Source organism: Bubalus kerabau, chromosome 5, assembly GCF_029407905.1.
Source record: "Bubalus kerabau isolate K-KA32 ecotype Philippines breed swamp buffalo chromosome 5, PCC_UOA_SB_1v2, whole genome shotgun sequence".
Taxonomy (NCBI): Eukaryota; Metazoa; Chordata; class Mammalia; order Artiodactyla; family Bovidae; genus Bubalus; species Bubalus kerabau.
In genome coordinates, this window is record NC_073628.1 from 106778891 (window position 1) to 107067248 (window position 288358).

Genomic DNA, 288358 nt, shown 5'->3' on the forward strand with positions numbered 1-288358 from the left:
TCCTTCCCTGCAGTTTGGGCGTGGGTCTGGGGCTCAGAGGGGCGCCGCCCCCAACCCCTTCTCTGGAATCCCCACGCCGTGAGGTCGTAATCTCGTGTCGGCGTGACACCCTGTCGGTTGCCATGGAGACCACTCGATGTTACACACTGGCGCTCTCCATGAGGGTTGCGAGGCTAATGAAGAAGGTGGACCCCGTGTGCAGGATACCCTGTCTAGATGTACCCGCAGGTGGAGCCGCCACATCTTTTGGAAAGGGAAAGACCAGCAGCTGCGAGGGAGATGGCGCTGGGCCTCAGTCTTGAGGTCCTCGGAGACACCTCAAGAAAGAGCAAGGGAGAAGGGCCTGGTCCTCTCCCCGCGGGTCAGCACATAACATGAATGACTTGGCAGAATAGCTACCGGGCCATGCGGTCGTCTGTGACTTTATTTTAGGGGATCTGGCAGGGAGATCTTGATGTTGCCATTTCAGTGGGACCCCAGAGAAGAGGTGTCCTCTCCCAAGGCTCAAGGGATGGGGTGTCAGGAAGAGGCCAGAGAGAGAATTTCTCTCTGTGGTCTGGTCTGTCACCTTAAAACTGAAGAGTTGTGGACTTCCAGCATCAGGACTCCCTCAGGGGAGGAGAGGGGCTGGTTGATAGTACCAGTTTCCAGACTCCAATCCAGAAAAACAAATCTGATCTCTGGAGTGGGACCCAGAAATCTACATTTTAACAGACACCCAGGGGCGTTTGGCTACATGAAGTTTGAGAATCACTACTGTGCTTTGTGCTTGTTCTCTAAAATGTTAGGATGATTCTCAAGACTGCAGAAACAGCTTCCGCCAGGGAAGAGATGGGCTTAGGGCTTAAAAAAACCAGTGCTCTGGAAACAGAGAGCACTTGAGAATGTAAAACCAGCGAGCTGTTACAGACTGATTCCCAAAGAACAGATCCTCAGTTGATATTTGTCGATTTCCCACAGTTTAAGAATATTGCTGGGACTCCCCTGGCGGTCCAGTGGTGAAGACTCTGCACTTCCAACGTATGGATTCATTCCTGATCAGGGAGCTAAGACCCTACATGCCTCTGGGCCAAAAAACCAAAACAGAAAACAGAAGCAGTGTTGTAACAAATTCAGTGACTTTAAAAAAATATGCTTTCCTTAAAAAAAAAAAAGATATTGCTAGAATTAATTTTGGGGGGCTCCAAAATCACTGTAGATGGTGACTGCAGCCATGAAATTAAAAGACACTTGCTCCTTGGAAGAAAAGCTATGACCAACCTAGACAGCATATTAAAAAGCAGAGACATTACTTTGCCAACTAAGGTCCGTCTAGTCAAAGCTATGGTTTTTCCAGTAGTCATGTATGGATGAGAGAGTTGGACTATAAAGAAAGCTGAGCACTGAAGAATTGATGCTTTTGAACTGTGGTGTTGGAGAAGACTCTTGAGAGTTCCTAGGACTGCAAGGAGATCCAACCAGTCAATCCTAAAGGAAATCAGTCCTGAATATTCATTGGAAGGACTGATGCTGAAGCTGAAACTCCAATACTTTGGTCACCTGATGCAAAGAACCGACTCATTGGAAAAAGACCCTGATGCTAGGAAAGACTGAAGGTGGGAGGAGAAGGGGATGACAGAGGATGAGATGGTTGGAAGGCATCACCGACTCGATGGACATGAGTTTGAGTAAACTCCGGGAGCTGGTGATGGACAGGGAGGCCTGGTGTGCTGCAGTCTATGGGATCGAAAAGAGTCAGACAGGACTGCACAAATGAACTGAACTGAACTGAGAATTAATTTAAAAGGGATTTTAAAAAGAATAAAATTGAGAAAAAAACTCTTCAGGGTTCAGAAAATATGAAATTTTCATCAACTTATTTTTGAGAAATGAGTTGGACTGTTTCTGAGTCCAAAAAAGATATTCAGCTTAAACGACGTGATTTTTTTTAAGTTTGGAATTAAGTTTCTGTTGGTCTTGGACAATTTGGTCCAGCTACTTTTAAGAGCTAAGTTTCTGTATCTCCCATGTGTTTTCTTCAAGGACTCATCAGAGGCAAAATAGTTGGGTTTTTATTGAATGCAAAAACCTGGGGACATGGTATAGATCGAAACTTTAAAAATTATGCCTGCAAATGCTTGGGTTTGCAAATTCTGAGCTTTCTTTTTTAGGTAGTTAATTGCTTAAAATCTGACAGACCTCAATTTGCCCCAACCTATGATTCATAATGGGTCTGCATGAAATAAGGCTGCCTTTATTATGAAATGTTTTGTTTCTGGGAGCCAACTTTTTAACAGTGAAGGGATTAGGTTAGGGTTTGCTTTTGTGAAGAACAGTTTACATGTATGTGAAAAACCTGGGATTTGGTTTGGATTATTCACACAGACTCGTAAGTATTAAATGCTCTGGTCAATTGCCCATTTGGCTTGTGTGAACACAACTCTCTGGAGGCAGGGCGGGCTCCATGATGCACAGTTGGGGGAATTCCTGTTCATTACCAATTGCATTTTGTAAAAGAGGAGCAGAACGCCCAGAACTTGCAGCTCTTATGCTCAGACAGAGCTCAGGAAGTGCTGCCCAATGGGCGAGCCCTTTTAACACCTCTCGGGCTGATTCTGTCACTAGTGTTCAGGGGTTGAGGGGGTCTGAGACTCTGGGACTGTGGAGCAGGAGCTCAGGCTGCTTGGTGTCTGTCTCATTTCAGAGCCTTGTTGTCTGCTCCAAAGCTGGAGATGCATGCTGGATTTTATTTGAACTCTTTCCTTCTGAGGTCATTGGACTTCAGGAAAAGCACTTATTCAGAAACCAGAGAAGTAGTTGGGGGGAGAAAACTCTGGGATAACTGATGATCCCCAATTGCTAGTGAAACTTCCAGGAACCACCTAGTTGCCTGTTCATTAGGGAAAAATCACTTCTGAGTGACCCTGAGTGCTGTGCCCCAAGCACGGATTTGGGCAGAAAGAAATGCTCTGGACTGGTTATGCATGACAACATTTGGTCATGTGGAAAGAATGATCTTCAGGAAAAAATCACACCCTCAGCAAAGGATTTTTACAGAGGCAGGGGTGAGAGAGAGCCGATTCTGACAATATTCCAGCGACGAGGGAGCTAGGCAGACTTAGTCATCGTTGACTTATGTTTTTTAGCTTCCTCCCACATCTACTTGTGTAACTGTCTTTTGGGGAGGGGTAAAGCAATATTAAGAAAAACAACAGCCCTTTGAAAAACAGAAGGGAGACACAGGGAGGAGTCGGGAAGAGCTCTTGGGTGAAGAGGGCAGATGGAGAGAACTTTGAGGGGCATTCCAGAGCCGGATGGAACTGGGTGGTCCCTCCAGCCTGAGATGCTTGGAAAACAAGAAGGGATTAGGGAGACCGGAGAAGATAGAGTCAGCTCATAAACTACGGCACTCACTTGGCACTTTATAGACCCTGGTTTACTCATTCATCATCACAAACCTTCCGTGGTCATCAGCAAACCGGTGATGGATGGAGAAAGGTGCACAGAGGTCAAAGTTGAGGGACAGCCCAGATACCCATTTGGAGCGATTGGAGGAGTGAGAGCAGAGAATGAGGTCACAGCCTGGTTGGTCTCAGAGGCTTTCTCACCTCCTGCCAAGTCTGGAAGCTGTGCAGAGCGGGCAGCGGGGGAGCTGAGTCAGGAGGCGCTCACAGGACCGCAGAGCAGGGCAGGTGGGAAAGGGCGTAATGGGGCCAAGGCCTGCAGGTGGTCGCCAGTCATGAGAAGCCAACCTATCACTCTCACAAGCTTTTTGTGGTTATCTTGGATGTGTTGAATCTACTTGAAAATCAAGATTGTCTATCTAATTAGTTGCATATGCCCAAATTGGACAGGCTGGGAGAAGAAAGCTGAGCGTGATTTCTGCTTCTATTAAACCCCAGGCAGTTAAGTCTTAGCCCTGTCTTAAATGCTCAGAGAGAGAGAGAGAAAAAGAGAGAGAGACAGAGTGAGCGTGTGTGTGTGTGTGTGTGTATGTATCTTGTGGCTTAAAACCCAGCAATGTTGCATCTGCAGGGCCTTCCTGGACCCTTTCCAAAGATGGCAATAATATGGGCAGCTGATTCCGATTTTTATACTATTCTATGAAAGCAGTGTGCGTCTCCATCCAGGCAATCAAGACCTATTTATTAAGTGTGTTGGGCACCAGGCTCTGGTCCTGGAATTCTCCTAGCCATGTGTAAGAGTGGGAATGGGGGTGGGGAGAGTGGGACTAGCCAGTTTGAAGAGTGAGAACTGTTGGACCCACCCTGGGGGACTGACAAAGGCTATGACTGTTCCAGCTAACAAGCCTCTGGCTGGGACTCAGTACTTATTACCACCCACAATGACGCTGTTAGTAAACTATCTGACACCTCCTACCCCACCCTGCCCCAGCACAGCTTCCTGGGGGAAGGGACCTGTCTGTCTGGTTCAGCTTCGGCTCCTCAGTGCCAGCATGGTGCCTGGCCCAAGGTCAGGTTGGATAAGTCAAGGTTGACTGAATGCATGATGGCCTGCTCTGCCTGAGGGCTCAGGATAGACTGGGTGTTTTCTCCTGAGTGTCCCCTCCTGAGCATCCGGTGGCTGGTTTTCAAGGTCACCGCTAAGAAAGAGTAAAGTGACACCTCTGTGCACCCACATGACTCAACACAAAGTTAACAGGATCTCTTGGACAACAAAGTTCTCAAGTATCTGTCCCTGCTTCTCTGAGGACAGCGTCAGCAGCATCAGATAGGGATTGCAGCCGGGTGACCTGCTGGTCCTTGGGCATCGATAAGGCCCAGAGGTCATTTGGAGCTCTCTGCTAAGCAGACAAGGTGGAAGGAATAAAAGGAGGGTAGGGGTAAACAGTGCATGAGGCTGCTGCAGGGGAACATGAGGATTTGGGAAACTGAAAAGCAGGTTGTAAAATTAGCACAAGGCCGAGGCAGGCAAAGTTGGTTGAAAGAGAGAGCATGGTGCCCAGGCCAGGGACACCTGAACTCAGGCAGTAACTAAAGAAAGCAGGGGACTCTGAGAAGGGGCTAGTAAGCCAGGACGCTGAGAGGAAGGGGTTTGTCGTGAAGTCTCGTTTCCTTCAAGCTTGGTTCAGTGGAAGGCATTTCTCCTGGTTCACCTGTGAAGCTTCCTGTTGTTCAGATGCAGGGCTGTGATGGTGAAAGGCGGTGTTGCGTCATGGTTAGGATCTGGATCTGAAAATCCCTTTGGGTTGACCTAGGGCAGCCTGTTTTACCTTTCTAGAGGCCTCAGTTGCATTGTCTATAAATGGCAATGTATCTCTCCTCCTGGAGTACTTGAGAGGATTAAATGAGAAAATTTATGTGAAGTGTTTAATGAAGTGCATGGTTCGTAGTAAAAGCTCCAGATGCTCTCAGTGATGGAGATGTTGATAAACATGGCAATGTGGCAGGCAATAGCCATGCAGATATTAACAATCTAGTCTGGGTAAGAGTCTAACATGGGGCTGGCATATCTGGTCCCCTGCCTATCTTTATAAATAAAGTTTTATTGGGACACAGCCATGCTCATTTGTTGTTATGCTACAGTGGCAGAGTTGAGTAGTCATGACAGTGACCCCATGATTCACAAAGGGAAATGGCACTTTATAGAAAAAATTTGCCAACCCGATCTTCATTGACCAGTAGATAACAAGCTGGTTCCTGGACTTCATTGAGGAAAGCACTGCATTGGAACAGTTGAGTATAAAGTCTGAGCTCTGAGGCTTTTTCTCTTGGGCAAGTAACTTCTTATGGTTTTCACATGTGAAACAGGAGCGATACACACAGTGAGGACTGAAAGGGATAATGTCTGGGCTGTGCTTAGCACAGGATCTGATGGCTGGCAAGGATGCTATAACAAGTTTGCAATTATTAACTATTAAAATTCAACTGTTGAAAGGCACAAAGAAACTTCCAGAAGAGGGTAACTGCTGTGTGTAGCTGTCTCTAGAGAAGGCCCAGCAGGAATCTCATAGAAAGCCAAAAAAGAGGATGGGAACATCACTGGTGAGCTCTCTCAGGCAACACACCCACTAAATGAACGATTCCACTCCTCAGGTGAGCATTGGGTCAGGTCGTGAAAAGTCAGGGGAGCAGAGGTGTAGGCTATGAGGTCTAGCACAGTGTCATTAGTACCTGGAGCATAGTCAGTCAGTTCAGTCACTCAGTCGTGTCCGACTCTTTGCAACCTCATGGACTGCAGCACACCAGGCTTCCCTGTCCATCACCAACTCCCCGAGCTTGCTCAAACTCGTGTCCATCGAGTTGATGATGCCATCCAATCATCTCATCCTCTGCCATCCCCTTCTCTCCTGCCTTCATTCCTTCCTGGCATCAGGGTCTTTTCCAATGAGTCAGTTCTTTGCATCAGGTGCATAGTAGGTACCCAGCATTTGTTGCCTGAATGAATGAAGGCTGGTTGTTTAATCATAAAAGTGATTGATCCGAATAGAGTCCCTCTGATGATTAGATCCACGGTGAGCCAGAAGATAAAATTTCTGCCTCCAATATCTTAAGGTCTTAGGAATGAAAGCATTATGAGAGTAAAGTCAAAACAAGGAGTCTGCTAATGCTTCCCACAGCAGGAAGGAGGCATTGTGATGGATTCCTAGGGAACAGATGGACAAAGAAAAATGTTTACAAACAAAAGCAGGGACATAAGGTCATGAATGGGCCCAAAATAACTCAGGACACTGAGCAGATGGGTGCAAGCGGTGCATCTTGATGGAAATGAGGCCAAGCTGATAAGCTGAAATAGTCTACTCTCACCAGGTGCCCTAACCTCAGTACAGAAAAGAGGCTTTAGGAACCTCAGTCCGGAAAAGAGAAGCGCATCAGTGTGAGCAGGTGTTGGGTTTCCTCTCATCATCTTCGGTGTATTGCTTTCATTCTTAAGACTCTAGAAAATTGGAAACCACTCCACTTACCAGGAACACACTTGGGAATGCAGATCTGGCGGAAGCTGTTTTTTCCTGCAGACACTTCATGACTCTGGTTTCCACAACAGCAGGCATGGCTGGCTGTGCCAAGTTGCTGGAGAAGGGCACCTTATCTGCAAAGTCACGAATCCAAATGGGCTGCCATTGGCAAGGGTGGGAGGAAGTTGTTTGGTTTAGCCTCTCGGAGGGATCAGAAGATTGGGAGCTCTGGGAGGAGGATGAAGCCGCCTGTCCCCTGTTGTCCCTTGGAACAACGCCAGGGGAAAGGTCATTGGTAGCTTCTCAGAGCTACCAGTGGGGGCTGTGTACCAGAGTGTCTTTTAAAAAAAGTCTTCATTGAATTTATTACAATATTGTTTCTGTTTTACGTTTTGGTTTTTCAGCCGCAAGGCATGTGGGATCCTAGCTCCCTGAACAAAGATGGAACTGGCACCCTCCACATTGGAAGGTGATGACCTAACAATTGGACAGCCAGGGAAGCCCCAAGAGTGTCTTAATAAAGGCCATTTTGTTTGCAATAACAGAAACTCAAACCAGCTGAAGCAAAAAAAAAAAGAGGACATCTATGGGAAAGAAGAGCTGGTTCCTGACAATCCTGACTTTTTTCGTGATGGTCCTGACTTGTCAGCTTTGCTCACCCTGTGATTCTCTAACCTACCTTGTCACCTTTCGGTAAGCTCCCTTTCTGTTTAAGTTAGCCATAGGAGGTTTCTGTTGTTTGCAACCAGAGACCCTGAAGTGATACTCTGTCCTAGTGGAAGCCAAGGGCAGGCCCTAGAACTGGCCTTTCCCAGGAAAGAAACCAGGAACCAGAAAGTCATCAGGAATTAGGGTAACTTTCTGTGTCAGTTGGAATGCTTTCAGCTTTTAAATAACAGAAGCCTTGACGTGGGTAGGTGAAAATGTGGAGCCTCTCCCAGATGAACCCTGGCTGTGTGGTTTGCTTTGTCTGATGACATATTGGCAAACACAAGGCAGGTGGAGACTTGAAAAGTGTGCTTTGGGGCTTGGTCTCTCCTGCAGCTCTTGGGAACCTGTGGCTTGATCTGACCTGCTGGGCAAAGAGAGATCACACCAGGCAGAGACAGAAATCCCAGCTGAGGCCTTTCTAGACCAGGGTTTCTCATTCTCGGTACTGTTAACATTTCTAATCAAATAAGTCTTTGCTGTGGGGAGTGGTTCTGCGCATTGTGCTATGCTTAGCAGCATCCCTGGCCTCTACCCCAAGATCAGCGGTCCTAAACTTTTTTGGCACCAGGGACCAGTTTCATGAAGATTCCATGGACTGGGGCAGAGGGATGTTTTCAGGATGATTTCAAGTGCATTATATTTATTGTACACTTTATTTCTATTATTATTACATCTGTCCCACCTCAGATCATCAGGCATTAGATTCCAGAGGTTGGGGAACAGTGCCCTAGATAGTTGCACCCCCCATGCCAGTTTAACCACCAAAGTTGTGTCCAGATATTGCCCAATATTCCCTGCGTGACAAAATTGTCCCTGATTGAGAACCACTGCTCTCACCCAACTTGCCTGTCAATGACGAGGCATGTACACGAGGCATCCCAAACCATCTAGCTCCAGCCAGGCCAGCCCAGACCAGTACATGTGTCCTGCTTGACCCATGAAATCATGAGAAATAATGTTCGCTATTGTAAGTCAGCAAGTTGCTCAGATGGTAAAGAATCCGCCTGCAATCCAGGAGACCCCGGTTCAGTCTCTGGGTTGGGAAGATCCCCTGGAGAAGGGAATGGAAACCCATTCTAGTGTTCTTGCCTGGAGAATCCCATGGACAGAGGAGCCTGGTGGGCTACAGTCCATAGGGTCACAAAGAGTCAGACATGACTGAGTGACTAACACTGAGAAGTTTTAAGTGGTTTGCTCCACAGCACACACAGGTACACCAGACTACAGTGACTTAAACAGAGAGGGATTTATTTATTTACATAACAGGATGTACAGAGGTAGGCTGTTCAGTACACTGTGGTGTACAGCACAGTGATGTTACCAGGCTCCCACCCAGGCTTTTCATATCTTTCCACTCCGTTGTCCTTGAGGTGGGCTTTGGCCTCTTGCTTGTTTCCTGGTGATTCCCAGCATGGCTGCTCCAGCTCTAAACCTGAGCTCCAGGACAGAAAAGGCAGACAAGACAAAGGGACAAAGAGACAAATCTCTCTCCTAACAAAGTCTTGCCTTTAATTCCAGAAGGGAAGCCCTGTCCAGGACCTTCACTTGCCTATCATTGGCCAGAACTGAGCAACATGGCTGGGTCTAGCTGCAAGAGAAACTGGGAAATGAAGGTGCTTAACCTTCAGCTTATGCAGTAGAGGGGGGCGATGACTAAGGGACTTGTAGTGTCCACGGCACTGTCTCTCTGGTGGTCTTGGTTTCTTGTCTCCACTTGTTGTTTATCTATCCCGGCTGTCTCATTTTAGACTGGCTTTGTTTCTCCAAACACAGTGGAAGAAATGGCCACACCAGCTGGGAACTGCATCAAGACCTCAGCTCCATACCACTAATGACTTGTGTGGTGATCCTGTGCCCTACTTCCAATACCAAGGGTGGAGGTACTGATTGGCCCAGCTTGGGTTAGAAGTGAAACCTGATCGGTCTGCTTAGGGAGACTATCTACTGCTCAGCCAACCAGCTGTGGCCAACAGAGCAGCATTAGCTAGGGCAAATCTGATTGGGTGGGCAGTGTGCATTCTCAGAGAAAGGGGTATGTGGCTGAGGTGATACCCAGAGAACCATCTAGTTCAAGGAGTGAAGAAAGGAAATCACCATCGTGGGTTGCAAAGTTGATATGATAAAATTAACATGTCCTTTGAGATACCTAAAATACAATGGAGTCACAAATTATTTCCACACCGCCCCCCGCCCCCTGCGCCCCCCCCCGCCTCCCCCGCTCTGCTCCAATTTGGCTTCCAAACATTAGCCAGCTTCTTAACTACTGTCTAACCCAGTGATCTTTTCTGGTGCTGGAGACTGCTTTTTGGATTTTGGGGATATGGTGCAATATAAGTAATATCATATTCTTTATGGAAAACTGGGGTTTTCAAGATTACTATTATTATTTTTAAAAAATAATTTAAAACTCTTTTAAAAATTTTTATTTTTTTTGGCTGTACCACCATGAGGCATGTGGGATCTTAGTTCCCTGATCAGGGATTGAACCTGCACCCCCTGCCTTGAAAGCATGGAGGCTTAAACACTGGATCACCAGGGAATTCCCTTCAAGATTATTTTTAAGGTCATGTGTAAGATGTACCTTCTCACTGTGTAAGATGTACCTTTAGTGGAATATCACGCAAATAATTTTTCCTATTTCCTTCTAGTTTTAATTGGTATAAAGAATGCATTTGGTTTTAAAATATAAAAATGTTTTTATTGTGGCTTTTTTAAAATTAAAAAAATTAGTGATATTCATGATTTCTGCTGTTCCACTCATTTTATTTGGTGGTCTTGGCCATGTAAGAAAGGCCATCTGTCGATGGCTACAGAGAGGGCAAAAATGAAAGTCTCTCCAAATACCATGGAAAGAGTGTGTCCACCTGGGCAGTGTGTGCCCTTTGGTGACTGGGTACTTGGTCTGTCCTGATGGCCTGTGACTTGAACTACTGGGCTTATCCTGCTGTGACAGAATGGGCAGTGTGAGACGGGAGGTAAATACCTGGGTTCCAGACCCAACCCTTGAATTTCTTAGCTGTGTGACTTTAGATGGGCCATTTAACCTCTCTGGACCTCAGCTTCCTCATTTGTAAAATGGGGAATATAATACTATTTACCTCCCAGGGCTTGGAGGAAGATTAGATGAGATGGGTTTTGAAAACTGCAGAGTGCCATATACATGTGACTCATTGTTACGGAAACAATAAAAACAGGTTGGTGTTCAAATTTATTATAAGAAATTCAGATATAAATGCATTATACCTTGGACCCAGCAGCCCCTGAGGTTACCTTTCTGTCCTGTGGCCCCAGTAACATGCCCTGGGTTTTCGCAACTGTGGATTTCTTGGAGCTCCGTGGAGGTGTGACATTTGGGTATGTCACAACCCAGACACATAAGTTTATCTACTGGGCCTAGGAGTCGGAATTTTGAACTAATTCTTCATATGCCTGAGTGCGTTTACATTCGTAGATAGCTGTGAAAAGAGCCCCTCTCCCCACACACTCCGAAAAATTGCACTGCGCAAAATACCAGTCTAGGAAGCAACACACAGGGTAACAATAAGTCCTAAAAAAATGTCTTTGTGATTTGGTGCGGAAGAGTCTCTCTGACTCATGGAGGAGGATCTCGCGAGACCTGGCGGGATGATGTCTCTAGTTCCTTCCACCAGGCTTAGAAAACAGAAGGCTCTGGCTGGACTTGCTGGACATCTCTCTCTTTAGCATCTCTCTTTCTTGGTCCATCTTTGCAGCGGCTTTTCTGGCTCCAACCTTCAACAAGAGCAACAAATGCACAAACTTGACAATTGTAAGGAGATCCCCAAATACAGCACTCAAATGGGCTTTACTCAAAATAAAGTATTTGTAAAAAAGAAATTATATACAGACATAGATGTGTGCAAAAAGAAGCTAAAATAATCCACTATTCTCACACTACCCACAGGTAACCTTATTGACATTCCGATGTACTCCCTTCCAGATATACAGATAACGCTTTCTTTTCTTATATTTTCTTTCTTTTTTTTGGTTTTTGAAACCAGGAGTTTCTGATTATGGGCACATTCATTGGGATGGACTTTCTCTTGAAAAGCTGTTACTAAACTGAATGTCTTATGTCTCTGATGTCTTAGGAGGAGAAAAGGCAGGATATTCAAGGGGAATCGGTCTAACCCTATTCTAAGCACTGCCCTTGCCGTGGGGCAGTCCTGAGTATGACTCTGTCCCTGGTCTTAGCTGATCAGGCACTTTGGCACAGGCTCGGCTTTTCAGATGGTCACCCCTAGGATTTAGGATTATGGGCTCTATGATGCTACTTACTACCTGAGCTGGTTCTTTGAACTGGGGGGACCGTGAGATCATCCCTTTTTATCACATGACCAGAGATAGATGAGATCAGGGGAGATTTAGGCACAGAGAGGTGATATGAGCTCTGTTTGTGTGTTTGTGTGCAAGAGAGATGACGCTTGGGAGATGGCGGCCTACCAGTTCTCTTTTGAGGCCAGGCTCTCTCTTAGCTCTCAGTATTTATGAGGCACTCACTCTTACATCCTTATAAAAGCCCCCTCCCTCTTTCTGAATAGGTTTCTATTCATTGCAACCCAATAATCTCTCTCTCACACGGTTCTGTTTATACTGCAGATACAATTGTAACTTGCAGGTTTCTTTCCAACAGGCTTCACATCACCAGCCCTACTTCCTGCAAGTTTTTGACTCCAACTCATGCCCCTGGGGAAAGAGGGCCTGCGGGCCTACAGGTAGTCAAGTTTCAGCTCTGCCTCTGAAAGCGTGATCCTTGGTCTCCTCATCTGTCAGATAGGGGCCAGAATGTCCTGTCTGCCTCAGGGGTTGAGAGGAGGTTCTGGGTGGATTTAAATGGAAGGGGCTGGTAGGACCTTCTCTGTAACTCTTTTCATTTTAAGACAGGCTTAAAAATCACATTCTGTGCCTGACCTATGCCAGTGGCTGCCAGGAGTCTTGAAATGTGCTTTGAGATTGCTTTCAAAATCATTGCAGGAAAACATTTCAGGGTGAGGTAGGCTAAGATCTCTACACTAGCCCACAAAGTAAATATTGGTGGGAATGCCCACATAAAAGAAAAACAGGCAGCAAATGTCGAAAATCTTTTGCCTCTAAACCAGTTTTCCTTTGTATCCTTTTTAGTTTGATTTTCAATAAAATTGGATGGGTCCCCAGGGCCAGTGCCCTGACCTGGTGTGGGGCTGGCTGTCAGAGTGAGAGTCTGGGTGTTTGTTAAAAATGAAGATTCCTTAGTCCCAGGGTCCCCCAAGTCCCAGGTCTGCCATGAGCTTGAGGTGGGAAGCACCACAGAGCAAGCTTTGGTCAACTTTTTTGAGTGATGAGGTCGGGGACAGCAAAAGGCAGAGGGGATGGCTGAACCAGGGAAAGGAAGGGGTGAGGAACGGGAACTGTGAAATTCAAGTGTGAGCCCGAGGTTGGGGAAGCCTGGCTGGTCTGTCCCTAGCCAGGGACCTCCCGCAAGCCATTCATCCTGCATGTTTGGAATCGCATTCCCGGCTCACCCTTAGAAGAACAAGGCCAGGATAGGAGCCTGTCATTTAAATGAGGACATTTCAATTGGAAATTTGGCAGTTCTATTTCCAGTTTTTTAAGGAATCTCCACACTGTTCTCCATAGTGGCTGTACTAGTTTGCATTCCCACCAACAGTGTAATAGGAGGGGAGTTCAGGATGGGGAACACATGTACACCCATGGCGCCATTCATGTCAATGTATGGCAAAACCACTACAATATTGTCAAGTAAAAAATTAATTAATTAATTAAAAAAATAAATTGGAAATTTGGAAATTAACTGGGATAATTCCAGTTAAAACTCAGGGCTTACTGGAGTGGCAGATCGGGGCACAAAGGTCCCAGTTCATTCCACACCACCTCAGGTCTTGATTTTAAATATCCCTACTTCAGGGAGGCCTCTCCTGGTCCTTGGACTGGGGAGGGGGAGGGAGAGGTCCTTGTGAAAAGTGTTCCTGAGCTCAGGAACAACTCAGAAAGTACTGCGTTGGCCAAAAAGTTCATCCGGGTTTTTCCATAACATTTTAATGGTAAAACCTGAATTAACTTTTTATCCAACCCAATATTTGTTTATTTATTTGCCTCAGAATAAAAAGCCATGAAAGACTGGGAGTTTTACATGTTTCTTCATTGATCTAACCTGGCGTTTCTCATTCTTTTTTTCATTATCATCCTTTTCCTTAAAAAGCCTTCTTAGACATTTTTTCCTAATTGCTTTTGTTGTTGTTTAGCCTCTAAGTCATGTCCAACTCTTTTGAGATCCCATGGACTGTAGCCCACCAGGCTCCTCTGTCCATGGGATTTCCCAGGCAAGAACATTGGAGTGGGTTGCCATTTCCTTCTACAGGGATCTCCCCAGCCCAGGGATCGAATCGGTATCTCCTGTATTGCAGGTGGATTCTTTACCGCTGAGCCACCTGGGAAGTTCTCACCTCCATGAAATTTGATTATTACAGATAGCACTGTGTGTATTTCTGTGCTTTATACATTAAAAAAGTAGAGTTTTGCCCTCTCAGGGGTGATATTGCTGCCACTGAGAATAGGATTGAATCCTAACACCTGAATATTACCCGCCATATCGCAAGCCTTTCAACAAATATTCGTTGAATGAATGAAGGCTGGGGTCGTATCTCTGTTCATTTTTCTGTCCCCAGTTCCTAGCACAGTATGTGGCCTAGACTAGGTATTCAATTTATTAACTAGAAGATTTTCCCCTTTAGCATATGATAGATAATTATAGAAGACTGTTAGCTGCAGAGGAAAAAAAAATCAATATGAATCCCATCGGATCTTAAAAAGGAAGAATGTGCTAGTTCTGAAGCATACTAGAGATGGAGACTCTGTTATAAGAAAGGCTGAGACTCTCTGGGAGTCTCTTATGTGAGACTGAGAGAGCAAACTTTACACGTCCCATCTCTATCAATGTGGTCCTGGTGACTCCATCCCCTGAAGGACTCCAGGTCCACTCTGGAGGAAGAAGTTGCCCAAGCTACACTTGGTAGGGAACCTGGAGGAAACCTTTCTGTACCAAGGAGATTTCAGACACCAACTTCTAAGCTGGGGCTGGAATGCAAGAAAAATGGGAAGCTGGCTCTTTGCTCTCAGCCAAAGCACCATTTGCCCCTACTCTGTTAAAGCCAAAGGCAGCATGAGATGCCAGGGGGGTCTCGTATCTCAGAGAAGCACAGTGTTCCCACAACATCTGGGACCCATGTCAATATCCCCTCTGTCATTTTACATCCCCAGGGGGTCCTCAGACAAAACCTAGCTTAGGGCTCTTTCCTCCTCCTCCGCTTCAGTCATATATGTGAATGAATAAGGGACAAACTTCCCCAAATTTCCGCTTCGCAGGGTGGCAAAGGTCTCAGGTCCACAGGGGCCCCCAGGACGCTCCCTGTCATTTTAATGTCCTGCTCTGGGACAGTAACCATCTTCTGGCCTTAGAACAAGGATGCTGGTTGAGAAGAAGCTTCCATTTTCCAAATATATCCCTCACCTAGAATATCTTTGTTTCTTCTACCAGTGATAATTTGGTTGCTTCAGAATGACTGTGGCCTTTTATCAAACTTGAATATGTCTCTTCTCTCTTATTCAACCAAAATGTGTTCAGCTTTCAAGCTCCCTGAGAGCTTGCCTCTACTTTCTGCAAAGTGGGAATGCGGATTGGCTTAATTCCAGTTCCAGGGCTGATTTGTCAATGGCAATGTTTCAACATGCTCAAGATTTCAAAGTCTTAATTCTCAACTTTTAAGAGAATTTTAGAGGATGCTTCTGTGAAACTCAAGAGAAATGCCATTGGAAGTGTTATCAGGTTTATTACCTGGAAGTTTATAACCTCAATAAGAAAAGCCAGCACTCTCACCTGGGTGTCAGATGTCTCCAACTTAGCAGTGTGGCTCTGGACAAATGGTCTCTAAGCCTCAGACACCTCATCTGAGAATTGGGTATAATAACAAAACCCACCCCCCATAGGGTTGTTGTGAAGCTTAAATAAGATACTGCAGGTCAAGTGCTTAGCTCTGTGTGCATGGCACACGCTAAATCCTCAGTACACGATAGATACTGTGTCACTGTTGACTGGGCTTCCTGCTGATATTCTATGGTTTTCTCTCTTCCCTCCTCTCCTGGCTCACCTGGAAATTTGAGTTCTGCATCTTGTTCTTCACTGCCTCTACAAACATTCGTCTCTTTAACACAGAAAGAATATTGACAAATTTTAGCTTATGCTCTGCTTTGTCTTTTGCATCAAAGAAAAACAGATTTTTCTCAACTTTCGGATGCTACCCATTTGGATGAAATGTTGAGCCTTCCTAGGGGAGGACATGAGGATGAGGATCTGCAGAAGAGGGAGGGGATAAGGATGGCAGGGATGGGGTGGGGTGGGTGGTGTCTGTAGAAGAGGGTGTGGCTTTGGGGCAACGCTACACTGTCCTGCTGAACCTCTTAAGAGATCTCTGTTCCAGATTCCAGTAGAGAAGGAGGTGGGTCAACCAAGAAGGCTATGAAGGATGCTATATTCTCCTTGGAGGGCAGATCTGCTTTAGGGGGAAGCACAGCCTTCCAGGTCATTAGAAGAGGCTGTACATGTACAGTGGTTTCCACCCAATGGCCTAGGCATGACAAAAGCCCCAGTGGTAAACCTCCCTGGCAGGGACTTTGGGGGCCTGTTGGGAAGCCATCACCGAGAATCTGGAGCCCATTCCCCTGGGGTTTGATTACCATTGCTGCCCTGATCTGCTCAAGACTCCCCACCTCAGGGACAGTTCATCAAAGAAAGAGCATCCCCGAGACACTGGAGACACCAAAGGGAGAGGGAACTGGGGTCCCCCTTGCACATCGACATCCTGCAGGTGAATGTGTAGGGGTGTCAGGAAGGGGACTTTCTCAGAGAGAGCCCTGAGCATCAACTGGGGTCACCGACCTGATTCCTACAGGGGCCAGGGAAGTAAAGGAAGTGGGTGAGGTGAGCCAGGGGAGGGGTGGCAGCAAGTCCATGAGCCCAGCGCTAAGGGGCCTGGAAGACAGAGGCTTGTGATTTTGTGGGACTGTGGGCCTAGTGTCCCCAGATCTTGCAAGTTTCTCAGAGAAGCTGGAAATCTGGAGTATTCTGTTAAACTGCCCTACTTTGAAATGTACCAAAAAAAATCCCATGAGTCAAATGAAATATGTCTGTGGGCTGCCATCTTGCGACACCTGCTTCAGAACCTCCCCGCCTGGTGTCTAGTTGGTGCTCAGTAAGTGCTGGAGGGGTTGTCAGATAAAATACAGGATTCCCAGTTCAATCTGAATTTCAGAATGAAACCAAAATATTTTTTACTATGAGTGTGCCCCTGTACAATATTTAGAACATATTTATACTTAATAACTGTTTATTGTTTATCTGCAATTAAAACTTAACACACCCTGGCCATGCTGTTTTTTTCCCCCCTCAAATCTGGCAATGCTACTGGGCATTCATAAAATTCATGGAGGAAGTAAGGCCATCTTTTGGGACAGGTCATAGGTACTAGTAAGTCTCTTCCATTCTCCCTGAAGGACGCTAACTCTCCCCTCAGAGGACTGTCCACGAAGGCTTATGCGCCCATATCAAACAGAGAGTTGTCTTCCAGACGTTTTTCATGGAGGCCTTGAGCCTGCAGCCACTCAATATTTATCACAAACTCACTTGAGGCAGTCACCGTCCAAATTTCCAGATATTATAAAGCAGTGGTATTAAACCAACAACCTCCTTCTTTCCCATCCCACCCCCACCTTTCCCCCCTAAACCTTTTATCCAAGCAAAATTCCAAGAGGAACTTGGGGTATAAAACAGACAGTGGAGAGCTTCTCTGGTGGGAGAAAGGTGTGTGTGTGTGTGTGTTGAGAGTCATCCCCTTCCCATGGCACCCAGGGCTCCAGGGAACCCCAGTGTGAACACTGCTCTGAAATACCTTTTTGGGTTAAGTCCTATCAGTGGATGGCTGGCACTGAAGGGCAGAGCCTGGCCCGTGTGCACATGCTTTTCCTGGACTCACTGGGATATGATCATCAGTTTGTCTCAAGATCTGTGCACAGCCATGACCCAGGTAGCACTGCATTGCTATTCTTAGGGGTGTTTCGCATTACACCTCACACTGTCCTCTCTGGAACACTTCTGAGCATCACACTCATCATATCTCATGTACACAGTGAACTCTGGACCATGCTGGGCTTTCCATTTCCCATTGGCTACCAGAAAGCCCACTGTCTAATGGGGCTCCCCTTTGGCAGGTGAGGGGGTGTTATAACAGGCACCTTCATCCTTATTTTTGGCTCCATTTTGTACCATCCCCCACTTCTTCCACCTGCTGCTGCTGCCGCTGCTGCTGCTAAGTCGCTTCAGTCGTGTCCGCTTCTGTGCGACCCAATGGACGGCAGCCCACCCGGCTCCCCGGTCCCTGGGATTCTCCAGGCAAGAACACTGGAGTGGGTTGCCATTTCCTTCTCCAATGCATGAAAGTGAAAAGTGAAAGTGAAGTCACTCAGTCGTGTCCGACTCTTCGCGACCCCATGGACTGCAGGCTACCAGGCTCCTCCATCCATGGGATTTTCCAGGCAAGAGTACTGGAGTGGGGTGCCACTGCCTTCTCCGCTTCTTCCACCTACTGTACTTCATTCTTAGGGCAGAGGTTTCTGGGATTCTTTACTCCTACCTTCTTCTTTTCTTATGGTTTTGTCTCTATGTCCCCAAATCATTTAGCACCCAGGTTGGTTGCACTGCCCTTCTGCCTTCTCTCACTTCCAGATCCTGGGTCTCTCAGGTCCCTTGTGCAGGTTGCAGGCAGGAGAAGGGGCAGGGGCAGGGGCTGGGGTGGGGGAGGGGAAGGGAGTAGAGGAGGGTGGAATGTTTTTTGGGCTGCCCACGCTGGCGCTTGCACCCCACAAGCTCTTGCCCTTTGAAAATAAGGTATCTACTTTGTGTCTGGCTGCAAGATCAGAAAGGGTCTCTGTACCTGCCTCTCTTTCTCTTTGAAGGAACAGTTGCAAGCTGCTGACTCTTTGGCATTTCTCTGTTCGAGGTCCTCTAAACGTTCCTAAGTGAAAATATCAGGTGAGCAAGACAGTGTTCAATGTGTCCCCACCTGTTCCATTTGCAGACACACCTCTGAGGTTGCTAGGAGATGCTGGGACTCACTGGGATTGGTGGGCAGAAGAAGCGGGGCAGGTGAGGGTCTTTTTCTTTAGCCATCGTCTGTCTGTATGCTGCACCAGCCTAGCCACATTGCGCTACTTCATCATCGTGGGCAGGAGAGTACCATCCACAAGCCCCTCCCATCGCACGCTCCTCCTACACAACATCTACCAATTTCTGCTTGTTGGCTAAAAACACACAAGTGGTGCTGAGGAAACCAGGATCTTGAGAATACCTGGGCCCAAGGAAATCCTGGAAAATGGTGCGTTAAATAGAAGAGTGAGAATAACCATGATGGCAGGTGAGCATGTATCCTACGTGGTCCCATGTACAAGGGTTTTGTAAGCAACCTCCCATTTCATCCAAGGCTACTGAGTTAGGTGCCCTTTTTATTCTCATCTTAAAAACAAGGGACATGAGCTAATTAAGCAGAAGGAACTTTAGGGGGCTCCTGCCTGGCTGAGGGGGCTTCCCAGGTGGCGCAGTGGTAAAGAATCTGCCTGCCAATGCAGGAGCCGCTGGTTCGATCCCTGGGTCAGGAAGATTCCCCTGGAGGAAAAAAAATGCAACCCATTCCAGTACTCTTGCCAGGATAATCCCATGGACGGAGGAGCCTGACGGGCTAACAGTCCACGGGGTCACAAAGAGTGGGACTCGACTGAGTGACTTAATCACACACGCTCGCTCGCTGGGCTGAGGCCACAGGCAAAGTGCTGGCCATGCCCCCTAGTCAGGACTTCATTGGCTGGAGATTTGATTGGCAGGCGAGCTGAACGAGTTTCTGCCAGAAGCAGCCAGTGCCCTTCAGCCTTTCTTAGACTTCAAGTCCTAAGTAAAAGGGTTTGCGTGCTTTTCAAATGGCCACATCTGTGCATTTAAAATTTTCCTATTGAAAAACCCCAGCATTAGCCCATTCACAAAAGGTATCTGGGTCCTTTCTTGGCTGTGACCCGAGTGGTATTCACCGAGGAGAAAAGAGTGTCACAGAAGAGCTGCCGGCTTTGGGAGGACCAGGGAGGGCGTCAGCTGGCAGGAAGCTCCCTGAAAGAAACGCAGGACTCCCCACCCATCCATGGGCTGTCTATTCTTCCCCTTAGAAAAGGGGCTTGCCGTGTGCCAGGCACTGCGGGCATCTTGCCATTTAACCCTCCCGCTGCCCCACGGAGCGGGCCTCTTGTTAGCATCTTTGGTTGTTTTGGTTGAGGAACGTGAGATAGAGGTCAAGCCACCTACTCAGGGGTCACTAGGGGCGGGGGCGGGGCTGGACTGCTGTTTGTCTGACTCCACCTCTGGCCTCTGAGAGACACTACGGGCTTCTCGAGTGACTTGGACGTGGATTAGAGTGAGCTCGGCTGGGCCAGGGTCCCTTCTCTCTGCCACGTGGAGAGAGCCACAGACTCAGGGCCTTCCAGAGCCCCTGGTGATGACCACCGGGTTCTCTGTGAATGTCTAGCCTTTTGTATCAAGTCTCATGTTCACAGCCAGAGGTATTAGTGTGGAAATACGACTTTTGATTCTGGAAGGTGCTGCTTAGTGAAGAGATGGTCAAACATTTAAGACGATAAACTACATTTTGGGGGGTGGGGGTTGGGGGGGGGGTGGATTCTGAAGCTTCAGATGTGTTAATTTCATCTCAGTGCTTCAGCCCTGCAAGCTCAATGAACAGGGTGAACAGTGTCAAAGTTTTGTATAGGAGGCTAAAAAGTAAGGCTCCTTGTGAAAATACTAGGTGTAAAACTTAGGAAAGAGGAATTCTATTTTCTGTTAATTTCCACTTAAAAACAATGAAGACATACTCCCTGGAAGGAACTGATGCCAAGACGAATGTATACACGTGCCCTTTAGAATCCAGCAAAACTGTAAAGTTTATTATTTTTTTCTTCCTGATAAACAGGGATTTCTGATGACATAGTAATAAGAAGCCTCAGATGCAAACCCGAGTCCTGGAGCGAATACTGTGGGAGCAATGGTAAGAGAAATACGAGGCAGGCACCCGGGTAAGGGAGACGCAGAAGGAAGGGGTGTGGGAAAGTGAACGTGGGCTGGGAGGGCAGCAGGTGGGAGGGAATCCTGTTTCTGCAGCTGAGCAGCCAGGGAGTGGTACCCTCTGTCAACTCAGCCCTCCCCTCTCTCAAGTGGGCTGATGCTCACCAGCTTCCCTTGTGGGGTTGATGGGAGAGATGAAGCCTGTACGGTGTGGAGCAGGTGCCTGCCCCTTGGTAAATGATAAAGTAAAGTAAATGATACTTAAAGTGCTCAGTAAATGATATCATTGGCGATGCCATGACTGTGGTTGTAGTTCATGTACATCTTTTCTCCAATTGTGAATTTCACGAATTTTAAAGCTCCTAGCTCTAGCTCTTCTGGGGACCCTGACACAGGTTCAGCTTGGCCATTTCAGACCCTTCTCTGCTGAAGGATATCTAGCGCCAAACAGGCTGGCACGTCCCCTGCATTGTGTATGAATGAGGCAGCCCATGAATAATGCATGTGAAGCCTGATTATGTAAATCCTCAGGTTTTCAGTACATGACAATGGCCTTTTTTGGGTCCTTTGCTGTCCCATTCTGTGGTCTGGTGTCTCTGCTTTGGGGCCTCGCCTGCCAAGCCCTGGGGCTCCGGGGGATGCCTCAGGGAGGGGTGAGCTCTCCAGAGGGCACATCAAAGGGAAAGTCAGAACTCTGTCAGTGGCCCAGCTCTCCCTGGCATTGCTTGGTGTGAAAGGAAACTGTCCTCTGCCTGAGGCAGCCCCATGACACACGCAGACTGAGGTCTGTGATGTTTAATTCAGAACGGTGAGCACTAGAAACACCACATCCGGGCTCCCTCAGAGCAGGACAGCAGCCACTTTCATTTCTGGGGCTACAAGCCAGAGAGCCTGCTGTCTGGAAACCTCCTGCCTGGAAAGTTTGCAGAATGGAGGACAGCCTTCTGCAAGGAATTCATCTGACCATCACCTCTTGGTTGAGAAAGACATCCTTCTATGACCTTTTAAGGCCTGCCCTCCTGGCCTCCTTAGAGCTCATGTAGGCAACACACTCACAAATACACACACACACAAACACACAGCACATACTCACAGGCATACACACAAGCATGCGTGCAAAAATACACAGCTCCAAGTTAGAAATACTAATAGGTACAAGGAGGCAACTGGGGCCACACCTGCAAAAAATGCAGGACCTAGAACTAGAGAGATCTGGGGCTAGGTAAAGGCTCTACTTGGGACTTCCTTGGTAGCTCAGACAGTAAAGAATCTGCCTGCAATGCTGGAGACCTGGGTTCGATCCCTGGCTCAGGAAGATCCCCTGGAGAAGGAAATGGCAATCTACTCCAGTATTCTTGCCTAGGAAATCCCATGGGCTGAGGAGCCTGACAGGCTGCAGTCCATGGGGTTGCAAACAGTCAGATATGACTGAGCAACTAACAAGACTCTGTGAACTACCAGCTACTCTATGAACTTGGACAAGTCTCTTTTTAAATTCGTTGAGCCTCAGTTTCCTCATCTGTAGAACGGGTATCATCATGACAACTGGGAAGGGCTACCAGAGGCATTAATAACCCTGATCATGGCTGCATAGCATGAGTGGAGCCCAATGCCTGCAGATATCATGAAGAAATGGGGGCTATGGTAATTTTCCCTATTTGCCTGATGCCTGCCTGGAGATCTGCTCGACCTTAGGTGAGAGTGAAGGACCAGGGCGCATCTGATCTATTTAGGAGTTGCTGTGCTAGTGCCCAGTTGGGCTAGTGACATGCTGCTGACCACAGGAGTGGATGGTCATGGGTGTTAACTGCCAAGAAGACCAGAGACCTCACTACTGACTGCAGTGCAGGCACAGGGTTACAGCGAGCTTCTGGAGCTGGTTTTCAGGTGCTGCCCACGCCTGTCTCGATGTGTGTGGGGACTTTTGGCAGCAGACTCTACTGGGTCTGGGGCAGCACTCACTTCAGAGACCACCTGCGCAGTCGGCTAGCCACAGGGAAGACAGCCTCATCCACCTGCCGAGTCCCAGGCCCTGAGCTGCATGCTTCAGAGCCTGGACAGGTGTACCTGGGCATCGGAAACCGACTGGTTCTGAGTTCAGACAGTGAGAGCTTGGATAGGAAGGGTTACTGTGTTGTATTCAATCCTCACAACAATCCTGCCAGGCAGGTGCTCTTAGCTCCCATTCACTGATGAGGAAAGTGAGGCTCAGAGAGGGGGACTGATTTGCACAAGGTCACACAGTAAGCAGGGGGATTTGACCCCAGGACCCACTGAGGCTTGTGCCATGTGATAGATGAGATAGTAGGATGAGGGGAGGAGGTGGCCTCTTTTAGCTGGATCCCCAGCCTGAGTGTCAGTCTTGGTCTCTCAGGTCAATGCTGTCACCAGGTTCATGCCAGGAAGCAAATCCCTCATTCCCATGCCTTTCCTCTGTGGCTCCCACAGCCTCGAATGCACACCTGTCCATCCCTTTGGTGGACAAACTCCAACTCTCCTTTGCAATTCATAACAAATGTCAGCACTTGGAACACACTCTCTGAATGCTTTAGACTGAGCCAAGTACCCTTCTCTGGATCTGAACAGAGCCCTTACCCCACTAAGTCAGCCTGAAATCAGCTCTTTACCTGTATGTTCTGCACTGAAAAATATGTCCTTCAAGGACATATATCTATACTCACCTGATCATTCATCTACCTGAACACATACTGATCCACTGATCTGGTGTCCATCCATCCACCCATCCATCCATCCATCCATCCACCTGTCCTTCCATCCATCCATCCATCCATCCATCTACCTGTCCTTCCATCCATCCATCCATCCATCCATCCATCCATCCACCTGTCCTTCCATCCATCCATCCATCCATCCACCTGTCCTTCCATCCATCCATCCATCCATCCATCTACCTGTCCTTCCATCCATCCATCCATTCATCCATCCATCCACCTGTCCTTCCATCCATCCATCCATCCATCCATCCATCCACCTGTCCTTCCATCCATCCATCCATCCATCCATCCACCTGTCCTTCCATCCATCCATCCATCCATCCATCCACCTGTCCTTCCATCCATCCATGTACCAAATATTTATTGGGTGTCTACTATTCTCTGGGTACTCAGAATAGCAAGTTGAAAATCTTTATTCTCAGAGAACTTATTCATCTGTGTATCCCTTGCACCTGGCAGAACAATGAAAGTAAGAACAACAGATACCACTTTAAAAAATTCAGGATGTTTGCTAAGCTTATTGTGGCAATTGCTTCGTGTGGCATGGAAGTCAAATCATTATGTTGTATACCTTAAACTCAATACAGTGTCAATTACATCTCAATAAAACTGGCAGAAAAATAGTTAGAAATGGAAAGAACCAGGTAAAATACATGAATTATCAAAAGTTAAAAAAAATACAGACAAGCTAGGCTAGGAGTCTCAGAGAGCACTGTTTACAGCAGTCAAGACATGGAAGCAACCTAAATGTCCACAGACAGAGGGATGGATAAAGAAGGCGTGGTACATATATACAGTGGAATGTTACCCAGCCGTAAAAAGAGTGAAATAATGCCATTTGCAGCAACATAGAGGGACCTAGAGAGTACCATACTAAGTGAAGTAAGGCAGACAGAGAAAGGCAAGTATCATATGATATCACGTATATGTGGAGTCTAAAAAACTGATACAAGTGAGCTGATTTATAAAACAGAAACAGACTCACAGTTTGAAAACAAACTTACGGTTATCAAAGGGGAAAGGTGGAGGGGGGATGAATGAGGCATTTGGAATGAACACATACACACTACCATATATAAAACAGATAATCAACAAAGACCCGTGTGTAGCACAGGGAATGCTACTCAGTATTCTATAATAACCTATCTGGGAAAAGAATCTGAAAAAGAATGGATATATGTGTATGTATAACGGAACCACTTTGCTGTGCACCCGAAACTAACACAAAATTATAAATCAGCTCTACTCCAATACAAAATTAAAAATTAAATTAAAAGAAAGAAAGAAAATACAGACAAGCTAGACTCTGAGTCTCAGAGTGGTTAGGAAACCTGCCTGAAGTCACACAGTAAATGGAAGAGCTACAGTCTAAACTTAGGTCTGTCTGATGCTAAAGCTATTCTGCCACTTTCCTTTGCATCAGTAAATGCCTCCTATACTGCCTAGATCCCGCTGGGACCTCAGCTGGCCATTTCTAAAGGGGGCAGAGGGTCAGCCTCAGAGACTCTGCTCCAAGCAGGCACCACTCACCTTCTGCTGCCTGATCGCCCTGTTGACCCTCTTCTCCTGGTGCAACTGCTGCTCCATGCGCTCCAGGGCCTCCTTGAGCAGCGCCTTCTCTTCGGCCTCTTTGTAGATGTCATCCTCCAGCTTGGCCACCTGTGACTGGTACATCTGAACCGACACTTTGCTCTGCCTGAGCACACGGGAGAGACAAAGTCTCTTTTCCCCTTATCTTTCTCACTTACCAGCAATGCCCCTGTCCTGGGAGATTCTCAAGACACTTCTGTGTCCGCCTAACTTAGCGGTTTCATTACAAGTGGGAGAGAATGATGAAGTTTGGGGACTAGAGGGCAGTATAAATAGCTCATGGGCTGCGTAAGTGTGGCATGAAGCTGACACAGATTATATTACCAGCCCCTCCCAATTTCCCAGGGAGGGTCAGGGAACTGATACTACTGAAAATAAGATGGAATTATGAAAAGCACACACATGATGAAATATCAGACACATTCATAAAAGGTGCACCTTACCCCTTAAGAGAGTATAGGGCACTTTAACTGCTGCTTTCTGGCCCAGAGGACTCGCCTCCATCAGACCCTGAGTCATGATCCCGCCTCCCCTGCACACCCAGACCTCTGTCCTCCTGTCTTGGTCCAGAGGTCTGCTGCTGCCCTGAGGTTTAGCCTGGAGAATGGAGGTCCAGGCCTTTCTGCAGGGACATGGGCCTTACCTGAGTTGTTCAATGTCTTTCTCGTATCCTCTCAAAAGCTCCTCTTTTCTCTGCAGCCGGTTCTTGAGTTGGGTGATCTTATCGAACACCATATCGAGGTCTCTTTGTCGAAGCTGGTTGACTCTCTCCCTCTCTTTGGGGGAGAGGTGTTTCATAGACACATGACCTGACATATCTTTGATGTTCATCAGACTCCCGAGTGTTTTGCTCATATCCATGTACTACGAGAAAGCGTTTTGCAGGTAAGAGGCTTGGTCCACCACCACTGGTGGCTGCTTTAATAAGGAGTGTGTATGCTGTGCTCAGTCACTCAGTCGTGTCTGACTCTTTGCGATCCCATGGACGGTAGCCCGCCAGGCTCCTCTGTCCATGGGATTTCCCAGGCAAGAATACTGGAGTGGGTTGTCATGCCCTCTTCCAGGGGATCTTCCCAACCCACAGATCAAACCTGCATCTCCTGCACTGGCAGGAGGATTCTTTACCACTGAGCCACCCGGGAAGCCCTTTAATAAGGAGGCAAGTGTCTAATTCTGTTTCATTCATTTTCTGCAATCACAGAGAACACATGCTTTGGAAAGGAGTACAATTGGGGCTTTTAATCCGACTTTCATGTTCCCTGCATCCATTTATGCTATGCCTTTTTGAGAACCAGGGGGAAAATGACAACAGATAGAAACATTTATTCTTGCTACCCAGTTTTCCAAGGAATTCAACTATGCAATTTCCAACCCATGCTGGGATAGCAAATGGGTCCTGCAGAGCTGTAATAATGACTAAATATCTACGTAGGGTTGATGTTTAGTTAAGCTATCTGGTGGTTAACACTACCTGAGGGGGTTGCGGGTTTGGACAGGAGGGGGACTGAGGCTAGGTGTACATACCAGCTTTTCACTGAGATCCAGAGCCTCAGTTGCATCTGTTTTCCCTAATTTATTGGTGGCCATGATGGACCCTGGGCTGGAAAGGCCATTTTGAGGCTGAAATAAAAAAAGAAATAAAAACTCTCTCTTGGTATTCATTATGATTTTCTACATCCAGAAGAATAACCCAAAGAATAACCGAAGAACTGGAAAGTTCCTAAAGAATAACTTGACAGTTGTGGTCAATCACTAAGTCATGTCCACCTCTGCAACCTCATGGACTGCAGCACTCCAGGCTTGCCTGTCCTTCACTGTCTCCTGGAGTTTGCTCAGATTCATGTCCACTGATTTGATGATGCCATCCAGCCATCTCATTCTCTGTCGCCCCCTTCTAGCTGTTTTTTTTTTTTCCAATCTGATTCCTCTGAGAACTGCTTTCTTACAGCTCTGTTCCCATCCCTTAAGAGCATAACTTTTCTTGAAATGACACATCATTAGTCCCGCTCTTTGGTCACTGTCCGTCTTCCCTCTAGACCAGCAGTTCTCAACCGGGGATGACTGTGCATTCTCCCTTTACCTGGGACATTTAGCAATGCCTGGACACGTTGGTGGTTGTCACAACTGCTACTGGCATCTAGCGTGTAGAGGCCAAGGATGCTGCTGAACACCCGGTGACACACAGGGTAGTCCCCCAAGCAAAGAGTTACCAGGCTCAAAAAATTGGTAGCACCAAGGCTGAGAAGATAAGCTTCAGAAAAACAGGAGTCCTGTTGCCTTTGCTCAGCTACTCTTTCTCCTGCTCCTTTTCTCCTTTTAATTACTGCCAGCCTTGGAGGTTTCCTGCTCTGTGGTGTCAGTGGTGGGATGAGGGGTTGTTGCCAAGGAGAAGACAAATCTTGGAAGCAGGATCAGGATATGGGATCCAGCTGAGCTCCCCACCTGGAGATGGTCCCTCCCTCTCTACTCTCAGAGGAGGGTTTGCTCTTAGCAGGAAAACCAACACGTTTCTTTCTTTCATTCTTTTTTTTAAAATATTGTTTTGATGTGGATCATTTTTTAAAAGTCTTTATTGAATTTGTTATAATATTGCTTCTGTTTTATGTTGTTTTTTAGCCCTGAGGCATGTGGGATCCTAGCTCCCCAAAAAAGGATCAAACACTGCACCCCCTGCATTGGAAGGCAAAGTCCTAACCACTGGACTGCCAGGGAAGTCTCAAAGCAACACATTTCTGAAGATTCACACGTCTAGCAAATGTGTAGCAAATGAGATTGAATGGTTTTAATTATTTCTTCCAACAGCCTAAGGATGGTGTGGATCCAGCTGTGGCAGCAAACCATGCCCAGCAGGTCCTCTGATTAACACTAACCTGAGCTGTCCATTGTCATGTGTCAATCAAATGCCCAATCAAACACCTTCCACCTAACAATCAAATTACTTCTGCAAATCTGGGCAAATCAAACAAAGTCCCCTAAGGAAGGAAGGCTTTCTTGAATAATACCATTGAAATACTATTTAATAATAATCACAAGTATCATCTATTAAGTGCTTACTATGAGCTAGGCACTGGCATAAGCACTTTACATAATTATCTCCTTTTACAGCTGGGAGATGGAGTCCCAGAAAGGTTAAGAGCCCGCCAAGGTCACTTGGTTTGCAGAGCTGGGATTAGGACACAGGCAGGTCTCTGATTCTAGAACTGTGGTGTCTTCTTAATCATCATGGCTCCCTTCTGCTACCTTTTCTGTGTTCGGGTTTTTAAGTTTACAGAAAGAAGCAAATTTTAGGCAAACTCATGGCATCATGTTATATAGCTTGTTGAATATTTTCTGCAGAATATAACATATGATATGAAAAGGAGGGCCCAGAGATTGACCTGGCCAACATCAGTGTGATGATACATCCTGCTATGCACATTTGAAAGCCCCCTTTCTGTTCAAACACTGGACCACTGGTAATGCTAGGCACTGACTGATCGATCCAGATGCTAGGCTAACAGGGAGGATCTGACCCTGAACCAGTGAGGCCAGGGCACCTGGATAGATCTGCCCTCAGGCCCACCCTCACCACGTGTCAGTCACTGCAGAGGTAAATTACCACTCGGCTCTCTACTCGTGAGAAAGTTGGCAAATCAGGTTTTACATCCAATATTTTCTGGACGTTTTTTTCCATCCCAAGAGTCTTTAAGTCTATAAATGATTCATCCATGTGGTCCTTATGATCTAAAAAAAGAAATAATTTATTAGACTCAAAAGAAAGGTTCAGGAAGGAGTCACTGGATGTAAAAAAATCACAGCTGCTGTTAACTGGACGCTTACCATGGGCCAGTACTAACCCTCACAATCTGAGGCCCAGAGAGGTGAAATGACTTGTCCAAGGTCACATAGCTAATATGAGGCTGCAGCCTCTTACGGCTGAGGCTCTGAGGGTGAACCTTTGGCCACAGGTAGGAGGATGGAACTTGAACCCAGGCTGCTAGGGCCTGGTTCAGTGCTCCACCCAGCAACAAGCTCTGTTTCTTGAGAGCCCCATTCCCTCTAAACAGGGTATTTATCTAGGAAGTTCCCCAAGGTTGATCCTTGAACACCATCAGTCTATGCAAAAGTTTCCAATGGGCCATAGTGAAATAAGAAAAAGAAGGACAATGTTACGAGTTTTTCATGAAATCCTGTTTATTTAGTATCAAGGCCTGCTCTTGACTTTGAGATCATGTCTGCCCATCTTCCCCCCTCCCCCCGATTCATCTTCTTCTTTTTAAAAAAAAACTATGTCTTTTCACTTATGAAATGATAAGAATAGAAGACAGTGATCCTGGTCAGCCCCCACAGGGAACCCTCAGGTCTGGGGCCCATGGCTCAGCACAGAAGGGGCCACTAGGAAGGAGGGAACTTACTTGAGGAGCCGGCCTTCTCAAGTTCTTTAATTCGCACACGAAGCTCAGATAAGGCCTTTTTCTGACGCTGAATGACCTCCTCGTGTCGGGACCCTTTGCATTTGGCCCCTAGATCACTGAAGGACTGCTCCTGCGGCCAGAAAGGTGCAGACAGCGGCTTTATTAGGGATCGGAATCTCTCTCTTATATTTGAAGAAACATGAACAATTCATGGATTAGCAGAAACCCCGTCATTTAGTACCCTGGAAAATACCGTTAAGGGGCTTCAGCAGAGAAGGAATTTAAATATTTCATTTCAAATACAAAGTCACATCTAGGAAGATTTCCAACTTCCCTACTGACTTAGCATCACTATAAATAAGAGATCCCCTCTGTTTCCTCGCCATGTTTTCTTTCTTTCTTTTTTTCTAATATTCTTCTAAGTTTGGGTTTCCACTTGTCATTCTGTTCTCATCTTTGAACAATCACATCAAATTCACTCCTGAAGGGGGTACTTTTTGGTTCTTTTTTTTGGTCTAGTCTCTTCTCTGACCAGGGATCAAACTCATGCCCCCTGCCGTGGATGCATGGAGTCTTAACCGCTGGACTGTCAGGAAAGTCCTGGAGGGACATTTTTCGGTGCTTAGCTGGTAGTAAGGATGATGGTCTCATATTTGCTAGGGGGAATTGCATGGATGGGCTCTTGGCTGGTCTAGAGAGACCTAGCAGGTCCTCCCTGGGGTCTCTTCTCCCCTCCAGTCCCCCACCACTCATTCCTTCATTTCATTCAGGCTCTGCTCCCCATCTCCTCCTGCAGAGGCCTCCCTACTGCCTTGTCCCAAAGAGCCCCCGCCCCTATGCTACTCAGCCCCAGTCCTGCTGTATCCTTCCTTGGAGGGCTCACCCTCGCTGGACATTTTGTTAGACGTTGCCTTGTTTATCGCCTCTTTCCTTTTTCAGAATGTGGACCCTGTGAGGAGGGGCTTCTCAGGTGGTGCCAGTGGTAAAGAACCCACCTGCCAATGCAGGAGATGTGAGAGGTGTGGATTCGATCCCCTGGGTCGGAAAGATTCCCTGGAGGAGGGCATGGCAACCCCCTGCAGTATTCTTGCCTGGAGAATCCCTGGACAGAGGAGCCTGGCAGGCTACAGACTACGGGGTTGCAAAGAGTCGGACACAACTGAGCATGCACGCATGCATGGGCCCTGTGAGGACAGAGTTTGTCTCCCATGTAGGCCGTGCTATTCCCAAAGCTCAGCCCTGTGCCCGAGCATAGTAGGGACTCCATAAATATGGAGCCAGCAGGGGCCTGCCCCAGTGTTCCTGCTGGGACCAAGGTTCAGCCCTGAGAGAAGGGGGTGCTGCACTTAGTAGGGCATCACTAGACCCTGATCTGGCTCCAGCCGGCTTTCGACCTGCTCGGCTGGTCCACTTCCGGGGCTGTTTCTACACCAGCCTCCCTCTCTTTGAGGGCATACGTTTGCCCTGGGAGTGAACACCAGGAATGTTGTGCATGTGCACACGCGCTGGAGGGTGGAGAGGAGGTGGTGGCTGGTTTTGGGGGTGGGGCAGCCGCCAGGCTCGGTGACAGCATTTCCTCTGCCTGGAGAGCTCGGCTGAGCCCGGTGTGACCCTTACTCATGGCCCTTCTGGGAATTTGTTTATTTAGAGAAGATGGAGATTCTTTCTCATACAACTCTTAAGCCCTCTGACCCACTCTGGTTTAGAAGGCAGGAAGTAGACTGAGTGTGGAAGGCTGTTTTGAGAAAGAAAAAAAGCCTTTTTTCCTTTCATCTTGCAGCCTCCCTCCCCCACCCTCCTCTAATACTGTGTCATCATAGAAACTGAGACAGGGCCTTTGGCCAACAATCCTTCCCAGCAAACACAGGAGAGTCAGAGGGAGTCTTGTGTGGCCAGGAACCCTGAGCATCCTGCTTTGCGCCCAGCACAGGGTCTGGCATACAGCAGGTGCCCAATAGTTGCTGAACGTGTGAACTAACACAGGCCAGGTCCTACACTAAAAGCTTGGATTTCAACAGGAACGAGACCTGCTTCCGGCCCTGGGCGCTCACAGCTGCAGAACCGGCTGCAGCCCCATGGCTGGGCTGCCCTAGTAAGGAGGAGACGCTGCTGCTATAAAGGTCTCTGGATGATGACGGGAGCCAGGGCCAGCCGTCGGGGCCACTGAGCCGTCTCCTTCATGCTGCGTGCGGCCTTGGCTCCCTGCTGTTTGGCAGGGGAAAGGCATCTTTGAGGAAGCAGGCAGGCAAGCCGACACATTTGGCCCTGTTTCCAAGAGAAAGTCCAAAGTGCATTACTGAAACGCCCTGGTCTCTAGTTTCATAAAGCGAAGGGAGAAAGGAGATCCCTGGACTCCAGGAAACCCGGGGCCTCAAGGAAGTGCCGTGCCCATGGTCAGCCAACAACGGATCACTGGGAGCACGACCACCCGCCACAGGGACAGGTGGGAGCCACCGTATAGGACCATGGGATGAAGGCACAGTTCTCCATCGATGATGTGATCCCTGTGCACTGCCTGGCTGGGACTTCCAGGTGTGTGAAGGCCTCTGGGCAGAGATCATCAAGTCAGCCACGGAGCATAAATGGCCTGGCATTTGAGCCCTTTCAGGCCTAATTTAGGATGTCCCCTGGACATCTCAGAATCACACCTAGGAATCTGTTCTACATACTTAGGGCTTCCCTGGTGGCTTGGGCAGTAAAGAATCTGCCTGCAATGCAGGAGACCTGGGTGTGATCCCTGGGTCTGGAAGATCCCCTGGAGGAGGGCATGGCAACCCACTCCAGTATTCTTGCCTGGAGAATTCCATGAACAGAGGAGCCTGGTGGGCTACAGTTCATGGAGTCGCGAAGAGTTGGACATGACTGAGTGACTAACGCTTTCATTTTCACAAGGATATTAACTACAGCAACGTGAGGAAGCAGAAACAAATGTCCATCAACAGGCTACTGGCTGGATAAAAGGGACGTGACGGAATTCAATGGAAATGGCCCTGCGAGCCCCCAGCACAGGGCCAGGGGCTCACAGCTGTCAGAATTGTGACGGGCAGCAGCTGCTGCCTTAGGGTGGGGGGTGGGCATCCCCGTCTGACAGCAGAGGATGGGTGCCGCCCCATGTACCCACCACTGTCGCCCAGCCCACACGCTGGGCCTTGGGGATGAAAATTTCCAAATCATTTGGTATGTTTGCCTCAAAAATACAATTTCCAACTTGGGACAAACAAAAGCATGAGGAAGATCTTCACGTACGTTTACTTGAAAATATGCCCATGAAATAGTATTATGTGGGAAAAAAGAAATAAGTTGCAGAATAAATATGGTTTGAGACTATATTTTGAAAAAAAATCTGTCAAATAAATATATGTATATGTAAGCTTGTACATGTTTGTGTGTGTAAGTTAAATTTGTTTCTCAAGAATCCCATGATGGGGTGGCTGGCATTATGCCCACTTTCCAGACGAGGGAATTGGTACCAGGTTGCAGGGTTTCTGAGTGGAGGAGCAGGATTGGAACACAGGCAGATGGGCTCCAAGCCTGAACTTCAACCGCTGACTGTATGAGCGTGTGGTGGTTTCTGTGAGGAAGAGGGCTGACGGTACCTGTGCTCAGCTGATGATAACTTTATACATTTCACATAAGCAAGGCATGCTTTTGGAACTTAGAATGAAGATGTTTTCAAAAGCAAAGAAAGCCTCCATTGGGCTCTTTCTTAGCTTATCTTTCTAGATGCCCCCAGTGGTGGGGCAAGTGCTCACCTCTTGGCTGCTCAAGAAAGTATCAGTGTGGACTGGTTCTATCTGCACGGAAATGTCACACATCTTGGTTGTGTTCCTGGGCTTCTGTTCCTTCTCCTTGTGCAGCTGAAGTTTTTGTTTCTCTTGGGAGGCCCTGGGGGCAGAGAAGATGAGTCACTGAGCAGGAGGGTGACTAGCCACACAAGGTTTGGGAACCACAAATTACCTTTGTACTCACAAGCAGAAGTGGGAAAGGGACTCCATGTTTACAGGGAGCTGAAATCTTGGAGCCTTCAAGCTCCTGCCTGAGGGTTTCCAGATAATTGAGCTTGTTGGCTAGTGACCAGGGAGGCAGGCACCTCTCCATTATTGCCTCCTGCACTGCGTCTGCAGGATACCTGCTGTGGCATTTATGGGGGCATTTAGTGCCTGTCTGGGCTTCCCTGGTAGCTCAGATGGTAAAGCGTCTGCCTACAATGCAGGAGACCCGGGTTCGATCCCTGGGTCGGGAAGATCCCCTGGAGAAGGAAATGGCAACCCATTCCAGTATTCTTGCCTGGAGAATTCCATGGATCAAGGAGCCTGGTGGGCTACAGTCCATGGGGTCGCAAAGAGTCGGACACGACTGAGCAACTTCACTTAGTGCCTGTCTGCTATTTCTAACACCTGGTATATGTCAACCCTTCTATTTCTCATAACAGTCCCATGAGCTAGGGACTCTCCTTGCCCCATTTTACACCAGGAAAGAGACACGGCAATTTCCCTGTGGTCATGGAGCTTATAGGTGAAGGCACCTGGCTTTGAATCCAGGCAGCCTGGGCCTGGAGCCTGTACTTTTAACCACAGTGTGAATCCACCTTGGCTATGAACCATGAAGCAAATGAAGCTATGGGTTATACATGAGACATCAGTTTTATTCAAACTTTCTTGGGGAAAACATTAATCTTATCTCAAAATATGGATAAACTATGGATGAAAATGCAAACTCACATATGTTTCATAGACAAACCTGCAGAACAACAATATATTTAGTTTAAGCTGACCTCCAGTTTACACTTTTGTTCAGTCAACATTTATCAAGGTCCTTTACATGCCAGGCATTGTGTGAACGGTGGGGAGTCAGTAGCAGGCAAGGTCTACAGGGGGTCCTCATGGGGAAGGCAGACAATTCAACAGGTGGGAGCAGCCTGGCTGTGTGAGAAGTGTTAGATCAGGTAACATGCAGGGACTGAGGGACCCTGAGCAGAGCAGGAGCCCTTGGCTATGTTTGGTGAGGGTGAGTAAAGGAGGATTTCCTGGAGGAAGCCGCATTTAAACTGAGACTTATCTGAAATGTTGGGCAGGAATCTCTGAGATGCTCAGAACTGAGCAAAGTTTTAAATGATGAGGTTGTGAAGCAATGAAATGTATGTCATTCACTCATTCATCTACTCATTCATTCAACTCTTTAATCATCATTGACTGAGCCCTTCCTCTATGTCAGGCTCCCTGGGTACTTGGGTATGCCTGGGCTCCCCACACCTGCTGTGCAGGCCTTTCCACCCACCTGAGAGCCTGCTTGAGGACCTCCAGCTCCTTGTCCTTCTTCTCTACCAGGCTGGTCATCTGCACCATCTTGTCCTTGAGCACGCTCAGCTCACTGCTTTGTTGCTGGACCAGCGCCACGTTCCGCTCCAGTTCTATCTTCTGCTTCTCGTTCAGTTCCCCTGTGGGGTACATGCAAGCTGTTGGCAGTAGGGTCTCCTGCCTTGGGTTTCCTGGAGGGCCATAGTAGATCTGCCAGGCCTCCAAGAACCATGAGGCGGTTCACCCTCCAGGAATTCTTAGGGGGCTTCAGTAACGGCCAGGAGGTCTACTTCCAAAAAAAAGGAAAAAACCAACGAAACCGCCCACCAGCATCACCTTTCGATGAGTGCCGGCGCCACGAGGCAGCCTGTGTGGCGCCCGCCTGGCTCCAGCTGTCAGGGCCTGTGTGCCTGTGGCATTTTAGGGCACCTTCAGCAGCCTGCTTCTGCATCTGTTTGCCTGAGGCTTCTGAGCCCTCTGGAGACAGCTCTACTCACGTGTCTGCCAGAGGCAACAGCCTCCAACCGAGGCCCAGTGGAGACAGGCTGGAGCACACAGCCCAGCCCCCTCCCCGTCCAGGTGGCACTCAGAGGGCTGTGACCACATTGCTCCCCAGCATCCCCCCCTCCCTGGCAGAATTAAGCTCTGTCCCCCACTGTGCCTGATGACAGACAGCATGGCAATTCTTTATCTGCTTTCTTCCCTTCCCTGTCTCACTTCCCTTCCATTGCTGTTTTCCCTTGGCTCATCTCTCAAATAAACCACCTGCAGCGGAATTCTGGTCTCGGGGTCTGCTTCTGGGAAAATCCAAACTAAGATCCCTACGTTGTCTTGGATCTTCATAGCAACCCTACAAGGCAGTTCCTAGTAACAGCCCCACATCACAGGTGCAGAAACCGAGGTTCACAGAGGTCAAGGGACTTGTCTAAAGTCACCCATCTAATAAATAGCAGATCCAGAACTGGGTCCAATGCCTCCCGATTCTAGCCTTTCTGCCGCAAGTTCTCATATCTTGAAAGGGGGAAATCCCTCTTTGAAAAATCCTGTTATAAAAGTCCTGGGGACATCAATTGGTCCAGACACAGGGAGTAAACACAAGTGAAGGTCTGGGATACACAGGGCTTGAGATGGACCAGATAAAAGGAATAGTCTTCACCCTCCCTCCACCCCCTCCTAAACCTAATTATACCTCCCGACTCCTGCCCTTTGGCTAAATGGAAGCTAGGGATGGGAAAGAAGAGGCAGCTCTAACAAGCAAGAAGAAGGGAGGCAGAAATAAGTCTGGGGAGAAGAGGAGCCAAGTAGGAATATTCAGCCAGACTTGTGCCCATCCGGAAGAGAACAGACCTCAGAGCTATCTTGCCCCTACTCTAGTTGGGTCCTGATGTCGATGTGAGGGACAGGAGGAGCCCCAACAGGCAGATGTGTGGCAAGTGTTTTTGCATCAGAGGCAGGAGAGACTAGGGTACACTCACTCTAGGTCCATAAGCAGGTGGGCGCTAGGACTTGTGCTGGCTGGCCTGCCAAGCGAGGGGGCCCACGGATGACCTCCAAGCCTTTGCTCCTACAGACAAATCCTCTGTGGTCAACAGAGATTCTCCCCGAAAAAGAAAGCTGCATTTCTACTCCGAGATGTGGAGCCATGTGAGAATGCTCCCTGTGATCCCATATCAAATGGAATCAGTGCAGTACCCGCAGCTTTTGCTGACCCTGAGTTACAAGTGCTGTGATGGCCCAGGACAGCAGGTTGAGGCAGCTTTCCAACCCCGAAGACCCATTTCTTTCCTTCTCAAAGTGCGTTGGGAAATCGAGAAACACAGGCAATTGTACAAACCTCTCAGGTCTGACATTCGGTTATGAGCTTCAGTCAGGTTCTTCCTTAACCTCATGATGATCTCCTGCTGAGACAGGATCTCCTTCTGAGCAGTCAATAAATCCTCTCTGAAATTCACACACACAAAAAAACAGACCAAGTCAGTTCAGCTCTATCTCTGTGGTGATGCTCCAGTGCCTGGAAGGGGAAAAGTACAAAGGCAATGTGATCCTCCATCAGTGATGGTCCAATTTGGGGATGATGCCACCCCCAGCAAGGGTGATAAGTACAGTCTTGAAAAGTTCTCAAAACAAGAATCCGTTTTGATGCACCTTCGTTATAAAGAAATACTTGGAGACAGAACAAAGGATCCTGGCTGGGTTTGCTCTGAGGCTGAAATACAACTAATATCAAAAGGACACCTTTTCCTGCTCAACCATCTGTCAGCAGGAACCAATGCTCTCATGGACTTTCGATCTTTGGTGCAAAGAAGAGGGGAGACTATTTTTGTGTGTGTGGGTTCAGGGATTCTTCGAGGATGAGGAAAAAGAGAGAGAAGAGGACAGTAAGGCTTCTGTGCTCTCACCAGCTTCTTTTAATTCCTGATGGAGAGAAGAGGGACCACATGAGTGGGTGGTGTTCAAGTGACCCTTTGGGGATGTAGGGGCTCCAGGGGCCCAGAGAACTAAGCGGGGGACACAGAGAGGTGGATGAGGGCAGGTCTTTGGTCCCACACCCCAGAGGGTGTGTCTTTGGGATCAAAATGATCAGGGTGGCTGACTGGGGGGTGATGTTTCATGGGAGGGGCCCAGGGTGATGGTGGGAGATGGACCTTGAGGGCCTTATGAGCATGTATGAGACACCCCAGCCCTCAGAGAAGCATATTGTGTGTGTGTGGTGTGTGTGTGTGCGTGCATGTGTGTTTATGTGCATGTGTGTGTTGGGGCAGGAGGAAACACTGCAAAGGGGGTTTAGAGATTGAGTCTCTCAGTTCAGTTCAGTTCAGTTGCTCAGTCACGTCTGATTCTTTGCAACCCCATGCACTGCAGCATGCTAGGCTTCCCTGTCCATCACCAACTCCCGGAGTTTACGCAAACTCATGTCCATCGAATTGGTGATGCCATCCAACCGTCTCATCCTCTGTCATCCCCTTTCTTCTCCTGCCTTCAATCTTTCCCAGCACAAGGTCTTTTCTAATGAGTCAGTTCTTCACATCTGGTGGCCAAAGTATTGGAGCTTCAGCTTCAGCATCAGTCCTTCCAATGAATATTCAGGACTGATTTCCTTTAGGATGGACTGGTTGGATCTGCCTGCAATGCAGGAGACGCTGGTTCGATTCCTGGGTTGGGAAGATCTGCTGGAGAATGGATAGGCTATGCACTCCAGTATTCTTGGGCTTCCCTTGTGGCTCAGCTGGTAAAGAATCCACCTGCAATGTGGGAGACCTGGGTTTGACCCCTGGGTTGGGAAAATCCCCTGGAGAAGGGAACGGCTACCCACTCCGGTATTCTGGCCTGGAGAACTCCATGGACTATAGTCCACGGGGTCACAAAGAGTTGGACATGATTGAGTCTCTGGGTAGGTATTAGTGTCACTTCATTTGTATTCACAGTCTTTTGAACTACAGCCTCCTCTTATATAGACCTTTGAAGGTAGTGTCTGTGTTTATTATGGAATAAAGCAAAATACTTGCAGGCTGCATGTGAAAATTGAAATAAAAAAGATTGGTGATCACTGGAATGGATCACTCACATACACATACATGTCTGTCTGTCTATCTAATCTCCTTGGCCATGACTCTTCCAACTTGAGGATGAGACTCTATGTCAAGTGTGTCCATCATTAAGGAAGTGAACCAGAGAACAACTTGATGCTGATTCTTTTCCAGGTCATGGCGACTGTTTTCTTTACAGAGTTTAGGAGGAGACATGAACTTTACAGGAGGAGACACACTTTTCAGAACGTGAAGATTGAGAGTCTGCCTATCATTGCCTTCTTGGGGTAAAACCTGTGAGACATGAGACTTTGGTAATTGGTATTTGGGGCAGGGTTCAGGCTGGTGGCTTGCCTTCTTTGAGAAACTTTCTGAATCCTTTCTCTGCATCATGTTACCACCTTCTGCTTTGTATGATGCTTGGCGGTGTCTTTCAGGATCTTTCCCATCCATGGGTTTTGTTTCTCTGGAAATTGTCAGCTCTTTGAGGGTTGGGAAGATCTCCTGGAGAAGGGAATGGCTACCCACTCCAGTATTCTTGCTTAGAGAATTCCATGGACGGAGGAGACTGGTGGGCTACAGTCCATGGGGTCACACAGAGTCAGACACAACTGAGTGATATTACTTCACTTCTTTGAGGCTCCAGATATGGACCTTTGAGTTGGGAGGGGTCTTCAAGGTCATTTAGTCTAATCTCTTAACTTTTAACCCTCTCTGGGCCCCCACTCTACCAAGCAGTTTCCACTGTTTTGAAACCCCAAAATGGGCTTGCCTCAGGCAGGTCTTTGGGGAAAACAGCTAAGCAGTAGCATTAGCTGGCATTCATGTGCCTCCTTATCTCACAAGCTGGGGGTGCTGAGGCACAGGAGGGGACATGACCTGCCCGGGGCTACATACCTGGAGAGTGTTGAGTTTAGGATTTGAACTTAGATCTACCCAGATCTTTCCATGACACCAGTGTGACTTACTAAAGGGACTGAGAAACTCAACCAGCAGCAAGGACTGCACAGACTCAACTCTTGTCAGATTCTGACAATGTGACCAGAAGCAGGAGTCCCATCCAGTACTCACATCAGGTGGTCGCACATTGCATCTTTGGAGCTGCTCTCCCCTAGAGGTGCTGCTGCAGGCTGTGCGTCCCCCTCCTGGGCTGAATCAGAGGGACACGTAAGCGTCATCACAGTCCTCAGGCAAGAGATATTTTCCTTCCCCTTTGCTTATCAACGGAGCAAACCTCAACTGACAATCCTTCCCTCCACCCCCAGCCCTCTCCACCTAATGAGAAACACCATGTGTTCTGTGTCACAGGCTGCCCTTCCCCCATGCATGAGCTTGTGACATCTTTCTAGCTGCTCTCTGAGGTGGTGGTGCTTCCCAGGTAGCTCAGTGGTAAAGAATCCGCCTGCCAATGCAGGAGACATGGGTTTGATCCCTGGGTCGGGAAGATCCCCTGGAGGAGGAAATGGCAACCCACTCCAGTATGCTTGCCTGGGAAATCCCATGGACAGAGGAGCCTGGTGGGCTACAAGCCATAGAGTCATAAACAGTCGGACACAACTGAAGCGATGAACACCCACTGATACCACTGACAGCTGCGGAAGTGAGCACAGCATTGCTGGGACCTGCTGGTAACCACTCTGTTAAGGGGTGAGAGGTAGAGCCTTAACCCCTCCCTGGGTCACACCTCCTGCCCCATTTCCTGCTCTCCACTCAGATAAGAGTCTCGTCCTGTGCTCACCCCCCAGTTACTCCTCAGCCCACTGCCTTCCAGTTTCCGCCTCTGCCCCCATCCTCAGTTCACTCGCTCGTTTATTTGTTCAACAGATGCTTATGGAACATCTGCTTGACGGCAGGCATGGATCTAAGTCTGGGGTGACAAAAGAAGTGTCCCAGCTGGAACACCCTCCCTCTGAGCTGGACCTGGGCTGCGAACCGAGTCCCAGCCTGCTCTTGCCGTGGTGCCCTGTTCATGCCGCGTCCCCTGTCAGGGCAGTGACCTGGCAAACTGTAGGGATGCCGCCTGGTGGTCCACAGCTGAACTCCCAGTGTCTAGAATGAGCTCAGGACACAAGAGCTGCTCAGCTAAGCGTGCTGAATGAATGTATCCATGAGGTGAGTCCTGACAGCCTGTCCAGCTGGCTTGAGACTAGGACCACGGTTCTCAACTAGGAGTGAGTTTACCCCTAAGGGGACATTTAGCCATGTCTGGAGACATTTTTGGCTGTCACACTGGAGTGGGGGGCGGGCACGCAGTGGGTAGAGGCCAGGGACACTGCTCAACACCCTAAGTGCATAGGGAAGTCCCAACAAAGAGCACTGCATTCCACGTGCCTGCTCAGTTACTCAGTTGTGTCCCGCTCTTTGCGACCCCGTGGACTGTAGCCCTCCAGGCTCCTCTGTCCATGGGATTTCCCAGGCAAGAATACTGGACTGGGTTGCCAGGTCCTTCTGCAGGGGATCTTCCCGATTCAGGCACTGAACCCACATCTCCTGTATTGACAGGCAGATTCCTTACTGCTGAGCCACCAGGGAAGCTGATTTAGCCCAAATGGCAATATTAATGCTCAGGATGAGAAACCCTAGGCCGAGGCCCCTACTTCCAGAACTCTTCTCCAAGAGCTCACTGTCTTTAGTTTTATCTGTCACCCTTGGTCATTCAGGGCAAATAAGTGCTCACAACTCTGAGTTCTTTCTTCAGGCTTTTTTTTTTTTTTAAAAAAAGAGATAAACCCCAGCTGGTTGTGAAAAAGCATTAGACAGAGCCGCAAATTGCTGATGGCAGAGAGACGCCTTTGAAAGGCCCCTGCCCGGGATGCTTCCATGGGGAAAGGATGATTCCCATCGTGTGTTCTGACACCGCTCATAGCCCCAGCAGCCTGTGCTGCTCCCTGGCTGACTGGCTCGGCACAAAGCCTGTCTCTGTTCATCGTGTTACTTCTGCTGAACCTGGGCCTGGAGGGCACCTAACTTTGCAGTGCGACAAGGACAGGGGCCTCCAGACAATAGAGGGGCTCTTTAAATGAGACGCAGACTTCTTCTTGTCCACCAGCCTGGAGGGACCCACAGGGTCATCAGAACCCACCCTGAACGCTAAGGTTCCCCCGGCGTCTCTGTGGACTGACCTGGGTCATTGTCCTTCAGTGTGGCGATCTCTCCTTCTATCTTTCTGTGGTGTTCGGTCACTTTCTGGAGTCTTTCCTCGAGGCTCACGATCGTCTGGGAGTGCTGCTTGATTTGTTCCTTGTATTCCATGATTTGTTTTTCAAATTCGTGCTTCTGTGATTCCTGCTCCTCTTGGAGGGCCATTACTCTGTGCTGTTGCAGCTGCATCCGCTCCTCCATCATGATCTGGGGAAACACACATGGTTCATGTGACCTTGGGAGCTGGGTAAGACGACGAGAACAGGAACAACACGGCCCCTCTGCACCCACTGGCACTGAGCTCTGCCTGCCCCAGGACCTTTGCACGTGCTGTTCCCTCTGCCCATACACTCCTCCCCCAGCTCCTCACAAGGCTGATTCCATGTGTGCTGGGCTGCAGCTCCAATGTCACCTCCTCTGAGAAGTCCTCCTGGACTGCGTATCTAAAGAAGACATCACCCTGTTTTATTTTCCCCGAGGCACTTATTACCATGTGAACCATCTCATGTCTTTATTTCTTGCTCCCACTAGAATGGAAACTCCACGAGGGCAGAAACTTACCTTTTCTTATTTACCAATATGCCCACAGCATCAGAGCCCAGATCCCTGCCACAGCATCTAGACCCAGATGCTCAATAAGTACTGGCTGAGTTAATGAGTGAACAACTTTATAAGAAAAAAGTGAATAAATTTGTATTTCTTGAAAACAAAAGTTACCAGTGGCCTCCTGATGGTGAGTCACACCCCTTCCCATGACTACCCTCCCCTCTTGCAGCCGCTCCCGTACACCTGAGTCTCAGTGCCTCATCCTTGCTCCCCTCCCGCTCCCCCCACCCCTTCCTCTGCTCTCAGGATGAGGTATCCTGCCACCTGGATGATGTCATTCTCCCGCTCTTGGGATGATGTCATCCTCTTGCTCTCCATTCCTTGTTAACACGAAGGGCCTCTCTTCTCCTCCGGATGCAGACATTTTCTGCCCCAGATGCTCACACACGTCCCCTCCTTCAACCATCACTCCCCGAGGCTCTCTTCCAACTTTAGTCTTCATGTCTCACTTCCTGCCCCAAATCTAATGTGTCACTAAAAGTTTGGGCAACTTTTGAACTTTGATACCCCTACCATCGGTTCAGTCTGAATGCTTTATCTTCTCCAGGAGACAGTCCCTCTCCCACAAGAAACCTGCCCCCATCCCCCAGTCCAACCTCTATCTTTCCAGCAACCCCATGTGCCATCACCGCCCCCCTCCATGGTGCCCTGGCTAGAAGCTCGCCTGCCTCCTTGGCTCCTCCTTCTCCTCGGGACTCTCCTGGGGACTCCCTCTCCTTAGGAGCTAACTGTCAATCAGTTAGCAAGTCCTGCCATTTCTCTGGTAACTCCCTCCATAGCAACTCCTTTTCCCCACTCCTCTGCTACCCCGAGTGTCCAGGTCCTGTGATTCAGGACCTTGGGAATGGCCACCACATGCCACACCCCTGAGCTGCTGTCTCCAAGCCCAGTCCCTCTCTACTTCCCTCTGCCAGGTCAGTCCTTATTATGTTCTTGTCCACGGACCTGCTGGTTAAATGTATGAATGACAGGTCATTGCAATATCGAGCCCTGATGGTGAAGGGCCTTGAAGGTCAAGCTAAAATTGAAAAAGGCTATCTTAAATTCTATGGAATCATCACTGGCCCCTAAACTCCAGGGCTGCTCAGTATGATCCTGGGAGTAGCCTGAATTACATCATCTTAGAAGGCCCTGGAGAGAGGGTGTCATAGCTTCTGTCTACCTTTCATAGTAAATTAATGCTTCTCAACAGGGGGTGATTCCCCTCCCCCTCCCTGCCCCCCCTTACCGGGGGTGATGTGGCAAAGTCAGAAGACATTTCTGGTTGTCACACCTGGGGTAGACTGCCACTGGCATCTTCTGGGTGGAGCTCAGTGGGTGCTGCTGCACATCCTAAAATGCACAGGACAGCCCCCCACCCGCCATGAGAGTCACCCACCCAGAACATCAACAGTACGGAGGCTGAGAACCCCCGGTCTAAACCACACATGGCATTGTGATCTTGCGTCGAAGGGAAAATTCTCCCGTCCCCGGAAGGCACTGACTTACCATTTTCGTCTTGGCAGTTTCCAGTTCAGCTAATGTTTCGTTTAATTTCATGGTGAGGTTCTCTGCTTTCAGACTTTCAGCCATCTTTGTTTTCTGAGCCTTTTCTAGCATGGCCAGTGCATCATTTAATTTATTATTTAGAATGTCTTCTTTTTGCATTTTTAAATCCATTTCCTAGACAAACAGCAAACATCAAATGAACAGAAATTCAGGTGTAAATATTTACCCCAGCCTCCCAATTCCCCTGTTTTCAGAAAGGAGGGGACCTCTGTTCTGTTACGTTGATCCTTTTAAAGTCCAAAGTCCATGCTTTCTCTGGAAAGTTCTAATTATTGCAGAACTCAAATTCAGCTGAGATCTATCTCCTTGAGATTTCTGGCCCCTGAGCTCAGTTCTGTCACCTGGAGCTCATTGAACAAGTTTTATTTCTCTCTTACGAGACAGCCCTTTAAATATTTGAGAAGGCTGTCATGTCTCTCCCTAAATCTGTCTTCCAGGATAAATGTGCCGAGTTCTTCACCCCCGAGTCACAGGACCTGTGTTCAGGACATTCCTCCAACTTACTCTGTGACTTAGGCCCTGGGATGACCTCCCCTGGGGACCCAGGGAAGGTTAGACTCCAGTTGCCGTGTCCCCAACATCTTCTACCTTCTCCTCAGACCCATTCTTTCCATCTTTGTCAAAATTCTACTCTCTTTCTTGAGTCCCTCCCCAAATAGTGCAGAAAGTGGGCTTTGTGACAGGCACTGTGCTGGGGCTGGATGGACTTCATCTATTTATTTGACTTCACTTTTTAGAGCGGTTTTAGGTTCACAGTAAAACTGAGCAGAAAATTCAGAAAGTTTTCCTTTAACTCCCACCCCAGCCACAGGCACAGCCTCTCCTACCATCAACATCCCTCATCAGATCATCTCATTTGTGATAACTGATGAACCTACATTAACACATCATTAGCACCTAAAGCTCATAGTTTACATAAGGGTTCAACTCGGTGGTGTACACTCTATGGATTTGGACAAATGTATGATAACATGTATCCACCATTATGGAATCACACAGAATAGTTTCCCTGTCCTAAAAACCCTATGCGCTCCATCTACTCATCATCCTCCCACCCCTTACCAATCCCTGATCTTTTTATTATTGCCCTAGTTTCGCCTTTTCCAGAATGTCACATAGTCGGGATCATACTGTATGTAACCTATTCATGAACATTATTTAATCCTACCTGAAACGTATTCAGGCTTCCCTAGTGGCTTAGATGGTAAAGAATTGGCCTGCAATGCAGGAGACCTGGGTTCGATCCCTTAGTTGGACAGATCCCCTGGAGGAGGACATAGCAACCTACTCCAGTATTCTTGCCTGGAGAATCTCCGTGGACAGAGGAGCCTGGCAGGCTACAGTCCATAGGGTAGAAAAGAGTCAGAAACGACTGAATGACTAAGCACAGCACAGCACAGCACAAAACATATTCTCGAGGTGCAGTGCTAGGCATTCCCAGACGCTGTTGGTGGCAGTGAAAACCGGTATGACCTTTCTGAGAGCGTCACTTGGGAACCTGTTTCACGAGCCTAAAAATGTTCATATCCTGTGACCCACTGATTCCACTTTTGGAGATGTATCCTAAGGACATAACCCCACACGTGCACAAAGCCCCTGACACAGAGCTGCTCAGCCAAGCATTTTTCACTCCACTGAAAAGAGAGAGACACCCGTGCCCAAGGGTAAATGAATCAAGGTTCACCCAACACAGTGCAAACCCAGGTCATCCTTTACTGGCGTGTTGTAGAAGAAAGTTCAATGATCTGCGGACATACTTGTAATATATTAAGTCAAAACGCAGCATGCACAGTGTAACAGCGTAAATGACTTTGTAACAAATCGGTATTTGTCCATGTCTGTCATAGTGATCATCATAAAGCTGGTCTGGAAGGAATAACATCAAAATGTCATTAGTGGACTTCTTTGGTCCAGCAGTTAGGAATCTGTGCTTTCAATACGGGGAGCGTGGGTTCAATTCCTGGTCAGGGAACTATCATCCCACACACTGCGTAGCGTGGCCAAAAGAAAAAATAAAATAATTTCTATTACTAGTAACTCTGCTCAGTGGACTCATGAATGATTTTTCCATACTTCTAAAAATTTCTTTTATTTTTTAAATTTATTCTTAATTTTTTGGCCGTGCCACATGATATGTGGGATCTTAGTTCGTCCACCAGGGATTGAACCCACACACCCTGCATTGGAAGCGTGGCGTCTTAACCACTGGACCGCCAGGGAGATCCCAGGTACTCCTTTTATAACTGGGAAATGAAACTGATTTTTTTTTTTTTGAAACAAAACTGAGCATGGTTCTCATCATGTGATGCCTGTGAGCCTCGCCTGGGAGAAGCTTCATTCTCTCCGTACCACCACTGAACTCTGTCTGCTCTTATTTGGGGTCGTGATGTGGTCATTACTGTTGAGAAGTCCCAGTGCAGACAGTGTGCGGACCTGGCCTGAGGAGGCGCTCCCTGGGGGTCAGCGGCAGGCACAGCACACAGCAGAAGCACTCCAGCAGTCCCGAGGAATCCACAGAGAACTGAGATGGTTTATCTGATGGGCCATGACGTTGCCTCAGGGCAGAACACGCTGCCTGGCATCTTTGATCCTTGTTAGCTACTCAGCAGCTTACTCAAGTCCAGGGTTCCAGCAGGTCTGAATTTATTTTTCTCCCCTCTCTCCTCTTTCTCTCATATAAATCCTGTTTTCACCTGTAGAGATGAAATCAGTTTTTCAAATGCTCTCCTGTGTGTGCAAGCAAATAATCCTCCCTATGTCTGACTGGGTCTTTGACCTTGAACTTCCTTGGTCTATCCTGGTGAGTGGGGAGTCCCTGGGGTCGAGTGCCACTTTCAGCACCTGATGTGATGCCATCAGCCTGCCTGCAGGGTTGTCACAGATCTTCCCTCCGGTGTCACAGCTGTTTTCTCTAAGGCTGTTGTTGACGACATTGTTGGTTGCAATACAGAGTCTCCTCTGTCATGATCCTGAGGACAGATGTTCTCTGGGTTGAGTACCCAGAATGGTCTCATTTCCAGGAGCACTTGGTCCATTTTGTCTAGTGAACTTCACAGCCACTGGGTGTTTGCTTTCACTGTGCTAATAAAAACTGTGACCCATTCATTGATTTTGTGATACACACTTTTTTTTGTTTGTTTGCATTAATCTCATCCCTAATCCATTTTCTGCCCCAAATAATCTACTTTAAAATTCTAATTCCTCCTTTTCTGCTACCCCTAACTGAAGTATTTTATGGAGGAGGCATGTGAATCATTGGGGAAACAAGGCTGCATGGAGAGATGGCCCCTCCTGGGCTCCCTCTTGGGCAGCGTCCACCTGCCCACAAGGAGTCCTGCACATGTGCATCAGCCCAGAGCTGACAACTCTCACATCATTTCACCCAGCTCATCCTCTGGACACGCTCCAGTTGGTCAAGGCCCCTCTTAAAGTGGTGCTAGGGTGTGCATGCGTGCACACGCATGCTCAGTTGTGTCCAACTCTTTGAGACCCCATGGACTGTAGCCCTGCCAGTCTCCTCTGTCCATGGGATTTTCCAGGCAAGAATACTGGAATGGATTGCTGTGCCCTCTTCCAGGGGCTCTTCCCAACCCAGGGATTGGACCTTTGTCTCTTGAATTGCAGGCAGATTCTTTACCACTATGCTGCCTGGGAAGCCCTTACGGATAGGTAATCCAGACACGGTTTACTGGCACCTTGAGCAGCGTCATTCCGAGAGCACCAGCACCCCTTGGACTGCTGTTAAAAGTACAGATTCCTGAGTCCACTCTATAGAGAGTGAATCAGAATCTCTGGGGCTAAAGTCCAGGGATTGGGCATTTAAAATTACCACCACCCCCCACAGTGATTCTATGCATATATAATGTTAGGGAAACGTTCTTCAAAGAAAATGATCCAAGACTGATGTGAATAGACTTAAAGACTTGTTTGGTCCCATCTGGTCTTGACAATCCTTTGAAATTGTATTTGCCTGTATTTGAATCTAACTCATTATGGTCAGGTTGTCTGTTTATCACTTGCTGTGACTTTTGAGACATTGACCTGTATCTGTGTGTGTGTGTATGTGTGCGCCCTTTGTACTGCTGGGACCCAGGAGGGTGGAATTCAGTCCTCCAGCTTGGAGATGCCTGAGACAAGGTCCTGGATAACAAACTTCAGCCGTGTCTCCTACTCCCAGTGAGAAGTGAGAATCATAAACGTGGTTTGATGATGAAGGTGCTGATAGCGAAGGTGACAGGTTCTGGTGGAGAAACAGCACCAAGGCGGTCAGACATTGACCTCAGGCAGCTGAACCCACAGCGAGCTTAAGGACAGACAGAGGAGCGGTGAGGATGAGGGGGTCCCAGCGGCAGATGGTCCTGGGTTCAGACTGCCCCTCCACTTCGTAATAATAATAAAAACAGCCAATACACACAGCATTCACTGAGTGTGTCAGGTGTGTGTTGGACACACTTGTCTCTGTGTGTGTTAGACATCAAGTCTCCCAGCTCCACGAGGGTGATCTATTGGATCATCTGTATATTATAAGTGGGCAAAGCAAGGCACAGAGGTGCTAACTGTTGTCTAATGTCCCACAGCCAGATGGCGGCAGGGGTGGGATTTGAACCAGACCGCCTGCCCCCGGAGCCCGGCACTCAGTCACACCGGCTCCTCTTTCCTCTTAGAGAGGCATACCTCCTTCAGCTTGGTTATACGGTTCTCCAGATCTTGGACCTTTTTCTTTTCCTTCTCTATGGCCTCCTTTGCTTTGTTTTTCTCATAGGCGATGCTGCTCTCGGAAATCTGGAAGTCAACAACAAACGTTATGAGGGTGTGTGCATGAGAAAGGAAAGGAAGTGACACCCAAGGGGAAAGCTAGCATTAGTAATAGTTGACACCAGTGAGTCAGGGCTGGGGAGCTAGAGCTCAAGGAAGACGATGCCCGTTGGAGAGAGAGACTTGAGAACCGGAAGTCAAGTCGTGGTTAGTTATGTCCTCAACAGAGAGAGTTATTCGTCATTCAGGGTTTCTGGGCTGGTGTGCAGGAAGTGATGGACTGGTGTGCAGGAAGTGACAGGCTGGTGAGTGCTCAGGTCAAGGTGTTTGATGCTGAGCCACTGACTGAACTCCTAAACGGACAGACGGTGGCACCAATGTGGTCCCTTGTTGGCACCTGGCTTCTGGGAGGTGGGGCAAGTGAGGCCAAGGGCAGGGGTGGGGGTGGGGGGATGCCTCCCGTCCCAGTAGGCCTGAGGTCTGTGGCTTCAAAGGACACTGGTGGTCTCTCTCCAACCTATGAAGGCTTGGGTCTAAAAACCGAAGTCCAGGACCGTTTGCTGCAGAGAACATTTACCCCATAGATCCTGAGATGGGGAGGGGATTGGAACCCAGCCTCACCTACACAAGCCCCAGAAGGGACACAGCCAGAGTGGGGTCAAGAAACTATTTGCAGCTGTTGAAACTCTTGGAGTGATGCCTCCCACATAAATATAATGTCCACAAGAACATTTTAATGAAATAAATAATTTATCTATGCATAAACAAAAGACTGGAAAGATATGTACCAGAATGTAAATAATGGCTAATTTGGGGCAATTGAGATTATGGTCATTTATATTTTCTTCTTTTCACTGGTCTGGATCTTCTAAATTTTCTTTAGCGAATGTGCATTATTGGGTAAAAAGGGAAAACTATTGAAAACTGTTGTGCTTTGGGGATAGGTGGTCCTGGAGAACAGATGATCTTCCCAACAACCCTTTGGTTCTAGCATCATGCCCTTGGCCTCCATCCCCACTGCCCTGTGCTGCACACAGGCCTCGCCGCTGCACCTGGACTCTGATTCTCCTCCCTGCATGGGCTTGGCATTTTCCCACTGCCAAGTCTGCCTGAGACCATCCAGTTCCCACTCTGCCAGGCTGCGTCCTGCCTGATGTAAGAGGCCACTGCATGCTCCGTGGGAGGGCGTGCTCCCTTCTCTTATTTTGTGCTGCTTGGAAAATTACAGATGAAAATGATAATGACGATGCTGCCTGCTCTGTAAACGCTGCACATGAGTGCCTGCACCGTGTAGTGAACGCAACCCCCCAGGTGGCATCTGCCTTCCATTTTGCAGGTAAGGACATGGAGGCTGTAAATGAGGCAGTGCGAGGATGAGTAATGGGCCACTGGGTGCCAGTTCAGATGCCAGTGTCCCGCCCTAGCCACTCTGCCACCTGGTGTCTGGACCTTGCCTGAGCTGTCCTCCTGATTGAAGACTCACCCTACGTGGAGGCAGGAGATGCGCCTGAGTGTTCATACGTAGGCTGGCCCAGAGTCTGCCACCCTGCTCAGCAGGGGCGCATGCTATAAAACTCTGCCCTTAGCCCACCTGTATAAGGGATGCCTGGGGGATGCCACTGACCACAGCCTGGGTTCTACCCCTTAACAAGGCTTGCTCTGTGTCGGTGCTCCCTCACCCCATGTGGACTCTGACCTCACTTCCCTGCCAAGGTCTTTGCTTGACTGTCCTGCCCCCATACCCCGCCATGCACACCATCCTCCCCACTCGATCTGGACTCTGAGCTCACCTGGGCAGGTGTTTCACAATGAATGCACTGACTCCTCGCAACAAATCTCTGTCACTACACCCACATTACAGATGAGGGCACAGAGAGGGGCTTGCCCAGGGTCACACAACATGTTAGGGCAGAGCTGCAACTGGAACTGGTATCAACTCGTTTGGCCTACACAGCTCTCCTGCCACGCCTCGCTTTGCCCCCCACTCTGCGGCTCCCTCTGGCTTTCTTGCCCTGATCCCTCCCCTTTGGTTTCCATCTTGTTCCAGTGTGATTTCATTCTTCCCGCCCTGTCCCCACCCCCCTGGCTAACTCAGGTGCCCTCCTTCACACTTGGGACCCCTGACCTGGGGCATTCTCTTCCCGCGGATGTTACTGTAGTGTTCCTCTGCCCTCCAGGTCTCACTCAATGTCACCAAATATGAGAGGCCCTCCCTGCCTGTGGGCCACTCTCTAACTCATGCTGGTTTTGTACAGCCTGTGGTTCTGGGGTCACCTGGGCGTTTGTTTACATGGCTGTCTGCCCCCTGTCCTAGAGCGGCGGGCCCACGAGGGCAAGGCCATGGCCCGTCTAGTGCTCTGCAGTATCCCTGACACCCAGTAGGGCCTGGCACATGGCAGGTACTCCATAAATATTTGCAGATGGATGAATACAACTGCATCAAACAATTCACTGAGTTGTCTGCCGTTTCTGGACGTTCCACGGGGCTGGCACGTGTCTCTTTGTGCTCCCTGGAGCCCAGCTCCTAGAGATGCCACCACAGGTCACTAAGGGCACCGCCACCTGGCCTCCTGGCTCCAGGGAGCCCCTGTTTGACTTTCAGGGCGTGGCTCGGGCATTCATCCCTCCTCTCGGCCTTGGGGGTCTGCCTTCATGGTGGCTCCATGCAGGTAAGGCTGGTGAGCCCAGTTCCTGGGCTTGTAGGGTGGATGTCACCAGCTCTGCCCTGGCCTGGTGCTTGGACTCCCCTCCTCCCTCCCACATCACTCTCCTCCAGGATGTACTTCTCATTTGTTCCAGAAGGCACTGACCCTGGGCGCTTATTTGATATGACTGCCGTGTGAGCTGGTTATGTTCCTGTCTACTCCATCTTCCTCTGCATCATTTGTCTCTACACCTGACCATCAGCCCAGGGAGGGTCTACTTGGGAGTCTCTGAAACTAGGAGGCCGGAGCCAGGAGGGTATTGTTCTGCTGTGCCCACGCTGGGTTGCCTCTTAAATACCTTTCAGTAATGAGGAGGAAGAGGATGCTGGCTGAAGGACTGACCCAGACTCCAACCAGGGGTCTCCCTTGGAGGGCATCTCTCCTCCCCGGGCAGTTGACCAGCAGGGCTTATGGAGATGGTCCTCTGTGGGTGAGGGCAGGTCTAAGTACTTAATATATACTGTGCTGTGTGCGCTAAGTCGTTTCAGTTGTGTCCGACTCTTTGCGACCCCATGGACTGTAGCCCAGCAGCCTCCACTGTCCAAGGGATTCTCCAGGCAAGAATACTGGAGTGGATTGCCATGTCCTTCTCCAGGGGATATTCCTGACCCAGGGGTTGTACCCAAGTCTTTAGCGCCACTTGGGAAGCCCCAAAAAACACTAACTGGTTTAATCTCATGATGCAGGGGTAGTTAGCCTCCCCATGTTATGGATGATGAAACTGGTCCAGGAGGTGAGGTGGTCTGCCCTAGGGTCATACAGCTGGTGAGTCCTGTGATGTGACATCAGCCACTCTGATCAGCGGCACTGCTCCCCATCAGCCTGCTTTACCACCTGCTCTACATCCGGGTACCAAAACACAGTCTCGCATCTGGTCCTGAAGCTGCTTCCAAGGGCTTTCGGCTGCCACCACCCACGTCCTCTCTCTCTGCTCCCCATACCTCCTTCTGCTGTGTTAAGTGGTTCTCCAGATCTTGCACTTTCCTCTTTTCTGTCTCTAAGGCTTCCTTGGCTTTTCTTTTCTCATGGGCCATGCTGCTCTCCAAAACCTGAAAATCAATGACCAGTCTTTTTGGTTGCCTGCACATTTAGCGGGGGAAATTGCTAGTAAGCATGATACCAATAATAACGACAGTAGTTCAAATGTTGGGGGCTGGTCTTATGTGCCAGGGCCCAAGGCCAGTGCTTCTCACCCAGTTTATTCTCATAGCATCCTCATCCACAGAGAAGTTGTGTCCCCATTTTGTAGGTGAGGAAACTAAAGAGTGGAAAGTTCCTGGGGACCCAGGGGTCCTGCAGTTTGTTAGTGGAGAGGCCAGGACTGAGCCCTGCATATTGTTTGTGTGCAGAGGCCCCAGCAGGGAGCCAGTGAGGAAAGGCGACCAAGCCTGTCTTATTACGGAGTCTGAGTTCTTATCATCGTGCCAGGCAGCCTCTCTGATAAGAAGAATCTCATTAATAATGGAATTTCCCATTATTGAAATAAATCTCTGAAATAGAATCAGGTTTCTAAAAGAGGGCAGTGTATTGAATTAATGAGCCACACATACAAATTTCTGGAAGGGGAGGGGACCAACCTCACAAGGGAAGCTTTGAGAGGATGGGAGGGCTGTGGTTAGTATTTAGTGCCCATAACCAGGGATTTTTTATCCAGGAAGCAACTTGCTGATGAGCCGTTCAGTTAAATGGTTTATGCAAATTGCAGAAGGATAGAAGCTGCCGGCAAAGCCTGTTTCTAGTCACTGCAAGAAAGGCACCTCAACTCTCAAATAGGTTATTATTATTATTACTTTTTTATATGCACCAAACTTAAAGTCTTTATTGAATTTGTTGCAATATTGCTTCTGTTTTATGTTTTGGTTTTTTTGGCTGCAAGGCATGTGGGATCTTAGCTCCCCAACAAGGGGTCAGACCCACTCCCCTGGCATTGGAAGACAAAATCTTAATCACTGGACTACCAGGGGAGTCCTGGAATGGGTTGTGTTTTAAACACCATTGGCTGTCAGCTGTCTGGAAGTTGGAACGTGGTTTCCATTATAACCAGTGGTTAGGGTCCTAGATTAGCCTGCAAAAATATTCAATCCATAATATGGATGAAATAGTATATACTTTTGTATATTTTTTTCAGTGAAAAGCAGTTTAAAAAACTCCAACACTCAGCGGTTCCAATACCAGCCCTCAACGAAGCAGAAGAGCACTAACATCATGGGAGCTCCACGTTTATTTTGAAGTTTGAGGTGGGTTTAGGGGTAAGACATTTTGCTGCCCCACTGCGTCTGATCTCACATCGACGCTCAGGACTTTGCTATGCAGCCAAGCTGGGCACCACAGGGAAGGCTGTCCTTGCACAACTCAGGCCCAAGTTCTGTCCCCCTTGGACACTTTGCTTCCACACTCCTGGGCAGGTCATGGGAATTAACCTTTAAAGTTACCTCCAAACCAGCCTTGTGACCTAGTGATTCTGTCGTTCTTAGAGATTCATCTGACAGTGTGGTGCACGCATGTGTGCAATACGCTTAGTCGTGCCTGACTCTTTGTGGCCCCATAGACTGCAGCCCACCAGGCTCCTCTGTCCATGGGATTCTCCAGGCAAGAATACTGGGGTGGGTTGCCATGCCCTCCTCCAGGGAATCTTCCTCACCAGGGATCGAATCCGTGTCTCTTGTGTCTCCTGTATTGGCAGGTGGGGTCTTTATCACTAGTGCCACCTGGGAAGCCCCTGACAGTGTGGAGGAAGGTCTAATGGAAAGAAAAATCTCACGTGACCGTCTGAGGTTGATCAAAGCCTGTGTCTGAGGTTCTGATCTCAGATTTCCCGACAAGAAGCCACAGAGAGGTCCTCCTGGGAGGAGCGGGCTGATGTTGTCCATGGTGTGGGTGACCCGGCCACAACTCCTCTTGCCTTGGGGCTATCCACCATCAGCCTGTCCTTAAATCTCCCTTCTGAAGTGCCCCGTGACCTCAAGACTGCTCAGTTCAAGGGGCTTCCCCATCCCTGTGCAGATGACCTCTCAGTGGCATTTCGCCCCAGCGAACCCTTGGGAGACCCTCCTCTTCCTCGCCATCCCTGGAGAAATAACTCAGGACCAGGCACTGACACTGTTTACACAGGCCTGCAGAGCACATCTGCACCAGAGACCCAAGTGAAACCCAACATGTAAACACCTCCCCTCCCTGGATAGGATCAAACTGTATGAACTCTGCTCACAGGTTCCTCTTCTCCCTTCCTGGGGGGCGGGGCAAGGATTTCACTCTGAGAGGTAGGGATGTGGTGGAGGGTTCGTACAGTAAGTGCCTAAACAGCACTGGAAGTACAGTGATGGTATTAATAGCCACCGTTCATTGAGTGATGATTCTGGGTCAAACACTTCATTGTACATGATCTCTAACCATTATCTCACAGCCATCCTTTAAAGAAGGTAGGTACTGAGTCAGTAAGTAGCCCAGCTGGAATCTGAACCCATGTCTCATCTGGATGCAAAACCTCACTCTTCACCCCTTTACACTGCTCCAGGACTGAAGCACAAATGAGAATGTCTAGTAAAAAAGACCCAGGGATCTGAGGGTGACCAAAGGTAAGTATAGTCAAGTGAACAATGTAATAAGGCTTTCCCCAAAGCTAGTTTGGACACATCAGCAGAAGTATAACATCTTTGACTAGGGTGAGGACAGTCCTGCTCTAGGCCACTGCATGCTGGAAAACTGTCCAGTTTTGGCTACAAACAGTTTAGGAAGAAAGCAGATGATGGGCTGCAAACCCAGATGCCTATAGGGGCTCAACAGTTACCTGAAATGAAATGAGTTGTGTTGAATGCAATAGGGAATGGTGGAGATTGTGGCAAACATCTGCTACTTGGTTCAGCTCCAGTCCATTTCTGCTGCAAGTAGAAAGGAGGGCCAGTCTTCCTGACTTTTCAAGAGAGGATGGGAATCTGGATTTGTCAGTAAATTTTATGAATTCAAGATAAAACACTCTAGGCCCAAGCATAACATGTCTATGAGCCCTTTTCAGCCAGTGAGCTGCTAATCTGTCACAGGTTAATCTGTCGCAGCTCAGAGGAGGGGACCAAGGCCAGGCTCCAGGCCTGTGAAGGGCATTTGTGTCTGGAGAGGAGCCGGTACCTCTATTCTTATGCATCTAAAAGGTTACTCTGTGGAAGAGAAAGCAGATGGGACTTGCAGGAGCCCAGAGGGGTAGGTGGAGGGTTGAAACCTTTTCTGAAAGAGAATCTGAGTCAACTCAATATAAAGGAAGAATTTTCTGCCAGCCAAGGTATCAACACTGGGATGGACTTCCCTGGGCTGTAGAAAATTTCTTGGTGGTGGAAATGAAGGGTGGGGCATTTTAAGATGTTGTTGGATTCACGTTGCCCTAAAGTTCCAGGATTCTGAAAGTCCTCCATTTTTAGGATTCAGGATGTAGTCTCCATGCAGAAAACACACATGTTACCAATCCTGATGTGTCCCCTAAGATTGTATTTTATGACATTTACAAGTTTTGTGTAAATTGTAGGCGCAAGGTTACAACTCTAGGGTCTTCTCCTAGAGTCCTACTTGCTTCTTCCTAAAGTAGCTGAGCTCCCCCATGGACAAATCCCTCTAGGAAACTCCGCCACGCTTGACTCCCCATCAGCTGTGGTTTGAAACTTACTTCCACGTGGCCCTCAAGCTGGATGTGGGTTTGAGCCGCCTATCTCCCCAAGCCGCGTACCTCCTTCTGGTGGGTTAAGTGGTTCTCCAGCTCTTGGACTTTGCTCTGTTGTTCTTCTAATGCTTCCTTTGCTCTGCTTTTCTCCTGAGAAATGGTCTCCTCCAAAGCCTGAAAACCAATGACCGGCGTTTAACAGACAGAATTACGACGGCAGGAATCCAGATTCTGCTAGGCATTGCATGGGCAGGTGAACTCTTTACTACTCACAGCATCCCCACGGGGAGACTGTGGGCAGCTGAGAGCCTGGCAGCTGGGGTGGGCAGGCCCAGATGAGTGTCTCAGGTGAGTCCGTCCTGGCTGCCTGACCTCGCCCTGGGCTCAGGCTGGCTCTGCCTCCCTGAGCTCATACCTTCTTCTGGCGGGTTAAGCGGTCCTCCAGCTCTTGGGCTCTCTTTCGTTCTTCTTCTAATGCTTCTTTCGCTCTGTTTTTCTCTTGTGTAATGCTTTCCTCCAAAGCCTGAAAGTCATGACTGTTGTTTAATAGACATAGTTACCATGGTAGGAATCAGGACTCCGGGCCAGGCACTTCACAGATTAACTCTTTCACATCTCAACACACAACAAACCCATGGAAAACTGTGGACAGTATATCTAGGGCCTAAGATAATGGGGTCTGGAGTTGGCAGGGTCAGATTAGAGCCTGCGGCTGATTCTTCCTAGGGGTATAGTCTTGGGCAAGTGAGAAGCTTTAGAAACTCAGTTTCCCCATCTGTACACTGGGGACAGTAAGAGTGCTTCCTGCATTGGGTTGACAGAAGCAGCAGATGAGATGATGAACATGAAATGCTTGGCACACGATAATCATTCAGTAGTAAAGATCAATCATTTCTTCTGTCATTTCCACTTTCTTGAGGAGGAAATAGGCTTAGAGAGATTAGGACTGTTTACCAATGAATCACATCAATGGGAAACTGAACCCTGGTCCCTTTGATTCTAGAACCAGTAGTTGGCAAGCTACGGCATGTGGGCCAAATGTGGTCCACTGTCTGCTTTTTTTTGTAAATAAAGTTTTATTGGAACTCCACCATGCTCATCGTGGGTTGCCTTGGCACTGCAACCACAGAGCTGAGAAATCAGGACAAAGACATGACCGGCACAAGTGAAAACAGATACTATGTGGCTCTTTATGGGAGAAGTTTGCTGACCCCTGATCTAAACCATTAGTGTGTGCATAAGTCAGGGGAATGTTGTTAACAGATCATAATAATAATAAAAAAAGAACGATACCTTCATAAGTTAGCTACTCAGTCGTGTCTAACTCTTTGCAACCCATGGACTGTAGCCCACCAGGCTCCTCTGTCCATGGAATTCTCCAGGCAAGAATACTGGAGTAGGTAGCCATTCCCTTCTCCAAGGCATCTTTCTGACCCAGGGATTGAACCCCTGCATTGCAGGCAGATTCTTTAATGTCTGAGCCACCAGAGAAGCTCTATAAGGGAACCTAGAATTTCTTACCATTGAAGCAGAGTCCTAAGACAAGTCAGGATTTGTGCGGAGGAGCTTAATTAATGAATTTTGAAACACATATTTTTAGAAAGGGTCGGGGGTGACAGTGCCATGTTCATTTAAAATTGGGGCACCTAGCACTCAAGCCTGCGATGGTACTTCTGGATGAGTCCCTGGGGTCAAGCCAATCAATGTAAGTGTCTGGGGAAGAATGACCCTCAATGGGACAGTTGTGGACATGAGCAGCTGTACTCTCTGTCTGTGGGTCCCTGGCTTTGTGTTCCCCTCTGCAAGGGGTGGTGTGCCCTCTGAAGTTTGGTGTGATTAAAGGGGGGTTGATGTCAGCCCTTGAAACGCTGTGTCTGTTGGAATCAATGTTACAAAGGGGCATCTGGAGGGCCCAGGCTGGTGCCGAAGGTGGTCGTGAACAGGCTGGGGCTATAGTACTGTACATTCACAGTGGAAAACAGTCAAACCAAAATTGAAACTAAAATAAGACATTTGGGAAGGGAGAAATTAAACAGAGAAGAGAGAGGAAACAGGTGGAGAGTTCTGCGAAAGTTTTGAAGATTTTTAGGTTCTTTCTGGTTTTATTTCCCTCTCTATAGAATGGCATTGTTTTTTTTCTTCTACATCTAATTGCCCTTCTGAAGGGACCTGTCTTGATTTAAGGCCGTTGTTTATATACCTGTATGGGGCTCACAGGTGATTTTGGTCAGGTGGTTCTTTCTTTTTAGTCTTTTATTTCACAAAAGGCAGAGAAAGAGGCAAAGAGGAGAAGAGGTAATGAGGCACGGATTAGAGGATGAGATGAAACCGGCAGAGGCTGCTGCCTCTTGGAGAGGCCTGGAGAGTCGGGGTGTCTGACAGAGAAGGAGGGTCCCAGCAGGAAGTCACCAAGCTGTTCCTGGTGGAGATGGAGGAACTGGCAGTTTTGGTCCTTTTTGGTGGAAGAAAGGAGGTGCTGGGGTTCGGTGGATCTGGTGCTGCTGTTTTGAGGTACGTGGGAGATGCTCTCTGTGGTGGCTGCACGTGGGAACCACCAGGGAGAGCTCACCAATCCTAGGGCCTAAGCTGCACCCCCACCCCAGCTAGATCAGAATCTGGGGGTGCGGGAGGGGGAGGGGGGTGCAAGGCCTTAACATTTTTTTTAATCTCTTCAATGACAGAAGTGCAGCCAAAGTCATGAACCAGGGATCCAGGGTGATGGTGACTGAGGTAGTTAAATTCATGGTGGGTCCCTGAATATCAAAAATGGCCAACTCGGGACTTCCCTGATGGTCCAGTGGTTAAGAATCCTCCTTGCAATGCAGGGGACATGGGTTTGAACCCTGGTCCGGGAATTAAGATCCCGCATGCTGGGGAGCAACTAAGCCCACAAGCCACACCTACTGGGGCCCGTGCATCACATCTAGAGAGTCCATTTGCTGCAAGGAAAGATCCTGCAAGGTGCAATGAAGAGCCTGCGTGTTGCAACTAAGAAGCGACACAGCCAAATATGTAAATAAATATTAAAAAAAATACACGGTGAACTCAAGGACAAGGAGGAGAATTGGCCTATTAACTGCAGTTTCTGGCCTTCTCCTGAGATTCTGAATCAGTGGGGCTGGGGCAGGGCCCAAGAATCTGTATTTTCAACCAGCTTCCAGGTGGTTCTTATCTGCCAGCTTGGGTAAAACCTTCGTCTGAGACTCTGTTGCTGAACATGTGTCTGCAGAGCTGTGCCATTAGCACCTGCTGGGAGCTTGTCAGAAATGCAGAGTCCCAGGTTCCACCCTAGATGGGCTGAGTCAGAATCTGCCTTTTTACAACATCCCCAGGTGATTCACAGGCACCTCTGAGTTGAGAGACACTGCTGGTAGCATCCTTTAATTGGCCGTTTTCTAGAAAAGTAAGCAGCAATTTTGGCCACTTTATTCCCTTGATCTGTATAAACAGAAAGCAAAAGACTGAAATAACACTGGCTGGTCTTGCACATACTTAGAAACACTCTGTCAGTCATAAACCAGGACTTGTAGTAATGCCTCAGATCTGTAAAATCAGCTGCAGTGTATAAATCAATGAAGTACTGTTTCTAGAAATTTCAATAACCGTGCCTACTCAAGTTGATCCCGCTCTGAGTTTTAAGACCCAAGCTTCATGTTAATTCCTCCAACATCATTCACCCTTTTTATTTTTTAAAAAACATGTCTATTTATTTGGGTGCACTGGGTCTTAAGTTGCAGCAAGTAGGATCTTCGAGCTTCATTGTGGCCCGTAGGATCTTCAGCTGGGGCTTGCCGGATGTGGTTCCCTGACCAGGGATCGAACCCAGGCCCTCTGCATTGAGAGTGTGGGATCTTAGCCACTGAACTACCGGAGAAGTCTCCATTCACCCTCTTAAATTAATTTAGTTCCATGGCATCCATCAAGATTGCTGCTGAAGTTTCTGCTCTAAATGTGCGCCCTCAGTTTTTTATGGGGAAGGTCATCTCATCCATTTCCAGCATGAAAGGGAAGGATAGGAGCCTCCTTACCGCCTTCTCTTCCATCAGGCACTTGACTTGGGCTTTCAGCTTCTCCTCCTGCTGTAGCCTTTCCTCGCTCAGCTTCTCCTTCTCTGCCAGGTGCTCCCGCAACTTCTCTTGCATCAGAGACTGCTGAGTTTCCTGAGAACTGCTGATCTTGATCTGAAGGGAGAGGAAGGGAGACTGTGGCTGATTAGTCCTGTTTGGGACTAATGCAGGAGTCATTTCCACTACCTTTGCGGGAGGGACAAAAGTTCCCAAAACTTTCTGAAAAATGCAGAAAAACTATGCTTAACCTAGTAACTAGTAGGGAAGCAGAAGAGCATCATAGGTAAGAGTTCAGACTCTAGATCTAGACAGACTCTCAGCCATAGTTCTTTCTAGATGCTTTTTCATTTAAAAGATGAGGTTAATATGAATATATACTTCTTAGTGTTATCAGGACTGAACGAGATAATGTTGGAAAGCTTTTACCACAGTGCTTAGCACGTAGTAGGTGCTTAGCAAATGGTAGTTAGGCTTATTCGTTATTATTTGCTGAGTGTAAGAGAAAAAGCAGTGAGCTAGGGCCAGAAGGCCTGAACTTTTGTCTTGATTCTTCCACCAACTAGCTGTGTGACATTGAGATAGTCACCTAAGCCTCTGAACGTCATTATCCCTATCTGTAAAATAAGGAGAATGGATTAGATCAGGGGTTGGCAAACTATTGTCTGCAGGCCACATCTGGACCACTGTCTATTCTTATAAATAAAGTTTTATTGGAACAGAGCATGCTTGCCACACCCATTCATTTATGCAATTGTCTATGGTTGTCTTTGCTTTATAGTAGCAGAGTCAGATAGGTGTGACAGAGATGATATGTCCTGAAATATTTACAGGCCCTTTACAGAAAAATTTTCTTACCCCTGGATAGATGGTCTTTGTGGTTGATTGCTGCGGTGCTCCCCCTATTTCACCCTTACTCTATTCATACCTTTGGTTATGTAACTTGTAGTGCCTGCCGATATCCTGCCCCTGATGCTGAACTCAGTCATGTGACTTGCTCTGGCCAATGGGATGTTGGCAGACATAACACAAGGGCCTGATTTCTCTTCCTGATCTCTGCTTCCTCTGCTAGTGCCATGAGAACATGCTTAGGCCAGCCTGCTGGAGGATCAGAGACATGTGCAACAGAGCACAGCTGCTCCAGCTGAGGCCAGCCTAGATCAGTCAAGAGCCAGCCAACACCCAGGCCTGTGAGTTAAGTCCATCCAAGACCAGTGGATTCACCCTGCAGCTGGCCTGGGACATGTGAGCAGTGGAGTAATTGTGGAATACTGCTATTGTTTATTATGCAGTATTAATATGGCAATAGCTATCAGAGCAATACAATCCCTAAGGGTTATTTTGCCTCTAAAATGTTGACATTATGTAACTTTTGGTATGTCTGCTCTCTGTACTGTGGCTAGCTGTACTTCTTCCACTGCACTTAATAAACACAAATTTTAAGATCTAACGTCATTCAAAATTGTCTGGGTGTGGACAGAGGAAAACAAGTCTCCTTGCCCTCCTGGGAGATCTCAGCCACCCCATCTGAATCATTTGGAGTGAGAATGGAGATATCATATCACCTTTTGGAGGATGTGCACTGACTACCTCATAGAGGAACAACGGAGTTAAGATGCCCAGTGCCATGAAAATTTTAAGGAGGAGCTGAAATGAACTTTTGGAGCTCAAAGATTACCTGAAGTTCCTGAGTCCGACTTGTAATTTTTTTATAATGTTCCAGAAGGTATTTCAGATACAAAGACAATCCTTAAGAAGAGAAGCAAGAAGAAGGTAAGTATCAAGTCAATTCACTTTCTTTGTTTTCTGAATAATGTCTTCACAGGGCCTGCTGACAGGAGGATGAGGGCAATGCTACCCTCCCATCAAGATAACACAAGTTGCCATCCATCTTGTGTTTTCTTAAATGGCTGATCAGCTTCAGTTGGGCTCAAATCCAACTTTCTTTTTGGAGGTAGACAATAAAAACCATCCACAGAACCCTTGTTGACTAAGTGTCCACTGTGCACAAAACTGTGAGCTGAGCTTGGGGGATGGCATGAAGCCATTCCTCAAGGGACTCAGGTTCAGTCTGAGAACAGGTCTAAGTGTCTGACAGGAAAGAGGCAGTGACCCCAGGTGATGTGGAAGTGACCGCTGAAGGAGTGGGGAAGTGTGAGGGTCCCAGAGGAAGAGCTATTGTTTACCCAGAGTGATCACTGCTCAGCTGAGGATCCACTGGGCGTGGGCACTGGCATATGTTCAGAGTTGGAGGGGAGGACATTTCAGGATGGACAATGTGGATGAATGGTGCCCCACAAGAATAAAAGGATAGTAGCTTGTGGTTTCTTAATGACATCACAGTGAGTTGATGATGACATTCAGAGGGACTTGATTACAGGCTGATGGGTAGACTAATCTGGTCTGGTCTGGTATGGAAACTTGAGAGGCTTTTCATTATGGGTGTCAAAGCTTTATTATGTTCTGGGTATGAAGAACATTTGATAGATATTTTTTAACTATGGGGTTTATTTTTCTAAATATGGGTTGATCGAGCAGTCAGTTGGTTGGGGATGCCTTTAAAAGAAAGTTTAAGTTTTCCCAGTGTGAACCTTAAAAGGTCAGAGAAGTACATTCATTTATTAAATTCTCTGTTGGGAGAACAAAGCTTCTCGCCCGACATTTTAGTTTTGATTTTTCAAAGGGTCTTGATCAGTGGTTGTGCCTTGGCTAGAATTTGTGGGACTTTTGTTGCTATATAGTCAGCATTTACAAAATCTGAAGCATCATAAATAAAGTTATTTATTTAATCATAAAAAAATCGATGGCCCCCCACACCCAAAGATTTCCAGGTCCTAATCCTGAGAGCCCATGGACATTACCTGACAGGGCAGATAGAGCTTTGCGGATTTGAGGAAGTTGAGGATCTTGAGATGGGGGGCTTATCCTGGATTGTCCGTTTGGGGTTCTTACAAGAAATGGACAGAGGGAGTTTGACTACAGACAGAGGAGAAGGTGATGTGAAAGAAGCAGAGAAAGCTGAAGACACTCCCTTGCTGGCTTTGGAGATAGAAGAAGGGGCCATGAGCCACAGAATGCAAGGGACGAAGGAGTAAAGACTACAAAAGAGTAAAGACTGGAAAAGGTGAGGGATCAGATTTTTTTCCTACACCCTCTGGAAGAGACCGACCCCTTGACTTTAGCTTAGTGAAACTAAATTTGGACTTTGGGCTCCAGAGCTGTAAAAGAATAAATATGAGTTGTGTTAATATAAGCCACAGAGCCTGTGATAATTTGTTATGACAGCCATGTGTGCATGCACGCTAAGTCACTTCATTCGTGTCCAACTCTGTGACCCAATGGACTATAGCCTGCCAGATCCTCTGTCCATGGGGTTCTCCAGGTAAGAATACTGGAGTGGGCTGCCATGCCCTCCTCCAGGGGATCTTCTCGACCCAGGGATCGAACCTGTCTCTCTTTTATCCCCTGCACTGGCAGGCCGGTTCTTTACCACTAGTGCCACCTGGGAAGCCCATGACAGTCACAGGAAACTAATATCGGGGGTGAAGGGAAGAGGCAGGATGAGAGGTGGGGAATGCAGCACATGTTCTGGAAGAGGGTCGAGGTTAGCTGGGGTGGAGTGGATGATGGGGAGGGGAGGAGTAGAGGGAACAGTTGGGAGGGAGGCTGAGGTCAATTGTGGCCAGCCTAGGGCAGTAGCCTAAAGACTGTAAACCTGACTTAAATTTATGAGTGTGGCCTGTGTGCCCAGCTCTCTGCTAAGCAATCGATGCATCACCCCCACTGTATCGTCTGACCATCGCCCCATTTTACAGACTAGGCAGGGGGGCTCTGAGACATGTGGCTGCTAGATGCTGGCAAGCAACCTAGCCAGGGCTTGGGCTCATGGCAGTTGGACTCCAGGGTCTGAGTCACTGCTATTTCGGCTGCTGATGGAGCAGTGAATTGGCTTAATGAACTGTATTTTTTTTTTCCAGAAAAATAACAGATGAATTAGAGAGGAAGGAGCCAGTAGAGTTTCTTAACTATAGCACTACTGACATATTAAAAGACACTTGCTCCTTGGACGAAAAGCTATGACCAACCTACACAGCATATTAAAAAGCAGAGACATCACTTTGCTGACAAATGTCCATATACTCAAAGCTGGGCTTTCCCTGTGGCTCAGATGGTAAAGCATCTGCCTGCAATGCAGGAGACCTGGGTTCGGTCCCTGGGTCGGGAAGATCCCATGGAGGAAGAAATGACAACCCACTCCAGTACTCTTGTCTGGAAAATTCCATGGATGGATGAGCCTGGTAGGCTACAGGCCATGGGGTCACAAAGAGTTGCATACAACTGAGCGACTTCACTTTCTGACTTTCCCTTTCTTTCTTATGGTTTTTCTAGTAGCCACATATGGATGTGAGAGCTGGACCACAAAGAAGGCTGAGCACCAAAGAATTGATGCTTTCCAACTGTAGTGCTGGAGAAGACTCTTGAAAGTCCCATGGACTGTAAGGAGATCAAACCAGTCAATTCTAAAGGAAATCAACCCTGAATATTCATTGGAAGGACTGATGCTGAAGCTGAAGCTCCAATACTTTGGTCACCTGATGCAAAGAGCCGACTCATTGGAAAAGACCCTGATTCTGGGAAAGATTGAGGGCAGGAGGAGAAGGAGGCGACTGAGGATGAGATGGTTGGACGGCATCACTGATCAATGGACATGAATTTGAGCAAACTCAGGGAGACAGTGAAGGACAGGGAAGCCTGGTGTGCTGCAGTTCATGGGGTCACAAAGAGTAGGACATGACTCAGTGACAGCAACAGCTGACATATTGGGCTGGACAATCCTCTGTTGGGGGCTGTCCTGTGCAGTGTAAGAATCTTGAGCAGCATCCTGGCCTCTAGCCTCTGGCTTCCAGGAGCATCTCTCACCCCAGCTGTGATGATCAAAGATGAGAAGGTTTTGAGAAAGAGACCCGGCGGGAGTGGGGGCAGGTGGGTAGGACAGAGAGAACAGAGCCTGGGGAGGAAGGTGGGCCTTCAAAGACAAAGTCACAAGTTAGTGGTGAGGACAGAGGGTGTAATGCACTGTAAGGTCTTGGTGGGACAGGAGTACGAGCTGTAGAAAAGGAGTTAAAGAAGCAGTGATCCTGAAGATGCACCAGCTTGAAGGGCATGTTTGATGACAAAGGAGTGAGACGCAGAGAAAGGCTGGAGATGCTGAAGGAGGAGGTCGTGATTCAAGACCTTGCACATAGGATGGCCTGGGAGGGAGAGAGAAGGGGAAATGCAGGGAGGGAGGAAGTACGCCTGGAAGAGAACACAGTAGGAGAAGACAGACGGAAGGGGGGGAAGATGGATGTGGAGGGAGACGGAGGGGAGCTGAACAGGCTCACGCCTGGGCCCTTGACCTGCGACAAGGCCACCTGCTGAGAATTTCCAGCTTGGAAGAGTGAGAATGATAACAGTATAATAATAGCAAGTCCGTTGGACTGCAAGGAGATCCAGCCAGTCCATCCTAAAGGAGATCAGTCCTGGGTGTTCATTGGAAGAAATGATGCTGAAGCTGAAAACTCCAATACTTTGGCCACCTCTTGCGAAGAGTTGACTCATTGGAAAAGACCCTCATGCTGGGAGGGATTGGGGGCAGGAGGAAAAGAGGACGACAGAGGATGAGATGGCTGGATGGCATCACCGACTCGGTGGACATGAGTTTGGGTAAACTCCGGGAGTTGGTGATGGACAGGGAGGCCTGGTGTGCTGCGATTCACAAGGTCGCAAAGAGTTGGACACGACTGAGCGACTGAACTGAACTGACCTGAATAATAGCTAGTGTCAGTATTAAGCACTTGCTGTGTGCCAGGCACCACGCCAGGAGTTTGACACGTGATATTTTCTAATCATTACCAACAACCCAACAAGGAAATCTGTTTGCATTTCTAGGTGCGACACAGATGCTGAGCCAGGTTAAGCTGTGGAGCTCGTGAGCAGTAGGATCAGAGTTCAGACTTAGGTCTGTTGCTGTCTCTTTTTAAAAAAAATTATTTATTTTTAATTGTCATTCTCTTTTAAGAGAGACTAGCGGCTGGAGAGTGAAGGGTTGAGCTGGCTGATGTGAAGGGTGTGTGATAAGAAGGATACCAAGGTGGCAGAGATGGGTGACGCTAGCTTGGGCTGTAGAAGAGGGGTTTTCCTCTTTGAGAAGAAGCAATTCTTTATTATAGTTCTGCTTACAGAAGTTACGGAGGACAGGGGAGACAGCCTGATGTGCTGCCGTCTGTGGGGTTGCAAAGAGTCGGACACGACTTAGCGACTGAACAACGACAGCACAAAAGTTATACTTGCCTATTACACAAATCCAAACAGGACGAAACCCATAAAGTGAAAACTGTCCCTCCACCCCCGCCGCTGTATCCTCAGCGGCTTGCACACAGTAGGTCTGCAATAAACAGCTGTTAAAAGACTGAGTGAAAGTCAAGGCTCATGCAGTCCCATCATACTGGGATAAGACTTTCAACACTTGTTTTTTCTCCAAATTTCTCTTGTGGTCAGATAATGACACTTGGAAAAAAAAAAAAAAAAAGGGTGGAGTGGGGAGAGAACACTGTGTATATTCTATGACAATCTACTTTTTTTTCCACTTAAAAATACTGCTTATCTTGGATATCTAAGGAAGAGTGATTTTCTATGTATGGAGAGAAGTCTTTGTAACAAAGTCTTGCAGAAATAGACACAATCAACTGAGCTTGCAAAGAAAAATGTAAAAAGTCCTTTCTTTCCCTTATCAAAAGAAGCTGAGAAACCAGGCGGGAATGAAATTTAAGAGCCTCCTTAATGTCTCCTATCTTCCCAGAGGGCTTAATGTTTCTTGTCTTCCTAGTGGGACCAGGCAGCAAATCCTTCACCAATCAGATTTTTTTTTTAGATCACGGACTTTTAAAAAATTAAGGTATGGTTTATGTACAGGTATTATATGTTTCAGGTATATAACATAGTGGTTCACAACTTTTAAAGATTATACTCCACTTACAGTTATTATAAAAATGTTGGCTATATTCTCTGTGTTGTGTAATATATCCTTGTGGTTTATATTTTATACATAGTAGTTTATGCCTTTTAATCCTCTATCCCTGTCTTTTCCTCCCCTTCTCTCTCTCCTTTGGTAACTACTAGTTTGTTCTCCGTATCTTGGAGTCTGTTTCTTCTTTGTTACAGTTTCTAGTTCTATTTTTTAGCTTCCACATATAAGTGATATTATACAGTATTTGTCTTTTTCTGTCTGACTTATTTTGCTAAGCATCAGTTCAGTCAGTCAGTTCAGTCGTTCAGTTGTGTCCGACTCTTTGCGACCCCATGAATCGCAGCACGCCAGGCCTCCCTGTCCATCACCAACTCCCGGAGTTCACTCAAACTCATGTCCATCGAGTCGGTGATGCCATCCAGCCATCTCATCCTCTGTTGTCCCCTTCTCCTCCTGCTCCCAATCCCTCCCAGCATCAGAGTCTTTTCCAATGAGTCAACTCTTTGCATGAGGTGGCCAAAGTACTGGAATTTCAGCTTTAGCATCATTCCCTCCAAAGAAATCCCAGGGCTGATCTCCTTTAGAATGGACTGGTTGGATCTCCTTGCAGTCCAAGGGACTCTCAAGAGTCTTCTCCAACACCACAGTTCAAAAGCATCAATTCTTCGGTGCTCAGCTTTCTTCACAGTCCAACTCTCACATCCATACATGACTACTGGAAAAACATAGCCTTGACTAGATGGACCTTTGTTGGCAAAGTAATGTCTCTGCTTTTGAATATGCTATCTAGGTTGGTCATAACCCTCCTTCCAAGGAGTAAACGTCTTTTAATTTCATGGCTACAATCACCATCTGCCGTGATTTTGGAGACCAAAAAAATAAAGTCTGACACTGTTTCCACTGTTTCCCCATCTGTTTCCCATGAAGTGATGGGACCAGATGCCATGATCTTCGTTTTCTGAATGTTGAGCTTTAAGCCAACTTTTTCACTCTACTCTTTCACTTTCATCAAGAGCATAATACCCTCCAAGTCAATCCATGTTGTTGTAAATGGTAAAATTTCATTCTTTTTCATGGCTGAGTAGTAATCCATTGTGTATGTGTATGTGTGTGTGTGTGTATACACATATATACATACCACATCTTTTTTTTTTTTTTGGCTATGCCATGCAGCTTGTAGGATCTTAGTTCCCTAACCAGGGATTGAACCCAGGACACAGCAGTGAAAGCACAGAGTCCTATCCACTGGGCCACCAGGGAACTCCTCACTACGTCTTCTTTATCCATTCATCTGTTCATGGGAACTTATGTTGCTTCCATATCTTGGCTATTGTAAATAATGCTGCTAGGAACATTGGGGTCATGTAGCTTTTCAGATTAGTGTTTTTATTTTGAGGAGATAAATATCCAGGAGTGGGAATTGCTGGATCCTATGGTAGTTTTGGAGAAGGCAATGGCACCCCACTCCAGCACTCCTGCCTGGAAAATCCCATGGACGGAGGAGCCTGGTAGGCTGCAGTCCATGGGGTCACAAAGAGTCGGACATGACTGAGCGACTTCACTTTCACTTTTCACTTTCATGCATTGGAGAAGGAAATGGCAACCCACTCCAGTGTTCTTGCCTGGAGAATCCCAGGGATGGGGGAGCCTGGTGGGCTGCCGTCTATGGGGTTGCACAGAGTCGGACACGACTGAAGTGACTTAGCATAGCATAGCATATGGTAGTTTTATTTTTAGTTTTCTGTGAAACCTTCAAACTGTTTTCCATTAGTGGTTACACCAATTTACACTCCCGCCAACAGTGTGCGATGGTTCTCTTTTCTCCACATCCTTGACAACATCTGTTATTTGTTTTCTTTTTGATGATGGTTATTCTGACAGGTGTGAGGTAATATCTAACCAATCAGATCTTTAGTAGTGATCCCACCTTCTGGGCTGCTCCTGACATCACCCAGCAATACTTCAGGTGGTTTCCCTCTACATTACTCAACCTGGATTTCCCTGAGGGACTTACTTCAAGATTTTACAAACCTAGCTTGTTATTACATGCATTTTATCTCTTAGGACAATATTTTAAAAGGCAGGTAGTATGATGGTTAAGAGCAGGGGCTTTGAGTTGGGAGGGACCTGGATGGAGTGCCAGCTTTACTACTCGGCAGCTGGCACACACACCCATTGTCATGACTCTCGGAAGGAGGTCCAGGAAGAGGACAGAGTGCTCACAGCTAGGAAAACCTGACTTGCTGTCAGATGTAGATGGGGCAGGGGTCACGGGTAAAGTCACTTTGGTGTGAGTAAATCAAGCAGCAGTGCTGCTGGGCACATACCCATCTGACTGCCACCCACACTTAGTTCACATCACATCAACAGTGATGCTGACGGCAGCCGCCACTGACTAAGGCTCATGTGCGCATCTGTGGTTTGGGTGCCGCACCACTCAACCCTCACAGCTACTGGGTGAGATCTGCCCCCCATTTTATGACCAGTAAACAGAGGCACACAGAAGCCCAACAACCTGCCCACACAACTGGCGGTGCACACTTGAGAGTCAAGCCTTGGCAGCTGGTCTCCAATGCCCGGACGCAGAATCTTCACTGTAACGCAAACCTGGGGCAAGGCCAGCAGTGCGCTCAGGCAGGCGTCAGATGTTCTTCATCCCAGGGGATGAAACTCTCAACTTTGTCTCTACTCAAGTTAATGACAGAACCTGTCCTCTAGAAACTGGGTATGTAGCTGGTACCTCTCTGGACCTTTAGAGGTCATGTGGGGTCACAGAAAAAAACACAGCCATTAGAATCACAATGACCTCAGTTTGGGTTCTGACCCTGTCATGTACCAGCTGTGTGACTTAGAGCACATTTCGTAATGTTATTGGTACTCCGTTTCCTGGCCTGCAAAATAAAGACAACAATAGCACCTAGCTCATTGGGTTGTTGGAAGATAAAAGTACGAGGTACATGTAAAACAACTGACACAGTGACAGGTACCCAGGAGGAGTGAAACAAACCATGGTTCCTACCCTTTTTGTTAAGGAACTGTAAGCACAGAAGGCTCTTAGGAGTGTTTGTGGTTGGTGATGAATGATTGACGATCCCCTTCTGGCCTCAGTGCCTCAAATCACCTTATCACAGTGAAATACTCATAAAAGGTTTTGAGCCAGTTTCTGCATTTTTAAAATGAGGATTTTACATGCTTTACTGAGTTGTACGTGCTTTACTGAGTTATTGTGAAGATGAACTGAGGTTGCTGCTGCTGCTGCTGCTGCTGCTAAGTCGCTTCAGTCGTGTCCGACTCTGCGACCCCATAGACAGCAGCCCACCAGGCTCCCCCGTCCCTGGGATTCTCCAGGCAAGAACGCTGGAGTGGGTTGCCATTTCCTTCTCCAATGCATGAAAGTGAAAAGTGAAAGTGAAGTCGCTCAGTCGTGTCCGACTCTTCGCGACCCCATGGACTGCAGCCTACCAGGCTCCTCCGTCCATGGGATTTTCCAGGCAAGAGTACTGGAGTGGGGTGCCATTCCCTTCTCTGGAACTGAGGTTAGGTATGGAAAATACCTAGAACAGCGTCTAGAACGCAAGTGCTCAATAGTGAATGATGGCCACCGCTGTCACCATCACCATCCTCAGCACGTCCTACTCATTATTCTCACCGCCACGACCATCAGTCACCACCACCGTCGTCTTCACTGCCTTCATCACCGTCGCCATCACCCTCGTTATACTTACCATTATTATCTGAACCATCACCATCACCCCTGTGTGGATGGCTTTAGGAACTAAGGACAAGTAGTACCTAATCCAGAGAATATAAGGAATACTCTAGCTCATCTGGTTCTTTTCAACATTTGACGCTTTGAGAGAATATTGTTGGGGCTGGAAGATAAAAAGCCTTTTACCATTAGCTTCCTCTTCTACTGAATGAATGAACAATGGGCCATAGTCACTGGCCTCTCTGATATTTCCCTTTAACCTTCTTTGATTTCATAGAACCAATTACGAGCAGTTGTAATCAGAGAACACAGTCTGTGTCTCCCCAACTGGTGTTCCATAGAACATTATTCCAAGCATTGTTAGTTCGGGGTAAGGGTAGCAAGAAGGAGAAATGTGTTTTGGGAACACCGCATTCTTATCCCATCCTGAGAGATCCATACTGTGTATCAGTGCAGGAGGGGCTCTGCAGAGACCTGTTTGATATTGCTCAACTCTCCTGACTCTGTGAACTCCAGAGAAAAAGACAGGGGGCTTGAGGAATGCTGCCTGAAAAGAGTCTTCCTCAAGCTTTCTGATGGCTTAACGTTACAACCCATGTTTCTTTATGGTAATGCAGTCAGTCATGTCCAACTGTTTGTGACCCCATAGATTGTAGCCTGCCAGTCTCCTCTGTCCAGTGAATTCTTCCAGCAGGAATATTGGAGCAGATTGCATTTCTTCCTCCAGGGAGAATCTTCCTGACCCAGGGATCAAACCAGCTTCTCCCGCATTGCAAGCGGATTCTTTATCATCTGAACCACTGGGGAGGCCCTTTCATTTTCGTGACGAGATTTAGAGACAAATGCTATAATGACCCTTGCCAGTGGGGAGGGGACAGTGCATGCCTTGCTTAGTCCACTGTCACTAGGTTAGAGATCATGGTCCTTCCCTGTTTTAGTTCCAGTGTGAAGAGCAGCTAGAACTGTGGGCCACGTCTCACCTGATTTTACATACATTCAGACTCTGCCATGATTACAGCAATAGTGATGCTGGGGTTGCAGAGGTGTTGGGCTGTTGGGAGGAATCCAGTCCCTGCCTCTTCTCCATGTGGTCTGTGAAGGGCAGACATTTACAGAGAAGTTAATCTTGATTTTCTTTTCAAACATGTTTAAAAGAAATTTATACCACCTTCTGGATTACCTTAGAGATATCCTGGCTGGGGCTGTCTAATCACTGGAGTTGAATCAGTTCAGTTCAGTTCAGTCGCTCAGTCGTATCCGACTTTTCGCGACCCCATGAATCGCAGCACACCAGGCCTCCCTGTCCATCACCAACTCCTGGAGTTCACTCAGACTCACGTCCATCGAGTCAGTGATGCCATCCAGCCATCTCATCCTCTGTCGTCCCCTCTCCTCCTGTCCCCAATCCCTCCCAGAATCAGAGTCTTTTCCAATGAGTCCACTCTTTGCATGAGGTGGCCAAAGTACTGGAGTCTCAGCTTCAGCATCATTCCCTCCAAAGAAATCCCAGGGCTGATCTCCTTCAGAATGGACTGGTTGGATCTCCTTGCAGTCCAAGGGACTCTCAAGAGTCTTCTCCAACACCACAGTTTAAAAGCATCAATTCTTCCACTCTCAGCTTTCTTCACAGTCCAACTCTCACATCCATACATGACCACTGGAAAAACTATAGCCTTGACTAGACGGACCTTTGTTGGCAAAATAATGTCTCTGCTTTTGAATATGCTATCTAGGTTGGTCATAACTTTCCTTCCAAGGAGTAAGCGTCTTTTAATTTCATGGCTGCAGTCACCATCTGCAGTGATTTGGGAGCCCAAAAAAATAAAGTCTGATGCTGTTTCCACTGTTTCCCCATCTATTTCCCATGAAATGATGGGACCGGATGCCATGATCTTTGTTTTCTGAATGTTGAGCTTTAAGCCAACTTTTTCACTCTCCACTTTCACTTTCATCAAGAGGCTTTTTAGTTCCTCTTCACTTTCTGCCATAAGGGTGGTGTCATCTGCATATCTGAGGTTATTGATATTTCTCCCGGCAATCTTGATTCCAGCTTGTGCTTCTTCCAGTCCAGCGTTTCTCATGATGTACTCTGCATATAAGTTAAATAAGCAGGGTGATAATATACAGCCTTGACGTACTCCTTTTCCTATTTGGAACCAATCTGTTGTTCCATGTCCAGTTCTAATGGTTGCTTCCTGACCTGCATACAGATTTCTCAAGAGGCAGATCAGGTGGTCTGGTATTCCCATCTCTTTCAGAATTTTCCACAGTTTATTGTGATCCACACAGTCAAAGGCTTTGGTGTAGTCAATAAAGCAGAAATAGATGTTTTTCTGGAACTCTCTTGCTTTTCCCATAATCCAGCGGATGTTGGCAATTTGATCTCTGGTTCCTCTGCCTTTTCTAAAACCAGCTTGAACATCAGGAAGTTCACGGTTCACGTGTTGCTGAAGCCTGGCTTGGAGAATTTTGAGCATTACTTTACTAGCATGTGAGATGAGTGCAATTGTGTGGTCGTTTGAGCATTCTTTGGCATTGCCTTTCTTTGGGATTGGATTGAAAACTGACCTTTTCCAGTCCTGTGGCCACTGCTGAGTTTTCCAAATTTGCTGGCATATTGAGTGCAGCACTTTCACAGCATCATCTTTCAGGATTTGAAATAGTTCAACTGGAATTCTATCACCTCCACTAGCTTTGTTCATAGTGATGCTTTCTAAGGCCCACTTGACTTCATATTCCAGGATGTCTGGCTCTAGGTCAGTGATCACACCATCGTGATTATCTGGGTCGTGAATATCTTTTTTGTACAGTTCTTCTGTGTATTCTTGCCACCTCTTCTTAATATCTTCTGCTTCTGTTAGGTCCATAATATCACTCCTCTATTCTCATTCATTGGTGTAAGAAATGTCAAATTCATGCAGCCTCCCTGGGGGGGTGGTTTGGCAAGAAGGATCCACAATCTTAAAAACGTTGGAGTCCCCCAGGTGTGGCCCTGGGTTCTCCCTTCTCATCTGATACTTTCTTCCTCAGTGATACCATTCATACCCATGGCTTTAATCACCATCCATCCCACACAGTGACCAAGCACCCACCCTGTGGCATGTGTTCTTCTGGGCTTTGGGGCCACATCACTGACATTCATTTCCAGGCTACATATCCAGGGTGACAGCTGCATCCTTGGCACCTCATCTTGGATGTCTCCAGGCAACTCTCACTATCTTCCCCCTCAAATCCGGTCCTCACGTCGCATTCCTTACTGCGGAGTTTGGTGAAGGAACCACATCTGTACTTTTACACAAGCCAGAAGCATGGAGATCTGCAACCCCCTTTCTCTCTGTTGTTTCTCTTGTTGTTGCTGTTTAGTCACTCAGTTGTGTCCAATTCTTTTGCAGCCCTGTGGACTGTAGTCCGCCAGGCTCCTCTGTCCACAGGATTTTCCAGGCAAGAATACTGCAGTGGGTTGCCATTTCCTTCTTCAGGGGATCTTTCCAGCCCAGGGATTGAACCCAGGTCTCTTGCATTGGCAGGTGGATTCTTCACCACTGAGCCACCAGGGAAGCCCCTACTTCTTTTCTAACCATATCTAATTCCATTCATCTCTTAAACACCCCTGGAATCTTCTCTCTTTTTCCATCCCCTTCTCTGCCATAGCAAGGGCCACCATCGTGTCTTATGACAGCCTTCTAGCTGCACTCCAGGGTTCTGTGCTGGCCACCTTCCTGGACAGTTTCCATTCATAGCCGAGATGACTGTGTCCAAATGCAAGCTGGTTCCATCAGTTCCTTACTTAAAACCTATTATGGACTTCTCTCTGCTCCCTGGCCAAAGCAGAGCTTCCTACCAGGGAGCAGCAAGCCCCTGGGCCCCCCACGGTACAGCCCCCCCTGACCTCTCTCATTGTTCCTTCCCTGCCCCACTCCTGCCCCCGTTTTTTAGCCCTTGCTTGTGTTCTCCTTGTTTCCTGTGATACCACCATTCTACTATCTTCACCCAGGATGTCCCCACCCTCCCCTGTTTGGCAAATAACTCCCATGCATCCTGCTGAGGCCCTGCCCTCCCTGTCCAAGTCAGAGTCCTCCATTTCTCCTTCAAAGCAATTGTCCCCATTAAAGTTTTCCATGTGAGTGATTTTTTGGTAACTGCCCATCCTATCCTGTCACAAGATGTGCTGATCTTCTCCTGCAAGAACTCCAACATTAAAACTCACTGCTGAGTAACCATTGACAGGAGAATGTTGGATCCCACCAAAAAAAGATACCTCATGTCCAAGTGCAAAGGAGAAGCCCAGGAAGATGATAGGAGGGGTGAAATCGTGTTTAGAACCAAACCCCATATCCGCCACTTGGAGGGCTCAAACAAAACCTTGTGTGCACCAGGAAATCCCACAGAGACTGAGCCAGACTTGCCTTTGAGTGTTTGAGTGTCTCCTGCAGGGGTATGGGTCAGCAGTGGCCTGCCACAGGGGTAGGGGCTCTGGGTGCAGCAGACCTGGGTATGTCATAAGCCCCATTGGAGGAGGTCACCATTAACCCCACCATAGAGCCACCAGACTTACACAGGACTGGGGAAACAGACTCTTGGAGGGCACACAAAAAATCTTGTGTGCACCAGGACTCAGGAGAAAGGAGCAGTGACTCCACAAGAGACTGACCCAGACTTGCCCGTGAGTTTCCTGGAGTCTCCGGCAGAGGCATGGGTAGGCGGTGACCTGTGGCAGAGTTGGGGGCATTGAGTGCAGCAGTGCATGCACAGGACCTTGCAAGGAGGTGCCATTATCTTCATTACCTCCACCATAGTTTGACCACAGGTCAAACAACAAGGAGGGGACACAGCCCCACCCATCAACAGAAAGTTGGATTAAAGACTTATTGAGCGTGGCCCCGCCCATCAGAACAAGACCCAGTTTCCCACTCAGTCAGTCTCTCCCATCAGGAAACTTCCATAAGCCTCTTATCCTTATCCATCAGGGGGCAGACAGAATGAAAACCACACTCACAAAAAATAATCAAACTGATCACATGGACCACAGCCTTGTCTAACTCATTGAAACTATGAGCCATGCCATGTAGGGCCACCCAAAACAGACAGGTCATGGTGGAGAGTTCTGACAAAACGTGGTCCACTGGAGAAGGGAATGGCAAACCACTTCAGTATTCTTGCCTTGAGAACCCCATGAACAATATGAAAAGGCAAAAAGATAGGACACTGAAAGATGAACTCCTCAGGTCGATAGGTGCCCAATATGCTACTGGAGAAGAGTGGAGAAACAATTCCAGAAAGAATGAAGAGATGGAACCAAAGCAAAAACAACACCCAGTTGTGGATGTGACTGGTGATGGAAGTAAAGTCCGATGCTGTAAAGAACAATATTGCATAGGAACCTGGAATGTCAGGTCGATGAATCAAGGTAAATTAGAAGTGGTCAAACAGGAGACGGCAAGACTGAACATCAACATTTTAGGAATCAGTGAACTAAAATGGATCAGAACGGGTGAATTTAACTCAGATGACTATTGTATCTACTATTGTGGGGAAGAATCCCTTAGAAGAAATGGAGTAGCCCTTTTAGTCAACAAGAGAGTCTGAAATGCAGTTCTTGGGTGCAATCTCAAAAATGACAGAATGATCTCTGTTCATTTCCAAGGCAAACCATTCACTATCATAGTAATCCAAGTCTATGCCATGACCAGTAATGGTGAAGAAGCTGAAATTGAATGGGTTCTATGAAGACCTACAAGATTTTCTAGAACTAACACCCAAAAAAGATGTCCTATTCATTACAGGGGACTGGAATGCAAAAGTAGGAAGTCAAGAGATACCTGGAGCAACAGGCAAATTTGGCCTTGGAGTACAAAATGAAGCAGGGTAAAGGCCAACAGAATTTGGCCAAGAGAACACACTAGTCATACCAAACACCCTCTTCTAACAACACAAGAGAAGACTTTACACATGGAAATCACCAGATGGTCAATAATGAAATCAGATTGATTATATCCTTTGCATCCAAAGATGAAGAAGCTCTATACAATCAGCAAAAACAAGACTGGGAGCTGACTGTGGCTCAGATCATGAAATCCTTGTTGCCAAATTCAAACTTAAATTGAAGAAAGTAGGGAAAACCACTAGACCATTCAGGTATGACCTAAATCAAATCCCTTACGATTATACAGTGGAAGTGAGAAAACAGAGTTAAGGGATTGGATCTGATAGACAAGAGTGCCTGAAGAACTATGGATGGAGGTTCGTCACATTGTACAGAAGGCAGTGGTCAAGACCACCCCCAAGAAAAAGAAATGCAAAAAGGCAAAATGGTTGTATGAGGAGGCCTTACAAACAGTTGAGAAAAGAAGAGGAGTGAAAGGCAAATGAAAAAAGGAAAGATATACCCATCTGAATTCAGAGTTCCAAAGAATAGCACAGAGAGATAAGAAAGTCTTCCTCAGTGATCAATGCAAAGAAATAGAGGAAAACATAGAATGGGAAAGACTAGAGATCTCTTCAAGAAAATTAGAGATATTAAGGGAACATTTCATGCAAAGATGGGGACAATAAAGGACAGAAATGGTATGGGCCTAACAGAAGCAAAAGATATTAAGAAGAGGTGGCAAGAATACACAGAAGAACTATACAAAAAAGATCTTTATGATTCAGATAATCACGATGGTGTGATCACTCACCTAGAGCCAGACATCCTGGAAAGTGAAGTCAATTGGGGCTTAGGAGGCATCACTATGAACAAAGCTAGTGGAGGTGATGGAATTCCAGCAGAGCTATTTCAAATCCTAAAAGATGATGCTATGAAAGTGCTGCACTCAACATGCCAGCAAATTTGGAAAACTCGGCAGTGCCACAGGACTGGTAAAGGTCAGTTTTCAATCCAACCCCAAAGAAGGGCAATGCCAAAGAATGTTCAAACTATGGCACAATTGCACTAATCCCACACGCTAGTAAAGTAACGCTCAAAATTCTCCAAGCCAGGCTTCAACAGTACATGAACCATGAACTTCCAGATATTCAAGCTGGATTTAGAAAAGGCAGAGGAACCAGAGATCAAATTGCCAACATCCGCTGGATCATCAAAAAAGTGAGAGAGTTCCAGAAACACATCTACTTCTGCTTTATTGACTATGCCAAAGCCTTTGACTGTGTGGATCACAATAAACTGGAAAATTCTTCAAGAGATGGGAATACCAGGCCACCTTACCTGCTTCCTGAGAAATCTGAATGGAGGTCAAGAAGCAATAGTTAGAACTGTACATGGAACAACAGACTGGTTCCAAATCGGGAAAGGAGTATGTTAAGGCTGTATATTGTCACCCTACTTATTTAATTTACATGCAGAGTATATCATGTGAAATGCCAGGCTGTATGAAGCTCAAGCTGGAATCAAGATTGCCGGGAGAAATATCAATAACCTCATATATGCAGATGACACCATCCTATGGGAGAAAGTGAAGAGGAACTAAAGAGCCTCTTGATGAAAGTGAATGAGGTGAGTGAAAAAGCTGGCTTAAAATTCAACATTCAGAAAACGAAGATCATGGCATCTGGTCCCATCACTTCATGGCAAATAGATGGGGAAATAATGGAAACAGTGACAAACTTTATTTTCTTGGGCTCCAAAATCACTGCAGATGATGACTGCAACCATGAAATTAAAAGATGCTTGCTCCTTGGAAGAAAAGCTGTGACGAACCTGGACAGCATATTCAAAAGCAGAGACATTATTTTGCCAACAAACGTCCATCCTGTCAAAGCTATGGTTTTTCCAGTAGTCATGTATGGATGTGAGAGTTGGACCATAAAGAAAGCTCAGTGCTGAAGAATTGATGCTTTTGAACTGTGGTGTTGGAGAAGACTCTTGAAAGTCCCTTGGACTGCAAGGAGATCCAACCAGTCCATCCTAAAGGCAATCAGTCCTGAATATTCATTGGAAGGACTGATGCTGAAGATGAAGCTCCAATACTTTGGCCACCTGATGCAAAGAACTGACTCATTTGAAAAGACCCTGATGCTGGGAAAGATTGAACATGGGAGGAGAAGGGGATGACAGAGGATGAGATGGTTGGACGGCATCACCGACTGGATGGACATGAGTTTGAGTAAGCTCTGGGAGTTGGTGATGGACAGGGAAGCCTGGCGTGCTGCAGTCTATGGGGTTGCAAAGAGTTGGACATGACTGAGCAACTGAAATGAAGATCCTATCCTTTCCTGAGACCATAAAATCTACAAGGGCTGGGATAGAGCCTGTTGTCTCAGCAATATTTTATTATGAAAGAGTTCATATTCACAGTAAAAAAGGAGGAGTTTTATAGCCAAGATCTAGATTCTACCTGTTTTTGGCCCCATTATATCTCTGCCTGGCATGGGGCCTGGTATCTAGCAGACCTGTAATAAATCTTTGCTGAGTGAAAGTGGTTTATATCTTTCCACATCTTAGATGATAAGATAAGGTGAACAATATTTATGTCAGCATCATTTCTGTGTGTGAAAAATTGGAAACAACTTAAATGCCCAAGATAGAGAATTGGCTAAATAAATTATGGTACATCCTACATAGTGGGATTCCTCATCATCAGTGACAGCAATGATGTGTGTATTGACAAGGAAGGGTGTTCCTGATGTACTGTTAGGAACAAAACTAAAGAAAACTGGGTATGACATTATTTTTTTGGTAAAGTTAATAAATCAATAAACATTTACAGGTAGAACGTATTCTATGATAGGTACTATTTTTAAATACTTTAGATATATTAATGCATTTTAATCCTCACAAGAATCCTATGGAGTGAGTACACCCTATTATCCCCATTTTACAGATAAGGAAACTGAGGCACAGAGAGGGGAATAACTTGCCTAGACTCACGTAGCTCTTTCCATGGGAAAATGCCTTGGAAGTTACACAAAGAATATGACAGACAGTGTTGACAATATCAAATACTGGCAAGGATGTGAGGCAACAGGAACTCTCACTCATTGTTGGTGGGAATGCAAAATACAGTCACTTTGGAAGAGAGCTTTGTGGTTTCATTAAAAACTAAATGTACTCTAACCACATGATCCAGCAACTACAACCTTGGTATTTCCTCAAAGGAGTTGAAAACACGCCCACACACAAACCTGCACGTGGATGTTTATGGCAGCTTTATTCATAATTGCCCAAACTTGGAAACAACCAGGATGTCCTTCAGTAGGTGAATGCATAATGGAACATTGCTCAGTGCTTAGTCACTCAGTCAACCTCTTGGCTGCAGCCTGCCAGGCTCTTCTGTCTATGGAATTTTCCAGGTAAGAACATTGGAGTGGAGTGGGTTGCCATTTCCTATCCAGGGGATCTTTCTGACCCTCGGATGAAACCCTTGATTCCTGCGTCTCCTGCATTGGCAGAAGGGTTCTTTACCACTGCGCTACTTGGGAAGCAATGGAATATTATTTGGCACTAAAAAAAGAGCTGTCAAGCCATGAAAAAACTTAGAGGAAACTTAAATGCATATTACTAAGTAAAAGAAACTAATCTGAAAGGTTGTATGATCCCAACTATATGATATTTTAGAAAAGGCAAAAAACCATGGTGACAATAAAAAAGATCTGTGGTTGCCAGGGACTGGAGGTCGGGGAGGAAGCACAGAGGATTTTCAGGGCAATGAGACTATTCCGTATGATATTATAATGGTAGCTACATGTTATCACACATTTGTCCAAGCCCAAATCCATAGAATGTACAACAAGAGTAAACCCTACACAACACTGCAGATCAACTACACTCCAGTAAAATTAAAATTAAAAGGAGTGAACCCCAAAGTAAACCTGATCACTTCCCTGATAGCTCAGTTAGTTAAGAATCCACTTGCAACGCAGGAGACCCTGGTTCGATTCCTGGGTGGGGAAGATCCGTTGGAGAAGGAATAGGCTACCCACTCTAGTATTCTTGGGTTTCCCTTGTGGCTCATCTGGTAAAGAATCCTCCACCCCAACAATGTGGGAGACCTAGGTTCAATCCCTGGGTTGGGAAGATCCCCTGGAGAAGGGAAAGGCTACCCACTCCAGTATGCTGGCCTCATGGGTTCACAGAGTCGGTCATGACTGAGCAACTCTGACTTTTCTTTCCAATGTAAACCAGGGGCTTTGAGTGATTATGATGTGTCCATGTAGATTCATCAGCTGCAACAGTTGTACTTCTCTGGTGCTGATGTTGATAACTGGGGGGCTGGGCATGAGTGGCGATGGAGGGTACCTCGGAAATCTCCATATCATCCTCTCAATTTTGCTGTGAAACCAAAACTGCTCTAAAAACAGTGTATTTTTATATGTATGTGGTAACTTCTAAGAGAGAAGATTTGGCATAATTTTGCTTCTTCCTATTGCCTCTGTCACATCTCGTTTTTCTCCAGCAGTCATGTCTCACTTGTGTATACTCTTTTCCTGGAACATCACTTCTCAAGTGGTGAAACGAAGTTAAGTCTGGAGAAAGGAACGCTTGGCCGCACACCCAACAAGAAGCCTCCCTCAACAGATGTCCCGTCGTGATCAGATTTGACGCGACATTTCAGTCATGCAACTACAGGAGAAGAGGGCTGCCGTTACCTTTGTTGGAGCTGGAGAACTGGATGCCCACGTCTTGGAGGAGGTGCTCGGTCTCCTCCAGCCAGGACAGCGACAGGCGCAGGATGTCCAGTGACACCCTCTGGAGCCCCGAGACAGGTGGGCTCACCTGCAGGTGCTGCAGGAAGCTGACCTCCTTCCTCAGGTCGTTGCTGCAGCACGACATCTTCATGCAAGCCTGGAAAGAGATGAGGTCGTGAGGAGCCAGGGCACCATTGCCAGAAATAGCACCCGGCCGCCGTGACCTGCAGAGAGCGGTGTTCTTGATGAGTTCTTGAAGCAGGAAGTGCCCTGGGATGGCCCACTTCTAGCTGCCTTTTAGGGTGGGCGGACGAGGGGGCAGCTTTTATTTTGTGTGCACTTTAATTGGGACTTTCGATGGTCAAAGAGACCCCATGTTTACAGACTTAGAGAATGAATTAATGGCTGCTGGGCACTGCTATATTTAAAATGGATAACCAACAAGTATCTACTGTATAGCACATGGAACTCTCTCAAAGTTATGTGGCAGCCTGGATGGGAGGGGAGTCTGGGGGCGAATGGATGCGTGTATATGGATGTCTGAGTCCCTTCACTGTTCACCTGAAACTACCACAACACGGTGTGTTAATTGGCTATGAGAGTGAAAGTCGCTCAGTCGTGTCTGACTTTTTGCGACCCCAAGGACTATACAGTCCATGGAATTCTCCAGGCCAGAATACTGGAGTGGGTAGCCTTTCCCTTCTCCAGTGGATTATCCCAACCCAGGGATTGAACCCAGGTCTCCCACATTCCAGGCGGATTCTTTACGAGCTGAGCCACAAGGGAAGCCCAAGATATAGTCCGCTATGCTGCTAAGTCGCTTCAGTCATGTCCGACTCTGTGCGACCCCATAGACAGCAGCCCACGAGGCTCCACTGTCCCTGGGATTCTCCAGGCAAGAACACTGGAGTGGGTTGCCATTTCCTTCTCCAGTGCATGAAAGAGAAAAGTGAAAGTGAAGTTGCTCAGTTGTGTCCGACCCTCAGCGACCCCATGGACTGCAGCCTTCCAGGCTCCTCCATCCATGGGATTTTCCAGGCAAGAGTACTAGAGTGGGGTGCCATTGCCTTCTCCTATACCCCAGTATAAAATAAAAAGCAAAAAAAGGGACTTCCCTGGTGGTCCAGTGGTGAAGACTCCGTGTTCCCAGTACAGTGGGCTCGGGTTTGATCCTTGGCCAGGGAACTAGATCCCACGTGCCACAACTAAAAAATCCCATATGCAGCAATGAAGATTGAAGGTCCCACATGCTGCAAATAATCTCTGGTACAGCCAATAAACAAAATAAAAAAAAAAAAAAAACAGAACAGAAAAAGGAAGAGATCCCTTGTTTAGGTACAGGCAATTCCAAAGCCAAACTGCCAAGGACAATTTGGCTGAAACAAGAACCAAATTTGGCTACAAAATTCCTGCTGAGATCAACACATAAGCTGGTCAGAAAGTCCGATTTCCTGACTTGAAAAAGTGCTGACAAGCCAACATTCACACAGACTCCCCAAATAGCAGCTGCTTATTTCCAGAGAAAGCAGAAGCAGCTGCCTGCTCTGATAAAGCTGGTTCTCTGGGTGGGGGCTGGGAGGTGGGGGGTGGTGGTCGGTCAGAACCAGTCTTGTCTCCTCCAGAGTCAAAGGCGACTAGGGTAAGAGCAGCCTTTCCATTGCTGGGACAAAAAAGAAAAATGAAAATAAAGAGCAGGATGTTTTCTTGGTTTCTCTGGAAATAACCTAGGGCTATTTTGAGGGCAAGAGGAGAAGGGGGCAACAGAGGATGAGATGGTTGGATGGCATCACTGACTTAACAGACATGAGTTTGAACAAACTTCAGCAGACGGTGAAGGACAGCGAAGTCTGGCGTGCTGCAGTCCACGGGGTCGCAAAGAGTCAGACACAACTGAGTGACTGAACAACAACAACATTTCTTCCCCTGAGGTCCAGGGGCCTCCCAAAGGGGAGTGTCGGGCAGCTTTTTCTTGGCCACACCAAGTTCACCTGGGAGGCAGTTTTTGAGGTCCTTTGTTTTCTACCTCAAACAGATATCTCCAGCAAGAGAGAAGGTGGGCAGAAAAGCGGAGCCGGACGATTTCCTGAACAAGGAGCACAACGTGAGCCACGGGGGGCATGGGTGAGAAGCGGAGGAGGGCACCTGGCAACTGTCTAAGGCCTTCTTCAGCTTCTCAACGCTGTCTGTGATCTCCTCCTGTTGGCAGAGGCCAAGCTGGGTCTCCTTCTGCAGGGTCCACTTTTTGTGCTGAAAGTTGATGTTGTCCTCAGTGACCTGGGTGATCTTCTCTATTAACTAATGGGGGAAAAAAAAAAAAGACTGACATCGCAGGGTGGCTCTGGCGGGAGGGGCCCTGGGTTGGGGGAAGGCATGGGCTTGAGCTCCCATCTCCGCAGGGTTGGGGAGGGAGGTCCTGGCATGTTTGGGTGATGGCTCTGGAGGGAATGTCGGCTCTGTCACCAACCAGGGCATGTTCCCCAGGATCAGAGATGATTTTTAAGAGCCAAAGGCTTGTCATGTGGCCCCGTGTGTGTTCTAGATTCTTCGGAACTCTGAGAGTGATTCATCACGCTGAGCCTGATGCTGTGGGGCCTGAAAGAGAAGGCTAGGCTATCTGAGAGCAGTCCATGGTGTGAATTTTTCACCCGCATGCCAACACAGGGTTGGAGGAGACAAACAGAATAACAAGTCAGTCCTTACGCCAGAGGCACAGCCTCGCTGCCGGCTGCCCTCTTCAGGAGGAACGAGCCAGGACGCCTGCTCTATGGAGAGGCTCTTTCCTCGTGGGACTAACGGAGGTGGACCATGCAGGCCTGGAGACCAGACACAAGCCTGGGTGGTTCCATTTGATTTTCACAGAAACACTTCAAGGAGTTTCACTGGCTTTTACTCCAAAAGCCAGGAAATCCCGGAATATCAAAACAAATCTTCATGGTGTAGCAACAGTGTGAAAAATATGCGCCACCAACAAAAAACAGAAACATATGCTCCCAGTGTCTGGAGTCCTGGGTCCCCGAGGAAGAAAGTGGGGAAGAGGGACGAACCTGCTGATCAGAGACGGGCTTGTCCTGGAACGGCTTCGTTCGTCCGTAGGTGGCCTTGATGACCTGACTTCTGAAATGCTCCAGCTGCAGCACAAAGAAAGGGAAGGTGATGGAATGAGTGGTGCAGCTGCAGCCGCAAGGCTTCAGGAGGCACTTCCACTGCTGGGTCTGGGAGAAATCGGTTAGAAGGCTCTGCACACCATTAATGGTCACTATGGTTGGGGCTTCCTAGGTGGTCCTAGTGGTAAAGAATCCGCCTGCCAATGCAGGAGCCACAAGAGATGTGGGTATAACTCCTGGGTCCGGAAGATCCCTTGGAGTAGGAAATGGCAACCCAATCTAGTATTCTTGCCTGAAAAATTGCATGGATGGGGGAGCCTGCAGGCTACACTCCATGGGGTTGCAAAGAGTTGGTCACGACCAAGTGACTAAGCACGCAGGCAAACGGATTATTAACACCTTCACCTCTCACCGGAAGGGGCAATGCCCACACAAGAGAGGGGGACAGTAGGTTTTAACGACTTTTCAGGCATGCCCGCCTAACCCAGCCGATGTGCGTGTGCAGCTCACATACGTCTCAGGCCCTCAGAAGAGCCACTCACTGCCAATTATCCAGTGGGAAGTCTGGGGCCGGGAGCGCTCTTCCGTAATTGGTACGCTGGCACCAGGCTGTGAGATAAATATTGAGGCTGTCAGCCCGAGTAAACTGTGTAATCAGCCAGGGTGCCCGGGGAGAGAAGGATGAGCAGCCTGCTGCCATTTTGTGCCTTAGGTCTTGTGTCCTGAAGATGACGCCTGCTGTATTCCCCTCAGGGTCCCCGGAGCCTGGCACCCAGCAGGCACTCAATAAGTGTTCATCGAATGCCTGTAACAGAAACAACTGACTTGGCAGGTGTTCAGAGTCCTCGCCTTCAGTTCGGCCAGCTTTTATTGACTATCTCCCTGCTTCTGGTGTCTTCAGATTACAGTTGATGAAAGAATATAGTTACATTAGAATCAGGGCTTCTAGAATGACAAGTTCAAGGTGTTCCAGGTTCATGAGAGACCTGAGAGGCAAACAAGCCCAACCCTCTCTGGAAGTTTACCAACATGATGGCCCTTGGCTTGGGTTTTTGGCTCACAGGCAAAAATGTGGTCACGAAAGACTCTAAAATAGAGCCTGAAGGACCGTAACAGCTGGGGAATCAATGTGAATGTCAATGGGTCCCAAGACACAGGAGTTTGCTGCACACCAGGAAGTTCTGAAAAGCCAAGGAGAGGAATTATGACTCTCCTTTAAGACAGCTCTGCAGCCAGCTTGCCGGGAGCCAGCTGGGTGATCTGAGGGATTCTGGGCCGTCTGTTGGTTTCATGACCAAGGGGAGGGTCCTAACTTGCCCGAGGAAGAGGTTATGTAGGCAGGGCCCCATGGGTGATGGCCCGCATCACCACCAGAGGCACCCTATGGGACTGCTCTGAGTGGAGGGACAGGTCCTGCTGGACAACAGGAGTCAGTTCTGGAGTCACTTGCCTGGGGAAGGGCATGACCTCAGGCAGGGAGCTGGCTGTGGACAAGAGGGTGATGTGGGAAGGCCAGGGCAGCACAGAGAGGCCTCATCCTTACTCTCTCAAGTCCTGGAGGAATCTCTGTGTCTCTAAGGGTCTTCCTGAATGAGCTCTGGCTGGAGGCATGACCAGGCTCCTGGCAAGTGGCACAGACCATACTCTCAAGGTGGGTGTGTGCTGGGGGTGCAGAGCGCTGGCAGGGGCAGGGGTAGGCCAGGTGCACCAAGGGAAGCCCAGAGCGGTGGGCTCTCTCCCTTGCTAAGGGTCAGTGCCCTGCAGGAGAGGGGACACTGGGGGTGATGGTGTGGATGTTTGTTGAAGAGGCTTTAATACCTGCCAAGAGGCACAATCATCATCATTTAACCTGTGGGTGCTTCTGGAGTTCAGCGTAGGGGACAGTGCCCAGTCATACTGCTGGTTCAGGCTTGGATGCCACCACATGGAAGGGCTTCGGGAGCTGGGCTGGGTGGGCTGGAGTGCTCCTTTAAGGACTGTGGTTCTTAACCTTTCTGGGTAGTTTACAGACCCTTCTGAGAATCCAATGAGTGACGAGGTGGACTCATCCGCCCAGAAGAAGAAAAGCACAAACATACATACATGCAAAATGTTCTTGTCCTCCTGGAGCCATGGTTGCCAGGAGAGGGGTGACTTGTGGAGGGGTCCAAGGTGGGCTGCCCTGGGTGGGCCACCTTCCACAGGGGCAGTGCCCCATCCTGGGATCTCGTCTGCCCTCCCTTAGTTTTTTTTGAGGCCTTGTTTGCATGTTCTGGCCATCATGTCTGCGCCACGTGTAAGAGGAAGGGCTGCTGGGCCATCTTGGGTCAGACCCTGGGAGATGGCACCCCCAGACCTGCTGAGTCAGAGCCTGCTCCCCACCTTGCCAATCTCCATTTGCATGAGCTGTGATAATCTGGGTTCTATTATTAATTCTACTATACAGTTCAGTTCAGTCACTCAGTCGTGTCCGGCTCTTTGCAACCTCATGGACTGCAGCAGGCTTCCCTGTCCATCACCAACTCCCGGAGCTTACTCAAACTCATGTCCATCCAGTCGGTGATGCCATCCAACCATCTCATCCTCTGTTGTCCCCTTCTCCTCCTGCCTTCAATCTTTCTCAGCATCAGGGCCTTTTCCAATGGCCAGTTCTTTGCATCAAGTGGCCAAAGTATTGGAGTTTCAGTGTCAGCATCAGTACTTCCAATGAATATTCAGGACTGATTTCCTTTAGGATGGACTGGTTGGATCTCCTTGCAGTCCAAGGGACTCTCAAGAGTCTTCTCCAACACCATAGTTCAAAAGCATCAATTCTCTGGTGCTCAGCTTTCTTTATAGTCCAACTCTCACATCCATACATGGCTACTGGAAAAACCACAACTTTGACTAGACAGACCTTTGTTGGTAAAGTAATGTCTCTGCTTTTTAATATGCTATCTAGGTTGGTCATAGCTTTTCTTCCAAGGAGTAAGTGTCTTTTAATTTCATGGCTGCAGTCACCATCTGCAGTGATTTTGGAGGCCCCCAAAATAAAGCCTCTTACTGTTTCCATTGTTTTCCTATCTATTTGCCATGAAGCGATGGGACCAGATGCCATGATCTTCGTTTTCTGAATGTTGAGTTTTAAGCCAACTTTTTCACTTTCATCTCTTTAGTTCTTCTTTGCTTTCTGCCATAAGGGTGGTGTTAATGTGCATATCTGAGGTTATTGATATTTCTCCTGGCAGTCTTGATTCCCGCTTGTGCTTCATCCAGCCCAGCATTTTACATGATGTACTCTGCATAAGTTAAATATAAGTTAAATAAGCAGGGTGACAGTATACAGCCTTGGAGTACTCCTTTTCCGATTTGGAACCAGTCTGTTGTTCCCTGTCCAGTTCTAACTGTTGCTTCTTGACCTGCATATTATTAATACTTCATTAAGAAAAGTGGCGGGACTTCCCTAGTGGTTCAGGGGTTAAGACTCTGCGCTTCCACTGCAGGGGGCACGGGTTTGATCACTGGTTGGGAAACTAAGATTCTGCAAGCCACGTGGCTTGGCCAAACAAAACAGAACAAAACAAAAACAAACAGAAAAGTGGCATCCCCTGTGGATACTGACTAGAGCGTCTGGAGACCCAGAGGAAGAAAGATCACTGGCTGTACATGTCAAGACAAAAAAAATGTGAAGGAGAAAGTGCTAGAAACACCACTGAGGTTGAAAGGCTCAAACCCTCCCTAAAAGGGACCCGCACGGCTGGTTCACCGGGGTGGGCCTTGACCTGGGACTGGCTGCTTGGTCAGGGTCTCAGGTGATGGCAAACACCAGTGTGGGCAGCTTCCCAGCAGGAAAAGCCTTTTTAGCGACATCCACTGGGACTCGGGAGCCCTGTCCCCAGGGATAAGTGGGTGAAATTAAACCAGGCCATCCTCCTTCTCACTCATCCCCGCCGGCCTCTTGGGCGCAGGGCTCCGTGGAGAGCAGTGGGCCATGAAGGGGCTTGGCAGCACGCCTACCTGACCTACTGCCCTTTCCAAATTGGCTTTAATGAGGTTTTCTCTGTTCCCCATTTCTTGCAGCTGAAGCAATTTCCTTCTGGAATCCTCCTGAAGCTTCTCTTCAACCTGAAAGGATGATGAAAGCATGGGCTTGCTGCTAATGTGATCATCACGCCCTCTGGGGGAACTCTTCTGGGTGGGGTGGTGCTAATGGCAGTGGGGGAGTCCTTGAGGGGTAGGGACAGCTGTGGCCCCGTGGCAGGGGTCATGGGATACACAGGGTGGAGATAAACTCACAGGGAGATACCCCTTAAGAGAAGGAGCTGAGCTCTGCACCCTGGGCTCGACTATGTCCTATCACAGACTCCAATCCCAGCTCGGTCCCTAGCAAGATGTGTGACCCTGGGAAAGTGATTTCACTGCTCTGTGACTTAGTGTTCTCATCTGTCAAATGGGGATGATGGTACCTGTACTGCAGCACAGAGTTATTGTGGGAATTTAAAATATTTGGAATAGTGCTTACAGGTCTGTGAGTGTGGTAAATATTGGTGTGACCTATAAAAGGTGGGTGGGGAATTTCCTGGTGGTCCAGTGGCTAAGTCTCCTTGCTCTCAATGGAGGGCACCCAGGTTTGATCCCTGGTCAGGGACCTAGATCCCACATGCCGCAACGAAGATAGAGGATCCCACGTGCAGCAATTAAGATCTTGTGCAACCAAATAAATAAATATATTTTTTAAAAGGTGAATGGGAATATCTGCCATGCAGCCTCCTTCTAAGACTCCACGAAAGGTCCTTGGTCAGTGTTATTACTGGGTTTTATCATCATAACTATTTGTCATCACCACTTTGAGCACACCCACTGGTGGAAACTTCTCTAGAGGCTTGCTCAGAAACGTCTATTAAGAATCGCAGCCTGCAAAAGAAAGCGTTTGAAGTGCAGAAGCTTGCTTGTCTAATCCTCCCTTGCTTGGGTAACGGGGCAAGCTGAGGTGAGCCTGGGAGTGCTCGATGCTACCATCTGCTGGCAAGTGTGGGCCTTGCAGCTGCTCCTTTCAGGGACACACCTAGTCATTTCAGGGACATACCTACTGAGCCCAGGGCTCTGGCACCAACAGGAAACCAGGCAAATGCTCATAAATAAATGGAAAGACTTTGTGCTGAAACAAATCCCATGGGCCGTGTTGATTAGGGATCTTACAAGGGGGATCACAGAGATGTAATAAAAGACCCAGAAGAGCTCTTTGGAGCTTTCCTCTGAGTAGAGTATACAGAGGTAGAGCGACTACCCAGCTCTGGTACCTTGGAAAAGCCACCTCTCTGGGGCCTTAGTTTCCTTCCAGATCTAAACATGCTCTGACTTGTATTTCAGTGGCATTTCCATACACCACAGAAGCCAAGTCCAACCCTGGACTCTGCCCTTATCTGTGTTCTCCACGAACAGCCCCCCATTCCCACTCCTGAGCCTCAGGCAACTTCAGGGGCTGCCCTGCTCCCTCCGTCACGCCTGGTGCTCTCCACGCCTGTCCTCCACCCCTCTCAGGTGACATGCTGGGCTGTGGCAGCTGGCCTCCTCGCCTCAAGTTTAGCGCCTTGCGGTACTGTGAGGGTTAGCCAGCTGTAGGGCAGCTCTGACCTACAGAACTTTCCACAACGATACAGATGCTCTGACTCTGTATCATCTAATACAGCAGCCAGAAACCACATCTGGTGATCCAGCGCTCGAAACACGGGCTGGTGTGATCGAGGAAATGAATTTCAAAGTGTATTTAATTTTGATTAATATCAGTGTGAACAGTTGCACGTGGCTGTTGGCTACACAGTAGTGATTGGAGTCAGACCAACCTGGAGTCAGCCAAAACTATGCGACCGGGCTAGTTACACTGCTAGTTAACACGCGGTCTTGACTTTCTCATCTGTAAAATGGGGAGGGTGCTCTCTAGGTCATGGCGCTGTTGTGAAGAGGGAAGAGATGAAATGTTTGGTGGTGATGCCCAGCGTGAGAAAGTGCACCTACCGTTTTCACCATTAGTGGCTGCGAATGTCACATGCTGGTTCTCTGTTCCGAGGCCCTGGTAGCGCCCCGCTGCCTGTGTGCAATAGAGCCTGAGGGCCAGAACTAGCACAAAACACCAAGCCAGGGATTCAAGAAGCCCTGATGAGCTCTGAACAAGGCAAAGAAAAATGAATCTGCACCTAGATAAATCATGATAAGACTGCTGGAAATCCAGGGAAAAGGAAATCTTAAAAGCAGCCAGAGAAAAAGACAGATTTTGCAAAGGTACATCAATAAGGCTTACAGATGACTTCTAAATAGAAATAACAGGAGCCAAAAGACAGCAGTGACATACCTAATGCTGTTTCTAAGGTGCTGAAAGAAAAGAACTGCCATTGTAGAATTCAATAGGCAGTCAAATGTGTTTTAAGAATGAAGGTTAAATATCATTTCAAGATAGACACACAGACACATCTGAGACTGTCATCAACAGAGCTACAGTGAAGGAAAACACTAAAGGGTATTCTTCAGAGACAAGAAAAATGAATGCAGATGGATGATCAGAGAGGCAGAAAAGACAAGCAACAGTAAGAGTAACGTGTGCATATGATCCTCACTATATAAAAATGCCAATAATATCTTTAGGGGCTTTATTAATAACTATAGAGAGGAGTTTAGAAAATGACAGCAATGACTGACAAATCTGGAGGGGTTAAGTGCAGTCAGGGTGTTCTAAATTCACTACATTGTCAAGGAGAAGGGCATAATTATCAACTAATACTACATCTTGGTAAGTTAAGAATGTACATTGTAAGTACTTCTGTGGTGGTCCAGTGGCTAAGACTCTGCGCTCCCAATGCCAAGGGCCCGGGTTCAATTCCTGGTCAGGGAACTAGATTCCACATGCCACAAATGGAGAGTTTGCATGCTGCAACTGAAGGTCGAACGTGCCACAGTGACGATCTGCAACTAAAACCCAGCACAGCCAAAGAAATACGTTTATTAATTAAAAAAGAATGCACGTTGTAATCTTTAGGATGACCACTAAGAGAGCAATGGAAGCGTGAAAAACTTAATTAATGTGAGATCTTTGCAAGTCAAGGATAAAATGCTATTGTCTTACTATGGTTAAAAGGATAGTAAAAAAGTGAAATGTTTCCAAGCTAATAGACAGGGAAGGTGGAATGACAGAAAACCATCAACTCAAAAGGAGGCAAGAAAGGAGAGAAAAAGCAATATAGTTACAGAGAGTACAACTGGCACTGGGCAAGAGAGTAGATTTAAATCCCAGTGTATGAGTGATTAGATAACATAAATGGACTGAAAGCAAAAGACTGTCAAACTGGGTTTTGTAAAAATGATATGCTATTTGGAAGCTATATGTCTAAAACTTAAAAATTGACAGAGAGGACTTCCCTGGTGGTCCAGTGGTTAAGAATCCATTTGCCAAAGCAGAGGACACAGGCTTGATCCCTGGTCCTGGGACAGTCCACATGCCACGGGGCAACTAAGCCCATGAGCCACAACTGCTGAGCCCTTGCAGCCCAAAGCCCACGCTCCACACAAGAAGCCACTGAAATGAGAAGCCGGTGCACCGCGACTAGAGAGCAGTCCCTGCTCACCATATCTAGAGGAAGCCTGTGTGCAGTAATGAAAACCCAGCACAGCCAAAAAGAAACAAATAAATAAAATTTTAAAAAATTAACAGAGAAAGTATGAAAAAAATATGCTATGGAAACTCTAACCAACAGCAAGCCAGTGATGGTGCTACACGACAAAGATGATGTTAAGGGGAAAACACTACTAGAGATGAAAAGAGACACTAAAAAAAAAAGGGACATTTTATGATGATCAAAAGTCTTGTTCTACTGGAAGTATTAGAATTCTAAATTTATATGCACATAGTAATACAACCTCACAATATATAAAGCAAAATTTGTCAATATTAAAAGAAGAAACACAAATCTACAATCACGATGATTAAAAAAAAAAACCAAACGTTCCCAATGACTGATAGAACACAAAGACACACACACACACAAATCAATAAGAGTATTTAAGTTGGAACAACATCATTGACACGCTTGATTTAATGGATCAATTCTTTCCTGGGTAATTTCATGACTGAAGGCAGTGGGTCGTGGTTACACAGGGGAACTTTGGAGTCTGGCAGACCCAGCCTGGAGCAGTTGCCAAGACGACCCATCCCTGCCATACCTTGCTCTTTTCCCGAAGTGTCTTAGAGATCAGGCTCTGCTCCGTACTGCTCCTCTTCAACTCCTCCCTGAGCTTTCTCACTTCTTTCTCCATGCCGTGGATTTGCTAAGAAAGTTTCAACAGCAGGGAAGTCAACTTTGTAACTCACCTCACCCAGTTCGTTAAGGTGGAAACCTAGTCTGAGATCAGGTTAATTCTTTCCCTTGGGAGATGCTTCTACATCTTTAAAGCAAAGTAGGGTTTCTTTCAACAAATGCATTGAAAGTGCAGGGTGAGGGAAAATTTGAGTTTCTTTTGAAGATCAGCATGCATTCTGGATTAAACAGTACAAGGGACACATTCACTCATTAGATTCTCCTTCCTTGGAATATATTTTGAGTTCAGTCTAAATAGGAGTTATTTGGAAGACACCATGGGCAGAGTTTGGAAGAAAAGAACAACGAGCTTTTTCTTTTTGTTCCCATTTGAGACAGAGAATAGCAGTGCCCCTGAGAGAAGAAAATGGCCTCGACAGATGGAAAATACATGCTTAGTGATGTTCTTGAGGACTCGACTGGCGCGGAGGGTGAACATTCACATTTAGTGCTCATCTTTTCATTGTACTAATTTTTATATTCACCTTCCATACAAAGCCAATGATACGTCTGCGTTTTATTTTGTTTTTATGAACTGATGTAAAACCGAATGCATCAATATTTAAGTAACAATACTTAAGGAGGCGTTTCATGTTAATAACAGAGCCCATGGCTGTGATAAAACTTGAGACAGTAGATCATGAAAGTTTGGGCATCACAAGTCCAGGGGTAGGCACTATGGTGAATTTCTAGCAGCATCTAGTGGTCACCTGGCCACCTTCTGTCCCAGTCTCCAGCCCAACTCTAGCCCAGCTCCAGGGGCTGATGAGGGGCCTAGAGCCAACTGTCCATGAAATCCTAGGACAGTATGTTTTCCAGGGTTTTCTACCCATCTCTTTGAGGCAAGCAAATCAAAGAATTACGTTAATTACATTAAGAAACACCCGTAAAGCCCCAGAGTTTGTACTAGCTAAGGGGCCAAGGAACCCCTCCAAAGCCCTGAAGGTCAAAGTCTAGGCTTTCCATGGACACCCAGGGGTGAGCAGGTTCAACGCACGGTTTTGTAGAGTTTTAGTTCTTTCTCTTGGGCCTCCATGTTCTCCTTCTGGGCATCTTCCTTCTTTAACTCTTCTTTCAGCACTGAGCACTGGGGAGAAAAATAACCTGGTCACGTGGGCTTGACTGGGGGCCCTAAGTCCCTTTGTGCGTGCCCAAGACTGTCTTCTGCTGTTTAACTCCATCACACCCTGCATCATGAGAGGCCAGACCGTCTGTGTGACGGAAGCACGGGGATCCTGTGGCTGTTCCTGGTTCACCCCTCTTGTGAGTTCTGACAAATAAAGTGTCTTAGTTGTCCTTCAAAAGCCAGCCAACTGCACCACAGGGAGAGTCCAGACTTGCAGAGGCTGGGTACTTAGTGGAGGAATTGAGCCGCTTTCACTCAGTGAGCATCGAGAGTGATGAGGGAGGGCCAGTGAGTTTGGGTGGATCTTAGTGCTTTTGTGCAGGTTCCATCTCAAAGACACGACTGCCCTGTTGGTCACAAAGCGGTAAACAGAGCTGCCTTTTCCGAGGGCATTTTGGCAACAGACATTAAGAGCATAAGGATGGATGTGCCTTCTTTCGACCCAGAAATTCCCACTTTAGATATGTACCCTAAGGACAATGATTAGAGAAATCAGTGAATTGTAGCTTCAAGGATGTTCTCCATAGAACTGTCAGTAACAATGGAAAAAAAAAACAAGTGTTGTTTATAACAGGAGATCACTTTATAACACTGTGTACATCCAGGAGAAAGTGTGTGGCTTTTAAGACCAATGATAAAGCATTGATTTATTAGCATGGGGAAGTCATTGTGTTTATGATTTAAAAAAATATGCATAGTGTAAATTCACTGTAAAATAACTGACTGTTTGATTTCTAGGTAATATATAGAAACAAGACTGGAAGAACCTAGAGGAAAAGTGACCTCACTCCAAGGTCAATAAGGAAGGGGAAAAGGGGACATAAGCAAATAGATGCATGTGGGAGGTGGAAGAGCCAAGCAGGGGCTGTCTTTGCATATTCCTTCTACTAAGCACCAGCTCTGCAACCCATCCCGTCCCCAACACACACACACACACACACACACACACACACACACAGTCCTCTCGCCTAAAACAGTGAGTGCACATGCCTAGGAGGGCACTCTGCTTGGCAGAAACAAAGGCAGAGGCATTGCCCAGGCAGCTGACTGAGGCAGAGGCAGAGGAGCACTGCTAAAACCAGGCTCCCGTGTCTTGGAAAACGATTTTGTCATTCCCATTTCGCAGATAGGGAAATAAAGGCCAAATAAGTTACAGTAAGAGAAAGCTCTGGGATTGGACCCAGGTCTGTCGGACTCCAAAGCTCGTGCCTTTTGCTGGTTCCATATTCGGTGTAGTACTACGCACCAGTATCGTGCCTTTTCCTTGGAACCTCAGGATGTTTCCACCCCACACCCGTGCAGCCCTGGCTAATCCATCAGACAGCTGCTGGGAATCTCTGAGTTACGACCTGAGATGAAAGCTATGAGGTTTTACCTTGACTGGCAGAAACAGATGCATTATACAAATACTGAGAAATCTTATCCTATAGAGTCAGGATTCTAAAGTTGGCATGGAAGGCAAGATTTGCAAATAAAGTTCCATTTAAAAAACTCTTCACTTGCCTACCAAGTCTAGGGAAGAAATGAGAGTTTGTGTGTTTGCATCTGGATCTTCAAACGTTCTGATTTGAAGGCAGTTATGAGAACCAGTGGTGCTGGGACCGTGATGGAGCCCTGTGGGTTGTCCTTGCTCACAGAGAGATTTTATTCTGTTTTACATTAAGCTGTGCAGTAGCAATATATGCTAATAAGTGTGTTTGTTCCTGGGGTTTATTTATCATAGGGGTTAAAAAATGTTTGCTGCATTTGAAAATATATCATGCTATTCTGAGCCACATACTGTACTTTAAAAGCTGCCGAGAAGTTGACTTCTCTGCAGACATGTGACTGCACCGTGTCTGCTTTTCGAAGCTACACTTTGATGATGACCCGACACTCACTCTGGAGTTGAGGGCTTCAAGCTGGTGATCCTTTTCCTTGTTCTCACTTTTTAGTTGATTCACCTCCTGTTTTAGTTGTTGAACTTGCTCATCCTTTGCTAACATATCCTTTTGCAAAGATGACACCATCTCTGCAAAACAAAAACTCACAGGTCAAAAGGGCAGGAAGGATTCCTGGCATCACCACGGCTGTTAGCCAAGTTTCGGACAAGAACCTCCAAGCCCAGGGCCAGCATTCCTAGAACTGCGGAGGTTGTTGCCAAGAATCCCAGAGCAAGAACGGGAATGAGACCAGAGACCATGGAACATGGTTTGAGGCGTCAGGGAGAATGAGGGGCAGTCAGCGAGCACCAGTGGGAGGAGAAGCCTTTGGGGGCCCCTGGTGGGCACAGGCTTGGCAGAACCAAGAGGAAAGGCCATGCCCAGGGCTTGGGAAACAAAGGCCCAGCACAGGTGAAGTCCAGGAATTCTTCTCCAGAGCCCAGGAGACAGACTTGTGGCAGAGCGGACTGCTGGGCACTCTTGGTGGGGCGACTAGCTTGAGTTTGGCCCTGTCCTAACCCCTTATTAGCTTGGCAGTCTTGGACAAGTTATTTCACCTCCCACTTCATGTCTTGCACAGAGTTATTGAAAGGGTCAAGTGAGATGGTCTGTCCTAAGAACATAAAGTGACTAACTTATATTTGTTGTTGTTCAGTCACTAAATCGTGTCTGACTCTTTGCGACCCCATGGACTGCAGCATGCCAGGCTTCTCTGACCTCCACCATCTCCTGGAGATTGCTCAAACTCATGTCCACTGAGTCAGTGATGCCAACCAACCATCTCATCCTCTGTCACCCCCCTATATGGCACTCACTATGTTTCACGACAGCCAGTTTCCAGCATGGCCCCCATGATCCCTGCCTCCTGGAATTCATGCTCTTGTGTGGCCCCTCCTACCCTGAATAGGGCTGACATGGGTAGCCCACATGATGCTGTGGAAATGATGCAATGTGTCCTCCCAGGCTGGGTCATTAAAGACACTGTGGCTTCCTCTTTGTTCTCTCTTGCACCACTCACTCTGGGCGAAGCCACCCCCCATGTTGTGAAGACACTCAAGCAGCCCTTGGGAGAAGTATGTGTGATGAGAGGCTGAGGCCTCCAGCCAACAGCCACATGGGCAGTGACTCTGAAAGGGGTTCCTCCCGCTTCCAGTAAGGCTTTCAATGACATGACTGATGCCCCAGCCGATATCTTGACTGCAATTCAAGAGAACTAAGTTACACACCCCTCTATCCCAAATTCCTGTACTGCAGAAACTGGGTGAGATAATAAATATCAGCTGTTGTTTTATTCGTTACATTTTGGGATATTGCTATATAGCAATAGATAACTAGTCCGTTATTGAATATCACTTTGGAGAAAAGTGGGAAGTGAAAGTGAAAGTTGCTCACTTTCCAAGCTGGTGGAAGATTCCACTTCCAGTGGACTTGGAGCCTCATTATATGCTCACTGTAATGCAATAGCTAAGTGACACACCCAGCAGCAACAGAGGATGAGATGGTTGGATGGTATCACCGCTTCAATGGACATGAACTTGGGCAAACTCCAGGAGATGGTGAAGGACAGGGAAGCCTGGCGTGCTGCAGTCCATGGGGTTTTGAAGAGTCAGATACAACTTGGTGACTGAACAACAACAACACACCCACCAGTACCATCACAGTTCTGAGGTCAATCATACAATGTCAGAAAGTGGGCAGTGGCCCAATTTCTGGAAATCACTGCCCCTTCCCTGAAATACTTGGAATAATCCTCCCTTTCATTAGCCTATGAAATTACCCAGCCCATAAAAATTAACCACCTCATATTTCAGGGCCGCTCACCTTCTGCGATGGCCCATACTCTCTGCCTGTGGAGTGTGTTTCTCTCTAAACAAATCCACTTCTTACCTATCACTTTGTCTCTCACTGAATTCTCTCTGTGACAAGACATCAAGAACCTGAGCTTTATTAATGAATAAATAAAGCCCAGATGTATGACCTCAATTAAAAGACAGCGTGTTCTGGCCTGGGTCCAAGTCCCACCTGAGTTGCAGGGTTTCACACCCACTCTGCTGTTCTCCCTTGGGTCCCCCCTGAGGCACTGGCCACCACGTCACACAGTTTGTTTTCTCCACAGCACAACCACTCTCTGAAGCAGGCTGTTCGTTTATTCGTCCTTTTCCTTCAGTGAGTACAGGGTCTGGCTGTCTTGCTCAGAGCTCTGTCCCCAGAGCCTAGAACAGGGCCTGACACCTCGCAGGTGCTCAGTCAGCATGCTGAAGGAATGAAGGAATCCAGAGAGCCCAGGCTCAGCCACAGCTGTGTGTGGGCTGCCCCTACCTCCAAGCCCTTTATCAGGGAACCACCTCTGTTGGTCTCACTTGGGCTCAAGTGCACTCAGGTGAAAATGGGTGAGATGATGGGTACCCAAAGTGGTGACCCCATTTTGTCCATGTTCTAGTTCGCACTTGGGCAGGCTGGCTTGTGGAGCCACCCAAGTCACCCTATGTTCTATGTTCTCCCTGGTGGGGCCAGTGCTCAGGTGACCTCGTAGACAAGATATATGTGTGTGTGTGCTCAGTTGCTCAGTCATGTCCAATTCTTTGTGACCCCCATGGACTGTAGCCCACCAGGCTCCTCTGCCCATGGAAATGTCCAGGCAAAAATACTTGAGCAGTTGCCATTTCCTTCTCCAGAGGATCTTCCCAGACCAGGGATTGAACCTTGGTCTCCTATATCTCCTGTATTGGCAGATGGATTCTTTACCACTGAGCCAGCCACTTGGGATGGAGAAGGCGCTAGCACCCCACCCCAGGACTCTTGCCTGGAAAATCCCATGGGCGGAGGAGCCTGGTGAGCTGCAGTCCATGGGGTTGCAAAGAGTTGGACACGACTGAGTGACTTCACTTTCACTTTTCACTTTCATGCACTGGAGAAGGAAATGGCAGCCCACTCCAGTGTTCTTGCCTGGAGAATCCCAGGGACGGGGGAGCCTGGTGGGCTGCTGTCTATGGGGTCGCACAGAGTCAGACATGACTGAAGCGACTTAGCAGCAGCAGCAGCAGCAGCAGCCACTTGGGAAGTCTGGTCAAGATACAACATTGTCTCCAGTATTTATCAGGCCCTGCCCTAGGAAGTGGGTGGCAAGAAATCTGCCCTGAGGGAGAATTCTAACTCATGGACACTGGTGGCCCGGTGGGTTGCTGAGATCCCTGAGGCTGCACCTAGGTCATGGGCACAGGTGCTGTGGTAGATTGGTGATGTCTGCAGGGGGAGGGAGGCAGGTGCAGCGATAGATTGGTGATGTCTGTGGGGGGAGGGAGGCAGGTGCAGTGATAGATTGGTGATGTCTGCAGGGGGAGGGAGGCAGTTCTCAGGAGCAAATCCAGAAGGACCTCACCTGAAGTGATGGCATTATCCCTCCTCAAGTTCTCACCCTGGTCCTTCAGGGATGTGATTTCCAGGTTCCTCTCAGACAGGGTTTGGCACAGCACCTGGCTGTAGCCTTGCTGCAGGGCACTGATCTGTGGGAAGAGGCAATACATAGTCAGAGCGGGGTCAGCCGGCTTTGCAGGACACACTTCTCCAAGGCTGGACAAAAAGAGTCAGGTTGATCTTGGTTTGGGGTGTTGGGGAAACCAAGCTTTTCAGGTATAACTGGTGGGAGAGATGGGAGGGTGCCTATTTCTTCAGTGACCACCGTGTCCTACATCATCAAGACACAAACCTTACCTTTGTGGTCACCCAGGGGCTCAGGTGCCCTTGCCCTGGATCCCTTCCTGTGACTGAGGCAGGAGGCAGATGGGCTTCAGGCTGGATACTTACAACCAGCCTTCTGTTTACATTTCCCAAGACAGGAAGTAGGTGGGCTCCAAGTTAGGCATTTACAACCAGCCTTCTGTTTGCACTGTGAGATGGAAACGACGACAGGAACAGGGTAAATGGCTGGACTTTGCCTCCTGTGGACACATCAGTTATGTCGGGGACAGACAGGGGCAAAACCTTGTTTGAGTACAAGACCAAGAGGTCACGTATTTCCCATCCTTGGGGCAAGGGAGTCACTGCACATGTGCAGAAAGGCTCTTTGGGGATACCAAAGGAGGGGTCACCATCCCATAATATGTGATGTCAAGCCCCATCCCTAATTGGCTGCTGGGCTGGAATCTACCTTGGGAAAAAGCTGTGCACACATGTTGGGGAGGATCCTAGGGTAGGTCCCATGTGGAAAAAGAAACCATTTAATTGGCCAAGGGTAAACAAAGACCTACTGGATGGGTAGCCACATAATGCAAAGAGCCGACTCACTAGAGAAGACCCTGATGCTGGGAAAAGATTGACAGCAGGAGGAGAAGGGGACGACAGAGGGCGAGATGGTTGGATGGCATCACCGACTCGATGGACCTGAGTTTGAACAAACTCCACAAGACTGAGCCAGTGAACAACAACAAAAAAGACTTGAAAGAATCGCCCTATACACATGATTTAACCACATCTGCCCTGGGCTCCTCCTCACTGAAGGGACGCCCATACCCTTTCTCCCCTGGTGTGCATCTCTGTCTTAATGAAACAAACTGTTTCTCTTTGTGCTCTTCCAGTTGTCCTGCTGTGTCTGAAACAGTTAACTTTGTACCTGTTTTTCTTTTTTTACAGTTTTTGCCTCCACAAGAAATGCATTTTTCAATGGGAGCAAGAGCCAGGGGAGATTTGCTTCTAGCCTCTAGCTGTTGATAGTCCAGTGGCTAGGAGTCCTGGTTTTTATCCCAGGTTCAGTTCCAGGGCAGGGAACTAAGACCTCGCTTCAAGCCACCGCTCACTGTTGCCTCTCCGAGATCACCATCTGTGGCCTTTTAGCCATAAACAGGCCAGCCGTTGGTGCTGAGTCATCCAGCACTGACTGTATGCAGAGTGAAATTCAAGAGACAGGAGGGTGTTGTGTGTGCTCAGTCACGTTCGACTCTTCTGTGACCCCAGGGACTGTAGCCTGCCGGGCTCCTCCATCCACGGGATTTCCCAGGCAAGAACACTGGAGTGGGTTGCCATTTCCTATTCCAGGGGTTCTTCCCAACTCAGGGATCAAGCCCATGTCTCCTATGTCCCCTGCATTGGCAGGCGGATTCTTTACCACTGGGAAGCCCCCAAGAGATGAGGTCTGCCATCTCTTCAATATATATTGAATATATATAATGAATATATATTCATTATATAAAAAATTTCCTTTAATGAGAACAGCAAATCGCTTATACAACACTCCGGAGTTTACACAACTCATGTGCACATGCTACATGGATACTCCTCACAGCATTGCTGAAGGCTGATGTTCCCAGCAGGCTTCCCATTTGCAAGAGGGCAGACTGAGACTGGGAGAGGTAAAGTCCCCTGCTCAGGATCACGGGGCTGGTCAGAGGCGGAGAAGGATTCAAACCCAGCCTCTAGGGGCCCGTTTCCACTTTTCCAGGTGGCCCTAGGAAGCAGCATGAAAAGTTGGAGGCTCTAAAGCGTGGACTTGGGAGCCAGACTGTAGGCTTCAAGTCCTGTTTCTGCCTGTTACGGGCCATGTGGAACACAGGAAGACACCGTATTTTATTTTCAGTCTGTACGTGGGGTGATGGCAGTCCCAGTCTGATAGGATTGCTAGAAGTATAGTTTTTTCCACAGTCCTTGCTTTGCGGCATGTTGGATCTTTGTTTTCCAACCAGGGATCAAACCTGTGCCCTCTGCTTCAGGAGCTTGGAGTCTTAACCACTGGACCACCAGGAAATCCCTGTTAGAAGTATCTTAACAAATTAGTCATGTGTGCAAGTAATCAGATTATGCCTGGCACACAGCATAGAGGGATGAGGTGTCATGGTCCTCTCAGCTGACTACCCATGGCGTGTTTTAGCTTCAGCTTCCCTTGTCTGTCTCTGGGGAAAGGAGTTGGGAATCTTTTTGTGCATTTGTAAGTCTTGCTCAGGCTCACTTTAACACTGCTGTGGTTGTTATTAGGAGGAAATACAGGAATCATGGGTGGGATGACCATGGGCTGGCTGCTCCAAGAACTCTGGAAATCCCTGGCTCAGAACCCACTTGAGGGCCAGCCCCTCTCCAGGGATCCATACGCCGGGCAGGGGCCCTGGAAGGATCTCCTTGGAAAGCAGCCCTGGTAAGGGCTGGAAAGTAGCTGCCGCATTTACTGCAAGAGAGAACCACCTCTCACAGGTACCCGAGAGGCTGGGGAAGGGAGGTGGGCCAGAACCCCCTCCCTCTTCATCTGACTCATCGGACTGCTTGGTCTGAGTGGCCAGGCCTTTTCCCTCCCAGGGTGTGCTGTGGGCCTTTGCGGCTTTGATTTTTCAGACGTCAGGACTCAGTTCTCCCACAGGGACATGCTTATTGGGGCAGAAATGCCACATAGTCTGTAGACAAGATGAGAACTAGCTTGTTTTGATAGATCAAAATAGAAGCTACAAGGAGCAGGATGCAATTTCTTTGTTTTCCTAAGGTAAGGTTGCCAGATTTGGGGGAGAAAAAAAGGATGCAAATGACAGATAACATTTTCCTGTGTGTCCCATGCAGTATGTGGAACATACTCTAAAAAGGATATTCTAATATTCAAATTTAATTGGGTATCCCTATTTTATCTGGCAACCCCACCCTAAGAGAGTTCTTAAACTTCAGTCATTCAAATACCACTTTCACTATTTTTGCCATATCTCTTTGCTGGTCCCACTATAATTTCTTAGCATTTTTCTTAGAAGCCCCTTGCTTTCTAAACTTAAAAAACATGTATTAAATTAAAAATAACTGCTATAAGAGTAAATAGAGACTCAACATCTTAAATAAAAATAATCTTTAAAAAAAGAGAAAATACAAGAATTTCCCTGTTTACTGTCAGACCAGGCTGCAGGCTTCACATTAAAAAAAAAAAGACTGGGGGGAAGGGGCAGGCATGCCCAGGTATTTGGGTAACGGTGAGGTGAATTTAACTCAGATGACCATTATATCTACTACTGCGGGCAGGAATCCCTCAGAAGAAATGGAGTAGCCATCATGGTCAACAAAAGAGTTCGAAATGCAGTACTTGGATGCAATCTCAAAAATGACAGAATGATCTCTGTTCGTTTCCAAGGCAAACAATTCAATATCACAGTAATCCAAGTCTATGCCCCAACCAATAACGCTGAAGAAGCTGAAGTTGAACGGTTCTATGAAGACCTACAAGACCTTTTAGAACTAACACCCAAAAAAGATGTCCTTTTCATTATAGGGGACTGGAATGCAAAAGTAGGAAGTCAAGAAACACCTGGAGTAACAGGCAAATTTGGCCTTGGAATACAGAATGAAGCAGGGCAAAGACTAATAGAGTTTTGCCAAGAAAATGCACTGGTCATAGCAAACACCCTCTTCCAACAACACAAGGGAAGACTCTACACATGGACATCACCAGATGGTTAACACCGAAATCAGACTAATTATATTTTTTGCAGCCAAAGATGGAGAAGCTCTATACAGTCAACAAAAACAAGACCAGGAGCTGACTGTGGCTCAGACCATGAACTCCTTATTGCCAAATTCAGACTGAAATTGAAGAAAGTAGGGTCGGACACGACTGAGCGACTTCACTTCCACTTTTCACTTTCATGCATTGGAGAAGGAAATGGCAACCCACTCCAGTGTTCTTGCCTGAAGAATCCCAGGGACAGGGGAGCCTGGTGCGCTGCTGTCTATGGGGTCGCACGGAGTTGGACAGGACTGAAGTGACTTAGTAGCAGCAGCAGCAGCAGGAAAAACCACTAGACCATTTAGGTATGACCTAAATCAAATCCCTTATGATTATACAGTGGAAGTGAGAAATAGATTTAAGGGCCTAGATCTGATAGATAGAGTGCCTGATGAACTATGGAATGAGGTTTGTGACATTGTACAGGAGACAGGGATCAAGACCATCCCCATGGAAAAGAAATGCAAAAAAGCAAAATGGCTGTCTGGGGAGGCCTTACAAATAGCTGTGAAAAGAAGAGAAGCGAAAAGCAAAGGAGAAAAGGAAAGATATAAGCATCTGAATGCAGAGTTCCAAAGAATAGCAAGAAGAGATAAGAGAGCCTTCCTCAGCGATCAATGCAAAGAAATAGAGGAAAACAACAGAATGGGAAAGGCTAGAGATCTCTTCAAGAAAATTAGAGATACCAAGGGAATATTTCATGCAAACATGGGCTCGATAAAGGACAGAAATGGTATGGACCTAACAGAAGCAGAAGATATTAAGAAGAGGTGGCAAGAATACACAGAAGAACTGTACAAAAAAGATCTTCACGACCCAGATAATCACGATGGTGTGATCACTGACCTAGAGCCAGACATCCTGGAATGTGAAGTCAAGTGGGCCTTAGAAAGCATCACTACGAACAAAGCTAGTGGAGGTGATGGAATTCCAGTTGAGCTATTCCAAATCCTGAAAGATGATGCTGTGAAAGTGCTGCACTCAATATGCCAGCAAATTTGGAAAACTCAGCAGTGGCCACAGGACTGGAAAAGGTCAGTTTTCATTCCAATCCCAAAGAAAGGCAATGCCAAAGAATGCTCAAACTACCGCACAATTGCACTCATCTCACATGCTAGTAAAGTAATGCTCAAAATTCTCCAAGCCAGGCTTCAGCAATATGTGAACTGTGAACTTCCAGATGTTCAAGCTGGTTTTAGAAAAGGCAGAGGAACCAGAGACCAAATTGCCAACATGTGCTGGATCATGGAAAAAGCAAGAGAGTTCCAGAAAAACATCTATTTCTGCTTTATTGACTATGCCAAAGCCTTTGACTGTGTGGATCACAATAAACTGTGGAAAATTCTGAAAGAGATGGGAATACCAGACCACCTGACCTGCCTCTTGAGAAATCTGTATGCAGGTCAGGAAGCAACCATTAGAACTGGACATGGAACAACAGACTGGTTCCAAATAGGAAAAGGAGTACGTCAAGGCTGTATATTATCACCCTGCTTATTTAACTTATATGCAGAGTACATCATGAGAAACGCTGGACTGGAAGAAGCACAAGCTGGAATCAAGATTGCTGGGAGAAATATCAATAACCTCAGATATGCAGATGACACCACCCTTATGGCAGAAAGTGAAGAGGAACTAAAAAGCCTCTTGATGAAGGTGAAAGAGGAGAGTGAAAAAGTTGGCTTAAAACTCAACATTCAGAAAACGAAGATCATGGCATCTGGTCCCATCACTTCATGGAAAATAGATGGGGAAACAGTGGAAACAGTGTCAGACTTTATTTTTTTGGGCTCCAAAATCACTGCAGATGGTGACTGCAGCCATGAAATTAAAAGACGCTTACTCCTTGGAAGGAAAGTTATGACCAACCTAGATAGCATATTCAAAAGCAGAGACGTTACTTTGCCAACAAAGGTCTGTCTAGTCAAGGCTATGGTTTTTCCAGTGGTCATGTATGGATGTGAGAGTTGGACTGTGAAGAAAGCTGAGCACCGAAGAATTGATGCTTTTGAACTGTGGTGTTGGAGAAGACTCTTGAGAGTCCCTTGGACTGCAAGGAGATCCAACCAGTCCATTCTGAAGGAGATCAGCCCTGGGATTTCTTTGGAAGGAATGATGCTAAAGCTGAAACTCCAGTACTTTGGCCACCTCATGCGAAGAGTTGACTCATTGGAAAAGACTCTGATGCTGGGAGGGATTGGGGGCAGGAGGAGAAGGGGACGACAGAGGATGAGATGGCTGGATGGCATCACTGACTCGATGGATGTGAGTCTGAGTGAACTCCGGGAGTTGGTGATGGACAGGGAGGCCTGGTGTGCTGTGATTCATGGGGTCGCAAAGAGTCCGGAGACGACTGAGCGACTGAACTGAAGTGAACTGAACTGTGGTGACCTTGCCACCAGATGGCGCTCACGGCCTTTGGTCCTGGTTTCTGTGCCTGAAAATCTTGTCCTTCTTACTCAGAGAATTAGCGGAAGTTTCAAGGTCTCACAAGTTTTCTTTCTCATTTCATGCACCACCATGGTTGAGAGTCTATGACATTTATGATGGTTATATATACTTTTCCCCTGGGGCATCTGAAACATTATTGGGACAGGTCTACTCTAGAAGGTGGCGGTGGGGAGGGGACACAGGCCACTCTGGCCCCCAACCTCTCCCAGGCTATTGTTGTTCAGTTGCTCAGTTTTGTCCGACTCTTTGGAATCCCATGGACTGTAACATGCCAGACTCTTCTGTCCTCCACCATCTCCCGGAGTTTCCTCAAATTAATGTCCATTGAGTCAGTGATGCTATCTAACCATTTCATCCTCTGTTGCCCCTTTCTCCTTTGGCCTTCAATCTTTCCTAGCATCAGGGTCTTTTCCAGTGAGTTGGCTCTTTGCATCAGGTGGCCAGAGTACTGGAGCTTCAGCTTCAGCATCAGTCCTTCCAATGAATATTCAGAGTTGATTTCCTTTAGGATTGGATCTGGATCTCCTTGCTGTCCAAGGGACTCTCAAGAGTCTTCTCCAAACCACATTTCTAAAGCATCAATTCTTCAGTGCTCGTTTTCTTTATGGTCCAAATCTCACATTTGTACATGACCACCTTCTATGGGTGGGTGTGGTGGGGGACACAGGCCACTCTGCCCACCAGCCTCCGCAAGGCTATACTTTTGCATGTTTGTGCTTTGGACTTTGAGTGAAGAAAATTCTTTCATCTCTTACTGAGGAGTTGAAAGAGGGTGGGCGGTGGCGGTGGTGGAATGCAACTTTCCCATAAAAGGTACTTGGAACGCTTAAGCAAACTGTTTCTAGCTCTTCTCAGCTTAATGGGTTTATTTGCATAAGGAAGAACACACAGAGACAAACTTCCAGAAGGGAAAACATACGTTCCCCTCTAAAGACTCCAGTGCTTTTGACAGATTTAAAATATTTCATTTTAAGTGTCAGAGTTTTAGGATTTTGGATTGCTGGAAAACTCAAGTCTTCAAGGGACTTCCCTGGTGGTCCAGTGGTTGACAGTTCACCTTCCCATGTAGGGGACGTGGGTTTGATCCCTGGTCAAGGAACTAAGAGCTTGTGCTCCACAATTAGAGAAAGCCTGCACGCACAACAAAGGCCTAGCTTAGCCAAAAAAAAAAAGTGTTTCAAACCTCTTTGTTACTTTTACTACCAAAACAAATATCCATGTTGTCTGTAATTGGCATAAATTCCAAGATGTTTAATGTCTGTTACGCTATGTAATAAAATGGGCCTAGAATCATAAGAAAATTAATAGTGCTAGGAGGAGTGACTGTTTCAAGATACTAATTTGGTTTCTAATTAGCACAGGCGTATAAGAACACATGCAGGTAAGAATTTTCTAGCGATATTTCTAGGGGATCGAAGATCTTTGAGAGCAAGTCATTATGTACACGCTTTCAGGGACTAAGGAGAATGCATACGGTAATCAGAACGATAAATCAACCAGCCATGCGGCTTCTGCTTCTGGCTGAATGTTCTGCAGGCAGTAGAATATTGAAGAAGCTGAAACGTAAGTGGATGCAACTCGATTTGAGTTCAAACCAGGGCAGCCTCTGGTTCACAGATGTCTTGTTACAAAATACTCTCCTTCAGTTATAAGTAAAGCTCCAGAGGTAGAGGAGTTAACAGGATGATGAATCAGTGTAATTATTTCTAGATAATATCTTTGTAAAAAAATTTTTTTTCCCTCCAGATATCATCAGCCACTTTAAATAACAGTCAAATTGTGACTGGCTGATATTCAAAGATACGTGGAAATTCTGTAATATTATATGTCAAATATGTTTCAACTGAAAAAAAAAAAGATATATGAGAATAATTCAGCCTTGTCCATGTACCTGTGACATTAGGTCAGGAAAGCTCTGAAATGGGAAGATAACTGAAAAGGATATTTCAGCAAAACTAGGTTCAGCTTGAGGGAAGGTGCTCCTCAGTGCATCCGTTACACGTCATGGTAGCTGTTTGCAGCAGGGGTTCCTGAAGGACTTGCTGCTTTCAGTGTTTTCTTCAAAAATAGGTTCAAAAGAGAGTCACCGCTTCGTTGAAATACTAGAACATCTATCCTGTTTCCTGGTTTATTCTGTCCCCCTCACTAGAACAAAACAGGGGGAAGGATCATGTCTTCCTTGTTTCTGCGGAATTCACAGAGCCTGGAAGACAGCATGACACAGGGTTGGCCCCCGCAAATACTGATTTGAATGAATGGATGGATGGATGAAGAACAAACAGACGCGGACCTATCAGAGTTTTGGAAGGTTACTAGGACCAGCCTTTGCCTTCATGGAGCTGACAGTCTCCTGATAGAATCTCCTAGGTGCCCCATACAACCGTGTCTTTCTCGGGCACCATTTCTAGGACTGAAACTGCGCACGTATAATCGGTTACAGAAGGGGAAGGCAGTAAACAGAGAATCAGGGAACTGAGGCCCCAAATGTGGCTATGGCTTTAAGCAGAATTACGCACTGAGGCCAAAATTCATCAGTGGCCCATTTATTTTTCTTACAACTATGTTGAGATCTGGGCTTCCCTGGTGGCTCAGCTGGTAAAGAATCCACCTGCAATGCAGGAGACCCCGGTTTCATTCCTGGGTTGGGAAGATCCCCTGGAGAAGAGAAGGACTACTCACTCCAGTATTCTGGCCTGGAGAGTTCCACCGACTGTATGGTCCGTGGGGAGAGTCAGACACAACTGAGCTACTTTCACATATGTTGAGATATAATTTATGTACAAGATCAATGGCCTATTTTAAAGTCATTCCTTAAAAAAAAATTTTTTTTTTGGATCTAGTTTCAAGAGAAAGGAACTTGACTATAAATCCAGGCATCCTGGGTGGAGAATTTTGGGTAAAATTCTCCATAAATGAAGCAGCAGCTGCCTTCAGGGTTTGATAAAGGCCTTGGTGTTTGGAACACTGGGAGGTTCCTTCTCCCCATCTCCAGTCCTTTCTGGCTGGGGCCAGGTGAGCATGAGAGGTGGTCACTAAAGCCACAGAGCTGGGTGGAAGTGGCAGAGGGGAGCTCAAGTCACACAGCCCCCTCTCCTTTACTGCGCAAGCTGTAACAAGTTCCTGGGTATCTCCGAGCCTACCCCAGTCTCCTCATCTGTAGAATCATATGTGTGGTCAGGGGCTTCCCAGATGGTGCTAGTGGTGAAGAACCTGCTTGCCAAGGCAGGAGATGTAAGAGACCAGGGTTTGATCCCTGGGTCAGGAAGATTCCCTAGAGTAGGGTATGGCAATCCACTCCAGTCTCCTTGCCTGAGGAATCCCATGGACAGAGGAGCCTGGCAGGCCTCGGTCCATAGAGTTGCAGAGTCGGACACGACTGAAGAAGGCACTTAATCAAAGGTATTAATAGTATTGTTCTTAGCAGGCTAGGAACCTACCAAGTCTCTCCTCCCTGGATCTGTGCTCTTCTCCACCATCTGTGCTGACCACCTGTTTCCAACTATCCGGGTGGATACCCTTGGTGCTCCCTGAGGCTCCACCTGAGAGCCATCACCCTGAGTCACCACCCTAAGGCTCTGACCCCTTGTTTTCAACCCCTACCTGGTTTTTCTTTTTTTTAATTAATTGTCATTAAAGTATAGTTGCTTTAGAATGTTGTGTTAGTTTCTGCTGCACAGCAAAGTGAATCAGTTACATATACACATATATCCCTTCTTGTTTCGACTTCCTTCCCATTTATTTCACCACAGAGCATTGAGTAGGGTTCCCTGTGCAATACAGTAGGTTCTCATGAGTCATCTATTTTATACATAGTATTAAGAGTGTGGGGCTTCCCTGGTGACTCAGTGGTAAAGAATCCACCTGCCAAGGCAGGAGCTGCAGTTTCCATCCCTGGGTTGGGGACATGCCCCTGGAGAAGGAAATGGCAACCCACTCCAGTGTTCTTGCCTGGAAAATCTCATGGACAGAGGAGCCTGGTGGGCTATTGTTCATGGGGTCGCATAAGAGTCGGACATGACTTAGCAACCAAACAACAATTAAGAGTGTGTGTATGCCAATCCCAACCTCCCAATCCATCCCACGCCCCTCCTCCCCCTACCTGGCTTTTCAAGTTCTCGATTTCTCTCTGTTGGGCATCATCGTCTTCCTCCAGAACCTGGAGCTTGGGCGGGACCACCCTCTCATTCTGTCTGGAGGTGGCTGTTTCCGACAGCTTCTGGCTCAGGTGGGCCACTTCGTTCTGAAGGTTCGCGATCACGGCATCTTTGTATTTGGATTCGAGTTCGAAATCTGAGAGACGGCTGACTTCTTTTCCCAGCAGCAGAATTATTTCATCCTGGGTGGAGGCCAGATGGGAAGTTTAGTGGGTGTGGGTCTGGGTGTAAGGCTGAGCCCATTGAAAAAAATATAGGAAAAATATGGTATCATTCTCTGGGAAGGTGAGGGCAGGCAGGGAAGGACAAGGCAGATTCTCAAGGCTGTCTCTGTCACTTGAGAAAACCTCAAAGAGTCAAGAATTTGGTTGAAATTATGTACTTGTATATAGATATCTGTAATGGATGTCGGGGCTTCTCTGGTGGTGCTAGTGGCAAAGTACTCGCCTGCCAATGCAGGAGATATAAGAGATGTGGGTTTGACCCCTAGGTCGGGAAGATCCCCTGGAGGAGGGCATGGCGACCCACTCCAGTATTCTTGCCTGGAGAATGCCATGGACAGAGAAGCCTGGTGAGCTACAGTCCATGGGGTTGCAAAGGGTCAGACACGACTGAAGCGACTTAGCCTGCACACACGAGTGGATGTCTATAGCTCACAGGTACTGAAACTACTGAGAATTATCCTTTCACATTAAGAATAACCATCCCACTTGGGAACTTTTGTTGCTGGAAAGTTTATAATTTTTTATTTATAATATTCAGCCTAGCACACTGGGGACCTAGGAAAGGTAACTAGGAAATCAACATTCTGTTCAATCACATTCTACTTATAACGAGGGCTATTTTTTTTTTTAAACTTAAAACATTTAATACATTCTGAAATATTTATTTTCCCTTTCCTCTCTTCTAGGACTTCCTGCCTCTCTGGCAATTCATTTAAGACTTTTTTTTCCAGGTCACTGGATCTGGGAAGTAAATGAGACGGGAATGGTGATTATTTGTGCGTGCTGGTATAAACTTTGGGCTAGAAAAGCAAGATCGCTGGCAGACTTCGCCCACAGGTGTAATTAACTGTGTCTTCCATCTCTCCAAAGAAAAAGTTCTAACAAAAGAATTTGTTAGGTTTTCCAAAAGTGGAAGAAAAAAAAAAATCCCCCAAGCTTCTCACCAGCAGTTATCAACAAAATGTCAAGAAAACTGGGAAAAAAAAAAAAAAAAAAGAATTCACCAGATGCCTTTTCAAAGGCAGACACAAAAAGAGGTAAACAGGCAATTTCCAGGCTGGCTCATTCCCAGGGGAGCTTGCCCAGTTGGCCTCCAGACCTTCCAGCTCTATGACCTGGGGAAGGACAGGATCTTAGTCAGGAGGAAGCTTGTCTGACATTGCCAGCTGCTGCCAAGGGTCTTCCTCTGCTGCTGCTGCTGCTAAGTCGTTTCAGTCGTGTCTGACTCTGTGCAACCCCATGGACTGCAGCTTATCAGGCTTCTCCGTCCATGGGATTCTCCAGGCAAGAACACTGGAGTGGGTTGCCATTTCCTTCTCCAGGTCTTCCTCTGGGTCCCTGTAAATGCTGGTGGCAAAATTTCAAGAGAGAGTACCAAACAGATTACCTGCTCCTGGGAAATCTGCCCCCCTCTTTCATCCTATTATGATCAGCCAGGTGCTTATTTATTTTTCATGCAACAAACACTCTCTGGGCAGCCACTATATACCAGGCCCTGTGTTGGTGCTGAAATATAAGTTTGCAGAGGGCGGCGGACCGGTGTGGGTTCTGTCTTCCTGGTGAGCGTCACCCCCCAGCCCCCAATGCCCTTCCTGGAGGGAGCCCGGTGCATGTGACCCAAGCTGGTCAATCAAAGTTTAAGATTTCACATGTCGATTACAGAGGGCAAGGATCTCGTGCCTCCTTTTGGACCACAGACCTTACATTTAGAGGCTTGTTTGCCTGAGTTTGCCTTTTTCAACACACAAAACTGGCCTTATGCAGAAAGCCAGACTCTGAGGGAAATAGAGGGGAGAGATTGGTGGTAGGAAGTGTTCTGATGACAAGAGTCAAGTTCCTGGATCTAGCCATACCTGAAGCTAGAAACCCTTTAAATATTCCAATAAGAGGAGCCAATAAATGCTTCCCCCTCCACCAAGCTTTTCTTTACTGTCACCTGAAGGTGTCCTGGCAAGTCAGGGCATAAATGGCTTATAAATAGAAAAAAATTATAACCGTGGTTGCACTATATTTCCAATTTAAAAATGGAGGCAGTTTGAAAAATGGCTACAAACACTTTGCAGCTTTGCCATCTAGCCTATTTCCCTGCCCTCTAAGTCTGGGCTGGCCCCGGGACTTTAACCAACAGAAGGTAGTGGAGGTGTGGCTGCACGATCCCCAGGCAAGTTCTTACAGGCTGTGAGCTTGTGTGCCAGCCCCCTGGGAACCCTGAGAGCACTGTGCTATGATGCAAAACCACAAACAGAAAGGGGGCACCAGTCCAGGCATCCTGGCTGAGGCTCCAGTCCTGGGAAGGAGGCCATCAGGGAGACCACCGGCTGGGCCAGGTCGCAGGCTGACTGCAGTCTAGTGAGTGAGGTCAGGGGACAGGAGCAAAGGAAACTTCCAGGTCAATCTGGAGATTCTGGGGAATAATGAGTTGCTGTTTTAAGCCCCTAAGCTTTAGGGGTGGCTTGTTACACAGCAAGAAATACAGAATCCAAGCCTGGCTTCTCACCTCCCTGCAACAATTCTTACAGTCTTGTCTCAGGACACCTTTGTCGGAACCCCCTATGTCCTGAAGTTTGGATTCCGTGTCTGACAAAGACCCCAGGTGGTTCTGTTCCTCACAGACTCCGAGAATTGCTGCAGGCCCAGCCCCTGGCCTTTGAGGAAAGCGAGATATTGCAGACTGCTTCTTTTAGAATAATTTTCAGGTCATGTCTAAGAGGGGAGAAATCAACCTGGGTCCTTCCCAGGACGATTTGAATTCACCTCTTCTCCTTCTTTGAACCTCCTTAATTCTTTAATGAGTCTCTTTCTTTGCTCGGGCCTCCCTGACTTCAGTGTTCACTTCTTCCTGCCAGAAATGTATTTATCCATCATCACTGTTCCATCACTCGAAGCTGACCAAGTGATTACTACGTGTGTGTTAGAAGTATCCCCTGGGAAGTTAACCAGACCTAGGTTTGAATCCTAACACTGCTCCTTATCCTGGGCAACCTTAAACAAGTTACTTAACTTCTCTGAGCTTCGGTTTCTTCATCTGCAAAATGAGGAAGATAAAATCTATCCTGAAGATGATAAGGATTAACAAGCCAAAGAAACGTCAAGTGCACAGGACATGGCCCAGCACACAGGAGGGGCTCAGTACCTCGCAGTGGGAGATGCTATTTGGGACAAAATGAGCAGTAACCAAACTTTTGGCTGAATGTCTTGGGAGCAAGAGGTGATTTCTTGGAAGTAGTCAAAAAAAAAAAAAAAAAAAAAAAAAAGGCACTTCTAGAATCACAAAGAGCAAGAGGCAGTGGCAATCCCTCCGTGGGTCCCTCTTCCTACTGCAGCTCTGTCCTCCCCGAGATCCCTCACCTTCTCCTGCTGGGCCAAGTCATGATCCACAAACATCTCTCTGGCGGATCCTGCCCCGGGAATTTCCTCGGCCACTGGTTGGTCTGACAGATCCATGGCGTTGGTCCACACTAATACACATGGGCGACAGAGAATGCAGAGGAGATTGTAAGTTTCCCCCAAATCTTAGAGGATATCTTCAGGTTAACCTTCACACTCAGGAAACTCATGCAATGACAGCATCACAGGAACGCTGGGAAGGGGAAGAGCCGCCTCTTCCTCTTCCCCTGCGTTAGCTGTGCTGATGCACTTTGATGCAGCCCTTTTCAGACTTCTTTCTATGCCGCCTAAGAGCTGAGGACCTGTGCACGTCATTTAATCTCTCTCAGCTGCATATATAATGTAGGGAACACTAACAGTCTCTATTATAAAGGGCTCTTTGGAGAGTAAATAGAATGAGGATGTAGAGCAGGGGTGGGCAAACTACGGCCCTACGGCCAAATCTGGCCCTCTGCGTATTTTTTAATTTATTTATTGGGCTTCTCTCTACTGCAGTGAGTGGGAGCTACCCTCTAGTCGTGGTGCAGGTAATTCTCACTGCAGTGGTTTCTCTTGCTGCAGAGCACGGGCTCTAGGGAGTAGGTTCAGTGGCTGCAGCACGTGGGACCAGTAGTTGCGGTGCATGGGCTTAGAGGCTCCATGGAATGTGGAATCTTCGCAGACCAGGGACTGAACCTGTGTCCCCTGCACTGGAAGGCGGATTCTTATCTATTGCGCCACCAGGGAAGTCCAGCTATTTTTAAATTGCAGTCACATCTTTTATTTTATTTAAGATTTTTTTTTTTTTTGAGGCTGACCTGTTTTCCTTTTAAAGTCTTTACTGAACTCATTACAATATTGCTTCTGCTTTGTGCTTCAGTTTTTTGGCCATGAGGCATATGGGATCTTAACTCCCCTGCTGCTGCTGCTGCTGAGTCGCTTCAGTCGTGTCTGACTCTGTGCGACCCCATAGACGGCCTCCTACCAGGCTCCTCCGTCCCTGGGATTCTCCAGGCAAGAACACTGGAGTGGGTTGCCATTGCCTTCTCCAATGCATGAAAGTGAAAAGTGAAAGTGCTCAGTTGTGTCCGAATCTTAGCGACCCCACGGACTGCAGCCTGCCAGGCTCCTCCGTCCATGGGATTTTCCAGGCAAGAGTACTGCAGTGGGGTGCCATTGACTCCCCTACCAGGAATCAAACCCGTACCCCCTGCACTGAATGGTGAAGTCTTAACACTGGACCACCAAGGAGGCCCTAGTCATATCTTTAACAAAAAACAAAAATGGGGAAATTCCCTGGCTGTCCACTGGTTAGGACTATGCTTTCCCTGCCAAGGGCTCGGGTTCAAGCCCTGGTTGGGGAACTAAGATCTCACAGCCAACAAACAAAAACAAAAATGGATTTACATAACAGAGATTTTTCTCCAGCTTACTTTTCACCTAACAATATTAAAAAAAAAAATCAGCATTTGCAGCTGTACTTGGTTCTTTTTAAAAATATTTATTTATCTTTGGCTGTGTTGGGTCTTACGTGTGGGTGAGCGGGCTTCTCTGCAGTTGTGGCGGGTGGGCTCCAGAGCATGGGGGTTCTCTAGCTGTGGTGTGCAGGCTTAGCTGCCCCTCACCACGCGGGAGCTTAGTTCCCTGGTCAGGGATCAAACCCCCATCCGCTGCACTGGGAGGCAGGTTCCTAACCACTGGACCACCAGGGAAGTCCCTGTGCTAGGTCCTTTTTAATGATAGCATTGTGCTCCACTGTACAACCCTACCCGAGGTATTAACTGGGACCCACTTGATAAACATACAAGCTTTCCTGATTGTTTGCTTATTAATCCCATTATTACAAGGGCTGTTTACATGACTTTTGGGGGATGTGGCATTATGTTTGGGGATCTCACTCTGAATCATATCAGACACAATTCATATCAAGACTGAATAATTTTTTTTTTGTGTGTGTGTGTAGAAACTTTCGTAAAGATTTCCATAATTCTGCTTGTGAGATCACTGGGCTCCAAGCAGTGTATTTTAAATTTCCAACTGACTCTGGTTTCTGGGCAGTCACTGCACATTCTTATCTTCTTGTGAAGTGAGAAACTGATCCAATTGTTTTCAAAGCCAGTGAAACTTTAATGGGTGTTAACATGAATGATGAATGAAGCATGCACCGTCGCGTTTGTGGCCATTTATTCCATCATTTATTCATTTGGCTTCTGCATTTTTTATTTATGCACTTCAGAGTCAATGATTCCCACCCTACCAAGCTTTTAAACATGTCTGTGGATCCTAGAACCTCCAGTGGACGCAGCCTATTAAAAAAAAAATCCTCTCCTGGTACAGGTTTGACTATAACGTGCAGCCAAATTCTGGGCCCTGTCATGCACCAAGGATCGTCACAGGCCTGCGCCTTAGTTTCTAAATATTCAGCATCGTGTGCTTGGTGCTATATGCGTGCAGGTCGCTTAACTTGCAGGCTAGAGGCGGTCAGATCCCGAATCTGCAGTCCTCAGTCCTGGTGCGGCCAGGCAGCACTGCATTAGACAGGCCATAGACCAGAAGCAGTTGTGCCTCCCGAAGGTCAGAAATGGGTTCTTACTGGTAACAGCATGGCCTGTTACTTGGCATGCTGAACGCTAGAAACCAGCTCCCAGGGGTCCAAGGGAGGAAGGGACTGCCTAGGCTGTGCCCCGGGGCAGGCCCTGGAGTCTGACCCTAACAGGGCGAGTGTCCAGTCTCGGCTTAAAGCTCTGGCGTCTGCTGCTATCTCTAGGGGTAACTCAAGATGCTCTGAGACCCTGCAAGGTGATGGTCAGAGGGGGACATAATCAAACCTATAGAACAGGCTGGACGACGGGATCCCTCTGCTGCAGAAGGTGCATTCACAGAAAGTCTCTGTGGGGGCAGAACGTGCTCTGAGACTCACTTTCCTTACAACCAGGCTGGGAGGTGCTGGAGCAGCTTCCCCTCACCTGCCCCAAATGTCTTTACAGGCGACTATTATTTATCAACACTGTAGCAGGAAATGGCAACCTACTCAGTATTCTTGCCTAGAAAATTCTATGGACAGAGAGGCCTGGCGGGCTACAGTCCATGGGGTCACAGAGTCGTATACAACTGTGGGACTGAGCTATCTTCGTAGCTCTTCCTGTTTCCCCCGTTCCTATTAATATTATTTATCAAAAAGGACCTAAGGGCCACGTCTGACCAAACCGGTTTAACTAAGTTCAAAACAGACCCTCTTGCCTGCTGGATCCCTTGGAGATCCTAGTGGGGAGAACCCCCAGGGAGGGCCAGGAGGGCTGGGGGATTGGGTGGGAGCAGAGGTAGGGACAGAGGCACTTTAAGAAGTTTCCAGCAGGAGCTATTTGCCAAACAGCAGGGGAGTTACTTCAATATTTTAACAACCCACTGTCCTGGTGTGTGTGTGTGTAAGTCTCTCAGTTGTGTCTGACTCTTTGCTACTCCATGGATTATACGTCCATGGAATTCTCCAGGCCAGAATACTGGAGTGGGTAGCCTTTCCCTTCTCCAGGGGATCTTCCCAAGTCAGGGATTGAACCCAGGTCTCCCTCATCGCAGGCAGATTCTTTACCTGCTGAGCCACAAGGGAAGCTTGCCTGTCCTGGTGCTTATCCAATAATCATCAGTCTACAAAGGGGCAGCAAGTGTGCACCTTAACTGTGTCTTATTTTTTTGTCATTTCTTTCTTTAAAAAATTTTTTTTAAATTATGAAACTATGATAACACATCTACTGCAGACATGGAAAATACAGAATAAAGTTACATATATTAACTGTATCTTCAAGACGTTGCTACATATGGTAAGTTGTAAACAAAAGTTAAATGACAATCATGGGTAGATAATCATTTAATTTTTAAAAATTTTAACATTTATTGAGTGTTCAGTATGCATCAGGTACTGTGCTTGGCACTTACAGGCAGGATCTGATTTTGTCTTCATGACAACCTGGTGAGATAGGCATTACTATTTCCACCTCTAGTGAAGGACACGGAAGCCTGGCGTGATATGGTCCGTGGGGTCGCAAAGAGTCAGACACGACTTAGTGACTGAACAACAACATTCCTGTTTCCATTTTATAAGTGAGTGATATGAGGTACAGAGATGCCAAGTCACCTACTCAAGGACACAGAGCTGGTATGTAGGTATGAGCCCAGGTTTGTTGGATTCTGAGCCCAACCCTCTCCTAACCTCTATGCAGTAAATTTACTGAAGTGGGAAGACATTTATGATATATTATTGAATTTCAAAAAGCAGGTTACCAATGTTAGGTTCACAGGATCCCATTATTGGGAGAAAAATTATATATAAATTGGATGCTATTTAAAAAAATTCACCCAATGTATTTTCTGTTCTCGGTAATTCTTCTCCACTTCCCATGAGCTCTTGCCATTAAGATTTGGTGGTTTTGGAGCTGAGGTTTTATTGCCTTGTGGGAAAGGAAGGATGACTATTAACTTAGAATGGGGTGATTCAGCCTCCAGGCACAATGATGTTTTGACTTCTGGCAAAGACTGGAGACATTTCTGGGTATCACAGTCGGAGGGTCGGGGGGGGGGTGGGGTTGCTGCTGGCATCAGTGGGAAGGAGCCAGGGATGCTGCTAAATGTTCTAAAATGAACAGGACAGATCCCACAACAAGGAGTTATCCAGTCCCAAATGTCACCATGCCGAGATGGAGAAACCCTGACCTGGCCTATGATAAATAAGCCCTTGGCCTTGGGTTTTCAAATAGGATTTTTCAAATCTATAGCAAGGCAATAGTCTAACAGTAAACCAACTTTAGTTGAAAACTCCAGCTTCATTAAGAGGGGACGGGTTTTTTTCAGAACCCTCAAAAATAGATGTTTTCTATCAAGAGCCAGCCTGGAGGACTGGAGCATAGAGTGCTCTGAAGAGTGGAGCAGAGAGGCCCAGACAGGAAGGAGCTCTCCATCACATGGGAAGTTGAAAGCCCTTCCCAGAGGATGGAGTGTCAGGGAAGTCAGGGTGAATGTATGGAAACAGATGAGATATGGCTGGGAGGCTGAGGGGATAGAGCCCCAGGTAGATGTGAAGGCCTCTAAGCCACAGGATTCGTCCTTCACTTCTCCAGGGGAGTGTACATCCCTTAGAGAAGCCCCAGTTTCAACATGGCATTGGAAAAACTGATGGCAAAATCCACTGATTACAGTTGTTGTTTAGTTGATCATTTGTGTCTGACTCTTTGCGACCCCATGGACTGCAGCATGCCAGGCTTCCCTGTCCATCACTATTTCCCGGAGTTTGTTCAAACTCATGTTCATTGAATCAATGATGCCATCCAACCATCTCATCCTCTGTTGCCCCCTTCTCCTCTTGTTCTCAGTCCTTTCCAACATCAGTCCTTCCAATGAATATTCAGGGTTGATTTCCTTTAGGATTGACTGGTATGATCTCCTTGCAGTCCAAGGGACTCTCAAGAGTCTTCTCCGGCACCACAGTTCAAAAGCATCAACTCTTTGGCGCTCAGCCTTCTTTATGGTCCAACTCTCACATCTGTACATAGTCAAGCTGTACAAACCATAACTTTGACTATACAGACCTATGTTGGCCTGAGACTAGGTCATAAAAGACATTGTGGCTTCTGCCTTACTGTCCAAGACCACTTGTCTGGAGGAGTCAGCAGCTGTGTCACAAGGAGACTCAGCAGTCTATGGACAGGTCCACCTGGTAAAGAACTGAGGCTTCCTACTAAAAGCCGTGGAGGGAACCATCACAGAGATGGGCCCTTCAGCCCCAGGAGGGCCTCCTGATGACCACAGCCCTAGCTGAGACCATGACAGCAACCTCATGAGAAACCCCAAGCCCAAATCACCCAGCTCAGCCAGTTCCAAATTCCTGACTCAGAGAAACTGTGAGATAATAAGTGCTTCGGTTCAGTTCAGTCGCTCAGTCGAGTCTGACTCTGCAACCTCATGAATCGCAGCACGCCAGGCCTCCCTGTCCATCACCAACTCCTGGAGTTCACTCAGACTCACGTCCATTGAGTCAGTGATGCCATCCAGCCATCTCATCCTCTGTTGTCCCCTTCTCCTCCTGCCCCCAATCCCTCCCAGCATCAGGGTCTTTTCCAATGAGTCAACTCTTCGCAGGAGGTGGCCAAAGTATTGGAGTTTCATGCTTACTGTTGTTTTATTTTAAATGTATTTATTTGGCTGTGCTGGGTCTTGACTGCTGTGCTCGGGCTTTCTCTAGTTGCAGGGAGTGGGGGTTACTCTTTAGTGTGGGCTTCTCACTGCAGTGGCTTCTCTTGTTGCAGAGCACAGGCTCTAGGGCTTTTGGGCTTCAGTAGTTTCGGCTTGTGGGCTCTAGAGCACAGGCTCAATAGTTGTGATGCACGAACTTAGTTGTTCTGTGGCATGAGGGATCTTTCCAGATCACGGATAGAACTGTGTCTCCTCCTTTAGCAGGAGGATTCTTCACCACTGAGCCATCAGGGACATCCCTCACTGTTGTTTTAGACCCTTACATCCTGGAGTAACATGTCAGCTGCCATGAGTAGTGAATACCGATATTTGGCAGCAGGATCAGTGCAAAATTTAACAAAACCCCTAAATGGTGGAGTGGTTTCGGGTGGAACAGTTGCCAGAAGCTGGAGGACTTTTGCCGAGAGCCTTAGAGAAGGCCTGTTAGGAGGTTTGTTAGTAGGAGCTCAAAGGCCTTTGAGGAAGCAGTGAGGGGAGGTTTCCAGGAAAGTGAGGAAAATGTTACTGGGGTCAAGGGATCCTTGTTAGGTGGTGGCAGAAGTTTTAACAGCACACTGCCTGTCATCATGTGGGAAGAGAAAATGTTCCTGACGAGCTGACTGATCAAGCTAAAGAGAGTTCCAGGCAAGAGTTGTGGAAGGAGCACCTGGTTACTTCTTACTGCTTATTTACAGTGAAATGTGAAGCGGTGCTCAGTCACTCAGGTCTCTTTGCGGCCCCGTGGAGTGTAGCTCTCCAGGCTCCTCTGTCCATGGAATTTTCCAGGCAAGAAATACTGGAAGGGGTTGCATTCCTACTCCAGGGGATCTTCCTGACCCAGGGATTGAACCTGTGTCTCTTGCACTACCTGCATTGGCAGGCGGTTTCTTTACCCCTAGTGCCACCTGGTGGAGAAGGCAATGGCACCCCACTCCAGTACTCTTGCCTGGAGAGTCCCATGGACGGAGGAGCCTGGTAGGCTGCAGTCCATGGGGTCGCTAGGAGTTGGACGCGACTGAGCAACTTCACTTTCACTTTTCACTTTCATGCATTGGAGAAGGAAATGGCAACCCACTCCAGTGTTCTTGCCTGGAGAATCCCAGGGACGGCGGAGCCTGGTGGGCTGCCGTCTGTGGGGTTGCACAGCGTCGGACACGACTGAAGCGACTTAGCAGCAGCACCAGTGCCACCTGGGAAGACATGTGAGGGGTAGAGACAGTTAAAGAAAGGGCTGTTCAATCAGGACTCAATGCTCTGGGCTTGAAAATTCCATGCCTGTGCAGGTGGCAAATGACACATAAGAAACAGATTCTGGGCAAAGATCAAATCAAGGGCGCTCTCAAGAAAACACAATCTAAAGAAGAAACTGAAGTGACTGTAAAAATCCTGTGTTAAGAACACAGACTCAGAGCAGTGTCCCAGAGATGTTTGGTCTAGGGGGCTTCTAAGAAGCTTGGGCAGTGTTGGCAGAAGCCCAAGGTGGAAGGGCTTGTGTCAAAAAAAAAACCTGTGAGCATGGGTTCTGCCCATTGTCAACCTGCTTTTTTAATTTATATGCAGAGTACATCATGCGAAATGCAGGGCTGGATGAAGCACAAGCTGGAATCAAGATTGCCAAGAGAAATATCACTAACCTCAGATATGCAGATGACACCACCCTAATGGCAGAAAGCAAATAGGAACTAAAGAGACACTTGATGAAGGTTAAATAGCAGAGTGAAAAAGCCGGATTAAAACTCAACATTCAAAAAACAAAGATTGTGGCATCTGGTTCCATCACTTCACAGCAAATAGATAGGGAAACAATGGAAACAGTAAGAGACTTTTATTTTCTTGGTCTCCAAAATCACTGCAGATGGTGACTGCAGACATGAAATTAAAAGACATTTGCTCCTTGGAAGAAAAGCCATGACAAACCTAGATAATGTATTAAAAAGCAGAGACATTACTTCACTGACAAAGGTCCGTGTAGTCAAAGCTATGGTATTTCCGGTATTTCCAGTAGTCATGTATGGATGTGAGAGTTGGACCATAAAGAAGGCTGACCACTGAAGAACTGACGCTTTTGACCTATGGTATTGGAGAAGACTCTTAAGAGTCCCCTGGACTGCAAAGAGATTAAGCCAGTAAGTGCTAAAGGAAATCAACCCGGAATTTCCATTGGAAGAACTGATGCTGAAGCTCCAATACTTTGGCCACCTGATGGGAAGAGACAAGTCATTGGAAAAGACCCTGATGCTGGAAAAGATTGAAGGCAGGAGGAGAAGGGGACTACAAAGTATGAGATGATTGGATGTCATCACCAGCTCAATGGACATGAGTTGCTCAAAATTCTCCAAGCCAGGCTTCAACAGTACATGAACCAAGAACTTCCAGATACTCGAGCTGGATTTAGAAAAGGCAGAGGAACCAGAGATCAAATTGCCAACATCTGTTAGATCATTGAAAAAGCAAGAGAGTTCCAGAGAAACTTGTGCTTTATTGACTGTGCCAAAGCCTTTGTGTGTCACAATAACTGGGAAATTCTTCAAGAGACGGGAATTCCAGATCACCTTACCTGCCTCCTGAGAAATCTGTACACAGGTTAAGAACTAGCAGTTAGAAATGGACATGGAACAATGGGCAGGTTCTAAATTGGGAAAGGAGTACATCAAGGCTGTATATTGTCACCCTGCTTATTTAACTTATATGCAGAGTGAAAGTGAAAGTCGCTCAGTTGTGTCTGACTCTTTCAACCCCATAGACTATACAGTCCATGGAATTCTCTAGGCCAGAGTACTGGAGTGGGTAGCTTTTCCCTTCTCCAGGGGATCTTCCCAGTTCAGTTCAGTTCAGTCTCTCAGTCATGTCTGACTCTTTGTGACCCCATGGACTGCAGCATGCCAGGCCTCCCTGTCCATCACCAACTCCTGGCGTTTACTCAAACTCATATTCACTGAGTCAGTGATACCATCCAACCATCTCATCCTCTGTCATCCCCTTCCCTCACCTTCAATCTTTCCCAGCATCAGGATCTTTTCAAATGAGTCAGTTCTTTGCATTAGGTGGCCAAAGTACTGAAGTTTCAGCTTTAGCATCAGTCCTTCCAATGAATATTCAGGATTGATCTCCTTTAGGATGGACTGGTTGGATCTCCTTGCTGTCCAAGGGATTCTCAAGAGTCTTCTCCAACACCATAGTTCAAAAGCATCAATTCTCTGGCTCTCAACTTTCTTTATAGTCCAACTCTCACATCCATACATGACTACTGGAAAAACTATACCTTTGACTAGATGGACCCTTGTTGGCAAAGTAACATCTCTGCTTTTGAATATGCTGTCTAAGTTGGTCATAACTTTTCTTCCAAGGAGCAAGCATCTTTTAATTTCATGGCTGCAGTCACCATCTGCAGTGATTCTGGAGCCCAAGAAAATAAAGTCTGTCACTATTTCCATTCTTTCCATTGTTCCACTGTTACATTGTTTCGCCATCTATTTGCCATGAAGTGATGGGGCATCTGCCATGATCTTCGTTTTCTGAATGTTGACTTTTAAGCCAACTTTTTCACTCTCCTCATTTATTTTCATCAAGAAGCTCTTTAGTTCTTCTTCACTTTCTGCCGTAAGGGTGGTGTCATCTGCATATCTGAGGTTATTGATATTTCTCCCAGCAATCTTGATTCCAACTGTGCTTCCTCCAGTCCAGCATTTCTCATGATGTACTCTGCGTATAAGTTAAATAAGCAGGGTGACAATATACAGCCTTGACATACTCCTTTCCCTGTTTGGAACGAGTCTGTTGTTCCATGTTCAGTTCTGTTGTTTCTTGACCTGCATTCAGATTTCTCAGGAGGCAGGTCAGGTAGTCTGGTATTCCCATCTCTTGAAGAATTTTCCACAGTTTATTGTGATCCACACAGTCAAAGGCTTTGGTATAGTCAATAAAGCAGAAGTAGATGTGTTTCTGGAACTCTCTTGCTTTTTTGATGATAAAACGATGTTGAAAATTTGATCTCTGGTTCCTCTGACTTTTCTAAATCCAGCTCAAACATCTGGAAGTTCTTGGTTCATGTACTGTTGAAGCTTGGCTTGGAGAATTTTGAGCATTACTTTGCTAGTGTGTGAGATGAGTGCAATTGTGTGATAGTTCGAGCATTCTTTGGCATTGCCTTTGTTTGGGATTGGAATGAAAACTGGTTTTTTCCAGTCCTGTGGCCACTGCTGAGTTTTTCAACTTTGCTGGCATGTTGAGTGCCACACTTTCACAGCATCATCTTTTAGGATTTGAAATAGCTCAACTGGAATTCCATCACCTCCACTAGCTTTTCTTGTAGTGATGCTTCCTAAGGCCCACTTGACTTTGCATTCCAGAATGTCTGGCTCTAGGTGAGTGATCACAGCATCATGATTATCTGGGTTGTGAAGATCTTTTTTGTATAGTTCGCAACCAGGATCTTTCCAACCAGGGATCAAACCCAAGTCTCCCACATTGAAGGCAGATTCTTTACAAGCTGAGCCACAAGGGAAGCCCTATATGCAGAGTACATCATGTGAAATACTGGGCTTGATGAAGCACAAGCTGGAATCAAGGTTGCCAGGAGAAACATCAATAACCTCAAATATGCAGATGACACCACCCTTATGGCAGAAAGTGAAGAAGAACTAAAGAGCCTCTTGATGAAAGGGAAAGAGGAGAGTGAAAAGGTTGGCTTAAAACTCAACATTCAAAAAACTAAGATCATGACATCTGGTCCCAATGTTTCCATTCGGGAAACAATGGAAACGTTGAGAGACTTTATTTTCTTGGGCTCAAAAATCACTGCAGATGGTGACTTCAGCCATGAAATTAAAATACACTTGCTCCTTGGAAGAAAAGCTATGACCAACCTAGATAGCATATTAAAAAGTATAGACATGACTTTGCCGGCAAAAGTGCATATAGTCAAAGCTATGGTTTTTCCAGTAGTCAGGTATGGATGTGAGAATTGGACTATAAAGAAAGCTGAGTGCTAAAGAATTGATGCTTTTGAACTGTGATGTTGGAGAAGACTCTTGAGAGTCCCTTGCACAGCAAGGAGAACAAGCCAGTCAATCCTAAAGGAAATCAGTCCTGAATATACATTGGAAGGACAGATGTTGAAGCTGAAACTTCAGTACTTATGGCCACCTGATGTGAAGAACTCATTGGAAAAGACCCTGATGCTGGGAAAGATTGAAGGCAGGAGAAGAAAGGGATGACAGAGGATGAGATGGTTGGATGGCATCACCGACTTGATGCACATGAGTTTGAGTAAGCTCTGGGAGTTGGTGATGGTGAGCAAGCTCTGATGAATCTGCCTGCAATCCATGTAAAGAATTGTGAGGCAGTCCATGGGCTCGCAAAGAGTAGGACACAACTGAGCAACTGAACTGAACTGGCTTGTAACCGACTGTGAACAATCAATCGAGATAACTCACTGCCTTCAGAGCAGCCTAATAACTATTACTTGAATGGCCAAGTGAGGTGACTAGGTGAGTGGTCCTGAGGGAGACCAAGGGAGGGTGTGGAGCCATTGAGAGATCTGGGGACTCAGAGGGGTCTGGGGCTGGGACCCAGAGGACAGAGAATGGGACCTTCTTGACAGCAGCCACAGAAGAAATTTGGGAATCATGCCAGGGACTAAGTCGACCTAGCTACTCTGCCAGCGAGGCTGGTGAGACCGAGAGGATGGTGACAGACAGGAAGTCTCCTCCCCAAGTCTCCTCCGGAGGAGGGGGAAACGAATCCCTGATGGCTTTGTGTCCCCAGGGTGACCAGGCTGCGAGTGACAGTCTTCGAGATAACTAGCCTTGAATTTCACCGAAAAGCATCAGGTGAGATTAGATTGAATGTATCACCTCTAGAGAAGTAATTTCCTCCGTAAGCCTCTGTCTCCTCTAACTTGAAAACTGGTAATAAAATATTTAAAACCTCCGAAGGCAAGAGGGATTTCAGTTACCCATATTTCTGTCAAAGTATATAAATATAGATTCTGATACACATTCATATATATTCATGTATATGTACACACACACACACACACACACACACACACACACACATTCATTGCAGAGGTGCTGACTGATAGGTGTGGATGGGCACAAAATCTGGAGGGATTTGTACCAAAAAGTCACAGGGGGTAGTCCAGATGGTAAGAATGAGATCTTTCACTGTTTTCTGTTTATCCCAATTGTTTTTTTTTTTCACAATTGCTAATGTTCCACTTTAGAATTGGAGAAATTAAGCAAAAACTGAGCCCCTGTCCATGAGCCCATCCCCGAAGCCACCATGGAAGCTCCCCTGAGTACCTTGTTTGATGATGGGAACCCCGTGGGCAGTGCCATCCATCATCAAGGAGAACATCTTCCCGCTGGCACTCATGGGCCGCTTGTGAGAGGCAGGTGGGACCACGGAGGGCCTGGGGAAGCCCTGGGACCAGCTCCTCTGCACTGGCACCGGCCGGATGCCTGGGTGAAAGGGGACCTGTGATGGTGAGGGTGACTGGTTCGGCTGCTGTGTGGTCCGAGATGGCTGTGGCCTGGGCCAAGGTGCTGGGCCCATCGCCCATGGGAAGGAGACCTGCAGGGGCAGACAAGAGGGTCAGGGGAGGTTACAAGCAGCTGGGGTGGTCTCCACCCTTCTGTCCCAGCGATGTGATTGCTGTCCTAGGTTTCATCATATAAGTCACTTCCTCCAGGAAGACTTCCCAGACTCTCCCCAAATCTGGGATGGTGACCCCACAGGGGTCAAATGGCACATCACTGCACCACCATTTGTTGGGTGCAGCCTTCATGCCAAGCACCCTGCCAAGAGATTTGCATCCATTACCCCACTTAATACACCTAACACTCTGTGATGAGCCTGAGGCTGAGTAAGACCTAGTGACCTTCCCAAGATCGTAGATTTGGTAGTGAGCGGCTGAGCTGGTAGAATGCCATCTCTAAGGCATAAGAGCGTTTTGTCCATCTTGCTCAACACTGTATCCTCAGCACCTACAATAAACCCTTGGTGTGTACAGAGTAGGCCCTCAAATATCAGTTGAGGACTTCCCTAGTGGCCCAGCCATTAAGAATCTGCTTGCCAATGCAGGGTACACAGGTTCAATCCCTGGTCCGGGAAGATCCCACATGCTGCAGGGCAACTAAGCCCGTGCTCCACAACTACTGAGCCCATGCTCTAGAGCTCTCGAACCACAACTAATGAAGCCTGTGTCTAGAGTCCACGCCCTGCAACAAGAGAAGCCACTGCAATAAGCCCACACAAGGCGACTCGAGAGTAGCCCCCACGCACCAGAACTAGAGAAAGCCCGCGAACAGCAATGAAGACCCAGTGTAACAATAAATAAATATTGTTTTAAAAAGTACTGGTTGAAAGAATGAATTGACAAATCTCCGAGATTCAAGCCCAGCTCTCCAGGACCCCATGGCCTGCTTTCTTTCCATCCACACTGCGTGTCTTTCTGGCGTTCCTACTGCATCTGTCCCCCAAAGCCAAGAGCTCTGGGGTGGCAGGCACCCCGGCTGGCTCATTAGCCTGTGATCCTCAACACCCACCCTATTCTTGGCAGATACTCCATACATATCTATCGAGGGACCCCAGCAGAAGATGTTCGTAGCTACTTTCAACAGAGAGCACATCAAGATCTGTCTAAACCGGGAGAAGCAAATGCTGAGGGAGGTGCTGACACCTGGCTTTGTCTTGGTTTGATGCTGTCATGGCGGTTTCTCCCCTTGCCTAGTGGTTAAGACATGACGTCGTGAGTGCTACTATGTATTGTATTTTACTCATCTTCCTCACGATACGGGGAGGAGATCTCTTTATCCCCAGTTTACAAATGAGGCTGGGAGAGGTTAAGGCAGGGGTCCCCAGCCTCCGGGATCTAATGCCTGATGATCTGAGGTGGGGCTGACATAATAACAATAGAAATAAAGTGCACAATAAATGTAACGCACTTCAGTCATCCCGAAACCATCCCCCAGTCCACCTCCCTGCCACCTGGGTCCTTGGGAAAATTGTCTTCTATGGAACTGGTCCCTGGTGACCAAAAAGTTGGGGGACTGCTGGGTTGAGGAACTGACCAAGCTCAGGTGGTGGTGGAGGGGGTGGTTGGATTGGGGTCTGATGAGTTCTTTCCCTCTCTGTTTCTCTCTCCTTTCTTATCACCCATCCCCACCCCTCCCCCTAGACTCCTGGAAGAAAAAGCAACATGCTTTTCAAGTAAGAAGCTAAGTTTAAAGGTTCGCTGCCTGTGTGGGGTCACGTGTCTCTTTCCCCAGACAGGGAGACATAATGAGAAACAGGACAGAAGGCTTCCAAAATAGGAGCACTGGCAGACAGGACTTCCTAGAACTCCAGCTGGACTGCATTCAAGAGGAAGTTTCTCCGCTCGCTTGGGCTCCCAAACCAGTCTTTTAGCGACAGCTTTTCCCAGCCAAGTCAAGAATCCGGTGAATTCCTCCAAAGGCTTTTTTTGGAGTCAGTGAGAGCAGTGTTCAAGGAAATTAAACTCCAATTGTCTGGGGACACCTGGCCCAGCATTTTTTGGGGGGCTTCATCGGGCCTTAGTTGCATCACGCGAGATCTTTTGTTGTTGTGAGTGGACCCTCTGGTTGTGGCGTGTGGGCTCTCTAGGTGTGGCACTCAGGCTTAGTTGCCCCGCAGGATGTGGAATCTTAGTTCCCTGACCAGGGATCAAACCCCAGTCTCCTGCATTGCAAGGTGAATTCTTAACCACTGGACCACCGGGAAGTCCCTGCTTCAGCATTTATAATGACATTGACCCTGGGCTTCCTTGGTGGCTCAGAAGGTAAAGACTCCGTCTGCAATGTGGAAGATTTGGGCTCCATTACTGGGTTGGGAAGATACCCTGGAGAAGGGAATGACTACCCACTCCAGTATTCTTGCCTGGAGAATTTCATGGACAGAGGAGGGTGGCAAGTTACAGTCCATGGGGTCACAGAGCTAGACAAGACTGAGCAACTAACAGCCAGCCTCTAGGCCCTACTGAAACCTGTTTCGGGAATGGACTTGGTGGTGTTCCAGAACTCCGCTACCTTACACATAGATTAAAATTTCTCTCCACTGTGGACACCTCTGTCTCTACCTATGCTCTCTTCTTTTCTCTCCTTTCAGAAGCTGAGATGCATTGCTCCTGCCTGTGCTGACTTCTTCATCCATCCTCTCCCTTCCTCTTCTCTGGGGCTGTCTCACCTCAATCATTCCTATCATTTTTTCCCATTGATTTAATAAAGTTTTAGCAAATGAATGGGCTGAAGGTGGGAAGGGGTAAATTCAAGTGTGTTTTCCCCTCTGCTAGCTAGAAAACAAATCTAGAGACCACAGGTAGTGGTGGAAGAATTTCCTTTCATGCTGGGATGCTCAGGTAGATGTGCCTCCCTGCCCACCTACTGCCAGGGTGCTAAAGGGAGTGGTCATATCTCATGCCTCAAGTGAGAATAGGCCAGAACCCACCCGGCCCTTTGGAAATTTCAGGAGTCTCTCTCCCAATCTCAGTCCATTGCTGTGGGTGGGGCTCAGCCATCAGCCAATCACACTCCTTGGTGCACTGATTGGTGCACTGGTGGGACGAGTGATCCAATCAGAGCCAAGGAGACCCAAGAAAACTTGGCTAGACACCAGGGTCTGGAGTGCCCTGGTTGGACTTAAGAGTACAGCCAGCATGAAGGAGTGGAGACCAGACAGGAAGAGAGAGAAGTTGTTTTTTATTTTCAAAATTGTGGTAAGTAACTTATGTGTATGTGCTCAGACGCTCAGCCGTGTCTGACTCTTTGCAATCCCATGACTGTAGCCTGTCCGGCTCCTCTGTCCATGGGATTTTCCAGGCAACAACACTGGAGTGGGTTGCCATGCCCTCCTCCAGGGGATCATCCCGACCCAGCAATTGAACTCATATCTCTTATGTCTCCTGCAGTGGCAGGAGGGTTATTTACCACTCCAGTTCATCCTAAAGGAGATCAGTCCTGGGTGTTCATTGGAAGGACTGATGTTGAAGCTGGAAGTCCAATATTTTGGCCACCTGATGCGAAGAGCTGACTCATTGGAAAAGACCTTGATGCTGGGAAAGACTGAGGGCAGGAGGAGAAGGGGATGACAGAGGATAAGATGGTTGGATGGCATCACCAACTCAATGGACATGGGTTTGGGTGGACTCCTGGAGTTGGTGATGGACAGGGAGGCCTGGCGTGCTGTGGTTCGTGGGGTCACAAAGAGTCGGACATGACTGAGCAACTGAACTGAACTGAACTGAGCACCACCTGGGAAACCCAAAACTTTTATGAATAGGTTTAATAATAGTGGTTTACATGTGAAGTGAAGTGAAGTCGCTCAGTTGTGTCCGACTCTGTGACCCCATGGACTGTAGCCTACCAGGCTTCTCTGTCCATAGGATTTTCCAGGCAAGAGTGCTGGAGTGGGTTGCCTTTTCCATCTCCAGGGGATCTTCCCCACCCAGGGATCGAACCCAGGTCTCCCGCATTGTGGGCAGACGCTTTACCCTCTGAGCCACCAGAGCTTGATTTTTTTGTTTGTTTTGCTGATTGCCTATGCTTAAGAAGGCAATAGGGAAAATCTTAACAGTGCAGATGATAAAAAAGCATGTTGTGCCTCAGCCATTATAAGTAGCACAAAAATTTGAGGGAACATTTCTCTAGTACTTGAAAACTACTATCTGATGCAGAAAAAAAAAAGTCACGTCACTGATGAATGTGGGAAGTTCCAACGTCTTTCTTTTTTACTTGTATTACTCACAAATGCAAATATATCCAAAATACCCCCAAATATCCACCAGTGCTCAGGTTGGGAACTCTCTTATTCATCAGTTGCAACAAGAAATTGGCTATGGATACAAGGACTCAACAAAAGTCAATGAAAGCATTCTGTGAGACTCAGCTGGCTGTGTGGAATTTACAGGAAAGTGTACTGTATTTCTTGTTATTTGGAAAGAAGGTGTTACACATTCTTGATATCATTAAACCTTATGCTATATGTGTGCATCCTTTACATTTTTCAGAGAGCTGGCTGTTAAACATTTACTAGCCAGTCGCGGTCTGTGCCAGGCACTGAGCTGAACTGTTGGCAAAAGTAGTGTAAGTAAAAAGTTCTTTGATTCTGGGACTGGGACAGGGGAGGGGGGAATACCTGCTAAGCCTGGAGAATCTCGTAACAGCAGAGAATAAAGAAGTGCCCAGAGCAAAAGCATGGGGAGATGCTTAAGGCCATGGCAACCAGCCTGAAAGAGCTCCCAGAGGCCAAGGCTGGAAGAATTTGAGCAACAAAACAGAAAATGAGGGACATCCCTGCTGGTTCAGTGGTTAAGAATCCGCCTTCCAATGCAGAGGACACAGGTTCAATCCCTGGTCGGGAAACTAAGATCCCACATGCCATGGGGTAACTAATCCATGCACAGCAACAGGAGAAACCCTCATGCTGCAATGAAGACCTAGTGCAGGCAAAATAAAAATAAAAAAAGAAAGGATTATGACCCAGAGGGTAAAATATACTAAGTACATGCTGATATGGATATGTGAGTGAGTAAATACATAAAGCAGGGAGAAGAGACCATCTTCCTTACAGAAGAATCTAACACATGTGGATGTTGAGCTTAATTCCCACAGTCTGGAAGGGCCTGGGGGTGGGGGTGACAGGGCAGGGGGAGCAGGCACACTGACCACAGCGTGGAGGAGCCATGGGCTCAAAAGACAGGACAGAGACTACAGAACGGTCACTAGATCTCAGAAGCTCGGGCAGGGGCTACTTGCTGCTGGGCAAATGGCTTTTTTTCTGATGCAGAAGCTGAAGCTCCAGTATTTTGGTCATCTAATGCAACTCACTGGAAAAGTCCCTGATGCTGGGAAAGACTGAGGGCAGAAGGAGAAGAGTGTGTCAGAGGCTGAGATGGCTGGATGGCATCACCAATGCAAGGAACATGAACTTGGGCAAACTCTGGGAGATGGTGAGGGACAGGGAGGCCTGGTGTGCTGCAGCCCATGGAGTCGAAAAAAGTTAGACATGACTGGGCGACTGAACAACAACAACAAATGGCTTTTACCTCAACAGCTCCCAGGACGTCACCATAACTCAAAGTGGGGTAGTAATTCTGTGTCTCCAAGAAAAAGGTAAATTATGTTCGGGATTTTCAATGTGAGAAATCAAGATGATACATTCAGAACACAGAACCACCAAGTTGTACATTACTTTTAGGTTTTAGAACTTAAAAGAGGTCCCAGCACTTCCCTGGGGGGTGCAGGGGTTGAGACTCTGCCTGCCACTGCAGGGGACATGGGTCCGATCCCTGATCCAAGAAGATCCCCGTGCCTCAGGGAAACTAAGCCTGTGGGCCATAAGTACTGAGCCCGTGCTCTGCAACAAAAGAACCCAATGCAACGAGAAGCCCACGAACTGCAACAAAGGGTAGTCCCTGCTTGCCACAACTAGAGAAAGCCTGTGTGTAGCAATGAAGACTCAGTGCAGCCAAAAAACAAAAAGAATTAGGTTCCTTTGAGCTGTTCAGAAAAATCATTCATTTGGATTTTAGGGTTAAAGGAGACCTGATCCATCTAATTTTCCCATTTTTTGGTAAATCTTCAATCTTACAGTTCTTTCTTTCGAGTTCCAATTAGCTTCCTGGTTGGTTCATAAAATGGGAAATAGAATCTAACCAGAAAACAGCTGGGTGTTTGCAAATAGCTTTCACTATCCCTAGACTTGACCTACTTCAATTCAGTCTTGCCCAACTGAGAGACTGAATGCAAGAGTGAATGACCATCGACTAAGTAAAGAGAAGAGAAGCAGCAGTGTGGTTCAAGTTTGGTAAACCAGGGTGTGCTCTGCCAGAGGAGCTAAGAGGCAGCCACGCTGATCCCCAGATTCCTGGCTCAGTCTGGGTCCTGTCTCTCCAGGGTGCTAAGCCTTCCACTTACGCTCCTGTCTCCACCTCCCCCAAGGTCATCCATAGACATCTGGGGATGACACAGTCCTCAAGAGTCCTCCTGTTTGAGTTTTTGCTGAGGACCCTGTGCCTGAGACCATCAGCAGCCCCCTGCCCTCCACTTCACTGGCCATGGGAAGTTGCCTTTGATATGAAACACGTGGTGGTCTCAGGATTTCTCATCCCATCAGCAGGTCCCCACAGGACCTGTAAGAGCACAGTGTAGATGAACTCCTAAGAGGTCAGGTTGGAGATGACAAAGCTTGACTAGCAAGAAGTTTGGTTCTGAAGGGGATCGTGCTCTCTGGTCATTCCCTCTACCACCAGCCAGCTCTTCAACCCCAGGTATAGTAAAGCCACATCCTCCTCAAGGTTGGGCTCTAGTCAAGATCCAAGCCATGCCGAGGAAGATGCTGGCTCTTCCTCTGGAGCTGCCAGTCTGGAGCGTGCTGGTGCTGATGGTGGCCACCTTCCTGCAGGTGCGGCGGCAAGAGTCTGCCAGAGACAGTGAAGCTGACAGAGCAGAGTCAGATTCCTGACCATTGCTTGGGCACCTGGGCCTGAAGCTGCAGCTTTTGGCCTTTTCAGTTACCTAAGCTATTTTTTTTCCCCCTAGGCTAGTTTAAGTTAGTTTTATGATACTTGCAACCAGTAAAATTTTCTGGACAATATGCTTATTGAGACTTTGGCATAAGCGTCACTATGTGCTCTATGTCCTATGAACACTATGGTGAGACTCTATGGTAGTCAGAGTGAAGGCTGTCATAAGTTGTTTGTCATGTTCAAATAAAACCCCACCAGTCTGTAATCATGCACCAAATTTAAACCTATAAAAGTAAAGCAGCAGCCCTGGAGAAGAATGATTTAAGACCAAGGAATCAATAATAAGACAAGTAGTAAAGTGCTGCCTAGAGAAACTTTGAACAAATAAATAGTTCTTCAGCTACAGCAGGCTTTGGACTATAAACCCAAAATTTCTTCTTCAGAAATTACCTAGGGAAGACATTCCACAGTTTTATTTGTTTATTTATTTCTGACCTCACTACTTGGCTTTCAGGATCTTGGTTCCCAGACCAGGGATTGAACCCAGGCCACCAGAATGAAAGTGCCGAGTGCTACCCACTGGACTGCCAGGGGATTCCCAACATTCCACAGTTTTAAAAAAAAACTTTCCAGTTGAAGAAACAGGTAAAACTTACAATATGCAGTAAACTTACAATATGCAGTAAAAATCTTACAATATATATAACTGTTATGTATAATATACTAATATCTAGTATATTTATCAGATATATGTCAATATAATTATACTATTACTATATATGCAAATACATGTATATGTGGATGTATATTTATTTATATTTATTTTTTTATGGCTATGCTGGGTCTTTGTTGCTGCACATGGGCTTTCTCTAGTTGTGAGTGGGCTTCTCATTGTGGTGGCTTCTGTTGTTGCAGAGCATGGGCCCTAGAGCAGATGGGCTTCAGTAGCTGTGCTGCACAGGTTTAAGTGCTGCAAGCAGGCTTTCTCCAATCGCAGCGAGTGGGGGCTACTCTCTAGTTGCAGTACACAGGCTTTTCTTCGTAGTGGCTTCTCTTGTTGCAGAGCATGGGCTCTAGGTGCACAGGCTTCATTAGCTATGGCTTGAAGGCTCTAGAGCCCAGTGGGCTCAGTAGCTGTGGCGCATGGGCTTAGTCGCCCTGAGGTATGTGGGATCTTCCTGGACCAGGGATCGAACCTGTGTTCCCTGCACTGGAAGGCAGATTCTTAACCACTGGACCCCCAGGGAAGTCCTGTTTGTGTAAATTTAGAACCACATATTCCAGTTATTTTTTAAAGAGGTGATGAAAAAGATTGCTCAAAATCTGTTTTTTCAGCTCACCTATTTTTTTATTGTTGTTATTTCTCAGCAAACTAAGTAAGCAATTAACGAGCACAGCTGCCAGCACACAGTGGGGCTTAATCTGACTGAGTTCTTTCTCTCCAGCTTTCCCTCTATTTTTAGTTCTTCTTTCAGAAACCAGTAAAAGAGACCGTACAGAAATCAAGTAAAATAAAAGAGACCATACAGTGCAGTGTTACATGCAGAGGCTAGTAAACATTTTCTGTAGAGCCAGACAGTAAATATTTCCAACTCTGTGTGCCATATGATGTCTTTCCAGTTTACTCTGCAGTTACAGCAGACAACACAGGCAATACGGAAATAAAGGGGGTACTTGTGTTCCGTTTGGCCCTGGGCCATAGTTTGCCAACCTCTAGTTAAAGGGCTTGGGATCTGGCATGAAACAGAATCTCGTCCAGCTTCCCGCTCTGCTCCTTACCATCTGTGTGACCCTGACGAGTCTGCTATTTGTGTGCCTCGTCTGTAAAATAGGGATGAGGACAGCTATTTCTCAGTCTGGTGAGAAGCAGGTGAGACAGAGCACATGGAATGCTTGGAGCACTTCCTGGTCTATAATAAACAAGCATCAAACATTTGCCATCAGGTAGCATCATCATCATCGAAAAAGAAAGAGGGCAACTAAATTTGTCCAGGAGAGACGAGGAAATGAGGGTTCGATCCCTGGGTCGGGAAGATCCCCTGGAGGAGGAAATGGCAACCCGCTCCAGTATTCTTGCCTGAAAAATCCCATGGACAGAGGAGCCTGGCTGGCTACAGTCCATGGGGTCGCAAAAGAGCCAGACATGACTGAGCACATAGGCAGGATGTAGCAGCAATAGCCCCATAACCCTGGTGAAAAATTAGTGAAGCCAAACAAGGAAGCCAGTAACTGAAAATGCATTTTCTTCTATTACCAGTGGCTTTCGCTTTTACCCACATGATGGATCATTCCTTGTCAGGCATGTGAAATTGCAGGTTGAACTGGGAATTGTGAGACCTCCCTTAACCAGCGGGCAGTGGAGGAGCTGCCTGGGCTCACATGGCACCGTGATGCTTCATGCTATTAGAAAAAGCCTCCGAGGGACTCCGGAGAGGTAGCTTTTAATCCTGGCTCTAGATCTCTATGACTGATACCTAACCTTGGGGAAGTCACTGAAACTCTCCCGGGCCTCAGTTTATACAATGATAGGGGTGGTCCCAGGGACCTCTATGAAAAAACTTAAGGGTGAAAGGGGAGCTGTGATTAATGAGAAGCTCCTTGGCAGAAATTAAAAATAGAAGCTCAGAGAGGTACAGTTGCAGTTAGCATTTGAACTTGGGTCCATCAATCCCAAAGCCTTTGCTTCTGATTTTATTCTGCAGAGCTTCCCTATGAAAGCAGCGAGGAATAATGGCCGACAGAGGGCGCTCTTCCCGCTAGACATGACGTCATGACATTGCAGGGACAGAAGACAGTATCCAGGAGCCACATGGGAGAGTCTAGTTGGACTGGGGACAGGGCAGAACAGGCTAAAGGGAAGGCCAGTCACGGGCAATGATAGGGGTGGGAGCTCCTGCCAACGAGCCAACAACACCTTCATGGAACAATTTGACACATTATTTGGGGCACCTTGCTTCCTTTTTTATTCTCGCTATTTCCATCAGTTTTGCCATACTTCAGAACAGAGAAAGACACGATTTATACATTTGGGTGATAAGGGTTTCCTTACTCAGCTACTTTATGAGAACACGGTCACTGTGACTAGAACAGCTTGTTTCTGTACCTCCTTTCCCAGAGTTCAGGAAGCACAAAGAAAGGCAGCTACCAACAAAACGCATGGTATGGCAGGCACACCTGACTTTGTGACTTCAATTTCCCACACCTGGTATTGAGACTGTATATTAATCGGATATATTAAACTGTATATTAAAACGGTTGCTTCAGGGCATTGCAAACGGCCCTGCAGGTTATGTCCTGCACAACCCCAGGCGACGCCGTCTACATGGACTATACTGTGAATGGTGACTGTGGAGTAACACTTTCATGAAAAAGCCGTGATTTACAGAGCATGTTCCTAGGCATATGCTGGCTGCTGATGTACTTTGTCAAATGAGATTTTCTTTGTATTTTTCCATCTTCTGTGTTATTCTATGGATAATTTATCTGTAAATATATCTGTCTGCTATTTGGGGGAGGGCTTGGGAGGTTTCCTTTCCAAAGGAACACTTACAAAGGAAGCATCTTGGCTGCTACATGCTGGTTCACTTGATTCTAACTAAAGTTGAGGGTGGGGACTTCCCTGGCAGTCTAGTGGTTAAGACTCCATGCTTCTAATGCAGGGGATGCAAGTTTGATCCCTGGTCAGGGAACTATTATTAATAATATGATATTACATACCTGCCGTGCAGTGCAGCCAATAAATAAATAAAACTGAGGATTTTCATGTGTTTATCAGGTGCCAGATGCTGGACTCAACAATTTACATACATTGCCCACTTAATACCACAGTTGTTCCGTGTGGTAGGAACTATATTACAGAAATGAGGACCGAGGCTTTGAGAGAAATGACCTGGGTGTGTCCAGTATAAATGCCAGTACAAGAGCAGGGCTGGGATTGCTCTGGAGTCAGCCTGGCCTCGGGCATGTGCCCTAACCACGTGACAGCTGCAAACACATCTGGACTCCTAACCCAACCCGCCCCCCTCCCCAAAGAAATGCTGCCGCAGTTCTCTCTCTTGGTTACGGTCACCACAGAGCCTGAAATAAATGTTCTCACTTGGGAACTCTTTGTCAGGAAAAGAACAGTTCCTATCACACTTAACCTGGGTGATATCAGGGCGGTCCTCCTGGGAAACTACCCTGGGAGTAGACACAGCAACCTCACCTGGGACCTGCCAATCAGTGGGAAACAAGAACATCCAGGAAGCATGATGACTTCAAAGGATTTCTTAGAAAAACTAGACCTTAAAATATTTTCAAAATTTTCTTTATATTTGGCTGTGCTGGGTCTTCATTGCTGTGCATGGGCTTTCTCTAGCTGCGGTGTGTGGGGCTTCTCATTGCAGTGGCTTCTCTTGCTGAAGAGCATGGTCTCTAGTGCTCCCAGGCTTCAGCAACTGTGGCTTGTGGGCTCAACAGTTGTGGCACGCAAGCTTAGCTGCCGCTCAGCATGTGGAATCTTCCCGGACCAGGGATCAAACCCATGTCCCCTGCACTGGCAGGCAGATTCTTAACCACTGGACCACGAGGCAAGTTCTGTATCTCAAAATATTTGATGAGAGATGCTCTTCAATACCTTTACCTTTTCCCCATCTTTCTTTCTCTTCTTTTAAACAGTTCACACTCTGAGTTATCAGCAAGTGGAATTCATAGGAAAATGTTTATCAGTCCATAGGCTGCCCTCAGGTAGGCCTTGCGAAGGACCCCTCCACGAATAACAGCTTAGAGGATGCAAGTTTCTCAACCTGGGACTCACCAGCAGAAAGCGTTTTTGAGAAGATGAGATGGGGGGAGAGTCCTGCAAGGTCACCTGGGCACAGTCAGGGAAACACCTGTGCAGGCAGTCACTGGAGGAACGAAGCAGGGCACAAGCGAGTGTAGAAATGAGAACAGAAAAAGTTCGTGTATATTTGAGTGACCGTGAAAGTATGCTTTGCTCTTTGTGAAAACCAATTAAGGCTACTGCTCCAGCCAGCAACAGACTAAATGGTTTTCTCCCTCCCTTTATTTGCAAGCGGGGATAGAGTTTCATTTGTGCGGACTAGCTGTATGACCCTAGGGAAATTACTTAACCTGTCTGAGTTGTGGATTCCTTGTCTGTAAAATAGGGATCATGGGAGAACCCAAGTCATGGGTTGCTGTGAGCATGAAATGAGGGAAAGCAGGTGAACTGCTCAGCACAGTGCTGTCCACGTCAGCGATTCCTCCTCCTGCCGTACTGGTTTCTCTTCTTACAAAGCATCTTCTTCCTTCTCATCTACTCAAGGTCAGAGATTGTCATCACCGTTTCCCATGCTTGTGTAACAAGCACCTCGTAAAACAAAGTCCCCCTTCCATATCTGTACACCCATGGTCACAACAGTCTTACTTGAAATGGCCAAAAGGTGGAAGCAAATGGCCATGGATGGACAAAAGAACAAACAAAATGTGGTGAATACACACCATGAAACATTATTCAGCCAGAATGAACCTTGAGGACTTCACATTAAGTGAAATAAGATGGTCACAAGAGGAGAAATCAAGTAAGATTCTACGTATAGGAGGTACCTGGAATAGTCAAATTCATAGACACAGAAAGACTGGTGAGATGGGAGGGAGGAAGAGGGAGTGTTTATTTGATGGGTGGAGAGTTTCAGCTTGGGAAGATGAAGAGCTCTGGAGTCGGACGGTGGTGGTGGCTCACAACAGTGTGAATATATTCAATGCTACTGGACTGCACTCTTCAAAAAGGTGAACACGGTAATGTCATATTTCACCACAATTTTGAAAGTTAAAAGGCAAACTGAAAAATGAAGTGCCTCCGAGGTTTCCCGACATTTGGGGTGATAGAAAAGGATGAAAATGTTCTGAAAGCAGGTTGTGGTGATGGCTATACATGTAAATGTACTAAAATTGAACTGGACACTTAAAATGCGTGAAGTTGATGTTATGTAAATTGTACTTCAATGACATTGGACGCTGGTAAGCTAGAGGAGGAAATGGCAGCCCACTCCAATATTCTTGCCTGGAGAATCCCATGGACAGAGGAGCCGGGCCGGCTACAGTCCATGGGGTTGCAAAGCGTCAGATAACACAGAGATTGAGCATGCGCGCACAAAGCTATTAAAAGCAAGCAAACAAACACACACATGCTGTGATCCAGAGGAAACCTTGGGGGATGAAGGATTTGTTCACTGTCTTGATTGTGGTGATGTTTCATAGGTGTACACATATGTCAAAGCCCATCCAGGTACAGATTTAAATGTGTATGTTAATTATATCTCAATAAAGCAGTGTTTTTAAAAGGCAGCACAGTATTCCCTATATAAACGAACTCCTTATGATTTATTAAACAATGCCCCCTTTTGATGAAGATTTAGACTTCAAATTTTATGCCCCTATAAATGATATTTCAATAAATATCTTGGTGTGGAAAAAAAGAAAAAAAAATGCAGATATCATTTGCTGCCTCCTTCTCCCTCTCTCCCACTTCCTCCCACTAAAGGCAAGCCAGAAAGTCAGAATTTCCCAGGGAGGGTGCCTGGGAACCTGTAATTTTACTGAGCATGCCTGAAAATTTCTTGTAATTAAACATGTTAGGGAAATACTGACTCAAACTTCACAAACTTGGATTTTCAGACTTGGGGGTCTGGAATCCCTTTTTCTTTGACTCCTAAACAACTCTATAAGTGTTCCATACAAATGATTCTAAATTTGGGTTTCCCTACTGTTGGGGGTGAGCTTGAGTGAATACATATTTCCAGGCCCCACTCCCAGGGAGGATGTGTATGGTTGCCAGATTTTGCATAAATGAATAAATACATAAATAAAATGTGGGGTGCCAGTCAAATCTGAGTTTCAGACAAACACCAGATAACTTCTTTTAGCATAAGTGGTTCCTTGCAATATCTGGGACACACATGTATAAAAAAAACACCTGTTTTTTAACTGGGCATCCTGTATTTTATCTGGGAACCCTAAGTATGAGTCCTCAGGCCTGGGCTGAGCCTCAGATCTGCACTGTGGGTCTGCTCCCCACATGGTTCTGATGAGGGGATCCCCAGAGCCCGTGTAGAGGATTCTTGATTGGATCAACACATCAGGGTCAGGAGCCCCTCCTCAGGGCGGCCAGAGGACCCCAGTGTATCTCACCAGAGAGCACCTTTAATGCTGGTCCAAGGAGGAAAAGGAGACTGAGCAGCGGTGGAAGAAAACTGCCCCAGATCTGCAAAGCGAACATGATGGATGTGGCGTCACTGCCCCCGAAGCCTGAGGGACGCTGCTGATCTCAGAGTGAGTATTTAGGGCTGCCTATGGGACCCACACCCTAGGAGTCTGTCCAGAGTCTCTGCTGCTGCTGCTGCTGAGTTGCTTCAGTCGTGTCTGACTCTGTGCGACCCCATAGACGGCAGCCCACCAGGCTCTGCCATCCCTGGGATTCTCCAGGCAAGAATACTGGAGTGGGTTGCCATTTTCTTCTCCAATGCATTAAAGTGAAAAGTGAAAGTGAAGTCGCTCAGTCGTGTCCAACTCTCAGCGACCCCACGGACTGCACCCTACCAGGCTCCTGCGTCCATGGGATTCTCCAGGCAAGAGTACTGGAGTGGGGTGCCATTGTTTATTTATATCTAGTCTCATCCCAGAAAGGATTTTACACCTAGGGGGGTCTCAGTCCATGCAGCACTCTTGGTGGCGGGGGTGAGATGAACACACGGTCTCTCTGGGACATGCACGACAGGCGTTTACTGTGTGCTCCCAAGGACCGGGCACTGGGCTGGTGTTTTTGCAGTTATAACCATCTCTTTCAGTCCTTGAGACAAGCCTGCAAAGACATTACTGCCATTGGCCCCATTTGTAGGTGAGGAAATGGAGGTTCTGAGGAGTCCAGTGGCCTGTGCAAGAGCACACTGAGTGGGCCAGTGGCAGAGCTGGGGTTCTGACCCAGGCCCGTGTTGCTAACCACCCTCCATCCTGTCTACCTACTGAGCTTTGATGGGCAAGTTTTCAGTTACGTTCTGATTAACCCGGGGCCATACTTTAGGTCCTGATCCAGGAACATTTCTGATCCAAGATGTGAGGACAGTTACCAGGTGTGGAGTGTCTATTTCCACCAGACACTGATTTTGACTTTTTACACATAGATACTGAAAGGTTATGGTCGTGAGTGGTGAGTTACACTGGGATTCGCTGTTTCCAGAGGAAAGAAATTCAATCTGGGACCAGAGACAAGACTTGATCACTCGGAGCTTTTGTGTAGCAAAGTACATGTACACCCGTGGCTAATTCACATCAATGTATGGCTAAAACCCACCACAATATTGTTAAGTAATCAGCCTCCAATTAAAATAAATTAAACAAACAAAAATATAAAAGGGATAGAGAAAGCTTCTGAAACAGACATCAGAAGGGGACAGAAAGAGTGCCCCCTTGCTAGTTGTTGGCAAGGCATTTTATACCTGTTAGCAAACTGCTAATCAGATAAAAGAAACACCTCGAGACTGAGAGAGCTGCACCAGGCCCCTCTCCTACAACATGCATTTTGAGACAGCATTGGAACAAGGGGAGTCATCTCTGGGCATCAAACCATTGACATAAATCTTGAAGAAAGGCAGATTCCAAAGCAAATACATAGTTTCATTAACATAGCTTAAGAAAAACATTTCCGTAAGAAAAACACATTGGTTAGTTCAAGGTTTGAGAAAAGTTAAGTTCAGGCAGAACCAGGTGTCACCATGAAACACAGGATTAGAAGAAACCTCCTTTAATTTTGTACTGGTGTTCAGCCGCTCAGTTGTGTCTGACTCTGTGATCCCATGGACGGCAGCACGCCAGGTTTCCCTGTCCTTCACCATCTCTGGGAGCTTGCTCAAACTCATTTTCATTGAGTTGGTTATGCCATCCAACCATCTTTATCCTCTGTCGTCCCCTTCTCCTCCTGCCTTCAATCTTTCCCAGCATCAGGGTCTTTTCTAATGAGTCAGTTCTTCACATCAGGTGGCCAAAATATTGCAGTTTCAGCTTCAGCATCAGTCCTTCCAATGAATATTCAGGCTTGATTTCCTTTAGGATTGACTGGTTTGATCTCCTTGCAGTCCAAGGGCCTCTCAAGAGTCTTCTCCAACACCACAGTTCAAAAGCATCAATTCTTCGGTACTCAGCCTTCTTTATCATCCAACTCTCACATCCATACATGACTACTGGAAAAACCATAGCTTTGACTAGAGGGACCTTTGTTGGCAAAGTAATGTCTCTGCTTTTCAATATGCTGTCTAGGTTTGTCATAGCTTTTCCCCCAAGGAGCAAGTGTCTTTTAATTTCATGGGTGCAGTCTCCATCTACAGTGATTTTGGAGCCCAAGAAAATAAAGTTTGTCACTGTTTCCATTGTTTCCCCAACTATCTGCCAGGACGTGATGGGACTGGATGCCATGATCTTAGTTTTTTGAATGCTGAGTTTTAATTTTGTAAAGAGAAGGGAAAAAAACGTCTACCATTTGCAGATTATTTCCTCCTGCTGCTTGGGGACCTCTGGCCTTCCTAACAAGGCTGTTGACCCTTTCTATACTCTCTCAATGCCCTGCACCGTTGATAACACCCAGACCCAAGCATGCAAAGAACCCTGGCCGAGGTCTCAAAGCTAGGAAGTTGTAGAGCGCTGATCTGCCTAAAAATGAAGCATCCATCTCTGCATCTTCAAAAGCACACACCTGCTTTCCATCTCTGCTTGCAAGCTTCACTTTTCAGGAAAATGCACTAGTTACGGGCTGGTTGCTAGGCGACTCTTGCCTGTAATTCTGAGAAATTCCCAGTAGAGGGCGCCAGGATTCGCTCCTCCCTGGGACCCACCGGATGGGTCTGACCTTCACAGAATTGGGTCCTGTGGCTGCCAGGGTGTGTGTAGCTGAGGGCAAAGTGATGCGCTCTGGACAAGCTCCACCTTTGGCCGCATCTGAGCCCCAAGCTGCACAGAAGGTACCTCTGCCACCCAACCCCCACCCCGCAGGGGCCTGGACTTACCGAGGCTGGGTTTTCGATGACCAGTTCGTAGGTGAGCCCTCCAGTCCCGAACCTCAAGAGGTCTCCCGGTAAGAGCTTCACAGCCACGTTCTGAATGTGGCACTCATTGACAAATGTGCCGCTGCGGGAATTGAAGTCCTGGAGAACAAAGCTGCCCTCAGCCTCATTATATTCGATGAGCGCGTGATGGTTGTCGATGTCTGCAGACTGAAACGGAGGAGGGGGGACAGTCAGAGCCAGAAAAGCGGGAATAATGTGGTGGGGCGTAATACTTACTAGTGCTACCGACACTGGGTGTCTCAATGCGCTAATGGCTTCATCTGACTGGACGGTCACTGCAGTCCTCCTTTTAAGGAGGATGCTGAAGTTCAGAGAGGTTACGTGACTCGCCTAAGGCCACACAGCAAGTGAACAGAGGGCCATGGGCTTTGTCTGACACCAGACCCAGAAGAGCTGCCCAAGTTGTTGGACAGGGGAGTCAGGCACCACAGAGAGGCAAGAGGGAACTTGGGGGAACTGGTCAGGAATTGGCCAGTCTGTATTTCTATGATCCCACATGAGTATACTTTGGGTTGTCCCAAATGGCATGACAGCAGAAATGGCCCAACACAAACCAGAAAGGTCAGTTGGCAAGTGACTCAACTATTTACTGCAAGTGTTAAAGTGAAGGGGAGGTCTTATAATCATTATTGTTTTCATTTGTTCTATTCATTTTTAGAATAACACGTTTTTCTTAACAATGCAGAAAATGAGAGCTAGAGAAAAACATAAAGAAGACATTAAAATCACTTAGACTCTTGTTCCCCAGAGGCAGGCACTGTCTGAACACAGCAATTCACATCCTTCCAGGCTTTTTCCTATGTTTACAATCTTTCTATTCATTAAATTTTATTTTCTCATCTTTTTCTTTTTTGTTAATTTATATCCTACTAATTTATTTATTTTTGGCATGGCATATGGGATCTAGTTCCCCCACCAGGGATTGAACCTGCACCCCCTGCATTGGAAGATCAGAATCTTAACCATGGGACCACCAGGAAAATCCCACAACAGGTTTTATAACTACTTTTTAAAAGCTTTGGTTTTCCCATGTGATTAATTATTTCTAGTGCTTCTTAAAAGCTAATCAGAATTTATCTAACCAAAGATGATCTGGTTTTCAGTAGGGGCCCTGGTGTGACCACACTGCCCCCCAAAGAAAGGGATTTCAGACAATGAACTGGCTGTGGGGGCAGAGGGCTCCTATGCAATTTCGATTAAGAGTGAGCAAAACTCAGCACCAAGGAAGAAATATCACATTCCACCCGCCTGGGTGCCCTGGACTATGGGCTGCAGGGCATATGTGAAGTTTTCTGTCTTTTCAGCACACTGCCTATGAGCCATCCACTCCAGCCTGAGACTTCACAATTATTTTCTGTTAATTCTTCTCAGAGTGCCTCACTCAACTTTCATACAGAGTACTTGGACTTAGAAATCTATACTAACATCCCACTTATATTATATATACGTCCCACATCTTCACAATAATCCAAAGGGGCACTGCCTCATTTAAACATTTCCCTGGTGGCTTAGATGGTAAAGAGTACACCTGCAATGCGGGAGACATGGGTTCAATCCCTGGGTGGAGAAGATCCCCTGGAGGAGGGTATGGCAATCCACTCCAGTATTCTTGCCTGGAGAATCCGCATGGACAGAGGGGCCTGGTGGGTTATGGTCCATGGGGTCACAAAGAGTTGGACACGACTGAGCGACTGAGCACAGCACAGATAGTTGATTTACACTGTTGTGTTAGTTTCTGGTGTATAGCAAAGTGATTATATTACACACACACACACACACACACATATAATATATATCCTTTTTCATATTCTTTTTTTTTTTTTAATTGATGCATATTTTCCATTACAGGTTAGTACAAGATACTGAATATAGTTCCCTGTGCTATGCAGTAGGTCTGACAGTTCCTGACTTTTTAGATGAGGAAACTGAGGCACAGAATGATGAAGTGTGCCCACAGTCACCCAGCTCGACTCGCCTGGCTTTGTACCCAGGTTTGCCTGATTCAAATGGCTGTGCCCTTACCCACTTTGCAAATTCCTACCAATCACTTTCACTTTTAAATACTGAATCACAAGAAGACAGCAGGAGTAGCTACATTAATTTCAGATAGAACCAACTAAAGCAAGGAAGGTTATCATGGATAAAGAGAGGTGTTATCTTATGATAATGGGATTGATTCTCTAAGATGAAGTAACAGTCCTTTATTACATGTGCCCAACAATAGAGCATCAAAATATGGGAGACAAAAACTGATAGAACTGCAGGAAGAAACAGACGAATCCATCATGACAGCTAGAGACCGCAGCATCCCTCTATCAGTAATGGGCAGACCCAGCCCTCAGAGAATTAGTAAGAATAAAGTTGAACTGAACAGCACTATCAATCATCTGGATCTAACAGACAGCCACACAACTTCATCCAACAACCAATCACACATCCTTCTCAAGCTCATGTGGAACACTCACCAAATAGACCACATTCTGGGCCACAAAACATCAACAAATGTAAAGAGAATAGAAATTATGCAAAGTATGTGCATACCAGACCACCTGACCTGCCTCTTAAGAAACCTGTATGCAGGTCAGGAAGCAACAGTTAGAACTGGACACGGACAACAGACTGGTTCCAAATCAGGAAAGCAGTACGTCAAGGCTGTATATTGTCACCCTGCTTACTTAACTTCTATGCAGAGTACATCATGAGAAACGCTGGGCTGGAAGAAGCACAAGCTGGAATCAAGATTGCCAGGAGAAATATCAATAACCTCAGATATGCAGATGACACCACCCTTATGGCAGAAAGTGAAGAAGAACTAAAGAGCCTCTTGATGAAAGTGAAAGAAGAGAGTGAAAAAGTTGGCTTAAAGCCCAACATTCAGAAAACTAAGATCATGGCATCCAGTCCCATCACTTCATGGCAAACAGATGGGGAAACAGTGGCAACAGTGGCTAACTTTATTTTTCTGGGCTCCAAAATCACTGCAGATGGTGACTGCAGCCATAAATTAAAAGATGCTTACTCCCTGGAAGGAAAGTTATGACCAACCTAGTTCGGTTCAGTTCAGTCACTCAGTCATGTCTGACTCTTTGCAACCAACCTAGATAGCATATTAAAAAGCAGAGACATTACTTTGCCAACAAAGGTCTGTCTAGTCAAGGCTATGGTTTTTCCAGTGGTCATGTATGGATGTGAGAGTTGGACTACAAAGAAAGCTGAGCACCGAAGAATTGATGCTTTTGAATTGTGGTGTTGGAGAAGACTCTTGAGAGTCCCTTGGACTGTAAGGAGATCCAACCAGTCCATCCTAAAGGAGATCAGTCCTGGGTGTTCATTGGAAGGACTGATGTTGAAACTGAAACTCCAATACTTTGGCCACCTGATGGAAGAGCTGACTCATTTGAAAAGACCCTGATGCTGGGAAAGATTGAGGGCAGGAGGAGAAGGGGACGATGGAGGATGAGATGGTTGGATGGCCTCACCAGCTCAATGGACATGGGTTTGGGTGGACTCTGGGAGTTGGTGATGGACAGGGAGGCCTGGTGTGCTGCGGTTCATGGGGTCGCAAAGAGTCGGACACGACTGAGTGACTGAACTGAAATGAACTGTTTTCAGACCACATTGGAATTAAACTAGAAACCAATACCAGAAAGATAGATGGAAAATCCCCAAATATTTGGAGATTAGACAACACATTTCTAAACAACAGATGGGTCAAAGAGGAAGTCTCATAAGAAATAAAACAAATTATCTTGAGTTAAATGAAAATGAAAATACAACCTATGAATATTTGCAAGATACAGTGACAGCAACTCTTGGAGGGAAATTTATGGCATTGCACGCATATATTAGAAAAGAAGAAAGATCTAAAATCAGTAATATAAGCTTCCACCTTATAAAACTAGAGAAAGAAGACCAATACAAGCCTACCACAAGCAGAAGAAAAAAAAGCAATGAATTAAATAACAATACAGGACAGGAAAATCAAGTGCTTTCTTTAAAAAAAAAAAAATTTAAAAAATGGACAAACCTCTACCAGGATAATCAAGGAAAAAAGAGAGAAGATAGAAATTACTAAAATCAGAAATGAAAGAGAGGCCATGATCCCATGGACAGTGAAGGGATAAAAAAGGAATATTATGAATTCTGAGGGGCTTCCCACGTGGTACAGTGGTAAAGAATCCACCTGCCAATGCAGGAGATGCAAGAGATACGAGTTCCATCTCTGGGTTAGGAAGATCCCCGGAGTAGGAAATGGAAACCACTTTAGTATTCTTGCCTGGAAAAATACCATGGACAGAGGAGTCTGGTAGACTACAGTCCATAGGGTTGCAAAGAGTAAGACATGACTGAGCATGCACGCAATGCATGAATAATTCTATGTCCACACATTTTATAAGTTAATGAAGTGGATCAATTCCTTGAAAGAAACAATCTGCCAAAACTCACACAAACAGAAATAAATACCCTGAATAGACTCATATCTATTAAAGAATTTGAATCAGTAATGAATAACCTTTCAAAATGGAAAGTACCAGACCTGGGTGGGTTCACTGGTAAATTTTACCAAATATTCAGGAAAGATCATGAACTCCTTATTGCCAAATTCAGACTTAAATTGAAGAAAGTAGGGAAAATCACTAGACCATCCAGGTATGACCTAAATCAAATCCCTTATGATTATATAGTGGAAGTGACAAATAGATTCAAGGGATTGGATCTGATAGACAGAGTGCCTAAGAACTATGGATGGAGGTTCGTGACATTGTACAGGAGGCAGGGATCAAGACCATCCCCAAGAAAAAGAAATGCAGAAAGGCAAAATGGTTGTCTGAGGAGGCCTTACAAGTAGCTGAGAAAAGAAGAGAAGCAAAAGGCAAATGAAAAAAGGAAAGATATACCCATTTGAATGCAGAATTACAAAGAATGGTACAGAGAGATAAGAAAGCCTTCCCCAGTGATCAATGCAAAGAAATAGATGAAAACAATAAAATGGGAAAGACTAGAAATCTCTTCAAGAAAATTAGAGATACTAAGTGAACATTTCATGCAAAGATGGGCACAATAAAGGGTAAAAATGGTATGGGCCTAACAGAAGCAGAAGATATTAAGAAGAGGTGGCAAAAATACACAGAACAACTATATGAAAAAGATCTTCATGACCCAGATAACCATGATGGTGTGATCACTGGACTAGAGCCAGATATCCTGGAATGTGAAGTCAAGTTGGCCTTAGGAAGCATCACTATGAACAAAGCTAGTGGAAGTGATGGAATTCCAGTGGAGCTATTTCAAATCCTAAAAGATGATGCTGTGAAAGTGCTGCACTCAACATGCCAGCAAATTTGGAAAACTCGGCAGTGGCCCAGGACTGGAAAAGGTCAGTTTTCATTCCAATCCCAAGGAAGGGCAATGCCAAAGAATGTTCAAACTACAGCACATTTGCACTCATCTCACATACTAGCAAAGTAATGCTCAAGATTCTCCAAGCCAGGCTTCAACAGTACTTGAACCACGAACTTCCAGATGTTCAAGCTGGATTTAGAAAAGGTAGAGGAATCAGATATCAATATGCCAACATCCGTTGGATCATCGAAAAAGCAAGAGTTCCACAAAAACATCTATTTCTGCTTTATTGACTACGCCAAAGCTTTTGATTGTGTGGATCACGACAAACTGTGGGAAATTCTTCAAGAGATGGGAATACCAGACCACCTGACCTGCCTCCTGAGAAATCTGTATGAAGGTCAAGAAGCAACAGTTAGAACTGGACATGGAACAACAGACTGGTTCCAAATTGGGAAAGGCGTATGTCAAGGCTGTATATTGTCACCCTGCTTATTTAACTTATATGCAGAATACATCATGTGAAATGCCAGGCTGGATGAAGCTCAAGCTGGAATCAAGATTGCCAGGAGAAATATCAGTAACCTCAGATATGCAGATGACACCACCGTTATGGCAGAAAGCGAGGAACTAAAGAGCCTCTTGATGAAAGTGAAAGAGGAGAGTGAAGGAGTTGGCTTAAAACTCAACATTCAGAAAACTAAGATCATGGCATCCGGCCCCATCACTTCGTGGCAAATAGATGGGAAAACAATGGAAACAGTGTCAGACTTTATTTTCTTGGGCTCCAAAATCACTGCAGATGGTGACTACAGCCATGAAATTAAGACACTTTCTCCTTGGAAGAAAGCTGTGACCAACCTAAACAGCATATTAAAAAGCAGAGACATTACTTTGCCAACAAAGGTCCGTCTAGTTAAAGGTGTGGTTCTTCCAGTAGCCATGTATGATTGTGAGAGTTGGACCATAAAGAAAGCTGAGCGCCGAAGAATTGATGTTTTTGAACTGTGGTGTTGGAGAAGACTCTTGAGAGTCCCTTGGACTGCAAGGAGATCCAACCAGTCCATTCTAAAGGAGATCAGTCCTGGGTGTTCTTTGGAAGGAATGATGCTAAAGCTGAAACTCCAATACTTTGGCTACCTGATGTGAAGAACTGACTCATTGGAAAAGATCCTGATGCCGGGAAAGATTGAGGGCAGGAGGAGAAGGGTTCGACAGAGGATGAGATGTTTGGATGGCATCACCAACTGGATGGACATGAGTTTGAGCAAGCTCTGGGAGTTGGTGAAGGACAGGGAAGCCTGTCATGTGGCAGTCCATGGGGTCGCAAAGGGTCAGACACGACTGAGTGACTGAACTGAAATGAAGAATTGTATCAGTTCTCTATAATCACTTTTGGAAAATAGAAGAGTGAATACTCCCTAATGCATTCTGTGAGGCCAACCTTACTCTAATACCAAAATCAGATAAAGATATTACAAGACAGGAAAACTGCAGACCAGTCCTTCCTTTCCAGAAAGATCCAAAATCCTCAACAAAATATTAGCAAATTGAACCCAATAACATATAAAAAGAATTATATACCACAATCAAGTGGGATTTATTCCAGGTGTGCAAAGATTTGGAAATCAATGTAATCTATCACATCAATAATGTAAAGAAGAGAAATCACATTGCCTTATCAGTAGATTGAAAAAAGAGCATTTGACAAAATTTAATACCCATTCATAATAAACCTGGGGGTTCCCTCATGGCTCAGATGGTAAAGAATCTGCCTACAACACGGGAGACCTGGGTTTGATCCCTGGGTTGGGAAGATCCCCTGAAGTAGGGCATGGCAGCTCACTCCAGTATTCTTGCCTGGAGAATCCCCATGGGCAGAGAAGCCTGGATGGCTACAGGCCATGCGTTGCAAAGAGCTGGACACGACTGAGCGACTAAGCACAGTACCCATGATAAACCAACAAACTACCACAACTCTTGGCAAATTAGGAATGAAGGGGAACATCCTCAACCTGATAAAGTACATCAATAAAAACCCTAAAAGCTAACACCATACTTAATGGTGAGAAACTAAAAACTTTCCAATTAAAATCAGGAATAAGGCAAAGATGTCCCCTTTCACCACTCATTTTCAACATTGTCTTTTATGTCATAGCTAATGCAATAAGACAAGAAAAGAGAATAAAACATCATAGATTGGGAAGGAAAAAAAATCTTCTTTGGTGAGGTGTCTGTTCAGATCTTTTGCCCATTTTGTAGACTGCATGATTGTTTATGCAGAAAATCCCAAAGAAATGACAAAAAGCCCTCCTGGAACTAATAAGCAATTATAGCAAGGTTTCAGGATACAAGATTAATATGCAAAAGTCAATTGCTATCTTATAAGCCAACAGTGAACAACTGGAATTTGAAATTAAAAACACAATACTGCTTAACATTCAGTTCAGTCGCTTAGTCGTGTCCGACTCTTTGCGACCCCATGAACCGCAGCATACCAGGCCTCCCTGTCCATCACCAACTCCTGGAGTTCACTCAAACTCATGTCCATCGAGTCGGTGATGCCATCCAGCCATCTCATCCTCTGTCGTCCCCTTCTCCTCCTGCCCCCAATCCCTCCCAGCATCAGAGTCTTTTCTAATAAGTCAACGCTTCACACGAGGTGGCCAAAGTACTGGAGTTTCAGCCTGAGCATCAGTCCTTCCAATGAACACCCAGGACTGATCTCCTTTAGGATGGACTGGTTGGATCTTCTTGCAGTCCAAGGGACTCTCAAGAGTCTTCTCCAACACCACAGTTCAAAAGCATCAATTCTTCGGCACTCAGCCTTCTTCACAGTCCAACTCTCACATCCATACATGACCACTGGAAAAACCATAGCCTTGACTAGACGAACCTTTGTTGGCAAAGTAACGTCTCTGCTTTTCAATATGCTATCTAGGTTGGTCATAACTTTCCTTCCAAGGAGTAAGCGTCTTTTAATTTCATGGCTGCAATCATCATCTGCAGTGATTCTGGAGCCCCCCAAAAATAAAGTCTGACAATGTTTCCACTGTTTCCCCATCTATTTTCCATGAAGTGATGGGACCAGATGCCATGATCTTCGTTTTCTGAATGTTGAGCTTTAAGCCAACTTTTTCACTCTCCTCTTTCACTTTCATCAAGAGGCTTTTTAGTTCCTCTTCACTTTCTGCCATAAGGGTGGTGTCATCTGCATATCTGAGGTTATTGATATTTCTCCTGGCAATCTTGATTCCAGCTTGTGCTTCTTCCAGCCCAGCGTTTCTCATGATATACTCTGCATAGAAGTTAAATAAGCAGGGTGACAATATACAGTCTTGATGTACTCCTTTTCCTATTTGGAACCAATCTGTTGTTCCATGTCCAGTTCTAACTGTTGCTTCCTGACCTGCATATAGGTTTCTCAAGAGGCAGGTCAGGTGGTCTGGTATTCCCATCTCTTGAAGAATTTTCCACAGTTTATTGTGATCCAAAGCTTAACATTAACACCCAAAAAAATAAATAAATGCTTAGGAGTAAACCTAAGTATAAATTTTATTCACTAAGTATAAATTTATTTATTCAAATAAAATACTTTGCTATATGAAAAAAAGAGCTATGTGAAGAAAACTGTAAAATGTTGATGAAAGACATCAAAGTAGTTTAAATAAATGAAGAGATATTTCATGTTTATTTGAAATTCCTTAATGACATATGATATTTAACATCTTTTTGTATTCTTATTTTACATCTGTATATCTTTTTCAAAAAATATTTATTTATTTGGCTGTACCCGGTCTTAGTGCAGCATGCGGGATCTAGTTTCTTGACCAAGGATTGAACCCAGACTCCCTACATTGGGAGCCCAGAGTCTTAGCCACTAGATCACCAGGGAAGTCCACGCATATCTTCTTTGGTGAGGTGTCTCTTCAGATCTTTTTCCTAGTTTTAAGTTGGGATGTTTGTTTTCTTATTGACTCATTTATTTATTTATTTTACATTGATTTACAGTGTTATTTACTTTCTGCTATACAGCAAAGTGATTCAGTTATACATATATACAGTCTTTTAAAATATTCTTTTCCATTATGGTTTATTATAGGATGTCGGATATGGTTTCCTGTGCTATATGGTAGGACCTTGTTGTTTATATATTCCATATTTAATAGCTTACATCTGCTAACTCCAACCTTCCACTCCATCCCTCCTCCAACCCCCTCCCTTGGTAACTGCGAGTCTGTTCTCTATATCCACCAAGACTCATTTATTTTGGATACGTGCTTTCAGCATCTTGGAAAAGAATGGAAAAGAATATTTCCAATTGCTTATAGCATCTGTATTCATAATTGCCATAAACTGGAAGCAACCAAGATATCCTTTAAAAGGTAAATGAATACACAAATTATGGTACATCTATACCATGAAATATTAGTGATTAAAAATAAATGAGTTATCAAATCACAAAAAGACATGAAGGAATATTAAATGCATATTGCTTAGAGAAAAAAACCTAGTCTGAGAAGGTTACATACTGTATGATTTCAATTGTATGAAATTCTGGAGAAAGTAAAAATTATAGGGACAGTAAAAAGATCAGTGCTTGCCAGGGGCCCAGGGGCTTGAGGAGAATCGGGGATTTTAGGGCAGTGAAATTATTCTGTATGATACTATAATGGTGGAGACTTGTCACCACACATTTGTCAAAACCAAACAATGTACAACACAAAAAGTGAGTCTTAATGTAAACTGTGGACTTAGTTAACAATAACACATCAATATTGGTTTGTCAATTGTAACAAATGTTCTGCACTGATACAGAATGTGAATAACAGGGGACACTGTGTGTTGGGTGTGGTGGGATATATGGGGACTCTCTGTATTATCTGATCAATTTCCTGTAAACCTGAAACTGTTAGAAAAAAATAAGGCATTAAAACAACATGAAAACACATTACTTCTTTGGAAAATACCACCCATATCATCGTCATCACCATCCCCCTTGATCTTTGTGTCCTATGGACCTTTAGTATTTCCCATGAGTAAGAGAAATTCTGTGTGTTACATTTTGCTTTTCTCTTCCCAGGCTTCACTACTTTCAGTTCCCCAAAAGCTGACAAGCCATTATTAAGAAATCAAAGCAAGCAGGAAGTTTTAAATGACTTCACAAAATTGCGTGAGCCTCTACCACATGTTAAGCAAGGAAAGAGCTTCCTAGTTCTCCCCTATAATATCACTTATTCCCTTTACTTGGAAAATCGCTAAATGCTCCTATTGGACAGAAGTCCTGCTGCTGATGCAGACTGACTGTATAAGCTCCATCTTGTTGAGCTGTCCTACCATGAGATACACTATTATTTATTATTATCATCATCATCATCTAACATATTTTGAGAACTTCCTGTGAACTGGGCACTTTTGAAGCATGTTGTGTGCATTCTTTCATTTAATCTGCATGATAGCCCTATACAAGGGTGCTATTACTAACTCCAATTTAGAGATGAAGAAGCTGAGACTCAAAAGGTGAAGAGGACGGCATTATCTTGATACCAAAACCAGACAAAGATACCACAAGAAAACTACAGACCAATATTTCTTATGAACACTGATATCAAGGTCCTCAACAAAATATGAGCAAACTGAAGCCAACAGTACATTAAAAGGATCATACACTATGACCAGATGGGATTGATTCCTGGAATGAAGAAGTGATGGTTCAACATATGAAAATCAATCCATGTAATATATCACATTAACAGAAAGAAGGAAAAAAAGTGATCATCTCAATTGATGTAAAAAAGCATGTGACAAAATGCAACACTCTTTCCTGATAAAAGCATTCAACAAAAAGGAAATAGAAGGGGATTACTTCAACATAATAAAGGCCAAATATGAAAAGTTCACAGGTGGCATCATACTTAAAGGTGACAGACTGTAAGCTTTTCTTCTAAAATCAAGAACAAGATGCCTGCTTTTACCACTTCCATTCAACAAATTGCTGGAAGGCTTAGCCAGACCAAATAAGCAAGAGAAAGGAATAAAGGAATCCAAATTGGAAAGGAAGAAGTAAAATGATCTCTGTTCAGAAACTACATGATCTTATATGTACTAAATCCTAAAGTGTCCATGAAAAAACAACCTTGTTAGAACTAATAAACGAAATTCAGTAGCAAAGTGGTAGGATACAAAATCAACACACAAACACTGGTTTTATTTCTATGTAGTCACAATGAACAATCTGAAAAGGAAGTTAAAAAAATAATTTCAGAGACTTCCCTGGTGATCCAGTGTTAAGATGCTGCAATTCCACTGCAGGGGGCGCAAGTTTGATCACGTCAGGGACTAAGATCCCACCTGCTGCACAGCGCAGCCAACATTTTTTTAAAAGTTAAATTAAAAGAGGAAATGATTTCATTTAAAATAGCATCAAAAAGAATAATACTTTAGAATAAATTTAACCAAGGTGGTAAAAGATGTATACATTGAAAACTAGAAAGTGTTGCTGGCAGAGATTAAAGAAGAGACAAATAAATGGAGAGACACCCTGTATTCATGGATTGAAAGACTTGTATTGTTTAAGATGCCATTACTACCCAGAAGGATCTACAGATTCAATGCAATCTTTATCAAAATCCCAATAGCAATTTTTGTAGAAACAGAAAAATCCATCCTAAAATTCATATGGAATCTCAATGGAACTGAATAGCCATCATCATGAAAAAGAAAAAGTTGGAGGTCTCACACTTATTGATTTAAAAACTTACTTTTGATAGGTGCAAAGCTATACTAATCAAAACAGTGTGATACTAACATAAGGTCAGGCATATAGACCAATGGAACAGGATAGACAGCACAGAAATAAACCTTTGCATGTATGGTCAAATGATTTTCCACAAGGCTACTAAGATCATCCAGTGGGTGAAAGAACACTATTTTCAACAAATGATGCTGGGAAAAACTGCAAAAGAATTACGTTAGACTCTTACCTTACACTGTATACAAAAAGTAACTCAAAAAGGATCAAAGACTTATTGTTGTGCTTGCTCAGTCCTGTCCTACTCTCTGTGACCTCATGGACTCTAGCTCACCAGGCTCCTCTGTCCATGGGATTTTTCCAGGCCGAAGTACTGGAGTCAATTGCCATTTCCTCCTCCAGGGGATCTTCCTGACTCAGGGATTGAACCCATGTCTTCTGAGTCTCCTGCACTGCAGGAGGATTTTTTACTGGGGAAGCCTGGCTCAAAGACTAAAGACTCATAGCTTAAAACTATAAAACTTTTAGAGGAAAACATAGGAGGAAAGCTTTATGACATCAGATTTGGTAATGCTTTTTTGGGTATGGTACCAAAAGCATAGGCAACAAAAATAAAATAGATAAATTCAACTATATAAAAATTTAAAACTTCTATGAATCAAAGGACACAATTAACAGGGTGAAAGGCCCTCTACAGAACAGGAGAAAATACTCGCAAATCATGTAACTGAAAAAGGGTTAATATCAAGAATATGAGGCTTCCCAGGTGGTGTTAGTGGTAAAGAATCTGCTTGCCAATGCGGGAGCTGTAAAAGACACGGGCCGATCCCTAGATCGGGAAGATCCCTTGGAGGAGGGCATGGCAACCCACTCCAGTATTCTTGCCTGGAGAATCCCATGGACAGAGGAGCCTGGTGGGCTACACTCCATGGGGCTGCAAAGAGATGGACTCGACTGAAGAGACTTAGCACGCACACACATCAAGAATATACAGGGACTTCCCTGGTGGTCCAGTGGTTAAGAATCTATTTTCCAATGCAGGGGACATGGATTTGATCCATGGTCAGGGAACTAAGATCCCACGCACTATGGGGTAACTAAGCTTGCATGCTGTAACTACTGAGCCCAAGTACCACAACCAGCGAGAAGGCCAGGCACCACTCTGAAGAGCTCGTGTGCTGCGACAAAAGATCCCACGTGCTACAACTAAGGCCTGACACAGCCAAATAAATACATAAATAGTTTTAAAAGAATATATAGAGAACTCCTATAACTCAATAACAAAACACCCCAAATAACCTGATCGAATATGGCAAAGAACTGGAATAGACATTTCTCCAAAGAAGATACACAAATGGCCAACAAACAGAAAAGATGCGCAGCATTACTAGTCATTACGGTAATGCAAATCAAAACCACAACGAGATACCACCTCATACCACTTGGATGGCTACTATCAAAAACAAGCCAACAACGGAAAATGACATGTGTTGGCAAGGATGTGGAGGAAGTGGAACACTTAGGCACTGCTGAGAATGTAAAATGGTGCAGCTGATATGAAAAATAGTATGGTGGCTTATCAAAAATTTTAATATAAAATTATCATATGATCCAGCGAGTCCACTTCTGGGCATATACCCAAAAGAACTGAAATCAGGAACTTGAAGAGATATCTGTACACTCATGTTTATGGCAGCATGATTCACAGTTGGGCTTCCCTGGTGGCTCAGACAGTAAAGAATCTGCCTGCAATGTGGGAGACCTGGGTTCAGTCCCTGGGTTGGGAAGATCCCCTGGAGAAGTGAATGCCAACCCACTCCAGTATTTTGACCTGGAAAATTCCATGGAGAGAGGTTATAGTCCATGGGGTCGCAAAGAGTCGGACACAACTGAGCGACTAATACTAACTATTCACAATTGCCAAAAGGTGGAAGCAACCCATGTGCCCATTGACTGGTGACTGGATAAGCAAAATGTGACCCATCCATGCAGTGGAATATTATTCAGCTTTAAGAGCTGGGCTCAAGTTCAGCTCTCCCATTTCCTAGCAGGCTGACCTTGGGCAAGTGACACCTCAGTTTCCTCATCTGTAAATGAGGGTAACATTAGGACAGTCTTATAAGTTATTGGTGACATAATACATATAAAAACATGTATATGTTTTTAGAAGAAAACAGAGCGAATGCAAAGTGTTCTCTATTGGGAGCAGGAGGATGTGCTCTGGAGTCGGAAAGCCTGGAGTTCAAGCCCCACCGCTGCTGCTCTCCAGCTGGGCAGCCCACGGCATGGGTCTTTGCTTCTCTGCTGTTGCTCCTTGAGCTGTAAAAGTGAGTTTCATAAGCTAGGCTTCACAGAATTGACAAAAGGCACTGCTTGATGAAGTGTTCAAAGTAGTAGGAAAATATTTTTGAAATTAATGTGTGTGTGTATGTGTTTTATCTATTTAACTTTTAGGTTCTTGGTTGTCCTGTCTGTCCCCTTGCCCCAGCCTCTCACTGCCTCAGAAAGCGAGGGAGTGCATAAATAGTAGGAAAATAGGGTTTTCAAAAGAATAAGGATATGAGGAAATGGCCAGGGGCTGGTGGGGCCGTGAGTCTGGGAGTGGAATGAAACAGGAAGCTTCTCTGCTTCCCCATCGGCTGGATCCTCCCTCCTGGTCTCCCTGGGAGAGCCCTGGGGATGAGCAAGGCTCCACAGAGGCTGGTACCAGTGCCCCAGCCTCCCTCTGTGACCTCAGGCAGGATCCTCAGCCTATCGGTGCCCCAGCGACCTCACTGGGGCAGACTACAGCCCTTACCTCCTAAGGATGAAATGAGTTAATACACTCAAAAGTGCAAAGAGCAGAGCCTGGCATGAAGCAAGCCCTCAGTAACCATCAGCTGTCTCTGTTATTAACGCCCCGACCCAGCAACAGCTTCCTGGCTCCCTCAGCTCTCTGCTTCCAGGTCTCCACACCAGGCTCCTCTCCCCTCAGATGATCCCCGGGGTTCTAGGGTTGTATCTGTTTCCTCCTCAGTCTGTTTCTGTGGGCTGGGGCTGCTGCACCACCCCCTGGACTCTTGGATGTGTATTTCCAACCCTGCCCGGCAGCTTCCTGAATGCTGAGGTGTTCATTCAACAATCCTGCCCCCTCCATTCTTGATAATCATATTATCACCCTCCAGCTCATCCAGCCATGTTTCTCCATGGCCCCTGTTGTTGACCCACTGCTTCTTCCCATAGCAATGGTCCAGGCAGGAGGCAGTATTAATGTGGTGGGCAGAATGGTCTCTCAAAGATGTTGTTCAGTCACTAAGTCGTGTCTGACTCTTTGTGACTCCATGGACTGCAGCACACCAGGCTCATCTGTCCTCCACTATCTCCCGGAGTTTGCTCAAATCCATATCCATTGAGTCAGTGATGCTATGTAACCATCTCTTCCTCTGCTGCCCTCTTCTCCTTTTGCCTTCAGTCTTTCCCAGCATCAGGGTCTTTTCCAGTGAGTCAGTTCTTCAAATCAGGTGGACAAAGTACTGGGGCTTCAGCTTCAGCATCAGTCCTTCCAATGAATATTCAGGGTTAATTTCCTTTTGGATTGACTGTTTTGATCTCCTTGCAGTCCAAGGGACTCTCAAGAGTCTTCTCAATCCACAGTTCGAAAGCATCAGTTCTTCGGTGCTCACCTTCTTTATGGTCCAATGCTCACATCCATACATGACTACTGGAAAAACCACAGCTTTGACTCAAAAATGCCCACACCCTGATCTCTGAAAATATAATCCGGTATGTGGCAAAAGGGACCATGTAGATGTAATCAGTGATCTTAAAAGAGGAAGGCTATCCTAGGTTATCCAAGTGGGAGCAGAGAACTTACTCTGGCTAGTTTGGAAAGAAGAGATGGGGTTCTTGCTGTGCCTTCACGTAACAGCTCCAATGTGCCTCTTGGAAAGGAACTAGTAGTAAAGAATCCACCTGCCAATGCAGGAGACAAAAGAGACTCAGGTTCGATCCCTGGGTCAGGAAGATCCCCTGCAGCAGGAAATGGCAACCCACCCCAGTATTCTTGCCTGAAAAATCCCATGGACAGAGGAGCCTGGCGGGCTACAGTCCATGGGGTCGCTAAAAGTGGGACACAGAGTGAGCACGCACACACATTTCCTCCTTACCCAGACCCCTCACTAGATGGCGCCATCTCAGTGTGCGGCGTGAATGAGGATCGCTAGACTATACCAAGGACGGTGGAGCCTGATGGGCTGCCGTCTATGGGGTCGCACAGAGTGGGACACGACTGAAGCGACTTAGCAGCAGCAGCAGCAGCAGCAGACTACACCTATCATGTTTCACTGACAGCCCCACCCTGGATTCCACAGGGTGCAATCTCCCTAGCTTAGCCAATTACCTTGTCATCTCAGTTAACCTACAAGGAATTTCTAATATTTAGATATTATATGTTCCCAAAGCTAAATTTAGACGCAAAAAGCTTTTTAGCTTCTTTTTTAGAAGCTTGAGTCAGCCCAGTCTGAAACTCAGCCCCACCTCCCCTGGCTAGCTATCTGATTTGGGCAAGTTCCTTAACTTTTCTGAGTTCCACTTCCACGTCTTCAATTGAGGATAATAATGTAAGAGCAATTCTTACCCGCACAGGATTTGTTTTGAGGATATAATTCTATAACTATATAGAACATACATAGACGATACATAAAGTCATGAGAGATGGTAAACAGTCCATATACATATGCTATAGCTCTTGTGTATTCTGTATGCTATTCAAAAGATTATGATCTTTCTTTCACCTCACATCAATCAGAATGGTTACTATCAGCAACAACAACAGGAAATAACAAGGGTTGGTAAGGATGTTGGGAAGGTAAAACCCCTGTGCACTGCCAGTGAGGATGTAAATTAGGGCAGCTGCTATGGAAAACAGCATGGCAGTTCCTCAAACAACTAAAAATAAAATTATCATGTGATCCAGCACATGATATACTTTTGGGTATATATCCCAAAGAACTGAAAGCAGAGGCGTGAAGCGATATTTATACACCCAAGTTCACAGCATTGTTTGCAATAGCCAAAAGGTAAAAACAACCCAAGTGTCCCCTGGTAGATGAATGAACAAAACGTGGCAAATCCATACAATGAAATGTTATTCAGCCTTAAAAAGGAAGGAAGTTCGGATACACGCGACAGCATGGATGAACCTTGAGGTCTCTGTTGTTGTTTTTCAGCTGCTAAGTTGTATCTCTTTACCGCCCCATGGACGGCAGCATGCCAGGCTTCCCTCTCCTTCACTCAGTGAAATAAGCCAGTCGTGAAAAGACAAATACTATATGATTGTACTTCTGTGAGGCACCCAGAGTGGTCAAGTCCATAGAGACAGAAAGCAGAATGGTGGCTGCTGGGCGCTGGGAGGCGGGGGTATGGGGAGTGGTTTCACGGGGACCGGGTTTCAGTTCTGCAGGATGAAACATGTTCTGGCGATGCATGGGGGTGACGGGTTGCACAACAATGCAAACATATTTAATGCCACTGAACTGTACACTTTAAAAAAGTAGTTAAGATGGCAGATTTTATGTTATGTGCATTGTATCACAATAAAATGATGAGATTATGATCCAGTCCTTTTGTCTGAACTTTTTCCTCTTGGAAGCCTTCCACCTCCGAGTGAAAAAAGCAGCCCCATCAACCGCTGTGGTGGGAACTGACCGATGAAATCAGCTGCCAGTTCTCAAACAGGGGACACGAAAATTCCCCGAGGACTGGTGAGATCAGACAGGTGAACCCCCAGAGTTAGGAGCACTTGGGCAGGAGTCAGGGGTAGGATGGGTGGGGGCGGGGAATGGGGTGGGATAGGAGTGCAGTCCAGGTAGGATGACACGGCAGGTGGGGGGCACAGACAGGGAGTCGGCAAGTGCACCCTCCTCAGGTCTGCTTCATTCCATGGATTTCCCCGCAGAGAGCCCACTTGTCACCTTATATCTCAAAGTACAGGTGTTCCCTCAGAATAAGAGTGTGAACAAAAATGACACGGGTACTGTACTTCACCCTGCAGATCACTGATCCAGTGGTGGACAACACTCTATGCTGGGGGGAGTGGGAGAGGGACCCCACTGCTGGCAGGACACCGCATCTGGGAACCTCTGGTGGGCAATACGGCCGCGCTCGTCTGAGTTACAGCCATACGTGTCCCTGGACACAGCAGATGCACCTTCCCATCCATGAAATGCAGATAAACAGACAATTCCAGTAATCTTGTTTGAGAATAATAAGATGATGATGTCAGAAATCTTTGTACAGACATAAATTTACATTTCTTTTAGAGGAAAAAATGCTTGGGTAAATTTGCTTGTTGTTACTGTTCAGTTGCTCAGCCGTGTCTGACTCTTTGCGACCACATTGAGTATAGCACACCAGGCCTCCCTATCTTTCACTATCTCCCGAGCTTGCTCAAACTCATGTCCAACGAGTCAGTGATGCCATCCAATCATCTCATCGTCTGTCGTCCCCTTCTCCTCCTGCCTTCAATCTTTCCCAGCATCAGGGTCTTTTCCAATGAGTCGGCTGTTCCCATCAGGTGGCCAAAGTATTGAAGCTTCAGCTTCAGCATCAGTCCTTCCAATGAATATTCAGGACTGATTTCCTATAGGATTGACTGGCTTGATTTCTTTGCAGTCCAAGGGACCCTCACGAGTCTTCTCCAATACCACAGTTCAAAAGCATCAATTCTTCAGCACTCAGCCCCCTTTATGATCCAACTCTCACATCCATACATGACTACTGGAAAAACCACAGCTTTGACTAGAGGGACCTTTGTTGGCAAAGTAATGTCTCTGCTTTTTAATACGCTGTCTAGATTGGCCATAGCTTTTCTTCCAAGGAGCAAGTTTCTTTTAATTTCATGACTGCAGTCACCATCTGCAGTGATTTTGGAGCCCAAGAAAATAGTCTTTCACTGTTTCCATTGTTTCCCCACCTATCTGTCATGAAGTGATGGGACCCGATGACATGATCTTCGTTTTCTGAATGTTAGGTTTTAAGCCAGCTTTTTCACTCTCCTTTTCACCTTCATCAAGAGGCTCTTTAGTTCCGCTTCACTCTCTGCCATAAGGGTAGTGTACCTGAGGTTATTGATATTTCTCCCTGCAATCTTGATTTCATCTTGTGCTTCATCCAGCCTGGCATTTCACATGATATACTCTGCATATAAGTTAAATAAGCAGGGTGACAATATACAGCCTTGACATACTCCTTTCTCAATTTGGAACCAGTCCATTGCTCCATGTCTGGTTCTAACTGTTGCTTCTTGACCTGCATACAGGTTTCTCAGGAGGCATGTAAGGTGGTCTGGTATTCCCATCTCTTTAAGAATTTTCCAGTGTGTTGTGATCCACAAAAAGGCTTTAACATAGTCAATGAAGCAGAAGTAGATGTTTTTCTGGAATTGTCTTGTTAAGAAAATAAAAAAGAGTATGATGTCGACTCTGGTTCTTTCTAAGAGGCAGCCCAGAACTGGCAGGTGCCAGGGTCAGAGACAAGAGTCATCTGGTCGTACGGATTCTGGTCGGTGTGAGTGCGCCTCGGATCCCATTTGAGAAGCGCTGACACAGGCTGGACAGATCGCTGCACCCATGAGAAGGAGTGGTCCCAGGACGCTGAGGGTTAGAGGTGCGGGCATCAGCATTTCATCCCCCGGGCATTTCTGTCCTTTCTCCCTCTCTTCCACCTCCAGCCTCCCGGCCACAGCTCTGAAATGACAGGCTGTCCTACAGCTCAGTCTTCTAGGGGACCCTGGAACCTCCCCAGGATGGGACTGGGGGAGCCCCTTAAACAGGGAGTCCTTACACGGTCAGCCCTTCACTGTTTAACCTTCGCTTCTCTCTTCCTCAAGACAAACTTTATTGAAATAACACACACACACACACACACACACACACAAAAGCAGGAGCTCCCAGAACATCAGAAGGGAAGAAGCACCGATCAAGAAGGGACAGGAAGGGAACAAAGTTCCCAAAGTGTGGTCCTGGAACCAATTTCAGGGGACCCCACTCTGACCTGAACCCGGGGAGCATATAGATATGAAGATTCCTGGGCCTTACCCCAAACCCACTGGGATCAGAATGTCTAGGAGCCCATGTTTAACAAGCACTCTTATATAGAGTGTTTATACACTCTTACACAAAATGGGGGCTCAGATGGTAAAGAATCTGTTTGCAATGCAGGAGACCCAGGTTTGATTTCTGGGTCAGGAAGATCCCCTGGACAGGGAAAGGGCAACCCACTCCAGTATTCCTGCCTGGAGAATTTCATGGACAGAGGAGCCTGGCAGGCTACAGTCCATGGGGTTGCAAAGAGTCAGACACAACTGAACAACTAACACTTTCACTTTATACCAATGGAAAATCCAACCGTTGGCTTGTGGTATTTCTTTATTCTGGAAGAAAGGAGCCCCCTTCTCAGCAGACTATAGATAATAGTCACATCCAGCTCTAAAAAAAGTATAGTTTGCAAGGCACATCAAATCACATAAATTATAATTTGAAAGGTTTAACTCTGAATTGAGCAAGGCTTAGGCTTCGGAGTGTATAAAATGGGAGGAAGGGACACTGCACATGGCATCCAGGATGGCCACTGGCAGGTCTCCTCCTTGCTTGCATGTGTGTGTGCTAAGTCGCTTCAGTCACGTCTGACTGTTTGTTACCATATGGACTGTAGCCTGCCAGACTCCTCTGTCCATGGATTCTCTAACTCGAGAATCCATGAGCTCGAACTCATGTCTCTTATGTCTCCTGTGTTGGCAGGCAGGTTCTTTACCACTAGCGACACCCAGGAAGCCCACCCCACCTTGCTTACATTCTTCAAATCTTCTTCCATTGCTTTTCAGATAAAGGGCAAATCTTTAGTGTGACGTGAAGGAGGCCTGCTTGTCACTAAGCCCTCCTTCTTTCGGATCTGGCTCCTGGATGCCCTGGTTTTCTCTCAGTCACTTTGGTCTACCCCAGGACCTTTGCATATGCTGTTCCCGTCTCCCTTTGTCAAATCCTCTTTGTTCTCCATATTCCTTTGCTTTAGAGCCCCAGTTTCAGAATGGAATTAGTCACACCTTTGTGGGATCATCTGACTTATGTCCCTCTCTCCTGGCAGCTTCCTGATCGCAGGGACCACGTCTAGTCCCGCCACCACTGTATCCCGAGGCTTGCCTTGGTGCTGTGGCTCCAGGCAAATATTGTGGAATGAATGAATGATAACAATTCTTACTGTTGACTATGAACAGTTCTCACTAGCCTGGCTATAAACAGGTTTCCTGGGCTTCTCTAGTGGTTCAGTGGTTAAGAATCCATTTGCCAATACAGGGGACATGGGATTGATCCCTGGTCTGGGAAGATTCCACAGGCTTTGGAGCGACTAAGCCTGTGTGCCACAACTTCTGAACCTGTGCTCTAGAGCCTACGCTTGGCAACAAAGGAAGCCACTGCGACAAGAAGCCTGTGTACCTCAACGAAGAGTAGCCTCCACTCGCTGCAACTCGAGAAAACTCGTGTGCAGCAACCAAGACCTAGTACAGCCAAAAATAAATAAATAAATAAATAAACAGCCTTCCTATTGCCTTTAGGGAATTAACTTTCTTGCAGGATATAGGGAAAAAATCTGGACAGTAAGACCCTGCAGATACCAATATTGATTTTTCTCTGAACCAAATTATTACAAGTGACTTTTATTTTTTTCCTTATACTTTGCTTCCTCCCAATTTTTAAAAACAAGAAGCATGGAACTACTTCCCATTATCGGAAAAAGTAAACGATGTCAAACTATTACAAAACAAACACTCCAAACAATATTTCAGCCTTGCTGATAAATAGAACTCTTTAGAAGTGTGACTGCCTATTTTTTAGGATTGATTCAGATAAATAAAACAATCTTTTTTATTTGCTAGATGTAACCTCTGGGTAATTTGAAGGATGACTTTTTATTAATACATATCCCTGAATCTTGGCTTCCCTGGTGGCTCAGCTGGTAAAGAATCCGCCTGCAATGTGGGAGACCTGCGTTTGATCCCTGGGTTGGGAAGATACCCTGGAGAAGGGAAAGGCTACCCACTCCGGTATTCTGGCCTGGCAAATTCCATGGACTGTATAGTCCATGGGTTCGCAAAGAGTTGGACACGACTGAACGACTTTCACTTCCACATCCATTAATCTTATTTAGCAGAATGACTTCTAGTGGCATTAATAACATAAACTATAAACTGACTGTTGAATGATTCCTTAGGATGGCTCACAGCTGATCAAAGGTGATCCTTCTGGATCCTTCTGGAACTTCCCTGATGGCACAGTGGATAAGAATCTGCTTGCCAATGCAGGGGACATGGGTTTGATCTCTGGTCTTGGAAGATCCCACATTCTGGGGAGCAACTGATCCTGTGGGCCACAACTACTGAGCCCTCACACTGGAGCCCACAAGCTGCAGCTACTGAAGCCCATGTGCCTGGAGCCTGTGCTCTGCAACAAGAGAAGCCTCTGCAAAGAGAAGCCTCTGCAGTGAGAAGCCTGTGCACCGCAACAGAGAGCAGACCTCACTCGCCACAGCTAGAGAAATGAAGGCCCAGCACAGTCAAAAATAAACAAATAAATGAATAAAAACTAATTTTTAAAAAATGGGTGATCCTTCCAAACAGAAAGGCCCAATGAAGTCAGCAGAGGGGCAATGTTTACCTTGTCATGTTTTATAAAACTGGAAAATGCTGACATGTCTGCAGGTTTCAATTCTTCCAAGTAGACCCATGTCCCCACACCCCTCTTTAGAGAAACTCTCCTCTCCCAAACCCATTTAAACCATGGGAAGATGATTTGTCTAAGAGAAGACAGAAGTGCTCATCAGAACTCTATCCCCAAAATGCTTGGTGATTCACATATCATCTGTACTCCAGGGAGCCAAAATGAGCTCACGCTTCTGGAAATGCAACTGATTCCTTCATAAATTAACCTGACTGTTGCTGGTGGTGGTGACTTATTTCTTAAACTAAGTTTGGGGAGCTTGCCTGGAAAATCCCATGGATGGAGGAGCCTGGTAGCCTGCAGTCCATGGGGTCGCGAAGAGTCGGACACGACTGAGCAACATCCCTTTCACTTTTCACTTTCCTGCGTTGGAGAAGGAAATGGCAACCCACTCCAGTGTTCTTGCCTGGAGAATCCCAGGGACGGGGGAGCCTGGTGGGCTGCCGTCTATGGGGTCGCACAGAGTCGGACACGACTGAAGCGACTCAGCAGCAGCAGCAGCAGCAAGCCGTCACTTATTTTTATACAATGAATGCAACTCAGTTTCTGTCCGGTTAGTAACTATCCTCACTGGTTTCCTTTTCCAAATGGCTTAATGTCAGTGGATCCTCATCTCAACTCTCTGAGGATTCTTCAGCCCTCTGAGGATTCTTCTCTTTTGAGAAGAGTCTCTCCATCTTATGAGACCAAAACAATGACCACTGTGTCTTTTACTGAGCACCACATGCCAGCTTCTTTATATGCATTTTTTCACTTAACCCTCACAATTATCCTGTGAGGTAAGAGGTTTCCAGACAGGGAAAATGAGCTCAGAGTGATCAGTCTGGTTGAAATCACTCAGCCACAAAGTAGCCTAATGAGATTCAAACCCAGGTCTGCCTATCTTCAAAGCCTCCACTTTTAAAAATTGCTTGTTTCCTCACATGGACCACTCTGCTGTGGATGGACAGTCTGGGAGGCTTTGGGCATGTGTGTTGGGCGGGAGGATACACAGGATATCTATAAACTTTTTTCTTAATTTTGCTGTAAGCCTAAAATTGCTCTTTAGAAAATAGTCTTTGAGGAAGAAAAGAGGATAGACATTTTATCACATCTTTAAGCAGCTCACTCTCCATGCTCTTTCGGAGAAATACACTATACACTCACTGCTGAAACCTATCTGGAAAGGGCAAGGATACGTCACCAGTAATAAAATGACCTATTGCATTACAAAAAAAAATTACTACAGTTTTTTAATATCATGCTGCTGCTGCTAAGTCGCTTCAGTCGTGTCTGACTCTGTGCAACCCCATAGACGGCAGCCCACGAGGCTCCCCCGTCCCTGGGATTCTCCAGGCAAGAACACTGGAGTGGGTTGCCATTTCCTTCTCCAATGCAGGAAAGTGAAAAGTGAAAGTGAAGTTGCTCAGTCATGTCCGACTCTTAGCGACCCCATGGACTGCGGCCCACCAGGCTGCTCTGTCCATGGGATTTTCCAGGCAAGAGTGCTGGAGTGGGGTTTTAATATCATAGTCAGGTTCAAAACAGAGATCTCTGTCTCTACTTTAGCCAGACAGGAAGTGTGTCCTCGGTCACTTAGTTGTGTCTGACTTTTTTGTGACCCTATGGACTGTAGCTTACCAGGCTCCTCTGTCCATGAAATTTTCCAGGCAAGCATACTGGAGTGGGTTGTCATTTCCCTTTCCAGAAGATCTGCCAGACCCAGGGATCGAACCCATATCTCCTACGCTTCAGGTGGATTCTTTATCGCTGAGCCACTGGGGAGGCCCAGAACAGGAAATAAAACCACCCCAAATCTATGCCTTGTTATGATAAAGAAGAAACTGCAGTTCTTTTTCTCCACCCCCGCCCCTGAACTTTGCATACTGCACAGATTTTTCTGTGTCCTTGAAAGGAAACCATATTATGGAGAAGAATCTCAAGGGGAGGTTCATGGAGTTAGTTTTAAATCTGTTGAGCTTATGATAAATATAATCAGAAAACTAGGAATAAAGGAGGGAACTTGCTCACTTAGTAAGAACATGTACAAAAAACCTACAGCTTACCTCACAGTTAATGGTGAAAGACTGAATGCTTTCCCTAAGTTCAGGAACAAGCAAATATAAAGATTTACACTAGGTCCCTGGTGGTTCAGTGGTTAAGTCTGCCTTGCAATGCAGGGGACATGGGTTCAATCCCTGGTCAGGGAACTAAGATCATACTTGCCATGGAGCAACTAAGCCCACGCTGCAACTAGAGAGTCCACGCATTGCAACGGAAGATCCTGTGTTGATGCAATAAAGATCCTGCATGCTGAAACTAAGACCCAATGCAGCCAAATAAAATAAATAAATATTTTAAAAATTTATGCCACTCTTATTCAACAGAGTCCTAGAAGTGTTAACTAGACAAATAAAGCAAGGAAAAGGAAATGAAAGGCATTCAGATATCCTTTTCTGGAAGGAGAAATAAAACTAATCTTACTGTGGATGACATGATTGTTTGTGTATAAAATCCCAAGAAATCTACAAAAACCCTTATATAGAGAGTTCAGTTAATGTTGCAAGAAACTAAGAAGCATACAAAGATCAACTGTATTTCTATATAGTGTCAATGAACACGTAAAAATAAAATGAACACGTAAAAATAAAAAGCGAACAAAATAAAAAATATAATACCTTTTGTGTGACAGTGTGTGTGTGCGCATTAAGTCGCTTCAGTCGTGTCTGACTCTTTGCAACACTATGGACTGTACCCTGCCATGCTCCTCTGTCCATGGGATTCTACAGGAGTGGGTTGCCATGCTCTCCTCCAGGGGATCCTCCCGACCCAGGGATCAAACTCGAGTCTCTTACGTCTCCTGCATCGGCAGGTGGGTTCTTTACCACTAGGACCGCCTGAGAAGCCCAAATACCATTTACAATCACTCAAAAAAAAGAGAGAGAGAAATACTGAAGTGTAAATCTAACAAAGCATGTACAGAACTTGTATGTTAAAGATCACAAAACACTCATGAGAGACATCAAAGACCACTTGAATCAATGAAGAAATATACCATGTTCATGAACTGAGAGACCATGCAGTAGAACATCAATTATTCTCACATTGAATGAAGGACTAAACACAACTCCAATAAAAATCACAGCATGGTATTTTGTATATACAGATGGCTTACACTAAAATGTAAAGGAAAAGGCTAAGGAACTAGAATAGGTTAAAAATTTTAAAGAAGAATAAAGTGGGAAGAGTCACTCTATCTGATTTAAGACTCACACAGCAATAGGAATCAAGGCTGTGTCATAAAGGTAGAGGGATCGCCTCATAGATTTATGAAACATACTAGGGAACTCAGAAACAGCCCCTATAGAAGTATGGCCAGATTATTTTTGACAAATTTGCAAAAGCAATTCAATAAGAAAGGATAGTCTTTTTAACAAATGGTTCTGGAACAACTCAATATCCACATGCAATAAGAGTGAACATTGACCCAAATCTCACAACATAAACAAAAGTGAACCCAAGATGGTTCACAGATTTAAACATAAAACTATAAAGCACTTCAAAGAACATATAAGAGAAAATCCTCAGGATCAAGGACTTGGTGGCATGTTCTTAGACATAATGCTAAAAGCATGATCTACGAAGGAAAAAAATAATGACCTGGACTTCATCAAAAGTTAAAACTTTTGTTCTGTGAAATATCCTGCTAAGAGAACGAAAAGACAAGCTATGGATGGGAGAAAATATTTGCAAACCATCGATCTGATGAGGGACTCATACCTAAAATACCTAAAGAATTCTCAAAACTCAATGGTGAAAAAACAATTGGATTAGAAATGGTTAAAGGACATTAAGAGATATGTCACCAAAGAGGGTATGCAGAAGGCAAATAAGTACATGAAAAGACATTTAACATCACTATCGATTTGGGAAATGCAAATCAAGACTATGATAAGAAACCACTACACACTTACTAAAACAGCTAAAATAAAAAACAGTGTTACTACTAATTGCTGGTGGAGATGCAGAGAAACTTATCTCATACATTGCTGGTGTGACTGAAAAATGGTGCAGCCACCCTGGATAAGATTCTGGCAGTTTCTCCACATAAATGTTGATCCATGCAATCATACTCCTGAGCATTCATCTCAGAGAAATAAAACTTATATTCACAGAAAAACCTGTTCACAAATGTTTATAGTAGATTTATTTGTAACAGCCCCTAATGGAATCAAAATGTCCTTCAATAAGTGAATGGTTAAACATAGGTGGTACATCCATCACATGGGATATTACTCAAATAAAAGAACAAGCTAATAACCTAGATTGATGTCAAAGTCATTACACCGAGTAAAAAAAAAAACAATGGCAAAGGTCACAGATGTTAAGATTCCATTTATGTAATATTCTCAAAATGATAAAAATTAAAGAGATGAAACACAGATTAGTGGTTGTTGGGGCTTGAGGATGGTGGTGGGAGAAAGTATTGTGACCATAAAAGGAATACCATGGGACTTTGTTGGTGGTCCAGTAGTGAGATTCTGAGCTTCCAGAGCAGGCGGCCTGGGTTCAAGCCCTGGTCAGGGAACTAGATTTCACAAGCTGCACTAAGACCCAAGGCAGCTAAGTAAATAAATACATTAAAAAAAAAAAAAAAAAAGACTATCACAAGGGAGATCTTTGATGATGGAGTAGTTCTATACACCTTGCTGTGGGTGTGTGTTCAGTTGTTCAGTTGTGTCCAACTCTTTACAACCCCACAGACTGTAGCCCACCAGGCTCCTCTGTCCATTGGATTTTCCAGGCAAGAATACTGGAGCAGGTTGCCATTTTCTCCTTTAGGGGGTCTTCCTAACCCAGGGATCAAACCTGCATTTCCTGCATTGGCAGACAGCTTTTTTTTTTTTACCACTTGAGCTACCTGGGAAGTCAGTTCTATATCTTGGCGGCTACACACACATTCATATGTGTGATAGAATGGCACAGAACAACACACACACTCTGTACCGTTCTCTCTCTACTGTTTGTGAACCTATCATTTCAAAATAAAAAGTCTTTTAACAATCTGTTGAGTGAAGTCTGAAAGAGACCTGCCTTTTAAAGTCATAAATTCCACTGCATTTTTCTTTCAATATTTTAACCCCTAAAATATTGAAATATTTTAAAAGGCTCAAAGCAACTATTGTGTGTGTGTGCGTGTGTAGCAGAGTTTTATTAAAGTGAAAAATGACAGAGAAAGCTTCTGACACAGACATCAGAAGGGGGACAGAGAGTGCCCCCAGAGCCACCATTTTGACTAACTCCTTACTTTCTTCCAATTTCTTTGGCTATCATCAAGCTGGGACTGTGGACCAAGCCACAGCTAACACAGAGAATGAAGTGAAATGAGAGGATACTGTGGCTATGCTGAAGGCTTACCCTGATTTACTACTTGGGAGGTGGAGTTAGGGGAGGGCTCCGAGGGACCCACAACAGTCTCCAGAAGCTCTGAAAAGGGCAAGAGGCTATTGGTCAAGCTGGGCACTTCAGGTGGCTCTGGCTGCCAGACCTGGACCAGGTGAAGGTCAAGCACCAGCTCCATGTCCACCTTCCAAACGGCCCCATCAGGCAGTGGGGGAGGGGATCCTGGGTGGGACATCGCAGAACAGACACGGTCAGCAAAGGACAGAAGGCACATTTCACTCTGCATCCTGCTCATTCTTATCATGTGAGCCAGGGAGCTCCAGCACATCTGACAACTGGTTATTGGTAGCACACCAAAGATGAGACGGTTAGATAGCATCATGGACTCAATGGACGTGAACCTGAGCAAACTCTGGGAGATGGTGAAGGACAGGGAAGCCTGGCGTGCTTCAGTCCATGGGGCCGCAAAGAGCAGAACACAAGTGAGCGACTGAACAACAACAACAAAGCACACGGAGGAAGGCAGAGGACGTCAGCCAGAGGCTGTGCTTCAGAAGCGGTCAGAGTCCACAGCGGACTGGACTTCTGCAGAGATGAGGGGTTGGGCAGGAGGAGGTCTTACCTCTAAAACAAGGTCTGAGTCTCCATGCCTTCCAATCGTAGTACTTTTATTCAAGACAAAAAAGCCTTCTGCGCTCTTTAGATAGGCTTTCATACTCTCTGCTTTCCCTAGAAAAGGTTTGCAGAAAAAAATCTGGTTAGAAAAAAAGAGTCCTTTAATTATTCAATATCGTATTTAGAATGAATGAAATATACCATAATATCACAAGAGGAATCAGCAGAGGTAGGAGTAGATAGATGGATTTAACAATGATCATAATTACAATTCTTCACATTTTTAAGACTGTCTTTTCAACACTGATATCTGTCATAGATAATCTTGGTTCTGATTATCAGATGACACCCTTTATGTAACTCAGAGCACAAACAAGCAATAGCAAAAACAACCCAACAACAAATCTGAATTCCACTGACAATCGCTCTCCAACTCCCATTAAGCTTAGTTTGAGGTTAGTTATTTGCCATAATCAAGTACTAAGAATTACTGACCCACCACTTACTAGTTCTGTGACTCTGGTTGAATTACTTATTCTCTCTGTAAACCTCAGTTTTCTCATCTGAAAAATGGGGCTAGTAATACTCTGTATCCCAAAGGGTTTTGTTTAAATGCAGTGATACATGTGAAGCATCTAGAATGGTGTTTGCTAAACACACTTTTCTCCTACTGTAATTATTACTATTACTAATCTTGGGTTTCTTGAACTTTGAATCAAGGAACCCCAACCTTCTCAAGAGCTTCTTAAAGTGCAGAGAGTAAATCATCAAGGAAATGGGCATTAGATGATACTTTCAAGTCACTGTACTTTGTTATATATTTAGGTAGAAAAACAGAATGGTTTCCAAAGACAAAGTATTAAGATTATAGCTCAGTCAGGACTCTGTACCTACTTTTTCCTGGTGTTTTATTTATGAAAATGTGAAACACACAAAAAAGTTCAAAGAAGTAGATAGTGAACTCCTATATAACCACCACCCAGATTCCACAATTGACCTTTTGTTATATTTACTTTATCACATATCTACCCATGTACCCCTCCATCCATTTTATATTTCAACGCAGTTCAAAGTAAGTCCTATATATATGTTTTGGTTGTATAGGTTGCTCCCTGGTTGCTCAGGCAGTAAAGAATCCACCTACAATGTGGGATCCTGGGTTCGATCCCTGGGCTGGGAAGATCTCCTGGAGGAGAGATGGGGACCCACTTCAGTATTCCTGCCTTTGGCAGGTTCCAAGATGTTGATGATAATTCACATGACACAATATTTGAATTCCAATTTGAGAGATGTCCAGCTACACAGTGTGACATCCTCCATCTTAACACCTTGTAAACAAAGTCTCTTTTCACCTGAAAGGTCACTGAAGTGTGAAGCTGTTGTACTGTGGGTAAAAACAAGTCATTTAGAGGCTTCCATGGTGGTCCAAGATCCTGTATGCCCCAGTGAGGATCGAAGAACCCACATGCCACAACTAAGACCAGGTGCAGCCAAATAAGTAAAGATTTTTTAAAAAGAAAAAGGAAAAAACCTACTATTAAAAACAAAACAAAAAACAAACAAATGAAAACAAAAGTCATCTGGGTGTGACTGTAATGGGCCTCTGATCTGGCTCTGCTTTCCATCAACACCTCCATCATTTCATCCACTACTAAGGATGAGGATGAACCCCTCCTAAGTGTGAGGCACTGGGCTAACCTTTTACAGACACTGCCTCTTTTCATTCTCAGAACAACCCTGCAAGGTAGGTGTCAGTACTGTCCCACTTTACAGATGAGGAAACTGTGACTCAGAGAGGTTAAGGTCACACAATAGTAAGCGTGTGACAACTCTGGATCTTCGTCTATAACCACTGCACAAATCTCCAGTGTTGTTGGTGGGGCAGAGTCGGGTGGGGGAATTGCGCGATCTGTTGATGCTTGGGACATGCAACAACAGAAAGTCTTTAAAAGCAGCATTCTATCTGCTGAAAGAAAGATGAGATACTACCTGGGGATAAGAGAAATAAAAATAAGCAGGATAGTTTACATCTGTAAACTCTGAGGCCTGTGGATGTCCCACTAATACTGACGCTTCCATATAATGAGAAATAAAATTTATTAAGTTCACTGTCATGAACACAGGGGAAAGACATTTCCTCTTTGCAAACAACCATGCGCTACTGCCTTCAGTTATTAATCTTCATTGGCAGAGCACCATGTTATCCAGCAATTAATCTAAAATGTAAACTTTCAAGAAAAGTCTCTGTTGTAGGAAAACCACAGGACAGGCCACTAATTTAAAACTTAAAACTTGGGTCATATATACATTTGTTTTTCAGCTGTCACCTGAGACGACCCCAAAGTTGATGTCTTCTCTCTGCTCAGACGCCCCCCTTTGGGGCAACCTCGTGACCACTGTGGCTAAAGGCGCCCTCAGTCATGCTATTCCCGTTAGTTTTCCCCTGCTGGGTTTCCTTCATCGTACTTATCATTCTCTGACCTTTTCTTGTTCCTTTATTTAGTTGTGTTTGCTGTCTGTTTCTCTTTCATTCACTAAGATGTATATTCCTGGAAAACCAGAACTGTGTTGATTTTGTCTTGGGTTTTGGGCCATACTGTGTGGCATGTGGGGTCTCAGTTTCTGGACCAGGGGTTGAACCCTCTCACCCCCTGCATTGGAAGCGTGGAATCTTAACCACTGGACCGCCAGAGAAGTCCCTCGATTTTGTTAAGAAGCAATTCTTCATGGGTTTCTTGTGCTCATATCCATCTTCAGAGCAAAGGCATTCAAAGATTTTGTCCTGCACCATCCTTCCAAGGATGCTTATATGGCAAACAGCCTGGAGAGTAAAGGTAATGTTTATAATAAAGACAATAGCTCCTTCTGAGGCTAAAGTCAGGCAGGTTTGCTAGCAGCCCCTTTCAAAGACTGAGGTTTCCTAAGTTTGGAGTTTCTTACCTGGGACACAGACTCACCGCATGCACCAGCAGCCACCTTGGCTGTTCTTCACCACCCTGAGGGACGTTCAGGGCAACGGGAATCCCTGTGCATATGCAGCTCTGGCTGCTGGTTGTGTCTGCTGTGCTGTGAGCAGTCAAGTCCTTAGTTTCTGGCCTAGGAGTCTTGTCTTCTGCCAGTACCTATAAGGTGGGCAGGCTAACTTTCAAACAGGGTAAAACCTCACACCTTTTGCTGTTGTTCTGTGCAGGGCACCATCTCCAGTGCCAGGGTAGTGCCTGGCACATACAGGTGCTTGGTCAACACTTGCTGACTGAGTGAAAATACAAATGACACCTCCAAGCAAGCCAGTGTGGCCAGCGGCTAGGAATCTCTGACAGTAACTACCTTTAATTTTTCCTTTCAGCATCTATGCTAGATAACTTCTTGGAGAACCTAAATTCTATCTCTAGCTTTTGGACTGGACAAGATTTCTCCACCGTAATCTTGCCCCGTCCATCACTTCTTTGTCTGAAAACACTGCAGAAAGTAATTCGAATGTGTTTAGCTCTGCGAATTCGTTCTTACTCAGTGCCATGGAGCACCCACTATCATAAAGAGCAAAAGAGCTAAAATAATCTGCATTTCCCCTGACCACTCTGGATGGCTCAGAATTGGGCTACAGGAGCAAAACTTCTTTTGAGGACCATAAAGGGCCTCGAAGTTCCTTAAAGAAAGACAGGTGAGGTAAGGGGTGGGTAGGTGGGTGGGTGGGTCTGTGTCTGACCATTGGGTGGGTATTGGCTATAAATCAGGGGAAACAAAGGTTCCTCTCAATTTCAGCGGTACCCCAGGACATCCAGAAACTGGTGCCAAGCAAGGGCCCCAAGTTTCCTCGCAGGCTACCTCGGGGTAGGGATGGGGGCTGCATTTAGGAAGGAAGGGCTGGTGTTGGGATAGCTTCTCTGGGGTGCTCCCGGCGACCCGAGCCTGGATCAGAGAGTTCAGCCTCTGGTGGGGCCGGGTCCCCAGCCTACCGCAAGCCCTTGACCTAGCAGGGCTGGCCTCTTCCGGCCCGGGTTTCCGTCCGCCGCCTCCTTACGTGTTGCTCTCACCTGGCCAGAGGAAGAAGCCCACGTCCCGTCCTCCGCCAAGAGCCCGGCCCGCTCGGGAGGCGCCGGGCTCGCTCCGGGCGAGGCCGCTCGGCCGCGCTCCCGAGGAGTCTCCAGCCGGCGGCCCGCAGCCCGCGTGCCCTCCCGTCCTGTGTACGCGCGTCGCCATGGCAACGCCGCCGGGCCGGCCGCGCCGGTGAGGGGCGTGGCCTGCGAGGGGCGGGGCGAGGAGAGCACCCGGCGAATTACAGCCTGTGGCAGCTCCGCGAGCCTTCCCGGATCCGCGGTCTATCCCCATTTCATGGATGGGGAAGTTGGCTCGGTGGTCACAGAGGTACTCCACAGTTTTTCATTGGGGAAGGAGCAGACTCTAGAATCCTTCCTACTATCCTTTGGTCTAGGCTGGGTGCGTTGGGAGGGGGTGGGCAGGCATGGGAGGGTAATGGAGCTGAACTAGAAGTTTGGAGGTTAGTACCCTCCGCCCCTGCCAAATATCTAGTTCTCTCTGTTGCAGAGGAGAAAAGAATAAGATAAGGTGTGTGTGTGGGGGGGGGGGGGGCGGTGGAGGGGGTGAGGAGACCACCACTTCTGGGGGTGGGTGTGGAGATGGGAGATGGGTGGGGAGGAAGGAATAATTTTGAAAGAATGAAGAAGTCTCCCACTGTTGTTCAGTCGCTCAGTCGTGTCTGACTCTTTGCGACCCCATGGACAGCAGCACTCCAGTCTTCCCTGTCCTACACTGTCTCCCGGGGTTTGCTAAAAAGAGGTTATTTACAAGCCCACAATCCTACTGTTCTGTCCTTCCCTGTCAGAACTGACATCTATTCATTCATTTGTTCTTTATTTTTACAAACATCACCTGAGTCCCTACAAGTGTCAGACGGTGGCCCCAGTGTTGACTCGGATCAGATCTTTAAGAAGCCCCCCACCTACCTATCCACGGGCCTAGGACTGGGTCAGGGGGTGGGGGATGGATGGAGTGTGTGGAGAAGACATGCCAATCCCATCTCCTATCACCTTTTTCAGGTCAACCCCTTCTGTCTGAGAGCAGAACAGCCCTGCTCTCCACCTACAGAATGCCCATTTCCCTGGTAGGAAATGACTGACAAGTTGCCCCCAGACAAACTCAAAACATTTATCCAAAAAAGATGAAAGATGGCAGACTCCATCCTTGTCAATTAGAAGATAAAAGAGAGAGAAATCACAGAGATTGGTGTGGGATGGAATATACGATAAAGATGCTCACACATGCCTAGGCGGCTCTTAGAAATGCAGATTCCCTGGCACAGACCACAGAGATTCTGATTAAGCAGGTCTGGAGCATAGTCCAGGAATGAATTTGATGCATTATTACCAATTCCTTGTGCATTGGTTAAAAGCATGGCAAAACCCCAGGATTTATTCAGCCCTGCAGTTGTGTTGCAGAGACTGGGCTTCCCTGGTGGCTCAGACAATAAACAATCTCCCTGCAATGCAGGAGACCCAGGTTCTATCCCTGGGTCGGGAAGATACCCTAGAGAACAGAATGACAACCCACTCTAGTATTCTTGCCTGGAAAATTCCATGGACAGAGGAGCCTGGCAAGCTATAGTCCATGGGGTCGCAAAGAGTCAGACATGACTGAATGACTAACACTTTCACTTATACTTCCCAGAACCTGTCCCTAGAAATTTCTTCCAGGCCCTCAGTCAGCCTGGAAGGTTCTGTCTTCGCTAGTTCCCTTCAACCAGAAAGACTCTAGGAAAGTATGAGGTGTGACCGCTAAGGCCAGGACCTGAGTGGTAACTTCAAAGGAAAAGGGAGGGTCAGGTTCAACTCCTCAGGAACATTTCTGCTTCTGGGCCTTTGCATTTACTTAACCCGCCTGCCAATGCAGGAGACCTAAGAGACATCCTTTGATCCCTGGGTCAGGAAGATCCCCTGGAGGAGGAAATGGCAACCCACTCCAGTCTTCTTGCCTGGGAACTCCCAGGGACAGAGGAGCCTGGCAGGAGTCCATGGAGTTGCAAAGAGTCGACACAACTTATCAACTAAACAGCACTTCCACTGCCAGGGGCTCAGGTTCAGCCTCTGGTCAGGGAACTAAGCTCTGTGGCTCTCCCCTCCAAAAAAGTCAACATGAACAGCAAAACAAAAACCTCGCTGTATTGCTCTTCCCTTTGTCTTACCACGTATCACCTAGCATGCCATTTATTTAATTTATCTTATTTATTGTCTATCTCCCCACTCCCAACTCCTCCCCCAACCCCAACTTAAGCTCCACGAAGGCAGGGATTTTTTTTTCTCTTTTGTTCACTGCTGAATCCCCAGTGCCTAGAACAGTGCCTGAATGAATGAATGAGCAGGAGAAGCCTTTGCCACTTGCCCCAGTCTTTCCTGCTACCTCTTGGGCTTCTGGAGCTGAACTGTCCTTACCCAGGACCTAGGCTTCTCCAGCCAGGACCCCTCTCCAGCCCCACTCCCATCTCCATGCTTGTCTGTAGCGTCATCACCATGAGCGCAGAATACGACTTGCTCACGGCCAGCCGGACCCTATGGAGCCCCCCCGGGCTGGCCTCAAGCTGGAGCAGCCCATGCTCCCTGATAGGCTTGGGAGAGCATATGTTGCCCCTAGTCCGTCTCTCAGTGAGGGAATACTAAAGCCAGAACAAAGTTGACATTCAGACTCACTGGAGCAGAAAATGCCAAATCTTGATTGGACACCCTTCCCCACAAGTAGCCACATCTCAAAGGGTATGGGAAAGTCTTAGAACCCAATTTCTTGTCATCCATTTAAATTTCAAAAACAGAGGATAAATCACCCTAGTTAACTTATGGCTTTATATCAGCATATCCTGGGATGAGTGAGAGTTGTACTTTGCAATGATGGGATATTAAAAATACTGCCCTTGGGGAATTCCCTGGTGGTCCAGTGGTTGGGATGTGATGCTTTCACTGTCGTGGCCTGGATTCAGTGTCTAGTGGGGGAACTAAGATCCCACAAGCCACAGAGCATGGCAAAAAAACAAGCTAAAAACCAAAAACAAAAGCCCTGAAGAAAAAAAAATTAGAGATTTCTAGTTTATATGGGTTCCTTGATGCTTGTAATCAATCAGTCTTACTGAGCTCTGGGTGGCTACCAAGGCTGAACTGTATCTCCATGAACATCGATACGCTGGGGTCTGAAGGGCCTGGGTTTAGGACCCAGCTCTGTTGTTCCTGGCTGTCCTCACGATACTGGAGCAAGTGATGTTAACTCAGGGATTTCCACCTGCTGAGCAGTGTCTCAGTTCTTCTCCTGGATCATCTCATTTAATCCTCACCATAACCTGGTGCAGTAGGCGTGAGTGAAACACCCAGAACAGTGAGCTCTGCAGAGAAGAACTCAAAGATGTCGTGATGAGTATTATTTTTATCCAGTGACTCCCAGTTTAACAGGGAAATAAGACTCAAGAGACATGGAGGTATGTGCCCAAAGTGGCACAGCCAGAAAATCTGGCAGGATTTGAATCGAGATGACTGTGGCGGGAAGGTATTTCCCTGGGGACTTACAGGTGACAGCAGTCACCACCACAGGACACCCATGCTCACCACCTGTTTTCCCTCAGCCCTGAGCAGGCTGGGCTCCCGTCTGTCCTGAAGGCTGGGCACTGCCTGAGGCTGATGGAAGGGGGACTGAGGCTAGGAGGGAGCACCTGGGGCTTGTTAGCGAGCGCTCCTGCTACCCACCCGGCTTCCTTCCTGCAGGACCTCTGCCCCATAAAATCTCCTTCTGCCCCAGTTAATTTCCTTGGATGGCCCTTATTATTATTATTATTCATTTATTTTTGGGTGCCCTGGGTCTTTGTTGCTGCGCGAGGACTTTCTCTTGTTGCAGCAAGTGGAGGCTACTATTCGTTGTGGTTCATGGGCTTCTCGTTATGGTGGCTTCTCTTATTGTGGAGCACGGTCTCTAGGCACATGGGCTTCAGTAGTTGTGCCTTGTGGGCTCTAAGCAGGGAGGCTTCCTTGGTTGTGGTGCCCAGGCTTAGCTGTTCCGTGGCATGTGGAATCTTCCTGGACCACGGATCAAACCCGTGTCCCCTGCCTTGGCAGGCGGATTCCTATCCACTGCGCCACGAGGGAAGTCCCCTGGAACGTCCTTGACTGAGGAGAGCACACCAGCTGTGCCCCTGCTCCAGACTTGCCTATTTGCCCCTGCATTCCTACACGAAATGAACGCTGGGAGAGGCAAGGAGGTTGCCCAGCCTTTAAGGGGTGAGAGGGAGCCAGGGAAAGAGCTGGAACAGGGGAAAGGGAGAGAGAGAGGGAGGGAGCATGAAAAGCAGGAAGTAGCTAAGCTGTTGAGTAGGGTGACAGATGGAAGAGCAAAGAGCCAGTAGAGGCTCCACAGTCCTTTAATAACCTGACCTTCTTGGCTATGGAAATGCAGGATTATACAAACACACACACACTCACAGACTCTCAAAAATAAATTCATACCACAAAACTACAGCTAGTAACTGAGGCCCTCTGCACCTGCGCTAACCCCCTGCTTCTGGCAGGAAATGAGAAAACACTCCCTTGTTTTTTGTTTTTCTCAGAAGCAAGGCTGGTCTGAGACATTCATTTCTCTTGCAAATCAAAGTTTCGCCAGGGGAGACAGTCTGTCTCTTCTGTTTGAAAACTGCAGATGAAGTATGCTGATCCCATCTATGATGGGCCGGATTTTGTGTGTTTGATTCTGTCTTTGTCTCACTTCTGTCACCTGTAAAGTGGAGATTAATAACAGCACTGACTGTAAAGAGCCGACAGGTTAATGTGTGTGAAGTCCTGAACTATGCCCGATACAACAGATTGCATTATTGCCTGTTTTTGTTTGTTTGTTTTCTGTTGTTTTCTTGATGATATGGGAGGACAGCCCAATCCCAAGCCTGGGCACAAGTTCTCTCCCCTGGGGAGAACTTTGATTTACATCGTCTCAGTCCCAACCCAGAGCAAACTTGACCTCTGAACAGTCCCGTATCATCTTGCTTGTTGCCCAGGGATCTTTCTGGGCGTGGGTGTCAGAGGCAGACTGAGCTCCTCCCCTGAGCACTGCTAGAGGGATTCTGAGAACCCAGCCGGTCTCTGTGGGGTGGTACCTACAGGACAGCTCCATAAATTTGACTTTCAGGCATCTGGGCAAACAAACCTCCACTACTTTTTTTTTTTTGAGATTAACAATGAACCATTATGAATGAGGATAACATAACTAGCTAAGATTTATTGAGGCTTGTTAGGTACCAGCCACTATGCCATGCACTGTTTCATTTAATTTTTTGCCCAGCTCATTTTACAGAGTGGGCATAGAGAAGTCACATAATTTGCCCAGTTACAAATTTTGTAAATGATGGGTTCAGGATTTGAACCCTGGTTGTTTGACTCCGCACACTCTCTTTTTTGTAAACTTGTTTGTTTTCTTTTTTAAAAAATAATATACATCTTGAAAAGTGCACAAATCATAAGTATATACTTGAAGAATTTTCACAAAATGTATGCACCCACCCTAACCAGAACTCAAATCAAGAAGCAGAACATCTCCACCCTCCTGAGAAGTCTCCCTGTGCTCCCTTCTGGTCATCTCCTTCCCACTAGTCGACTTCCAATATCATAGATTAGTTCTGCTTCTTTTTGAACTTCATGTAAATGGGATCATACAGATTCCATTTGCTGTCTGGCTTCTTTCACTCAACGGTGTGAGATTCAACCATGTTGTGTGACATAGTTGTGATTCATTCATTCTCATGACTGCATTGCATTACACCCTGCATGCATGCTAAGTCACGTCAGTCGTGTCTGGCTCTTTGTGACCCTATGGACTGAAGCCTGCCAGGCTCCTCTGTCCAGGGATTCTCCAGGCAAGAATACTGGAGTAGGTTGCTGTGCCCTCCTCCAGGGAATCTTCCCGACCCAGGGATCAAACCCATGTCTCCTGTGGCTCCTGCATTGCGGGCAGATTGGGGAAGCCGCATTATACTCTAGTAGTTTATCTATTTCCGCACAACAAATTATGGCAAACTGAGTGGCTCAAAACAATGCCTACTCACCATGTCATAGTTTCTATGGGTCAGGAATCCAGGCACTGCTTCTCTGGGTCCCCTGCTCAGGGTCTCTCCCAGGTTGCAATCAGAGAGGTCACCAGGGCTGGGGTCTCATCTGAGGCTCAGATGGAAAAGGATCCACTTTCCAGTTCACGTGATGGTTGGCAGGATTCAGTTCCCTGAGAGTTGTTAGTTTGAGAGCCTCGCCTCCGGCTGTTAGTCAGAGATCCTGTGCTGTTTCTTGCCACATAGGTTTCTCTGTAAGGTGGCTTGCTTCATCAAAGAAAATGAGAGTCCATCCAGAGAGTCTCCTGGCAAGGTGGAAGTTACAATCTTATGTAATACAATCACAGAAATGACATCCCCATCACCTTTGCAGCATCTATTGATTAAAGGTACGATACGGTCCTGCCCACACTCAAGGGGAAGGGATTACACAGAGATGTGAACACCAGGGATAGTTAGGGGCTGTTTTATATGCTTTAAAGAAAAACTATTTATTTAGGCTGTGCTGGGTCTTCGTTGCATCGTGAAGGTTTCTCTAGTTGCAGCGTATGGACTTAGTTGCCCTGTGGCATGTAGAATCTTAGTTCCACAACCAGGGATCAAATCTGTGTCTCCTCCATTGGAAGTCAGATTCTTTATCCCTGGACCACCAGGGAAGTCCTTGGGTATATCTTTTGGTGTGCACATGTCTCTTGGGTATATATGTTTGGGAGTAGAGTTTCTAGGTCAAGCATACGTCCAACTTTACAAGATTCTGCCAAACATTTTTGCAAAGTGCTGGTACCCTCTGTGCTCCCTCAGCAGGCTCTGAGCTTCCCAGTTAGAGTACACGCTTTAAATACACTCCTCCTCGCTCTTCGTACAGAGAGGGCTTTTGACCTGGGGCTCCTTGGGTTGGCAGGTCCTGATCCTGGCCCCATGTTAGAATCACTGAATGCCCTGTCTACTTCTCCAGACTTTCTGATCATCTAAGGGCTCAAATATAAACTGAAAGGTCCTCGCCTCATGGACCTCCTCATGGACACAGGGATCCCTGTGTCCCTGGTGCCCGGAGCAATACCTGGCGTGTTGTTGGCACTCAATAAATACTTTCTTGATTAAGTGAGTAAGTTTAGGAGCTGTTGTTCAAGAGACAGGCCCGGGGGAGGGTATAAGCTGCTTAAATAGGGAGTTAACTTTGATGTGTCTGAGCCTGTGTGCATTTTTCTGGGAAGAGGGCCCAGAGCCTCAACCAGATTTCTCCCCAACACAGGTTAAGAGCCGCTGCAATTGGTTGCTGTTAGCTTAGGTATTTCATCACAGGAAGAAAGGATTGGTCCCCAGGTAGGAGGCATGGGAACTATGTAAGAGGCCCCATGGTCCTTAAACGTGAGAAGCAAGGCAATGCTTGCCTGGGGCAACTCGTAAACTGACAGACACCCTGCTTGCTTTGACCTTTGACCTATAGTAGCTCTTTATGGTACGACTGGCAACTGCCTGGCCTTCTGGAGCCCTCCCGGTGTCTGTTTGTTGAACAGAAAATTCCAGAAGGCCTCGGTGCCCTGACTTCCCGGCAGTGGCAAGCCAACACGAGCCCTACTTTTTGAGAAAGCCTCTCAACCAACAGAAAGCCTCCCCGTTTATCTGGTTTGAGATGACCTTATCCCCTGTCACCTTCACTCTTGTTTTCTAGAGGTTTCTCAGGGTCTTGGTGCTGTCTGCATTCTTTTCTCATGTGAACAGTGCACCGATTTTGAGCATTTTGTCGTCGTTTTGGGTCATTCCCGTCACACACTTTTTATCTTTCTTTCCAGGCAGATCAACTTTATGCCGCTCTAGACTTTTCTTCTCAGGTTTCCTCTGAATCATTTCATTTGGTCTAAATATGTCCAATTTTTCCTCCTTTCTCACCGCACTCCACACAGACACTCTCTTTTGCCCAGAACAATTGTTCTTTTCTTTCTAATCCCTCATGCAAATCCTCATCTTTCACCGTGTTTTCTGACTTCTCTTAAGAACTGATTGTTTTATGAAATTTAAGCCTCAAAGATCATCCCTTCTACTCTGGGTCTAAATTTGGATCACAGTCAAGAAGCAGGGGAGACAGGAATGTTGCTGGGTGATTCAGATCAGAAGGGCTAAGTGCTCATCAGGGGGTCAGAGGGACCTGTGGATGGAGGGGGAGGCATTTAGTGGGGTGGGGTTTGGGGGTGGGGTGGGGTGTCAGGAAAGGCTCTAGGAAAAAAGGAAGATTTGACCTGAGGTGCTTTTTTTTTTTTTTTGGCTGCACTGGGTCTTCGTTGCTGTGTGAAGGCTTTCTTTAGTTTTGGTGTGCAGGCTTCTCTTTGCAGTGGCTTCTCTTGTTGTGAAGCATGGGCTCTAGGTGCTCGGGCTTCAGTAGTTGTGGCGCTGACTTAGTTGCCTGGCATGTAGAATCTTCCCAGACCAGGGACTGAACCCATGTCCCCTGCACTGGCAGGCGGATTCTTAACCACTGGACCACCAGGGAAGCCCTGACCTGAGTTCTGAAGGATGAGTGGGATTCAGGAGGTAGAGGAGGGAAAGAAGAGTATGGTACAAGGAAGGGGCAGCAGGAATGGAGGCTAGAAGGTGACTAGTAGGAGAAGCTAAGTACAAAAGGGGGGGCGGGGTGGCCAAGTGCTGAGACTGCAGACTGAAGATCGGCCCTCAGATGCATTTGTTTGGCTTTTCCAGCATGTTAAAAACAAACAAACAAACAAACAAAAACTTTTAATTGGTTGCTGAAGGGATAAGCCTTTTTCTGTGGAGTGACAGAGAAACCAATTCAAATTGGCTTCAACTTGAAAGCAAATTCACTGTTTACCATAAATGAAAAGTCTAGAGGGAACTTCTGGGTTCAAGCCTAAATGATTTCACCATTCGGTCTCTGCCTCTCTCTAGTTCTCAAGAATGCTTTTAGCCATGTAGATCCAACCTTAGACAGAATTTCTGTATAATAGTTACAGAAAGGCTGCCATAGCTCCAGCCCTTCCATCTTCTCAGCTTTGAATTCCTTGGGGAAAGATGAGTCTCTTTTCCTAAGGTTATCCCAAAGGCCTCACTGCTTCTCATTTTCTCCGGGTGGGTCATAAGCCCATTCCTGAGCCAATTATTGTGGCCTAGGAGACTGCTGTGCTCTGGCTGGCTGAGTTTGAATCACATGCCCATCCATGTTGCCAGAGGTGGAATCAATACCATCTCCAAGAGATTGGATGGAGACTTGGAGAAAGTAGGTCCCTAAAGAAGGATCATAACACCATAATATTTTAGAAGAGAGGTGAATTGTTATTAGGTGACAAAAGTTTCAGATGTCTACTGCAGTGGCCAACATGTTCAGATCATTAACATCTGTATTTTGCTTTTTTGGAGAAAACAGGAACATTTGGCAGTACCTAGGCTCTCTTCTTGCATATAGATCAACAATCTACTGGAGCTGAGGAGAGGCTGCCTTCATTAGATACAGCCTGTGTTCTCTCTGCCCAATACCCTGCTCACATTTCCTCTTTGGCTTCTGGAAGCACTTGAATGTTTATCCCCAGAATAATTTGACTCCATAAACCTGTTTTTCCCACCAGAACAGAAGTGCCAAAATTACAGGGGGTCAAATAGCTCTCCTGTGCTTCCGCAAAGTCCTGGAGTCAAACGCCTGGCTGTTTTTTATAATCTCATTCCTTACTCATTTTAAAAAAACTTTCTTCTAAAAAAGTACTGAATACATAGTGATTGTAGAATCTGTTTTCTGATAATTCTAGCATTTGAAATCCTTGGGGGGAGATGGGGAGTGTCTCAATCTCTTGTTTGTTGTTTCTGCTTACTCTAGCTTTTACAGTTTCTCAGATGTTTAGTAATTTGATTGTGATTTAATTTTTGATAGAATTTAACTTATATGCAGAGTACATCATGAGAAACGCTGGACTGGAAGAAACACAAGCTGGAATCAAGATTGCCGGGAGAAATATCAATAACCTCAGATATGCAGATAACACCACCCTTATGGCAGAAAGTGAAGAGGAACTAAAAAGCCTCTTGATGAAAGTGAAAGTGGAGAGTGAAAAAATTGGCTTAAAGCTCAACATTCAGAAAACGAAGATCATGGCATCGGGTCCCATCACTTCATGGGAAATAGATGGGGAAACAGTGGAAACAGCGTCAGACTTTATTTTTTTGGGCTCCAAAATCACTGCAGATGGTGACTGCAGCCATGAAATTAAAAGAGGCTTACTCCTTGGAAGGAAAGTTATGACCAACCTAGATAGCATATTCAAAAGCAGAGACATTACTTTGCCAACAAAGGTTCGTCTAATCAAGGCTATGGTTTTTCCTGTGGTCATGTATGGATGTGAGAGTTGGACTGTGAAGAAGGCTGAGTGCTGAAGAATTGATGCTTTTGAACTGTGGTGTTGGGGAAGACTCTTGAGAGTCCCTTGGACTGCAAGGAGATCCAACCAGTCCATTCTGAAGGAGATCAGCCCTGGGATTTCTTTGGAAGGAATGATGCTGAAGCTGAAACTCCAGTACTTTGGCCACCTCATGTGAAGAGTTGACTCATTGGAAAAGACTCTGATGCTGGGAGGGATTGGGGGCAGGAGGAGAAGGGGACGACAGAGGATGAGATGGCTAGATGGCATCACTGACTTGATGGACGTGAGTCGGGGTGAACTCCGGGAGTTGCTGATGGACAGGGAGGCCTGGTGTGCTGCGATTCATGGGGTTGCAAAGAGTCGGACATGACTGAGTGACTGAACTGAACTGAACTGAATCTGTGGGAATCCTGCGGGGTCTGATTCTTGGTCACTTTCCTCTAGGAAGACTTTTGTTCAACTGAATGCAGGGGATGCTAATAACCTGTGACCACTGATATTTATTTTCTCATCTTAGAGTTTTCCCGCTAAATACACTGAGTATGAACTTGAGCCCCAGACCCATATGTTTACAAATCCTCAGGGTGATAATCATCATTATTATTGTTTTGTTGTTGTTTAGTAACTAAGTCGTGTCTGAATCTTTTGTGACCCCGTGAACTGTAGCCCACCAGGCTCCTCTGTCCATGGGATTTCCCAGGCAAGAATACTGGAGTGAGTTGCCATTTCTTTCTCTGGGTGATCTTCCCAACCCAGGGATTGAACCCTCCTCTCCTGCCTTGGCAGACAGATTCTTTGCCGCTGAGTTGCCAGGGAAGCCCATTATTATTGTGGCCATTATTAATTTTCCCCTCCAGAGCCACATTGAAAATGACAGGTTTTCATGGGCTCCCTTTTCTGAAAGTTCAGGAAAAAAAAAATTTGTAAGCTTTCCTCTTGCTCAGGTGTATAGCATCTTTGAGGGTGCCAACTTAATAATGGGAATCATAGACTTGGCTAACTCACTTTGCAAAGGCCCCAAGCTTAATCTCCTGTTTCCTGCACTTATTTTTTTAAAAGATATTTTATTTCTATTTATTTCTTTAACTCCTCTGGGTTTTTGTTGTATCATGTCAGACCTAATTTCCTGACCATGCACTGAAGCCATGAAGTCTTAGCCACTACCACTAGGGAAGGGGCTGGTGGTCACTCCCTCCTGCACTTATTAACCCCTCAGATTGGTAGAGGGATTTTTTTCTCAGGAAGCCGTGGCTTCTTCATTTTCTTCTGCTTTGGTTGGAGCTTACTCTGTTTGTTTTGTGTGTCTGTCTGTTCCTTTGAGATTGCCTATATAAAAATTGTGGGTTTTTTTCCCCAACAGTTAATATTTTATTTATTTGTTTTTAATATAAATTTATTTATTTTAATTGGAGGCTAATTACTTTACAATATTGTATTGGTTTTGCCATACATCAACATGAATCCTCCACGGGTGTACACGTGTTCCCCATCCTGAGCCCCCCTCCCACCTCCCTCCCCATACCATCCCTCTTGGTCAATCCAGTGCACCAGCCCTGAGCATCCTGTCTCATGCATCGAACCTGGACTGGTGATTCATTTCACATATGATAATATACATGTTTCAATGCCATTCTCCCAAATCATCCCACCCTCGCCCTCTCCCACAGAGTCCAAAAGACTGTTCTATACATCTGTGTCTCTTTTGCTGTATCACATACAGGGTTATTGTCACCATCTTTCTAAATTCCATATATATGAGTTATTATACTGTATTGGTGTTTTTCTTTCTGGCTTACTTCACTCTGTATAATAGGCTCCAGTTTCATCCACCTCATTAGAACTGATTCAAATGTAGTCTTTTTAATGGCTGAGTAATACTCCATTGTGTATATGTACCACTGCTTTCTTATCCATTTGTCTGCTGATGGACATCTAGGTTGCTTCCACGTCCTGGCTATTATAAACAGTGCTGCGATGAACATTGGTGTACACGTGTCTCTTTCAATTCTGGTTTCCTCAGTGTGTATGCCCAGCAGTGGGATTGCTGGGTCATATGGCAGTTCTATTTCCAGTTTTTTAAGAAATCTCCACACTGTTCTCCATAGTGGCTGTACTAGTTTGCATTCCCACCAACAGTGTAAGAGGGTTCCCTTTTCTCCACACCCTCTCCAGCATTTATTGCTTGTAGACTTTTGGATAGCAGCCATTCTGACTGGTGTGAAATGGTACCTCATTGTGGTTTTGATTTGCATTTCTCTGATAATGAGTGATGTTGAGCATCTTTTCATGTGTTTGTTAACCATCTGTATGTCTTCTTTGGAGAAATGTCTGTTTAGTTTTTTGGCCCATTTTTTGATTGGGTCGTTTATTTTTCTGGAATTGAGCTGCAGGAGTTGCTTGTATATTTTTGAGATTAGTTGTTTGTCAGTTGCTTCATTTGCTATTATTTTATCCCATTCTGAAGGCTGTATTTTCACCTTGCTTATAGTTTTCTTTGTTGTGTAGAAGCTTTTAATTTTAATTAGGTCCCATTTGTTTATTTTTGCTTTTATTTCCAATATTCTGGGAGGTGGGTCATAGAGGATCCTGCTGTGATGTATGTCAGAGAGTGTTTTGCCTATGTTCTTCTCTAGGAGTTTTATAGTTTCTGGTCTTACGTTCAGATCTTGAATCCATTTTGAGTTTATTTTTGTGTATGGTGTTAGAAAGTGTTCTAGTTTCATTCTTTTACAAGTGGTTGACCAGTTTTCCCAGCACCACTTGTTAAAGACATTGTCTTTTCTCCATTGTATATTCTTGCCTCCTTTGTCAAAGATAAGGTGTCCGTAGGTGCGTGGATTTATCTCTGGTCTTTCTATTTTGTTCCATTGATCTATATTTCTGTCTTTGTGCCAGTACCATACTGTCTTGATGACTGTGGCTTTGTAGTAGAGCCTGAAGTCAGGCAGGTTGATTCCTCCAGTTCCATTCTTCTTTCTCAAGATTGCTTTGGCTATTCGAGGTTTTTTGTGTTTCCATACAAATTGTGAAATTATTTGTTCTAGCTCTGTGAAAAATACTCTTGGTAGCTTGATAGGGATTGCATTGAATCTATAGATTACTTTGGGTAGTATACTCATTTTCACTATATTGATTCTTCCGATCCATGAACATGGTATATTTCTCCATCTGTTAGTGTCCTCTTTGATTTCTTTCACCAGTGATTTATAGTTTTCTATATATAGGTCTTTAGTTTCTTTAGGTAGATATATTCCTAAGTTTCTTTTTGTTGCAATGGTGAATGGAATTGTTTCCTTAATTTCTCTTTGTATTTTCTCATTATTAATGTATAGGAATGCAAGGGATTTCTGTGTGTTGATTTTATATACTGCAACTTTACTATATTCATTGATTAGCTCTAGTAATTTTCTGGTGAAGTCTGTAGGGTTTTCTATGTAGAGAAAAATGCCATCTGCAAACAGTGAGAGTTTTACTTCTTCTTTTCCAGTCTGGATTCCTTTTATTTCTTTTTCTGCTCTGATTGCTGTGGCCAAAACTTCCAAAACTATGTTGAATAGTAGTGGTGAAAGTGGGCACCCTTGTGTTGTTCCTGACTTTAGAGGAAATGCTTTCAATTTTTCACCATTGAGGATAATGTTTGCTGTGGGTTTGTCATATATAGCTTTTATTATGTTGAGGTATATTCCTTCTACTCCTGCTTTCTGGAGAGTTTTTATCATAAATGAATGTTGAATTTTGTCAAAGGCTTTCTCTGCATCTATGGAGATAATCATATGGCTTTTATTTTTCAATTTGTTAATATGGTGTATTACATTGATTGACTTGCAGATATTGAAGAATCCTTGTATCCCTGGGATAAAGCCCACTTGGTCATGATGTATGATCTTTTTAATGTGTTGTTGGATTCTGATTGCTAGAATTTTGTTAAGGATTTTTGCATCTATGTTCATCAGTGATATTGGCCTGTAGTTTTCTTTTTTTGTGGCATCTTTGTCAGGTTTTGGTATTAGGGTGATGGTGGCCTCATAGAATGAGTTTGGAAGTTTACCTTCCTCTGCAATTTTCTGGAAGAGTTTGTGTAGGATAGGTGTTAACTCTTCTCTAGATTTTTGGTAGAATTCAGCTGTGAAGCCGTCTGGACCTGGGCTTTTGTTTGCTGGAAGATTTCTGATTACAGTTTCAATTCCCATGCTTGTAATGGGTCTGTTAAGATTTTCTATTTCTTCCTAGTTCAGTTTTGGAAAGTTGTACTTTTCTAAGAAGTTGTCCATTTCTTCCAAGTTTTCCGTTTTATTGGCATATAATTGCTGATAGTAGTCTTAAAAATTAGGGCAGAAATAAATGCAAAAGAAACAAAAGAGACCGTAGCAAAAATCAACAAAGCCAAAAGCTGGTTCTTTGAGAGGATGAATAAAACTGACAAACCATTAGCCAGACTCATCAAGAAACAAACGGAGAAAAATCAAATCAATAAAATTAGAAATGAAAATGGAATGGAGAGATCACAACAGACAACACAGAAATACAAAGGATCATAAAAATTATTTTTTATAATGGGATTTTGGAAATACATACAAAACTAGAGTGCGATTAACTTCATGGATTCATTATCCAGCTTCAACATTTTCCCAATCTTCTTTAATTTATATTTTCTTCCTTTTTGATTGTTTTTTTTTTTTTTTTTTCCCCAAAAGGTAAGAACCATTTCAGGTTCAACCTCTTCCATGCAACTCTCCTCTAGCCTCCTATTGAACAAGTTTTTTTTTCCAATCACCTTCTAGAATGTAGAAAGTATTGAGTCTGTTTGAGATGAATTGTGTTGTACATCATTTAAAATTTTTTTCTAGATTAAAACAAGTTGTGTCATTTCACCTATTTGTTGTTTTTCAGTTGCTAAGTCGTGTCTGACTCTTTGTGACACACCAGGCTTCTTTGCCTGTGAACTGGCTCCTCTGTCCTCCACTATCTCCTAGAGTTTGCTCGAATTCATGTTCATTGAGTCCATGATGCTAGCTAACCATCTCATCTTCTGCTGCCTCCTTCTCCTCCTGACTTCAGTCTTTCCCAGCATCAGGGTCTTTTCTGAGTCAACTCTTTGCATCAGGTGGCCAAAGTATTGGAGCTTCAGCTTCAGCAACAGTCCTTTCAATGAATATTCAGGGCTGATCACCCATAAAGGCTGCCTAACAGAAAGGAGGGATTTTTTCCTTTTGTATTATCCACACTTCAACAATATCACAGCTAAAAATGTAATCATTCCTGAATACCATCCAGTATTCTGTCCATGCTCATATTTCCTGATTCTCTCAGAGATATCTTTTTAACTGTTGGTTAGAGTCAGGATTCAGACAGGATCCACATGTTACATTTGGTTGTTTTGTCTCTGAAATGTCTTTTAATCTATAACAGCAACTCCCTGTCCCTGACCTTTTTGTCCCTCAGCCACTGATGTGTTGGAGAAACTGGTTCCTTTGTTCTGTAGAACATTCACACCCTGGATTTGGCTGATCGCTTCCTCTTGGTTTCAATTAACTTGTTCTTCTTTTCCCCTTGTTTCCTGTTAACTAATAGTTAGATCTAGAAGTCTGATTAGATCAAAGTCCAGACCGACACCTTCTTAGGTGGTGCTGTGTGATCCTTCCTGCATCACACCATGAGCACACATTTGGTCATCCCATTATTTTTTTTTAAATAATTTTTTGGTGTGGACCATTTTTATTAACTGGTGTGGACCAGTCTTTATTGAATTTGTTGCAATGTTGCTTCTGTTTTGTGTTTTGGTTTTTTTGGCCAGGAGGAATGTGGAATCTTAGCTCCTCAACCAGGGATTGAACCTGTGCTCTTTCTGCATTGAAAGGTGAAGTCTTAACCGCTGGATGAGGGAAGTGCCTGGGCATCCCATTTTTAACAATATTAGGATTGAAAGGTTGGTGCTGGGTTAAAAGACTGACCCAGGCATTACAAAGTTCCCATCAGTCTTTCTTTCCCCAATAATTAAAAAATTTTTATTTTTAATTATTGGTCAGGAAGCAACAGTTAGAACTGGACATGGAACAACAGACTGGTTCCAAATAGGAAAAGGAGTTCGTCAAGGCTGTATATTGTCACCCTGTTTATTTAACTTATATGCAGAGTACATCATGAGAAACGCTGGACTGGGAGAAACACAAGTTGGAATCAAGCTTGCAGGGAGAAATATCAATAACCTCAGATATGCAGATGACACCACCCTTATGGCAGAAAGTGAAGAGGAACTAAAAAGCCTCTTGATGAAAGTGAAAGTGGAGAGTGAAAAAATTGGCTTAAAGCTCAACATTCAGAAAACGAAGATCATGGCATCGGGTCCCATCACTTCATGGGAAATAGATGGGGAAACAGTGGAAACATTGTCAGACTTTATTTTTCTGGGCTCCAAAATCACTACAGATGGTGACTGCAGCCATGAAATTAAAAGAGGCTTACTCCTTGGAAGGAAAGTTATGACCAACCTAGATAGCATATTCAAAAGCAGAGACATTACTTTGCCATCAAAGGTTCGTCTAATCAAGGCTATGGTTTTTCCTGTGGTCATGTATGGATGTGAGAGTTGGACTGTGAAGAAGGCTGAGTGCTGAAGAATTGATGCTTTTGAACTGTGGTGTTGGGGAAGACTCTTGAGAGTCCCTTGGACTGCAAGGAGATCCAACCAGTCCATTCTGAAGGAGATCAGCCCTGGGATTTCTTTGGAAGGAATGATGCTGAAGCTGAAACTCCAGTACTTTGGCCACCTCATGCGAAGGGTTGACTCATTGGAAAAGACTCTGATGCTGGGAGGGATTGGGGGCAAGAGGAGAAGGGGACGACAGAGGATGAGATGGCTGGATGGCATCACTGACTCAATGGACGTGGGTCTGGGTGAACTCTGGGAGTTAGTGATGGACAGGGAGGCCTGGTGTGCTGCGATTCATGGGGTCGCAAAGAGTCGGACACGACTGAGCGACTGATCTGATCTGATACATATATAACATTTACCATCTTAACCATTTACAAATATACAGTTCACTCAAATTAAGGATATTCATATTGTTGTGTAGCCAATCTCCAAAACCTTTTCATCATGTAAAACCCAAAGTCTGTACCCTTTAAACAACAACCCTCTGTTTTCCCCTTACCCAACTCCTGGCAACCATCAATCTATTTTCTATTTCTATGAATTTGACTCCTCTAAGTACCTCACATAAGACAAATTATACAATATTTGCCTTTTTTGTCATTAGCTAATTTCACTTAGCATAATGTCCTCAAGGTTCATTAATGTTGTAGCACGTGTCAGAATTTCCTTCCTTTTAAGGTTTAATAATATCACTGTTTCTATGCTGTGTGTAGACATCATATTTTGTTTTTATTCACCCATCAGTGGACACTTGAGCTCATCAACGTTTTACCTAATAATTTTAGTATCCTTTGAAGATCATTCCTTGGATCTGTTATTTCTTTTGAGGTCACAAACTTGTGATTTTTTTCCTGATTGTTATTCTTTTGGTAATTATTAGCTAAAGTCCTTCATCAACCATTTGTTTATTTATCATAAAATAAAGTTGTTCAGGAAAAGCAGACTAAGAGATTGGTTCTTTTCTTTTATGTGTCAATATTCAAATTAAGAAGCAACTGCCAAAGTGACCAGTGAGTTTTTAAAAACATCATTAGGAATCTTTGATTTAAAAAGGTGTTGATATGTTTCAATCCACTGAAGTCATTGTTTGGTTTGAGGCTCACACTACGCTACCTCAGGGGTTCATGCAGGTTGGCTCTGTGTTTTTGTTTTTCCAGGTGGAAGCCACATGGTAATGAATTGTAACCACCTATGTTTATATTGCACTGGTGTGTTCTTTAGACAAACAACTCTGTGTCTTAGTTTTCCTTCCCAGTACGAGGAAGTTGGACAAAATAAGCTCTAGCACCATTCCCACTCAAAACTCCATTTTATAGCATTTTCACCACATATAACTTTATAGTTTAGTCACGTGTGTATCCAGTCATGTCCTATCTTTTGCGACCCCATGGACTGTAGCTGGCCAGGCTCCTTTGTCCATGGAATTTTCCAGGCAAGAATACTGGAGTGGTAGCTATTTCCTTCTCTAGGAGATCTTCCCGACCCAGGGATCAAACCCATGTCTCTTGCGTCTCCTGGAGTGGCAGGTGGATTCTTTACTACTGTGCCACCTGGGAAACCCTTCCAGCCTTGTAACTAAATGCAGTTACCGACATCTTTTACAACCTTTACAACCTGGTGGCTCAGTTGGTAAAGAATCCACCTGCAACGTGGGAGATCTGAGTTCGATCCCTGGGTTGGGAAGATCCCCTGGAGAAGGGAAAGGCTACTCACATCACTATTCTGGCCTGGAGAATTCCATGGACTGTATGGTCCATGGGGTCACAAACAGCTGGACATGACTGAGTGACTTTCATGTTCTTTCTTATTTTACAAACATGGAAATTACCACCCAGTGATACTACTTTTTTTTCTGCTTCTTCATACTTCATTTTCCCCCAGTAGACTTAAAGCTGTAGCTCTCAATTAGGGATATTTTTCCTCCCAAGGGACTTTTGACATTGTCTAGAGATATTTTTGATTGTCACACCTGGGAGTGCCACTGGCATCCAGTAGGTAGAGGCCAGGGATGCTGCTAAACAGCCTGCCATGCACAGGACAGTCTCACCCCTTCATATAGATGCTCTCCAGCCCCAAATGTCATTAATGCCAAAGTAGAGAAACCCTACCCACTCCAGTGTTCTTGCCTGGAGAATCCCAGGGATGGGGGAGCCTGGTGGGCTGCCGTCTATTGGATCGCATAGAGTCGGACACGACTGATGCGACTTAGCAGCAGCAACAGCAGCAGAGAAACCCTGACTTGAAGCAATCCATAGAGATAAAATCATATTTCTTTTACTGCTATGTTTATTCAATGAAAAGAAGTACATATAAAAGTGTACACATCTGAGAATTCGGCTGCACACGTAGAAGGACGATGGGCCAGTCTGCTTACAACCTATCTATAGAATTTGGCCATTTAATGAGCTTTTCCTTACTGTTTCTCCTTCAATCTTATTTCTGGCTCCTATTTTTTCCCTTGAGACCTTTCTATTATTGGCCTAAGGGAGATTAATGGACAATTTTTTACTGCTTTCAGGCCAATGGAAAAATCTAAGGTCTTAAACTTAAAAAAAAAAAAACAACTTGGGAAATAAACATTAAAAACAAATTTTATCCTAAATAGCAGTTAGATTTTTTTTGGGGGGGGGGTCTCAATTCCTATTTGCCATTTTAATTGATTGAGTGGATATTTTCAACAAACTAAGCATTACCATTCAAATTATTGTGCTCTTCTGCTCACAGCATCTCCTGTGAGATGTATATTCCTATATCTTGTTCTCTGGTGTATTTGTGCTGATTTAAAAGGAACCATTTGGTGCTAAAATGAATTTATCATTGGCAACTGCTAGAACAATGTGTCCTTTTCTGTTCAGAAAGTCAATTTATGGACTCATACTTTGGATCTGATTTTTAGAACAGACAATTTGTCAGGAACAAAAAAAATGCAGCTTTTGTCTTTTTTGTGGTTGTTGTTCAACTTTGAAAGAGGCAACGTTTAGATAAGGCAGGTACATTTATTCACTTGTTCATATCAAGTATTCACACAATTTCTTTTATCAACACATATATTCAGAGCTTGTCAAGTTTTACCCAAAAAGTGGAAGAAAGAGCTTAGTATCACTTTATTATATTATTTTTCTCTCTTTTGTGGTTTGTTAAAGTAGATGCTGATGATTTTTCTTCACTGAACACAATTGTCGAGGATGCATTCTGAAATAAGACATCTTGAAGACAAACACTAAGAACATTTTCTTGGGTTTAAAGTTCCTACCCACCTCCCAAACTGTATACAGTATTGAGCCCAGTTTATGGTAAAGAATCTGCCTGCAGTGTGGGAGACCTGGGCTCGATCCCTAGGTTGGGAAGATCCCCTGGAGGAAGGCATGGCAACCCACTCCAGTATTCTGGCCTGGAGAATCTCACGGACACAGGAGCCAGGCAGGCTACAGTCCATGGGGTCTCAAAGAGTCAGACACAAATGAATGACTTTCACTTTATCTCTGAGATGCATGCTGTATTGTTTGACATTGTTTTTGTTTTTTTTTTTTTTCCCTGATAAGGAAGACCTATTGCCATATCTTTTGCTTCCCAAATTGTATTCTAGTTGTTTTATTACATACCCTTCCATTAGTTCTAAGTAGGCTTTTAAATAATCTAAAATTTCTCAAAGTTGACTTGAGTTTGTAACTACTACTGACTTTATTTTCTTTCTCACATTTTTTATATTATAGTTAATAAATTCCAGGTTTCAATGCACAGAGTTAGGACTAGGGAATTGAGAAAAGGAGAAAGGGAAGAGATATTTGTTTATATCATGCCCTGGAGAATTCAATTTATAGTCTGCATTGGGCATGGATGGGAAAACAATCTTTGTAAAAGTGACAGTTCTTTAAAGTTCTTAAAAATGGTAAGTACCACCCTCAGGCTGATTTCCAAGCATGATTGTTTCCTGCTTCTTTTAAAAAATATTTATTTTTTATCTGTTTATTTACTTGGGGCTTCCCAGGTGGTGCCAGTGGTAAAGAATCCACCTACCAATGCAGGAGACACCAGAGACGTGGGTTCCATCCTTGGATCAGAAAGATCCCTGGAAGTAGGAAATGGCACCCCACTTCAGTATCCTTGCCTGGAAAATTCCATGGGCAGAGGAGCCTGGCAGGCCACAGTCCATGGGGTCCCAAAGAGCCGGACATGACAATGTGTCTGAGCACACGCACACATGCGGGCGCGCGTGCACACACACACACACACACACACATTTATTTGTTTGGTTGCACCAGGTCTTAGCTGTGGCATGTGGGATCTAGTTTCCCAACTAGGGATGGAATTCAGGCCCTCTGCTTCGGGAGCACTAAGTCTTAGCCACTGGACCACCAGGAAGTCCCTCCTGCTTCTTCTTGATGTAACTGACACTGGGGAGCCAGGCTCTATGACCCGAGTCCTCACTGCCCAGGAGGATGGATTTTCCTTTGTCCAGAGCAGAGTTTTTCAACCTTGGCACTGTTGACTTTGGGGTAGAACAGCTCTTTGTTGTGGGGACTGGCCTGTGCATTGGTGGGTGCTTGGCAGAATCCCTGCTCTCCTAGATGTCAGTCAAAGTCAGACACGGCTGATGCGACTTAGCAGCAGCAGCAGCCCCCACTCCAGCCATGAATTTGCCAAATGCCCCCTAGGAGGGGAGGTGCAAATCAATCCAGTGGTTAAGAACCACTGATCTGAGGTAAAAACATTCAGTTCTGGCATTGGCTTGAATCCTTAGCAGTGTCACTGGGAGCTGATAATCTTTTGTCTCATGTTGCGTCTAGGAATGGGTCGCTTGTATCAGCAAGTCATCCACCTAGCTGCCTTCCTGGAACCTGCAGAGTTCCAGGGGGTCTGATGAGTCACACAGCAGTCAGCTGGCTTGGTTCCGAGGAAACTTCTGCTGCCGGGGCTACATTTTAAAGGTGTCTGATATGGGTGTATATGTGTTCTCTCTGGTGGCTTTTCTGGATAAATTTGTATCTATGTATTGCACAATCTGTATTTCTATGTCTTTCCCTTCCTCTCTTGGTCAGCTTGCTTCACAGTGTCCAAAGAGAGCAGGCTTCCTGACCTCTGCCTTCCATTGATTATTGGAGGATCTGAGCCTGATGTGCTGCTGCTCACTGTCAGGTACCATCCAGCTTCAGATGCTCTAGGATGCTGCAGCATCTGGTTGGAGATTCATAATGTGCACAAGTGTAGGAGAGATTTTCTGGAATTCTCTGCACCCAGATATTTATGTGGCTCACTCTGCACTTTTCCTTAGTGTTACTTCCCTTGGAGACTTTTCCTAATGACCCAGATTGGTGATCCTCTCCTGCCCATTTTTCTTCACATCCTTTTAGTTTTCTGCCATGACATCGTATTTTGATTTATTTGTTTATTATCTGTCCTCCCTCCACCCAGAATATGGCCTCTGTGTCAGCCAGGACTTGATCCACCTTTTTTTTTTTTTTGCAGATTATCCCTACTATGTGCATGTGGCTCATAGTAGATTCTCCATAAAAATACGTTGATTGAGTAGACTTTGCTTAACTTGGGGATTCCCAAACACAGCTCATCAAGGATGTTTTCCCCTTCTACCCATTATAATCCAGGGAAATACAGTTGGGGACTCAAACAGGAAGAGGGTGGCTAAAACCCTTAGAGCTGTGCTCACATTCTTAGTACCAGCCACTCAGTTCTGAATACACTGACAACTCGCCATTAGACTGAAAACAAAGTGGACTGACTTGTCCACTCTGTGCAATAGGAGTTGCCATCATCTACCTTGAAGACCAAGTCTTGCAAGGCTAACCCCAGGACTTCCTCAACTGGCCTTACCTATGCATCCCTGCAGCTGTTTCCCTGGAGATGGCTTTCTGGGAGGATTCCTTACAAACTATTGGTGGCACCTGGTGAATTGTCCCCAGACCTGTTTTCAGAAATGATTGTGAGGACTGCCTGCTAATGCAGGGGACAAGAGTTCAATCCCTGGTCCAGGAAGACTCCACATGCTGTGGGGCAACTAAGCCCATCCGCCACAACTACTGAGCCCATGAGCCACAACTACTAAAGCCTGAGAGCCCGAGAGCCCACGCTCTGCAATAAGAGAAGCCACTGCAACTAGAGAGTAGCCCCGACTCACTACACTAGAGGAAGCCTGCCCGCAGTCACAGAGGCCCAGCGCAGCCTATCATTTATTTATTTAATTAAATAAATTAAAATCTAAAAAAAGAGAAATGATTGTGAGGCTCATGCTTGGAGCAGTGCTTGGATCTTCAAGTTCTCCATCAGGGGACAGTGATCTAGTCACAGCCACCACGTGGCCCCCACTGTCTGTGCAGCTGCAGCTTCGGCACTTTACCTGTGTGTTTCTCCGGCACTCATCTCAAAATGAGTCACCTCCATTTTGCTGGTGTGGAGATCAAAGCTCAGAAGGATCCAATTATTTGCCCAAGATCATCCTTCTAGTGGTAAAGAACCCACTTGCCAGTGCAGGAGACTTAAGAGATGTGGGTTTGATCCTTAGGTTGGGAAGATCCCCTGGAGGAGGACATGGTAACCCACTCCAGTATTCTTGCCTGGATAATCCCTTGGAGTGAGGAGCCTGGTGGGCTTCAGTCCCTAGGGTTGCACAGAGTCCGACATGATTAAAGCAACTTAGCACGCACGCATCCTTCTAGGAAGCAGCAATGCTTGGATTAAAACAAAATCCTCCCTGATTGAAAGCCCATCTCTCACCCTCTGAGCTTGCAGACAGAACAGAGGCTGTCCTTTCATACATCTACACTTAAATACTCAGCTTGATTTGTCCTAGAAGCTAAATGGGCCTTGTCAGGGCCCTTAAGGCAACGAATGAGACCATTAATCCTCAGAAGGGCTCTTTGAGTACTGTCCTTTGTGGCCTGTGGTTTGATTGATCCATCCATTTCCAGGGATAAAGCTGTGTTGCATTTTCAATTTTGCTCTGCACTTGCAGGGTTATTTTGGCTTTGCCATCTCACATGTGTCCATCCAGAACCAAGGCTTTGTTGTTGTTGTTCAATAGCTAAGTCATGTCTGACTCTTTGCGACCCCATGTACTGTAGCCTTCTAGGCACCTCTGTCCATGGGATTTCCCAGGCAAGGATCCTGGAGTGGGTTTCCATTTCCTCCTCCAGGGAATTTTTCCCTACCTTGGGTTTGAACCTGTGTCTCCTGCATTGGCAGGCAGATTCTTTACCACTGAGCTACCTAGGAAGCCCAGGAACCAAGGTATCCCAGGACATTTGGCAGCAAGCAACAGAATCCCACTCCAACTCATTTCAGCAAAAATAGTCCTTACTGAAATCAGCCTGTGGCATCCTATAGACCCAAAGGGCAGTGAATGAGGTCAGACAAAGGAGAACCCAGGACAGGGGAGGCCAGCCAGCTGATCTCTCTTTCTATGGACCATTTTCACGTCTCTTCTTGCAGACCAGCTTTCTCTGTGCACCTGGCTGCCTGGTGGTTTTCAAGTTTATTACATCCAGAGCAAGTAGCCAGTCCAAAGTGACCATGATCATTGTCACCCAAGGCCAGGGGACCCACTTTGGGAAACACTGTCCAAGCAAGAACCTTTCCCATAGAGAGCAGGGCTTCATGCTGTATCCCTGGAGCCCAGAATGGTACCTGGCTCATAAGGGATTTGTGGAGCTCGATATGTATTTGTGGGTGCACCCAGCTGACTTAGCTGTGCACACATACACACCAGGCAGTGTTCTGGGCTGCAGTTACAGTCATGTTCCAACATGATCTTCTGCATCTGTCATCTGCTTGTGGCTCCCCTTCATCAGCACTGTAACCAGTCTGAGAAAAGTGAAAATCAGAACCAAGACCAAGTGGAGTGTCCACTGTGAGACCAGCACTGCCTACGATGCAAAGGCAGTGCCCGCCTTCAAGGACTTGGGCTAAATTTAGGATTAGAGCTTAAAAGGGGGAATTTACTGGCATGACACAGCATCTTTTGTGGAACCCAGGAGCAGACGTACAGCAGGGCTAACCAAGGACCAGGACCAAGGACCAGAAAGTCATCCAGAGACAGTTTCTGAAGTCTCATCTTCACCTCTGCCTCTTTCAGCACTCAGCTTCCCTCTCTGCTGAGCAACTTGCCCTGCTTCACTCACTTATCAAGGCTATGGTTTTTCCAGTGGTCATGTATGGATGTGAGAGTTGGACTATAAAGAAAGCTGAGCACTGAGGAATTGATGCTTTTGAACTGTGGTGTTGGAGAAGAAGACTTGAGAGTCTCTTGGACTGCAAGGAGATCCGTCCAGTCCATCCTAAAGGAGATCAGTCCTGGGTGTTCATTGGAAGGACTGATGCTGAAGCTGAAACTCCAGATCTCTGGCCACCTGATGCAAAGAGATGACTCATTTGAAAAGACCCTGATGCTGGGAAAGATTGAGGGCAGGAGGAGAAGGGGACGACAGAGGATGAGATGGTTGGATGGCATCACTAACTCAATGGACTTTGGGTTTGGGTGGACTCCAGGAGTTGGTGATGGACAGGGAGGCGTGGTGTGTTTTGGTTCATGGGGTCGCAAAAAGTCGGACATGACTAAGCAACTGAACTGACTGAATCCCTGAGACCACATCGCCCAGCCAGCCTCTCCATTCCGGGACCTGGGAGAGATGAGCCTAGCCTAGCCTAGCTTTTGATTGGTTCTCCTAGGTCAGGTGAACACATACCTACCAGCTGTGACTTGAGAGGGTGGAAGTCACAGGACACTGACATGGCTGCTGAGATTCTTTCTTTTGGGTGGGGTGGGAGTGGTAATGGGGAATTTTCTTTGCTCTTTCATAGCCCTGGGACCAGTTAGGGTCCAAGAACAGGTGGGTGGCTTCTTGACTTTTTCCCCCTGCCCTGCTTCTCTGCCTTTCTTCTTCTTTTATAAAAGATTATTTATTTGGCTGCACTGGCTCTTAGTTGCAATATGTGGGATTTTTTTTTTTTTTTAAGTTGCAGCATATGGGATCTATTAATAGATTCCTGACCAGGAGTCAAATCTGGGTCCCCTGCATTGGGAGCCTGGTGTCTTAGTCATTGGACCACCAGGGAAGTCCCTGCCTTTCTTATATTTTCCTTAAGAACAAAAACAACAATGGAGAGAACAGGGTCTTTCTTCTGGTCTTCACCTTTATAGCTCTCTTTTTAATAGTCAAAAGATAGAAAGCTCTGATAAGTCTGAACAAACAGGATGAGTGTGCCTTGGGGAATTTTGAGGTGAAAGTGACATCCTGCTTTGGTTTTAATTTAATATTGCAGATAACTTATTGCTACATTCCCAGCTAACATTCTCTCTGCCTTGCTTTTAGACAGAGGTGCATCCATGCTCCATAGTTTACCTACTAAGTATCTACAATCTATTCTCTGAGCAACATAAAATAATTTTCTACTTGATCATTTCCAAACATACAAAAACAAAAATTTCTGTGTGTGTGTGTGTGTGTGTGCACCGCACGCTCAGTCATGTCCAACTCTTTTTCAACCTCATGGACTGTAGCCCATCAGGTTCCTCTATCCATGAAATTTGCCAGGCAAGAATACTGGAGCAGGTTGCCATCTCCTTCTCCAGGGGACTCTTCCCAACCCAGGGACCGAAGCCACATGTCGTTTCTCCTGCTTTGGCAGGCAGATTCTTTACCACTGTGTGCCACCTAGGAAGCCCCCAATTCCTACAGCACTCGTGCCTTATAGGATGAGCCCAGAAGCAAAGCAAGGGCTGGTTTCTAATGAGTTTAAGATTGAGTCCCTTGTTGGTTTCCTAAAGTCACTATAATGAATTCCCATGAGCGTTGTGGTCTAAAACAACAAACTTACTCTCTTAACGGTTCTGGGGGCCGAAAGCCCCAAGTCAGCATCAGTTGGGCTGAAATCAAGGTGAGTGCTCTAGGGAGGAGTGATTTCATGTCTCTTCCAGCTCTGGTGGCTGTGGGTGTCCCTTGACTTGTAGATGCATCACTCCAGTCTCTACCTCCGTGGTCACTGTCTCCTCCTCTTCTGTGTATATAATCTCCTCCTGTCTCTCCAGGCATACTTCTGGATGGACCCACTTGGATAATCCAGGATAAGCTCAAGTCAAAAATCCTTAATTTCATCGCATCTGCAAAACTTTACCTTGTAAGGTAATGTTCTTGGGTCCTAGGGATTAGAGCCTGAGATCTTTGGGGCCACAGAGCAACCTACTGCAAGCCCCAAATGTCTTTCTCTCCTGAGGAGGGTCTAGGCTGGTAGACCCCCTGACAGATGTCTACCAGAGACCAGATCAAGAGCCCTTGTAGAAGGTCACTTACTTTTTTATTTTGCTTGTGCTAGATCTTCATCGTGGCACGTGGGTTTCTCTTGTAGACCATGGGCTCTAGAATGCAGGCTCCATAGTGGTGATGTGTGGGCTCAGTTGCCCTGTGGCATGTGGGATCTTAGTTCCCCAACTAGGCAATCGAACCTGTGTCCCCTCCATTGGGAGGCGGGTTCTTAATCACTGGACCACCAGGGAAGTCCCTAGAAGGTCATTTCTCAGCTCATTTGGAACCTTGCTCCTCCCCTTTCTTTTTTCCTCCTGTTTGTCCTCCAATCAGGGAGAAGCATTAGGAGTAGATGAAGAGCAAGTCCAGCCCAGAGTTACACGGAGAGGCCCTGGGTGGCTCAGGGGTGGGCTGGGACCAGACCAGGCCTCCAGGTATCCCAGGTCACCAAGCAGACCCTTGTAGCTTCCTGTTTATAAATTTACATGAGGAAATGAAAGGTTGGGATTTCGGCACCGTGGCCAATTCTGTTATAAGAAGGTGCTTGACCTTCTAATGGCTGCTCCTTCCCTCCCACAGGAGCTTTTAGGAAAACATTCAGGGCCTGAGAATTTGCTCTCCCAGCCACACTTCTAGCCACACAGACCCCTAGCAGCCAGCTCCAGGCTCATCAACACCAGGAAGGGAACTTTGTGTTTTATTTTGGTTTTTATTTTTGGCCATGCCACATGGCATGTGGAACTTCCCCAACCAGGAACTGAACCCATGCCTCTGACATTGGAAGCATGGAGTCTTAACCATTGGACTTAACCACGTCCCAGAAAGGGAACTTTGGACTTGCTGTCTAAATATCCAGAATTTTCTGTTGGGCATGTGGGTTGACAGGGACGCTCTCAGCACTTGGGACACACAAATCCTCTTTTAAAGTCTGAAGGAGCCCTTTCCACTGAGTGGCACAGTACACTGTGGAAGAACTCAGGCCCTGGGGCCTAGGTTCAAATCCCAGCTCTGCCACTTATTAGTGGTGTGACATGGGGCCCCTTAATTAACCCGATTCTCCATGAACTAACCCACAGTAGGAATACCTGGCTTGTGTGGGTGTGTGCTCTGTTGTGTTTGGCCCCATGGATTGTAGCCTGCCAGACTCCTCTTTCCATGAAAGTTTCCAGTCAAGAATATTGGAGCAGGTTGCCATTTCCTACTCCAGGGGATCTTCTCGACCCAGAGACTGAAGAATCTCTTGTGTCTCCTGCATTGGCAGGCAGATTCTTTACCACTAGCACCACCTGGGAAGCCCAATACCCGGCCTGGGTACAGTTGAACAGGGATAAATATGTGAAGTGCTTAGCATAGCACCTGGTGTATACTAAGTGTTCAGGATATATTAGCTAGTGTTGTTCTCATTGGTGAGATTTCTCCCTAAGCAAGTCAGTGTTGGAAGAGCTGTTAAGGTAATCTAGCACCAAATGTACGACATATAAAATATTTTATTACAAAAAGCTCATTTTAGAAGGAACAGAACATCTCGGATGGCTTTCCTTTTTTTTTTTGCCAATACATAGGAGAGACTAGGAAAAGTCTACCAATGAGACTAGGATCTTATGCATCCTCAGGTCTTGAGGCCTCAAAACAACCGATGGCATCAGGGCTCTGAGAACCCCACCTGGGTCTCACCTCCATGTAATCATCCAGCCTCTTGTTCAGCTTAATTCATGATATGGGCGTGTCCTTTCTGTAGAGCTGGTCATCTTTCCTACCCACAGTGCAGGACTCCAGGGAGAAAGTGAAGACATAACTTATTTTCTTTGGGAAACAAAACAGTCCTAGTGGAAGCAAAACAAAGCCATGATCTAAGGCAGTTGCTACGTATCCTTTCCTAATCAGAAGGAGGAGTGTTGTCCCCAGCAATTCAATGTCAAGGAAGGACAAAGGGGAAGATGCCGGCACTGCTTCCCTGGATGGGGTCACAGCTTCACAAGATCCGAGGCAGCAGCTCTTTCCAATGTACCTGCAGCCGGAGGTCCTGGGGACCCCAGAGTCACTCCCCAGTCCTAGAACGCCCTCAGCTCCTGGCCCCATCCAAATAGCCAAGTACACACCTGGCCCCTCCGCTTCTCAACTGTGGCTGAAGTGGCTTCATTCGGGGTCTGTTGGTGCAGAGGACGAGAAACAGGAGGGAATCTGCCCAGGAGGGGCCATCAGTCGGGGGGCCGGGCATCACGGGCCTTCTCCTGGACCTCATCGTACTGTGGCGGGGGTGTCAAAGGCTCGATGGAGGGAGGAGGCACGTTTTTGTCCGGCAGGTTGATCCTAAAGTCTTTGAGGTGAAGCTTTTCGGATTTTATCCTTCTCACTTTCAGCGGCTTCAGGCGTTTGGACAACTTGGAGTTCTGCCTGTCGGGGGGGTTCCCTGGGCTGGTCTCCACGTCGGCCCTGGTTGTGGTGGGGCTCGTCTCATCCAGCCCTGTCAATGACTCGTAGGAGGGGAGAGAGATGCTCATCCGGGGGTTCTGGTCCGCGTCCCTCCCTTCTGCGTAGTTTGTGTTCATCACTTCCTCGTAGCTGGGGACGTAGTACCGTGAGGAGGCCTCTTCCTCCTCCTCCTGGCTGCAAGATAGCAACACAGACATGGGATGGTTAGCATGTGCTCGAGTCACTTACGATCACAAAGAGAAGGATCCCAGACCACACGTTGCCACTGGGACCCTGGATACCAGCCTTGTTAACAACAGGTGTATCCAAGGAGGAATAAGAGCTATCACTTCACCTATTGGCTACAAGCCAGACACTGTTCTAAGTACATATAAACTAATGTCATCTTTCTAAAGACACTATGAGTTAGGTACTATTGGGTTGGCCAGAAAGTTTGTTTGGGCTTTTCCACTGGATAATATGGAAAACCCAAATGAACTTTTTGGCCAGCCCAATATTGGTATACCCATTTTATGGATGGGAAATTACAGAATAATTTGAGATACATGTAAATTTTATATTCCAGATATTCTTTCTCTACCCAGGAACAACGATTTTGCTTCAAATTGGCACCTGTTTCACGTATGTTTATGTTGTCTATGGTCAAAGGACGCCCATCTGGGCATCAGAATAGCCCACCTGGCATGCTGTTACATTTGGGCTAAAAAGCAGGGGAGGTTAACACTTTTCATTTTATGGATGGGAAAACAGATACACTGAGGTTAAGTGACTTGGTCATACCTTTAATGATGGGTGACTAGTTTTCCTTCTTTGCTCTTTTTTGTATTTCCCAAGTTTTCTAGAATATGCCTGATTATCTTTTACTTTCAGAAAATTTGTTTAATTTTTCCAAAATAAAAACATCTCCCATCCCACTAGAAAGATAAGACATTCTTACTGAAAATTCAAACACTACAGAAAAATTTGATAAAGAATATAAAAATACTTAGATTGCCAGGAGAAATATCAACAACCTCAGATATGCAGATGATACTTAAAGGCAGAAAGTGAAGAGGGACTAAAGAGCCTCTTGATGAGGGTGAAAAAGGAGAGTGAAAAAGCTGGCTTAAAACTCAACATTCAAAAAACTAAGATCATAGTATCTGGTCCTATCACTTGATAGCAAATAGATGGAGAAAAAGTGGAAACAGTGACAGATTTTATTTTCTTGGACTCCAAAATCACTGGATGATGACTGCAGCCACAAAATTAAAAGACACTTGCTCCTTGAAAGAAAAGCTATGACAAACCTAGACAGCATATTAAGAAGCAGAGACATCACTTTGCCAACAAAGGTCCATATAGTCAAAGCTATGATCTTTCCATTAGTCATGTATGGATGTGAGAGTTGGACCATAAAGAAGGCTGAGCACTGAAGAATTGATGCTTCTGAGTTGTGGTATTGGAGAAGACTCTTGAGAGTCCCTTGGACTGCAAAGAAATCAAACCAGTCAATCCTATAGGAAATCAGTCTTGAATATTCATTGGAAGGACTGATGTTGAAGCTGAAGCTTCAATACTTTGGCCACCTGATGGGAAGAGCCGACTCATTGGAAAAGACCCTGATGCTGGGAAAGAATGAAGGCAGGAGAAGGGGGTAACAGAAGATGAGATGGTTGGTGGCATCACTGACTCAATGGACTTGAGTATGAGCAAGTTCTGGGAGATAGTGAAGGACAGGGAAGCCTGGTGTGCTTCAGTCCACGGGATCGCAAAGAGTTGGATACGATTTAGCGGCTGAACAATAACAACATTCTGCTATACACCTTTCCAGATCCTTCTCTAGTCCCATAGCCACAATGTCTGATGTGATGAAGACCTTAACATGCTGTGTTATAAACCTCCTTTTCTCAGAGATACAGATTCACATTAGCAAATATAGTTTGGCAGTGGCTGCAGAGAATTCTAGTGAATGGGCATGTTATAATTTAGCTCGACTGATGGATATTTAGTAGTCACATCTGTCTATGCTATTTTCAGCAATGCTCTGATAAATCTATGAGTACAGACCCCTTTGCACTTGTGTGACTGTGTCCCAAAGATAAGCTCTTAGGAAGATAACTGATAGGCGCACACATCTTTAAAACGCCGGTTACAGTGAATTCCCCTTCAGTAAGGTTATGTCAACCAGCCCCTCATTAGCAACCCACTTCCTGACAAATCTTTAACCCGGAGGACAGTCTACGTTGGCCAGCAGATAGGCAAAAAATTACAATGCCTTTTGTTGGTTGGTTGTATTTCCTGACTAATGAGACTGAACAACTATCATTTGAATGTCTGTGAAATGCTTGTTCGTGTTCTTGGTCCATTTTCCAACTGTGTGTTCTTTAACATTTATTTGTAAGGGATCTTTAAAAAATTTTTTTTATTGTGATAAAAGTCACATAATATAAAGCATACTATTTTAACCCTATTTTAACTGTGTATTTCAGTGGCACTAGTACATTCACAGTGTTGTGCCTGTCTCACCATCATCCATTTCCCAAATTTTTCACCTCTCTAAACTGAAACTCTCCCCATTAAACCCTAAGTCTCCATTCCCCATCCCTACCCCAACCCCCCACCTCCCCAACCTCTGGGCCCTGGCATCTATCAATGTACTTTCTAACTCTATGAATGTGAGGTACTACTCTAGGTGCCTTGTATAAGTGGAATCAAACAGTATTTGCATCTGCTGTATATTGGAAAGCATTTTTAAGGTTAACTTAATATCTGTCCTACAAACAGACTGTGCCTTCTTCCCCCCACCCCACCCCATGCTATACAGTAGGTTCTCATCAGTTATCTATTTTATACAAGTAGTGCTCTTTTTACACTTGGGGTATCAACTTTTATCTTATGCCCCCAATTTAGCACTTGCTTTTTAAATGTGTCTGTAGCATTTTTTGTCAAATAGAACCTTGCTTCCCAACCTTTCAACTCAAAGCATAAACATCCAGGACACTGGGGGTAAACGGACTAGCTTCCAGGGGGCAGGCTCCGGCCACCCCAGGTGCCATGCAGATCCCCTGGAGGGTGTGTCAGAATCTTGACACAACTGTAATCATTCATTCAAACCATATTATTTGGGAAACTCTGGGATCAAAAGATAAAGTCATTTGTAAAACGATAAACTGTTTCACAGAAGCGGTCATGGGAGACAGCCCCTTAGATTAAAATGTTCTCACCACTGTTGAGTCCTGAGCCTGTGGGTATGCATGTGGGTGTGCGTGTCCATCCCCCGTCTGGGTCTGGTTGGCCATCCTCACCTGTCTTCCTCGTGGGCGTGTGGTTCGACCCCCGGGTGCTGGATGTGTGCCAGCTCCTCGCCCTGCCGCTGCTTCCTCTTGTCCCGGATGCTCAGGCAGATCGAGAGCAGGAGCAGCATCACGCCGGCCCCAACCAGCACGTAGGCCACAGAGAAGGTCTTGCTCTTAAGGATGCCACTTCCTACCTCCGTCTTGTTCCCCTGAGCAGCCGGCTTTTCTGCATTGCTGAACCCAGGGACCAGGTTCCACATGGCCATGATGATCCCAAGGACCAGCATCCCCAGGCCGATGGCGGTCAGCGCATAGTGCGAGCCGTTGGCTTTGGACTGGGCCATCATGCCAGCAGGAGCGGGGCAAGGTCCAGGTTCAAAGAGAGAAAATAAATAAATAAAAAGCAGCAGCTGCAACAAAACGTCCTGAACGAAAGCCCTAGGGCCACACTAAAAAAACGGCGGCTGGACTCTCGAGGGATGGTTGCAAGCCAACACGAGGCATCCTGTGTGGATGGCTGCGTCCGGGAGGTCTGCGAGGAAAGCAGAGAGGAGAGAGCAAAGTCATTTCTGGTTCAAGGCGCTCTGCTGAATGCGGTGGCTGTGCTCCTGACTAGGGGCGGGGTCGGGGGGGTTGAGGGGTAGGGGGAGGCAGGACTGAGTCACGGCCAGGGCTGGGCTTGCCTCTGATGCATTCCAGACGTCTTACGTGCCCTGCTCCTTCTGTGATCTGCCTCCCCAACCTGAAAAGGAGAAGCCAGACCGTTCCCTGCGGGAGGCCAGAAAGGTCAGAGCTGCAGGTCATCCAGATATTTTGTGGGATTTAGTGAAGTGCAGTACAATCTCACCCTCTCACCAGCTACAGCAAGAGTGAACCATGGCTTCCTGAGCCATGTCAATATTGCCTGGCTGACCGGCATCAGTCATGATGTGACCCAGTCAAAGTAGCTTCCCATTGTCTGCACCCTCAGTAGCTTCCCATTGTCTGCAGCACAAAATCCAGGCTCCTTGGAATCCTGCTCATGGCGGGCTCAACCTGACCCTGCCTCTCCCACTCATCTTGCGCCTCACTCCCCTTCGCAAACTCCCTCCAGGGTTTCTGTCCTTCTCTGATCAGCCCTGCTCAGCTGCCCTTCTGTGTCTCCCGCAAGCCCCCAGGATCTTCTGTGGCAAATCTCTTTCTTTCTGTGACCACTTTTTTTCCACTTTGCTCCTGGAACATAGCAGCACCCTCCCTCCCCCAATGCCTGCTGAATCAACTGAATGAAATAGCCAGAGGAAGCTGTCCTGCAAGGCATGCTTCTTTTCAGCCACATGGAGTTTTACCTTTTTTTTTTTCCTTCTCTCTTAAAGGGTGCTTTTCCGTTTATTTTTGGCTGGCACGGCATGTGTGGCATGTGGGATCTTAGTTCCCCAACCAAGGAATGGAATCTGTGCCCCCTGTATGCAGAGCAGGGAGTCTTAACCACGGCACTGCCAGGGAAGTTCCGAGTTTTGCTTTTCTTAAAGGAGCAGAAACCTGCACATCCATCATCTTAGCTGTTGTGCCCAGCTGGATGAAAAACCCTCTCTTGTGAAGCAGCTCCGAGACCTTGTGCTCATGGGATCAATCAGCTGGGAGTCCATAACAATTTGCTGGCAGGGAGAGGGAGCCTGATAAGCCAGTGACTTGAAGGTTTGAGACTGGAACACTTTCAGGGAGCTGGAGGACCAGCGAATGAGGCTCCTGGCTAATTACTCCTCAATACATTATCCCTGCCACAGCAATCTTTGCAGAACAGTAAAACTTTACAGCTGTTTAGATGGGCAAGGCCCTATTTGCCATTCCACATTCTTTCCGCTCCTTGCAAAAAGATGGCTAACCAGGCCATGTGAAATCTGATGCTGCCGAGATATTTTCTCATCAAGCACTGGGCTCCGTCTGAAACTGGCCACTTTGTTCAAAAATACTCTAAAAATAATTGGGATAACATCCTCTATCAGCTTGAAGTCCATTCCTTCTTTTTTTTTCTCCCACTCAACAAATATTTCACATGTACCCGCTAAACAGTGTTCAGTACTAGAGAAATACTGATGAACAAATTAAGGATTAGCGGGGAGGTTTCAGGCCAGCAGGAGAACAGTCCACAGGGAATAACAATAAAGTAGGGGGAGAGAGAGAGAAAAAATTAGGCATAATCTGTTTTTAGGACATATATTAAGTTAAATATAACTTAATGCTTTCTTAAGAAGGCATTCCAATTACATTGGCTGCTAAGTTGTTTCAGTTGTGTCTAACTCTTTGGGACTCCATGGACTGTAGCCCACCAAACTCCTCTGTCCATGGGATTCTCCAGGCGAGAATACTGGAGCGCGTTGCCATGCCCTCCTCCAGGGGATTAAACCCACATCTCTTACATCTCTGCGTTGGCAGACAGATTCTTTACCACTAGCACCACCTGACTCCGCTTATATAAGGTACCTACAATAGTCAAATTTATAGAGTCAGAAAGTACATTGGTAGATGCCAGGGGCCAAGGGGTGGAGGTGGGGAGGGGGAATGGGGACTTAGTGTTTAATGGGGACAGGGTTTCAGTTTCAGAAGATGAAAAATTCGGGAGATGGATGATGGTGATAATGGTGAGAGTTGCACAACGATGTGAATGTACTTAGTGCCACTGAACTGCATAGTTAAATGTGGTTACAAGAGTATGCTTTATATGATTTTTATCACATTAAGAAATATTAAAAAGGGCTTCCCTGGTGGCTCAGTGGTCAAGAATCTGCCTGCTAATGCTGGAGACATGGGTTCGAGCTGTCACGGGGCAACTAAGCCCGTGGGCCTCAAGTCCTGAGCCCATGTGCCCTAGAGCCTGGCTCTGCAACAAGAGAAGCTACTGCAGTGAGAAGCCTGCCACATTAACTAGAGTAGCCCCCTCTCGCTGCAACTAAAGTCCCCGCGGCAACGAAGACCCACAGCCAAAAATAAAGCAATAAAATGTTTTAAAAATTAAAAAAATACTGAGAAGAAAGTACAGGAACTGTGGCACCAGGCAGCCGGGGGTCCTGACTCAGGCTGGAGGGCATATGGAGAATCTTGTGAGAGAGAAGCCCCACTTCACACATTAGGGTCTGCCTCCTGAATGTGCTATACTATATGGGTGGGCACAAGTGTGTACGTACATGCACACACATGCCCGTGTGCTGGTGTATGACCATGCACGTGTGTGCGTGCAGAACGCTGAACAAGAATCCTGTTGGAGACACTTGCAGTGAGGCCAGCTGCTAATCGCCTACTGTATACACAAGGCGGTGTGCTTCTCACATCACTCATGGCCAGCGAAGGGAAGGATGAGGGGTTTCTTAGCCCTAGCAATGCCTCAGTTCTGCCAAATGGATTGGAGACAAAGGTCAGAACTGGGGGGCTCAGTGGTAGAGAGATGCAGCCTGAGCCTTGTGCTGGAAGCAGGAGAGAAGAAGAAACTATTTACTGAGCACCTGCTCAGGGCTGGACAGCCAGGCCTCTTACCAGGGAGCTGACAACCTGTTTATTAAAGCAGTGATGTGGCCATGTGACCCTAACTGGCTCCTCGCTCTCATTCATTCTCAATTCAAGTTTTGCCTTGTGCTGTCACATGAGTAAAACAGGCCCCTGATGAGGGACATGGGCAGAGTGAAAACGTCAGAATGAACACATTCTTGGCCTGTTGTCAATGACTGAAAACAGGCACTAATACTCAGTGTGGGTGAGGGTGTTGGGATGGGCGATTTCATAGTTTTTCTGGGTGGCAAGTTTTGGCATTTAGGGATCAAAAGTTTCAAAAATGTTTATACCCTCAAGCTCTGTCATTCCAACTTCTAAGAATTATGTACAGGGCAAGGATATTCATCCTAACTTGAGAGCAGTGGGAAACTAGAAACTACTTCAACAGTCAGTAGTCTGGATCTGGTTAAATAAAATATGCACTTACTGAATTATGGTCTCAAAGCAGCTGATGATACATTTTAAAATCAAATAAGAGTATGTTCAGTGTGATCCTAATTTTTATAAAGCTCTATACATGGGCATGTATTATTCATATGAATGTATAGGGGAAAAGGCTGAATGATTTTCCTTATGTTAAAATAAAGAGGCAATATATTTCATATATGTAAACATATATGTAAAATCCCAGATGAGAGACACATTCCAAACTTGTGCCAAAGATTGTTTCTGGGGATGAAGGGGGCCTAGGAAGTGTAACTTTTACTCTATTTTTGTATTTTTTAGAGACAAAAGACCTACATACTCTATTTCTGTAGTTTGAATTTTTTACAGTTAGAATGTGTTGTCTTAAGGCAACACAGCTTGGTGGTTAAGTGTGAGCTGTGGAACTAGGCTGCCTGGGCTCTCTGCACCTTCCCAGCTGAGTGACCTTGGACAAATGACTTAACCTCTCTGTACCTCAGTTTCCACAACTGTTAAGATACAGATAAAAGCTCTCTAGGACTCAACCTCATAGGAAAGTTATGATAAGTCAACAAGTAAATGTACATAAAGTACCCAGAACAGTATGTGACCAGCACACAGTGAGTTCCTACAGGAAGGTTTGTTATTTAATATTATTTAAAGCCTGCATTCTCCATGGGGTGAGCTCACCCACAAGGGGGGAAAATTGGCTCTTGGGGATGGTGTAAAATAATCTTAATTGTTACAAAGTTTGTGGTCCTCCATGGTACATAGATACTCAGCCTATCTGGTATTAAAGTTTTATGGAGTGGCGGGGTGGGGGAGCACTACAAAAAGAACATCTGAAAAGAAAGGATGATAGTGGGGAATAAAAGCTTGGGAGAGACACCACAGAATGTGTTATATTAAATTTCAAAACACTCAAATGATACAAGTCACAATGTTTATAGTTATTTTCTCTGGGTGCTGGGGTCAGAATGGTTTTTATTTTCTTTTTCTTCTTGGGAGGGTAATAACTAGAAAACACAGAAATGTGTTGTTTTTCAAAAAAGAAAACAAAGTGAAGGCAATTGTTTTTTGGGTTTGCGGCAGGGTTTTGTGTCCAACGGTAGCTTCAGATCCTTTGCTGGTTCCTCCCACCCTCTGGAAACCAAGACCTCGAAGGTTCACTGTGGGGCGTGGAGACCCAGCTCCCCAACATGCAGCTGGTGGCTATTTATCTTGTTTCTGGCTTGTTGACCCACGTTATATTTAGCATGCTGTTCTTTCCCTTTCAAAAATGATGGAAAGAAGCTAATTTTGTGCTTAGAGGATTTGGGCCACATAGTTTCCAAGATGTCCTTAAAACAGAGCAGCCTTGGTGAGCAGCCTGGGGGCCCAGCTGGCCCAGACTCACCTTGGGACCCAGGAATTGGGTCCATCACAGCTCAGGTTCGAGGCAGCCCTAAGAGATGAACGAATGATCCTGTATTTAGGTTTTCAAGAAAGCTGTGAACCAGTTAAGAGAGGCACCTACCTGTGGTTAGCTGGGGAGGCAGTTGACAACTCTTCATGCTAAAATCTTGTGTTAAGGACCCACCTGTAAAAAACCAGAAAAGCAGCTTTCTAAGAACGCTGTGAGCATGTCAAGTTGAGGTACTCATGTGGGAGGCACGTATTTTCTTTGCTTTTGGGGGAGAAGGCACATGCAAGAAAAGTTATATCAAAAGAAGCCAAGACTCTAACAAGAGTGGGGCTGCAAAAGGATGATGATATGGCAGTCACACTGATGAAATCTTTCCATGGGTTTCTCCAACCTATACAAGTGCTCTGGAGAGTAAAAGGAGAAACACTCCCCAGGTCACTTTATGAGGAATGTGCAATCTTGACCCCAAAAGCAACAAGGCAGGAAAGGAAAATGACAGGTGAAGCTGATCTGCCAGTGCAGAAACAAAAATCCTAAACAAAATATCAGTAAATGGAATCCAACCACATTTTTCAAAAAGGTTTATCCCAATAATGCATAGTTGATTCAACATTAGAAAATCGAATAATGTCATGTCCCAGGAGAAAAGATAAACCCTGAAAGTAGCTGACTATGCAGTTATGGTCCACTGGAGTACGATGCAGCAGAGAAAAGGAATAAACCACAGCTCCATGCACCAGCACGGACCATTCTGACAACATGTGAGGTTGAACAGGAAAGCATATAGTTCAAAACCAGGCAATGTATTGCTTTATCTCTGTAATTGTTAGGAAGAAAGGCAAAATTATGAATTAAAATTGAGGACAACAGGTATTTCCCTGGAGGAGTGAGAAATGGTGTCGAGGAAGAATAGTGAAGGGTACCTGGGTGTTCATTAAATTATTCATTAAACATCACACATATATATACACCTATATATACTCTTTTGATTGGCTGGACTATTTTACAGTAGAAGATTCTGAGGGTTGATACCTTTCCATTATTCTTAGCATAAAATTCGAACTCCTTTGCTGTGGCCTTCAAATCCCACCAGATTGGACTGGGCTCTTGCCTCTCTCATATCTTATCTCTTGACTCACCAACCTAAGGGGGCTTCTGTCTGTTTCTAGTCACATTAAGCACATCCTGCTGCAGGGCCTTTGCACTTACTGTTCCCGATGCCTGAAACTCTTCCACCTGTCTTTTTTTTTTTCTGGATTTGAGCATGATGTATTTATTTTTCTAGTCTTCCTTTTATAAACTTCCTCCCCCACCGTTTTTTAAAATCTCTTAAAAATTTTTTTTTATTGCAAGATATTTGTTTTATAATATTGTGCTGCTTTCTGCCATACATCAACATGAATCAGCCACAGGTATACATGTCTCCTCCCTCTTGAACCTCCCTCCCATCTACCTGTCTTTTTTGTTTATCCATTTCCTTACCGCTTCTGTCTTTTAGCTCAAATGCCACCTCCTCAGCGAGGATTTCTTTGATCATACTATACTATCCTCTCCCTTACCCAGCTACTCTCAAGCCCCATGCTTTGGTCCTTATGACATTCCTTCCTATGGATGGATGATGTTACCTCAGTCTACAACAGCCTTGCTTTGCTTTCCTATTGTCTCCCCACTGGAGTGTAAATGCCTTGACAGAAAAGTCCCATTCGCCTTGTTCGTTTCTGTATACCCAGCACTCAGCACCTTGTGTCAAGACTGTAGCACAGTCTTGTTATTAACAGACTTAGTTATTAACTCTTAGTTATTAACAGGTGCTTAATAACTATTGTAGAATGAATGACTATCTAGCAAGTTAAAAAGTTTAACTGATATCCTGTATCCATTAGGGAAAATGCCTAGTCCAAGGTTGGCACCGAGGGGGACAGGATTAGATAGAGCTAATTTTCAGGATATCCAAGTCTTATGTCCTTATGCAAATGATTTCCCAACAACACAGGAAAGTCACCCAGGCTAAATGCGACTTCCATTCTGACCCAAGACAGTGACTCTGTCAGTATTTCCTGGTGGGGTTTGAGGTTTCAGCTGGCCCCTGGTCTTCCTAGCAGGTAGGTGAGCACCCTGAGCTTTGCTCCTCCAACCTGGGCATCTGCTGTCTTTATTCCCACACACATCCTTGGCTAACTAGCTACAGCCAGATCAAGGGATTTCCCTGGAGAGTTGAGGGGAAGAGAGGGCTGAGCCCCACCATGGCTCTGACATCTGAGTGCTCACCTGGCTGAGCCCCAAGTTGTGGAGGGGGGTGGATACTTATCACCAGTCCACACTTAGAATCTCTTTCTATACAGACGCGGGCTTCCCTAGTGGCTCAGCTGGTAACGAATCTGCCTGCAATGTGGGAGACCTGAGTCTGATCCCTGGTTTGGGAAGATCCCCTGGAGAAGGAAATGTTACCCACTCCAGTATTCTGGCCTGGAGAATTCCATGGACTGTATAGTTCATGGGGTCGCAAAAAGCCGGCCACGACTGAGCGACTTCCGCTTCCCCTTTCAGTGTATAGACAGAGGCTGTAAGTGCTGGTGCTGTAGCTGCTAAGTCGTGTCTGACTCTTGTGAACCCGTGGACCTGCCAGACCACCGCATCCATGGGATTTTCCCAGGCAAGAATACTGGAGTGGGTTGCCATTTTCCTTCTCCAGGGAATCTTCCTGACCTTGGGATTGAACCTGGGTCTCCTGATTGCAAGAGGTCTGCTGCATTCTTTACGAGCTGAGCCACCAGGGAAGCCCTAGAGACAGTATAGAGATAACAATTTAAATAAAATCGAACAACAGAAGACAGCACTGCTCTGGCTGAAACAGCACAGTGTCCCAAGTGTTGATGGGCAAGCCTTCCCTTGCCCCTCTCCCGCTGAATCCCAGCAATTCTCTGGAACACAGTTTAGAAACCTAGGCTGTGCTCTGGACCCTCATGTGGCCTCTGAGCTCTGCTCTCTGGCCCTGGAAGACACAGTTCCAGAAGTGTCCAGCCCACCCGGGGGAGGAGATCTCAGCAGTCGGAGGTGTCTGGCAGCATAACCAGCCCCCCGTGACAAAGAGGCTCCTTGACCATTCTCCCTGCGCCCCAACCTCTCTCTGCCAAGCTGCATAATTGGGAAAGGGATCCCCGGCTCCATTCGAAGGGACCAGGCTGTGCTACATTTCCGTCACAAAGGAAGAATTCAGTGAGGCCCTTTCTGCCAAGTTTCAGCTCACAATCACTTTTGTCACTGAGCTCCAGTCCCCTGCCGCGGGGAGGGGGTGGGGGCTGGAAGAAAGGCTCTGAGCAACCTCTGCCGCAGCCCCTGTCCCTCCTGGGAGTTTCAGGCCATCTCCCCTAAGGTCAGAGAGTGTCAGGTTCCTGTTCTTTTAGGACAGGTTCTTGTAGACTGTGCACTCGGGAAAAAATGAAGAGCACTGTGCAAATGAGTCATAAAGGCAGAGGAGCGGGGAGGGCTGCCTGAGCCAGAGAGAGCTGATAGGATAATGAAAAAGAAAGGGTACTGAGTGCATTGAGAGACAGAGTAAGGATAATAATAGGAACAGTTCAAGAAGGAGACAGGTACCCTTTCTAAAGGCATCCAAGCCTCAGAGGTGCCTTTTAAAGAGGATTAGCCCCAGGACCTCTGAGTCTCAGAGAGGTTAAGCATTTTGCCCTGGGCCACACAGCTGAAAGCGGCAGAGTCAAGATGCACAATCAAATCTGACTCTGAAGCCCACTTCTTTCCCCTTATATCACATCAGTTCCCACAAGGCCTAGTCCCTGTGGGCCACTCCCGGCGAGGGGGGAGGGGGTGCACATAGGCCAGAAATGGGCGATGTACAGTTGACCCCTGGAGATACTTTATCACCAAAGCATCAGGGGTAACAGGTGTGCATTTCTTTTAAACTGGCTTTTTAAAGAATCTAGCCCCAACAACTCATGGGTCCCTACTGTGCGCCGGGGGCTTTGGAGGATGCACAGATGGGTGAGACTACTTTCACAGTCCAGCAGAAAGACAGGTTACTCTTCTTCTTAGAAGGGAAGTCAGCATCAGGTGAGAGGGAACGTGTGTTGAATGCCGACTCTGTGCCAGGCCCTCTGTTGAGATCTTTCCGTGCCCAATCATTTAATAGTTATTAGTTCCATTTACGGAGAAGGCAATGGCACCCCACTCCAGTACTCTTGCCTGGAAAATCCCATGGATGGAGGAGCCTGGATGGCTGCAGTCCATGGGGTCGCTGAGGGTCAGACATGATTGAGCGACTTCACTTTCACTTTTCACTTTCATGCATTGGAGAAGGAAATGGCAACTCACTCCAGTGTTCTTGCCTGGAGAATCCCAGGGACGGGGCATCCTGGTGGGCTGCCGTCTATGGGGTCGCACAGAGTCGGACATGACTGAAGTGACTCAGCAGCAGCAGCAGCAGCAGTTCCATTGACAGTGAAGTTCAGAGAGGGAACATAACTGGTCAGACGCCACATTGCTAGTACAAGGCAGGAGTAGGTTATATCTGATTCTAAAGCCCATGCTCTTCATCACTACCCAGCACTGCTAAAACAGGGCATATCCAAAGAGCCTATAGAAAGAGCAACCAATTCACTTTGAAGGGGGCTGGAAGGAGGAGGATAAAGCAGCAGCTCTGCAGGGCCTGGAGGCATCTGTAAACTTCACTGGGGCAAAGTCTGGGGACAGGAGGAGATAAAGTGTCATGTGGGAAGGGCTGAGTCTGGAAAACTGCACAGAGATGGGGGAGGAGATGGGCTTTCCTGGTGGCTCAGATGGTAAAGAATCCACCTGCAATGCAGGAGACCGGAGTTCAATCCCTGGGTCAGGAAGATCCCCTAGGGAAGAGAATGGCTACTGACTCCCATATTCTTGCCTGGAGAATCCCATGGAGGAGGAGCTTGGCAGGCTACAGTTCATGGGGTCACAAAGAGTTGGACATGAATGAGCAACTAAGCATACATATATATGGGAGCAGATATATATAAAGGGGAGCAGACACCTCCCAGGATGCACCACTTCTTGAAGAGAAAAGAGGCAGCTTCCCCTCCCCCACATAAGACATCAGTGATTTTTATAAGGTCTGATGTCCTCAGTCTCGTTGCTAATCCACTAAGTGTTGGTGAAATTAAGGAAGACTAACTTATTTTGAAGACTCCAGGAGCCATAAACAGAAGGAGCAAGTTAACAAACCGGGTATCTTTTCTTCGGGACCTTGATTCAGTGTCAAGAAACTAAGTTTTTGTCTAAGTTTCTCAAGAAACTTAGACAAACTAAGCAGGCAGCTGGAATGTGACCCTACTTACAGGGCTGGCACCAGGACCTGATCTCCAGGGCTCCCGCCACACTCAGTATTTCTCGGGAAATGTGACATCTCTGTGTGTTTCCCTGCCAGGATGGAGTCTGAGAGCTCTTGTCACCATCAAAGCGAGCCTGACTCTTTCTCCAGGCTCTGGGAATGCGCCAACAATGGCCTCCTGCTCTGGCAAGCAGGGCTGAACACAGGCACTGACCAGCCTACCTGGCCTCCCAGACTTCAGCCCCAGCCCACCATCAGCAACTATGAAATATCTGCTGCTGCTTCCTGGACACTGACTGCATGCCAGGCTCACACCAAGCGCTCTGCACAAGTGAGCTCATTTATCCTGCCCCACGACAAGACGAGGTGGTCCCCACCTTTGTCCACATCATCACTGAATACACTGAGGCACAGAGAGGTTGAGAAACTTGTCCCAGGCCTCATAGCTTAGAGGTGGTGGCCCTGAGCCCAGCTGTTTGTTCAGGTCTTCCTCATCTGTGGGGTGATGGAAAAGCAGCCTTTCAGCCAAGCCCGATGAGCTCCACTCAAGGCAGGGCAGCAGGGCTGGGTCTGTGGTCCCACCACTGAGGCTATCCTCTGGGCACGAGGAGCAAGTGAAGTGAGACGTCACAGCTGACCTTCTGGGGATCAGAAGCGCAGGCATCCGAGGTGCAGCTCCGAGTCTGGGAAGGTGGGAGGACTAGGGGGATAGACGAGAGCCTGGAGCGAATCTCACCTCACTGCCCCTCACCCCCGGCTGCCAGACAGGCTCGTGTGAACCTGGGCACAGTCTGGACACACCGTTTGTCCTTGTGTAGCAGGCTGTTTTGGATACCAGCTAGAGTCCTTTGGTTCTTCCTTCTCAAGAGTCATTTTGCAGCACATAGTAGAGGAGGGCTGAGGGGAGAACTTCTAAAATCAGGGACTATGGACGGCGACTGCAAGGGTCAACTCCACCTTCCACGTGGTGGGATTCCCAGAGTGGGCTCTGGGCCAAAGATGCATTTGCATCTCAGCTCTGCTACTGAATCATTACCTAGAAAGGTGAATTCTCACCCCTCTCCTCCTGTTGCCTCATCTGTAAGAGGGGACGGGTGGCTCAGAAGTAAGGAATCCCCTTGTAATGCAGGAACCTGCAATGCAGTAGATGCAGTTTCGATCCCTGGGTCAGGAAGATCCCCTGAAGGAATATCCCCTGGCAGCCCACTGCAGTATTCTTGCCTGGAAAATCCTATGGACAGAGGAGCCTGGCGGGCCACAGTCCATGGGGTTGCAAGAGTCGGACACGACTTAGCGACCGAACTACCACCACCACCACCACCACGCTGGGATCTACCTCCCTGGGCTGTTACAATGGGAAAGACAAGGACTGGGATTCTCTCCCGAGCCTCCAGAAGCAACTAGCCCCGATGACTTTAGCCCATGAACCTGACTGCAAGAGAATAAATCTGCATTGTTTTCTATCCCCAAGTTTGGGGTGGTAGTTCCTTATAGCAGCCACAGGAAATGAATACAAGCAGCATTCATGTTCTATGGCACCTGCCAACACTTGGGCTGTTTACTTACCTAACAGTTGGTTTAATCAGGCACAGTTCCTTACTCTTGACCAAACCAATCACTTGGTGAATTTTGCACCCATTCCTTGTGGGACTGGGTTGGAGGGAGGCTGGGCATCCTGGCACTCTTTGACCTGGTTTACAGGTTAACCCACGATTCTGCTCGTGAGCCAAGTCAGCACCTGTTCTAACTTTGCTTGGACAGAAAGTGTGATAAAAGGCAAACACTCTCAGGCTTGTATCAGCAGGCTCTCCTGGTGGCTCAAAGCTAAAGTTCCTAAACTGTGAGGCCAAAGCAAGGCAGATGTTTATTTTATGTAGTCTTTCTGTGAGGGGGTTTTAACAACCAAACAGAGGTGTGTGGAGGAGACAGACCTCTGAGGGCCGATGAATCCTGCAGATCCAAACCCTCCCTGTTCCCAGGCCTTTATCAGACTGGCTCTGATTCTGGAGATTAGGACACAGTTTGAGAAAGTTTATCCTGCCCATATGTGGACATTTTCTTTTTTAGCTACAGCAATGTTGCCTCCATAGGAGTGGTTCCCAAACCTTCTGCCAAGAGCCCTTTGGGAACACAGTTGAGCCGCCCAACCCCCTCCCTACTCCCTCCTCTCCACTTTCCACCAGTGATTCCCACTGGCAGCATTTTAGCCAGAGCCGCCATCTCCAGCTCCCTGTCTCTACCTGCTTCTGATTTTTTAGAAAATCACCTGACACACTCAATTCTTTCTCCAGCAGTTACATTTTGGAATTGTAGCAACACCCTTAAATATTTCCTAAGCACTTACCAAGTGCCCAGTAGCTCAGCTGGTAAGAATCTGCCTGCAATGAAGAAGACCCTGGTTCGATTCCTGGGTTGGGAAGATCCCCTGGAGAAGGGATAGGCTGCTGCTGCTGCTGCTAAGTTGCTTCAGTTGTGTCCAACTCTTTGCGACCCCATGGACTGCAGCCTACCAGCCTCCTCCATCCATGGGATTTTCCAGGCAAGAGTACTGGAGTGGGCTACCACCCCACTATTCTTGGGCTTCCCTGGTGGCTCAGACAGTAAAGAATCCACTCGCAATGTGGGAGACCTGGGTTCAATCCCTGGGTTTGGAAGATCCCCTGGAGGCGGGCATGGCAACCCAGTGCAGTACTGAAAGGTTGTTGCTGACCCAGGAAAAGATGCCGGGATTCTTGGCCTCCGGAAGAGAAGAATTTAATCCGGGGCCAGTGATGAGGCTTGATCGCTCAGAGCTTTTGTGCAATAAAGTTTTATTAAAATATAAAAGTGATAGAGAAAGCTTCTGACATAGACATCAGAAGGGGGCAGAAAGAGTACCCCCTTGCTAGTGTTAGCAATGGAGTTATATACCTTTTAATTAGTTATTACAATGAATCAAAAGAATGTCTCAAGTCTGTGAAAATTTTACCAGACCTACTCCAGCAATTTACATTTTAGGATAACAAGATTAGAATTTAACAATAGAAAGATCCTCCAGACCCACTCCCATAATATACATTCTAAGATATCAGAATTAGTCAGAAGGTTTTCAGGAAGGAGAAACTGTCCTCCAGCCAGATACATTGTTGTTGTATCATCCCTAGTACAGAGTTTAAACTGAGTTGTGTAATTGACTAAGACTAAGGAATGCAGCACTGATTTGAACGTGAGTCTCAGTGAACTCCGGGAGTTGGTGATGGACAGGGAGGCCTGGCGTGCTGCGATTCATGGGGTCGCAAAGAGTCGGACACGACTGAGCGATTGATCTGATCTGAAGGAATGCAGAGGAAAAAAATGTTTGTCCTTTTCTCTTCCTTAAGAATTTCAGACTCCCAATCTCCATTTCGAGAGCTCCAGACCCCTTTCTCCTCCTTGGGGACCCTGAACTTCTTATCAATCTGCCTAGGAATCGACTCTCTCAGTATTTTTGCCTGGAAAATCCCATGGACAGAGGAGCCTGGCAGGCTATAGTCCATGGAGTCGCAAAAGAGTCAGACATGTCTTACTGACTAAACAGCAACAACAAATTAATTTCATGTAATATTTTATTTATAAAATTTAGAATATTTTACATTAATATTGATAATTTATCTTTGCTATTTAATATAACTACATTTTAATTTATTATTTACTATCTTGCTTTTTCTCCCCAAACTCTAATGAGAAAGTATCTAGAATAATCTCCATTTCACAGATGAAGAAACTGAAGTTCAGAGAAGTTAAGGTACCTACTCTAAGACACACAGCGAATGGCACAGTAATGATTCAGACTGGTTATGTCTGACTCCAGAGCTAGCATGCCCCACTACCCATGGTCTCTCAGTCCCCACACTCCAACAGAGAGCCCCGTCCCTATACCCCATCCACCGGAAGCCCTGCCTAGGCCGACCTCAGCCTCCGCGGCCAGGAAGTAGAATTTCTTGTTTTCCTTCCTCTCATTTCCCCTCCATAAGAACTAACTTCCCCCGTGTGAGTCACTCAGTCCCCTGGAACCCTGATACTCATCTGGACAGACTGTAAATAATTGACACCAATGTTTAATCATAAAACTGGAATAGAGGTTAAAACAGGGCAGCCTGCAGGAGAGGGGAAGGACAAAAACAGCCTGGGGAAGGGGGCTTGCTTTGGGGGCCTTGACACCTCTTGCACGTTGGGAGACAAAACAAGAACTACCCCTGGCCTAGAGCTTAGTACCTTCACGACATAGCTCATTCATGCTTTCCAACGTCTTCTCCCTGTGAGGGCTGGGCTGCTTCCCTGACTCTGCAGAGAGGCCAAGGCATAATCAGTGCAAGGGTCGGAGTGAAAGCCGTCTCTTTCTAGAGGTGATCAGAACAGACAGAATTAACCTCACAGGGTTGAGGAGTGACTGTCTCATTCATGTTAAGTGTACTATGCTGGGTATACAGTAAGTGTCAAGACATGGTGCAGAGAGGGAAGGATGACATTTGGATTTCCCCAGCATGTTATTAGCCCACACTCACCACCACCCACTCCCCCAGGCTTTTTATTTCTTTCTGGCTGTGCTGGGCCTTCATGGCTGAGCAGGCTTTCTCTAGTTGCTGTGAGCGGGGGCTACTCTTTGTTGCCATGTGTGCAGGCTTCTCACTGGAGTGGCTTCTCTCATTGTGGAGCATGGGCTCTAGGGTACACGGGCTTCAGTAGGTGTGGCGCGTGCGCTCAGTAGTTGAGGCTCCAGGGCTCTAGAGCTCAGGCTCCATAGTTGTGGCACACGGGCTTCGTTGCTTGGCGGCATGTGGGATCCTCCCGAATCAGGGATCGAACCTGCGTCTCCTGCATTTGGCAGGTGGATTCTTTACCACTGAGCCACCAGGAAAGCCCCTCCCCCGCCCCAGGTTTTAAAGTCTCTTAGGAACTGAAAAGATCATCCCAGGAACTGAAAAAGGCTCATCTGCTTCCTCTGCAGTTAACAGGTGATCCTGCAGAGGCCCAGTCATCTACTGTAGAGGCCTCCTCATCTACAGGGAAGCCCCAGTGAAACTGCTGAGATGCAAAACGATTTCTCGGGGGCCTCAGAGTGTGCAGCTCAGCTGTCTTTCCTCTCTGCCCTCTGATCTGTAAGTGCCAATCAGGACCCAGCTTAGGGCAGGGAAAGGGGCCAGGCTTTTCAGGGATGTGCCAGACTCAGATGGCTGAGGTGAGATGTCACCCGTAGGGCACAGCTCACCTCTAAGCATAGGTCACCTCCTGAGAGCAGGTGACAACTCACCAGCCTGACACTCAGTAGGATGGTTTTGTTTTGCCTGTTTGTGGCTCCCAATATCCACTCTTCCCTTCCTCCACTGTTAAGAAAACTCCCGATGGTCAGTTTCCCATGGCTTCCCAGAGTAAAGACAGCATTATCCGGCCTCTTGGCAGCTAGCTGTGCCATATGACCAAGGTCTGGCCAGTGGGTTATAACATCAGTGCCATGGCTCCTGCTGCTGGAATCAGAGCCCGTTTCTCTGTCCAGACAGGCAGCAGCATCTTGGAGATGAGGCCCCAAGCCAGTGTCAGCTGCTACTGAGGACCGGGGGAGGCATGCTCTGTGGGCACCTGTAATGGCTGTGATTGAGGAACCCCTGGGGCTTCCCCAGTGGCTCAGATGCTAAAAGAATCTTTATGCAATGAGGCAGATCTGGGTTGGGAAGATTCCCCTGGAGAAGGGAATGGCTATCCACTCTAGTATCCTTGCCTAGAGAATTCTATGGGCAGGGGAACCTGGTGGGCTACAGACCATGGGGTCTCAAGAGTTGGGCATGACTGAGGCACTAACACATTCTATGGGGCTTCTCAGAGGCCTTTCCAGAGATTAAATCAGTGATGAAAAATACATCTGCATTTCAGATATGCTCATGAGATCATGGACGCCCAAGGATGGGGTGAAGAGGCTGCAGTAACACCCAGCAGGGGGCTCCCAGAGCAAGGTGAGATGCTGGGGACCAGTGACTGTTCATCACCTGACTGTCAACATAGTCTGAAAAGCTGATGAACACCTATGTGCCAACCCCCCACACCCCAACCCTGAGAAGGGCTATTCCTCTCCTGTTGCTGCTATAATAAATTACCATAAATATAGTGGCTTAAAAGCAACACAAATTCATTCTCTTACAGTTCTGGAGGTCAGAAGTCTAAAATCAAGGTGTCAGCAGGTTTTTTATTGCTTCTGGAGGGTTCAGGAGAGAATCTGTCCCTTGCCTGCTCAGCTTCTAGAGGCCGCCAGCATTCCTTGGCTTCTGGTCCCTCCTCCCATCTTCCAACCTTTGTCGCATCTCCTTCTCACTCTGGCCCTCCTGCTTCCCACTCACAAGGATTCTTGTGACTACATCATGCCCGTCTGGATAAGGTGAATACGCAGAGGCCCTATAACCATATAAGGCAACACATTCACAGGCTCTGGAATTAGGAAGCTGACATCTTTAGGATCACTGTTCACTCATATTTTCATTATTCAGCATACCATAAGGGCACCTAGGCACTCTCCTATACAATTTCAGGGGTTCACTGGCCTTTCACCAATGCTCTGCCAGAAAAAGCATCCTCAGTCAGGTATCAGGAGCACCTGGATATAGACAAGGTGTGTCATTACAAATGGGGGGAGGTTTTACACGTTTTACAAGAAGGCCTTTTGATTCAGAAGCTTGCATCTTTCCATCATGATAAGAACAGCTAACATGCATTGAATGTTTACTCTGACCCTGGATTATCTCATTTAATCTTCCTAAACATGCTGCCATCTTCCCTGCATTACAGATGCCCAGAGAGGTTACGTGATTTGCCCAAAGCCTCACGTTAATAAGTAGCAGAGCGAGGCTGTGAACCAGACAGTCTGAGTCCAGAGTCCCCCTAAAATCCTTCCTCTCACCTGCTCTCAAGCCATGCTCTAAAGAGTGAGTTTTTAAACATCTACATGCTGCTTCCATGAATATAGCAGTCCTTTGTCCAACATCAGAATCAGAGATTTGCTGATGATGGACAGTTGGGATGGGTGTGTCCAGGACGACTCAGTGACAGACGCAAGTCAGGGTCTTAAGTAACCTGCTTAGAAACTAAGGCTCCAGGCTGACTGCTGACCTTGCACCCCTCCCCACCTTGCTCAGCCCCTGGGACCCAGGGCTCATGGGCTGCTTGAAGCCATGTCTCACGTGCAAGGACTCTGTCCCTCTCTGACCTGCCACAGCACTGTGTTAGGGGTTGTGACCCAACATCCACACTCAGTCTCTTTGCTGGGTCCGGGGAACTGAGCTGGACACTGTCACATATCATCTTTGTCACCCAAATCACCAGCATGCTCCATGGCTGCTCTCTCATTCCTCACTGTAAGAGGAGGGAAGAGGGCCGAGCGTGGTGACCAGTCAGAGAGTCTGGCTCTGGGGTTTCAGGGATTTCCCTGGTGGTCCAGTGGTTAAGACTCTGAATTCCCAATGCAGGGGGCCCAGGTTCGATCCCTGGTCAGGGAACTAGATCCCACATGCTGCAACTAAGACTGAAAATTGAGGCACCAAATAAAAAACAAAACAAAACTGGGTTTCAGAGATTCTGGCTCTGACCAGATCCAAACCTGGATCATCCACCCAGCAGCCTCACAGTGGGTGTCACAGTCTCCAGCACATCTGTGCTGTTCCAGTCATGTCCCCTGTCCCCTTAGGCCAGGGGCTATGACATGTTGTCTCTGCCTCACAAGGGGCCTGGACACCACAGGGGTTTATTAAGTATCTGCCAGGTCTAGCCCTTTGACCACCCTGTAGGGTGTTTAGATCTGAGGATCAGTTAAGGAATCGTGACACCATGCATTCTGGCACAGAACCTTATCCCTGAAGCAAAGGTAGGCAGAGCAGGTGAGGGTGATCAAGACTGCTGTCTGAGATGCACGGGCACACACTGCTGTATTTAAAATGGATAACCAACAAGGACCTTCTGTACAGCACAGGGAACGCTGTTCAATGTTATGTGGCAGCCTGGATGGGAGGGGAGTTTGGAGGAAAACAGATACACATAGATATATGGCTGAGTCCCTTTGTTGTTCATCTGAAACTATCACAACATTGTTCATTGGCTACACCCCAATAGAAAATAATGTGTTTTTTTTGTTTGTTTTTTTTTTAAACAAAACAAGACAAAACATTGCTCCCTGAGTTGGGAGACACTTCTAGGCTGAACAAAAACAATGGCCATGCAGTCACAGAGACATTACTTTGCCAACAAAGGTCCGTCTAGTCAAAGCTATGGTCTTTCCAGTAGTCATGCATGGATGTGAGAGTTGGACTATAAAGAAAGCTGAGCACTGAAGAATTGATGCTTTTGAACTGTGGTGCTGGAGAAGACTCTGGAGAGTCCCTTGAACTGCAAGGAGATCAAACCAGTCAATCCTAAAGGAAATCAGTCCTGAATGTTCATTGGAAGGACTGGTGCTGAAGCTGAAGCTCCAATACTTTGGCCACCTGATGTGAAGAACTGGCACATGGAAAAGACCCTGATGCTGGGAAAGACTGAAGGAAGGAGGAGAAGGGGATGACAGAGGATGAGATGGTTGGATGGTATTACTGACTTGATGGACATGAGTTTGAGCAACTTCCGGGAGCTGGTGATGGACAGGGAAGCCTGGTGTGCTGCAGTCCATGGGGTCGCAGAGTCAGATATGACTGAGTGACTGAACTGAACTGAAACAGTCACAAGAGTAACCACCACCACCAATAATTATAATGATGATAAAATAGCTGAGTGGCTCTGAAAGCTGGGCAGGGATGGAGGGATGGTGCTGCCCAGTGAGGGTGGGCCCTGAGGGGCAGGAGCAAGGCCTGTGGTCCCCCTCCAGCCACTGATTCTGCAAACACTAACTGCACACCCACAGCCCACGAGGCAGTAGTCCAGGTGCGCGGGGACATGGCAACAGGCATACCAGAGAAACCAGCTGGTGACAGGCATCGCACAGGGATGCCCTGTCTTTATAAAACTCCACTATCAAATAGGAAAATCCCAAACAGGTAACATGAGTGGTGCCTATTATTCCAGAAGTCTCTACAGGGACCCTTCGAATAGTGATCCAGAGCCTGTTGCATTGGTCACTCCCAAAGAGGGTCACTGGAGGTCCAGAGGAAGGACCACACTGGACTGGGGGAACCAGGCTGCCCAGTAACACCTGCTGCTGCTGCTGCTAAGTCACTTCAGTCGTGTCCGACTCTGTGTGACCCCATAGACGGCAGCCCACCAGGCTCCCCCGTCCCTGGGATTCTCCAGGCAAGAACACTGGAGTGGGTTGCCATTTCCTACAGGGGTGCACAATGCTGAGTGCCCAACCCCCTTCTCCTGGCTCTAAGAATAGGTGTGACCAGGTCTGGCCTATCAGATCTTCCTATTTGCCAATGGGTGGGGCCTCAACCCAGATAGGACCAATAAGACTCAGATCTCCGCTGTTCAGGAACTACTGGTTGGGGGAGTCCTGTCCTCTTCTGAGGGGCCCTCTCCTGTCGGGTATGCTGGAAGGACAAGGTGTAGCTTCCTTGTTGGTGGCCATCTGGTCCTCCTAGGGGAGAGGTTGCTCAAGGAGGGGCCCAGCATGGAAGAAAGGAGACCTGTGACACAGAGTGAGCAAGACTTGAACCCATGAATCCCTTCCTTATCTAGGACCGAGTACCACCCTCTCGTCTTCTTCCTCCTTTTCAGTTTCCACTGCCCTTCCAGGGTGAGCCCTCATACCTCCCTACCAATGTTTCTGCTACATGAACCAATGCATACCCTTTTTGCCCGATAAAAAAAAATTTTTTTAAATAAATAATGACTAAAAGATAAAATTAGCCAGTGGCCCCCAACCTTCCCGTTTTCCCAGGCAAGCTGGTGCTGACAGAGCCACCCACCCCTTGGCATCCCCCACCCACGTCCCCCCAGACAGCAGTGTCAGGCCACAAGTGCGAGTTCTGGAGCTTGCGGGGATAGACAAGGCCTGATTCCAGGGTTACTGGGTCTGTTTCCTTGGCTGGAATGTTTTGATGATGCTTGTCAGAGTCAGTCGCTAAGAGAGGCCTGTGACTGTGGGTGTGACCAAGGAAGGACACCATCACAGGGGTGAAAAGTTGACAAATCTGTCCCTGGGACATAGCCGTAGAAGATGCTACCTGGTAGATACTGTCATAAATCACTGGGCTGGGAATGCCTCTAGGTAGTCAGCAGGAAATAGAGGGCAGGAAAACCAAGCCTGCCTTGAAAATGTCACTGCCAAGGTTATAAGGTCCATCTTGCAAACGGATAAACACACGGGAGAAAAGGAAGGAGGAAGGGAATGCACTGCAAGGGCATGTGGGGACAGGGAACAGGCCGCCATGCCCGAGGGGACACCATCTGTGCCCTGTGGGCCAGGCGCTGTGCCGGGCACTGAGATAGCCATCAGCAGCAAGAGGAGGCAAAAGAGAAGAAAAACTAGGAGAGCTGACACCCTGGGGAGGGAGACAGGAAGGAACAAAGAGGCATTAATAATCCAAAGGGAGAGAAGTGAGCAAAAATGACGTGCGCACCGTGAAAGCACAGGAAGAGAGAGATGAGAGAGGAGAGGCAGCAGAAATGAAGATTGGGTCCCCAGTGAAACCAGTGGCGGGGAGACTGCTGGGGGCCGAGGCAGGATGGGGAGCTGGGAGGTGGGCCGGGGGGGAGTTCTTTGGAAGGAAAGTTAGATCTGGTGCTGGGCCTCATGTTCCCACGAGGCAGCTGCTGCCTCTCTGGTCAAACAGCCAGGCCTCTGCTGTCCCGGTAACTGTCGCAGCGGCCGGCCCAGGGCGTGGTTTGTGTGCACAGACACGGTGACAGAGAGAGCCCCAGAGCGGGGTCGCCGGGACCCATGCCTGCCACCCTCCATTCATCACGCTGGTTGCCTGTGCACAAAGGGGACAGAAAGCAAGCTGGGTTCTGGGGTGGGGGTGGCCACGTTCCAGGAGGGCCCATCACCTCCCGCTTGGCCCAGGCCGACCTCACACCTCACCTGACAACTGGCCACAGAGGCTTCCTGCATAGTCTCCCTGCCGCCCAGCCTGCCCTCTCTCCATTGCTCTCGGGGGCTGGTTCCCAAAGGCAAATATGATCATATCACTGGCTGTCAAGAGCCTTCCATGGACCCCCATGACCCTGCTCACAGCTCCCTGGCACCTGTCTGCTGCTCCCCTGCTGCCTGCGTGGTTTCCAGGCACACTTTCATTGCATACCCGTCTCCCCGCCCTCTGCCCGACTCCATGACCCGATCTCTGCAGATGATGTTACTGGGCTGGGAGAGACTCTGTGACCTCTGTGGTCTCCCCCACTGGCAAACCCACCATCTTCCCCATCAGCGCTGGAAACCCTGTTCATCCAGGACTAGGGCTCTCCCTCATCCCGGCCTGAGTTCCGCCCTCTCCTCTGCTTCCTCCTTTTCGGCTTCCACTGCTGCCACTCCAGAGGCAGCCCTCACACTGGCCTGTGTCCACCTGGCTTCCTGTCCCAGCCCCGCTTCCAATCAAATTCCTGGAATTGGCTGCTGCCATTTTGAGCTCCAGGAAACAGCATTTTTTATTCTGTTTCTCGCCTGCTCAGAAGCTTCAGGGGCTCCCCAGTGCCAAAGAGTCTAAGCCAAACCCCTTAGCTCCGAGTTCAGGCTCCCCTCCACCTGAAAGATCTGGGAAAACAGGTATGGAGGATGCCCAGGGAGTCTTCCTAATGTGGCCCCTCCTCACTAAGGTTCCCACCTCTCTTACTACCCAGTTGCTGTTCAGTTGCTCAGTCATGTCCGACTCAGTGACCCCATGGACTGCAGCATGCCAGACTCCTCTGTCCTCCACTATCTCCCAGAGTTTACTCTAATTCATGCCCACTGAGTCGGTGATGCCATCCAACCATCTCATCCTCTGCTGCCCCCTCTCCTTTTGCCTTCCATCTTTCCCAGCATCAGAGTCTTTTCCAATGAGTCAGCTCTTCCCATCAGGTGGCCAAAGTACTGGAGCATCAGCTTCAGCAACAGTCCTTCCAATGAATATTCAGGTTAATTTCATTTAGGATTGACTGCTTTGACCTCCTTACTGTCCAAAGGACTCTCAAGAGTCTTCTCTAAAGCATCAATTCTTCAGTGCTCAGCCTTCTTTATGGTCCAACTCTCACATCCAGGCTTTCCTCACAACTCAGTTGGTAAAGAATCCGCCTGCAATGTGGGAGATCTGGGTTCCATCCCTGGGTTGGGAAGATCCCCTGGAGAAGGGAAAGGCTACCCACTCCAGTATTCGGGCCTGGAGAATTTCATGGACTATATAGTTAATGGGGTTGCAAAGAGATGGACACGACTGAGCGACTTTCACTTCACTTCTCACAGCCACATATGACTACTGGAAAGACCGCAGCTTTGACTATATGGATCTGTGTCAGCAAAGTGATGTCTCTGCTTTTTAATACACTGTCTAGGCATGTCATCACTTTTCTTGCAAGGAGTCAGCCAGGCAGGGGCTCACGTCCTTTGGGGAGGGGGGCGGGAGAGGGCTGGGCGATGGAGACCACAGTGGATTCCAGGCGTGGGTGCCCCCTCTGCTGCCAGAGCTGGCTTCCGAGGTCCATGGGGTCCTCGCTTGGAGCCCTGCATGGGCGGGGATCACGCTTTCCACTTGGGGGCTCCTTGCAGCCTCGTAAAGGACAGGAGCTTGGTGATGGGAGGATGACCCCTCAGGGGAACATGCCATACCTGAGACTGCATTAAAACCGACCTCCCCAAAGTTGTGAGTCTCCTCAGTGGGTGTTGGAAAATGACAGCAAGCCCTGCCCTCAATTCAGCCAGTGAAGGGATTAAACCAGTACTTCCTAGACCTTGGGAGTTCACAGACCAGTAAAATCCCTCCTGCTCTTTCAAGAAGACTGCCATTGGGTTGCAACCTTTCTCTTCCACCTTTTAAGGGCACTGAAACCAAACAAATCTGAACAGAAAAACTCCTCCCCTTTGCTATGGCCATCCTTTAAAAGCAGAGAGGGACTTTCCTGGTGATCCAGCAGTAAAGAATCCACACTCCTGATACTGGAGGCATGGGTATGAACCCTGGCTGGGGAGCTAATACCTTGCATGCCACATGGCACAGTCAAAAAAAAAGAAAAAAAAAAAAAGGTAGGAGATAATTTTGGATTATAGGACACACTCAAAAATAAATCTGATTTCAGGGAAACTTAATACACTGTTGTTGTTCAGTCACTAAGTTTGTGTCCAACTCTTTGTAACCCCATGGACTGTGGCATTCCAGGCTCCTTTATCCTTCACTGTCTCCCAGAACTTGCTCAAATTCATGTCCATTGAGTTGGTGATGCCATCCAACCATCTCATCCCCTGCTGTCCCCCTTTTTGTCTTCAGTCTTTCCCAGCATTAGGTCTTTTCCAGCGAGTTGGCTCTTTGAATCAGGAGGCCAAAGCCATTGAAGCTTCAGCTTCAGCATCAGTTCTTCCAATAAATATTTAGGGTTGATTTCCTAGTTCGATCTCTTTGTCAGAACTTCTCACTGTGGCCCATCCATCTTGGGTGGCCCTGCACCGCATGGCTCATAGCTTCACTGAGTTATGCAAGCCTCTTTGCCATGACAAGGCTGTGATCCATGAAGGGGACACTGTTCTTAGCTTTCCAAGTTTGCTAAACTACATCCCCTTCATCAGCCACTGTAACCAACCTCACATACGGACACTTCCAAGAAAACACATCAGGAACATAAGCTGTCACTGTGCATTACAGTGGAAGTCTGAAATTAAAGTCCCAGTAAATGAAGCAGAGACTGATAAGAGGGTTTTTCTATTTACAAAAAGTCCTGGGCCTCAGTTTTCCCATCTGTGAAATAAGAAGTTGGGTGGGACTAGATTATCTCAGCGTGTCATCCTGTGCTGAAATCCTGGACTCTATGAGTTAGTCCCAGTTCGAGAGGTTGCCTGCATTACAACGTGCAGTTTTCAGAGTGCTCTTTGGAGAAAAGAAAGAATATCAGTTTATAAAGGTATAGCTGCTAAGTCACTTCAGTCATGTCTGACTCTGTGCGACCCCACAGACAGCAGCCCACCAGTCTCTGCTGTCCCTGGGATTCTCCAGGCAAGAACACTGGAGTGGGTTGCCATTTCCTTCTCCAATGCATGAAAGTGAAAAGTGAAAGTAAAGTTGCTCAGTCATGTCTGACTCTTAGCGACCCCATGGACTGCAGCCTACCAGGCTCCTCCTTCCATGGGATTTTCCAGGCAAGAGTACTGGAGTGGGGTGCCATTGCCTTCTCCTATAGAGGTATAAGGCTTTAGGAATTCCAGCTGAGCTATTTCAAATCCTAAAAGATGATGCTGTGAAAGTGCTGCACTCAATATGCCAGCAAATTTGAAAAACTCAGCAGTGGCCACAGGACTGGAAAAGGTCAGTTTTCATCCCAATCCCAAAGAAAGGCAATGCCAGAGAATGCTCAAACTACTGCACAATTGCACTCATCTCACACGCTAACAAAGTAATGCTCAAAATTCTCCAAGCCAGGCTTCAACAATACGTGAACTGTGAACTTCCAGATGTCCAATCTGGTTTTAGAAAAGACAGAGGAACCAGAGATCAAATTGCCAACATCCGTTGGATCATAGAAAAAGCAAGAGAGTTCCAGAAAAACATCTGTTTCTGCTTTATTGACTATGCCAAAGCCTTTGACTGTGTGGGTCACAACAAACTATGGAAAATTCTTTAAGAGATAGGAATCCCAGACCACATGACCTGCCTCCTGAGAAATCTGTATGGAGGTCAAGAAGCAACAATTAGAACTGGACATGGGACAACAGACTGGTTCCAAATCAGGAAAGGAGTACATCAGGGCTGTATATTGTCACCCTGCTTATTTAACTTATATGCTGAGTACATCATGAGAAATGCTGGACTGGATGAAGCACAAGCTGGAATCAAGATTGCTGGGAGAAATATCAATAACCTCAGATATGCAAATTACACCACCCTTATGGCAGAAAGTGAAGAGGAACTAAGGAGCCTCTTGATGAAAGTGAAAGAGGAGAGTGAAGAAGTTGGCTTAAAACTCAACATTCAGCAAAGTAAGATCATGGCATCTTGTCCCATCACTTCATGGCAAATAGATGGGGAAGCAGTGGAAACAGTGTCAGACTTTATTTTTGGGGGCTCCAAAATCACTGCAGATGGTGACTGCAGCCATGAAATTAAAAGACGCTTGCTCCTTGGAAGAAAAGCCATGACCAACTTAGCAGATTAAAAAGCAGAGACATTCCTTTGCCAACAAAGATCCGTCTAGTCAAAGCTATGGTTTTTCCAGTAGTCATGTATGAATGTGAGAGTTGGATTATAAAGAAAGCTGAGCACCAAAGAACTGATGCTTTTGAACTGTGGTGTTGGAGAAAACTGTTGAGAGTCCCTTGGGCAGCAAGGAGATCCAACCAGTCCATCCTAAAGGAAATCAGTCCTGAATATTCATTGGAAGGACTGATGCTGAAGCTGAAACTCCAATACTTTGGCCACCTGATTGAAGAACTGACTCACTGGAAAAAACCCTGCTACTGGGAAAGATTGAAGGCGGGAGAAGGGGACGACAGAGGATGAGATGGTTGGATGGCATCACTGACTTAATGGACATGAGTTTGAGTAAACTGGGAGTTGGCGATGGACAGGGAGGCCTGGCGTGCTGCAGTCCATGGGGTCGCAGCGAGTTGGACACGATTGAGCGACTGAACTGACTGACTGACTAAGGCTTTCGTTCACTTCCCCACCTCTCCCCTGGCTAGCGTGACCTTCGGTGTGTGAGAACAGAATAGATTTAGCAAAACAAACAGATGCCGTCCTCCGTGCCCATCTCAGTGCCCTTGGGTTCTAAGCATTTCCCTAGCATCCCTTCTGGGCTGAGACCATTTACAGGAAATCTGTATACTGTGTATGCACAGAATACTGCCTGGGCAGTTGTGCAGCAAACTGGTACCAGTGGTTCTCTTTGGGGTGCGGGGCTGGGGTGAGAGGAGGGGGCTGTGCACATCTGATTTTGTATGTCTCTACATTAGGGTTTCCCCCTCAGCACCACTGACATGTTGGATCCAATAATTCTTTGCTGGGGTGCTGTCCTGTGCATCATAGGCTATTTAGCAGCATCTCTGGTCTCCACCCACTAGATACCAGGAGCATCTTTTTTATTTACTTGGCTGCACCAGGTCTTAGTTGTGGCACGAGGGATCTTTAGTTGCAGCATGCAGGCTTTTAAGTTGTGGCACGTGGTATGGGATCTAGTTCCTTGACCAGGGATCGAACGCCGACCCCCTGCTTTGGGAGCCTTAACTGCTGGACTGCCAAGGAAGTCCTGCAAAAAGCACCTGATCCCAGCTGGGACATTGCCAAATGTTCCTTGGATTAGGGGTGGGGGGAGGGTGGCAGAACACCCTTGGCTGAGAACCACTGCTCTAGACTATTGATGTAAAATATTTAAAAATGAAGCACAGATGAAGAATATTTATTAAGATTATTAAGGAAAAAAAGATTATTAAGGATATCTATACTCAACACTGAATACAGAATGAGTATCTGTATTCATTCAAGTGTTGTCAGTCTACTCGCCCAAAGTGCTCAAATAAACCTACTTCCTGCCTCTTCTGATGCAGCCTGAGTGACCGTATCACCTCCTGCCGGGTCTCCCTGCTGCCACCCTGACTGCAGCAAGTCTTCTCCACACAGCAGCCAAAATGAGCTTCTGGAAGTGTCCTTCAGCCATGTCACTCTCCTGCCCGCCTTCCTACTGTCTTCGGGAATGAAATCCAAGCTCCCCACTGGCCTTCCGGGTGTTCTGCCACCTGGACCCTGGCTCCCTCTGTCTTCTGGTCCTGGCCACAGTGTGGTCCGTGGACCGGCAGTCTTCAATGCCCTGGAGTTAGTTAGCGAACCTGAACCTCAGGTCCACCTGGGCCTGCTGGAGCAGCACCTGCATGTCCACAGGTGGTGCAAGGTGCATCTCAAGTCTGTGAAGAGCTGCTCCAGGCTTCCCCTTGCCCCCATCCCATGTTCCAACCACCTTGCCCCTCAACCCTGGCTCCTTCTCATCTGTCACTTAAACATCACTATCACAACGAGGTGTTCAAAGTCCAATGTGTGCAAGTAGTCGCCCTACGTGATCCTGCATCTTAGCTTCCTGCTGGTTTGGGAAATAGCTATGATGGCAACCTGAATTCATCTTGTTTGTTTAGGTTATGTTTTGCCTGACTTTTCCCTCCACCTGAACCATATCCCACACCCTAGAATAAGCTCCACGAGGGCAGACACAGGGCAGAGAGCACCAGGCACATAGAAGATGCTCTGTAAATATTTTTGGAATTACTAATAGCCACAAGTATTGTGCCCCTGCTATGTGGCATTAACTCTTCTTCACATGGGTTATCTGGTTTATTTCTCCTGAAACTGATGAGGTGAAATAGGTATTATTTATGATAATCCCCATCTTGCAGATGAGGAAGCAGATGTACATGACACATGGTCTCATGGGTGGTAACAGGCAGAGCAGGGGTTCCACCTGGGAAATCTGACCCTGTGACTATACCTGCTACCACTGCACAATCCTGCCCTCTTATTCATAAATCAAACCACATTTTACATGCACGAGAGGCGCTTGACATGGAGAAGAGTTTCCTTGAGTGCTTCTATAGAGAATTCTGCTTTTGGGGAATCCTAATCCCTTCATGTGCTTTTTGGGTAAATGACATCTTTGTATTCAGAATCCATGTAAGCAAGTTCTGTCTATCCATATGTTCCCAAAGACTGCTGCTATAAAACATTTTACTTCCAGACATGAGTCCAGAAACAAGCCCAACACAGAAGACCCAGTGGCCACACAAGCTAAGGAACGGTTGCTATTTCTGTGCCCGCTGCCGTCTGGCACTCCTTTACCCCTCACCACCACCTGGTAAGTAACTGATGTTCATCCCTGGAGATTAGTGTTTTTCTCAGGCCCTTTGCGGTGGCCTCTCCCTCACTCTAAGAAGCACCAACCAAGTTCCTTCTCACTTGGGGCTGGACCAGGCACCCCAGCATCACTGGGAGATGCTTATGACTTTGTTCGACCTCCCTGAAAGTCAAGGCCATGTACCCCCAGCTTGCATGGTAAGCACAATCACTTGAATATCCTAAGGACAGTGCCAGGCTGCCTCTAGGAGTTATCTTCCTTAATTTAGTCCTCAGGACAAGCTTTTACACAGGTATCATGGGGTCTCACTTTTGCTAAGAATCTGAAGTTCAGAGAGGTGAAGTAATTAGCCCAAGGTCACACAGCCAGTTGGTGAGATATCCAGAACTTGAACAGTTCAACCCAGAGCGGGGCTGGCAAATCTATAATCCCTTTGGCTCATGCTTGTTGAGTCTGTACTGTGTGCCAGACACTGTGCTAAGACCTTGACAGCCTGATCTCACAGCAGCCCCAAGACGTGGGTGCCACAACTGTACCCATTTAATAGATGAGGAAACTGAGGCGCTGAGAGGCAGACTGGCTCCTCCTCAGGCCAGGAAGAGCACAGGGGTTAGAATTCAGAAGTGACACACCACACTGTGTGGCCCCTCTGCTCTCAGCTTAGTGAGGTCACACATTTTTTAATATAAACCAGTCCTCTCGGAGTCTCGCGCAGGCATCAGGATGTTCCGGTTTGATGGTCTGCCTTTTATTTTGTTTTCAACCCAAAGGAAACAGAACAGCTTAAGAAACCCACACTGTGGTTCCCAGATGCAGGCAAAAAAAAAAAAAAAAAAATCCACAAAGTCAATGAACAAAAGGGTTGTCTGTTCACCTTGAGCTCAGTCCTGTCCAGCACCTGCTACCACCCAATCCCCCAATCTGAGAACCAGCGTCAGTGAGGCGAGAAGCCTGTCACCATCCATTTAGACGTGACGGTGACTGTCAGCCCTGAATCTCTTCCAGTGGAGTAAACATGATGGTTAGGACCCTGGGACAAGGCTGGGAACAAGGCTTTGAGTATTTAAAATGAGAGAATCCATGAGAGGGTTCAACCGCAGAGCCTCAGATTCCCTGTACGTGGCTCAAAAGGCTTTTGATTCCTCCTGTTGCCACAGGCTGCCCAGGAGAGATGTGCGTGCTCTCACAGGGGCGGTAAATAAAACTGACGGCTGACCATGTGCAGGGTGCCACTCTGGGTGACACACACATCCTGACTCATTCCATCCTCACAGCAGCCTTTTAAGGCCAGGATTAGCACTCCCATTCTAGAGACGAGGAAACTGAGGCGGTTAAGCAGCCTGCCCAGCATTCCACAGCTGCTCGAGCCACGATGTGAACCCCCTTTCAGAACCAGTACACACAGCCTTCCTGAAGGAGGACACATCTCTTGTTTAACCAGCGATGGATTCTCATTCCAGGATGGGGGAGGGGGGATGCTTCTGCACCGATCCCCACAAGTCTGATGGCAGACTGATTTGAGCTCTCTAAGCCTCAGTTTTGGCTTTGTAAAATGGGCATATGAATAGCACCTATACCCACAGGTTATTATAAGCATTAAGTTAGGTAATAATAGTTGTAACAGTCAACATTTACTGTGCTTCCCCTGCCAAGGCACCATGAGGCACTGCCATCTTCTTCATTTCACAGACGAGGAGCAGAGAGAGTTAAGTCACTTGCACAAAGACATAGCTAACTGCGGAGATGTGGGACCTAAGCCCACATCTGAGCTGAGGCACCTAAGAAACATCCTAAGAGCATCCTCTTACAAAATTCAACGAGTACACGAACAGTATAACACAACAGCTCCTCAACACACAGCCAAAGTCATGATTTTTCCCGCGGGCAGGGAGACAGAACCCAGAGAGGGCCTGTCTAGTTCTGCCTGCTGTCCAGCACCAGGCAGATGTCCGCAGCCCTGGGCAGGAGTCCCGCCCTCTTGCCCCCACACAGCAGACCCTGTGATGCCTGGTACACAGCCAGGATCAGTCCGGCGACTGAGGGTGCTTTGTGCATGGCTTAGAGCCGGTCTTGCCAACTATCAGGAGTCTGTCCCAGGACCAGACTTTGACCCGAGTTAGGTTTATGCTTACAAACAGACCAACAGTAAAATGCTCAACATCTTCTAAGACTCAACTGTCCTGGCCGGAAGAGACTTCAGCAATGAGAGTCCAGGGTGCCCACCCAGGGCTGAGGCTGTCTGTGGCAGGTACCCCGGACCCCACCCAAGACTGCTGACTCTGAGTTGCCAGGGCTGGGGTGGAGGCATCTGCTCATTTACTTGATTACTTAAAGTGTAACTTGCATCTCGTAGATGGCATAGGTCTTAGTGTACAGTTTGATAAGTTTTAACAACATCTGTCCATGTAACTACCGCTGGGATCAAGACACAAGCCATTCCCAGAAAGTTCCCTGTGTGTGCTTTCCTCCACTCAACCCCTGGCCCAGGTAATCACTGATTTGCATTCTGTCACTACAGGTTAGTTCTGCCTGCACGAGAAATGTACATAAATGAACCAAGAGAGTGTGTGCTCTGTCTGCTGCTTTTGTTCATCCACAGTGTTATCCGTGTCTGTAGTTCATTTGGTTCCTTTCTTTGGCTCAGAAGTCCATCGTGCGGTTGCTGTTGTTTAGTTGCTAAGTTGTGTCCAACTTTTTTACGACCCCATGGACTGTAGCCAGCCAGGCTCCTCTGTCCATAGAATTTCCCAGGCAAGAGTACGGGCAAGGGTTGCCATTTCCTTCTCCAGGGGATCTTCCTGACCCAGGGATTGAACCTGGGGCTCCTGCATTGCAGGCAGATTCTTTACTGTCTGAGCCACCAGGGAAGCTCAAAGTCATGAAAGGGGAATAATAAAAAGTGTGTCTGTCTACTGGAGCTGCCAGAGAAGTCATGAGCTCAAGTGTGTAGGGCTTTTACCACCATCAGTTGGTACTGATGCAGCACTAGGACTTTATCTTGCTTCTATCTTAGGTTCAGGGGCGCAGTGGTGACTGCTGACAACTGAGAAATACTCCCCAGGGCACAGAATGCGGGCACAGAACACAAGGCTGTGCTGTGCACCTGGCTGTTCCTTCCAAGTATTTTCTCCCTCCACTGGATCTCAGCTTGAATCCACCTTGTCCACAATGCTCCTAATAATCCATGTGCTTAGCTCTCTAGAGCTAAACAGTGAGGCCTCCTGAGAGTCAGGGGGGCCCAGCTTCTGCAACCCAGGGAGGGAGGGGAGCAAGCTACTTAACTGAGTCTCAGTTTACTCCTCTGTGAAGTGGGCATCATAATAGAACAAGCCTTAGTGTATTGTCATGGGACTTAAGTATCCACTCAGTTCAGTTCAGTTGCTCAGTTGTGTCCAATTCTTTGTGAACCCATGGACTGCAGCACACCAGGCTTCCCTGACCACAACAGGAACAACTCCCAGAGCTTACTCAAGCTCATGTCCATCAAGGGGGTGATGCCATCCAACCATCTCATCCTCTGTTGTCCCCTTCTCCTCCTGCCTTCAATCCTTCCCGGCATCAGGGTCTTTTCCAATGAGTCAGTTCCTCATATCTGGTGGCCAAAGTATTGGAGCCTCAGCTTCAGCATCAGTCCTTTCAATGAATATTCAGGACTGATTTCCTTTAGGACTGACTGGTTTGATCTCCTACGAGAGTCTTCTCCAACACCACAGTTCAAAAGTATCCACTACCTTCTGCCATTTTCCAGGCAACTTCACAATTCCATCTTTCCAAAGCTTTCTTTTTGAACAAAGAACTGTTCCAGGTGCCTTTTACAGTCTTCCAAGGAATTAAAATTTTTTTCCAGTAAGAGAATTTTGTAAAGACCACAATAAATGGAAATCCGAAAGTGCAATGTCTGGTGAATTTCAGTGTGATGAATCAGAACTTCCCAGTCAAGCTGTAAGTGTTTGCCTGGTCATCAAAGAAACATGTGGTTTTGCGTTATCCTGGTGGAGGATTATATGTTTTCTGTTGACTAATTCCAGATGCTTTTCATTGAGTTCTGCTTTCAGTTGGTCTAATTGGAAGCAGTACTTGTTTGAATTAAACATTTGGTTTCCTGGAAGGAGCTCATAATAGAGGACTCCCAGTCCCACCTATTTACAAGATCACCTCCTCTGAAAGAAGACCGACCTTTGGTGTGGATGGGGGTTCATATCACTTACCCCTTGATCTCTTCCTTTCCACATTATTGTACAGTATCCACTTTTCACTGCCTGTCAAAATTCGTCTTAAAATGGAACATCTTTGGTACATTATTAATAAGTAGAGAACTGCATGCGGAAATATGGTCAAAAAGGGTTTTTTCATTTAACTTACGTGGAACTCAAACGTCAAATTGATTAATATAACTAAGCTTGGTGCAAATGATTTTCAAGGCTTGCTTTGGACATTTTGAGTATGTCGGCTATTTCCTATGTGGTGTAACACTGATTGTTCTCAATTAATGTCTCAATTTGATTGCTATCAACTTCATCTGGTTTATCCAACCATGGAGCATCATCTAGTGAGAAATCTTCACAAACCACTTTTGACATGTTCAATCTGTCACAGCAACTTCTCCATACATTGCACAAAAACTTTGCTTTTCAGTTTTGTTTTGACCTTTTCCAAAATAATAAAGCCAAGTATGCCAAAAATGTTGCTCCCCCCGCCCATGTTCAATATTAAAACAACCAAGTAAACAGTCACAGTTCTGATAAGTTTTTTTAATGTGCGCTGATATGGGAGTGGTTACAATGCAATCTAACAATCGTTTTGAATGAAGTCAAAGACAACTAAATGCTGCTAGAGCCATCTTCCAGAAAAAAAGCAAACGAACCTTTTGGCCAACTCAGTAAGTACTCAATAAATGTTACCACAGACACTGTCGTCTGGTGATAGTCCTCAGTAGCCTGTGGCACCTTCCATCCTGCCAGAGGCTAGAAGCTGCATGAAGACAGGGCCCTTGTCACACAAAACTACCCAGAATCGGAGTCCACAGCCTCAGGATGTTCTCCGGCTGCCCTGAACCAGGAGGAGGCCACTCACTGTTCCTCAGGACCCCTCCCAGGGGGCTGAGTCCCCAGCAGTGAAGGGAGTTTCTTCCGGATGTTGAGGGTATGCCACGGCTCTAGGTGGCTGAGGGGGCAGCCCCACTGGGGGAGGGGGGAATTCACGAGGCCCAGACGGGATGAAGGGAACCAGGAAGGACCCTGTGTGCACCCCATGCGAGCCCCTTGTTCCAGGAGAGGATGCTGCGGTCCCAGGAAATGAGGGTTGCCAGAAAACAACTATTTTAGTACTCTATGTGGAGCAGGGGGGCCTGGGAGGGAGCTGGGGACACCTCCTCCCAACCCGTCAATGCCAGTACTATCATCCCCATGGGATGGAGATCCCCGAAAGGGGGGCCCCTGGAGAGACTCCACCCAAGGTACTGGACAGCTAGGGGCTGAGCCAGGATTTGAACCTGTGTCTCAAAGGCTGTAACATAGCAAGCATTCTTAGGTTTACCTCGTTGTTGTTTAGTCGCTAAGTCGTGTCCAACTCTTTTTGCAACCCCATGGACTATAGCCTGCCAGGCTCCTCTGCCTGTGGGATTTCCCTGGCAAGAATACTGGAGTGAGTTGCTATTTCCTTCTCCAGGGGATCTTCCCCACCCAGGGATCAAACTCACATTTTCTGTACTGGGAAGCAGATTCTTTACCACTGAGCCACCCAGGAAGCCTCCTTTGACTCCTGCTGCTGCTGCTAAATCACTTCAGTCGTGTCCGACTCTGTGCGACCCCATAGACGGCAGCCCACCAGGCTCCCCCTTCCCTGGGATTCTCCAGGCAAGAACACTGGAGTGGGTTGCCATTTCCTTCTCCAATGCATGAAAGTGAAAAGTGAAAGTGAAGTCGCTCAGTCGTGTCTGACCCTCAGTGACCCCATGGACTGCAGCCTTCCAGGCTCCTCCGTCCATGGGATTTTCCAGGCAAGAGTACTGAAGTGGGGTGCCATCGCCTTCTCCGCCTTTGACTCCTAACAGGGTGCAAATCATAAACAAACCTTCTTCCAAATCCAAAACAGAATGATCCCCTTATAGAAGGTCCCAGAGAGACCACTGTCATATCCATCACCAAATAACCACACTCACAGGCCCTCCCTCCAGTCTCTAACCAACGACCTGGGCAATCCAGCTATTTCCACAGAAAAACTCCTTTTGCCAGCCTGAGTCCTCCTGTGTCATTTGACGTCCACAGCACTTCACCATCATCTTGAAAACGTTGGCCTCAGACTGGTATTTGAACCTATGTGGCCCGGACTTGAATCCAGCCAAAATCCATGATCTTTCAACTAAGATCACAGACCTGGTTTCAGGATCTAATGAAGCTCAATTCTTGATGTCTCCTTGCAGAAAGTATTTAGTGAGAGACAAAATGATAGGTAAGAAGTGGATTTATTTGGGAGAAACACACTTCACAGACAAGAGTGTAGGCCATCCCAGAGGGTGAGTGCAGCCTTGAAATGTGGTGTGGTCAGCTTTTATGTGGTGGGTAATTTCACAGGCTAATGAGTGGAAGGATTATTCCAGCTGTTTGGGGGAAAGCAGTGAAGATTTCCAGGAATTGGGCCACCACCCACTTTTTGGTCTCTGATGGTCTTAGAACTGTAATGGTGCCTCTGGGTGTGTGATTGAGCTTGCTGATGTGTTACTGTTGTTGTTCAGTCACTAAGTCGTGTTCCACTCTTGGTGACACCATGACTGTAACATGCCAGGCTTCCCGGTCCTTCACCATCTCCCAGAGTTTGCTCAAACTCGTGTCCATTGAGTCTATGATGTCATCCAATCATCTCATCCTCTGTCATTCCCTTCACCTCCTGCCTTCAATCTTTTCTAGCATCAGGGTCTTTTCCAATAAGTTGGTCCTTTGCATCAGGTAGCCAAAGTATTGGAGCTTCAGCATCAGTCCTTCCAATGAATATCTAGGGTTGATTTCCTTTAGGATTGACCGATTTGATCTCCCTGCAGTACAAAGGACTCTCAAGAGTCTTCTCCAGCAGCACAGTTCCAAAGTATCAATTCTGAGGCACTCAGCCTTCTTTATGGTCCAAATTTCATATCCATACATGACTACTGGAAAAACCATAGCTTTGACTATATGGACCTTTGTAGGCAAAGTGATGTCTCTGCTTTTTAATGTGCTGTCTAGGTTTATCATAGCTGTGCTTCCAAGGAGCAAATGTCTTCTAATTTCATGGCAGCAGTCGCCATCTGCAGTAATTTTGGAGCTCAAGAAAATAAAGTCTGTCATTGTTTCCATTGTTTTCCCATCTATTTGCCATGAAGTGGTGGGACCAGATTCCATGATCTTAGCTTTCTGAACGTTGAGTTTTAAACCAGCTTTTTCACTCTCCTCTTTCACCTTCATCAACAGGCTCTTTAGTTCCTCTTCGCTTTCTGCCATTAGAGTGGTATCATCTGCATATCTGACGTTATTGATATCTCTCCGGCAATCTTGATTCCAGGTTGTGATTCACCTAGCATTTCTTATGATGTACTCTGCATGTAAGTTAAATAAGCAGGGTGATAATACATAACCTTGACTTACTCCTTTCCCAATTTTTGAACCAGTCCATTTTTCCATGTCCAGTTCTAACAGTTGCTTCTTGACCTGCATACAATTTCTCAGGAGGCAGGTCAGGTGGTCTGATATTCCCATCTCTTTAAGAATTTTCCACAGTTTGTTGTGACCCACACAAAGGCTTTAGCGTAGTCAAAGAAGCAGAAGTTTTTCTGGAATTCTTTTGCTTTTCCTATGATCTAACAGATGTTGGCAGTTTGATCTCTGGCTCTTATGCCTTTTCTAAATCCAGCTTGAACATCTGGAAGTTCTTGATTCACATACTGTTGAAGCCTAGCTTGGAGGATTTTGAGCATTACTTTGCTAGCATGTGAAATGAGTGCAATTGCACAGTAGTTTGAACATTCTTTGTTTGGGATTGGTATAAGACTGGCCTTTTCCAGTCCTTCAGCAGTGGCCACTGCTGAGTTTTCCAAATTTGCTGGCATGCTAAGTGCAGCACTTTAACAGCACCATCTTTTAGGATTTGAAATAGCTGAAAATTCCATCACCTCCACCAGCTTTGTTCACAGTAATGCGCCCTAAGGCCCACCTGACTTCACACTCCAGAATGTCTTGGTCTAGGTGAGTGACCACAATATCATGGTTATCTGGGTCATGAAGATTTTTTTGTACAGTTCTTCTGTGTATTCTTGCCACGTCTTCTTAATCTCTTCTGCTTCTGTTAGGTTCTTATTGTTTCTGTCCTTTATTGTGCCATCTTTGCATGAAATGTTCCCTCGGTATCTCTAATTTTCTTGAAGAGATGTCTAGTCTTTCCCATTCTGTTGTTTTCCTCTATTTCTCTGCATTGTTCACTTAAGAAGGCTTTCTTATTTCTCCCTGCTGTTCTCTGGAACTCCGCATTTGGTTGGGTATATCCTTCCCTTTTTCCTTTGCTTTTTGCTTCTCTTCTTTCTAAGCTATTTGTAAGGCCTCCTCAGACAGCAGTGTTGCCTTTTTGCATTTCTTTTTCTTGGGGATGGTTTTGGTCACCATCTCCTGTGTAATGTTATGAACCTCTCATAGTTCTTCAAGCACTCCATCAGATCTAATCCCTTGAATCTATCTGTTGCTTCCACTGTATAATCATAAGAGATTTGATTTAGGTCATACCTGAATGGCCAAGTGGTTTTCCCTGGGCTGTGCTTAGTCACTCAGTCGTGTCTGACTCTTTGCGACCCCATGGACTATAGTCTGCCAGGCTCCTCTGTCTATGGGGATTCTCTGGGCAAGAATACTGGAGTGGGTTGCCATGCCCCCTTCCAGGGATCTTCCCGACCCCGGGACTGAACCCAGGTTTCCCGTACTGCAGGTGAATTCTTTACCATCTGAGCCACCAGGGAAGCCCAAGAATACTGGAGTGGGTAGCCTATCCCTTCTCCAGGGGATCTTCCTGACCCAGGAACTGAACTGGGCCTGCATTGCACGTGGATTCTTAACCAGCTGAGCTACCAGGGAAACCCATTTTCTATACTTTAAGTCTGAATTTTGCAATAAGGTTTTCATGATCTGAGCCACAGTCAGCTCCTGGTCTTGCTTTTCCTGACTACATAGTGCTTCTCCATCTTTGGTTGCAGAGAATATAATCAATCTGATTTCGATATTAACCATCTAGTGATGTCCACATGTAGAGTTGTCTCTCGTGTTGTTGGACAAGGGTGTTTGCTATGACCAGTGCATTCTCTGGATGAACTCTGTTAGCCTTCACTTTGCTTCATTTTGGTCTCCAAGATCAAATTTGCCTGTTACTCCAGGTATCTCTTGACTTCCTACTTTTGCATTCTAGTCCCCTGTGATGAAAAGGACATCTTTATTTGGTGTTAGTTCTAGAAGGTCTTGTAGGTCTTCATAGAACTGTTCAATTTCAGCTTCTTGTGGCACAGACTTGGATTACTATGATGTTGAATGGTTTGCCTTGGAAACAAATTGAGACTGCACCCAACTATTGCATTTTTGACTCTTTTGTTGACTATGAAGGCTACTCCATTCCTTCTAAGAGATTCTTGCTCACAATAGTAGATATAATGGTCATCTGGATTAAATTTGCCCATTCCTGTCCTTTTCAGTTCACTGATTCTTAAAATGTCAATGTTCACTTAGCCATCTCCTGTTTGACCACATCCAATTTACCTTGATTCAATTCTTTTTTTTTTTTTTTTTTCAACCCCATGGACTGCAGCCTACCAGGCTCTTCCGTCCATGGGATTTTCCAGGCAAGAGTACTGGGTGCCATTGCCTTCTCCTTGATACAATTCTTTACAGCATTGGACTTTACTTTTACCACCAGACACATCCTCAACTGGGCATCGTTTCTGCTTTGGCTCAGCCTCTTCATTCCCTCTGGAATTTCTCAGCTCTTCCCCAGTAGCACATTGGACATATACCAACCTGGGGGGGCTCATCTTCCAGTGTCATATCTTTTTGCATTTTCATGGAGAGAAACACACTTCACAGACAAGAGTGAGGGCTGTCCCAGAGAGTGAATGCAGCCGCAAAATGTGGTGAAATTAGCTTCTATGGGCTGGGTAATTTCACAAGCTAATGAATGGGAGGATTATTCCAACTGTTTTGGGGAAGGGGGCAGAGATTTCCAGGAATTGGGCCACTGTTCACTTTTTGGTCTTTGATGGTTGGTCTTAGAACTGTCATGGCACCTCTGGGTATGTATTTAGCTTGCTGATGTGTTACGGTGAGCATATCCTGAGGAGTTGACTTGTCTGCCATCATGGACCCATTCAATTCTAATCAGTTTATGCTGCATTCTCGGCCTATGTCATTCTTTCAAAGGTTGTACCCTGACTGCTTCCCTCCTGTTTCAGTCCTTCCCCACAGACTTCACCTCCAGACTTCCTAATTACAGTGTGAAAGGCCACCATTCTCCCAGTGACCTGGGCTGGAAATTTCAGTGTCCTTGAGCCTTCTCTCCCCTCCTCACCCCATTCCCAACCTACACACATATCCAGGTCTCAAACTGGCTACCTGGGGGGTCGGGGGGAGCTATATCTGCCCCACCGATATGTCTTATTTGGCCCGTGAAGTTTTATTTATTTTATATATTATAGAGTAGCTGTCAATATTGAGAACATGGTGATCTCATAAAACTTGAAAACCTGGCAACCCTGGGCCTGATTCACACATGTAACAGGCAGCTGGTGCTGAGATGCAACTGTCTCCTATGCAAGAGGCCTGCCTTGTGCTTTGCCACAATCCCCACCACTCCCTGCCGCCTTATCTCTGGCCCGACACTCTCAAGGCCCGCTGTTATATCCTTTCAGACAAGTGTATTTGTAGCCGCTGCCCACTTCCACATTCCGTTGGTCCCCAAACTTGTTTCTTTTTTCTTCTCAAAGCCTCTCTTTGCAGAGATTCTTCCTGCCCCACCCATCTCCCCCTCCTATTTCTCAGGCCTGGTTGATTACTAAAACCCTGCTTCTCTAAGGCTTTCTCAGCCTATAAGTGCAGCCACACAGCCCTCCAGCCATTGTGTAGGTCAAAACATCAAAGGAGTCCCTCATAGCCTACAGGACAAAGTCCAAACTCCTGGGAGGGTGTGAACTGCCTCATGCTTTCTCAACCTTACTCCTGGTGTTCCTGAATGAAGGAGCCTTGGGTGCAGGGCTCTGTACCAGGCACCAGTGGTATCAGCATGGATTAAAAACCTGCTCTCTAGCAGGAGCAAGATCGGTGCAACACATCCAGGGACACATCCAAGGCAAACAGTCCTGATGTCGGCCTCAGGTCACATGGGTCTGTCTCCCAGCCTCTGCACACTGAGACTCTGGGCCTTGGCTTCCTGCCCTCCCTCCAGCTAACCAGGAAGGCCATGCCTCTTTCCCACATCCAGCTGATTCCCCTCCCCTACAGCCAGCAGGAAGCAGCTCTCCTCTGAGCCATTGATGGCAGGCACTGGTCTCAGCCAACTGCAACTGGCCACTCACACCCGTCTTGAGGAAGTCATTTTCACCCCTACTTTCTGTCTTTTTTTGTTCAGTTGAGTTCAATTCAGTCACTCAGTAAAGGGGGAACATGGTGCTTCAGGCAAGGTGATGTAGGAAGATCTCTCAGAAACAGGGACATTTCAGCTGAGACTGTTATGGCGGTAACCCAGCACGATGGGGAGTCCCGGAGAGCCCTGAATGACTTGGTGGATCTTAAGTCGCCCACCCAACACATTAGGTCCTGACCTACTAAGTCTCTTAAGCTGGTGAGATGTGGGGTTGTTTGCATAGTAGCTGCCATACTCCGACCTGTTTCCCCATGTTGTAGAACTATTATGAGGATCAAGGAGTTAGGGGTTAGTACATGCAAAATGCTTACAAGAGTGTCTGGCGCAATTGCTACAAACATTTAAACTAATATTAGAAATACCTTGTAAGGTCAGACCTTCTGACCAGTCAGCCTGCCAACCCAAAATGGGGGTGATGTAAAACTTGGTTACCCTCCCTACCATCCCCCACCCCACAACTCCATCAAGGATATTGACCCCATGAAGGATATTTCCCCAAACATTTGGGACTTTCATGACCCACTGGATATGGCTCTGCCTCCCAGGAATTTCCCTAAACTCATTTTGAATTATTTTTCAGCCTGAAACTCTGTTAGGAAGCAAGTTGTCTTGCTCCCGTCCGTGAGAATTTCCCAGTGGACAACTTTATTCCAGTTCTGAGTAACTGGGCAAGAGCATACAAGTGTTCTAAAGCCTCAGACATTAACTTCCCCACATGCGATGAGTTAGCAGTAACACCCAGGACTGAAGAACTCCACTAATTTCATCCCCGGTGGCTCAGCCAGGCACACTTCTCTGTTCAACCTATGGCTCCATCAGCTTCCAATCACAAAGTTAATCACCAATGATCCATAAATTCAGAACTTGTATCCCCCATTATCTTCTGTTTATCCGTAAAAGGTTGTTTCTCTTATACTACTGGCCATGCTTCTCCCCACCCCTCTATTTTGGTACGTAGACCCCTTTAAAAAATCTTATGGAAGCTACTGACCTTCCACAAAAAATGCAGAGATGGAAGGTCTGACAGGAAACCTCAGGTGGTTAGTGGGTCCTTAACCCTCTTCTGAGGATCATGATATGAGTTATTAAAAGTCTACCATTATCCAACAATTTCAAAATGATCCAGACAACTATAATGTTTTATTGTTTGATTTCCAGGAGAATATCCAAAAACTGCCTTTATAAGTATCATTATATGCATAGAACATTTCTGGAACCATATACAAGAAATTATGAACCATGGTTCTTTTTGGGAAAAGGGATCAGGGGTCTGGGATGAGAGGGAGATTTACATTTTTTCATTGGCTATGGTTCTATATTGTTCAATTTTTTTTATCATGTATAAAAATATTTTCTAATTAATTGCTAATTAAAAAGTTAGTAAAAAGTTATTTAAGTTAGGAACTATATACATAAGCCATCGTTACTTCCTCTTTTGTGACACAGGGAAGGGGGAAGTGGTCAGCAGGGAAAAGTCAACTTACTTCCTGGCAGAGTTGAATCCATATCAGTTGGGGGAAAATGCAAAATATCAGTCAAGGAGAAATGGCAAATTGTTTCTACTGGGTATTCAACCAGGTCATTGATGTTCCACGTTGCAGAGGAGGGTGCTATTAATATTTCATTAGGTGTCAGCAGATTTGATGTCTGCTGAGGCCCCACTTCCTGGCTTGTGGATGGCAGCCTTCTCACTGTGTCCTCATATGGCCTTTCCAGGAGATCTCTCTCTTTCTCTTCATGTAAGGGCACTAATCCCAGGAAGACAGTCTCACTCATGGCCTAATCAAAACCTAATCATCTCCCATAAGCCCTGTTTTCTAATACCATCACATTGGGGGTTAAGACTTCAACATGTGAATTTTGGGGGAACACAGACATTCAGCCTCGAATAGACAGCCTTCATACTGACAGATGAGTGAGCTGCTGTGGTTCCCGCCTAACTCCTATCTCAGCTTCCTAAGCCTCCCGCACAATTGCACTCATCTCGCACACTAGCAAAGTAATGCTCAAAATTCTCCAACCCAGGCTTCAACAGTACGTGAACCATGAACTTCCAGATGTTCAAGCTGGTTTTAGAAAAGGCAGAGGAACCAGAGATCAAATTGCCAACATCTGCTGGATCATCGAAAAAGCGAGAGAGTTCCAGAAAAACATCTATTTCTGCTTTATTGACTATACCAAAGCCTTTGACTGTGTGGATCACAACAAACTGTGGAAAATTCTGAAAGAGATGGGAATACTAGACCACCTTACCTGCCTCTTGAGAAATCTGTATGCAGGTCAAGAAGCAACAATTAGAACTGGACATGGAACAACAGACTGGTTCCAAATTGGGAAAGGAGTACGTCAAGGCTGTATATTGTCACCCTGCTTATTTAACTTATATGCAGAGTACATCATGCAAAATGCTGGGCTGGATGAAGCACAAGCTGGAATCAAGATTCTGGGAGAAATATTAATAACCTCAGATATGCAGATGATACCACACTTATGGCAGAAAGCGAAGAAGAACTAAAGAGGCTATTGATGAAAGTGAAAGAGGAGAGTAAAAAAGCTGGCTTAAAACTCAACATTAAAAAAACTAAGATCATGGCATCTGATCCTATCACTTACTGGCAAGTAGATGGGGAAAGAATGGAAACAGTGAGAGACTTTAGTCATGTATGGATGTGAGAATTGGACTATAAAGAAAGCTGAGTGCCAAAGAATTGATGCTTTGAACTGTGGTGTTGGAGAAGACTCTTGAGAGTCCCTTGGACCGCAAGGAAATCAAACCAGTAAATCCTAAAGGAAATCAGTCCTGAATATTCACTGGAAGGATTAATGCTGAAGCTGAAACTTCAATACTTTGGCCACCTGATGTGGAGAACTGACTCATTGGAAAAGACCCTGATGCTGGGAAAGATTGAAGGCAGGAGGAGATGGTTGGATGGCATTACCAACTTGATGGACATGAGTTTGAGCAAGCTCTGGGAGTTAGTGATGGACAGGGAAGCCTGGCATGCTGCAGTCCATGGGGTCGCAAAGAGTTGGACACAACTGAGTGGCTGAATCGAACTAAACTGAAGCCTAGGAAAGGAGACCCAGATGTTCAAAGTTAAAAACGGGAAAAGAATCACCTGGAATAATGGCTAATATTTGCAAATCCTCCTTGCGGCTCAGCTGGTAAAGAACCTGCCTACAATGTCGGAGACCTAGGTTCGATCCCTGGGTTGGGAAGATCTCCTGGAGAAGGGAAAGGCTACCCACTCCAGTATTCTGGCCTGGAGAATTCCATGGACTGTATAGTCCATTGGGTCACAAAGAGTCAGATTTGACTGATCGACTTTCACTTTCACTTTCTATGGCTCACAAAGTACTTTACCTAGGAGTGACCCTCAGGGGATCTGCAAAAACCCTATAAGACTTGTAAAAGTAAAATATTTTCTCTTGTCATAAAACACTGCTTGTTTATTAAACAAAAATGAATAAATCTAGATTAGCACAAAGAAAATTAAAATCATCCATTGAGTAATGGATGTTATTCTGTTAACTACTGATACTATCTATGATGGTGCTGGACTTTGAGTTATTTGCAAATAGACTTATTTCTTTTACAAAAATGAGATCTTAATGCAATATGCTTTTGTGACCTTGAAAATTTTTTTGATATATAATGAACAATTTTTGCACATCCTCAGTATTCATCTGAACTGCAACTTTTAGTGGTTGAGGACTATTCCAGTACATGGCAGACCCCTAATTTATTTAACCAATTCTCTACTGCCAGACATACAGTTGGTTTCTAATTTTATTGTTATTATTAAAAAAAAATAACTGTTGAAACTAACTTCTTATACAATCATGTTTCCTCTAGATAAATTCCTGGTATTGAAACTGCTATGTATCTTCAAGCTTTGATATGTGTTTTCAGAATGTCCTCCAATTTATATTTCCTCATCAGCTCCTGAAAGCACGCCTCCCCATATTAGCATTCCCTTTTTAGTTTAAAATTTTTTAATTTTAAAAACATGTAAAAATTTCACATGTGAAAGGTGGCATTGTGTTAGTTAGCAATTTTCTTTCCTTTTCAAAAAAAATTTTGGCTGTGCTGGGTTTTCGCTGCAGTGAGTTGTGGTGCACAGGCTTAGTTGCCCTGTGGCATATGAGATTTTAGTTCCCCAACCAGGGATCGAACCTGCATACCCTGTATTGGAAGGTAGATTCTTAATCACTGGGCCACCAGGGAAGTCCCAGCCTTTTCTTAATATGATGAGGTTGAATGTGTTTTTTTCTTTTTCCTCCTATGTGCTTATGGGCAATGGCAATTCTTCTTTATTCCATTTCTTGACTAGGGCATTTAGCCTTTCCTTATGTTGGATGTGCTCAGCCACTCAGTCGTGTCCAACTCTTTGAGGCCTATTGGCTGGTGGCCCATCAGCCTCCTATGTCCATGGAATTTTCCAGGCAAGACTACTAGAGTGGGTTGCCATTTGCTACTCCGGGGATCTTTCTGACCCAGGGATCGAACCTGCATCTCCTGCATTTCAGGTGGATGCTTTACCACTGAGCCACCGGGGAAGCCCTTAGTCTCTTCTTTCTGAGTAGAAAAGATCCTGTCTGTGTCCAGAAAACAGCCTCTTATCTGGTTGTGTTGCAAATATTGCTGCAGTTTAATATTTGCTGTATCAAAGTTTTTTAATTTTAGGTGCCAAATCTATCAATCACTTTCTAGAATTCCTTTTATAATTTGATCTTTCACTACAATGCTTTAAAAGCCTTTTCCTTAAAGGGGCCTGAGTAACTTTATAGTGGAGAAATCTTGTATGCATCACTTTGACCAAATGATCATGGTTAACATTTCCCAAAAGTCATGCTGATACCATGGAAATCCTGACATGATGTCATGAGAACACTTCACCTCTGCAGGAATCTTTCTGCAAACCTCAAACCCCAGTCTAATCACAAAAAAATATCAGACAAATCCAGTGAGGGACATCCTACAAAGCACTGATCAGCACTCCTCAAAGCTTTTAAGGTCATGAAATTTAAGGAAAGACTGAGAAACGGTCACAGATCAGTAGAGATGAAGGGGATGTTAGAACTGAGTACAAGGTGGTATCATGACTAGATCCTGATGCAGAAATGTGACAGTGGGGACACTGGTGAGATCCGAATAAAGTCTGTCATTTAGTCAGTAGCAACGTGAATTTCTTAGTTTTGAAATGTGCACTTGGGTTATGTACACTGCCCCCTACCCGCTAGATTTTCTTTTAGCTTTGACTGGGACAGAGAGCAGTCCAGGCAAAAGAGCCACCAACGTCTGGGCTATGGGCGGCTGTGGAGGAGGAAAGTGAGTTAGGCAGTGGTTCCTGGTTCCTTCTGACCAAAGCACTGGGGCTGCGGAGTCTTCAGAGCTTTGACAGTGAAGGGGCCTAGCCCAGACTTGACCTTGCAGACAGTAAAGTGAAAGTGAAAGTGTTAGTCGCTCACTCTCGTCTCACTCTCTATGACCCTATGGACAGTAGCCCACCAGGCTCCTCTGTCCACGGGACTCTCCAGGCAAAAACACTGGAGTGGGTAGCCATTTCCTCCTCCAGAGGATTTTCCCAACCCAGGGATGGAAACCAGGTCTCCTGCATTGCAGATGGATTCTTTACCATCTGAGCCAACAGGGAAGACCAGACAGTAGCAAAGTGGCAAAGATTTTAGTTCCCTGCCTGATGTGATTATTGGTTTATTTCATTTGTATGCTTCCTAACTTACTGACCCCTCTCCCCTACCCACCCAACAAAGTGTAAGCTCCAGGAGAGCAGGGAGTGAGTCTCACTTATGCAACACTTCACCCCAAAACCCGGAACACGTGGCCGGTAGAGAGAACTCAGTGAATACTGGTTGAATGAAAGAAATCAAGTAAATGGTTTTCCCCACCCCTCCCCATTCACTGGATGTGAATTTAGTGCCAGCCCATGTGAATTATGCCATAACTGTCTTATGCCACTGAGCCTTTGCACAGGCTGTGCCTCTGCCAGGCACAGTCACTGACCTTCCATTCCCCCTCTAGCTTCGGCTTAGACTTGGCCTTTTCTGAAAATCGTTCCTTGACTCTCTCAGTGGGTTAAACGGCCTCCTTCAAGCTCTTGGGTTTCCTCGTCACTGGACAGCTGTATTGTCAGGGTGACTCCTGGGAAGACTGGCCTACCTATGGGGGCAGAGTTGGCCTCTTTGGTTTTCCACCAGCTCTGTGATCAAGACACAGCACTCAGTTCAGTCGCTCAGTCGTGTCCAACTCTTTGCAACCCCATGGACTGCAGCACGCCAGGCCTCCCTGTCCATCACCAACTCCTGGAATTTACTCAAACTCACGTCCATTGAGTTGGTGATGCCATCCAACCATCTCATCCTCTGTCGTCTCCTTCTCCTCCCACCTTTAATCTTTCCCTGCATCAGGGTCTTTTCAAATGAGTCAGTTCTTCGCATCAGGTAGCCAAAGTATTGGGGTTTCAGTTTCAGCATCAGTCCTTCCAATGAATATTCAGGACTGATTTCCTATAGGATGGACTGGTTGGATCTCCTTGCAGTCCAAGGGACTCTCAAGAGTCTTCTCCAACACCACAGTTCTAAAGCATCAATTCTTCGGTGCTCAGCTTTCTTTATAGTCCAACTCTCACATCCATACATGACTACTGGAAAAACCATAGCTTTGAGAAGACACAGTACTAACAGTACATTTATTTACATGACAGGCTGTGACAGCCAAAGACAACTTCCTCCCCACCCTCCACAGTAGAATTTGCATCTGTCAGTGTTTGAAAGCAATCACCCAAGGACATCTCCCATACATATCTCTACTCAGCACACTGCAGCTAATGAAGCTGAATATTTGGAGTTCAGGTGCGTTTTGTCTTTTTATCATATTCCCCCCATTCCCAAGTTTCAAGAAACCATGCCCACACCCCAACCAACACAAGCCCGGCTGTGCTGGGGAAAATGTGGACCAAGAGTAAGGTAAGTAAACTCTGTCTCTTCCAAACCAGCTGTGAAAAAGAAAAAGTGGCAAAGACACAAAATCCACCAAGCATTAGAGCCACATGGTTCTAGGTCTTAAATAGAAGAAACAGTAGAACCTTCTGGAGACATCCAGAACAATACATCACATAAGTTGTTTGGTTGCTAAGTTGTGTCCTCTTTTGTGACCCCATGGACAATAGCCCACCAGGTACCACTGTTCATGGGATTTCCCAGGCAAGAATACTGGAGTGGGGTAATGGCAAACTCCTCCAAAAGGACTTATGCCAGCATGCCATGCCTCCCAGGACTGCTACAATCAGTGTCCCTGACCCCACGGCAGGCCACTGTTGACCCACGCCTTTAAAAAGGATCACAATCTTTAAAAAGGACCTCACTCACCCAGTGAATTCTCATCCTGGTTCTGCCAAGATTTGCTGGGTGACCTTGGGCCCACTGCCTATAGGATGTTCCCATTAGGGAAGCTCTGGGGACATCAAAAAAAGAAATGCCAAAAGGCTTAATGAACCCTTGTTGTTTAGTCACTAAGTTGTGTCTGACTCTTTGCAATCCCACAGACTGCAGCACGCCAGGCTTCCCTGTCTTCACTATCTCCCAGAGTTTACCCAAATTCAAGTCTGGTAATGCTATCTAACCAACCCTGGGATGTGTTTTAAATGCTGGCATTGAACAGGTGCCTGTTTTGTGCACTGTGACAATTTAAGCTAGACCGTTGGCCTGACAGTTACAGGCTTTATGATAAACATGAGTTCCTAGTGAACATACCAATGTGGCTCAGAGGAGACTCAGGCTGCAGGGCCAACCTGTGTCTTCAGCCAGGAGCTCTGACTTTACTGACTTTCGTACCTCATCTGGAGACCCTTGTCAAGTGAGCCTGAGAGCCCACCTGCCCCGCAAAGGCCACCCTGTTTGCTGGCCTCAGTTTCTTCTAAGAATCGAGGCCGCTTGACCAGCAGCAATTTTCTTTATTAAAGTTGCAAAATCTCTTTAAAGGGATTTTTGCACCGTGACATCTGGAATATTTGTAAGCAGGGTTTCTTTCCAGCTGGCCCTCCATAAACCCCTGAGTTGCTTCTGGGACCCATCCAAGGAATCCCAAGTTTTCCAGGATCACAGAATAAAAACTGGTGAGCCAGAGCAGTGCTGCCCAAGGCTCTTACCCTGCTGCCTAGCTGCCTACAAATAACTGAGATGAAAGTTTCACTGAAGAATACTTTTCATGGCAGAAGATGCATTGCTTACTAGTCTACTTTCTTCTATCCCTGGGATTTCCTTGGAAGGAATGATGCTAAAGCTGAAACTCCAGTACTTTGGCCACCTCATGTGAAGAGTTGACTCATTGGAAAAGACTCTGATGCTGGGAGGGATTGGGGGCAAGAGGAGAAGGGGACAACAGAGGATGAGATGGCTGGATGGCATCACTGACTCGATGGACACGAGTCTCAGTGAACTCCGGGAGTTGGTGATGGACAGGGAGACCTGGCGTGCTGGAATTCATGGGGTCGCAAAGAGTCGGACACGACTGAGAGACTGATCTGATCTCATTTCAAAAGAGACAGTGGAAAACCGTTTCACTGATTTTCAAACCTACGGATAAGTCACTGCCCGTAGTCTGTAAGCACAGCCTAAGGAACTTCTGAGATCACTTCTAGTATTAATGATCTCTAATATCGAGATCCGGAGAAGGCGATGGCACCCCACTCCAGTACTCTTGCCTGGAAAATCCCATGGACGGAGAAGCCTGATGGGCTGCAGTCTATGGGGTCACGAAGAGTCGGACACGACTGGGAGACTTCACTTTCACTTTTCATTTTCATGCATTGGAGAAGGAAATGGCAGCCCACTCCAGTGTTCTTGCCTGGAGAATCCCAGGGACGGGGGAGCCTGGTGGGCTGCCGTCTATGGGGTCACACAGAGTCGGACACGACTGAAGCGACTTAGCAGCAGCAGTATTGAGATCACTTCTAGTATTGGCATTAGTAAAGCTCTTAGACTTCCCTGGTGGCTAAGTGGTAAAGTGTCAGTGCAGGAGATGTGGGTTTGATCCCTGGATTGGTAAGATCCCGAGGAGTAGGAAATGGCAACCCATTCCAGTACTCTTGCCTGGAAAATTCCATGGACAGAGGAGCTTGGTGGGCTACAGTCCGTGGGGTCACAAAGAATCAGATATGACTGAACAACTGAGCATGTAGCAGGCACACAGTAAAGCTGTGACCCTATTAGAAGATGAGAGATGCCAGGAAATCCTGTCCCCAGGGTGGAGTGCCGGACCTTATCACCTGAGTTGGTGGTAACACATTTTCTGCACATCTTTGCCACTGAAATACCTACTCTCCAAGACCCAGGGCCTGGAGACGAGCAAACCAAATACTGACTTTTCTAGGGACCTGCACTTGCCACCCTGGTGCCTCAGATCAGATCAGTCGCTCAGTCGTGTCCGACTCTTTTCGACCCCATGAATCGCAGCACGCCAGGCCTCCCTGTCCATCAGCAACTCCCGGAGTTCACTCAGACTCACGACCATCGAGTCAGTGATGCCATCCAGCCTTCTCATCCTCTGTCATCCCCTTCTCCTCCTGCCCCCAATCCCTCCCAGCATCAGAGTCTTTTCCAATGAGTCAACTCTTCGCATGAGGTGGCCAAAGGACTGGAGTTTCAGCTTCAGCATCATTCCTTCCAAAGAAATCCCAGGGCTGATCTCCTTCAGAATGGACTGGTTGGATCTCCTTGCAGTCCAAGGGACTCTCAAGAGTCTTCTCCAACACCACAGTTCAAAAGCATCAATTCTTTGGCACTCAGCCTTCTTCACAGTCCAACTCTCACATCCATACATGACCACAGGAAAAACCATAGCCTTGACTAGACAAACCTTTGTTGGCAAAGTAATGTCTCTGCTTTTGAATATGCTATCTAGGTTGGTCATAACTTTCCTTCCAAGGAGTAAGCGTCTTTTAATTTCATGGCTGCAGTCACCATCTGCAGTGATTTTGGAGCCCAGAAAAATAAAGTCTGACACTGTTTCCCCATCTATTTCCCATGAAGTGGGGGGACCGCATGCCATGATCTTCGTTTTCTGAATGTTGAGCTTTAAGCCAACTTCTTCAGTCTCCTCTTTCACTTTCATCAAGAGGCTTTTGAGTTCCTCTTCACTTTCTGCCATAATGGTGGTGTCATCTGCATATCTGAGGTTATTGATATTTCTCCTGGCAATCTTGATTCCAGCTTGTGCTTCTTCCAGTCCAGTGTTTCTCATGATGTACTCTGCATATAAGTTAAATAAGCAGGGTGACAATATACAGTCTTGACATACTCCTTTTCCTATTTGGAACCAGTCTGTTGTTCCATGTCCAGTTCTAATTGTTGCTTCCTGACCTGCATACAGATTTCTCAAGAAGCAGGTCAGGTGGTTTGGTATTCCCATCTCTTTCAGGATTTTCCAGTTTATTGTGACCCACACAGTCAAAGGCTTTGGCATAGTCAATAAAGCAGAAATAGATGTTTTTCTGGAACTCTCTTGCTTTTTCCATGATCCAGCACATGTTGGCAATTTGGTCTCTGGTTCCTCTGCCTTTTCTAAAACCAGCTTGAACATCTGGAAGTTCACGGTTCACATATTGCTGAAGCCTGCCTTGGAGAATTTTGAGCATTACGTTACTAGTGTGTGAGATGAGTGCAATTGTGCGGTAGTTTGAGCATTCTTTGGCATTGCCTTTCTTTGGGATTGGAATGAAAACTGACCTTTTCCAGTCCTGTGGCCACTGCTGAGTTTTCCAAATTTGCTGGCATATTGAGTGCAGCACTTTCACAGCATCATCTTTCAGGATTTGAAATAGCTCACCTGGAATTCCATCACCTCCACTAGCTTTGTTCGTAGTGATGCTTTCTAAGGCCCACTTGACTTCACATTCCAGGATGTCTGGCTCTAGGTCAGTAATCACACCATCGTGATTATCTGGGTCGTGAAGATCTTTTTTGTACAGTTCTTCTGTGTATTCTTGCCATCTCTTCTTAATATCTTCTGCTTCTGTTAGGTCCATACCATTTCTGTCCTTTATTGAGCTTATCTTTGCATGAAATGTTCCTTTGGTATCTCTGATTTTCTTGAAGACATCCCTAGTCTTTCCCATTCTGTTGTTTTCCTCTATCTCTTTACATTGATCGCTGAAGAAGGCTTTCTTATCTCTTCTTGCTATTCTTTGGAACTCTGCATTCAGATGTTTATATCTTTCCTTTTCTCCTTTGCTTTTTGCTTCTCTTCTTTTCACAGCTATTTGTAAGGCCTCCCCAGGCAGCCATTTTGCTTTTTTGCATTTCTTTTCTATGGGGATGGTCTTGATCCCTGTCTCCTGTACAATGTCATGAACCTCATTCCATAGTTCATCAGGCACTCTATCTATCAGTTCTAGGCCCTTAAATCTATTTCTCACTTCCACTGTATAATCATAAGGGATTTGATTTAGGTCATACCTGAATGGTCTAGTGGTTTTCCCTACTTTCTTCAATTTAAGTCTGAATTTGGCAATAAGGAGTTCATGGTCTGAGCCACAGTCAGCTCCTGGTCTTGTTTTTGCTGACTGTATAGAGCTTCTCCATCTCTGGCTGCAAAGAATATAATCAATCTGATTTCGGTGTTGACCATCTGGTGATGTCCATGTGTAGAGTCTTCTCTTGTGTTGTTGGAAAAGGGTGTTTGTTATGACCAGTGCATTTTCTTGGCAAAACTCTATTAGTCTTTGCCCTGCTTCATTCTGTATTCCAAGGCCAAATTTGCCTGTTACTCCAGGTGTTTCTTGACTTCCTACTTTTGCATTCCAGTCCCCTATAATGAAAAGGACATCTTTTTAGGGTGTTAGTTCTAAAAGGTCTTATAGGTCTTCATAGAACCGTTCAACTTCAGCTTCTTCAGCATTACTGGTTGGGGCATAGACATGGATTACTGTGATATTGAAACATTTGCCTTGGAAACGAACAGAGATCATTCTGTCGTTTTTGAGATTGCATCCAAGTACTGCATTTCGGACTCTTGTTGACCATGATGGCCACTCCATTTCTTCTGAGGGATTCCTGCCTGCAGTAGTAGATATAATGGTCATCTGAGTTAAATTCACCCATTCCAGTCCATTTCAGTTCGCTGATTCCTAGAATGTCGACATTCACTCTTGCCATCTCTTGTTTGACCACTTCCAATTTGCCTTGACTCAAACCTGACCTTCCTTGGTTCCTATGCAATATTGCTCTTTACAGCATCGGACCTTGCTTCTATCACCAGTCACATCCACAGCTGGGTATTGTTTTTGCTTTGGCCCCATCCCTTCATTCTTTCTGGAGTTATTTCTCCTCTTATCTCCAGTAGCATATTGGGCACCTACTGACCTGGGGAGTTTCTCTTTCAGTATCCTATCATTTTGCCTTTTCATACTGTTCATGGGGTTCTCAAGGCAAGTATACTGAAATGGTTTGCCATTCCCTTCTCCAGTGGACCACATTCTGTCAAATCTCTCCACCATGACCTGCCCGTCTTGGGTTGCCCCACGGGCATGGCTTAGTTTCATTGAGTTAGACAAGGCTGTGGTCCTAGTGTGGTTAGATTGACTAGTTTTCTGTGAGTATGGTTTCAGTGTGTTTGCCCTCTGATGCCCTCTTGCAACACCTACCATCTTACTTGTCTGGTGCCTGGTGCCTAGTGCAACACCTACCGTCTTACTTGTCTGGTGCCCTGGTGCCTAGTCCTGGGGAAATCTGGGGAAGGGGTGATGACAACAGGGTGGGAGCTAGGTTGAAACCAACACAGCAAAGGATTGGAAGAAACAAAGCTCTCTCCCTGCCTCCTATAATCTGTGGATCACATCCACCCTGCCCCACCCTGATAACTGATGTCCTCCATTTTTAAGAGGCTTGCTGACAATGTTTGCTTTAGATCTGGTAAACACGACCCTTTCCCCAACACCCACGGTGATCCAGAGAAATGGCCCCTGGAAGTCCTACAGTGGTGAGTAATTTGCATAGGGTTACAAAATTTGGGCTCAGTGGTAAAGAATATGCCTGCAATGCAGGTGACACAGGAGACATGGGTTCGATCCCTGGGTTGGGAAGATCCCCCAGAGGAAGGCATAGCAACTTACTCCGGTATTCTTGCCTAGAGAATCTCATGGACAGAAGACTCTGGCAGGCTACAGTCCTTAGTGTAGCAAAGAGTTGGCCACAACTCAGCAACTGAGCATGCATGTGTGCATAGGATTCAGGGTACTGGAGAGTTCTGTCAGAGCCAACTCAAAATTCTGGCCTCCTAAGTACCTTCCAGCCATCAGATAGTAGGACCACATGAGACTGGCAGGTTAGAACCAGTGTGAAAAAGTTGTCACAAGGAAAGTACACATTATAATTACGAGTTGAAAAACTAGAGTATGAAATAGCAGAGCAAGCAAGCTAAAAAAAAAGTCTGAATAAGACACCACCGTATGGACAGTGGGTGTCAGCACCTCATGATATATTCCTTCCAAGTTTTCTACAATAAGCATGTACTTCCTTTGTAATCTGGGGGCAAAAATAACTTTAAGAGCCTGTCTCTCCAGGGGCACATGATAAAGTATGGTTCAGGGAGCAGCAAGTTTAATCACTAGCTTAGTCCCTGGTGTGAATGTCAGTTTGAAGAGATAGGTCCTGAAAATGTCAAGATACATATATTCCTTGTTTTGGGGGGGCCTTAGCATTTACTCCTTCTGGACATGTGACTGTGGGTCTCCCCCTAAATTCCTGGCAGTGTGGAATATACAGAGAGAGGAGTTCTTGGAGGGGGTGTGTGCTCTGATTTCTTTTTTTTTTTTTCCTTCAAGAATCATCCTTAAAATCATTCAAGACAAAATCAGGAAATTGAGTTCTAGCCCTAGCTCTGATCTCAGGCCTGTCACTTCCTTTCCTTGGGCCTCAATTTCCCCATTTGTAAGTTCCCTTTTGGCTCTAATATTCTAAGAGCTAAAGGAACCAGCACTCAGATTTAAGGGTTGCTAAGCCTGATGAATCTAGGGCAAGAGAGAATAAGGGAACTTTCGGCTGCTCAGCCTGAGTAAACAACTCAGAGTAGAATGCGAAGGCCCAGCCTAGAATCCTGACACAGGGCTTGGGGCCGAGAGGAGGGAGGAGTTGAGAATCAGCCCAAGGCTCTCAGCAAACCCCCCACCCCCAGATCATGGCCTCTGGTCAGTGTCTTGGGGCTGTCTCCAAAGGGTAGGGCAGTCTGGCCTGGAGCAGGCAAAGCCAAAGAAGTGACCCGTTTATTTGTGGAGCCAGAGCTCCCAGCAAGGGTGGCCGGCGCACCAAAGGCTCAATCCAGAAGGGAGGAAAAAGCATCGCAAGGCTAAACAGGGCCACCTGTCCAAACTGGGGAGGAGCGAGACAGATGTTGAGACATCCTCCTCCCTGGACTAACCCAGGGCCTGGAACAAGCCTTTGACCTTACTGTGGCCAATCTCCTGGGTGACAGGTTCCGCTGCTGACTCGCTGTGTGCCCTTGGGTGAGTTCTTTCCCCTCTCCTCAAATGAGAGGACACACCCAGGTCCTCCTGTGGCAGGTGAAAGACCATGCATGGTCCACTTCCAAGTAAAGGAGACTTAGAAGATGGGTACTCTAATAGCTGTCAACTGGAAAAAGAACTCTAAGATTCAGAGCAGACAACAAAAGTGAAAGCAAAAGCCAGTGGCCAGAAGCAGACCCTTCACCTCGTCCCCAGTCAGAAGGCATCTGAAGTTTGGGAACTTCCCCAGCACTTAGGGAGAAGTCTTCTCAGTGCCTCAAATGAGAAGCCCAGAGTCAAAGGTCCTGCAGCTCCAATCTTCTCCAGCCCCAGGGCTTGGAGGGCTTTACTACCAGCCCCACAGAAGGAGGGAAGAACATTTACCAGAACCATGACCCAGGAGTCCCCCAAAGGGGCAGGCTGTCCAGTGTAAATGCCAACAGCAGATGGCCTGCTGGCTCTGCTCTCAGCGTTGCCATTCCTTGCACATACACAGAAACGCCTGGGCCCCATGACTTCTAGAGATGGAGAGCTGGAAAGCCACAGCTGGACCAGCCTGGACCCTGCCAAGATCCCACCACCTCACTCTGGCGGGAGACAGGCTGGTAGTCTGAGCCTCACCCTACATCCACAAATCTCACCCTTGAGCAGTGGTCACATGTTAAGAGCACATGTTAATCTCTGCCTCCTGTGTGGGGCCCCAGGTCATTCCCTCTGCCCCCACCAACCTGCAGGCCAGCCTCCTTCCTCTCTCCTATCAACCTTCTCCAAACTCCGACCTAACTCCTACGCAACTAGGTTTATCTTCTGAACTCATCAACAGGACCAAATCACTCTTCTGCTTAAAGAACCTGAATGGAATTTGCATCTTTCTTTGTCTTTCTTGTCCAGTAATGTATGCTGAGCACCCAGGACACTGCTTGGCGCACATAGGCATGCAGTCCACCTCTGGGGTTCCAAGATGTCTACTGAATAAAGTCCTACCTGTGATGACCTGGCCCTGCCTCTCCAGTCCAGTTCATCCCAGATCCTCCACTCCCTTTGCTTCCCCTCATCTTCCCATAAACCTGCCATGACCTGAGCACCTCCTAGTACATCCTGTGCACCTTCATACCTCCATGCCTTTGCCGGTGCCATTCCATATGCCCAGACACCCTTCCTACCCCGTCCCTCCAGGAGACTCCACTTCACTATTTAATATCCCAACATTCTTTTCTTAGCAGCATCTCCTGGCATGCCTCACTCCTGAGTTTCTTTCTTTCCTCTCTTCCTCCCTAACCCAGCACCACAGCTTCCTACAGAGTACTTGCCATGTGATAGGCATGAATGTCCCACAGCTTAGGTTATCATTCCCATTATACAGGTGAAGAAACTGAGGCTCACAGAGGCTGTGACAGCCCACGGTGGGTCACACAGCCGGGAAATGGTGGGGTCTGACTCTACTGCCACCTCTTTAATACACTTGCCATTTACTATTCACTAGACTGGGAGCTCTCTGAGGCCCCTTGGCCTTGTACCCTCGGGGCAGGCCTGGGCCTTTGTCATGCTCAAGAGGCCCTAATCATTGAAACACTGTCAGTTCAGGACACCTAAGGAACAGATCACAGTCAGCCCCCTCCCCTTCTTCTGTCTTCCGTGTTTTCTCCCGGTCTGGGCGGTACTTCTGGGCAAGTTGGGAAGAGACACATTTGGAGGGAAAGGGGCTCCCTGCCAATTGCATTTGGCCCCATCAACCTAGGTCAAGATCCCCGTGTGACGTCTGCAAAGTGCGAAGGCCTTCCACAGTCCCACAGCCGACTAGGAAAGCCATTCTCAAGCGATCCCTTCAAAACGAAAGCCAGAAGCCAGCAATCTCAGACGCCAATCCCTCTCCTGCGGCCCAACAGGCTGGCTCCGATCCCGCCCACCGCGCTCTGGCCACGCCTCGGTTCCGCGCTTCTGGACCACCCTCAAAGACAGGAGGGACCCGACCCGGGACCACACAGGCTTCTCTGGGCGCAGCACAGGTGCCCGGGGCCGCTACCCACCTGGAAAGTCCCGGGCGGGACCGGGGAAACCGCAGGGACGTGCAGGTTTTCTGCACCCTCGTCCTTCGGCTAGGAAAGCTTTCTTTCTGAAAGTGACTATCCTTGATAATCAGACCCGGCGTTCGGGTCTTCATTTGTAGATGAAGAAACCTGGTTACACCTACTCTGCTCACACCCCATTCGTCACCCTTTGCCTCTAGTACCTAAAACACACACTCACGAACCTAAATCCTTTAAAAGTCTCCATTTCCAAAAAGGATTAAGGGATGGGGGAAAGGGCCTCGTTCGGGCAGCGACAGGGTAGTTTCCTGGGACCTAGTGAGAAGTTCTGCCCTAAGAACCAGGGGAAGATGCCTCTTTGGCTACGGGTTAGGAACTGACAGGCGGATGGCACCTGTCCCCCCCACCCCCAACAGGGAGCCCGGAGGCCGGCTCTCTCCTCTCAGCCGAAGCCAGCTGGCCCCAGCGCGATGCCCGGGAGCCGGGTGTTCCAGAGAATGAGAGTACGGAGTTCCTCTGCCGCAGACCCCGGGCAGGAAGCTCTAAGACGATCCTACAGACAGACCCGGACAGCCGTCGACTGCCTCCGGGGCCCCGTGGTGAACAGTCCCTCCGCCAGGCGCGGCGGGGCGGAAGGCGCAGACTCACCGGGGCGGCGGCGGTTCCAGCTTGGTCTCCGTCCGGCGGCCGGGGGCTGGGGGCTCCACGACCCCGGCCCCCTCCCCTAGGCTGCCTCCTTAGGGTGCCGCGATCCCGGGGCTGGGGGATCAGGGGAGGCTCGGTCGAAGGAGCACGGTGGCGGAGAGCGAGCCGCCAGCTCTCGAACTGGGATGGGGACGCAGGAAGCGCGGCCCCTGAGCGCCGGCGTGCGGGAGGGAGGGACCGAGAGAGGCGGAGGGCGGTGCCGGCCCCGAGTGGCCTCCGGCCCCGGGAGGCACCGCCCACCAGTCGACCCTCCCCCTCTGCCCTCGGGACCACCTGGAGCCCCAGGGCACCGAGCCCCAGCTGCGAAGAGAAGAAACCCACTCCCTGGAACGGCTGGGGGAGTGCGGGCCGGGGGCGTTGGACCGCAAGAAGTTGGCTAACCCAGGATGGGGGGGAGAGAGCAGCCTGCCCCTGCCCCCCGGGGCAGCTTTCGTGTGGCGCCGGGTGGGAAGGGCGTGTCGGCCGGGAGTCCGGGTTTTAAGTGTTAAGGAGACCAGAGAGTCCCTACCAGACCCAGTGCGAGGGCAGAGGTTCAGCTCCGCCGGGCCGCCCCGCCGCGCCTTTCCAGGTGGGGCGCTCACCTGGCGAGCCGGTGCGCCGGCCTCCCCGCCTCCCCTCCTCCTCCGCCCCGTCCTGGGGAGGCTGCCCTTCCCTCTTCACCCTCAGGCAGGGTCTGGGCGCTGGGCCCCGCCCGCACCTCCCAGGGCTGGTCCCTGCAAGGTGACTGATGGGCGGAGGTAGGAAAGGAGGAAGCCAGTTTTTGAAAAGCGAGTCATCTCGGGCCCTCGACCTGCCCCCACCCCGCACCCCGGGTCCCCTGAGCGCCCTCCGGGTCGCACACTTGAGCCTTGGTCGGGGTGGAGCCCATTCCAGGAGCCTGCGCCCGTGCCCGGGATGGGGGCGCCCTGGCTCGTGCCTTCCCAGCTGGCGTCTTGTCTCCAGCTTTGCCGAGAACTTGCGCATGGAAGCTCCGGTTGGTGTCCTGCAGACCAGGTGGCAGACGGGTGAACCTCCTCTGCTTAGATCTTCAGAGCTGCTGCCCGAGGCCTGGGTCTGGGCAGGGTCAACCACAGCTCGGAGGGCACCTCTGCCCCCTACCTGGAGGTGCGCCCTAGACCTGCGCTTCTGGGACCCAGCCCGATTCTAAACACGCAGGTAGCCATCCTCCTCCTCCTTCAATCTAAGACTGTTTTGCTTTCCAAGAGAGGTCAGGTCGGGGTCCCTTTCTCCTAGTGTCCAGCCCTTTGAAGTTCAAATCCTGAGAAAAGCTGATAGGCCAGGTGTCAGAGAATCTAGCTGAGGACAGAAGGCGCCTCCTACTGGGAATCTGCCCTGTCCAGGATGGAAAACAGATACCCTGGTGGAAATTGCAATCAGGTTCACTTTCAAACTGCCAGCTTCATAGGTACACATGATTCTCATGTGTGTATACCTACAGAGTGGTTACACGTGGGTATTTTTTTCCCATTGCTGCTTCTTCACATGCATGTGTGTGTGTTAGTCCTTTAGTCGTGTCCGACTCTTTGCAACCCCGGGGACTGTAGCCCGCCAGGCTCCTCTGTCCATGGAATTCTCCAGGCAAGAATGCTGGAGTGGGTTGCAGTTTCCTTCTCCAGGTCTTAACATGGATGATAATAGTTCAATAGGACCTTAGTGTCTACGAAGAGGTCAGTTTGGGGCTGTCTTGTGATTTTGAGGAGGGAAAGGCATTTAGGGAAACAGTAATTAGTCTCCCTAAGTATATCAATAACTGGTATTCTTCATTTCCTTACTGTGGACCAAGAACCCAATTACCACCCACTTCCCTTGCACCATCTTATTTAATCCTTAAAACAACCCTGCAGATGCTCACTTTATAGAACAGAAAGCTGAAGCTTAAGGGGATGAGGTCATTTGCCCAAAGTCACACTTTAGGCAAATGAGGAGTATCGGGAGCTTGACCCAAATTCGTCCCCTCCAGAGCCTCTTCTCTCCCTACTATAGAAAAATGCCCCATCATGCTCTGGGCCCTAAGACAAGTTCCCCTGCGTCTCCAGTCTGTCACTCAGGAAGAAGACACCATTGTCGCACTCTGCATAGTGATGTAATTCTTTACAAGTCAGTCTCCTCTTCTGAGGACAGGGACTGCTGTGCTCCCAACAGTCTTTGCTTGACTCCCTGCAGGTGCTTAATAAATATTTACTGGATGAATGAAGACTCCAAATAATATTATTTTAGCAAATGGGGAGAACATATGTGGAGAAGGGACCTGTACAACAGGCTTCCATTTGAAAGCTGTGTGTATCCATTGCAAAGTTTAGACAATGAATTTGGGAACCTTCCAGGCTCCAAAGAAGTGATGGGAAACAGTCACATAGTCCTCAGATAAGACCAGGGATCTGGTTTTCATTTCACTCTGCAAGACTAACTTTGGAGAGGCCTGGGCTCGGGGTGATCATTTCAGACAGCTGCTTTAGCTCCTACCCAGAGGCAAAGGGCCTCAGTACTTTTCCATGCCAGGATCAGACTCTGGGTCCGCCCTGCTCTGCTGCACACCCAACTGGGCAGGTCTCATTTATCTGAGAATATCATCTTCAGAGTGTTCCTTTTAGTCAGGCTCAGCCTGGTTAATCTGGGGAGAGGCTGGAGAAACTCTCAAAGCTGAACCACAGGCAAAAGCCAGAAGCTGGCAAAGGAAGCGTATTTCTCCTTGCCACCCTCCCCTCCAGGCCTTTTCCCTCTAGGTGGTGAGTATCTCTGAATCTTCCCAGGTTCTCTGTATCCCACTGAGGAGCCTGACAATGGAACCACCACCGTATCCCCCTGTCAGCTGACAAGGGCCTGAGAAATGCCTTTGGGGAAAGAGCCAGAAAAATAAATCTCAAAAGGTGGCGTTTCTGTTACTGTTACCATAATAGGCAGAGGGGACGATGACAGTTACACCATCTACTGAGCCCTACGTTTCAAGTGCTCTACAAGCACTGTGTTATTCAATCGCTACAACAGCCTTAGAAGGAGAGTTCTATTACTCCTGTTTTTCAGGTGAGGCTAAAACTCAGAGAAGTTATGTACCTGGATCCATTAGCAAGTAGTTGAGCCAAGAATTGAACCAAGGTACATATTTTCTCTTAACCGCTATGCTAGGAACCCTGTGTGGCAGGCAGAGTAATGACTGCCCAAAGATGTTATAGCCTGATCTCCAGAACTGTGAATATGTTACCTTACATGGCAAAAGAGACCTCGCATATGTGATTGAGTTAAGGATCCTGAGATGCGGAGACTGTCCTGAATTATCCTGGTGGGCCTCACGCGATCACAAGGGTTGTTTGTTTATTTATGGCTGCACTGGGTCATCACTGTAGCTCTTGGGCTTTCTCTAGTTGCAGTGAGCGGGGGCTTCTCCTTGCAGTGGTTTCTCTTGTTATAGAGCAAGGGCTCTAGGGCACGTGGGCTTTAGTAGTTGTGGCACACTGGTTTAGTTGACCTGCAGCATGTGGAACCTTCCCCAGTCGGGGACTGAACCATGTCCCCTATGTTGGTGGGTGGATTCTTAACCACTGGACCACCAGGGAAGTCCACAAGGGTTCTTATAAGGGAGGCAAGAGGGTCAGAGAAGATGTGATGCTGAAAGCATACTACTACTACTACTAGGTTGCTTCAGTCGTGTCCGACTCTGTGCGACCCCATAGATGGCAGCCCACCAGGCTCCCCCATCCCTGGGATTTTCCAGGCAAGAATACTGGAGTGGGTTGCCATTTCCTTCTCCAATGCATGAAAGTGAAAGTGAAGTCGCTCAGTCGTGTCAGACTCTTAGTGACCCCATGGACTGCAGCCTACCAGGCTCCTCCATCCATGGGATTTTCCAGGCAAGAGTACTAGAGTGGGGTGCCATTGCCTTCTCCGGCTGAAAGCATAAGTCAGAGTAATGCAATGCTCCCCTCATGCTGGAAGGGACCATGAGCTAAGGCATGTGGGAAGTCTCTAGAAGCTGAGAAGGGTCAGGAATGGATTCTCCCCTAGACCTCCAAGCAGAAGCACAGCTCTGCTGACACCTAAATTTTAGCCTAGTGAGACCAATTTTGGACTTCTGACCTCTATAACTGTCAGATAATAACCTCATGTTCAGAGAACAAATTGCTAGCATCTGTTGGATCATAGAAAAAGCAAGAAATTTCCAGAAAAACATCTGCTTCATTGACTATGCTAAAGCCTTTGACTCTGTGGATCACAACAAACTATGGAAAATTCTTAAAGAGATGGGAATACCAGACCACCTTTCCTGCCTCCTGAGAAATCTGTATGCAGGTCAAGAAGCAACAGTGAGAAATGGACATGGAACAATGGACTGGTTCCAGATTGGGAAAGGAGTACAGCAGGGCTGTATATTGTCACCCTGCTTATTTAACTTATATGCAGAGTACATCATGCAAAATGCTGGGCTGGATGAAGCACAAGCTGGTATCAAGATTGCCAGGAAAAATATCAATCACCTCAGATATGCATTTGACACCACCCTTATGGCAGAAAGCAAAGAGAAACTGAAGAGCCTCTTGATGAAAGTGAAAGAGGAGAGTGAAAAAGCTGGCTTAAAACTCAACATTCAAAAAACGAAGATCATGGCATCTGGTCCCATCACTTCATGGCAAGTAGATGGGGAAACAATGGAAACAGTAACAGACTTTATTTTCTTGGGCTCCAAAATCATTGCAGTTGGTGACTGCAGCCATGAAATTAAAAGACCCTTGCTCCTTGGAAGAAAAGCTATGACCAACCTAGACAGCATATTAAAAAGCAGAGACATTACTTTGCCAACAAAGGTCTGCCTAGTCAAAGGTGTGGTTTTTTCAGTAATCATGTATGGATGTGAGAATGGGACCATAAAGAAAGCTGGGTGCTGAAGAATTGATGCTTTTGAACTGTGGTGTTGGAGAAGACTCTTGAGAGTCTCTTGGACTGCAAGAAGATCAAACCAGTCAATCGTAAAGGAAATCTGTCCTGAATATTCATTGGAAGGACTGATGCTGAAGCTGAAATTCCAATACTTTGACCACCTGATGTGAAGAGCTGACTCATTGGAAAAGACCCTGATGCTGGGAAAGATTTAGGACAGGAGGAGAAGGGGACAACAGAGGATGAGATGGTTAGATGACATCACCGACTCAATGGACATGAGTTTGAGTGCTGGGAGTTGGTGATAGACAGGGAAGCCTGGCATGCTGCAGTCCATGGGGTCACAAAGAGTTGGACATGACGAAGTGACTGAACTGAACTGAACTGAACACCATGTTGTCCTATGCCATAACGTTTATGGTAATCTATTACAGTAGCAGTAAGAATCTAATAATCCTAATAATCTAGTAATAAACTCAGCCATGTAGGTAGATGCTTATTTCACACATCTCTTCAACTAACTATTCACTGTAAAGCTCTTCTCATACGAGGCACCGTGATACAACCTGTATCATGAATTTAGAAAGAAGGCAGGATTACATGAAACCTCTCTGCTGTCTGAATCCTCTATCACTTATGAGCTGTGTGACCTTGGGCAAATGTCTCATTCTCTCTGAGCCTCAGTTTCTTCATCTATAAACAGAGTGATTCCAATAATACCTATTTTTCAGGACCAATATGAGGATCAGGTGAACCAAAATGTAAATGGTCCAGAGGTATCTGAACATGAGTCATTTGGAGCATTAGCCTGTCCAGCTCTGAAAGTCTAGATTCTAGGAGGGTTCCATACTGTTCTGAGCATTCATGGCATTCGTTTTGACTTGCTCTGCCTGAATGAACAAGTAACTAATTTAAAGTATTAGACTATCTCTAATTGGTGACTAGACCTCAGTCTATTATAAAGTAAGCTGAAAAATCCACCTAGAGGAAGCAGTCATCTTGTAGAAAAACTCACACATGTGCTTATGAAGGTGTGTTCAAAGATTTTCATTCATGATTATTCATAATGATGAAAAATTGTTATCAACCTAAATGCCACCAAAAGGAGATATGCTAAATTAGTTACAGCCCAGGCTCATACTGGAATACTATGCAGTCACGAAGAGAGAAGGAGCTAGAGTTACCTCACGGAGATGAATATCTAAGATGTATCATTAACTGAGAAAAGCAAGAGGCCAAGCATTTTGAGGCCACACAAATGGCTTTTGAAAGAGATGGAGAGGGCTTCCCTGGTGGTCCAGTGGTTAAGAATCTGCCTTGCAATGCAAGGGACACCGGTTCAATCCCTGGTCCAGGAAGATTCCATATGCCATGGAGCAATTAAGCCCATGCACCACAATTACTGAGCCCTTGCTCTGGAGCCCAAAGTGCACAGCTACTGAGCCTGTGTACTGCAGGTGCTGAAGCTCTTATGCCTAGAGCCTGTGGTCTGCAACAAGAGAAGCCACTGCCATGAGAAGCCCACACACTGCAATGAAGAGTAGCCCCTGCCTGCTCCCACTTGCTGCAACTAGAGAAAGCCCGCATGCAGCAACAAAGGCCCGTCACAGTAAAAAATAAAATAAGATAGATAGATAAATAAACCTTTTTTAAAAATAAGAGAGATGGAGACACATATATTTGATTGAGCACAAAAAGTGTTCAGGAGGGATCAACCCAAAGCAAAACATAATTATCCTTAGAAATTTAGGAGAGGGGTGTGTGTGTGTGTGTGTGTGTGTGTGTGCTGGGGAGGTAATTATTATTTTTTCAGTAACAACATATTTAATAATAAAACTTAGAAAAATAGAGGGTCCAGGAACCACCTGTATGGTTCACCAAGAACACACCCTCCTTAGCCTGCCCCCGTGTCTTCTCTTTCTTGCCATGGTCTTTCCCCACCTGCCATTCTTCCCTTGCTCGGCTCTAAGCAGGTGACCCCCTCTCCTCACCTTTACTCATTTATAAACTCTGAGAATCTGAGCAATGTGTTCACCTTGTGACTCTTACCAAGGTCAGCAGTAAATCACATACCGGTGCTGGTAACCTGGCCTTCGCCTGGAGTGGCTCACACCCACCAGGAAAGGATGTGTCTTGTGTGCATGTATCATCCGTGACATACCAGCCCAACCTCTCTGGAGGTTGAATCAGGTCTGTGTAGTGAGGAATTGTACTCATATAGTACAAAGTGAAATTGGATCCTTGGACCATTTGTTAAAATAAAACCATTTCATCATATTTCCTGAAATTTTTTCATTCAAGAAATACACATGTCCCTGAGTTACCAGTTTAATGGGGTCTGTGTAGACAGGTCAGATGGCCCAGAATGGAGCTGTTGAAGATATGGCTTGGAGTGCAGGTTCTCGGGACCCCTGAGCACAGAGAACCAGCAATTCTTTCTCCTCTTCACCCCATATTCTTCTGTGCCCCCACCCTGCAGAAAAGCTTTCTCCAGATCTCATAACCAGTCGGTTCATCCAGCTACTTCCTAACTGGGATCCTGTTCCCAAGCTCTCCCCTTGGATCCATTCTCCCTGTTGAAGGGTCAGCAGTGTGAAACACAGACAGGGGCAGTGGTTCCCCTCTGCCGTTGGCATTAAGTCCAGGCTCCTCTACAAGGACTCACAGGGACTTCATAATCGTACGGGCCCTTCTGATGTGCTCAGGCTCGTTACTCATGCTGCCTCAGGCTCCCTGCTCTGTCACTGTCTCTTCCGGTGGGTCCCTTTCCCATCAATGATGAAACCTTTCCCAGAAGCTCCCAGCAAACTTCCTTGATCACTCCCTTCCTGGAGCTGGGTAACATGCATGCGTGCATGTGTGGTAAGTCACTTCAGTTGTGTCCGATTCTTTGTGGCCCTATGGACTGTAGCCCACCGGGCTCTTCTGTTCATGGGATTCTCCAGGCAAGTATACTGGAGTGAGTTGCCATGCCCTCCTCCAGGGGATCTTGCCAACCCAGGGATCAAACCCTTGTCTCTTAAGTCTCCTGCCTTGGCAGGCAGGTTCTTTACCACTAGTACCACCTGGGAAGCCCAGATGAGTCACATGCCTGCTCCTAAATCCATCACAGTGAGGACCGTCCAGACTGGAGTAGATGTTCAGAATGTACCTGGAGTCAGTTGGGGCTGGTGCAGACACCTGAACCAAATGAAGGCTCTGCCAACAGGAGGGAGTCAGTGGTGGTTGGTAGCCCTCAGCAGGCACTATAGTGGCCTCTGTCGGTACAGGGAGACCTCTGTGTTGGGCTGGTACTTGCCAAAGCAGAAAAACCCTCTGCAGAGAGAGTGGGAGAGAGATGCTTCCGGAATTCCTGCCAGCCTTCTAGTTCTTAAGGCTGAGCAGTATTCCTGTTTTACCAAGCTTCCTTTTTGCTTAAATTAGTCTGATGAGTTTCCATTTCGTACAACAAAAGGACCCTAAGAGAACCCTTTTGAAGCTTTTGCAAGCAGCCTGGAAGAGGGCCAGAGACCAAGCACAGATGTCCTAATCCTATTCCTGTTAACTAACTGCTTTGAAACCATGAGCAGCAAACACAAGGGCCCTGTGGGACTTGGATTTCAAGGAAAAACATTCACTTCTAGGATAAGTAAGTAATAATAGCAGCCACAGAGCACTGACTATATGCCAGGCACTATTCTACCCAATTTACAAGTACTGTCTCATTTCAGTTCACTTCAGTTCAGTTGCTCAGTCGTGTCTGGCTCTTTGCAACCCCATGGACTGCAGCATGCCAGGCTTCCCTGTCCATCACCAACTCCCAGAGCTTGCTCAAACTCATGTCCATCAAGTCAGTGATGCCATCCAACCATCTCATCCTCTGTTGTCCCCTTCTCCCACCCTCAATCTTTCCCAGCATCAAGGTCTTTTCCAATGAGTCAGCTCTTTGCATCAGGTGCCAAAGTATTGGAATTTCAGCTTCAACATCAATTATCCCAATGAATATTCAGGACTGATTTCCTTTACGATTGACTCTCAAGAGTCTTTTCCAACACCATAGTTCAAAAGCATTAATTCTTCGGCACTCAGCTTTCTTTATGATCCAATTCTCACATCCATACATGACTACTGGAAAAACCATAGCTTTGACTAGACGGAACTTTGTTGGCAAAGTAATGTCTCTTTTAATATGCTGTCTAGGTTGGTCATAGCTTTTCTTCCAAGGAACAAGTATCTTTTAATTTCAGGGCTGCAGTCACCAACTGCAGTGATTTTGGAGCCCAAGAAAATAAAGTCTGTTACTGTTTCCATTGTTTCCCCATCTATTTGCCATGAAGTGATGGGACCAGATGCCATGATCTTCATTTTTTGAATGTTGAGTTTTAAGCCGGCTTTTTCACTCTCGTCTTTCACCTTTATCAAGGGGCTCTTCAGTTTCTCTTTGCTTTCTGCCATAAGGGTGGTGTCAAATGCATATCTGAGGTGATTGATATTTCTCCTGGGAATCTTGATTCCAGCTTATGCTTCATCCAGCCCAGCATTTCACATGATGTACTCTGCATATAAGTTAATAGGGTGACAATATACAGCCTTGACATATTCCTTTCCCAGTTTGGAACTGCCTTATTTAATCATGCTCATAACTACATAAGGAAGATACTATAGTTCCCCCATTTCACAGATGAGGAAACTGAGATGCAGAGAAGTTAAATGACCTGATCAAGCTCACTCAGCTGGTAAGTGGTGGGGTCTGCCTATGACCCCAACATAACTGGAGCCCATGCTCTCACCTACTTCTCTACCCTGGCTCTCATGTAAGTGGTGTTTATGATACCCTTAGGGACTCCTTGATTCAGGTTTAGAAGATGAAAGATGAACCTGGGGACAGAGATTCAGCTTCCCTAGAGGAGAGGGGCCCCCAGGAGGAGCACAGCCAAGTCTTCCACACCTGCCAGGGTTCTGGTGGCCCATTCATCTCGCCCAGGCTGCCGCAGTGGGCTAATACTTAGTGACATTGGTTTCTCTCCCTTTTGCTCATTCCAGATCTTGGTGCCTTTTACTTTGGTAAAAGCTTAGTTCAGCAGAAACACTTGTGAATTTCGAGAATCAGGAGTTTGAGTTGCAAGAACATGGACTTTGAGTTTCTAAAATGGAAGTCCTGGAGGTCCCTGGGAATAATATTTATGTTTTTAACAAAAGGTTTGGAGACTGAGACCCTAGAGCCATTTCCCCCAACCCAGATAAGGTCAAGGGTCTGTGGGCTGGGGGCTCAGGTAGCGGGACAGAGCTCTATCTGGGTCTCCAGAGAAGTGAGCAGTGGCTGAAACAGCGACCCTGTGCTGTCTGGATGAGAGAGTGTGGGTTGGGGTCGAGACATTCTGGGAGAATGTCTCCGCTTACCCTATATGGCAATGGAGCAGCAGGGTGGTCACATGGAGTGATTGGCAGAGGGGCCAAGACAGCCTTGCAGGGGGTTGCCAGGCCCCGCCAATGCCTCCAGTGTGCCCAAGAGGGCAGAAGAAGCAGAGAGAAGAGAGAGAAGCTGGGCCCAGAGACGGCTTCCAGGAGGCCTAGGAGGGAACAACGGTCTTCTGCGAGACAGAAACAAGGCCATTTCAGCAGGTGCCAGAGAAGATGAGATCGCTGCTGCCCGCTGCCCAGGCCTGGTCCTTCGTGAGAGCTGCTGTCCCTCAAAGGGCTGTATGGTTGAGCTCTGCCCTCTTGTATATTTCTATGTGAAGGAGGGTAACAAGGGTCTTCAGGAGACATAGAGGAGGCAGAGTGTGGAGCAGAGAAATAATACTCCTGCCCTTTCTGTATCCTTTTTTTATTTATTTATTTTTGACTGTGCTGGGTATTTGTTGCTACTCACAGGCTTTCTCTAGTTCAGTGAGCAGAGGGTACTCTCTAGCTGCAGTTCGAAGGCTTCTCATTGTGGTGGTTTCTCTTACTGAAGAGCATGGGCTCTGGTGCTCAGGTTTCATTGTGGCGCCAGGCTTAGTTGCCCCACAGCACGTGGGATGTCCCCAGACCAGGGATAGAACATGTATCCCTGCATTGGAGGGCAGATTCTTAACCACTGGACCACCAAGGAAGTCCATCTTTTTAAAAAATGTATGTATTTAATTAATGTACTTATTTGGCTGTGCTGGGTCTTAGTTGCAGCACACGGAATCTTTAATTGTGGCATGTAAACTCTTAGTTGTGGCATGCGAAGTCTAGTTCTCTGACCAGGGATCGAACCCGGGCCCCTGCATTAGGACTGTGGAGTCTTAGCCACTGGACCACCAGGGAAGTCCTTCTGCATCCTCTTTTAGGCAGCCCACCTAGCAGTCTCTGTCTTTCACCATTTCAGCTCTCACTGCACCCTCATTTCCTGCAGAAAAGCGTCCTAGTACTGAGATAGTGGAGGTGATGGTTCTTTGTAGCTACTTCATAAGGCATCCCCCCATCACCCTCCAACCTGCTATAACCATGCTTGTCAAGTACATAATTGTGTCTGCTTGGGTGGAAATTCAATATGACGCTGTTGCCTGGGTGACCGTTATCTTTGTCCATGACTCTTATGGCTCTTTAGACCAGAGTTTTGCGCTGTCCTGGGCATTGTAGGATGTTTAGCTGCCTCCCTGAGACTCTATCCACTAGATGCCAGTAGCTACCCTCTCTCAAGCTGTGACAACCAAAAATGACTCTAGTGTCAAATGTCCCAGCAGGTAGATCGATCCCAGTTAAGAACTGCTGTTTAGAACATTACATACAAGATTTCCAGCATGTGCTTTTTGCCCTGATATTGATGTCTGATAACAGAGAAATATAATCAGAAAAGCAGTGGCCCAGAAATCAGAAGACCTGGGTTTAAGTCCAGTTCTGACATTTCTTACCTGTGTGACCGTGAACAGATCACAGTTTTCATCTATGTGTAGTGGGAATAATATATAAGGAGAGGGGTTTTAACTGGTTTCATTCACTACTGTAACTCCAATATCTAGAATGATGTATGGTATATAGTAAGTGTTCAAGAAAATTGTGTCTATTGAATGAATCTCTGCCCTGACTTCCTCCTAGGGCTTCCAATGAAAGTCTGTGCAAAATTCTATGACTAAGGGGCCAGAGAAAACATTGTACCCTGTCCAAACTCAGAACACAGTTGCCCTGGCTGACATTTCCTAAACTAGCTTTAAATTCATTAAGGATCCATAGTAACCCCAAACTGGAGACAATCTAAATGTTTTTCAATAGGGGAATGGTTAAACTGTAGTGTATCTATACCATGGAATGCCATGCAGCAATTAAAATGAACAAATTGTCAATATATGCAACAATTTGGACAGAACTGAAGGAATCATGTTGAGTAGAAACAGCCAGTCTCAAAAGGTTACATACTATACGATTTCATTGATATAATATTCTTAAAATAACTAAATTACAGATGAAAATCATTGGCAGGGGATAGGAAAGAGGAGAAGGGGGAGAAGGGGACGACAGAGGATGAGACGGTTGGATGGCATCACCAACTCGATGGACATGAATTTGAGCAAGCTCCAGGAGTTGGTGATGGACAGGGAAGACTGGCGTGCTGCAGTCCATGAGGTCACAAAGAGTCAGACACGACTGAGCAACTGAACTAAACTGAGGGGAGAGGATGAGGGAATGGTTGTGTAAAGGAGCTTCTGGTGATGAAAGACTTCTAGATCTTGATTGATCCCATGTGATCATATTTATTTACATGTGTGATAAAACTGTAGAATCACACACACATAAATACATGTAAAACATGTACCAATGTCACCTTCCTGATTATGCTGCTGCTGCGGCTGCTGCTAAGTCTCTTCAGTCGTGTCCGACTCTGTGCAATGCCATAGATGGCAGCCCACTAGGCTCCCCTGTCCCTGGGATTCTCCAGGCAAGAACACTGGAGTGGGTTGCCATTTCCTTCTCCAATGCATGAAAGTGAAAAGTGAAAGTGAAGTCACTCAGTCGTGTCCGACTCTTAGCGACCCCATGGACTGCAGCCTACCAGGCTCCTCCATCCATGGGATTTTCCAGGCAAGAGTACAGGAGTGGGGTGCCATTGCCTTCTCCCCTGACTATGCTATTATACCATAATTATGCAAAAGGTTACCATTGGGGAAAGCTGGGTGAAGAACACACAAGATCTTCCTGTACATAAAAAACACACACACACAAACTTTCTGAGACTTCCTGGTGGCCCAGTGGCTAAGACTCCACGCTCCTAATGCAAGAGGTCCAGGATCAATCCCTGGTCAGGGAACCAGATCCCACATGTTGTAACTAAAAATCCCACATGCCACAACTAAGACCCAGAGCAGCCAAATAAATAAATAATTAATTAAATACAAATATTTTTAAAAAATTTCCTGTGAATCTAGTTATTTTGAAATAAAGATTTTAGCCCAAATAATATATAAGTAAAATAAATTAATATATAGAGACATAAGGAAGAAAAGAATTCTCAAAAAAACCCCACAAACAGTATAGTATTCATATTAGTTGGTCAGTAGTGTCTGACTTTCTGCAACCCCATGGACTGTAGCCCACCAGGCTCCCCTGTCCCTGGGATTCTCCAGGCAAGAACACTGGAGTGGGTTGCCATTTCCTTCTCCAATGCATGAAAGTGAAAAGTGAAAGTGAAGTCACTCAGTCGTGTCCGACTGTTAGCGACCCCATGGACTGCAGCCTACCAGGCTCCTCTGTCCATGGGATTCTCTAGGCAAAAATACTGGAGGGGGTTGCCATTTCCTCCTCCAGGGGACCTTCCCAAATGTACATAAAGGAAACTTCATTAATGTGCATTGGAGCATGCCCCAGGTTAACCTGTTATAGAAAACTGTGTCTTGAGTCTTTAAATTCTATACCAATCTATACCTCTGGTTGGCCAATCCAAATCACCAGAGGAGATGAGACTCAGACCGCAAACTGGAGCTGGCAGGAAATGTAACTATTTATCCATGACTCAGTCTAATTTATTTTACAAGCCCCTGTTCTGCCAGGTGCAGACATGTTCACCTCCCCTCTTTGCTGGGGTTGCTTCTAAGTTCTGAGAGCCTTGTGTAGCGCTGCCCCACTCGCCCCACTCTAGGAACATATCGGGGGCCAATGCCTTCAACCTAGACTGGCTGCTGGATGTTGGTCCCTGCAAACCCCACTGAGCCATTCCTCATCCCAACTCCCACCCCATGCTGGGCCCAGGGAAAACCTGGCAGGGAGACCAGCCCCTACCTGGCATCTTCTGATTCATATTGTAGTCCACAGATAGGTTTGATTTGGCCTATATAGTATTTTTTAAAAATGTATTTCCTGGTGTCTATATGAGATGATGGATGTTCCTTAAACTTACTGTGGGCATCAGTCCATGATTATGTAAATCAAATCATTATGCTGTACACCTTAAACTTATCCATTGCTGTATGTCAATTGTATCTTTTTAAAAATTTTTTCTTAAAGTTTGTTGGTTTTTTGATGTAGATCATTTAAAAAATCTTTATTGAATTTGTTATAATATTGCTTCTGCTTTCTTTTGGTGTTTTGGCCCCAAGTCATGTGGGATCTTAGCTCCCACACTCCTTACATTAGAAGGCAAAGTCTTAGCCCCTGGACAACCAGGGAAGTCCCTGTCAATTGTATCTCAATACAAGTAGAAGGGAAAAAAAAGAAAGAAATAGCACATTTTCAAAAATGTTTTTACAAAAAAATTAGTTGCCAGTCTTTGAAAATTTAGGAGTTTTCACATAAGGATCTAGCCATCTGGAGCTGAGGGCTCTGAGCACTGGTCCCAATACGGCAACAATCTTGGAACTGTCGCAGCTGCCCCTTTAGACCCGGCATGTGATTCACTGCAGATTTCCTATTATGCATCCAGTCTGGATTCACTCATTTATAAAAACTGCTGGTCCGTGTAAACACTTGAGATGGCAACCCGCACTCTTCCATACTTCTGCCACTTTTGGGTCCCCCCGGGACGATTTTTCTCCTGCCCTTTCTGGTGCAGAGAAACATTATGGAACTCAGATATACCTGCCAGATAAAACCTACTATTCTACGGTTCTACTGCCCTCCCTGGCTCCACAGGGTCTTTCCCTGTGGGACACCATGGGACACAGCCCCAGGGCCCTTATTCTCGGTTTGTCTTGCTTGCTTTCAGTCTCGTCTTCCTCCTGCTCTGGGAAGCTTTATTTTTGTCTTAAGAGGCAGGAAGCCTTGCTAGTCCAGCCTTTGGGTTGTCCCCCCGGCCCTCCCCTCAAGCTATTCTGCTGTCTGCACACACTTGTCCATTCTGTTTCCCTGACTTCCTAGGCTTTCAAAATTCAAAAGCAAGGACTGTTTTAGCTCTCTTTTTTCACTGTGTCATCGCTTCCTGCAGACCTATGATAACAGCTGCCTGAATTTTATGGGTGGAGAGGATCTTGAAACAATAAGAAAAACTGGGACTGAAGAATACCATCCGTTAAAACGTAACCCTTCATCATCTTTGTATAGGCCAGGTGCTGTGCTAAACACTTTACATGCATTATCTCATTTCAACCTCAAATTGGAAAAGGAGTGTTTGTCTAAAGTCAACAGCTCGTGGGGGGCAGAGCTGGAACTTGAAGCCAGAGCCTATCCTCTTAGCCACTCAGTTATCACAAAGGTATGCCTTTATTTCACCAACACCTTTCCTGCTTACTGCACCCCGTGTCCCTGCCCTTCTGCACAGGGTCACGGCCAGTCACAAGCGCACCTGGGCCAAAGTGAAAGGCCATTGGTCGAACTTTTCCAAGGCCCGCCTATCCCCTAGACGATTGGCAGAATGTCTGTGACTGACAGGAGGCCGTTATTGACATAGAGAAGTATATTGACCCTCGTCGCGCCGCTTTAACCGCAGTGAGAGTCCAGACAACAGAGGCAGCTCAACCCCCTGGAGAAGAGCAGGGATAAAAATGGAAGGCTGAAACAAGAGACCGAGTCTGAGAGTTGGCAGATCCAGTTACAGGGAAGAGTAAATGGTGGCTGAGGTCAGTTTGTAAATCAGCAGCTTGAAAAGCTGGACAAAGCCATTTCTTGGAAAATCCAATTATAATGCAGAGCCTAGAAGGTGTCCTGGGTTTCTGCTCAGCTCTCTGCAGAGCTTCACCCCATGTCCCTTGGCTGTCATCTGTCAAAGGGCCCTGAGCAATCCAAGAGCTTGCTAGTCACTGGGGCTCAGAGGGCAGCTGTTTTCTCTAAGCGCTTGGGCAGGAAGGCATTCATTCCTTCCTCATCTCTGATGCACAGGAGCACCTGATAAACCATCTGTACCTCCAGCCCTCCGCTCAGCCAGGGGCTCTGCTATGAGGCTTTCTGCAACCAGTGGGCTGGGGACAATGAGTCCATGCAACCCTGGGAAAAGACAGACCTACCCCATAGCTTTGGATTTTCCCAGAGGTTGCATTCTGCTAGCTTGGCATGTGGACCTGGTTTGGACAGCACCATCAGGCTAACTTGTCCTCTGGCCAGAAAGGGAGAAAGTGGTTTTCTCTACACAATTCAATGTAATTCAGAGTTTCAAATTTTCTTTTAATTGGGATCATGATCTTTTCCTGTTAGAAATGTACCCATTTCTTTCACCTTATATTGTTGTTTAGTCACTAAATCATGTCTGACTCTTTTGAGACCCTATGGACTGTAGCCCGCCAGACTCCTCTGTCCATGAATTTCCCAGCACTTATATTTAGACTCGTGCCTGTGTGAGGTAGTCTAGCTTGGTGCTGGGCACATGGCCCTGTAGTTGAGCTGCCTGAGTTCAAGTCCTGGCTCTACAGTTACTGACTGCAGTTCCTTGGGTGAGTCATCTATCCTTTTGGAGTCTCAACTTCCTCATCTGTAAAATGGGGTCAGTAACAATCCTGACAAGATGACGTCTGTGAAATGAAGCAGCAAGCAATGAAAAGTTGCTCTGTACAAAGAGGCTGTTATTGGAGAGAAATTCCCAATGTGAATGAAACCATTCTGGGTCAGAAAGGGGGTGAGTCAATGGGGTCTCTGCCCTGAGGCAGGAGTCACTGGTCCCAGCAGACCTCTGATTTGAGTACCAAAGACCTCGTCCTGGTAGTTGAATTCAACTCTCCAGTCTTATTTTTTCATTTAACTGGCTGTGTTGGGTCTTAGTGGTGGAACTCCAGATCTTTGGGACGTTATGCAGGAACTTTCGTTGTGGCACATAGACTCTAGTTATAGTGGTGGACTCCAGAATATGTGGGCTTCAGTAGTTTGGGTACGTGGGCTTAGCTGCCCACTGGCTTTGCAAGGGGGATTCTTAACTACTGGACCAGCAGGGAAGTCCCTCTCAAGTGTCTTGGTTGGTACTGGAGAACCAACTGTAGATGCTCTGGAGAATTCACCCAGAGACCCGCAAAGTCCAAGAGGGGAGTGCCAGGCTGGGATTTTCTCTCCATCTCATCCAGGATTATGGAATACTGTGAGGGGTGGTGGAGAGGAGGGAAACCAGCAAAAGATGGAAGAAGGGGGCCCTCTCTAAGGCTTTGGCCCTCAGGAAGGAGGGTGGGGGATGGGAAAGAGTAGGAGTGTAGTGGGTAAGTGACGCAGCCTAGACCCAGAAGCAGCTGTCTCCTATGCCCTCTTGGCTTCTGGGGACCAGGCTTCTCAGAAGGGGGAAGCAGTGACCAGATATGCTGAGTTCTGAGTCAGTGACCCTATGAGCTAACAAGGGTGGTGGAAATTGCCACCCAATCTGTGGAAATCCCCTACAGATGGGTGGCCAAGAATCTCCTTGTTCTGGAACCCTCCTTTGTTCCAGGCTTTTTACTTATATTTATTTCTTCTTGGGCTTCCCTGATAGCTCAGTTGGTAAAGAATCTGCCTGTAATGCAGGAGACTCCAGTTCAATTCCTGGGTTGGGAAGATCTGCTGGAGAAGGGGTAGGCTACCCACTCCAGTGTTCTTGGGCTTTGCTTGTGGCCCAGCTGGTAAAGAATCCGCCTGCAATGCAAGAGACCTGGGTTTGATCCCTGAGATGGGTTGCTTATATTTATTTCTTCTTTTTTTTACTGAAGCATAATTTATATTCAGTGGGGGTGTAAAACTCTTAAATTTTTAAGTAAAACTCAGAGATTTTACTTAAGTTCATGTCCATGGACCAACAACCCAGATCAAAATCGAGAGCAGTTCCAGAACCCAAGAAGGCTACCTTTTTACCCTGTCCCAGTCCAAACAGCCCCAAGCAACTTTAATTCTAACCTTCATCACTGTAAATAAATTTTGCCTGTTTTTGAACTTCAAATAAACAGAATTATATAGTATGTCCTCTTTTTTGCCTGACTTCTTTTATTCAGTATTGTGTCTGGGAGATCCAGGTAAGGTTTTTGTAGGGGTGTACTTTATTTCTTTTTCATTGCTGTATAGTGTTCCATGGTCTGATTATACTATAATTGATATTTCATTCTTCTGTTGATAGACTTTAGGTTTTTTCTAACTTGGGGCAATTACGAATAAAACAGCTATGATCCATTTTGTACCTATTTTTTGGTGCATAGAAGCTCTCATTTCTGTCAGGCATATACTCTGGAGTGATTCCAGGCCTTATAGACATTCTGTTTGAAAATGCTTCAAAATAAGGGAAAAGGCACTACTGTGCTTCCCTCCCACTCCCTCCCCTGACATAGGTACTCTGGGGTTGCAGGTGTGAGGGTCTGAGAAGCAGAAAGGAGAGAGAGGGCACCCCACCACAGCAATCCCATTAAGAAGATTTGACAAGATGTTGGTTACTTGCCAACAGCATTTCCCCTTTCAAAATCTCATCTGATCTTTCCTGGCAATGTGCATGAGAGATTCTCTGAATCTTGGAAGAAAGTATCCCCCTTCCCCTCCTGATGGTGCCTGTTGAAGTGTTGACTGTCCTGTAGTCTTCAGAGATGATCAAATCCCTCCTTCCTATTTTACAGGTAGGGAAACTGATGCCCAGGGAAGTGATGAAAACCTTACAACCGGTAAATTAAAGGGCCCAGAACATGACTTCTGGCCTCTAGGGGCCTCATCTATAAATTGAGAGGAAGGGATTATATTCAGGACTGCAAGGAGATCAAACCAGTCAATTCTAAAGGAAATCAACCGTGAATATTCATTGGAAAGACTGATGCTGAAGCTCCAATACTTTGGCCACCAGATGCAAAGAGCTGACTCATTGGAAAAGACTCTGATGCTGGGAAAGATTTAGGGCAGGAGGAGAAGGGGATGACAGAGGATAAGATGGTCACCGACTCAATGGACATGAGTTTGAACAAACTCCAGGAGACAGTGAAGGACAGAGGAGCCTGGTGTGCTGCAGTCCATGAGGTCGCAAACATCTATATTCTTCTGCGTGGAGAATATAGATGAAAACAAGGACAGAAGCAGGGAGACACCATTTAGGAGGCTATGACGATAGTTCAGTGACAGATGATGGGGCTTGGCCAGGCAGGGACAGTGGAGGGAGACAGGTCCTGGTAATGTTTTGATGTCACACCAACAGGACTTCCAGCAGGTGAGCATTGGTCCTGGCAAGAGACCTTTGCACCTTAAATGCAGAGCATATGCACTTTGCACAGAAGGCTACTACTGAGTTTCAGGTACAAGGTCTTTCTCATCCTTCTAGATCCTTTTTTCAGTTTCCCTTTCCTATAGTCAGCAAGGAAAGTCTTACTGTGTCTCCTTCCAACATGGGATAGAGCCCTTCAGCCAAGTAAATGTCAGTGTGTGTGTGTGTGTGTGTGTGTGTGTGTGTTTGGGTGGAGAAGTCACTTGAACAACAAGTCAAGTGACTTGTTGACTATCAATTCCTCAAGTACCAAGCTCAGGACCTAGAGGGCAGATTAGCAGGAAAGTGTAGCAGAGCCTCTGGGATGGCCTGAGTGACCCCTCTTCGTGGCATCCACCGCCCTTGGGCCATTTCCTGGACACGAGAGAGGGCTGACCCTGTGTGACAGACAGTGGGGGGATGGTGGAGGACAGCACTGGGAAGGACAGCATGTACCTTCCCTGCCGAATACATGTATATGTATATTTAAAGCAGGGGTCCCCAACCCCTGGACCATGTTCCCAGTCCATGGCCTGTAATGAACTGGGCATGGAAGGAGATGAGTGGCTGGCAAAAGTGAAACCATCCCCTCCTTCCACCCTGGTCTGTCTGTATGTACATACATGCATACACACATGTAATATATATGTTATATATTGTATATATAATCTCTTACTGGTTCAGCTTCTCTGAATCCTGACTGGTACATAGGCCATCAAGGATATGGGTCTTAATGCCAAACTATCTGGGTTCAAAGCCCAGGTCTACCAGTTACCTACTCTGGGACTGTGGATACTGTTTTAGTGTTTTTTGCTTTGATTGCCTCATTATAAAATGGGAATTACACCTACCCCTATTTTGTTGTGTATATTTAATGAATTAACTTAAAAGGCAGCTAGAAGAGTGCCTGGCACATGGAAACACTTTGTGAGTGTTAGCTGCAGCTTTTGGAACTTAGCATATAATAGGTGCTCAATAAACATTCTCCAAACTCATGGCTGTCTGATGAATGAGAGGGGCCACCAGTCCTTGGAGCTTCTGAGGTGGAGCTAGTGGTTAAAGAACCCACCTGCCAGTGCAGGAGAATAAGAGACCTGGGATCAATCCCTGGGTTGGGAAGATGCCCTGGAGGAGGAAATGGCAGCCCACTCCAGTATTCTTTCCTGGAGAATCCCATGGACAGAAGAGCCTGGAGGGTTACAGTTCATAGGGCCACAAAGAATAGAACATGACTGAAGTGACTTAGCACGCACGCACCAGTCCTTATATGCCACACTCCTTCCCAGGGTTGCTTCAGAGTTCCAAGCCTTTATGTGCAGGTAGGCTTAAAGGCTATTTCTTCCCCCTTCTTTCCTTCCTCCCTCCCTCCTCTCCTTCCTTCCTCTCTGTCTCTTTCATACATACACACAAAAAAATTATTCATTGTTTATCTGAAATTAAAATTTAACTGGGTCCTAAGTCTTCCTCTATTTTATCTGGCAACCCTAAACATGCCACACCTTCTCAGAGGCTTGGTGAAGTCACTTCTGTGTGTCAACCTGGCCAGGTTCTACCCCCAGTTATTCAATCAAATGCTAATATAGGTGCTGCTGCAGGCATGTTTATAGATGTTATCAAAGTTCACAATGATTGACTTTAAATAAAAGTGTGTTAGTCGCTCAGTCATGTCTAACCCTTTGTGACCTCAGGCTCCTCTGTCCATGGGATTTCCCAGGCAAGAATACTGGAGTGGGTTGCCATTTCCTTCTCCAGGGGATCTTCCTGACCCAGGGATTGAACCTATGTCTCCTGCATTACAGGCAGATTCTTTACTGTATGAACCACCAGCAAGGCCCCTGAAGTAAAAGAGATTAGCCTAAATAGTTTGGGTGGGTCTGATTCAATCAGTTGAAGAGAATATAAGCAGAGCTGAGGCTTCTCTGATGAAGCAAAATTCTACCCATGGAACCTGCGGACAGCAGCTTCTGCAATTGATTTCCTACTTTATTGTTGTCTTTTCCATTAGACTGTAAGCTCCAGGGACTTTTAGATTCAGTGAAATATCCCCAGTGTCTAACACAGTGCCTAGCATGGAGCAAGAGCTCAATTAAATGTTTGCTGAATGAGTATACAATAGTCAGGCCTGAAGGGGAGGCTGACTCCAGGATAATGGCTGACAGAGTCAGTCTTCATGAGGTAAGTCTCGGGGTTTCCTGTCCTGTAAAATTAGGACAATGCCAATACCTACCTCCTGAAGTTACTGTGAGGATTAAATAAGTCAATATCATGCAAGTATTTAGCATAAGACCTGGCATATAGGAAGCACCATAAAATTATTGCTAACTGGGAAAACAGATAATCAGTTTTTGTTTTGAGCAGGAGTATCAGCTACCGTCATTATTTAATGTTCACAGCATACCAGATACTGTTCTAAAATCTTCAAAAAATTTTTTATTATTGGAGTATAGTTGATTTACAATGCTGTGTTTGTTAGTTTCAAACAATTTTCAAACACTTTGCTGTTAGTATACAGCAAAGTGAACCAGTTATACATATACATATATCCACTCATTTTTAGATTTTTG

General features: G+C 46.5%; 2 protein-coding genes, 2 long non-coding RNA genes and 1 other non-coding gene across 9 annotated transcripts; 3 read left to right on the plus strand and 2 right to left on the minus strand.

Moving 5' to 3' along the window:
* Positions 1 to 10798: 10798 nt before the first annotated feature.
* On the minus strand, positions 10799 to 176011 carry FHAD1 (forkhead associated phosphopeptide binding domain 1). Its single transcript, XM_055582628.1, has 34 exons — positions 175907 to 176011; positions 174813 to 174994; positions 171880 to 171986; positions 142971 to 143177; positions 125756 to 126026; positions 113211 to 113320; positions 109584 to 109820; positions 98954 to 99077; positions 95533 to 95663; positions 93524 to 93613; positions 92393 to 92497; positions 88199 to 88306; positions 84164 to 84247; positions 83262 to 83414; positions 81081 to 81276; positions 61457 to 61527; positions 59743 to 59895; positions 56130 to 56237; positions 55781 to 55888; positions 52011 to 52118; positions 48284 to 48391; positions 43550 to 43723; positions 41437 to 41662; positions 39386 to 39464; positions 36622 to 36728; positions 34768 to 34927; positions 33243 to 33375; positions 29491 to 29620; positions 28695 to 28819; positions 26621 to 26716; positions 25740 to 25960; positions 25037 to 25202; positions 15769 to 15822; positions 10799 to 11356 (listed from the first exon to the last, which is right to left on the minus strand). The coding sequence occupies exons 3-34, from the start codon at positions 171970 to 171972 to the stop codon at positions 11240 to 11242; spliced, it is 4353 nt and encodes a 1450-aa protein (XP_055438603.1). The 5' UTR covers positions 171973 to 171986; positions 174813 to 174994; positions 175907 to 176011; the 3' UTR covers positions 10799 to 11239.
* LOC129653197 (uncharacterized) lies at positions 57211 to 64759 on the plus strand. 4 transcript variants are annotated; one of them, XR_008714975.1, is made up of 5 exons: positions 57244 to 58225; positions 60851 to 61504; positions 61604 to 61732; positions 62734 to 62902; positions 64168 to 64759. It is a non-coding gene; the product is annotated as an uncharacterized LOC129653197 (long non-coding RNA). The 4 variants fall into 4 exon arrangements; XR_008714976.1 differs by lacking the exons at positions 61604 to 61732; positions 62734 to 62902 and having other exon boundaries at positions 57252 to 58225; positions 60851 to 61551; positions 64168 to 64750; XR_008714974.1 differs by lacking the exons at positions 62734 to 62902; positions 64168 to 64759 and having other exon boundaries at positions 57254 to 58225; positions 61604 to 61758.
* A 28674-nt stretch (positions 176012 to 204685) lies between the features above and the next one.
* On the minus strand, positions 204686 to 266597 carry TMEM51 (transmembrane protein 51). Of its 2 annotated transcripts, XM_055582630.1 has the most exons (5): positions 266342 to 266597; positions 223810 to 223934; positions 214371 to 214433; positions 208937 to 209459; positions 204686 to 205823 (listed from the first exon to the last, which is right to left on the minus strand). In XM_055582630.1, exons 4-5 carry the CDS (start codon positions 209272 to 209274, stop codon positions 205415 to 205417), a joined length of 747 nt encoding a protein of 248 aa, XP_055438605.1. In that variant the 5' UTR covers positions 209275 to 209459; positions 214371 to 214433; positions 223810 to 223934; positions 266342 to 266597; the 3' UTR covers positions 204686 to 205414. The 2 variants fall into 2 exon arrangements, with proteins under 2 accessions (XP_055438605.1, XP_055438604.1); XM_055582629.1 differs by lacking the exon at positions 223810 to 223934.
* On the plus strand, positions 227003 to 227075 carry TRNAG-CCC (transfer RNA glycine (anticodon CCC)). Its single transcript has one exon. It is a non-coding gene; the product is annotated as a tRNA-Gly (tRNA).
* On the plus strand, positions 261352 to 264661 carry LOC129653199 (uncharacterized). Its single transcript, XR_008714977.1, has 2 exons — positions 261352 to 262144; positions 264558 to 264661. It is a non-coding gene; the product is annotated as an uncharacterized LOC129653199 (long non-coding RNA).
* Positions 266598 to 288358: the final 21761 nt, after the last annotated feature.

What these genes read in the sequence shown, in the direction of transcription:
- FHAD1 (XM_055582628.1), bottom strand. Translation starts at nt 171,972, where the DNA reads ATGAAAGCCTATCTAAAGAGCGCAGAAGGCTTTTTTGTCTTGAATAAA. An exon ending in GTTCTCCAGCTCCAACAAAG is followed by an intron (nt 61,528 to 81,080) that starts GTAACGGCAGCC and finishes TCTCTTCTTAAG; the next exon opens with GATTGTCTTTGTATCTGAAA. An exon ending in GCAATGTGCGACCACCTGAT is followed by an intron (nt 36,729 to 39,385) that starts GTGAGTACTGGA and finishes TGTGAATTTCAG; the next exon opens with AGAGGATTTATTGACTGCTC.
- TMEM51 (XM_055582629.1), bottom strand. Translation starts at nt 209,274, where the DNA reads ATGATGGCCCAGTCCAAAGCCAACGGCTCGCACTATGCGCTGACCGCC. An exon ending in CACGCCCACGAGGAAGACAG is followed by an intron (nt 205,824 to 208,936) that starts GTGAGGATGGCC and finishes GCTATCTTGCAG; the next exon opens with CCAGGAGGAGGAGGAAGAGG.